Source organism: Rhyacophila brunnea, unplaced genomic scaffold (assembly GCF_057557595.1).
Source record: "Rhyacophila brunnea isolate RB1 unplaced genomic scaffold, BYU_Rbru_1.0 scaffold_23, whole genome shotgun sequence".
In the NCBI taxonomy this organism is placed as follows: domain Eukaryota; kingdom Metazoa; phylum Arthropoda; class Insecta; order Trichoptera; family Rhyacophilidae; genus Rhyacophila; species Rhyacophila brunnea.
The window spans coordinates 19,304,912-19,546,585 of NW_028232893.1; the positions used below are offsets into that span (position 1 = coordinate 19,304,912).

The 241,674-nt window shown below is 34.0% G+C and overlaps 10 protein-coding genes across 19 annotated transcripts; 6 read left to right on the forward strand and 4 right to left on the reverse strand.

The window, feature by feature from the left end:
- Positions 1-4,474: 4,474 nt before the first annotated feature.
- On the reverse strand, positions 4,475-17,647 carry LOC147069650 (clavesin-2-like). Its single transcript, XM_085950393.1, has 6 exons — positions 17,618-17,647; positions 12,214-12,345; positions 11,260-11,413; positions 9,610-9,862; positions 7,389-7,602; positions 4,475-5,564 (listed from the first exon to the last, which is right to left on the reverse strand). The coding sequence occupies exons 2-6, from the start codon at positions 12,332-12,334 to the stop codon at positions 5,413-5,415; spliced, it is 894 nt and encodes a 297-aa protein (XP_085806519.1). The 5' UTR covers positions 12,335-12,345; positions 17,618-17,647; the 3' UTR covers positions 4,475-5,412.
- Positions 17,648-27,286: 9,639 nt separating this feature from the next.
- LOC147069651 (clavesin-2-like) lies at positions 27,287-63,262 on the reverse strand. 7 transcript variants are annotated; one of them, XM_085950212.1, is made up of 7 exons: positions 63,200-63,245; positions 62,551-62,712; positions 45,671-45,802; positions 36,351-36,504; positions 35,957-36,209; positions 34,584-34,797; positions 27,287-28,538 (listed from the first exon to the last, which is right to left on the reverse strand). In XM_085950212.1, exons 3-7 carry the CDS (start codon positions 45,789-45,791, stop codon positions 28,387-28,389), a joined length of 894 nt encoding a protein of 297 aa, XP_085806338.1. In that variant the 5' UTR covers positions 45,792-45,802; positions 62,551-62,712; positions 63,200-63,245; the 3' UTR covers positions 27,287-28,386. The 7 variants fall into 7 exon arrangements, with proteins under 7 accessions (XP_085806338.1, XP_085806339.1, XP_085806341.1 ...); XM_085950213.1 differs by having other exon boundaries at positions 62,551-62,645; positions 63,200-63,234; XM_085950215.1 differs by having other exon boundaries at positions 62,551-62,605; positions 63,200-63,228.
- Positions 63,263-75,632: 12,370 nt separating this feature from the next.
- Positions 75,633-150,705, forward strand: LOC147069652 (uncharacterized). The gene is made up of 2 exons (XM_085950383.1): positions 75,633-77,175; positions 149,029-150,705. The coding sequence occupies exons 1-2, from the start codon at positions 75,991-75,993 to the stop codon at positions 150,328-150,330; spliced, it is 2,487 nt and encodes an 828-aa protein (XP_085806509.1). The 5' UTR covers positions 75,633-75,990; the 3' UTR covers positions 150,331-150,705.
- Snap29 (Synaptosomal-associated protein 29kDa) lies at positions 77,812-80,248 on the reverse strand. Its single transcript, XM_085950394.1, has one exon. The coding sequence runs from the start codon at positions 80,130-80,132 to the stop codon at positions 79,332-79,334; it is 801 nt and encodes a 266-aa protein (XP_085806520.1). The 5' UTR covers positions 80,133-80,248; the 3' UTR covers positions 77,812-79,331.
- MED31 (mediator complex subunit 31) lies at positions 82,742-86,648 on the forward strand. 3 transcript variants are annotated; one of them, XR_015071162.1, is made up of 4 exons: positions 82,742-82,801; positions 83,000-83,089; positions 84,701-85,252; positions 85,855-86,648. XR_015071162.1 is itself a non-coding variant. In XM_085950400.1 (3 exons), the coding sequence occupies exons 1-3, from the start codon at positions 82,789-82,791 to the stop codon at positions 85,147-85,149; spliced, it is 552 nt and encodes a 183-aa protein (XP_085806526.1). In that variant the 5' UTR covers positions 82,748-82,788; the 3' UTR covers positions 85,150-85,535. The 3 variants fall into 3 exon arrangements, 2 of the variants coding, with proteins under 2 accessions (XP_085806526.1, XP_085806525.1); XM_085950400.1 differs by lacking the exon at positions 85,855-86,648 and having other exon boundaries at positions 82,748-82,801; positions 84,701-85,535; XM_085950399.1 differs by lacking the exon at positions 85,855-86,648 and having other exon boundaries at positions 82,749-82,807; positions 84,701-85,287.
- Positions 150,706-151,814: 1,109 nt separating the features above from the next.
- LOC147069655 (uncharacterized) lies at positions 151,815-152,168 on the forward strand. Its single transcript, XM_085950863.1, has one exon. The coding sequence runs from the start codon at positions 151,815-151,817 to the stop codon at positions 152,166-152,168; it is 354 nt and encodes a 117-aa protein (XP_085806989.1).
- Positions 152,169-169,640: 17,472 nt separating this feature from the next.
- Positions 169,641-187,300, reverse strand: slx1 (structure-specific endonuclease subunit SLX1). Of its 2 annotated transcripts, XM_085950406.1 has the most exons (5): positions 186,814-187,300; positions 175,040-175,293; positions 173,873-173,924; positions 172,865-173,059; positions 169,641-170,837 (listed from the first exon to the last, which is right to left on the reverse strand). In XM_085950406.1, the coding sequence occupies exons 2-5, from the start codon at positions 175,216-175,218 to the stop codon at positions 170,196-170,198; spliced, it is 1,068 nt and encodes a 355-aa protein (XP_085806532.1). In that variant the 5' UTR covers positions 175,219-175,293; positions 186,814-187,300; the 3' UTR covers positions 169,641-170,195. The 2 variants fall into 2 exon arrangements, with proteins under 2 accessions (XP_085806532.1, XP_085806530.1); XM_085950404.1 differs by lacking the exon at positions 186,814-187,300 and having other exon boundaries at positions 175,040-175,337.
- On the forward strand, positions 175,563-182,337 carry LOC147069657 (zinc finger HIT domain-containing protein 2). The gene is made up of 5 exons (XM_085950403.1): positions 175,563-175,716; positions 175,904-176,193; positions 177,983-178,329; positions 179,670-179,879; positions 181,845-182,337. The coding sequence occupies exons 1-5, from the start codon at positions 175,673-175,675 to the stop codon at positions 182,196-182,198; spliced, it is 1,245 nt and encodes a 414-aa protein (XP_085806529.1). The 5' UTR covers positions 175,563-175,672; the 3' UTR covers positions 182,199-182,337.
- A 10,771-nt stretch (positions 187,301-198,071) lies between the features above and the next one.
- On the forward strand, positions 198,072-212,782 carry Cpr57A (Cuticular protein 57A). The gene is made up of 4 exons (XM_085950407.1): positions 198,072-198,279; positions 209,799-209,997; positions 211,108-211,296; positions 212,283-212,782. The coding sequence occupies exons 1-4, from the start codon at positions 198,262-198,264 to the stop codon at positions 212,456-212,458; spliced, it is 582 nt and encodes a 193-aa protein (XP_085806533.1). The 5' UTR covers positions 198,072-198,261; the 3' UTR covers positions 212,459-212,782.
- An 8,564-nt stretch (positions 212,783-221,346) lies between these two features.
- LOC147069659 (chromobox protein homolog 5-like) lies at positions 221,347-232,410 on the forward strand. The gene is made up of 4 exons (XM_085950208.1): positions 221,347-221,441; positions 223,195-223,434; positions 225,349-225,495; positions 230,712-232,410. The coding sequence occupies exons 2-4, from the start codon at positions 223,215-223,217 to the stop codon at positions 230,885-230,887; spliced, it is 543 nt and encodes a 180-aa protein (XP_085806334.1). The 5' UTR covers positions 221,347-221,441; positions 223,195-223,214; the 3' UTR covers positions 230,888-232,410.
- The last annotated feature ends 9,264 nt before the right edge of the window (positions 232,411-241,674 follow it).

The window sequence follows — 241,674 nt, forward strand, 5'->3', positions numbered from 1 at the left end:
AGTTCACGGCATATCTGCTCCTTCACTTGCAACTATTTATAACTGGTTAAATGAATTTAAACGTGGTCGTACATCAACAAAGGATGAACCACGCTCAGGACGTCCTGTAGAGGTGACTACACCAGAAATGATCAATAAAATCCACGATATGGTGTTAAGTGACCGAAGATTAAAGTTGAGTGAGATAATTGAGGTTACAGGGATCTCAAAAGGTAGCGTCATTTCTATTTTACATGACAAATTGGGCATGAAAAATATTTCTGCAAGATGAGTGCCGCGTTTGCTCACAGTCGACAATAAACGCAATAGGGTGGTGGCCTCTAAAGCAGGGCTCGAAATGGAACGGAACGCACCGGAGCGCCGTTCCGGCTTGTGAAATTTGTAAAATTATCGCTCCGTCTCGTGGAAAAAATATGTTGACCGTCTGAGCTAGATAGGCCATAGAATAGAAAATCTGACACACTTATTTTTATAAAATACAGATACAATTTGATGACTATGTAAATATCTTCAGAAAATTTTTCGAGCGCTCCGGTTCGTAAACTTTTCCATTTCGAGCGCTGCTCTAAAGCCCTGTTGTCGCTCATGCAACGCAATCCGGATGAATTTTTTCGTCGCTTTGTGACTGTAGATGAAACATGGATACACCACTATACTCCCGAGACGAAAGAACAGTCAAAGCAGTGGATTGCGAAGGCAAACCATGTCCAAAGAAGGCGAAAACCGTAAAATCAGCTGGTAAGGTTATGGCTACTGTATTTTGGGATGCACGTGAAATTATTTTCGTTGACTATTTGGAAAAAGGAAAAACAATAACAGGGGATTATTATGCATCTTTATTGGACCAGCTAAAAAACAAAATTGAAGAAAAACGGCCTCATTTAAACAGGAAAAAAATCCTCTTTCATCAGGACAATGCCCGTGTTCACACATGTTTACGATCAATGGCTAAAATTGAAGAATTGAAGTTCGAATTGGTCGACCACCCACCGTATTCGCCAGATTTAGCCAGTGACTTTTTCCTTTTCCCAAACTTAAAAAAATGGCTAAGTGGACAACGTTTTTTTTCAAATGAAGAAGTCTTCGATCGGACAAATGCTTATTTTGAGGACCTTCCGAAAACTTATTTTTCTGACGGTTTAAAAAATATTGAGAAACGTCTAACCAAGTGTATTGAGCTCCAAGGAGATTATGTTGAGAAATAAAAAAAAAATACAAAAATAAAAACTGTTTTAATGCTTTTTTCTAAGGAATTATTGACCCACCCTCGTATCAAGTTGAAACTACAATATTTAAATAGTGTTTATACTTTTTTTTAATTCAATTAAACCCTGCACAATCCAAGCCATAGTAGATAATAGTAAAAAAAATATTCATAAATCTATAAAATATCTAAAATTATGCCAATATACCATACATAATTAATTAACCAGGAAACTATAGTACCTCGGCCACATTATGAGAGGACAAAAATACAGCATTCCCCAACTTGTCATTCAAGGAAAGATTAATGGGAAGCGTAGCAGAGGTCGGCGCCGCATTTCGTGGCTTACGAACCTCCGTGATTGGTACGAGTGTAGCTCCACTGAACTGTTCCGGGTAGCAGACGACAAAGGTAAGATCGCCTTGATAGTGGCCGACCTTTGCTGGGGGATGGCACAATAAGAAGAAGAATATATTTTAGATATTTTATGGAGAGAAGGATATTGTTGTTTTAATTTAATAAAACGATTTTTTTCGTAGTACTTATTCCATTTTTAATCAATAAATCAGGACCGGTTTCGTGCGCCTCAGAGGGACATTTTCAACTGAATACATTTTTTTATAAAACAATATTTATCAAAAAAAATCCAAAGCGACAGAAATAATATAACAATAGGTACATAAATTATCCGTCCAATAATACCTTCCCAATAACAAATTAATTTAAAATTAATGAGGTTGGACATTAATATTCCATACTACATCAGGGGCACTAAACAAATTATTTTAAAATATTAACAAAACACAAAATATGAAATAACATAAAAATATGAAATACATAACAAATAAGAGACGGATAATTTATGTACCTATTGTTATATTATTTCTGTCGCTTTGGATTTTGTTTGATAAATATTGTTTTTAAAAAAAAATGTATTCAGTTGAAAATGTCTCTCTGAGGCGGACAAAACCGGTCCTAATTTATTGATTAAAAGTGGAATAAGTACTACAAAATAAAAATGCGTTTTATTAAATTAAAATAACAATACAATGCAGTTCCACCATGAATTGACAGTTAACAAAATAAAAAAAATGAGAGAAGAATATTTTTTTGTTTATGTGGGATTTAATGAATTAAAAAAAACTACCATCTGTTATATCATCACTGTTCTGGCAGAAGACACTAATTCAAAAAAAGGACATATTGAGTTAGTTATACCAAAATGTTCCTTATTTCAAACTTTACCGTCTGGAAACCTTTTTAATAAATAAACAGTCTTTGTTTTAAAGTCACCTATTCATGATTACTTAATAAACTCACATGATAGACCATTTCAAACATTTTAACAATTTCAAAGTCAAATTACTCAAAACTAGTATTCTCCAGTTAGTGTGTTCTGCCAGAACAGAGACGATATATTTTATTCTTAATTCATCGAAAACAAAATAAGTATGACAGAAAAAGTGTGCACTATTTGTGTCGGATCGCCCATGTCATACATAAACTATTAAGGTTTCGTTTAGGCAGGGTTTAATATTTGAATTTTACCATATGCAAATAATTGTATTATTAGTTCAACAAATAAGTATGAATGACAAAGTTTAGTGTGCACTGTTTATATCGAATCTTAACAGCCTATATGCACCCCTCGCCCTTGACAGGCGAATTGCTCAATACAAATGTCCCGGTCGCTGTTTTTTTTAATCTTAATCAAAACTCACCTTTTTTAATACATATTTTTTTAAACGATGCATAATTTCGCAACAGACAAAAAATCGACGGGATGTAAAAGGTCGAGTCTCACCGCGGTAAAGGCCAAATTACACTTGAAGATTCTCACATGGCCGATTATCTGCCAGATGGCCCCCACAAGGAGAGGTCTGACAGGGCTCTAGCCTAGGGGCCCGGCATGGCGGGTTAATCAGATATGTGAGATAAACACACATCACAAATGTGATCACCACACACTCTAATAGTAAAAAAAAGTGCTATATCACGAAGGGGTTGTTAACATTTAAAAAAATGAGGTTGTAAAATGCAATTTTTGATTATTTTGTACACCACTCGATAACTCCATAATGCAAGTAGATGTATTAAAACTACAACAAATCGCTAAAAATAAACTGAAAGCCCTTACTTTTACCTCTAACACAATTTGGAAAACGCTTATGTTGTGCGTCACACATGCTATTGAACTTAGCGATAGGTAGGGGGCCCGCTTTAGGATGTGGGGACCATGATCTGCCACGATCGTTAAATGTAAGTTTGGATCGTTCCCTAGAGTCGTGGCTAAAATTTTATAATTAATCTTTTTGCGCAGGATTCACTCGATGATCGGTGACAGTTTGGACGATGATTACCGAGAAAGTACATTAATCGTCGACCCGAATGTCACTAACCGTCGATTGTGCCGTGAGTGAAAAATATGAATTATTCTATTTAGGCTACGACTCCATTGAAAGATGAAAGATCCAAGTGATATTTCACGATCGGGGATCATCGGCGCTGATGATGTTTGTGAGTCGTTGGATCTGATTAGGTATGTGAGTCTGATAGTGTAATTTTAACTTAACTAAAACAGGTAATACATGTACAATATACCAACCTTATTTTTATATATCAAATATTGAATATACACGCGGTATACGAATTTTAGATTCTAACTATAGAAAAGACATCATTTTAAAAAACCTCAGAAGTATGCACACTTATTAGAAAAATGTCCCTAAGTAAAACATTTAAATTCGACTCCCACCCTGACCAATTATTTTTCTAGAAATTTTATATTAGGTACCTATGTTTTTTAAATTAATAAAATATATATTTTCTAATAAATTTTCCCTTAGAGGCCATCAATAGACCATGCTAAACCTATGATTGCTTTTAATTTCATTAAAAAAAATATTTTTAATGGGTAGGTATATGAGTGTGTAGGTATAATATAAATACTATATATATATATTATACACACTACAAAGATGCAGTCAGAGCTTTCCTATCATGCCCCAGCATTGGGTGCATAGGTCAAGCACAAGTTCGTGCTACTTCCCTCTGTCCATCGCCAGCTGTCGCGCCTCTACCATACCAAACCTGCATCATGTAAAATGGGCCAATTCTTTTCCTACGGATTTCTCGGGTATGTTTATAATATATTATATTATGGGATGGAATATTTGTATTGTGATCATATTATATCAATGGTATTTCAATTTCATAAAATGAAACCATTCAAAATTGTCTAAAATAATCGATAATGCCCTGCGCCATTTATTAATAAATAAATAAATTATCTGCTGACATATTAAATGTCATACTAACAAGTCGATTATAATATTATTATTTTATAAGTAACTAACTGATCTAGTTGAAATGAGACGAATTTTTATTTTAGTATACTTACCTCATAATTTTTATCAGTATACTAATTAAATTTCGTGTTTCGCTATACCGCCTATAGATGTCTCTAAAGTTTACAAAAAAAATACTTTATGATTAAATTAATCTATTGCGTATTTTGACGGTTAACGCTGCAAGAACATTAATCATTTGGACAATAAAACAAGTTTGACTTCCACGGCCGTTGGATTTATTTGTTTTGTATAAAAGTTGGCGATCATCATGGTGTTATGTTATTAACCGTTCTAAATTCGCCTCTGCAATCTGCATAATTATTTACCCCGTTTACATGTACCTTCACATGGATTTACTGTTGACAGTAAGTATTATCGCAGCCATAACAAGAAAATGTACGTGTAAACATGTATTATCCTGCAGTTGCAAGCTTCGCTTGCATGCATGAATCAAAAAAGTTTGGAAGCTTCTGAATTTTCATGCGACAGTAGGGATTTTTACGATCTGCGCCTGCGCAGTAGAACGATAGTGGCGAACCTGCCGGCAAAAGAACTAATTATACTCATTTTGATTATAACCGATTTTCACTACCTATCAAATAGTACTATAAAATGACAACATCGCGTCTTGCTTACTCTTGACGAACGAGATTGGTGAGATAGGCAGCAGTAAACAGTTATTGTCACGATAGTTTAAAATACGAACTATTGCTGCCAGTAAATCCATGCACGTGTAGAGGCGCTATTAGCTTAAGAACATATTTACAAAAAAATGATTTTAAAAATTAAATACGATTTATAAACAGATTGTAAAAAATGATATATTGTAGGTGCTAGGTGTATAAATAATTATTATCATCAGTCGATATCAAGCTTCTTGAAAGATCCTTCAACTCCAAATATTGTCCCAAAGTTCTTTGGTTTCCCTGGTCTTCGGCTTTCTTCAACTTTCAGCTTTTCCTCTTCTATTAGCAGCTGACGATTGATTTTCATCTTCTCTTTGATTGATGCTGAAAATGAAATTATATTTTTGTATTGTAGACATTTTTATTATTTTGAATGATTGTTTTTAATTGATACTGGTTTTGGGTTTACTCGGACATACGGATATTGTTTAGCTTGGTATTTTTTTATCAATTTGTTAAGTCAATTTATTTCAATGTCTTGAGGGTGCGAAGATGGGACGGTCCACTGCATTCTATATTATTTATGCAAATATAGAATGCAGTGGCCGATCACATTGGTAGATGCGATTGTTCTAGAGCTCTTTATAAAGTTTATAAAGGAACCCCCGGATCGCCTCCGGAGAGGATTCAAATAAAAATTTATTTATGTTTACATATTTTGTTATGCCAAAAAACCAAAGAAAACAGAATGTTCACTATTTAATTAAACGGAAGACACGGTTATAAGAAAACTAAAAAAGTATATTGAAGTACACCTAATGGGGTAAGTAGGTAGAAAAATATTTTAAATACTGGTAGATTTCTAGAATTTTCTAGAAAATAATCTAGTTATCAAAAAGAAACCACTAGATTTTCTTATAATTCAAACTAATTAATGTCCAGAAACCAGCAAGAAAATAGCAACTAATTGTATATAATTTTACATAATTATTATAAACTGAAAGGACTTTTAATGAATTATAATATTATATACTTTATAATACGACTGCATAATATAAACAATACTTAGAAAGACTCACCAGACAACATTTTGATGTTTTAAAAATAGTGTAATTTTGCTTGAAATCTCTTTATGTGACAGCACTCAAAATATCTAACTTCGGTCTAACTTCATTCAATCAGTTAGGTATAAATCTGTTGTAACGGTTTTTAGATCGTGAACTGTATTTTTAATACATAGATGACTGTATAATTTATCATTATAAAAATGTGGCTACTCAAAACTAGATGGCAATGGCAGCACAAAAATAATAGAGGGTGGTTTCTCAGTGAAACCACTGGGCAACAGAGGGTTAAAACATCATGATTTAGAAATATATCAAAAGTATATCATGAAGACTTGTATATCGGTTTAGAATGTCACAATGCTTACTAGGGATGGTATTATATTATGTATACTATATTAATTTATTTAAAACAACTGTGGGGGCTACTAGTGTAGTGGGTGTAAAGTACAGCGTATATACACGTTCATTTTCTATGGCCGGCCTTTCATAGGCGGATTTGTATTTCGCTATATTTACAACCTGCGAGTATAAAAAAGCTCGAAACTCAAGGTTCTCAGCGTTGACTGAATCTATTCAGTTAATGAATAAAATCCGCCAAATGAACTCCGCATTGCCAAAGGTATTCCCGCGTAAACTTAGAGAAAAGTTTGAAAACATTTTGAACACCCAGGCTTTGAACCTGTGTGTCAAATTGATAGTTTTATTAATGGGACGGGTGAACTTTTGCCATAATCAATAAGTGTTAACAATATGGCACCCAAATTCAAATACTGCCCAGTTACCTACCTGTAGAACGGTCCTTTTCTACTTATAAAATTATTTTGAGTGGTCGAAGACACAATCTTACTACCGAACATTTGGAACAGTACCTGATTGTTAACATTTACAAGAGTAACAAAATGTTAAATAATTGTTAATTAATAATTCATAATTATCATCGATACTTAGGTACTAATTGTATGCTGATTTTTAAATAAAAAAACTAAACATTACCATTTTTTATTATTTAATCTTGCATATTTTGACACTTTTTATGCATATTTCAAGCTTTTCAACTGGCACATAATCCGGTCTCTAGTCATTATATACCTACAAGTCATAAAATATATTTAGTACCTACTTAGGTGTGTATTTAATGTACCTTGTAGCTCAGAAAAACTGCCACATTTTCCACCTAACTCCTTCGGGAAAATATCTTGAGGCACCATCTCAAAGACGGTCTTGGGGTTAGGGTGCAGGAATAGCAAGTCAATGAAGTTTTTCTTTATAAAGGGCCGTATTAGCGCCAGAATCTTGTCCATGAAAGAGGGCGTGTTCATAAAGTGGAAGCCTTGCAGACGAACTGGCAGAGCATCCTGAAAAATACACCGATCAAGTTGAATTGTCTCACTTAGGGGGGAATCTGCTATACATATTAGACTACTAGACTTAAAATTCTGGGTCTCTCGCAAAGAATCTGGGTCCTTCTCTTTTATGCCATAAATAATATTTCGAATAATTTATTTTTTTGACCGCTGGAAAGCTTAAAACTTTCAAATATGTGTTATGTTATAGCAATATAATCAGGGGCGGCTCAAACTTAAGGGTTCGTAGGGACCATCCCCACATCGTTATCATGTCAAAAATAAAGTCCGATATTTTTATCATTGTCATAATATACCTACTAATTACATGATTAAATGAACTATTTATTTTATCCATATAAACCCGTCGCAATTTTATAGAGATATTTATTATTATTATACAAATAAGTAAAGCGATGATTGTAAATTATGTAATAACATAATGATGATTACGCGGTATTACAAATCATTAATCAAATTAAATACGTCTCGTTTCACGGTGACACATAAAAAATGTACAAATTAAGAAAGCTATGGCATGGCGTCTATTTTTCACTGACCAGAGTCACTCAGTCCCATCCCGTCGCCGCGATACAAATCTTGTTGTACAAATAATGTGAATGCGTTAGCGTTAATATACGCATACTGGGGAGCAAATCAAAAGACCCCTAGGTGAGTAAAAATGCTCGTTGTATGTCGTTGTTAAAACTGAAAATGGTAAGTCTATAATAATTATTATTATTAATTACCTACGATAATATATATTTAGACTAAGATAATCGTAATTATTATTTATTCTGAAAAAATACTCATTTCCTCATTAATAAAATCATATTATTATTTGGTACATGTATAATATGAGAAAGTAGGTAGGTATGTATATTTAATAATTAATGGCTGAAGCTAAACCCCACCGCCTACAAAGTCATCGACGCGCCACTGGGTTTAATGCTATTGTGGTGAGAAATATGTGTCTATTACAGCCTTCTCAGTGAGAGAAGATATACGTCGATGTTTCAGTAAATTGATGGAAACTGTGGTGATTTCTAGTTGATTTTAATTTGATCCATTTGGAATCAAGCAAAACCTGCGTTGTTTCAGCGCAGTTTGTGTCGATTTAAAGCGCCGTGTTTCTTGGCCCTTTGCAGTTTAGAGAACAACAAATTGGATATTATGTGAAGTGAAGTGACCAAAACTATCTGGCGGTGCTTTTTATAGTGGACTGTGATTAGGAATGATTGTGGGGTGGGCGATTTAAACGGGGGTCTAGCCAGGCACTAAACCTTGATGTTGTTCGGTTTTATGGCTGGTGCAGGTCCCGGGTCATGTACTCACGCTTTAGTAGGTAGATGGTTCTGAATGTCACGCTCACTGTTATACTTATAAATAAGTATTTCACAAGCATAGTGAACCATGTCCATTCCTGGTTATTGTTGAGTAAGCTAGGTTCAAACATAATATTCGAGTATTTATAAATCTGTAAATGTATGATTGCAATTCTGAAGTTTATTTTGATAGAATGGTGTTGACAAATTTGTATGAATGATATGATACCCTGTGCCGGTAATACGGCTTGATAGGTGGTCTAATTGACTGAGTTCGTACGATGACTCTATTTGAATTATTGCTCGGATGACGGTCACACTGCAACAGATTGACGCGGTGATTGTATACGAATAACTAACTGTTTATCGATAACGCTCGACTGATGATCCGTAACTGAGTTGCGCTTGGACTTGCGACAATTATCAGGATTATAGGTGGGAGAGAAATATTAGGATGAGAGCGACATAATTGCCCCAACCGCTATCTAATGAAGAATTTTGAATACTAACTTCCGAAAAGACTTCCTAAGTATACATACCAAAGTTAATATAACATTATATTATTATACCAATGCAACATTGCAACACCTTATTGGCAATGGTTACAATAATTATTCTAAACACATGCACCATAAACCGACGATCTTTGTATTAATAATCTAAATGTCGAGTCCCAGTGAGCTCATTTGTTTACCTGTAAATATAACAGAATCGATTTTATCGCCATAATATGAAGCTTCGCCACGTGTCCGAAGGTAACTCCTTCAAGGTCAACGATGACAACGTATCCTGCGTATGTGCCCTCTTCCATCTGGCATAGATCAGCGAGCATGATCAGGTCTTTGGCGGAGCTTTCCAGAACAAAATGAGAAGAGTCATAATCCATCAGGCGACAGTAGAAGACCTTGTATCCTTCTGGGGTTAATTGGGGTAAATCTGCATATAAGCTGAAAATATTAGACAATATTTCAATGCATACTTGCTTCACTGTAACCTACAACGACTAGACAGTGTTGTTGTGGTGTGCTCCTACACTTCTTCAAACAGTTTTCATCAATATTATAGGGTAATTAGCAGTGGCGAAGGGTGACTTTTGGAAAGTGGTAGGCTGCACACTTGTCAGGTAAATAATTACGGGAAATAAGAAGATAATCCGATATTACTACTGATGAATGACGACTTGAGGCCTTTACTAAATTCACCAGAGCGTACGGAGAGCGGGACAACCCCGACTCCTCTTGCGACTCGTCAAACTAAAGACACTTTGATAGTTGCCGATAAATAAATAAAATCCATTTACTTTTGCACTTCGGTGCAATGTTGCATCACCAGTCCCGTGCGGCTGCGCTCGGGACAAAAATGAGGGCTTAAATTCTTTGAACTGGCACACTTAAGGGTTATGATAGACGGTCGCGCATCGACGTGACTGCATATACACAACGGGAGCGGAGGCGGGAACCTTTTTCCAAAACATGATGAATGACGACGACACACTAAATCGATGAAATTTCAAAAACTCACTGACGATATAAAATTAAGCAATCCGTGTGAATTATGTATTATCTTAAATATTTATAAACGTAACATACCTACGCTCAAAATACATTGTCATATTTGAAAACATACTATGTTGTGTATCTGTTCCACAACAGTTTATAATTAATTATTATTATAAGTAATTATTACTTCCGTAAAACTAAACATTTTAAAATACTTTTATATTTAAAACACTGACTAATGACTTAAGTACAATATCAGATCTCAACTGACATTACTGACTGAACACTGACGAAATCACGAGACAACAATCAATTTTTATAATATGTGATTGAATCCCATAGAAATTATTTTTTTAAATCATCTTATTTATTTATTATTTGCTTAAAGCGGCAACCATCGACAATAAACATTTACATAAAGAGTATAAGCTTACTCTCAGGCGCTTATAAATCCAGACCAAATTTGTAGACTTGCCTGAAGAGATGTGACGTCACAGCTATAGAAAATTAGTCCATGGGGAAAAAAAACTTTTTTTTATCAATTTACTGAGATACCGGTAATTTATATATAGTATATTTATATTTGCCTAATTTTAGGTATATTTTATAAAACAACAAGTGTGTTAGCTTATTTATTAAAAAGCCTACCTAGCACAAAGAGTCAAGTTAATTTTTCCACTAAACGTAGCGATAATCTCGGGGATTTCATGAACAGGAACTGCGCTCCAGTACGGACGGGTCATTTCGAGGTCTGGTATTATTACGATAAAATAGTAAATACCTAAATAAGTAAAAGTAATACCTATAACTGATCATTCAAGAATTATTAATATTATATTACTTACGCTACGTCGAATGCTTCAGAATTCTTTGGTGAAAGTGGATCTTTGTCACTGAACATTTCAATGTGTGTCCTCAGAGTGCAAAATAGATCGATTGTGGTTTTTGTCATCTCCATTTTGTTGTTACAACTGTGGTAGAAGACAATTAGGGTCACCTCTGCAACAAATAATATTGGAAGAAAATCAAAATTAATCGTCATGGAAAAATCACGGAATTGCAACCCATGGAGGTCGCATAGTGGTTTCGTTAAGTAAATAATAAATTTAAAAAAATACTGAAATCAAAGTTCATTTGTAATAGGCGCAAGGCCTCTATATCCTAAAGCGCCTCGCCAGGCCAAAGTCTTTGGTTCAGTGGACCTCCGGGGTTCTGCGAGGTCAGATTAAACATAACATTTCACAGATCTATAATCACAAATAAGCAGTCATACCAACAAAAAATCGTATTACCTACATTAATTTGATTTGTAGTGTCACACTTAGTCCAGTCAATGAGTGCTCAAAAGATGGGTGTAGAGTGCATGGAATGTGTCACAATTTTTGACTTCAGGACTTTGTTAGGAGTAGTTAGTAGGTAAACATATTAAAAGTCCCCGCCTCTGGGAGGTTAGCTAAAGGCGGGAGGGGGGTCGAAAGGTGCGGAAAAGGGGCGGAAAAGGGGCGGAAACGGTGCACGTAGAAAAAAAATGTTTCAAATAAAAATGAAAGTTAATTATATTTCCTATAAAATTGTTTCTATACACATTTGTTTCAACAGTTTCCGAGAGCCAACGAGCAAACGGGCAAATTGGCTGCCAATTAACTTTGAAAATTATCGATTTTCAATAACGTATATCTCGGAAATATAGGAATTGATAGGTATCGAAAATAGCTCGGGATCCCAGGATTGGAATCCCCAGTGAGGAGTACTAATATACATAAGTGTTTTCTACGAACATCGTCTGTTATCAGTTTTACCTGTAAGCTTTGGAAGATGAGGCTGTCTCTCCATCCATTCCATTAATATTGCAATGTCCTCTTTTTTAATGTCTGGGTTTTTCTCATATTCCCTCTCAGCTGTTTGGAGTGATATCGCCATTTTGTTTCAGCCTGTCAACAAAAAATTGGAAAAACATGTTTCAAACAATATTCGTAGAAATTTAAACTATACTACTAGGTAAGTAAACTTAGTTTTGACAACTAGTCACAAAGCGAAATAATATTTCACCAAGTAAAATTCCTTGCTAATGATAATGTCACTGTGGTCGGTTTTCGTCACGTCATTGCGCGAGACATCATAATATTTCAGATCTATCAAATAAAGTATGATATAGATCAGGGATGGCGAACCTTTTTACGTACGCGTGCCAAAATTTCCCAAATAATATTTTTCGACTGTCTGACGTGCCAAGCAGTTTTTCATGGCGAAAAAAAAAGTTTTTCAAAGTTTTCTGAAGAAATAGTTTTTAAGAATTTGATTAAAATAGCTTAAAAATTACAATTGAGTTCTTGATATTCTATCTTTCATCGTATTTCTAGCCGAAGGTGTATCTTTAATTCTTTGAATATTTTGTTCCTTGTTTTAAAAATTCTCAAAGAGATCGTGGAAGCATTTAAACCACTCTTCTATCATTTTATATTCTCCATCACTGAACGGTTTTCCATTTTAAGAGATTATGTTTGAAGCAAAATAGCAAGCAGTTATTATATTTGAATGACTGCCGATATTTGATTTCATTCAATATATTTATTTTTAACTGCCCGATCCTAAGGACCGACCTATGCGATTGTACATTTACATGGAGCATAATGATTATTCTTGAAAAGGATTTGCCTGCTATTTTTTATACAATGCGATTTGTCATTTATGCATGAATTTTGACGTTCCCGCTTGCGCATCGATTGGTAAACATAATATGAAAAACAGAAGAAAATACGCATGGCTATGTCGTCATTATTTTTTAATATTATATTATATAAGTACTCATACATATTTTATTCGTAAAACTTTTTTTATAAAAAAAACATATTTAAATACTTATTATATATAAAATAGTAATTTCTTTTCTTTTCAAAATGAAATATTCGCGTGCCATGCAAAATCATCTCACGTGCCACTAGTGGCACGCGTGCCATAGGTTCGCCATCACTGATATTGATATTACTGTAGACAATGTCGTTTTAATAACCCCATAACAATAAAATCGAATATAAGAGAATATGGATTGATAATATATTTTTGAAGACATACAAAACACCATTTATGCCCTATCTATATAATATATAATAATTATAACTTGTCATCAAAATAATAATTTATTTTTTAATGAGCTAGTTCATATTTTAAAATATTATATACGAAATCTAGGGCTCGAAATGGACCGGATCGCATTAGAGCGCCATTCCGGTTCGTGAAATCGGTAAAATTATCGCTCCGTCTCGTGGAAAATATATTTTGACCGTCTGAGCTAGATAGACTATATAATAGAAAATCTAACACACTCTTTTTTATAAAATACACATCAAATTTGATAAAAATATAAATATCTTCAGATACATGTCGAGCGCTGCAGTTCGTAAACTGTTCCATTTTGAGCGCTGTTTGTTTTGATCTTTTCTAGGGTTTGATGATTTTATAATTAGTCAAGCCATAACATTAATGAGTTTAAAATTTAAATAGAGAAAAAAATGCTTTTACATAACCAAAAACATTCTTTTAACATTAACATTAAAATTAACGTTGACAAAAAATTTGACATTAACTTTGACAAAAAATATATCATGATATTATACACCTATTATTGCAAGCTAGATGCCTATCGAAAAATGCTAGACCTGGCAAGTTGGCAACGCTGATCAGATAGAGGCACGCCACGAGGGGTACAGCTGCCTGTGATAGAGAACGCTTGACATAATATTATAATTATTATCATCTAATCCAGTGCTCCGAAACCTTTTCTCACCCACGGCACACTAAAGGTCTTCCCAGAATTCCGCGGCACACCACACGTAAAACAATTTATACACTAAAACATGGGACTCCAGGCCAGAATCTTCGGTGCCCCCCTATCTATCGCTAAGGACAGTGTGATATGTAAAATTAATCGTATTGATTCTATGTTTAGCGATTTTTTGTACTTATTAATACATCCACTTGAATTATGGTTAGTTGTCGGATTAACAATAATAAATTATTTGTCGAGTATTGATATAATAATAATAAATTGTATCCCATAATCGTATGTGTTAAAATATTAAGGTAAGCGAAGTAAATCAACGCCGCAGGCAACTTTTTTTACTATTAGAGCACATTTGTAATTTGTGTTTATCTCACTCATCTGCTTGACCTGCCACGCCCCCCCCCCCCTGAGCTTGGGACCCCAGGCTAGAGCCCCCCACCTTTTGGGGGACATGCACCAAAATTACATTACATACTTATTTGATAAATAATTAAATATACATAACGCACGACGAAGAACCAAACATATTCCCATGTATCTGTATTATCAATAAAATAACTAATTAATATTAATATGATACCTAAGTTTGTTCCAATGCACGTAAAAGTTTTTAGCGCTACTTTACTTATACTACTTGACTTGATGGCCTTGTCAGAAATACGAGGCTATTCTTTATTAACCGAAATCCAGATAATAGCATAATTAAGCGCTTCTATAAAAATTTCGGCATTGGTTGCAAAAGAGTTTCGAATCCAGTCGTATTGATTGTATGAAAGTAACGATGAATTTTCTTTTGAAGCAAAGTTAAATGTTTTTGAGACGGATCCAAAATTTATTACTTGTTTTCATTGGTGGTCTGGTAGATCCTTCGGTACATTTGTAGATATCCTTGTCTTAACTCCTTCTAATTTATCAGATCACGTCAATATATTTTCATTCTGACCTTGCATTGTTTTATGAAGTTCATGCAGGTGCTCAAATGTATTACCAGCCATGTACGCAAATTTGGCTATTAATTAAGTATTGTATAATATACAAAATTATTGGTGTTTTTTTTAAGCAATGCTCTGCGGCACACCTAGCATTGTCTCGCGGCACACCGGTTGCGGAGCACTGATCTAATCTACTAATAAAAATATTATATACTTAGGTATTACCGACAGCTTTTATCACGTTCGCATACAAACTTTTCTCACATAAATAGTAATCATAAATGCCTATCATTAACGTCGTTCACTTTGATAATGAATAAGTGGGTTACCTTGTGGATGTAGCTGCAAGACGATACAATTATCGAGTGTAGAGAACTATGGGATAAACTTAAATACGCGTTATAGAATAGTACATAATGTTATTGTCAATAGTAATGTCCGTATCATAATATTATATGTAAGTACATGAAAGTATGTCATGTTTGGCTTAAGGCTATACTTCAGTGGGAATAGGCCAACTGGACGCCAGGACAATTGGACGCCGCACTGTCGTAGACACGTATACAGAACGTAGACGAGGAATTTTAATCAGTTTCTATCGACTACTTAGTAGTTTTAATTCATTGTACTCTTAACATAATGTTTTTTTGCGGATTGAGAATTACCATGCCTAAGGGTTTATATAAAATAAAAACTCTTTTTTCGTTGGAACTTAAACATATGCACGATTAAATCATTATTTACGTGTGTATACTTATTAACTATTACATCATAATATAAAAATTTTAATATAAATAATAATATTAAATATCATTTTTAAAAGTACCTATAAGTACCTAACGTCTGTTTAATTTCGAATTGCGTGGCGTCCAGTTGTCCCGGTGCCAAATCGTCCTAGACCCACTTTAGCTGAGTCATGGTCTAAAAAGATCGTGACTAGGCGATGCGCGGATTGTGCAACATCTATCTCATTGATTTGCTCTGTGTGTAATTCAAATATTATAAATATATTCAAACTGACGTACCTATACTATATACCTATATATTATATATGTATGTATATCAGTGACATGCGGTCCATAGATGCTGTAATTTATGTGAACGCGAGTTTTCGCAAATGAATCTAATTATTACCCCAATAAGAGCTTCATTGAAGACCAAAACAGTTTCGGGACTTTTGTTCATCAAACTCGTCGGACCACCTTTCACACTTTTTGCACCTTTGGAAATCACCATGGCCCCTACAAAGAAGGGGCTGACAGGGCTCTAGCCTGGGGAACTGATCAGATAAGTGAGATAAACGTACATCACAATTATATTTTTTGGTTAATGTTTGTTGATACACTGAATACCCTTAATTTTACCTCGTATACCATTTGAAAAGCGCTACTATAGAGTGTCACACTGCCTTTAACCTTAGTGATAGGTAGCGGGCCCGCCAAAGATTCTGATTCCTGCTTCAAGATGTGGGGGGCCATGGAAATCACTATACTTATACTTTTTTTCAAATATGTGATGTTTATACAATTCTATTGTTTACAACTTTAGTTATTTATTAACACAATGCTTACGGGCCCTTTTAATTAATTTTGTAATTAACGTGTTAATTTGCATTTGAAAAGCAATAAGCAAAAACACAATTTTGTGCTTTGCTTTTGTATTTGTTTGTTTGTCTATTTTTTATGCGCTTCGTGGCATAGGAAAAGTTGCTTTAAATGATATTTGAATATAATTTTCGGTACAGTTCAGTTATGAGGAATACAGCGGAAAACACATTTTGAAAATGCCCGATATACTGGATTATTTGTTAGTTTGGGTTAGTTTAGGTTAGGTTAGGTTAGGTTAGGTTGACCTAATAAATAGTTCTGTAAATCGACTATTTTCAAAATGTGTTTTCCGCTGTATTCCTCATAACCGAACTGTACCTAATTTTCTTCAGTATGTACGAAGTTTGGCAAGAAGTGAGTCCCGGCACCTTTGTTTTTTTTTTAAAGCCCTGGATTGAAGCAATCATTGGATTGAAGTAACAAAACTTTGCCCCGGGAAAAAACGGCGACACGCTAGGTTAGGCGTTTTCGGGAGATGCTTCCCAGTTCCCGACTGGCGACTACCTACTCTCTTTCATTCAACCTCGCCGAATCCTAACAATGGTAATTTTTTTCACTATTTCTATTTCACTTTCTCACTTTGTTTCATTTATTTAAAAATTAAAACTATAATAACAACACAGATTATTAAATATTTTCCTTCCCAATTCTGCCAATTATAATAAGAAATTTTTTCAACTATCTTTTCATCAAAGGAATATTTTTACACAAATACGCATTTTAGTTAGGTATATGGCAATTTTATTATTTTAATTGATAGGTAACGAATGTTTAGTATTATAAAACTTCGCATTCACTGTCTAATACATATCTATAGATTGTAAATATTATAATATAATACTGATGTATGAATTGTATAATTCCGCCACTGAACGAGACTCACCCTACAACGGTTCGCGACACAGTGTTGTGTGCTCGCACACTTGACTGATGCGGTAGAATACAAGGTTGTTTTTTTTTTAAATTATTATAGGAAGTATTAATGAGATTGTTGAATAACTTTATTGTTTATATTAAATTCAATAAAAAAATAGTCTTTGAACCTTAAACACAATTAATTGAAACGACTAATTATTTTGTCGTCTTCTTACCTTCGTGCGAACGTATTTTTAATTCGCGTGTTCGTCAATTGCGACTACAGATAATCTTTCAACATGATGACTTACGAGTAACATATTTTAAAGTATATGTAACTATGATACCTTTGTATTTTACGAACATGTTGGTATTGGGAAGAATTTCTGACTCGGTTTCTTCTGGGCATGCTATCAATACAATCCCTGTCTACTAGTCATGGCAAATGGATAATGTGATCCTAATCCAAATTAGGCAAGGTTTAATTGAATTTTAAAAACTAACAAACACTATCTACACATTGTGGTCTTAGTTCAATGAAAACAAGGTAAATGTGCCGCAGAGGTGGACATGAGTTTTACAACTTTCTTTTTAGATCAAACCAATCCTAACCTAATCTAACCTACACCAACCTAATATTTACGACCATGTCTGATCCTAATAGGATCATATGGGCCTCCACGGAGTAGAAGTTTGTATTAACAGATTTTGTTTTTTACGAGAAATGGATGTCAGCCACTTGCTCAACCTATTAGGTCTATACTCTGACTCACACACAAATTGAAAAACAATATGTGTACTTGCCAGACCCAGGATTCGAACCTGGGACCCACGGCGTGATAGTCCAACGCTTAAGCCGCGCGGCCACCGTGGGTGTCCTAACTAACTGTCAACCTAATATTACCTCATATAATCTTAGTTTATGATAATGGTGTATCAAAATGTATGAAAATTTCAAATTCTCAATTAACGATTATTGGATCGAAAAGCCGATGCGCCGACAGAAAAAGGTATTTATTATAATTGTCTACATGGAATAAACTGTTTTCGTAAAAAATAATTTATATATAAAAGCTCGTGTCCACCTCTGCGGCACAATTACCGAAAACAAAATAAATACTTTTGACTGACAAAGTTTAATGTACGAGTACCTACACTATTTATGTCAGATCTCAATAGCCTACCTACACCCTTCGCCACTGCTATGTATATTTATATATAATTTAAATTTGAGTTGTTTGACTGAAATATCAACCGATCCGCCTCTGACCACTTCTACTCTCCAGACCGACCAACATAAGGAAGATGTTATTATGAAGCCATTATATTATGTTGATTTACAGTGTAAGGTACAGGAGTAGTCAACATTTTTATAACTACCGCCCATTTTTGTATCTCTGTTAGTAGTAAATTTCTCTAACCACCCACTGGTTCCACAGTAATGATGATTTATAAACTAGGGAAATAACTTTACTTTATAAAATTTTTAGTTACAGAGTTACAGCAAGTTAAAGCATAATAATAATAATTAAGTACTTACCAATTAATGCTTTATGTCAGACTTTCGCTAAGTTTAGCACAATATTATTTACACTTTGCATATAGAAAGCATGAATTGAAGTCTTATGAAATTACATTTAATTAGTTAAATTATTAATGAGATCCCTGAGGCTGATGCTGCGAAACGAAATAATCTGGCTCAATTTTTGTGAGGAACAAACGAAGGTCTCCTCTTTCGGAAATATTCAGGCGGTTTTCTTTGGTCATAATATTATGATTAACAGTACTAAAGCCTGATTCGACAAGATATGATGTAGAGAAAGGTATCAATAAACTAAATATCATTTTCCACATATTTGGATATAAGACAGGCATTTTTTTTATTTTGCCATAGGTTTTCATATCCACCACTATCGAATTGATGTTAACCTTCTTCATCATATTATTATCTAATTTCTAACAGTTCTTCTTGGCGATAGATACAAATAGTATATTTTCTATTGTCACGGAGAATTTTATGAAAACATAATAAAAATGTTTTTAAAACCCCTGCCGCCCACCGTGAAAGCTGGAACGCCCACTAGTAGGCGGTAGGGGCCACGTTGACTACCCCTGTTTTACACGAACCGAGCATTGCAAACTATTAGTTTAAGAGCGTACTTTAGTGGAACGGCAAATAATTTTCAACAGTAGGTGCGACGAAATTTCTCACTAGTCGCCAATCAGAGACCGATAGCGAGGTGTCCGCACGTCAATTTGTTTTGTCATGGCGTCGGATGAAAATATTATTAAATCGTGTAAAGATGACTAAAAAACTTTACGTATGTATTTAAAAAAGAAAACATGTCAATGAATATACTATTATTATTAGTAATATAACAATAAACATAACATTAAACGGACGCATGTTGGATTTTTATGACAAATTATATTTCGTTCGGCACGCGTCATTTGCACAATCCGCGCATCGCCTGGCCACGATCTTTTTAGACCATGCCTCAACTGAAGTATATACTTGAGACGTTTACAACATGAAATGATTATATGAAAAAAATCCGTTTCGAATGATATTATGAGAATATAAATGAAACAAAATTTACACACAAAATAGCATAATAATAATATGTACAAATTCATAAATAAGGAAGAGCCTTCACCCACTGAGTTAATTAGTAATTAGTTAATTAGACCACTAGACCATATCTTAATAGTTTTCAAAGGCTATCTACATACTCAATGTAATTGTTACAACAACGTTACTGGACCATAGTTCCGAATGGAATGTAGTTCGGTTACATCAAAATATGAAATTGGAACCACTGCTTTAATATTACATGAATAGTTTATTAATAATTAGTTTCTACATCCAAAAAGTAGATAGGTGGATCATAAAGTGGAAACCACAGTTTTTGAGTATTCAATCATATTAATAAAAAATAGTTTTTATAAAACCTCACATCGCAATGTGTTATAACACCCACAAGAAAGGAATTAGGACTTTACATAGAAGGAGCTTTATGTGTTATTTCTTATTATTTATGACCAGGTAACACAGAATTAATGGGAACTGAAATACCTAACGGGTATGGAGTAACAGGCAACCGATCTCGAGTGTGAAAGAATATTGGATAAACTTAAACACGTGTTAAGAATACGTCATACCTACGTCGACTGACAACTGTTCTTGGTTTATGCATTGACGCTCATTTAATATTGGTGTATAACACACACTATTTCACGTGCATAATGCGTGTTTCATTTTCGTAGGACACTCACACATTCAAAATCCTGCATCAAAATGTATTTTAAGAATACATTCTAAGCTTGTCCTTCGTTCTGACAACTGCTCTCAGTTTATGCACTGACGCTCATTCAATATTGGTGTATTTGACGGTTGCAACTTACACTATAGCAAGTTTGTGTGTTTCATCTTCGTAGGACACTCACACATTTAAAACCCTGCTAGCCTATCTGAATTCTTTATATTAATCTGTTATGTGTTTTAATAAATTATTTAGTAAACGCATGAAGCGTGGTTATGTTGGTAAAACTGTACAAAATATTAATGCCATTCTGATTTTCTGGTTCGCAAAATGGCTGCCAATTTTTATTGTGATTACTTACAGACATTTTATTGTAGTGACGTCCCGTGGGGGTAGGCAGATTGAGTGTCGCTTGTGGTCGGCAGTTACCCAAAAGGCTGCAAATTGAGGAGAATCAATAGGTATATATTATAGAAATAGCTACTTAAAACTATAACAACGAAAATATTAAGTACTATAAAAGTTTTAACAAGATTTTTTTTGGCGGGTTTGATCGGGGAGATTTGCGAATTATATTTGAATTATAGGTAGGTACAGTAAAAACGAAAGAATGATTCGTTTTGTCGATGGTGAGCGTGCCGATGTGGAAGGCATAGGAATACCCAAAACGTTACTAGAGATTTAATGTTTTTTGCGTATTAATTAATTATTATTCTATTTTCTTTTATATTTTACTCTATATTTGTATTCACGTTTTATTTTTGCTGATTGTTATTTAAATTTGTAATAATACGAAAATAAACATGTTAGGTACTTATATTAAATTTCATCAACTGCTTGTTAATGCACACTGTATCGAACTAAAAAAATAATGTTTTACCCTGTTAATTATTGGCAAAGCTATGATAACATTTCAAATTTAAAAAATGTGTAACCTATTTGTAAATAATCAGAACTGGTTTCGCTAATTAAGCATTTTCAACGAAAATGTATTAAATATCTTTCAGTTAATTATAATAAACACCTACTATTCTATTTTATTAATATTATTTGTAATATTTTTAATTATACATATGTATACGATAATAAAAACTATGTTATAAACATAATTATATTGTCAAATTTAGTATTTCGACTATTTTTTGAATAAAAATATTTTTTAACTTGTACAAAATACATTTATTTTTTCTCCAAGAAAAATAACCACAGAACGCCTTTTGCGATTTCCTCATGCGTCATTGCTATAATGCAAGTTTCATAACACCCTAAAATCATACATGTTAATTTCAAAAGCCTTTAAAATGGTAGGTAAGTTTCAAAGTCCCCTTAAATGAAAATCATGATTTTTAATTTATTCTCTTAGTAAAATATGTAAAAAAGTGAGTAAAAGATATTAAATAGGTATAATACTCTTTATAATGTATAAATCAAATAATAAATACATGCGTAAAGTTTACGCATTTAATAGATATGACTTTTTCTCATTTTTATCAAAACTATTCAAAATCGTTTAATCGGATTTTTAATCGTTCAATTTTATTCAACGTGTTTTAATTAATACGCAAAAAACATTAAATCTCTAGTAACGTTTTGGGTCTTCCTATACCACATCGGTACGCTGACTATCGACAAACCGACTCATTCTTTCGTACACGTATTCTCACGCACACAATCGACAAACCGCTTTACCGTTTTGATACTGCTGTACATACTTACATAATTTAAAATTTATTCAATTGTCCTTGCCAGTCACTCACGAGTTTTGGAAGTTGTTAGGTGTATTTTTAAATGTACCTATCTGAAACCGTTGACTCACAATATTGTCTATTGAAGCAGAGATGGCATTTAAATTAGATTTGGTTGTATATATTTTGCTGGTAATATATCCATGCAACAAATTTCTTAGATATTGGAGTCATGAAAGGATGATAAAAAGTACTGTATAAAAAAATGTGGCAGCATTTTAACACTGCCATGGGGGGGCATTTTGTCTAGGGACGTCAATGTTATTATACTATGTATGATATACGGAGAACAGAATATTTGAAGGTAGGTGGGTACCTTTTTATACTTCCGTGTTTTATGTTTTTTTTCTTCTATTTCAGTTGCGCTGTGTACTACATACTTAAATAATGTCGTTATTGCCTATTACTTATGTTTTTCCTCTTTCCACGTTGTGAACAACTTGAATTTGTAATATTCACTATAAATTAAATACTTACCATAAATTTGAATCAGCCACTTGTATGAAATAATTATATTCTTAAGGGCGGACGTGCTCAGCGTGGGTCAAAATGGAGCTTTTTTCTATTTTCAAAGCATGATCCTGGACATACCTTAAACGTTGTAGATAATCTATTTATATTATTTTGAAGCCTTATTATCCTTTATATTTATTATAAACATTTGATGACTGCATAAAGTATTTTCTTTACATAAAATAATATTCTTTTAAACCTCTCGCTCTAATGTTTTAGAATATAGTCATATTTCAGTACATCCATGTGCAGTGGTGTTAAGATTTTTAACGTTTATTAATTTTTAAATGCATTTATAAAACCATCAGTATAATTTATGTTGACATTATTATAGTGAAATATTTACGATAAAAAATTATATTGATAATCTCTGTGATCCCAAATTTGACAAGAATTAGGCATTTTATTATTCAAAAAATGGGCAAGCTTAACACATTTTAAGATAATTCTAAAGATACTCATTATAAGCTATGTCTTTAACCATTCAAGTGTGATAAACATCCTACGAATAATGATTGCTTTATAATAATTATTGACCTAAGAATAAGGTAGGGTAAGAGCTACTATTATGGGCCAGCTTCAATTATTGGCCACTTGCAGATAAAATCTAGTTTTTTAAGATATTAAATCAACATTGCCATCTGTTAAGTTATTAAAAAATCTCGTCAATTATTCATCCGTTGGTAAAACAGATAATTGTTACTTTTAGCATTATAAAACAACCTCAAAACCGCATTTGTATCTGACAGTTCGAGCGAAACCGTGAAATAATTGCGATTTGTTGTAAATTGTACAAGGATATGACTTCTGTTAAAAGGTATGTTAAACATTTAATATCATACAAAATGCTAATCCAATTGACAAGTATCTATGTATTTGATTTATGTATACATCATTAGACATATATTTTGGAAAAAATATGTGGGTAGGTATATTATGATGGTGGCCAATAACTGATTCCAAAATACGTCGATTTTCCTTTATCGGCCGGCCTTGCTAATAATAGAATATGTGACTAATTAGTAAAGTATTACATTTATTTTTATTAGGTAAATAGTGTTTTAAGAGTATTATTAATCATCTTTGTTTTTATTATATTTCTCCGACATTCGTAGATAAATATTGGCCACCTGGCCCATAATTGTAGCTTTGATGGCCGATAATAGAAACTTTTTTCTTGATTGTTCCAGAATAAAAATGCATCAAAATAAACGAATGAAATATAGTCAAGAACTGAAGAATTAAAGAAGCAATAGAGTATATGAAAGACCATAGTGAAGAGTCTTTGCGTTCAGTAACAAGAAGATTTGAAATACCAAGAAGCACACTAAAATTCAAAACTAAAATTCCTTCCGCAAAAATCCTCAACTGAAACTTGAATGATTCTCATTTATCCTTTATGCTACGTCAAGATGTTTGTTATTTCTATTAGCTAGGTATTAGATTTCTTTTGAATTTTTGAAATCAATTTTCAACAAGCTCTGCGTATTTAATTAAATATGCCTATCTCACTGTAACTCAATGTGAACGTGTTCTTTGTATTTTTAAGTAATATGTTACGTATGTCTAATAAAATGACGATAAAGTTGCATTAGGTACTTGATTGAACACTTAATAATGATGTGTGATCATAATATTACATAAACTATTTTTTAATTTTTGTTTAAATAATGTTATTACAGCAATTTCGGGGTGGCCAATAATTGCATCTTTTGGTGGCCAATAATTGAAAAAAGTGGCCAATAATTGTAGATTTCTGCCTTTTTTTTTGATTATTTTTTTTAAGATGTAAAATATTTTTTTTTAAATGTTCTGATAATTGATTATTATAAATAAATAAACAATTTAACACACAATATTTTTTTATTTCACCTTCCTAATGATATCTGTCCACAAAAAATTAACAAAGTTGAAAAAATCCTTAACTGGCCAATAATTGTAGCTCTTCCCCTAGTGTTTTTTTGAAATACGCCATTTCTTTTGGCATTCCCCAGTGGTGAAGCTGCAACATACGGCCGTAGCCATAAATTGACAAACTATAATTGAATTAGGGAGTAAAATGATGTTAACGCGCGTGTTACATGTACCTAAGCGATTTTTTTTAAACGGTAGGTACATGTTCAAACACGCGCGTTAACTATTTTATGTAATAAAAATACTTTATGCAGTCATCAAATGTTTAAAATAAATATAAAGGATAATAAGGCTTCAAAATTATATAAATAGATTATCTACAACATTTAAGGTATGTCCAGGATCATGCTTTGAAAATAGAACAAAGCTTCATTTTGACCTACGCTGAGCATGACCCCCCTTAATATAAATTTATTAGAATAATTGAAGAACTGAGGATTTGAAAATGATTGAAGTACCTACGCATAATTTACACGTGAGAAAAGTTTCCACGTGTAATTCAGGAAAATTGCATGAAACACATTAAATTTGAAGTAGATTTACTCAACATGGTCATCTATCCATTTGAACCCCTTTAATCCTCAGCTCTTCAATTAATATATTTTACTTAGTATTGTATGCGTTATTAAAATCATATTCTAAAAGTGTGTAAAAATCGTCCATAGCATACCTAAACTATTATTGTTTGGTATTGGCAGGATTTAATTGAATTTTAAAAACTACCCAAAACCATCTGCAAATTGTATTCCTAGTTCAATGAAAACAAATAAGTATGACTGACAAAGTTTACTGTGCACTATCGAATCTGAACAGCCTACCTCCATCCCTTGCCCCGGCTACACAGATTCAGTCAGATGTTTATATACTAATGTATTACTACGTCACCCTGTCACGCCCCAGCATTGGGGCATTCCTCATTCAGCACTTCCTTCGGTCCATCACCAGCTCTCGCACCTCCCACAATACCAGACCTGCATCGTCCGCCAGCACCATGCCAAAGGGTCAATTCTCTTTCTATGGGATTCTCGGATATGTTTATAATATCTAAGGAATGTAATTTTTCTATTGTTAAAATATTATATAATTAATGTCATTTCAAATTCATAACACCAAATCATTCAAAAAAGTCCGATCAAAAGACCGATAATCGAGAAATTAGGCTGTGTTGTGTTGAGTAGGTTTGTATATAAAGTTAAATAGACTAATACTTTTTTTGTCAATTTTCAATTAATATTTTGGAACTTCAATATTAAAAAACCATAAATCGACGATAAACATTCAGCGAAGAGAACGACTAACACCCACTAGTCGGTGGTAGTGTAAAAAAATATTTTTTTTTCAGTGGAATTCGGCATACATATTGTAGCTCTCTAGACCAATCGGGTAGCACAGCCGATAATAATTGAGTAATGTTTTAGCATACTAGGCGCACATGTCCAGCATGGTCGCTATTAGTCACTTCCAATCCGCCAGTCGCTGATGACACGCTCAACGGTTACCGCCACTATGCCTCCAATTTAATAAAAACTAGGAGAAACTGTACAAATATACCGCTGTGTATTGTGAAAATATGTAAAAATAATTATATGGAGAAGAAAAAGAGCCTATGGGACTAATTTACATTCTCCTCCTTGGCCCCCCGATATTAAATCCTGGGTGCGCCGTTTATAAATAAATAAATAAATAATTATCTGCTGATATTACATACTGACAAGTCGATTATAATATTATTGTTTTATTAAGTAATTTTGTAATCTCGTTAAAATGACACAAAGTTTTATTTTAGTTTACCTAATATATCAATTTAATTTTCATGTTTCGCAATACCGCCTATAGATGTCTTTAAAATTTACAAAAAATACTTTTATGACTAAATAATCTAGTGGGTTTTTTGAAGGTGAACGCTGCAATAACGCAAGAACATTAATCAATTGGACAAGAAAACAAGTTTGACTTCCTCGCTCGTTGGATTTATTATTTTAGTAACTTTTTAACCGTTCTAAATTTGCCTTAAATGAAGTATGTTTATCGTTCCAAGGGGAAAAAATATAAACGTTTTTAATGCGAGAGATAAAATACTTGTACTGTCTCGTAAAAGTAATTTTAAATTTCAACTGTGGAAAATAAAATATTCTTTTCGGACACTTGTAGCTCGAATCCCACTCTATTTTTTTTTCTAGGATTTTTCCAATGGGCATTTTTCTGGGTTACATGTCAATTGTACGGTTCGAGGCCTAAATACTAAAAATTAAGTACAATATAATATATAAACAAATGTTTATTTTAAAAAAATCCAACTAGAAATACATAGATATTTAAAAGTACGGGATACATAGGGTGTTTTATCAAGCAAAAAATACAGTATAATAATAATATTAAATTTGACTATATATATGAGATATAATTATGTTTTAAAAAACTAATCATTTTTAATAAAAATTTGTTTACACATTTCATGTAAAACGTTTTTCTTCACTTTCTGTCATTTCCCGGTTGAACAAAATGTGTATTTCAATACTCTATAGAGCAGTGTTTCCCAAAGTGAGCGTTACTATTAATCAGATTTATGTATTTGATAGGTGATATCAGATTAGGTAGGTATAAGGCAAAAATGTATATTTCCTGTTTATAATATTATTATAAATGCGATTAATGTTATATTTGGTATTACCTATTGTATATTGCTATAAATTGGAATCACTTAATCTTTAATATGTCATGTATGAGTTTGATGAGATTTTCATAATTATATCTAATATTTTATTTGATTTTTCTGTACAATATGTTATTTATGTTCATTCATTTTATATAAATATACTACAAAAACCAAATATGCCCTTTTTCAATATCTAGAAAATAATATGTTTCTATTTAATTGTGTGTCAAAGACGTGTAAATTAAATACGTGTGTATGCTAATTTAAAAAACGTGTTAAAATACCAATATTTTGAATAGGTACACATATATATTATAATGTTCGGTTTGAAATCTTTCTAATGAAAAGAAGGCATCTATAATGCGGCTCTGTATTTCTTTCATAATTCTATTTTTGGAAATTTGCACGTCCACAACCATTCACTCACACATCCAAAACCCTGCTTCAAAACGTAGTGTTTTGACGTTTAGAGGATTGCATAATACGCGACTTCTATTTATTAATCTGTCATGTGGTTAAAATCGACAGGTAAATAATATTCCATTCAATATTATCATATTGTCATGAAAATGTCAACATCTTTGGAAAATACTCGTAGGGATATATTATTTCAACCATGAATAATTCATATAAACTAAATACTATCTTTAAACAGATTATACAAAAATGATACGATATAATTTAGGTATATAATTAATTAATATCATCAGTCGATATCAAGCTTCTTGAAAGATCCTTCAACTCCAAATATTGTCCCTAAGTTCTTTGGTTTCCCTGGTCTTCGGCTTTCTTCAACTTTCAGCTTTTCCTCGTTCATTATCAGCTGACGATTGATTTTCACCCTTTCTTTGATTGATGCTGAAAATAAAATAATATTGTTGTATTGTAGAAATTGTATTATTGTTTAATTACCTATTGTTTACCTATATTATTTTGAATGATTGTTTATGGTTGATACTAGTTTTGGGTTCACTCGGACATACGTATACTGCTTAACTTTCTATTTTACAACGTTTTTCTTAGATCGTATTCTTATTTGTCCGGTACAAATCTTGCAATCGATTTTTAACTAACTTCCCGACTAGCTAGACATTTGAAACTTTTAGAATATATCAGAACACGATGCCAATGCATTTTTTAAATACGTTTAGCTATATTTAAGTAGAATTGAATTCATTTTCAGTTAATTCTGTTTTGTATGAAAAGTTATTTCGACACCATTATTGGTTGCTAGGGTTCTGGGGTCCTAGCAACTAAATTATTAATATATACGTGCGTTACTATGGAAATCAATGACATGTCAAAATGACATTTCAGTATTATTTCTATCAAATACAATTTTTTTGATCGTTTAAGCTAGTCAAGTCAAGTCTATATGATTCATCAGAAAATTTAAAAACGTTGTATATAAAAAGTTCTTTTTATCTTGTAATTATTTATCAATTTGTTTATTCAATTCATTTCAATGTCTTGATGGTGCAAGGATGGGACGGTCCACTGAATTCTATATTTTGTATGCAAATATAGAATGCAGTGGCCGATAACATTGGTGGATGCGACTAGAGCTCTTTATAAAGTTTATAAAGGAACTCCTGGATCGCCTCCAGAGGGGTTCAAATTAAAATTCAAATTTATTAATTACTTTTACATATTTGGTTATGCCATAAAACCAAAGAAAACAGAATGTCTATTTAAACAGAATACACGGTTATAAAAAGAGTTAAAACGTATATTGAAGTACACCTAATTAGGGATTGCAACACCGAATAAAAATACAAAAATCGATTGCCAAAGTAGCTTGATATAGAAGAGCGCTGATGAGTGGGTATTAAAAGTGGCCAATAGTTAAAATTTGTCGCAATTAGTATGTCACTGCGTAGCATAGAAGTAATGCGCGGATGGGACGTAAACCCGGGAGATGCAGGGTTCGATTCCCTGCCGGGGTGGCCTACTTTTTTCAAAAAAAAGATTTTTTCTATCGTTTATAATATATTTTCTCAGAAGGTGTTTTTCAAAATTATCTATGTTCCATATATAATAACTAAAAAATATTATTCCATCCACAAAATATCCAAAATGATGTATGATTTAATGGCATAATTTTAGATTACAATTTTAGACACGAGTATTTTTTGACTATTATCTATTATGGTTTGGTTCGCAGGGTTTAATTGAATTTTAAAAAGTAACCAACACCATCTGTAAATTGTAGTCTTAGTTCAATGATAACAAACGCGTATGACTGATAAAGCTTAATGGACACTATTCATGGCGGATCTTAACAGCCTACCTTTACTGTTCGCCATTGGTGTACGATTTATAACTTTTTTTCCACTTTTTACTACACTGATACACCTCTTTGTCTCTCAAGGCTTTTAATGGGTAAAATCGGTAAAATTATCGCTCCGTCTCGTGGAAAAAATATTTTGACCGTCTGAGATAGATAGGATATAATAGAAAATTTAACACACTTATTTTTATAATATACACATAAAATTCGATAACTTTGTAAATATCTTCAGAAAATTGTCGAGCGCTCCGGTTCGTGAACTTTTCCATTTCGAGCGCTGCTTCGCATAAAATTGTATCAAATAATATTCACTTCTATTAAAATATGCAGTAATAAATAAATAGATAATATTTTTTTAATATTAGGTAGGTACATCATTGTCATCCTAGAGTTGGAGTGCAAAGTTATGAAGTGGAAACTCTACTTACTGTAGGTAATATTGACAATCTAACTCAAGGTGACATTACCGGAACGGACGGAATTTATTAGCATCGGAAAGGTTAAATTAGTTCTCGATTTCAGTACCAAAATTGTATTTTTTTTTGCTGTGATTTTACCGAGGCTTTGACTGCGACTCGCTATCATATCGCCTCTTCTCTTCTAGAAGGGGATCCGTCGATCAGGTCCTCACTCCTATTCTGTTAAATAACTTTACAATTTTGCCTAGCTCTTCCGTCTTACCCACCGCCAGGACATCCTTCAATTCGTCGACATTCTCATAGATATTATCCGCAATTCGCAGCTGTACTCTGTAAAGTTCATCATTTAGGGCATTGTAGTGCTATATGTTCATGCTATCAATTCAAGACTTCGACCCATGATGGGTCCCAGGAGTAAACTGTCTACTCGAGCAAAACTTCTGCTCTATTCAGCAATTACCAGACCAACAATCGCCTACGCAAGCCCCATATGGGCTTACTCAAACCGCAGGCACATTAAACTCTTTCAGACCATTCAAAACAAGACATTGCGACAAATCACGGGCGCACCATGGTTTGTAAGCAATACTACACTTCACAGAGACCTCAAAATAGAAACCATCCATAAACATACCATGAAGTTGTCGAAGAAATTCTACAAGTCCATGATAAACCATCCCAACGCGACTATTAAAAATATATTGATCGAAAACGGAAGCGACAAAGACTACGTCTATATGAGGCCAAAGGCAATCCTGCTGGACATGCAACCACCATAGTTCCTTCACATCCACACCACAGACTTCCTATCATCCGAGCGACTAATCTGTTATTTTTCAGTGCAACAAGGAGAGACATTGATACCCGACCCTCCCCCGAGGATAATAAAAGATGAAGAGCACCCCGCCGCCTGACGCAAGTGCGGGCGCGGAGGGAACCTTCCTCCATAGTATTAAAAAATATAAATACACACATTTCACTTCATCTCAGGGATATAAGTATAAAAAATAAAATACTGCTCGGGGGGGGACAATCGGGATATCAATGTTACTGCAGAGATCTTCACCGGAAACCACCTGACCAGTGATGTGACCTGAATCTGGGTCACATCACGGCCAGGATGAAGAAAAAGTATTGTTTGTATATTCGAGTATATAAACCTGTGCGTGTTATTGTATGTAATTACAAAAGTACGTACCCTGTCCAAGCCTACAAAAAAGCCAATACCACACTTAAGATGAAGGAGATAGGGGGCCCAGCCCCGGAGCTCCAATTATAAGTATAAGGCTATATACTAAAGAAAGAAGAAAGAAAAATTATTTTTGCAAATTCAGTGAAACTTCACTTCGTCATGAGATTGATCCACTTGAATGTGCATTTTATAGAAATTAAAGCATGTCGGAATTATAATAACATAATACTACCTATTTTAAGTAATTGTAGATCATAATATTCCGTATTGGGTAATTTTTCATAATTACGGCATTTAGCATAATGTCTGTTTTAATAGCTCTTACGTGTCGCAGGTGTTTTAATTTTATGCAATAAAATAATTAGTTACCTATTAAAGAGTACCATTTTGTAAACAGCTGCATGGCATATTTTTAATTGACAATTAGTTTCAAGATGAACTGGAAGTGCCATATTAATACGATATCAATGCCATGTCATGTCACACGGATATTATGTCCTCTGCAATTTTACACGAAGTAATTGTATATCAGTGTTTAACAAGTTTTTTTATCAGTAGTGTTAAACAGAGAACTAATAATATAGTACTGTTCGGTTATACGGAATACAGCGGAAAACGCATTTTGAAAATAGCCGATAAACTGGATTATTTGTTAGTTTAACCTAACCAAACCTAACCTAACCTAACCTAATCTAAACTAACCCAAACTAACCAATAATCCAGTATATCGGGTATTTTCAAAATGTGTTTTCCGCTGTATTCCGTATAACCGAACAGTACCTACCCTAATAATTATTATGAGCAAATAATTTTCAACTGTATGTGGAACGAAATTACGGCCGCGTTGCCATTCGGAGAGCGATAGTGGAGGCGTCTGCACGTCGATTCATTTTGTCATGGCGTCGGATGAAAATATTCTTAAATCGTGTAAAGATGACTAAAAAACTTTACGTATGTACTTAAAAAAGAAAACATCTCAAGGAATATACTATTATTATTACGAATATAATAATAAACATAACATAAAAGGACGCATGTTGAACTTTCATGACAAATTATATTTCGTTCGGCTTCCGTCATTTGCACCCGCGACCCGCATTCCGCGCATCGCCTAGTCACGTTCTTTTTAGACCATGCCTCAGCTGAGGTATAGCCTTAATGTCGCGGTAATGGTTCCCGGGTAGGGTATGAAAAAAATACCGGTAAAATATCATTTAAACATCGGTTACCCGGTAATTAAACATTACGTATTACATGTGAGTGATTAGGGAGGTGATTTTAATTATTTGAAGAAGGTGACACTCTCATTTATATATTTGAAAGTAATGACGATGTGGGAACGAATCAAGTCGGGGTCACCACTTTGGCGGTTATGTTAATGTTGGAGGTAGATGAAGAGTCGTTGTTGCTTGGTTGCTAAGATGTGGGTTTATTGGTTGATACAGAATACTTGAATGGGGTAATAAGGATGATGACGAAAGATTATAATCGCGATTGATGATGTACTGATTAGATCGACATGATCAAGAGATTAATAATTATTATAAGAATGCACTGAGAGATTTAATTCGAGTGGAATATTGGATGATTGCAAAAAGCATCGGGAATTTATAGCAATATCACCTTTATTGTAATCGCGTTAGAACAAATTATTCCATTCGGCAGGCCCGACAAAAAAGTGAGTGTCATTTTTTTCCAGGTGCTTCGTCCATATTAATGTCATTGCATGCAGGTATGAAGTAAAATTTCTAAGTAAAGTAAAAAATTTTCCTAGTGTGTTGATATCAATTCTTTGTTATATTACACTATCATCATGTTTTTAATTAACGTGTCTACATGTATAATCAATGTCCACCTTTTTAGGTAAATTGATGCAAATGAAGAGTACGGTGATGTTTTAAATAAATAAAAATATAAATTTTATAAACCATTGATTGATAAACAATAATACAAACATTTTTATTTCTATCATGTTTCGTTGTTGCGAAAAAAATCATGAATGAAGAAAAAAATACCGGTGATTTAAAAGAAAAACCGGTTTACCAAGAACCGGTAACGCATGAATCTCAGCAAGACAACTGATCAGATGCCGAGCGTTATAAAGACTGCTTCAAAATGTGCGAAACTTTTAATTTTAACATAGGTAGGTACCTAGCATATTTTGTAAAATAGTGAACAAAGGAACAATATATTTTAATACCGACTCGTATCTATCTAAACGGAATTTTGAAAAACGAGCAAAAGATTTTTTTTGTGTTTCTACCCTGATTTCTACTAATTTGGATTCGACCTAGTCCCTTATTTTGATTGTCACATAGGTATATATTGTCATTATATACATGTCATAAATATATTAATCTATGTACCTACTAAGGCAGGGTCGGCTCTACCTTAAGGGTTCATAGGGATCATCCCCTCATCCATATCAAAAAAAAAAAAAAACACGTCAGATATTTTTATTATTGGGCATGATATACCTAATCCACAATTTATGATTAAATGAACTGCTTATTCAATTATTTATTGTATTCATCTAAACCTAAACCCTTCGCTAGTTTATTATAGTGATATGCAGTATTATTATACAAATCAATAATGCAATGATTGTCAATTATGTAATAACATAATGATGATTTTTTTTATATAAATACCATGCTCTTGCTTTTCCGTACAAGGTGGTTGGAGGGCTAGTTGCTAGTAACATAATGATGATTACGCGGTATTAAAATAATTAATTTAATTAAATACGCTCTATTTCACGGTGACACATAATATATACTTACAAAATAAGAAATCATGTGATTAAGACTCAGATAATCCTATTAATTCTGAAAAATTACTCATTTCCCATTAATAATAGCATATTATTACAAGAAGCTTGATACATAATGTATAATAAATGAGAAAGCAGGTAGGTGTGTATATTTAATAATTAATGACTAAACCCCACCATCTAGAAAGTCGTTGAGCCGCTACTGTACTTAAGTGTGTATTTAATGTACCTTTTATCTCAGCAAAACTGTCATATTTTCCACCCAACTCCTTCGGGAAAATATCTTGAGGCACCATCTTGAAGACGGTCTTGGGGTCAGGATGCAAGTGTAGCATGTCAATGAAGTTTTTCTTCATGAAGGGCCGCATCAGCGCCAGAATCTTGTCCATGAAAGACGGCGTGTTCATGAAGTGGAAGCCTTTCAGACGGACTGGCATAGCATCCTGCAAAATACAGCGATCAAGTTTAATTATCTCACTTAGGCAGGAATCTGCTACACCTATTAGACTAATAGACTTCAATTTCTGGGTCCCTCTCTCTTATACCATAAATAATAATTCGAATATTTATTTTTTTAACCGCTGGAAAGCTTAAAACTTTCAATTTTTTATGTAATTTAGCAATACCAATAAAATTATAGTGTTAGATAATGTGATGTGAAAATTGTCGCTACTACTATAGCCTTCTCTATGGTGAAACTGTGGTGGTATCTGCTTTGTTCTAATTTAATCCATTTGGAATTACGCAAAACCTGCGTTGTGTCAGCGCAGTTTGCGTCAATTTACAGCGCCGCGTGTCTTGACCCTTGGCAGTTTGTAGAATAATAAATTGGATATGAAGTGACCAAAACTATATGGATGGGCCGATTATGATCACAATCCAACCCTTAAACCCGCAGAAATATCTCATACCTACTATCCTCATTTATTGTTGTCATCCAGGCGCTTAACTATTTAACGAGTCATTAGTCGCCCGTGATTGATACAAAAGCAGTTATTCTTAGACCACGACCGTGTCAACTTGTGACCACAGTTACAGTGTGACGTGATCCAAGCAATAATTCAATTCGAGTCTCATTACGAGCTCCGTGAACTAAACACCTGGCAAGCCGTGATACCGGCTCTTGTGACTTAATAACCGTAAACGCATACAGAGTGACTCAACAAACGAGTGTCATCATTAACCGTAAAACCCCAGTATACCGTGCGAGCGATAAACAGAACCATTTGCATACTAGTGGCCGAGTGCATGACCCGGGACCTACTCCAGCCATAAAGCCAAACAACACCAAGGTTAGTGCCTGGATTAACTCCCGTTTAAACCCCCCCTAGACCCGGAATTCACCACCGTAATTACAGTCCACATGAAAAGTGCCGCCACTATCTAATGAAGAAGTTTTAACACTAACTTCCAAAAAGACCCCCAAGTATAATACAGAGCAAAGCTAATATAATATTAATTATATATCATCATCATCTAAATCTATCCACTGCTGGATGAAGGTCTCTTCAAGCTGCTTCCACTTCTCTCGGTCCTGTGCGTTGGGCTGCCACGTACTTCCGCAGAACTTTATCATGTCATGTAGGGAGCTCATTTGCTTACCTGTAAATATAATAGAATCGATCTTATCGTCATAATATGAAGCTTCGCCAGGTGCCCGAAGGTAACTCCTTCAAGGTCAATGATGATAACGTATCCTGCATAGGTGCCCTCTTCCATCTGGCATAGATCAGCGAGCGAGACCAGATCTTTGGCGGAGGATTCCAGAACAAAACGAGAAGCGTCATACTCCATCAGGCGACAGTAGAAGACCTTGTATCCTTCTGGGGTTAACTGGGGTAAACCTGCATATAAGCTGAAAATATTAGACAATGAATACTTTAACTTAAGATGACTAGACAGTGTTGTAGATTATTAGGTACGATAAAATAGTACTTATGTAAATCAGTAAAAGTAATATTATAACTAATCATTCAAGGATGATTATATTACTTACGCTACGTCGAATGCTTCAGAATTCTTTGGTGTAAGTGGATCTCTGTCTACGAACAAGTCAATGTGTGTCCTCAGAGTGCAGTATAGATCGATTGTGGTTTTTGTCAGCTCCATTCTGTTGTTACAACTGTGGTAGAAGACAATTAAGGTCACCTCTGCAACAAGTAAAATAGGAGAAAACTAAAATTAATCGTCATGGAAAAACCACGGAATTCCAACCCATGGAGGCCGCATAGTGTGTACTAGGGTTTCGTTAAGTAAATAATAAACTTTAAAAAATACTGAAATCAAAATTTGTTTTGTAATAGGCGCAAGGCCTACACATCCTGAAGCCCCCCAGACCAAGGTCTTTGGGTAAAATGTTAAGATCAGTGTGATGATCTACACTCTACAGTACAGTTCCCCAAATAGTGTTCCGTGGAACTGAGGTGTTCTGCGAGGTCAGATTAAACAGAAAATTTCACAGTAAAATAGCGCCGCAATTGACTTTTTTTTTTTACTATTAAAGCAAATTTATGATATGTTTATCTCACTTAGCTGGTTGACTCGACATGCCAAGCCTCCCATTCTTAATATGTCACCCTAGCATTAATCGGCGTTCCATGTTTGTATAGAAAACTGTTCAATATTAAGGTGAATTTATTTAGGGGTCGCACATATATTGTCACGCCACAAGATATGGAAGATGTCTGATATAAATACTGCAATGATTTTTGAAAAAGAGATATAAAAAAAATATGCCAAAAAACCAAAAATTCTTGACTGATTTCATAGTGACATCGACCATTTTAAAGAATTTGCATATTATAACGATTGGGAGAGGATCAATAGTATAAGGTAATTTAGACAGGTAATAAAAGATTAAGTATATAAATTTAAGTGTACCCAAGCTTTTTGAAGTTGGTTAGAAACATAGAGGTATTCAATTAAAAGAGGGGCAAGAAATCGGCTTTCTCATACAGCTGAATGAAGCAGGCTAACTAACAATAGCCGATAACTTACGAGAAATAGCGACGCGATAAAAAAAATTTAGGACATCACAGAGGATTTACTTTGGTCATTATAACGTACCAATATATTAATATAATGTTAACGTTCAAATTTTGCCAAGCCAGCCCGCCCCACCATACTTTTTCGCCATACTAGCCTGCTTCACCATACTTTCATATAACCTGCCGCCCCTAAGTTAGAAGCTATTTTATAACGTTTTTCTTAGCTCGTATTCTTATTTGTCCGGTACAAATCTTGCAATCGATTTTTAACTAACTTCCCGACTAGCTAGACATTTGAAACTTTTAGAATATATCAGAACACGATGCGAATGCATTTTATTAATACTTTTAGCCATCTTTAAGTAGAATTGAATTCATTTTCAGTTAATTCTGTTTTGTATGAAAGTTATTTTGACACCATTATATTGGTTGCTAGGGGTCTGGGGTCCTAGCAACTAAATTATTAATATATACCTGCGTTACTATGGAAATCAATATGACATGTCAAAATGACATTTCAGTATTATTTCTATAAAGTAAAAATTTTTTTGATCGTTTAAGCTAGTCAAGTCGAGTTTATATTATGATTCAACAGTAAATTTAAAAACGTTGTAGGTATAAAAAGTTCTTTTTATCTTGTAATTATTTTATCTTAATTTTCATGGCGATCGACTTTTAACAAGAATCTTTTAAAAAAATTGTTGCTTTTTTTAGTTCTTCAAAGTTAAAAAATTAAATTTTATTTTAGTATTTTTTATAGATATGGGGAAACAAATAGAAATAAAAAAATCTTCATTCAGTTTTTTAGTAATTCAAATAAGTATATATTATATTTCATTCATATGTATAATTTGTGAGATATTTGACTTTGTGTATCATTGACAATCTTGATTGATCATATTGATGGAGACAAAATTATTTTATCTCAATGAATATGAATTTTATAACAGCTTTTTATAAATTGTTAGTTTTTCTGTGACTATTTTATCTTAATTGATTAGTTAAAATATTCTAAAAGTATTTTTTCAGTCATTCCGTCACTATATGTCACTGGTAGGGATCCCGAGCTATTTTCAATACCTATGAATCCCGGGATTGATAAACATAATCCCGAAACTTTCAGGATTGATTTTTTATCAATTTTTATGGATTATTATTATTTAATAAAATAAAAACGAAAATATAACAGAAAAAATACTTTTAATAACAAATAACTACATTGGAAATAAACTGAGTTGCAATGAAGTTTGATTTATACCCATGTGTAAGTTGCCGATTTATTTTATTTTTTCATATAAATTAATAAAAAACAATGCTTCGCACTATTAACAAAGTAATTCCACCATGATCTCATATGTTTTACGGCAGTTTCATATTTGGCTGACTAATTAAATTTATGAAGCGGAAAGGCCATAAATACACCATAATTTGCTTTACTATTTTAAATCTCGCTAACCCATTCATTAAGTCTTTACTATCATAAACAGCAATCTCATATTAAATTCACATTATTATTTATATTACAATATTATTTACAACATTAAACTTATGCATTTCCAAGATTGAACGTATACATAACATAACAATAAATGTCTTAAATAGTATAAATTATACTAGATTTATTTTTGACCGATTTTATCAATGTTATTTGTAAATATAAAAATTTTATATTAACAATGGAAAAAAATGCCAATGTAATTCCGAAATCCCGGGATCAGAATTTTGGCTCGGGATTGGATTCCCTAGTCACTGGCAACAATTATAAAAATAGGAAAACTATGCTAGAGCTTTAGAATGAAGTGTGATTCCCAACATTTTTATTTTGGTGGAACAGTTGAAACATTTTGTGAAATCTTGGTTAATCGAGGTTAAATACAAAATAGACTAGATAAGTAATATACAATGATACATGTAGGAAAAGCAGCGCTCCGGCGCACCCAGGTCTATTTCGAGCCCTGGAAAAGTACCGCCCGTTATTATTTTTACCCTCAATTTTTTTTTTTGAATTCATTCATTACCTACGTAGATAGCTCTTATTATATTTTGTGCAAACATATTTTAAACGGATACATTATAGAAAATACATAATTTGAAAACACTTCTGTAAATATATAACCAATAGAAAAAATCTTTTTTGAAAAAAATACGACACCCAGCAGGATTTGAACCTCTGTCTCTCGGTATTCGCGCCCACGTGCATTGACCACTATGCTATAGGAATCTTATCTAATTGCGACGAATTTTAACTAATGGTTCTTACAATATTCTCTGAAGCGCTTTTTAAAAACCTTTTTCAAACTATTGTTTATAATATATTTCTCAGAGGTGTTTTCAAATTATGTATGTTCAATAAAAAGAATGGTAAATTCTTAAATCTTGTAAATTATTCGTTTGAATAAAAAAAATGATTCATTACTCGTTTAATCTAGAATTGAGGGCAAACCTTTAAAAAGTACAGATATCTACACAACCAAAAATAATTGTCGTCGCCACAGGATAGTGGTCGTCCATAAATGATATCACACGGTTTTCGGTATTTCTAATCTCCCTTCCCAGATCGTCACAATATTTTGTCGCAAAATATTTTACCCCTTTGATTAAAAACGAATTTGTTCAAAACGATCGATTTCAGAATTATGTTAGTACATAATATTATTTTAGGCGCATATTGAGAACGCGGAAAGGCCACTAAATAAACAAATATAATGGATAAGGAGGCAGTCAAGAGTAGGCGATGTGATAGAGGTCACTTTAAGTAGGAAGTTTGTGGTTTCGGAGTAAAAGTACTTAAAGTCAATTTGGAGATAATCGGTTTTGAAATAAATCACAGTTTTTAAAATACTCTTGCTAGAATTTAATTGGTATATTTTTTAAATTTCTTTTATATTATTCTTGTTTTGAAAAAGGAATTTTATTTAGAGTTGAAAATGATTTTCTCAATTTAAGCTATATCTACAAATTAAAATACGTATCTGTTTATTTTGCTTACGTCTAACAAAATCTATGATACCCAAAAAGCACAATTTTATTATTTACCGTGTCCGGAAACTTGTAGGTATATATTGTATGCAGTCGCTGTATCACACTTCACCGTGAAATGTTGTATCGGAAATATATGGCCGTATATTAAAGACCGTCCAACCTCTTTGGGTCGTATAGTATTGGCATAAAATTCATGTATAACTAAAACACGGTTCTTGTCGGTTTACACTTTACAGGAAGCCAGCAGCAAATAAATTTTGAAAACATCCGATATACCGGATTATTTGTTAGGTTAGGTTTTCATTCTTGAATTCATGAATTTTGCCAAAATCAGCAATGAAAATTGAACTAATGTTCCTATGGAATCTAGTAAAATTGGAGACCGTACAGTATACGGTCATCTCTTTCCGATAGCTCTTGGCGAACTGTGTCACGGTGAAATGTTTTACGTACAATTTACATGTAACCATTCTTTACACACATGCGCATTAAAAATTTAATTTCGAAAAAACGCAATTTAAGAACTTTTACCCTTGAGCGGCTTGAACTACAGAATTCTTGCTCAGCGAGTGGACAAATAGGCTGGTTTCAGACGGGACACCGGTGTCGCGCTCGTGTATAATAAGGTGGTCTTTGTAATCGAATAAAAGGGTCTTTGTATTGTGTTTATGAACGCCCCGAACTAATGAGTCAAAGCGTGTATGGTATACTTTTCCGCCAGCCGCTACATTCTCAAGCCGCCGATACACATGTTTTTATGACCGCAGCCAGTTTTATGTTCTAATTTATATCGCGAAATTATGCGTTGACTCATTAACTCGGACGTTCATAAATATAATACAAAGGCCCCTTTATTCGAATACAAAGGCCTCCTTATTATATACGAGTGCGACACCGGTGTCCCGTCTGAAACGGGGGTTAATGTCGTCATACAGTGGAACCCAAGAAGCACTAAACGACCGTAAGGACGCTCTACTAAAACACGCTGGATAGTCGAACTAAAGTTCGTGGATGTACTAATATATGGTAGCAAAGAACTAGGGACCGAGAAGAGTTGAATGGGGTAAAAGAGACCTTCATTCAGAAGTGGGTGATGAGGATTGCCAAAAAGGATTTTTGCAAGCTTTTGCGAAGTCTCGCAAAACTTCAGGATTCAGTTTGATATATAGATGAAAATGATTGCTCTCTAATGTCTAAAAGCGCGATGCAGAACCGTCGACATTAAGCAGCCGTTCTAACAAGAAAAACACGCCACAAGTTCTTTCTCTTTTCCGCTTAGGCTTTCTTATAAGAATTATATGTTTTTCTCACTGAACTTATGTCTTCGAAATCGACCCCTTAAAGTTAGGTGCGTATCTTATGGACTTACGCGTAAGTATGGTTCTGCATCGCGCTCTAATAAAATTGCATTTAATTTTATTTACAATAGTATTCTACGGAAGTCAATACCACCCGACCGAGGCATACCTGTTACCCCCACGGTGAAGCTATGCGACCTAGAATACGCCGATGACGCTGTCCTATTCGACAACTCAATCGAGGGCATTCAAAAGAAAATCGACAGGTTGCATAACAACGCCTCTCGCGTTGGTTTGAAAATCAACGCGAAGAAAACCAATGTTTTGTATAATAGCACCTGTCCTGATCCAGATTTCCCTCTGATTAGCGACGGACAAAGCATCGAGAGCGTCGACAGCTTCAAGTACCTGGGGGTACACATCACGGGAGATGGCATTTTGCAGAAAGAGCTCGCTATCCGAATGGGAATGGCTGGAGCAACATTCAACTCGATGCGGAATGTCTGGGACTCACGATTGTACTCGGTCAAAACCAAATGCCGCCTATTTGACGCTTGCATTCTGACAGTGCTGCTTTACGGTAGCGAATCATGGCACCTTACGAAGGCTCAGAGCAACCGTATACTGAGCTTCGAAAACAGATGTTTGCGACGAATACTGGGTGTGCGGTGGTATGACTTTAGGAGCAACGAGGAGATAAGACAACGCACCAAGCAGCCTCTCATCACGCTAAAAATGAAGAGGCGACGTTGGACCTGGCTCGGCCACGTGCTGAGGATGCCAGAAGAGAACTTCAACCTGGCTTGCCTGTTCTTCAAGCCGACCGGATTCCGGCGTCCTGGAAGGCCGCTAAATACAATCTACAGAGTGTATACGGCGGAGCTACGGGATGCTGGTTAGACCTGGAACGAAGCAAGAAGACTGGCGAGCGACAGGGATTCTTGGAGGCGCCGCGTGGTGTCCATATGCTCCAGTTAAAGGGCGGATATGGCAAAAGAAAGAAGAAGAAGAAGAAGTTTATTACAAGGTCTCTGTCAGACGTATCTTTTACCACGTTTTTATAAGCTCGTACTCTTGTTTGTCCGGTACAGATTTTTTCTTGTTTGTCCAAGATTTGTATTGGACGATTGAAGATTTTTAACTAACTTCCCGACTAGCTAGACATTTGAAACTTTTAGAATATATCAGAACGACGATGCATTCTTTTATTACTTTTAGCCATTTTTAAGCAGAATTGAATTCATTTTCAGTTAATTCTGTTTTGTATGGAAAGTTATTATTGTCCGTTGCTAAGGGGGTTCTAGCAACTAAATTATTAATATATACGTGCGTTACTATGGAAATCAATATGAAATGTCAAAATGACATTTAAATATTCTATAATATTTATTCAGTATTTCTATCAAGTAGGTACAATAAAAAGTTTTTATTAATACATAGAATTGTTAAGTTTATATGATTCAACAGAAAATTTAAAAACGTGGTATATAAAAAGTTCTTTTTATGTTGTAATTATTTTATATAAATTCTATAAAACCATCGACAATATGTAGTTCTTTTTCGGATGTGTTTGTTTATATTTTGTTTTTCGCTAAGTTCCAATATATTAGTGTTACATAATATATAAATTATAATGTCATTAGTAATATTAATACATATATGCACATTCTTGCCACCATATAAATAAACAAAGAATTTGATTCACAAAAATCAAATAATTCAACGCAGAAAATGTATCACTAATAAACATAATTTGCCCAGAAGTCAAAAAAATGTCTGATTATGCAAAAAATAGTAGACAAAAATAAATTATTAATAATGATCATTTTTTTGCGCGGCACATCGCGGGTAAATAAATTTGATATCAAATAGTGCGTCAAATTTCGGTGAAGGATGAGTGGTTTTAATGTGTTAATTTTATATGATATTATAATATAAATATTCAAGGTTACATGCAGAGATGTCACCGTTAAATTAACCAACTAATGGTCAGATCTTTAAACATACTTCTACTATAGAAATACCATCTAAAATCGTCCGGTGTTCGAATTTCGAACTAAACTCGTCATACTATAAGAAAGTCAGTGGTTATTTTTCAAAACTGGACATGTCCACTATTCACTCCTCAGAGATAAATGAACTTTTCAAATAAAAACACAGAGCGAAAACACGCACGCGACAATAACCAAACTGTATGACAACATACTTGGTCACGTGACTCAGTACAGTCTCGCCATTAGCTGAAAGTGATATGTCTCATTTCGAATGTCAACAACGTTGGACGTGTCCCTATTTGAATGTCAACCTACTTTTTGAAACCTCTTTTCAGTACGAAATTGGTGTTTTGTGGCTATTTTTGAAAGTCAACAAAGTGTGTATGAGGTTATAGAATGATATTCCGTTAATAACTCATTTTCGGCATATGTGGACATGTCCAGTTTTTGAAAGTTAACCACTGAAGTATTGAATGATATGTCTTAATGTTCGGCGAAGAACTAGGGACCGAAAAGAGTAGAAGGAGATAAATGAGGCCTTCATTCAGAAGTTGAAGTTCGTTTATGATATGATATTATGACGCTAAAAATAATCGTGGCCATCTCCATCATAAGTGAAACTGAGTAAATCAACTTTTTTCTTTTTGCGGTTAATTTGTACTCGTGAATTAATAATTTCCTACGGTTAATTATATTTATCTTAACAAATACAATTTAAACAATGCTCAATAATGACAAATCCTTAACAAATAAGAAATTTACAGCTTAATTTTGGAGTTGGCCATGTTTGTTTTGTATCATCTGAATTTGACCAGGTTTGAAATAAATACTATTGAACATGGGGAGTTTTGATATACACAACCACTAAGTACACAATTTTAACTTTATTTGCATTATCCATTGTTAAATAATAATAACACACAGAGCAGAGGCGGCTCTCGTGGTGCAGTGTGTTAGGCTCTTGCCTTCCACCCGGGAGTTCTGGGTTCGATTCCCGGTCAGGACACAATATTTATGTGTATTTCTCAAAGCCTGGGTGTTTGTGATTGTTCAAAATTACTAACAACCACCTTGTACGAAAAATCATGGACATGGTTATTAATACTTAATTCTAAAAAAAAACACAGCAAAATTTTTGGTAATGCGAGCTATCTTGATAAAATGCCACGACATGATTGGCCTTTTTGAAAGAGGGTTACACCGTGATTGGCTAAAACGAATGTGACCATTCCATATATAAAAAAATCAATGGATATGGCTAAGTTTGAAAAAAATCATATCTTTTATTTGAATTGTTGTAGCAAAAAGTGGGGAGATAGCCATGTTTGAATTGAATATTATTAGATAAGCAGACATACCAGCCAAAAATTTAAAAAAAAACGGTGACAGGACATGGCTACGTTTAATTTGTAGTGTCACATTGTATACTTGATTATTTTGAAGACTGCCGCTACTGTCTGACAACAAGATCTCGTCGATAACCGGAAGTCGCTGTAGTCGCATATAGAAGCCTTATCAGTGACATACCTGTCATGGCGGCAGCGCGTGTTTAAATAATGTATCGGCTCTCTTTTTAGGTACGAATTCTTTTCTTCTTCGCAATAAACAAAAAGTTTACAAATAATAATTTTAATATTTTTCTTGGTCGTAGACATATTTTTATTATAAAAAGCATCAAATTACTTAAATTTATAGATCTGTACACCACGGAAACGTAAAATGAAATGATAAATTAAGGGGCGTTCCTCATTTGAAAACCGAAGTGCGATTAACTTAACATGCGGGGTTTGTTTAGTTCACAGTTTTAACACGTGAACAAGAAGTTCTTGTTCGACAGTAATTTTGAATCGCAATACTATGTGGACTGTGGTGCCACTTCGCATGTCAGTTTGATTTCAAATATATATTGATCGTATTGTTATTAAGAAACACCACAGTTTACGTCGGTGAGCTGAAAATTGCAGCGCCGTTTAACTTATCCCTAATGTTAGGAATACTCATGTACATAGATATGGATAAATGTTTTCTATGAACATCGTCTGTTATCAGTTTTACCTTTAAACTTTGGAAGATGAGGCTGCCTCTCCATCCATTCCATTAATATTGCAATGTCCTCTTTTTTAATGTCCGGGTTTTTTTCATATTCTCTCTCAGCTGTTTGGAGTGATATCGCCATTTTTCTTCAGTCTGTCAACAAAAAAGTTGAAAAAACATGTTTATTAAAGTAGAAACTGAAACTACACTACTACTAGAATTATTTATATGACAAGTACACACTATTATTATCTTCTGGCTTAGCTGTGATACTTCTATGTCAGGGAAAACGATTGGGAGAACATAACAGCATTCGCGGATATGACGTCTATGGACGTCGTATTTTGTGAGATGTGATATGACAGGACGTCTATAGACGTCCTGTACTGTGGAACGGAAAACGACACGATGTTTATAGAAGTCGTATTTTAGATTAAAACAATATGTTCCTGCTACATGTGTCACGGTGCGAACATATTTCCATTAGATAATGTCGTATTCTATTATCTAAATCGAAAATTTAAAAAATATTTTTTTAAATATAATATGTCATATCAATAACATATGGCTAACATGTATCCGCGAATGTGTTTTAAGGTCTTGTGTACAGAGCCAATAATATACATAATATGAGTTTACTATCCCTTAAATCAGTGCTCCGCAACCGGTGTGCCGCGAGACGATGCTAGGTGTGCCTCGAATCATTGCTTCAAAAAAAAAAACACAAATGATTTTGTATATTATACAATACTTACCTACTTAAAATAACCAGACTTGCGTACATGGCTGGTAATATATTTGAGCACCTGCATGAACTTAATAAAACAATGCAAGGTCAGAATGAAAATATATTGACGTGATCTGATAAATTAGAAGAAGGTAAGACAAGCATCTCTACAAATGATCCAAAGGGCCTACCAGACCACCAATAAAATCAAGTCAAGTATTAATTTTGGATCCGTCTCAAAAACATTTAACTTTGTTTCAAAAGAAATTTCATCATTACTTTAATACAATCAATACGACTGGATTCGAAATTGTTTTACAACCAATGCCGAAAATTCTATAGAAGCGCTTATGCTACGAGTATTTTATGGATTTCGGTTAATAAAGAATATCCTCGTATTTCTGACAAGGCTACCAAACTAAGTACCTAAATAAGGCTTAAAACTTTTACGTTAATTGAAACAAGCTCGGGTATCATATTAATTAGTTATTTTTATTAATAATATAAATACATGGGAATATGTACATTTGGTTATTCGTCGTGTGTTATGTATATTTTTTAATTATTTATCAAATAAGTATGTAATGTAATTTTGGTGCATGTCCCCCACAAGGTGGGGGGCTCTAGCCTGGGGGCCCAAGCTCAGGGGAGCGGCGTGGCAGGTCAAGCAGATAAGTGAGATAAACACAGATAAAATATGCCCCCTAATAACAAAAAAGTCAAATTGTGAGATAAAACACGTACGATTGTGAGATACTATTTATTATAATTGTATCAATACTCGACAAATAATTATTGTTATCCTGACAATTAACCATAATTCAAGTGGATGTATTAATAAATACAAAAATATCGCTAAACATGGAATCAATTCCGTTAAGTTTACCTCGAACACCATTTGAAAAACGCTATTTTAAAATAATGTTCATAATGTCTTTAACCTTACCGATAGGCAGGGGGCGCCGAAGATTCTGGTCTGGGATCCATGTTTTGGTGTGTAAATTGTTTTACGTGTGGTATGCCGCGGAATTCTGGGAAGAGCTTTAGTGTGCCGTGGGTGAGAAAAGGTTGCGGAGCACTGCTTAAATTTTCAATTGAATGTGTTGTAAGTTGGTCAACTTTCTGTTGACAACTCCATCCACACAGCGAAAATAAGTTGCAACAGCTTTATTTTGTATTGATCTTTTCTCGGGTTTGAATCAGTCGGGTCTTGCATTAATGTGTTTAAAATTTAAATAGAGAACAAAATCACAACATTCTCTTATTAATTGACATCCTTCTGTTAATTGAAAAAATGTTAACTTCGCGTTTGTCTGGGGGCTATAAAGCTATTATTGCATCCTTGCTACATTAAATTTAATTACCTAGGTATCTGTTTCGTGGATTTTGTGGAACGGCTATTAAATATTTTTTTTTAATTTAGAGGCCCTACTTTTTCAAATTTCAAATTGGTTTATTTTACATACACTAAACTTTTAAAATTATAAATTATAGACGATCACAACATGGCGTACATAAGTACTAATACAAAAAACATAAATCAGAAGTGTTAACAGAAACATCATAAAAAGTACCTTCATAGAAGTATCTACAGCAATTGAGCTAAAGAAACCCTATTTTACAACGTTTTTATTAGGTCGTATTCTTATTTGTCCGGTGGTTGTTTATCCGGTACAAATCTTGCAATCGATTTTTAACTAACTTCCCGACTAGCTAGACATTTGAAACTTTTAGAATATATCAGAACATGATACCAATGCATTTTTTAATACTTTTAGCCATCTTTAAGTAGAATTGAATTTATTTTCAGTTAATTCTGTTTTGTATAAAAAGTTATTTCGGATGAAATACGTAATCCAATCCACTATTATTGGTTGCTAGGGTCCTAACAACTAAATTATTAATATATACGTGCGTTACAATGGAAATCAATATGAGTGTCAAAATGACATTTCAGTATTATTTCTATAAAATACATTTTTTTGATCGTTTAAGCTAGTCAAGTCAAGTTTATATTATGATTCAAAAGAAAATTAAAAAACGTTGTAAATAAAAAGTTCTTTTTATCTTGTAATTATTAAGAAATTAACAACGTCCACCTAAACTCATTCTCACGCAAGTGGAATGTATCACTGATCGGTTGATCAGTTATTACCCTCCCAAATTGGCATTACCAGTAGCAAGTTAGCTATGCATCTTGGAGAACATACATTAATTATTAATACTCTTGATTTATAAGATAGTTATCAGGGACACACAGATTGATACTACCAAGAATGGAAGAGTTCTCATTTACGTAATATACGTAGCCAAATACAGATATTTAGGTTTTTTTATTATCTTTTTCTTAATACAGAAACTACTTGAAGTTGGTCATTATAATTTACTTATTTTTTCGTCAGAATCAATTGTAAAGTGTAATTAAATTAATTATTATAAATATTCACCTACATAATAACGGATGTCTTTTTGTTGTTGCGTAGATAGTGTACGATTAGTACGATAGTACGATTTAACAAGGCTGACATAATTATCCAAAATTACTAATTAACAATTTTATCTTATTAAAATACTTTATTGGATTCAATAATCAATTGACAATTTGAAAATCAGGTATTTAACATAACTTATCGGTTTGGCGACTAAAATAAAAGTCCTTTTTACATTCACTAAATGCTTAATAAATAACATGAACACTGGATAGCGATTTATTGTACTTGCGATCAGCAGCGGCTCCTCTAATACCATGCAAGTGCTACGCACTGCCCGCATTTTTGAAGACATCGCACAACTTTTCATTGTTATTCATATGTGTATCACTCACTTCGCGAAGTAGAACATGTAACAGAATTATGAACAATACTCCGTTGATGAGCGCAAAGCGATTGCGTCCAAATAGATTTTCAGTTTGCACAGGATTACAATGAGGTCATTGTATACTACTTAAATGGTGGTCGAATGTTCCTGTGGTGGCGTTTTGTGTTGAATTTTTTACACACTTTTAGATCGGCGCACGAAACGAAGGACTCTAGAAACAAAAACGCCAGTTTCTGTTTTATAACAATATTAACGAGTTAATTTTTAACAATTTTACAGTTAACATTTTTAATGAATCGTCAACGTTTTTACGAAAATACAAACTGCCGCGTTTATTTTTAAACCACTCAAATGCATTCAAAATAATAAAAAAAACACAACAGCCGGTTAATTATTTGACTGACGCATTGTTCACTCGGAGCGTAAAGCCATAAACTGTGATATTTATATTTATTTATTGATATTAAATCATTCTAGCTGTTCAAAAAGTTTTTTGAGAAATAGAATAAATAAACAAAGACATATTATTTAATTCAACTTCTGAGAAGATAGACGTTTCAGCTATTTGACACTAAGTTATTTTAGTTTATGGACACGGCAGCCTTTGGTGATTGAGGTAATCATGAAAATACGCTTTACGACCTTACGTGGCTAGGACACGTGTTCCGGATGCCGCCAAAGAGTGTGACACTTCGTACCCTTATGGCACAGCCTCAAGGGTTCCGTCACTATGACCGGCCCTCCCTCACCCTGCAGCGGTATCACAAAAGCGACTTACGTGCTGCAGGTCTGACATGGCGGGAGGCCCAAGAGTTGGCGATGGACCGAGGGAAGTGGCGCAAACTTGTGCTTGCCCTATGCCCCAATGCTGGGTCGTGACAGGGTGAAAGAAGAAGATCTTCTCTTTATAGAAGATAAACCATTGCGCACTACCAGAAAATGCTATTCTGAAGACCACCGGCCGCCACTACTTGCGATATTATGTTCCCACGGATAGTGGTCAATCAAGGAGAGAATATCTCGTGATACAATAATCTGTACTTATAGCGGATACAGCAGATATTCCATAAAAAAATCATAAACTATAGATTTTATGATGTGAACATTACCATTCATGTTACTACACCCTCTACAATATCGTGGGAATATAGCTAGTTCATAATAATCTAAAGTTATTCCTTAATAAAAACATCCCTTGCTGTAATATTTAAAAATATTACATAATACTGTGGGAGTTCATTCAGTCATAAATGTACTTATTGATTTATGTCTTATATCTAATAATATTTTATAACAATATAATATACGACATTTTTAACTGTCAAAGCGAGCTGTGATACTGCGCTCACTTTTTGACATGTATGATCAGTAAGTCTGATAAATCAACGTTAATCAGTCGTTAATAGAGTTATACTTGAAAAAAGCTACCGAATTATCCAAATTTACTTTGAAAACCAGTCGTCGATTCGAGCAACTTATAGATGACTTCATTATTTTTATAGCCCACACAGGGAACTCAGAAATAATTGGAACAGAAAATATACCTAACGGACGAGGAGTAACAGGCAACCGATCTCGAGTGTGGAAGCATATGGAATAAACTTAATCACGTGTAAAGAATACGCTTATCTTTCGTTCTGAAGTGTATTGGGAAATAGCCTACGTTAAAGTTCCCACCACCACCCGTCATATATGCACAGCCGTGGATATGCACGGCCGCTTTCCATGACACTTTAAACGTGGCTGAAAGAAGTGATTTTAAGTGCTCATTCCGTCCCGAAACGGAGCCGCACGGGACTGATGCTGCAACCATGCACCGTAGTGCTTAAAAAAGAAAGTTAAGAAAGATTTTTTTTTTTTTTGGGAAATAGCCTATCGGAAATCTATTTATTAATCTGTTCTGTGTGCGTATGAAATCTATCAACAATTCGATGGATGACTTGCTCAGATGGATGGATATGTACGCACAGTAGCGAATGGTGAAAATAGGCTGTTAAGATCCGCCATAAATAGTGCATAAACTTTGTCAGTCATACGTATTTGTTTTCATTTAAATAATACTACAATTTATTATTGACAGATGGTGGTGGTTAGTTTTGAAAATCATCCCTGCGAAAACCAAACCATAATAGATAATAGCCAAAAAATACTCGTTTATCTACAAAATATATAAAACTATGCAGTTAAATCATACATAACTTTGGATAGATATTATTGATATAATTAAGCAGGGTTTAATTGATTTTAAAAAAACCAACCAACACCATCTGTAAATAATTATAGTCTTAGTGCAATAAAAACAAATACGTGTGACTAACAAAGTTTAATGTGCACTATTTATGGCGGATCTTAACAGCCTACCTCCACCCTTCTCTACTGTGCTTACATATTCATCCATCTGAGCAAGTCATCCATCGAATTGTGGATAGATTTAATACCACAATTATACTCTCTAACAGTGGCGAAGACTCCATACTAGCCGATTATTTAAAGCCTACCTTCTTAAGAAGAATAATTTATATTTTCATATTGACGTATTTATATAAGTAATCACAAATAATAATATATTCAATATGCCCAAAGACATCTATCGTATAATTGTCATAATTTTACGATCTTTTTCTATATTTCAATAAGCACCATCTATGGCATCTCTCAAAAGTTTGAAAAAATAAAACACACCGCGCTTCGCTTCACATATTGTATATGATTATTTTGGCGTGAATCGTCGGGTTTTTCAATATAAAGTTTTTTTCTCATAATTTCAAAATATCTGGCGTCCCGCATACAAATCTACAAGTTGTTTCGTTAGCGCTTACATCCCTAGAGCACATTTATTCAAAATAATTAATAAGAAGATAATTTCAAAAATAATTTCTATGGGATTCAATCACATAAATATGTATTGATTGTTGTTAAAAATATATTATAATAATTTATCTCGTGATTTTTATTTATCTATTAGTTCACTCATTAGACAATTTAGATATCTGATATTGTACCTACCTAAGTCTGTGTTTTAAATACATAAGTATTTTAAAATGTCTAGTTTTACGGGTTAAATTATAAATTGTTATGGAACATAATATATACACAACAACGGATATTTTCAAAGATGATAGGTAATATATTTTGAACGTGTGTTACGTTTATAAATGTTTAGGAAAATACATAAGAAAATACATAATCAAACTAATTGCTTATTTTTATAACCTAATTATAACAAACCAATTATTAAGCTTTTGAAATTTCTTCGTTTTAACGTACATATTCACCAGTAGTAATACATATTAGGTTATCTTCTTATTTCCCGTAAACATACTCCCACAGCCTACCTCTTTCAAAAAGTCACCCTTCGCCACTGCTCTCTAAAGTCTAAATGATGCGATAGCACAAAAACGTCGAAGGAATGTACGTAATGAAGAGAGCATCGCCGCAGTGAACGAAAGAAGAGTATCCACATTGAATTGGGAGTTGTCCGTCCACTACGTAGAAAAATTGGCGCAAAGATCTTAGCCTACAGTCTACACCCTTATAAGATCCAGCTGGTGAAGAAATTATATTACAAGAAGGTTTTGTACAGAGTTTTTTTGTCATGTAACGCGGTGGAACGGCGTTCCAGCACCTTTTTTCACGGTATTTTTAATGTTTCAAAAATAATTACAATCTATATTTTATATAATTCCTAAATATTTTAATCCACGTTGAAAGAATCGATTGGAAAAAGATGCTAGATCGCAAAGATGAAATATTGGCCTGAAGATATTGATAATCAGTTGACATTTGGAGAGATGGAAATTAGAAACAAATGTCAATCAGACTACAACTAGGGATTGCAATACCGGTATTCCAGTATTTATCAATATCAAAATACCGGTTTTTAAAATCCAAAATACCGAAATTTCCGGTATTAAGAAAGCACACTTGTTTTCGTTTTGGAAAATGAATTATAAGTTATATGCTGCTAAAATGCAAATATATTGAGTGAATCCAACAGAGGTGAAAAAATAAGAAAACAAATTTCATCAAATATAAATAATTATTTATATAAGTAATTATCGCGATGATATTATTTCGAAATAAAAAACATGAATGACAAAAATGTTCAATTATTCTATAATTATTGATGACTGTGCAAGCGTTGAATTTAAGAAGCTTTTCCTGCAGCCGGACTTATTTGCACTTGATGAAGTTTTAAGGGCTTTAGTTACAATTATCAATATATTATTCAAATTATTTGTAAAAAATCACTAGTTAATAGCCATATTTATTGATAAGCAGCTACTTCTGTTTTTTAATGTTAAGAAATATCGATATTCAATAAGAAATACCGAAAAACCGGTATTGACATTTTAATTCGGTATTGCAATCCCTAACTACAACTAGAAACACGAGAAATGATTTGTGGATTTTACGAATGCATTCTCGAAAAGACATATTATCCTGAAAATTATTGTGTTTGATAATCTATGCTTTGAAACATATTACCATTTTTTTCAAGTGAAAGTTCGCAAATGAATCTAATTATTACCCCAATAAGAGCTTTATAATAATATATAAACTAATAAGTTATGCGCTTCGTGGCATAGGAAAGACTGCTTTAAATTTCATTTAAATGATATTTGTATATAATTTTCTTTTGTATAAAGCTTGACAAGAAGTGAGTCCTGGCACCTTTCTTTTGTTCAATTGTCTTCCATAGCTAAATATAGATGATCGATCATACAGTGACGTCCCGCGGAGGTAGGCAGATTGAGCGTCGCTTGGGGGCGGCAGTTACTCGAAGGGCGGCAAATCCAGGAGAACCATTTGGTTTATACCTAATATAGAAATAGCTACCTAAACTTAGTAATAACAGAAAAACCTTTCCATTAAAAAAATCAGCTTACTGGTTATATAGTCTATTGAAACAGAGAGGCATTTAAATTAGATTTGGATGACATAATTACTGACTTTGTAAAAAAAAGCCAGGAAACTTATTTTATTTTAATCGTTGAGTGCTGATGAGTATTGAGACTATTAATAAAATAGTGTATTTATGATTAAAAGTAGGTTTATTATTAAATAAATACCAGGAAAAAATATATTGTCTACATGTTTTTCAATAATAGATAGCATGGTGAAAATGATCTGAAAATAATAAATGGTGTATTGCTAAACAAAACAAATGTGTCAAAAATATCAACCAAATAGGACCTCAGACTGGTGATTTGGGTAAATGTCTATCTTGATTAGGTGTAAGTATTATATTTATTCCCCTTTTATATGTAAATTTAATTTTGTATATTAGTGGTATATAATTTGATAGTAATGTACATATTATACAACACATTTCTTAGATACTGTAGTAATGAGAGGATGATAAAAAATACTGTATAAAAAATAGGGCGGCATTTTGGCGCTGCCTAGTGGCGGCATTTTATCTAGGGACGTCACTATCGATCAATACGGATACTTATACTTTGTTGTCAATGGTTTCTATTGATAATTTAACACAGCATATTTTTTTTCTCTTCACCTAATAGCTATGTACTTCAAAATAATTATTAAACAAACATTTTTTAACCAAAGCCTCTATAAATCAGTGGTGTTCAACTGTTTCAACTATCATCAATGAAAATTATTATTATTACATCGATACGTAACACGAATGTATCAAATCAGGGCCGCCACGAGGGGTACAGCTACCTGTTCTAGAGAACGCTTGACATAATATTATTATCTAATCTACCAATGAAAAAATATTTAGATATTACCGATAGCTTTTGTCACGTTAGCATACAAACTTTTCACATAAATAATAATCGTAAATTACCAATCATTAACGTCGTGTATTTCAATAATTTCAAGGAACCTAAAAATAAGGGAAGTGGGTTCTGCAGGAAGATACAATTCTCGAGTGTAGAGAACTATGGGATAAACTTAAATTTGCGTTAAAGAATAAATTATGCTATTTTACAACGTTTTTCTTAAGTCGTATTCTTATTTGCCCGGTACAAATCTTGCAATCAATTTGTAACTAACTTCCCGACTAGTTAGACATTTTTAACTTTTAGAATATATCAGAACACGATGCCAATATATTTTTTTAATACTTTTAGCCATCTTTAAGTAGAATTGAATTCATTTTCAGTTAATTCTGTTTAGTATGAAAAGTTATTTCGACACCATTATTGGTTGCTAGGGTCTGGGGTCGTAGCAATTAAATTATTAATATATACGTGCGTTACTATGGAAATCAATATGACATATTGTCAAGTACAAATTTTTTTGATCGTTTAAGCTAGTCAAGTCAAATTTATATGGTTCAACAGAAAATTTAAAAACGTTGTACATTAAAAGTTCTTTTTATCTTGTAATTTTTTATTAGTTATGTTCGTATCATAGTATTAAAGGTACATGCAAGTTTGTCATGACATGTATGGCATAAACCAAAACAAGCTTCAAAGTCTTGATTTATGGTGACTGACTTTCGCATTTACATCTAATCGATGTGCTCCGTGGCTAATTCAAATATTATTTATATTCACACTGAGGTCATGTATACCTATATTTATATATATATAATATGTATATACACAAACGAAACAACACGTTTCAATTGACAGTGGTATGTATGACGAAATTGTTGTGACCTCCCATTATGTCTTAAGCGTAAAGTGTTCAACTAATGTGTGCTATGTCATGTATGCCTGTGAAACGTGGGCTCTTAATGTAAGAGAATTTGAAAAATTACGTGTAGCTCAACGTGACATGGAAAGGTGTATGTTGAGGACAACGCGGAAAGATCACAAAATAAACCAATTGACAAAGAAGCAGACAGGAGTACACAATGTAATAGATGTCGCTGATGATATAACTGATGATATGAATTGATGGAACTGTGTGAGGCCTTCATCCAGGAGTGGATCGACCCCGGCTGATGATGATGATATATATTTATACATATAGGCTTATTTATGTTGACGTGTATTTGGCTTTTCACATGATATATAAAACATGGATATAGATTGAAGTAACAAAAATTTAGCGCGGGAAAAAAGGCGATAAGTTATATTAGATTGGGTTAGGCGGTTTCGAAGGCTACTTCCCCGACTGACGACTACTTTTACTCTCTTTCATTCAACCTCGCCGAGTCCTAACAACGGTATTTTTCTTCACTATTTATATTTCACTTTCTCACTTTGTTACGTTTATTTAAAAGTTACAACTATAATAATAAGAACACACAAGTTAGATCTAAATTTTTTCTTCCCAATTCTGTTGATTATAGGATTATTTATTGAGGATTTAGGCATTTTTGTAGTTCAAGTATCTTTTCACCAAATTACACAAATCCACATTTTAGTTAAATTTCAATTTATTTATTTTACATATTGTGGACATTACAAATTATAAGTTGTTCACAACATGACATTTAGAAACAAAGAAATATTACTAAAACAGTATTAGGTACATAAAAAAGAGATAGATCAGTATTAACTTATTCTACAGTAGAAATATGTACTTAAATACAAAAATATATATATATAAAGTATATAGGTACAAGGAAGTACACCGGATGAGTTAAGCAGACACTATTTTAAGAATTTATAAAACAACGTCCACCTATACTCATCCTCGCGTAGATGGAATATATCAACATCGGAAGCGATTTGGTTGAACAGAGTAATTGCCCTCCCAATTGGCATCACCAATGGCAGGTTAGTTCTGCTCCTCGGGAGAGCAAACAACTGATGCTCCCGATTTCTAAGATAGTTATCAGGGCCACACAAGTCAATACTACCAAGAATGGCAGAGTTCTCATTCACACCACGTAAAGTCGAAAAAATACGTGGCCAAATATTGATATCTTCTAGCACTTAAACTAAATAATAGATAAATAAATAGTGCACACTAAATTTTGTCAGTCAGACTCATTTGTTTTCATTAAACAAAGACCACAATGAGTAGACCAAACCATAATAGTTTTGGTTTGCTATGGGCGATCCGACAAAAATAATGCACACATTTTCCGTCATACTTTTTTTTGTTGTTGAATTAAGCATACGGATGGTATTGGATAGTTTTTTTTAAATTCATTAAGCCCTGTCTAACCAAACCATAGTCGATAAAAAATATTCTTCTGTCTATAAAATATCTTAAATTATGCTTAGTTTAATGGCATAATTTTAGATATTTTATAGATAAACGAATACTTTTATTACTAATATCAATATCTACTATAGCTTGGATTAGGCAGGGTTTAATTGAATTTAAAAAAAAATAACAAACACTATCTACACATTGTAGTCTTAGTTCAATAATTTACCTCCACCCCTCGCGACAGGTAAATATTATAATTAAGTACTTATGAATTAAATTAATGAATCGTGTAACTCCACCACTGAATGACACTCACCTTACAACGGTTCGCGACACAATGGTGTGTTTCGTCAAATCAGTTGAGAATATCTGCTCTAACACTATTATATATGCACATTATTTAATATTAACTAGGTAAGTATATGATATACTCGCACACTAAACTGATGTGGTAGAGCACAAGGTTGTTTTTTTTATTCATTATAGGAAGTATTTTTGAGGTAGTTACATAACTTACTTTTTATGTTTTATTCAATAAAAAAAGAATCTTTTAAACCTAAAAACAATTAAGTAATTGATTAATTTATTTATTATGTATTTTTACCTTCGAGCATATTTGTATGACACGTATTCGTAAATTGCGAACACAGCTATATTGGTTTTTTAAAGCACATATTTTTACTTCTTTGTGGGTTCATTTATAATCCGAATACTAGCAAGTATCAATGATTTCCATATTCCCGCCAATATCACTTGTAACTAGGGAATCCAATCCTGAGCCAAAATTCTGATCCCGGGATTTCGGGATTACAATTTGACAATCCCGGTATCCCGGGACTGGTCCCGGGATTGGAATTTTTTCCATGTTACTGTTTCTGATAGTAAAGATTTAATGAATGGATTAGCGAGATTTAAAATAGTAAAGCAAATCATGGTGTACTTATGGCCTTTCCGCTTCATAAACCTAATTAGTCAGCCAAATATGAAACTGCCGTAAGACGTATGAGATCATGGTGGAATTACTTTGTAGTGCGAAGTATTGTTTTTTTTTCCAATCTTTCTCATTTTTATTAATTTAAGTGAAAAAATAAAATGAATCGGCAACTTACAGATGGGTATAAATCAAACTTCATTGAAACTCAGTTTATTTGTTATTAAAAGTATTTTTTCTGTTATATTTTCGTTTTTATTTTATTTTCCATAAAATTTAATAAAAAAATCAATCCCGAAAGTTTTGGGATTATGTTTATCAATCCCGGGATTCATAGGTATCGAAAATAGCTAAATTTGATAATAATATGACCAAAAACACAATTAATTGCATTATGTATAGGTAATAGACATTTATGTAAAAAAAAAAACATAAACAAGGAAGAGCCTTCGCCCAGTGAGTTGATTATTAGTATAAATAGACCACTAGACCATAATATCTTAATATTTTTCAAAGGCCACCTACATACCTACTCAGTGTAAATCACGTTACTCAACCGTAGTTCCGAAAAAATGGAATTCGGTTCCGTCAAATGAAATTGGAACCTTATGAATATGAATACCTAGTGAATTTTAATTTCATCACTCAAAAAGTAACCGCCATCTTTAGATTAATAAAGCCTGAGCATAACTTTTTGCACAACCAACGAGTGGTCCACTTTTCAGCTGTCAAAATCATTCCCTGATTGCTTGACATATTGATTCGCCCTTTCTCGTTACAAATTGAATTATAAAAATTTCTCAAATCAAATATATTAACTATCAGTATTATTTATAAATAATATACATTTCTGTTATTCATCAGCTGTCAAAGTCAGACTAGTCCTTCACACAAAAACCGGTGGTAATATCGATTTCCAAAAAATATGTAACATTGATATATGCATTAAGTACATATTTTGTAGAAGGTGTGTTAATTCTAGTGTATTATTTTTCATGTAACTTATCTATTCAAATCAAACCATTCCCTGCGTCAACACGACAGACGCGTCAGTATGAGCAGTCTATATAACAATGACAGTTCATACACAGACAACGACGGGAGGGGCGGAAAAAGTAGGACCAGTCGTTGTGAATGTATCGGCTTTCTACTTTAGTCGGCAATGCTATAGTATATCAAATAAAATATCCTCATTAAATGGAACATACGAGTATCATGTGGCAACCACAAATTTTGAACATTCAACAACATTAATAAAAAAAACTTTTATAAACATTACGTCTAAATGTGTTATGTTGTAACATTCATAACCAAAAAATTTGTACTATTTATGACTAGGGACCGGATTTATAAATTATGTTAGTGCATGTTTTGTTAGGGCATATTCACAGCAATGAGAGTTGCACAGAAATCCATTTTGAAAGACGCAGAATCCAAAAATAAAATTTTATTGTGCATATAAATGCATACTTGAGACATTAGTGCATATTTCATAAATAAATGCATATTTTAGGGCTTTTGCATTTATAATTTTATCGAAACTTTATCGATATATAACTAAATTAGGTAGGCAGATAGTTTAGATGCACTTGCATTTTTAATGGCATCCCCGAGCATTTCATTAATTTATAAGAAAAAATGAAGTCAACTCGGGCACCTTCATTTAAATTTTGCGCAATCACCTCTGTGGACGTTGAGAGATCATTTTCCACGTATAAACAAAATACTGATAGATATGCGGAAAATTTTAATGCCCGAGCACAATATCGAAAAAAATATTGTGACTTATTTTTTCGGACAAAAAAACAGCAAATAGTATTTAGGAATAGTTAAGTGTGTCGTTTTTGTTTTTTAAAGTTGTGTTTAGTTTACATAGTTTACATTTTGCATTTCTTGTTCAATTATTTGTACTTGTAAAAAACCCACTATTATTGTAGGTAATTGATTATTTGTGTTTTTTTTGTTATTTTATTATACCTATTGACTAAGATTATTAATTTGTTATTCGATTTTTTACACAGATTTTTATCATATTCAATGAAAAATTTGGTGATGAAGTACTTGTTATTTTGGGCCGCAACAAATGCCATTTCGGGCCGGGTTTGTGCACCACTGCAATACAGTGAATGGGTTAAGAAGCATGTGAGCGAAATGCATGTCGTCACTGTACAGGCCAATAATTATTGTCGTAACCCTCAAACATCAAATTGTTAAAGGAAGTGAAAAAAACTGTGGGCATTGGATTTACTTATTATTTTATATAATATTTATTTATTATTTTATAACGAATTGAGTGGCTTACTCTGTACGTACCCTATGGCTTACGTTTAGACTGGTTACATCATTTGGCTAGAATATTTTTTGTCAATTTACAAATGGCTTAAAAAATAGTTTTGAATTTTTTTGATATGATATATTTTTTTGGGATTTATGATACTTGGCCAGTCGTGCAAGAGTATGCAATAAGTCCATTACCATCAAAATGTCACTTTGATGAAAAGTGAGGGTTACGGCAATAATTGGCCTGTATAGTGACGAATACGTGATGAGAGGGTGTAACGTGCGTGTTCTGTTTATGCGATTCCGCAACAAAGACGCAAACTATCTCACATGAAAATTTGCGTGCATTAGAGAGAGGCAGATTATTATTAGATGTGCATACCTTTGGCAGACAGAGAGCGGAAGAGTATATGTGTGTAGATATTATTTGTAGCTAATGAAAGGTATATTATTATGTATTTCTAACAGCACTACTAGAATCAAAAGTCGCCGCAAGCTACTGGTACCTCCTGACCTAATTTACCTAACAACCTGCCATTGGTAATCCCAATTGGAAGGACATTTACTGTATTCAACCAAATCGCTTCAGATATTGATTTATTCCACTTGCGTTGGAGGGATCTGTGTGAACGGTGTTTTAAATACCTATTATGCATTATTAGGCATGTGTGACGCACAACAGAAGCGATTTCAAAATTGTGTTAGAGGTAAAAGTAAGTGCCTCCGGTTTATTTTTAGTAACTTTTTGTTGTTTTAATACGTCTACTTGTTGTCGAGTATCAACACAAAATAATCAAAAATTACAACCCCATTTTTTAAATGCTAATAATCCGCTCGTGAAACATGTAGTGCCGCAGGTGACTTTTTTACTATTAGAGCAACTTTGTGATGTGTGTTTATCTCACATATCTGATTGACTCACCACGTCGGGCCCCCCTGAGCCCGGGCCCTTAGACTAGAGTCCTTTCTGCCCCCCCCCCCCCTTGTGGGGGCCATGCCCCTGGGATTCGCGCCCATTTAAAAATATGTGTGTTCATTAAAAAAATGTCACATTCGTGTAAATAATTTATAACACACATATCTTATAACAGTCCCACGATGACCTGCCTATAGCGTCGTGGGTCCCAGGTTCGAATCCTGGGTCTGGCAAATACACATATTGTTTTTCAATTTGTTGAGCAAGTGGCTGACACCCATTTCTCATAAAAATAAAATCTGGTAATACAAACCTACACTCTGTGGATGCCCATTTGATCTTATTAGGATCGGACATGGTCGGGAAATATTGTATTATGTGTATGATAATTTAAAGGGAGAACAGAATTTCAAGGTTGGTTCCTTTTTATACTTCCGTGTTTTATGATTTTTTTTCTATTTTAGTTATGCTGTGTCACGTATACCTACATAGTTTAATGTTGTTATTGCCTAATACTTATGTTTTTCCTCATTCCAAGCTGTGAACATCTTGCATTAATTTGTAATATTCACTAAAAAATTCAAATAAATAAGTTTGAATCAGCCACAAAAAAACCAATCTGCAAAATAAACTGTTTTTAAATATTACATTAATATAAATTTATTAGAATATTTTGAAAGACTGAGGATTTGAAAACGATTGAAGTACTTACCCACGCATAATTTACACACGAGAAAAGGTTCCACATGTAATTCAGGAAAATTGGATGAAACATATTAAATTTTAACTAGATTTACTCAACATAGTCATCTAACCCCTTTAATCCTCAGCTCTTCAATTAATATATTTTACTTATATATACCTACGTTATTCTATATATTCTGAATGTTCTAAAAAGAGTAATGCCGATAGTTAACAACCGATTCTCGTAAAAATACCGCTTTGTTAACTCCACGACGTACTTCTTTGTAGTGATAAATACAAGATAAAAAACCTTATAATAGTAATAAACAGTATAATAATATGTAGTATTTTTCCCAAATGCTGGATGTTTTTGTGATTATTTCACTGATCTACACTGCTGTCATTATTCATCATGGCTTGTTATAGTGTTAAATAGAAAAAAATGATAATACTATACTCACAATATTAGTTCGCTATCTCACAACCCACAATATTCGATTAGCACCGGTTTTTCCACTATTATTATTGGTCAGAAAAAATACTACAGATTTAATAACTATTGTATAAATTAATTATGTAGTTAGGTATCAAATATTTTTTGTGATTTAAATAATATCGAATAACTATAATTTATTAATAACACTTTGCTTAATAATTTATAGCCATATCATATTTTTAAAAAGAATTTTCGAAATAATAATTATTTTTGTTCTATTTTTAAATAATTTAATTTGATCTTTTATAGTAAAGTTATAAGAATCATAGACAAAAAACAATTCGAAATAAATAAACATCAATAGCTGTCTAATTTATTGCCATATAAAAAATAATAACGGATTAGTTTCTATTTTTGAATTTATTTTTAATATTGATCCCACATATTTATAAGAATCAAGCGATAAAAGAACAATTTATTCGAAATAGATTACTTAATATCAATATGTACGTATGTATAATGTTTTATAGTCAAATTATATTTAAAAATGAACATGAATTGGTACCGATTTTATAATTAGATTCTATTTTTGAATAATCAACATTGATATCTCATAGTTATGTTGATTGGAAATATTAAAATAACAATTCAAAATAAACACAAAAATCACCCACGGTTTCACAAGACAAGACCAATCACGGATAAAGTCGTTTACAAACTAACAAATCTTAAAAAAACAACAACAAGAATGGCTATACAATGATGGAAAAATAATAAATAAAAAAAAATATTCCGTCGATGTGAAATTAGCTTGGATCCAGTGCTCGAAATGGAATATTTTACGAACCGGAGCGCACAATATTTTATGAAAATGTTAACATAGTTATCTAATTGCTTGTGTATTTTATAAAAATAAGTGTGTTATGCCATGTCCACATTGGCAACAAGTTGCTGGCAACCTCATTAAATTTCGATTAAAATAATTTTGGTCAAACAAATTTTGATAATTATCGTGTAATTTAATGAGGTTACCAGTGTGGACAAACTTTTAGATTTTTACGTTAAATGGCAAATCTAGCTCACTGTCAAATTAATATGTCCACGAGATGGAGCGATACTTGTGGTGATTTTACGAACCGGAACGGCGCTCCGGTGCGTTCCGGTCCATTTCGAGCCCTGCTTGGATCCTACACCTATAATTATTACCGTCATTTCATTTCATGCTGTGATTACGGAAAACGCGACAAAACCATATAAAAGAACTTGATGGGTAAATGAAATATTTTTATAATTATCTATTATTCAAGGACATGATATTAATTATTAGGTTATGTTAACAGATTATGACAGAAAGGATTAATAAAGATTTTTAACCCTTCTACAACCAGACCACATTAAGAACGAGCCCAGATATCACAATTACTTACGCATACGAACAAAATGACGCGATATCGCGACGTAGTATTTGAGATTTTATGTATACAATATGTTTGAGTGCTTTTGGCCGCCTGAATAATGTCTTCAAAAGTGACCTTCCACCTGTGACGTCCCTAGACAAAATGCCGCCCCATTTTTTTTACAGTATTTTGTATCATCCGTGCACGGTGTGTCGTTTCTTGTCACCATGAACGTCGAATGGCAACGTAAGTAAGCTAGAAATCGTTAACTCGACAAATAAATTACAGCCCTGTTAAAAATTTTATGTTACTCGTAATTAAAACATTTTGTTTCCAATCAGTAAACTGATTTTTTTAATAGAAAGATATTTACGTTATTACTAAGTTTAGGTAGCTATTTATATATATACCAAATAATTCTACTCCATTTGCCGCCCTTCGAGTAACTGCCGCCCCCAAGCGACGCTCAATCTGCCTAACCCCACGGGACGTCACTGCCTTCCACTGTGCCTAAAGCCAGTGTGTGCTTCCCGTAATCACATATGCGTGGACCCTAAGTAAAAGAGAGATCCAGAAACTTAGAGTAGCACAACGTCGCGTGGAGAGGTGCATGCTGTGCATAACGCGAAACCACAAAAAGAGGTATGAGTGGATAAGGAAGCAGACAACGGTTTGCGACGTGATCGAGTTCATTAAAAGCCTCAAATGGAGGGTTTGCGTTGTAATAGTAAAGTGTAATAGTAGTAATGGAGATGGGCTGGACACATAGCTCGAAGAAGAGACAATCGTTGGACAAATTTAGTCATCCAGTGGTATCCAAGAGGTACAAAACGTCCGCAAGGAGGCCGCTGGATCGATAAAATGATAAAGTTCTGCGGAAGTACGTGGCAACGCAACGCTCATGACCGTGAGAAGTGGAAGCAGCTTGAAGAGGCCTTCATCCAGCAGTGGATAGATTCAGGCTGATGAAGATACAATATGTATATACCTACTTACAGCACTCATGTCCAACTTCAAGTAAAGGCTCGTTTTCACGGACTTAGTGCAAATCATTCGTACTCACTACTCTCACTTATACCGCCGCGTGAATTAGTAATAAGCATTAGTATTCAGTCTATTTACACGTGTTGGTATTAGTGCAAGTAGCGAGTACTAAAGATTAGTTTTAAACCCGTAGAAACAAGCCTTAAGGTGTAATCTATCTGATACCTCTACCCATGTCATTGCCTCTACCACACTTTACAATCATCATCAGTCATCAACTTGACTGAAGAGGTGTTACAAATTAATCAACAACACTAATGATTATCGTTCACCATCACAAAGAAATACTCGATTTCCCATTCGTCGTGAAAATTACAAATTTTGGTTTTCTTTTGGGCACTCATTATCATCAAATTATTCTCCTACTGTGCAAATAGCCTACTGCGCGAAGTTGGTGGAAAATTACTGCTCAGTTTAAAGTGCGAGGATTCACATCTTCTCTTTCTCTCATTCCTGCGAGAGGCCGTGTGTGAAGCAATACGAATCAAGTGATAGGACGAGGTCACGCGGGCGTCCTCATAGTTAATTTGGAAACGAATTTCACGTAAGCTGGTTAAAGAAATAAAGATAGGAATTGTTAAGTGCGTACATAAGTGAAACAGCAAATAATTTTCAACTGTATGTGGAACTATATTACGGCCGCGTTGCCATTCGGAGAGCGATAGTCGAGGCGTCTGCACGTCGATTCATTTTGTCATGGCATCGGATGAAAATATTCTTAAATCGTGTAAAGATGACTAAAAAACTTTACGTATGTACTTAAAAATGAAAACATTTCAAGTAATATACTATTATTATTACGAATATAATAATAAACATAACATAAAATGGACGCATGTTGAACTTTTATCACAAATTATATTTCGTTCGGCTTCCGTCATTTGCACCCGCGACCCGCATTCCGCGCATCGCCTAGTCACGATCTTTTTAGACCATGCCTCAGCTGAGGTATGGCCTTAATGCTTCTCCTTAAAACACTCAATGAAAGTATATTATCATATTATTACAATAATTGAATGTATTTGTGTTCACTACCAAAATCCATCCCGTGATCGACGTGTTGGATATGTCTGGCACACAGAATCGATAAATCTCTGTAAAATGGTTCCCGTGCAAAAAAAAATGTAGGTAGGTACCGAAAAATCGTGATATCAGAACAATGGGTTGTTTATAACAGAAATGCTCATATTTATTTGGTAAATCATTCTTCGACGTGAGAAGAAAATGATTTCCTAGTCATAAAAAAACACAAATGATTTTTTTTTATGTAATAACTTTCTTAAAATTTACCTATTCGTGAGGTTACTGCCAAAAGTTGGTAAGTCTCGAAATCATGTTATGAAGTATTGCAATTTGAAAGTTTGACACGCCCTCTAAAATCGGGCGTAATTTCTTTGTGTGTAATGTAATATAATGTGCATGTTCTATCTATAACGTGGGTGTCAATAAGGTTGATCGCGAAATGATTGTTGATTATTGAAATGAAATGACTATTTTTTCACATGATTAGTGCTGTATACGCTTAGAAAAACTGAATATGCCTGTATCCAAGTTTGAAAATAAAATAATGTTCCGAGAATGATGCAACAACTCAATACTTCGGTTTCTACAAATTATGAAAATAATAAATGCATCGAAGAAGTCAAGAAAATGACAACGGAATTTGAGTACCGCTTCCAAGATTTAAAAAAAAAACTAAATGGCATGGTTTTATTTATTCTTTTTATTATGCCATCCCCTAGCATCCCCATCAAGGCGATCTTATCTTTGTCGCCTGCCATCCGGAACAGTTCAGTGGAGCTGCACTCGTACCAATCACGGAGGTTCTTAAGCTACGAAATGCGGCGCCGTCCTCTGCTACGCTTCCCATTGATCTTGCCTTGAATGACAAGTTGGGTAATGCTGTATTTTTGTATTCTCATAATGTGGCCGAGGTACTGTAGTTTCCTGGTTTTGATACTACGTAGAACTTCTCGGTACTTCCCCATTCGATTGAGAACTTCAACATTATTTGTCACCCGGTCAGTCCAAGGAATTTTGAGGATGCGTCTATACAGCCACATCTCGAAAGCTTCAAGTCTCCGTGACATCTCTTGGTTTAGCGTCCATACTTCCATACCATAGAAAAGAATTGAGAGCACATAACAACGTACCATACGCAGTCTCAGACCTAAGTTAAGATCTCGATTGCTAAGGAGGCGTCTCATTTTGAGAAAGGCGATTCTTGCGATCTCAATTCTAGTTTTTATTTCCCGAGACTGGTCCCATTTCTCATTGACCCATGTACCTAAATATTTATAATGGGTCACACGTTCGGTTGGTTCGCTGTTAATGACAATATTTATGAGTTTTCCAATTGATACCAGAAAAAAAACAGAAGTAATTGCAGGAAACCTTCTGACACTTTTGCATAATATGGGTATGTTGAAACTTGAAGAGGAAATAATTACTCTGCAAAATAAACAAGAGCTTCGGAAGCTAAAAATAAAATTTATGTATTCAAAATAAAATAACTAGGTACAGTTATTTATGTAAATATTTTTTTCTATGTACATCGCTTTATTTAATTTTCTTATTAAGATTCTATTTTGATGTTAGTAGCAGGATATCTATGATGCTTTGGGTAATATTGTATACCTACTCAATTTGTGAGAAATAGCCATATTTTTAAGATTTTGGTATACCTAATTTAATAATCGTATGACTGGTTTGAAATGTGTCGACGTCCCGTTTAAGTATTCTGACGAATCGATAGCGTCATCTGCCTCGGCGACATAAAACCGCTTCGGTCGCCTGCCGCCAATTAATACCTGCCGAAGGGGCCGACCACTCGACGTCCCCAATTGCCTTACGAAGTGTCAAAAACTATTTACCCAAACCGCTAAGCGAGGTAAATACAGAGGCGCGTTTCTCTAACGTAACTTGACGCAACCGATTCGTGAGAAAATTTAAAAGGGGGCCTCCGAAGAGTTAAAACCAGACACACATCTTTGAGTCGTAGGGGTTTTTCGCCTGCCGCGCTAATGTTGGGTCCTATAAAATGAATGGATGTATTCAGAAGGTTTTGATTAAATATACCTTCATTATTGTAATACGGTGCATGGTTGCAGCATCAGTCCCGTGCGGCTCCGTCTCTGGACGGAATGACCACTTAAAATCACTTCTTTCAGACACGTTTAAAGCGTCATAGAAAGCGGCCGTGCATATATGACGGGTGGTGGTGGGCACTTTAACTTTCGTTCTATTCGATTGTAAATAAAAATTCATGAAAACTATATTACAAATGCTAAATTTGTAGATATTCTGCTGTAAGTATGGTCTTATGTATTATGATTTGCATGGCCCCCACATCCTGAAACGAGCCCCCAGGTTAGAATTTTTTGCGGGTCCCCCTACCTATCGCTAAGGTTAAAGGCAGTCTGGCGCTCTACAGTGACGTTTTCCAAATATGTTCCAGGTCAAATAAAATGTATTAGTGTATTTTTAGCGATTTTTTTAACTTACATCGAATTATGGAGTTGTAGAGTATCAACACACAAAAACCAAAAATAGTATTGCGTAACCTTATATTTTAAAATGGTAATAACCCCGAAATAAAATAGCCCGCAGGCGACTTTTTTACTATTAGAGCAAATTTAAGATGTGTGTTTATTTCATTTATTTGGTTGACCCGCTACGCCGGGCCCCCCTTTAGCCCTGTCAGCCCTCCCCCCCTTGTGGGGGCCATGATGAATGATGATTTGTAGCAAAGGAGACTGTTTCAATTAAACCATGTTTGTATAATTGAAACAAAATAAAAATTTAAAATTGTTTGAATGCATCAATTTATTTGAAAATTATGATAATATGTAATTCGATTGTACACTTTTTACCGTAGGGGGCCTCAAAATCAGTTAGTGCATCGAGGACCAACGTCACTAAGCGCGCCGCTGGGTAAATAATACGAATGCGTGAAAGCGAAATGATTGTTGGTCGATCACCAAAAGTATTTAATTTATTTATTCATATTTGGAAGTATAATGGGATTTTATTTTCATATGATTAGTGCTGTATAAGTCATGCAGATTTTTTTCATAATATTAATTCTCGCATTCAACAGTGTTATTTTATAGAAAAATCAATCTGACATTTGTAAAACATTGCGAAGATAGAATAGATAACACTGCCTGCGATTTTTGTTTAAAATAATACATACCTTGGTTCGAGCCTATTTTTGGTTTACCTACGCCTTAAAAACAATGTTGCCTGATCGTAATTTTAGAGGTCAAGGTCTTATTTTTAAGGAAAATTAAATGGTTTAACAATAGGTACCTATGAGCGAACAATAAATAGGTAGCTATTTATGATTTTATGACACCTCAAGGCAATATTGGCAACCGAATTTATCCTTGAGGATCAAAATATCGTGGGTATACTGCGGAAAAGCATTAAGGGGGGACATGCTCAGCGTAGGTCAAAATGGAGCTTTTGTTCTATTTTCAAAGCATGATCCTGGGCATACCTTAAACGTTGTAGATAATCTATTTATATAATTTTGAAGCCTTATTATCCTTTATATTTATTTTAAACATTTGATGACTGCATAAAGTATTTTTATTACATAAAATAGTATTCTTTTAAACCTCTCGCTCTAATGTTTTAGAATATAGTCATATTTCAGTACATAAATGTGCAGTGGTGTTAAGATTTCTTACATTTAATAATTTTTAAACGCATTTATAAAACCATCAGTATAATTTATATCGACATTATTGTAGTGAAATATTTACGATAAAAAATTATATTGATAATATCTGTGATCCCAAATTTGACAAGAATTGGGCATTTTATTATTCAAAAAATGGGCAAGATATTTGAAGATAATTCTAAAGATACTCATTATAAGCTATGTCTTTGAACATTCAAGTGTGATAAACATCCTCCGAATAATGATCGCTTTATAATAATTATTGACCTAAGAATAAGGTAGTGTTTTTGTGAAATACGCCATTTCTTTTGGCATTCCCCAGTGGTTAAGCTACAACATACGGCCGTAGCCATAAATTGACAAACTATAATTATAATATAATTAAAGTAGGGAGTAAAATTATGTTAACGCGCGAGTTTGAACATGTACCTAACCGATTTTTTTTTAAACGGTACATGTTCAAACACGCGCGTCAATATCATTTTACTCCCTACTTCAATTATAGTTTGTCAATTAATGGCTACGGTCGTATGTTGTAGCTTAACTACTGGGGAATGACAAAAGAAATGGCGTATTTCAAAAAAACACTACCTTATTCTTAGGTCAATAATTATTATAAAGCAATCATTATTCATAAGATGTTTATCACACTTGAATGGTCAAAAACATAGCTTATAATAAGTATCTTTAGAATCATCTTCAAATGTGTTAATCTTGGCGATTTTTTCAATAATAAAATGCCTAATTCTTGTCAAATTTGGGATCACAGAGATTATCAATATAATTTTTTATCGTGAATATTTTACAAAAATTATCTCGTCATAAATTTACTAATGGTTTTATAAATGCGTTTAAAAATTAATAAATGTAAAAAATCTTATCACCACTGCACAGTTATGTACCGAAATATGACTATATTCTAAAACATTAGAGCGAGAGGTTTAAAAGAATACTATTTTATGTAACAAAAATACTTTATGCAGTCATCAAATGTTTAAAATAACTATAAAGGATAATAAGGCTTTAAAATTATATAAATAGATTATCTACAACGTTTAAAGAGTGTCCAGGATCATGGTTTGAAAATACAATAAAAACTCAATTTTGACCTACGACGAGCATGTGGGCCGTTAATGTTATACTATAACAATATTTATTGTTAATACTAGTCTTCTTCCCCCCCCCACCAGGAGCGGCAAAAATACAAATTATTTAAGTGAATAGAACATTACTTCTTCCTTTTCGCGAAGGCATCTTCAGGCACTATGCACACTCACCAATGGTTAAACACACATGTCAGTGTCAAACCCAGGTCACAAAAACGACTCATGGAATAGTACAAAACTTAAATCCATTAGAATATGGATAATAGGTTGAGCAAGTCGATTTTATCAGTTTCTCGTAAAAAAACAAAAATCTGTTAACCTTTTCTATGCCTCACAATATTACTATGGCAGTATCTAACAGGCCGCAGATTTTTAACGCCACACGTTGAATGTAGAGCGAAAGTCTTACTAAAATCGCTGTAATACCAATAATTTGTAGATTAATATTTCATAATTATTTAAACAGATGTCACTGTGTTTAATTTTTTTAATTATGCAAATCAATCGACAGTGGCTAGTAATTTGAGTTTAAATTCAGGTGAGATAACTCGTGAAATTTGTATGTGCGGCCTGTCGATCATGGCCTCATAGAGCGAGATAACTCACTGAAGGCATTCTTTTCTTTCGACCATGTCCGATCTTAATAGGATCATATGGGCCTCCACGTAGTGGAGGTTTGTATTAACAGATTCTATTTTTACGAGAAATGGATGTCAGCCACTTGCTCAACCTATTAGGTCCATACTCTGACTCATACACAAATTGAAAAACAATATGTGTACTTGCCAGACCCAGGATTCGAACCTGGGACCCTCGACACTATAGACCGGCGCTTAAGCCATGCGGCCATCGTGGAAGTGGTGGGTGGAAGGCATAGAACCGGTTAATACTACCTCCACTCTGTGGAATTCCATAAAATATGATCTTAGGATCGGATACGGTTTAAAAATAAAAAATAAATATATATATTTTTTTTTTTTATACGGTATCGATCCTAAGATCATATTATTATATAATTTATAAGATTGCAATGACAAATCAAAAATAGTATTTTAAAAATATTAAAACAATAAATACAAGGGGTTAATTTCTTTTATTTCATACACAATTGGGTACATTTATACGGTGAATAGTATATTTTATAAAACATTACAAATGTGTGTTTATGTACAAAACTAACCATAGACTATTCAGTAGGTGGTTTAACAGTGTTTAGGTATATATTATTATATTATTAGAATTACTTATAGAAATAAGCTAAATATTAAGGGTTGATGATAAGATAAGATAAAAAAATGTCCTGGAGCGCTGATTTAATATAATATTATTTATTATCTACCACCATGAATCTAATTGAGATTTTAATTCTACGATAACTGAAGCAAATTTGATAAAAAAACAAAAGATAATAAGTCGAAAAAAAGAACATATAAAGAATAATATTCTTTTAGTACCAGTCTACGGGCTAAATTCAAAAGAGGTTCATAAACTAAGAGTAACATAACACAGTATGGAGCAGTAGCGAAGGGTGGAGATGGGCTGCCAAGATTCGACGTAAATAGTGCACATAAAACTTTTTCAATCATACATATTTGATTTCATTGAACTAAGAATATAGTGCTATTAATACATAAAAGTGCTTCTATCTCTGTTTGAGGTTCGTGTGGACTGGCTGCTTTGGTATAACTACGCTCAATTTGTCCTCTTAAGTCGATCAAAACAATTAAATATGACTTGACAAAGTATACACTATTTTTGTTGGATCTCCACAGCTTATCTTTACTATCTAGAATAGTTTGGTTTAGGCAAGGTTTAATTTAATTTTAAAAATTAATCAGCACCATCTGCAATGTGTGGGTACGTACTATTAGTTCATTGAAAACAAATTAGTATGACAGACAACATTTAGTGTGCACTATTTATGTTGGATAGTAACAGTCCATCTCCAACCTTCGCCACTGCTAAATAATATTGTACCTTCTACAAAATTATCTGTTTAAAAATATAAAAGAGGTACTCGATGACAGCGGTAATGAAAGATAAAACTGAATTCAATTCATTATAATTGAATATGATAAACTATTTGCTCTCAATTTTGCGAACCAATTTATCAGTTGCAGTGATTATAAAATAATTACTACATTTTACAGCATAGTATTAATATTATGGTAATAATAATAAATATGTATTTATTTGAGATAAGTAGTGGTTTTATCACATTATTAACCACATATTTATAAATAGATGATTAAATGACTTGATGGCCTTATTCTAAATAAAATATATTATTAACCTTTCATTATAAACTATATAAGAATCAGACTGCCTCAGAATGTGTATATACTAAAATATCAATCATGGAAACCATACAGGGTTTGTAACAATTCATCTTCCGTTGGCATGAAATTCAACGATATGTGTAACAGCCATTCCTGTACCGATTCGGTCGACCTTCAGATCTGTGACGGACAGAACATTGAGTACCTACTACCGACAGTTTCAGGAAACATCGCGGAAGAGTTAGTGAATATTCAACTCAATTTGGAAGAACGAAGACTTTTTGCAAATTCTCTTTGAAGGGGCCAAAAAATTTAGGGACACCATTTTTTAAAAACAATCAATAACCGGTTCTATGCCTTCAGCAAGTTTTCTCGCTCTATGAGGCCGTGATCAACAGGCAGCACATACAAATTTTGCGAGTTATCTTCTCTGACTTTAAAACTCAAATTACTAGCCACTGTCGTTTGATATGCATATTTAAAAAAATTAAACACACAGTGACATCTGTTTGAATAATTATGAAATACTATGCCGCAAATCATCGATACTACAACAATTTAGTAAGAGCGCTTCGCTCCATATTCAAAGTATGTCGTTAAAAATCTACAGCCTGTCGGATACTGCCATACTAATATTGTGAGGCATAGAAAAGGTTAGAAACATATTATAGATAACTATAATAAGTACAAAGGAAAAAATATTTATTATATGGAAAAGTAGTATGTTTTCAAATAAACAGATTTACACAAAAGTTTTCTGGAATGTAATGGGACACGTTAAACAGCCCAACGCAACGTGAAGTGTTGTAATAATATTATATTATGAGTCTTCCTTGCTCACATGTGCTGTGCTTTATTTAATATATAACGCACAGTTTTTCTGTCATATAGTCATTTGAGCATAAAAACAAACAAAAACCTAATGTAACCTATTTCAAAATAGGAATGAGTATCTATTTAGCAGGTTATGTTGGGTTTTAGTTGTTTTTAGATTGCTAATAAGCATAGTTCAGACACTTCAAAGTGACAAATTACTAACACATCATTTTTATGCATATTGCTATGTGTGTGATTCACTTTGGTACGCATGCACGAGATCGAGTGTACTACTTCAATAAAAGTTAAAATACGTTGGGTTATTTAACAAGTACCAAATTTAATATTAGGTAAGTAATTAAATAAAGTATGATCAATATTATTCATAATAATCTGAGATTATGTGTATATATTACATGAGACAGCCAATAAAAAATAACAAGAAATAATAATCTCTAATAGGAAACTGTATGAAAAAAAATTATAATATAATATAAAAAAAAAAATAAAAAAAAAACCTTTTTAATTATCAGAAAAAGATTTGTGAAATTTTCAAAAGATTTTTTTTATTTCCCTGACAATACGGATTTATCATTATTCAAACTACTGTTATGCCAAATATATCTGGATAATTGAGAAACATAATGTATCTATTGAAACAATCCTTGAAAAATCACTAGTGGGTCTGAGGCAGAGACCCATCCGTGGAATGCGAATTCGCCAAAGTTGCTAAAATTTTTGGACCCACACCAGTAAGTTTAATGACTCGAAACATATTTTAACTGGATGTATGCCACGAAAATGTACTCTACAATTCCATGAGCGGAAGACCGGTACACGCTGTACGTTATACTCAACATTGTTTTAAATAATTTTATATATTGTAAACACACTGCCATCTCTTGGAATTATGGTTAAATACTTAACGGAAATATAAATCGATATGATATATTTTTAATACATTTATTATAAAGGATTATTTTTTCATAGAAATTCCCAGCCTGCCGGCTACCGCCATGTTAATACCTCCAGGCATTTAATGGGTTAATGGCAAACTCTGTGACTATATTGTAATAAATGAAATAAAAATCAATGTAAATCGATGACTCCCAACCTCCTGCAGTAGATAAAATAATATGAAGGGAACACTACATTATAAGGTTCACACGCCAAGGAAAAACCTAAAAGTAAAATTTTCGGAGGCTGCCAATGAGTGTAAGTACTAACCTACGAATAAAAGAAAGGAATGAGCATATTATGTCCAAATCACGGCAATCAGAAGGTCGGTAAATATGGCCGACACTGCGTGATACACAAAATTACAAACACATATGAAGTTTATACGCACACGTACATACCACGTGATATTTGTTTATGCAAAACTGTCGTTTTCCAATTGCAAATTTGGTTGCCCGTTTTTATACTGCAATGAATCAGTATGTTCCTTCCTTTCTATTTTTATTCGTTGGTACATAGGAATGTTACATTCATTTGTTGTCGCAGTTAAAGTAGGTGGTGAATTACATGGACATTAAAATTATATTATGTAATTTAATAAGTACACTGAGTGAAAATGAATGCGCCTGTTTTAATTTAACAACATTAGGTACCAAATTAAATATATTATTTAAATATACATTAGTAATTAAACTATCCGTTATTGCATCTTAATTTATAGCATTAAAAATGGTCTCATTTAAAATACAGCAAGCAGTACATTAATAATATAATTACCAAATTATCAACAACTAAGATTTGAAATTAGAACAAGATACAAAATAATATGATTATTTCCAGTCGGAAGCCAACAGCGGTGGAGTGAGGTTGTACAACTTCGCTTGCGTATTCGGGACGCTATTCGCCTGGTTACTCGCGAACGGTTATAAATACGGGATACAACAAAAATAATATTGTTTGTAAATGAATTTGACAATAAACTCAACATGTGTGGTCCCATGTGATTTTGACAATCAGTGCCAGTGCTTGAGAAAAAGTGAAAAATATTTATTGTTGCACGGATAGTGCACTTTGTGCGGGGAGTGCGTCAAACGCTGTGAAGCGAGGGGTTGTCCACACTGTTTTTTGTTCACACTGTTGCGCGAATTCCAAGACCGCGTGAACGGTAAAAGCAATAAAATGGAAAACACCACGATGGAAGTGAATGAAACCAAAAAAACGAAGAAGAAAAGAAACGATGATGAAGAGGAAGTGGTTGGAGAAAAAGAAGAAGAATGGCAGACGGTGACCTCTGGAAAAAAACCCAGAAGAGACTCTGGGGTCACTCCAAAGGGAAACCAAAACATCGTCATGATAGCGACGGGAAGTAAAATTCCATTAAAATTGAAAATAGCGCAGATGCTGCATAAGGCAGGAGTAAAAGTACAGAAAATTTACAATAAAAATTTAAAGACGTACATCCAAGTAGAAGACGAAAAAGAAGCAGATAAAGTGAAACAAGCTGGAGAACTCAAAGATCTCGGTTTTGTGACCAAAGAGAATGACTCCTGCTCTTATGGAGTAATAAGAAAAGTCGATATTGATATGGACCTCCAAGAACTGCAAATGGAAATCAAAAGTGATGCAAAAGTAATCAACCTTAAGAGGTTGACAAGAAAAGGTGATACAGGAGAGCTGACAAAGACCTCGTCAGTCAGTATTAAATTTGGGGAGAAAATATTGCCGAGAACAATTTACATATATGGAGTCTCTTTTGCTGTAGAACCGTATGTATTCAGGGTTATGCAATGCTACAAATGCTGGCGATATGGGCATATCGCGAACAATTGCGGACGTACAGTAGAAACGTGCCCTAAGTGTGGTGAAAACCACAAAACCTGCGAAAAAAATGAGGAAATTACGTGCATCAATTGCAAAGGTAACCACGCGGCAAACAGCCAAAAATGCCCAAAGTGGCAAGAGGAAAAGAATTGCAAAGAAGCAATGAAAAAAATGAACATACCTTTCAAGGAAGCAAAAAAAAATATGTTAAATAATAGCTATGCTGACATATTAAAACAAAAAAAAATCGTAGGAAGAGATGAAAGCGAAACAATTCAAAAAACTAAGGAAAACAAAAAGAAAGAAGAAGCGGTGGTAGAAGCTTCAGGCTCAACAATAATATCTACAGGTAGTAGCGTAAAGCCTACAAAAAATAAGAAAAATTCAAAGGGGAAGACAGAGGTTAACGCGATGGGAGAAATTATGAAAGTCTTGCTGAAAGGGGGAGACTGGCAGCAGATCATTAAACAACTAATAATTAAAGCAGTGGACTGGGTATGCAAACAATTCAAAGAAGGACACTTAAAGGAAATTTTAGGGGAGGTTCTGGAGCAAAATGGATAATAAAAAACAAATTAGGATTTTACAATGGAATGCCAGAAGTATGAAGCAAAAAAAGGATGATATAGAACTCTACTTAATAAGAAAAAAAATTTCAATAGCATTAATCTCAGAGACTTGGCTGAGGTCTGAATTAGACTATCTGAAATTCAATGATTACACGATGTATCGAAAATACAGAAGGGATGGATACGGAGGAGAGCGATTCTGGTGCATAAAACACTGGCGTCTAAAGAAGAAAGAAAGAAAGACGGAAGAGCTAGACAAAATAAATATAAAGCCATTTAACAGAATAGGAGTGAGGACCTGATCGAAGGATCCCCTTCTAGAAGAGAAGAGGCGATATGACAGCGAGTCGCAGTCAAAGCCTCGGTAAAATCACAAAAAAAAAAAAAAAAAAAAAAATGATTATTTCAATTTGAAATAAGAAGATACACATTGCCGTAATTTTAACAATAAAATTTAAAATTAGAACACAGTGAAAATAGTAACTATGTCTTCGATGGATACACATGCATGGATTTACTTGCAACAATAGTGTGCATTTTAAACTATCGCGATAATAACTTTTTACACGTAAAACTGCAGACTGTCTCGCCAGTCTCATTCTTCAAGAGTAAGTGAGACATGATGTTATCATTTATTGTATATTGTCAGGTCGTGAAAATCGGTGAACCTGAAAATGAGATATGAGGTAAATACTTATATTAGGTATATTGATTGAATTTTTGTTTTTTTCGATTTCATTGTTCCATTAAGTACTGTCAGCAGTAAATCCATGCACGTTCAAAATTTAACACTTTTTCCATTTGACAATTTGAATTTATAATGATAAATAGTCAAATTCCTGAAGCATCGGTTTACTCAATAATTCAGTTAATTAGTGTGCATTCATGGTGAGGTGATGTGTCGCTAGGAAATAACAATGAGGGAGAGGCTTAGGGAAATTCAAAAAGACCCTATCGAGCGAAATTTAATTCAGTTTTTTTTTATAAATAGCTTAAAGGCAATTCGCATAGATGGCCGATTTTAAGCAAAATAAAGATCAACACTATTTTATCTCGAGCCCTTTTACACTTGCAGTTAATTCGGTTCGCATTATGAATCTTGTCACTCCATTTCTAATATGTTGTAAATGTGATTTGCGTTAGTCGATTTTGAATACAAATGTATGCAATGTTTATATTATATGGCAGAGTAGACTAAAATCGATTTATAAAATATGGCTATGCCAATTGAACGGGTGTTTTTTCTCATACAAGTTAAAAATTGGATAATAATTTGTAGATCTATCGCAGTGTTTTTCAACTTGGGGCCACAGATCAAAATAAATCTTTATCAAGTTAAACCGTTTTTTAATAAATATATGTGGAGTACCAATGGAGTTCACCATCTACGTAAGTGACTAAAGTTGTGATTATATTATACTGCACGATGCGTACTATCACGTGACGTCACAGTAAGCTGCCGCTACGGGAAAAAAGTGTGTATTGTCGTTGTTTTGTTGTTTAAAATGTTCGACATGCCTACACATTTTCGACTCAATGTCAAAATTGCATGTTTTTTGTTTTTAGCGGTTGGCACTACGTATTTTCTATAAGACAGTTGTCTATTATCTATGGTCTGCAGGTTGGATTCTGTTCAAAATATTATCTATGGATGTAATGTCGCAAGTAATTTGAATGTACGTACATGTAGAAACTGTTAAAATTAGCATGAATAATAAACATTAATTCAAAATAATAATACATTAGAGTTGGCACTCTCCATCATAGAATTTACAGAGATGGTTATCGTTCAAAATATTCAGCAAAATGACGAAAATATAGACTTTATTTGTCACATTTGTGTTTCAATATAATCACAACTTAAGGAACAAAATGCGTAACACGACCTATACTGCAACCACTCAAAGGAATACCCATGATGCTGTAGAATTATGACATGTGCTTCCAACTATGTTGTATCGCCAACAGTGCGTTTCCAACCGGCAGTGTTTTGCGAAAACCATCAGTGTAGATCTCAATAATTTGTTTCACCTCACCACAGTGAACGCAGCCTTACAATAATAAAATATTTAAAATTACATCAGAATATACCTCACATGACGAAAACTAATTATCTAGGATCCATTGTGACTATGGTTTCCCAAGCAGTTTATTCATTTGTTTTGTCTGCCTAGTGATTGTGCAATCATTGGCCTCCACCTTGTCGTTAATATTGTCTATCAATTCATTCTGACTCTCAATCTCCTCACCCAAGTTCGTAGCGAGTCCTTTCAACCGCGTAATAGAATCGACCATCTCATCAAGGTTAGCTTCTAATAATTCGTTCATCTTTTTACTCCCAGACGATTCTCCGGCATACGTTTGACGTTCAGGTCTCTCGTCCAATCCACGGAGCCTCGTAGAAGGATGATTATTGTACATTTCATCCATAGTTTCGGGTTTACGATTTAAAGACTCTGATAGAGAACTATTAGGAGTCTGGCTCAAATCGGAAGGTGTTACCAATTTAGGTGCTGTTTCATTTTTGCCGGATATGTAATTCTTTAAGCTGCTGAAGACCGATTTGATTCCGTTGATATGTTTCTGGCTGAAACGCAGATTCGTGTTGATTTCGTCGAGTCTTTTGCTCGAATTTTCCAGCTGTTCGCGTTGTTTCATTAGCTCTTCTGCGGTGGCGATCCCGATCTGTTCGGAGTCTCGCAAGATTCCGATACTGCGCGCCGATGAATCGAGAGTCCTTTGTTCTATTTCGAGTTTTCTTTGTAGCATGGCCTGGCGGTGTTCCTCGAGGTTGTTCATAGTATTGGCGTAATGACTGTTGTCATAGTCGACGCTCACTTTTGGGCGAGAATTACGAAGGAATGTCTCATCGTCTACGTCGTCGTCGCCGAATAAGTTTCCGGTGTTGCTTATGTACTGATGTCCCGACATTTTGATTGTACAAAACACGATGACACTGGACAATACAAGATTAACTGCGAACTGTCATACTGTTCCAATATTCAATGAGTCAGAATAGATGTCACCCGTCTTTTATCAGTGGCATCAGTGTTGCCATCTTTTTCTATGTTGATTATAATAGTACAAAAGAGTAAAAATTATAGTATTTAAAAAACGATAGAACAGGAACATTTTTCACTTGTTTCGTAAAATAGTAGTTTTATTAAATTATTTTACTTAATAAAAGAAATAATATTTTTAAGTTTACATGGCAGATTTTATTATCTATGTGCGAAACCAGTATAAATCATTCTACAGTGGCACCATAGGTGATTCGCGCGTGTATTGAATTGCTTGCGACAATGCCTGTTTCAATGCTAGCAAGCAATACCACTACAACTGCAAGCCGCATTTGCCGTACTCATAGTGCCACTGTAAAACGATTTACCTATACATTAGTCTATGGCAGTGTTGCCAACCGTACTATAGTTATAGTATTTGTACTATAATTTTGGTCCGCGTACTATGTACGATATAAAATAGGTATAGTACGCCCAAAATACTATAATTTTGAAAATCGTACTATAATTTTACATAAAAGTACTATAATTTTGCACTTGCCATTTCGCAATCGAGCGGTCTTCGGGAATTTGGAAATTTGCGGCCCGCGGCGAAATATTTTTCCTAAAAAAAACAAGCCGAAAAATTGGGAACCTGCGGCCCGCGACAAAATATTTTTCCTAAAAAAAAAACAAGCCGACCATGAAAGATTGGGAACCTGCGGCCCGCGACGAAATATTTCACCTAATAAAAACGAGTCGACTGTAAAAAATTGGGAAAATTTTCATTTTCAACAGATGACAACGCGTACTATATTTTATCCCCAAAAGCTACGTCCCCATTTAGTCACTTCAACGCCGACTTCCTCTTCAACTTTTAAATTCTGGTTTTACACCGAGAAGTTTTGTGCATGCGCAGAGGAGATGAATCCGTTTTACTGTCTACATTCGTTCATCACAGCTTACACTTCGTTGAGTCATAGATTATACATCGAAATAGATTCGCAGGTGATGAATAAAATTATTCACGGTAATACAGCGCCACCACGGAGCGTACGGGAAACGAGTGTAAAATGTTAAAAGAAAACAGTAAAATTTGGAATAACAAATACTTAATTATATTAGTTATTTTTTTAAACTTATTATCACAATCATATTTGTAATAAATGAGCATAATTGAGTGTGTCCTAACGACAAAACCAGTCATGGAACTAGTTTAGTGCCATCTATCGGTGCACTTTGTATTACATTAATGATATTTATTCTTGTATGGATATTCACTCTCGCAAATAAAATATTCTATGCCCAAACGTCATACCTACGAATAATTCTGTCAAAATAAATATTACAATTATACTAGGTATATTGTAATTACATCAATTTAAGTTGAAGAGATTTAAATTTAATGATAATATAATATATTTTCTGACCACTGTTCGGAATAATGAGGGCAACAGAATCGAATGAAAACGTCCTTTTTCAGAACTTTACACGGATGTCAAAGGCAAAATGGATGTCAGCCACTTGCTCAAACTATTAGGTCTTACCCTGACTCACACACAAATTGAAAAACAATATTTGTACTTGCCAGACCCAGGATTTGAACCTGGGACCCACGGCATAATAGTCCAACGCTTTAAGCCGTGCGGCCACCGTGGGCGTTACACAAAATACGACACATCAATACTACAATATGTCATTGAATACCTAGGTACTATAACTAGATAATATATTCGATACAACACAACAGTGACTCGTATGAGAACCACGAGGGTTCATTTTTGCTGTAGCCCCAGCTCCACTCCTTGTTGTTTCAATGTTTCCTTAGTCTTGTGGAGCTCCTTTGAAAAATACGAACTCAAGCTCTCAATTTTATTTTTAACCCCTATTATCGACATGCCATTTGACTCATATGCAAACCACGAGGGTTCATGCTTGTTGTCAGCCCCAGCGCCACTCTTTATTTCCTTTGTTTTATGGTACTCCTTGGAAAAGTAGAACCGTAAACATTTTATTTTTACCCCTAAAACTGACATTCCAAATTTTCCTGCCAATAATATGTAGGCATCATTGCGCTTCAGCTTGTTCGTATAGTCTTTATGGTTATATCCCATAATGCGCAATGTGCCTTTACTCTCAATAAAATCCATTGTAATCATTTCAGTCGACATTTTGCAAAAAATCGTAATATTCCAATACTAGAATGCATCCAATATGATCAAATAGACTCAAATAAATACATTTATTGACAACGCAACTGACAGCCAAATGCACGAACGACCCGAATCTTACCGAAAAAATACGAAGCTGCTGGGGTGTTGAATAGAAATCCAAGCCGGTCGGATCGCAGTGCGTTAGTACTTTCATCACAAAATGGCGGCCATTTTCGAACCGATTTCAAGGTCGACGACGCATGCCCTGAGTTCAATTCGTGAGACGTATGGAAAAGTCCCGAGTGTAGACCCGGCTAAATACTATAATTTTGGAGGGCAAAATATGGCAACACTGGTCTATGGTGAAACCCAGCGGAACCATAGACTCATAGACAGCAAAACAACGAACCGAATGAACGCTAGCAACCTGTCACAATGGCGGGGAAGGGTAAGTGTGAGTAAATATCGTTCTGCTTCATTTATTTCTCATTCTCATCCACTTTTCTTTGGTTTGCATGGTTTATTAATACTGCACCTTTCATACGCTGCACACCATTTAACAAAACATGCAAAGGTTACGGGTGTTGGAGGATGTTTGTGGTATGTCCATCTGGGACACAGGTTAATAACTAGGATTTGATTTTAGTTAACACAGAGACTGAAGATCAACACAGGTTGCGCTTCCAGATCGAGCTGGAGTTTGTCCAGTGCCTAGCGAACCCGAATTACATCCACTGTGAGTATTTTTCATTGTTTTTTGAAGCACACAAAAGTAATACTTTTCCAATGGTCCAGTTCAATGAACGATTGCCCACACGCCAAAACAATCGACCTAGTAGTGTTTGCTTTCCGTATCAATTATTATATCCCGGCAATTTTATTATTGCTTCTTTACTCTTGAAGAATAAATAATAAACAAGTAATTGCGAATCTATAAAAAATCTACCAGTTGGAATGTTTTTTTTTGTCTTACCATGAATCTGGCACCACATTTCTAAAGGCATAATTACACCGGCAGACGCGCAGATCCAAAGATCCACGCCGACCGTCGTGAGGAATCTGCATTGCACTATAGGTATGCAATTACACGCAACGATTCGATCGTGTTGACCCTTGCTTATGATTGGTTTACAATAAACATGGTGTTGTAATTATTAAAAATATAGGTTTACCAAAAACTATTTCTTTGTTAGATTGGTGACTACATTGAACAGTTTTCCCTCGCATATTTACGTCAAAACTCAACTGTCGAAAGTATACTTTATGCAAGTAGCGAGTCGCGGCCATTTGACATTGGCCGTTGTATTACGAAAAATATTTGAGTTTTGTATATTTGTCATTCTTTATTTATATAATGGATAACTACCTGGCGAGTCAGATTGATTGTAAGTAATGAGTATTGTTATATTATTACAACTCGCTTACGCGTTCAGGGCTCGCTGTAAACGAAAACACTGGATCAAAAAGAGTACCAAAATAACACAAGAAAATGAAGTCTACCTATAAAACGTTATAGGTAAATCAATATATAACTGCATTATGAACACAGTGTACAGTACCTACCCAAATACAAAATTGCCACTGGTAAATTTCTTGAATAGTCCACAATCAAAATAATAAAAACATTCTATGTAGGTACTTGATTTATCGTAAACGATAACATCTGCGATGTCTTCAAATATCCTATCATTAAAATTATTTTTAGAATATATAATATTCCACACTGTCTCTGGTGTGTATTAATTCAATGAGGAGTGTGTTCTCGGCGCTAGTCCATACCGTTTGATTTTTTGCGATCTTGACAGTTATTAGTTGATGGTATTGGAAAGAGATATGTTGATTGCTCGATTGGTGTATTCAGAATGGCACTGTTAGTTATGACGATGCCGGTCGCAAACGCGTGCGGTTGACTTTGAAGACTTAGCAGTTGATGATATTGCAGAATTAACAGCAAGGAAGTTCTTAATGAAGAACAGATTCTAGAGATTATTTATTTTTGAGCTCGAGAATTTTACATTTACAGTTGATTTTATGTAATGGAACCCATGTTCTTTACACGGTATTCTCTGGATCGTGTCCCCTATGCAAAAAGAGAATCGGGTGTAATACATTGATTATAAAATATGTATAAAGTGGATTAAAACAAAAATGTTGCAACCAGTAAAGTTGCCATAATATATAAATGATAATATAATAAGCCTAGCAAAAAAGTAAAAGGATATAAAAAAATAGCCATAACATAAAATAGAAAGATATCTGAAAAAGAATATTAATATTGTAAGTATTATTATGAACGGATAAAGTGCCATTTTTAGATACAATAACAATGTTATTTGTTATGTTTCAGTTCTCGCTCAACGAGGATATTTCAAGGATCCGACGTTTGTCAATTACGTAAAGTACCTGCTCTACTGGAAGGAACCCGAGTACGCTAGGTTCCTCAAATACCCGATGTGCTTATACTTCCTGGATCTGCTGCAGTACGAACACTTCAGGAGGGAAGCGGTCAACGCGCAGTGTTGCAAGTTCATTGACGACCAGGCGATTCTATTGTGGCAACACTACACCAGAAGACGCAACCGGATGTTCACTATGAACAATGGAACCATTCAGATGAACCCAGACACCGGCACGCAGCCCCCGACCAATCCGTCCGGCGTCTTAAATGCTAATAACGTTAGTAATAATAGTAATCAAATGGGCGTTGGCGGTGTCGCCAACAGTAATAACCAACAGGTCGTGCAGAATAATGGACTTGGGTCTAATGCGGGGACGCAGGGTCAGAAGGTTCCTTGATTCTGGTATTCGTAGTGTTAGATAAAAAACAAATTGTTAAATTATTGACGTGTGGTGTTATATGTAAGTTATTTTAAGTTGTTGAAGAAAAACATTTTACCTGGCAGCGCATCTATTCTATACACAAGACTGCTTTCGGCCGCTATGGCAGCTGTCTAGGGTAGGTTTGTATCAAAGTATTAGCACTGATTGTAACAATTACAATAAGTTAGCCGTCTAAACAGTAAAAACTGTCTATCTCGCTCTAAAATTGAGCATAGCCAAGAGAGGTGGTGTTAAAACATAGCACTTATTGTAACAATAATTACTACTAACTTATTCCCCGTTTACACGTATTATGTATATAACATGTATTATCCTGCAGTTGGCAAGATTGCGTGCATGAATCAAACAAGTTTGAAGCTTCTGAATTTTAATGCGCAAGTAAGATCTGCGTCTGCGCAGTAGAACGATAATGGCAAACCTATAAATCATGTCATGTCAAATAGTACTATAAAATGACAACATCGCGTCTCTCTTACTCTTGAAGAATGAGATTGGAGAGACAGTCTGCACTTTTACATGTAAAGAGTTACTGTCACGATAGTTTGAAATAAGCACTATTGCCGACAGTAAGTCCATGCACGTGTACAGGCGCTATTATTGTAATTGTTACAATAAGTGCTAATACTTTGATACAAAACCTACCCCAGATAACTGCCGTAGTGGCTGAAAGCAGTCTTGTGTATAGAATAGATGCGCTGATGTAGCTTTTATATATTATGTATAATGTAAATTATTCCTCGACTTATGACCCAGTTATGTTTCTACACTTTCGTCATAAGCTGGTCGTTTGTCAAGTTTCATTTAAAATATTACGATGCAGTAAACCGAGCAACTTGGTCTGCGAGTGTTTTGCAAGACATGCAAATTTTTATAGAAAATTAACACCAAGTAAGGCGTAGCAGTGTGAGTGATGGAGATTTGATATGTAAGTGTTTTGGATTACAAACACATTTCCGGAATGAACTGTGCTCTTTTTCAGTCGCTTGTGTATAATGTCATAAGTTGAGAGATCATAAATTGAGGAATACATGTATCGCAGAAGTGAAGATTTGATGTTGTATCCTGGCTGTGGACGTCGTAGCGGTAATCTGTTGAACTAAAAATCTCCTGTTCATTCACGTATATACAGTGCGATAAACTTTCAGGCATGACATTGATGGTAGATTAAACACGTGTTGAGTCATTAAAAATAGACACGGTCCGATACCAAATTCTCGTTTGATGAATGTTCGACCTGCCCATATCATAAAACGATTCATTTGTAGTAATCTTCACACTTGAGCTCAGATTGTTAAGAATTTCTAAATTGGTTATCGTCATTTAGATGGACAATCAGAATCAGATGCAATATTAACTTCTCTAGAGTAGGGATTGCAAAACCGGTACCCCAGTATTTTTCGATACCGAAATACCGGTTTTAAAAATCAAAAAATACCGATATATTCGGTATTAACAGTGGAAATTAAATGTATTAATTAACATCAAAGGCATAACAGGATTGTAATTTTTTTGTCAGGTTAGGCGATGTCTGGTTTACTTCCATGGCCCTTCATCGTCCTTGGTGACCAGCAATGATACATGCTATAAAATATTAATATTTTAAAGAGATTTTTACATTATATTTTATTGGTATTGCAATCCATACTCTAGAGTTACTCGTTCCGCCATACCAATAAGAATAGTCTGGAATCATCGTCAAGTGTAATTACAAAAATTTACAGTTTGGACATAGAATGGACATAGCACAAAGTGAAGTGAAGTTTGCCGAAAATGAATCTATAATGCGAATTAATTTGATCATTAGCCTTAGTAATCCTGTTTCATTTCCAAATTTAATCAATATCAAAGTTTGTCATCAATCTCATTTGGGAATGAACTCGAAACATCAGTGTAAGAGGAGGAAAATACGCACTGGTTACATACTTCTTGCCGTCCTCCAGGTTGATCAAAAGAGCTCGGCTTCGATTGAGGCTTTGCCGGTGGCTGCATGGTGAAAGCTGTGACCCAATTTAACAACCGATTTTGCGTCTATGTATGTCACTGACATCATCACCGCCGCACTACAAATGAACGAATACTCACTGGGACAATGCAACGAATAATAATTTTAACAAATATTTGATATAACGTCTGATGTTCGGTTCCTGTGTGTCCACAAATATAGATAGATACATAATACTAATTTTAGGTGTCTTATCGTAATAGATTTTTGAGTTTCAACTATGCTAAGAGTATGCTCTGCAACCGCGTGTACTTCTTCTTTCCTCGACATCTTCTCTTCATTCTCTTGAAAATAGCCTCTGCAACGAGTCCGAAACATTGAGGAAAAAAGGAAGAAGTACACGCGGTGGAAACCCAAAAATGAATTACGATAAAAAACAACCGTGAAAGTCTCAAACTTTATTTAGGCGTCTTATTTCCAAAAACCGACAAGTTCACAATTATTAGGTAAATTTCATTTTTGTATTTCACTTAAATGATTTCAACTTCGGGTAGTTATTTTCATCGTATTGTATTTTCAAATTCAAACCATGACCGATTATTTTCAGGCTCTTTCCCGTAAACGCCTCTACTTGTTTGTTTGACTTGCAATACCTGCATGATATCCCTGTGATACGTCTAGCCATTGTCATGTACGGAGAGCCGCAATTACAATATAACCGGACCTTTTGGAGGATAATTTATCATTACTAGGGATTCCAATCCCGGGATCCCGAATCCCGGGATCCCGAGCTATTTTCGATACCTATGAATCCCGGGATTGATAAACATAATCCCGGGATTTCGGGATAGACTTTTTATCAATTTTTATGGAAAATAAAATAAAAGCGAAAATATAACAGAAAAAATACTTTTAATAAAATTAATAATAATATTTTTTATAATAACTACATTAGAAATAAACTGAGTTTGAATGAAGATTGATTTATACCCATGTGTAAGTTGCCGATTCATTTTATTTTTTCACATAAATTATTAAAAATGGAAAGATTGGAAAAAACAATGCTTCGCACTTTTAACAAAGTAATTCCATCATGATATCATACGTTTTACGGCAGTTTCATATTTGGCTGACTAATTAGATTTATGAAGCGGAAAGGCCATAAGTACGCCATGATTATTTACTTTACTATATTATATGTCGCTAATCCATTCATTATGTCTTTACTATCAGAAACAGCAATCTCCTATTAAATTCACATTATTATTTATATTACAATATTATTTACTCCGTTAAACTTGTGTATTTCCAAGATTGAACGTATACAATATTAACAATAAATGTCTTAAATAGTATAAATTATACTAGATTTATTTTTGACCGATTTTATCAATGTTTTTTGTAAATATGAAAATTTTGTATTAACAATGGAAAAAATGCCAATCCCGGGACCAGTCCCGGGATCCCGGGATTGTCAAATTGTAATCCCGAAATCCCGGGATCAGAATTTTGGCTCGGGATTGGATTCCCTAATCATTACGTATGTGTGAAATTACGATATATTTTAGAATATCTATGTAACATATTATTGACGATATGTGGACTTATTGGTCTTCGGAAATAGACTCATCTTTTTACTGCCGGTAGGTGTATGTATGGCGGTACCTTACAATAAAAATCAATTTACGTTTCAAGTGGTAAAAAAGAATTCTGTTTCAATTCTGAGTAAGTGACGATATTCCCAATATATGTCGTTGTGTGTTCAACATAAAAAATTAAAAGAAAAAAGGTAGAATATTTGATATACGTTAGTAAAATCCCGTTTAAAGTGGGACGTCCGAAGACGTCATTTTTGTATGAGCGGCGTTCCGTTCATGGAAAAGTTCGCGTCTTAAGACATCATTGGCAGCCAACCGGTTAAATCAGCCAAGAAATGTCTTATTATTTAAATTAGTATAGTGGAGACGCTTGGAAGGAATTGCGGTGCTGCTCTGAATTACTCATCATATCAACCATGTGTTTTTTGTATGACAATTTGAACAGATCAACGGAATCAACAGGAATGTGGCGGTCATTCAGTGCAGTACTGAAAATATTTTAAAAGTGTAAGAATACATTTTATTAAACAAAAGTACACCCGCATAAGGATTAATTTACTATGAAATTTGTTTTATTTAAGGATTCCGTCGGGTGTCCTTTTTTTAAATAAGTAAAATGCCAAACTATTCTCCTAAAAGAACTGAATACATATTTAAAATATTAAATTGTGGTTTTTTTAAATATAAATATTTAACTATATAAAAAATAGAAGGAGTTAAGTTATTTCTGTTTTTTAAATTATTTTGCAACATATTTAAATTGGTAAATTCCATAAATATTAACATCGCTCAGTTGCCATTCCTATTTTCATGGCAGCTATTTTTTATGTTCATTGTGATTACTTAGTCGAGCTCAGTTCTATAAATGATTGACACATATTTTACAGGATGTTTCAACTAAACATTAATGCTGAAGTGTAGTGTTATTGGCTGCTTATCTTCTCATTGTGATTGATTTGTCATTTTATATGCCATGCAAATTGGCAAATAAATAGTCTGAAGTTTTCTACAAATGAACCTGCAATGCAGTTACTTATCTCTTTTTTGTTTTATTTCATACATGCTCCATGTTTATAGAAGAAGGTTTTTGAACATCTTTGAACTACAATACTAAAAATTCATCAAACTAATAATCGAGGAACCTAGGATTAAAATATATATCATCATATCAGTCACTCTCGATTCACTGTTGAATGAAGGCCACCCCTTGCTGTTTCCACTCTTCTCGGTCCTAAGTCTTTTGTTGCTACTTCTGATAAACTTTGAAATGTTAGTTTTTAATATATAATTGATATTGTGTGGCTATTAACGTTGATATGCTCTGGCGGAATATTTAAAATTACATTTTAACTGAAAAACTTTTGTTTTGTTTCCATTATCTTTTTGTAAAAATAAATCTGTACATAAAATGTAAAATACGATTGTTTTTTTTTTATACCTTTCATCACAATCAGCACTGCAACTATTCTTGACCGCCTATCCCACAAGTCTATAGGAAACTCTCCACTACGCTGCTAAGGATGACCTGTCTCTGCATAGTACAATTACCTCATATTTTGTAGCACAAGAGTAAACATGAATCACCAAACGCACCATTCGACCCACTGCTTACCTGTTGATCCTTACCCACACTGCCGTAGACAATGTGGTTATAATGTAAATTGTACGTATTACATTTCACCGTAATACAATTCGCCATTAGCTATCTTATCGGAAAGAGATGGCCTTATACTATAAGGTCATCTCTATTTTCATAGCCGATTTTGGCAAAATTCAAAAATGAAAACCGAACCTAGCAAATAATCCAGTATATCAGTTATTTTAAAAATCTGTTTGCCGCTGGCTTCCTGTAAACCGACATGAATTGTGTTTTATTTAGACATGAATTTTATCTCAGTACTATACGACCCAAAGAGGAGAGAGACGGTCCTTAATATGCAACCATATATTTCTTATACAATATCTCATGGCGAAGTGTGATACGGCGAACTGCATATGTACAAATTTCCGAACACAAGACAATGTAGGGGGTGGGGTATACATACATAAAAACGCAACAGTCCGACATTCTTGTGCGCACACGTTATTGCACAGGTTGTTACCTTAGCCATATTGTACCTACAAAGAAATAAGACATGAAACAGATACATATGTAGTTACCTATGTCGATTCATTTATATAAATTAATTGAAAAATTAAATCAAAAATTGCCCCTGAAGCACCCTTTGGTCTGGCTCCTGGGTGGCAGACACCCGTGGCACGGCCACATTTACCTCTTTCCTATTGATGCTTCACATCCACCCTTTCCACTACTGGTCGATCCCAGATAAACAAACTCTTCCGCCGTTTCTAGCTCTCGGCGTTACATATACTTGCTGCGGGTAAGTTAGCCTGATTTATAACCATTAACAGGCTCGGTCTTGGGGTCCAAACGGACCTCGTGCCTTAAGTCTCTCAATCAGCAATCGTACAACAAAAAATAAATAATGATGGATTAAAGATAGTTTTATTTAAATCAACTTATTTGAGAATATAATTCATTTAACCCTTAAATGCATAATGGCAATTATGCATTTAATGTACTTACCTACTTTATATTACTTTTCTAATCGATCATGTTTAATATTTTTATAAACAGTTTACAGTGGCACCTGTGAATAAAAACTACAACTATTTTGCCAGCGCACTTTGTTCACTACAGAGAACTGCAGTTTAAAAATAAATTTTCATTTGCACAAAAAATACAAAGAATAATTTATTTATTTAAGAAAACAAAACATTGTGGACATAACAATTCAATATTCAAGACGTTCACAACATGAGTTTTACATTATAACAAATATTACTAATGATAATGAAAATAATAATAAAAAATAAAACAATTTTATACAATAAAATAAAGTTTCAAAAACAAAATGCAAAGTAGGTACATCATTGAAAATGTCTTTAGGGGTCGCATTGACTAGTCTTGGACCCCTCGCTAATGTTACCTGATAGGCTTGACGCGAGGAAACAGTTCTGACCCAGAATAGGTCATGGCTGTGACCACATAGGTAATTGACAGTAATAATAGGTAGGTATGTACTTATAGTTTGTTGCTGAAAGACTACACCATGCTGTAATTTCCAAGAACCATATGTTTGTAATAGGTATAGGTAAGTACGTAACTGTTTGTTTGCAATGAAATAATATAAATAATTACAAGTTAAACATAATATAATTATACCTACACATAAATATATATTTTTTTTAAATAACGTTTTCAAGTAAATTATTCACACTGGTCCCATCCCCCGCCTCTGCGACTTTTAGCATAGTTAGGGGCGTCGCGCATGTGATCGAATCGGCTCTCGCACTTGTCAGAATCGGCCCTAATCATTCCATTACCCTGGTCATATTCCCAGTGATGTCCCGTGGGGGTAGGCAGATTGAGCGTCGCTTGGGGCGGCAGTTACTCGAAGAGCGGCAAATCGAGGAGAATCATCAGGTATATATATAGAAATAGTTACCTAAACTTAGTAATAACGGAAATATTTTTCTATTAAAAAAAACAGCTCACTGGTTGGAAACAAAATGTATTAAAAAATATACAAAGTTCAACAGGACTGTAATTTTAGTTGGTTTAGCGATGTCTAGTTTATTTCCGTTGTCCTTGGACATCACGTTCTTGATGAGCAGCAATGACACGTGCAGATTTGCGAAGTATATTTAAATTATAGGTAGGTACCCACGTACTTACCTGATTTATTTATCCAAATATTTTTGCCAGTCACTCGTTTTGAAAGTTGTCAGGTGTATTTTTAAATGTATCTGAAGCCGTGGACTCGCAATATTGTAAATTAGATTTAGCGCTTGTCCACATGGTGCGTTTTTACGCGCGAGTGACAAATCGCGCGTTCTCCAGGTACATGTGACCCAATTCAGCTGTCTACAAGCACTCGCGCGTGACGACTCTCGCGCGGAATGCGCCGTGCAGAAGCCAGACTCTCGACCTCGCGCGTGTTGTGCGCGAGTCGAGGTACTATGCAGCCAATTATTGCGCCCAGTAACAACGCGTTTACCAACGTGCGCGGAAGTGTTCGTCGGCTTGTTTTAAAATATACATTATTTTTTTCACAGTGGAGCGTGAATACTTCGATACAGAATTATTTATTGATGAAATGGAAATAAAGGAAGGCTATAGGGACATGAAATCTTCTGATTATTTTAATATAAATATAAAACGCACAATCTGGGAAGAGCTCGTAGAAAATTTTGTAAACCTGGTGATTCAAAAAGAGAAATTATTATTAAGAAAAATTTAGGTGCTCTAACAATGAACTATAATTAGTTATAGTATAGTTATAGTAACTCTCAGTACCTAGAGCTGTATTTCAATTAAATTTACTTATTATTATAATTATAATTAAAATAACAGTTTGTTCAATAAATTGGTGACAGTGTATTTTTTACTTGTTATTTAAGTAGGCTCGGTAGGTAGATACATAAATATCCTAGATTTTTGGACCGAATGGCCTAAAATATTTACATGTTGATCCTTTTCAAAAAAAAAAAAATGGTGACCGCTGCATTATAATTATCATATTGTATGACCATTGACGGTACGCAAGCCACAGTTTCTTCGGTTTCCATGTTGAATACTGAGCGTAAAGCATTTTTTCTACTCGCGCGTAAAACGCGTCATGTGCGCAACGCATTTTTTGTACTCGCGCCATGTGGACAGGCTCTTAGTGGTATATATTTTGTTAGTAATGTATCCATTGAAAACATATTTCTTAGACATTGGAGTCATGAAAGGATGATAAAAAATATATGGGGGCGGCATTTTAGCGCTGCCTAGGGGCGGAATTTTGTCTGGGACGTCACTGCATATTCCTATAAATAAGTAAGAGGTATCTAATTATTAAATACCTAAGTGACTTTAACCAATTTCTATTATGACAGCTGTCATTAAGTGAATACATAGGTAGGTACTTACTGTTAATTAATTAACTTATTTTCTCCGACGAAAATTCTCACGAACTCGAGATGCGTGGCATATTTTGATGCAAAATTGTGTCAATGTGTAATGAATTGGATGTGGTACCTATTAGCGGCACGTTCGTCTCAAGAAGTGACTAGTGACGTGACGCGAACGTCGTGGGAGATGGCCGACCTACAGCCTACTTTGTATTTTTATAGCGAAGGTTTATCTGTGGCAGAAAGTGCAAGTAAGTATGGATTACTTAGGACTTGAGATTGCAGGGCCGCAATGCAAACAGAATCATAATTATTAATTGTCCTACATGAAATGCTTATCAAATTGCGTTATTATTCACTATCACAACGCTTGGGCCTTTACTTGGGTTTTACCTAAAGGGTCGTCCAAGTCACCTTTTTGCCAGGTAGATGAAAGTTACAGCGATTTTGGAGGGATTGAGCCCAAAAGAAACAACACTAGGCGTCTTAATACAAATACGATTTAAAACTCAAGTTATTTCCTTTGAGTCTCGATCATACCAATCCCGCAGGACCAACCTTTATCTCACTATCAAGCAATTTGTATATTTATAGTTAATTAATAAAAAGCATCTTATGCATAGAACGGCGATAGAAGGACTTTGGCTTGGCGGACTATAAGAAACATGAATGTGGCATCTATATCTTCGCTTGTACTTTGCCCTTAAGGGGTCCTCCATACACGTATAAACGTGGCGGTATCAGATATATAAGACTGGGTACCTGAACTTAGTAATAACTGAAATATCTTTCCATTAAAAAAATAGCTCACTGGTTGGAAACAAGATGTATTAATTAACTTATTATAAGGTTTAACAGGACTGTATTTTTTGTCGAGTTCGCGATGTCTAGTTTACTTCCGCTGTCCTTGGACGTCACGTCCTTTATACGAAGCAATGACACGTGTATATTTGCGAATTATATTTGAATTATAGGTAGGTACATACTTACCTAATTATTATTTTTGCCAATGATTCGCGAGTTGTGAAAGTTGTCAGGTGTATTTGTAAATGTAGGTATCTGAAACCGTAGACTCGCAATATTGTTAGAGATGGCATTTAAATTAGATTTTGTGGTATATATTTTGTTAGTAATGACTAATGACGTATCCATATAACACATTTCTTAGATATTGAAGTCATGAAACGATGATAAAAAATACTGTATAAAAATGTGGTGGCATTTTGGCGCTGCCTAGGGGCGGAATTTTGTCTAGGGACGTCGCTGATGTACCTAGTAGGTATTATAAGTAAATCCATACTTGTTATGGAGTCACAGATTCGTAAATCGTACCTACAATGCTGTAGCATATTGACTAAATAACTAATCGTTCATGCAAGCTTTATCTAAGAATCTCTATGCATCGGTTTTCATTACATAATAGGCAATACTTAACTATTTCATTTTTTATTTACTAAAATTACTTTACCCAATGCAGCCCTGCAGTGTTGAGAATGCAGGTGAGCTTGTGGCAGGGCAGTTTATCTTTAACTCTAAACTAACGGAACTTTTGTTGCGAGAAGAGCATCTTTCGCATGACTCAATGGAAAGCTGGTTGGCTTATGTTTCATTGAAGTATTAAGTAGGTAGTCGCCCATTGAGTATTGAATTGAAATGATATACATACATGAAACTTTTAATTATCCGGGAAATTGTTGGAGAGTGCACGGATAATCTCTCACCTACATCTAGGTATTTTAACAAATACAATTCCAACTACCTAGGTCATGGCCCCCACATCCTGAAGCTGGCCCCCAGGCTAGGATCTTTGGCAGGCCCCCCTACCTATCGCTAAGAATAAAGGCAGTGTGATGCTCTACAGTAGCGTTTTCTAAATGGTGTACGCGGTAAAATTAATGTGTATATTTAGTGTTTTATTGTACCTAGGTATATATAAATATATACTTATAAAATATAAAAATTATATCGTACAACCACATAATTGTAATAATAATATTATTGAAGAACAATAGCGCCGCAGGTGACTTTTTTTACTATTAAAGCAAATTTGTAGTGCGTGTTTATCTCACTTATCAGGTCGATTCGCCTCGCCGGGCCCCTCCTGAGCCCGGGCCTCCAGACTAGAGCCCTGTCAGCCGCCCCCTTGTGGGGGCCATGACCTAGGTGCTTAATAACAATATCAATGTAGGTATCCACCGCCATCTTTAGATTAATAAAGCATGAGCATAACTTTTTGTACAAGCAACGAGTGGTCCACTGCCATACTATCGTATTGATAACGTACTTGCAAGCAGAGTTCGGTATTCTATAATGACTGAAGAGTATAAATAAGTTATTAGTTATTGTCGTTTAGAATCGACTGTCACATTGACAAATGTCCTAGTGTATTATGATATTATGATACACAGAATAAATTTAAGTACTTTCTTTGATCGTCACTTCCAATTATTAATAACACATAACCACTAAATCAGATGAACTCCAAGGTCTCCAAGATACGTTAAAGTAATCTGAAAAAAATCTGAAACTAAGAATACTCCGACAAGTGAACACAAGAGACGTGTCAGTATGAGCACTCTATAGACAATGACAGGTCATCCATAGACAACGGGAGGGGCGAAAAGTAGGACCAGTCGTGTAATGTATCGGCTTCCTTCTTCAGTGGGCAATGCGTTATCTCTTTCCTAGAATCACATCTTCTAATTAAAAATAATATTTATTTAAGATGACAGTGTTGACACATCTAATATATAAAAATTAATATTTGTGTGTTTGTTTGTTCGTATTTAATGCGCAGCCATACCGTTCATCCGATTGCGATAAAACTTTGTAAACTTATTGCTTGCACTTGCGGGAAGAGTATAGGCTATACTAATATATAAAAATGAATGTCTGTCTGTCTGTGTGTCTGTCCCGTATGCGTTCCTATACCATTCATCCGATTGCAATGAAATTTTGGTAAGTGGTTGCATGCACACCCATGAAGGTTTCTGAATTAGAAAAATCATCATCTTCTTCTTCTTCATTATATTTTCTTTTATTCGTATGGTTCCTATACCATTCATCCGATTGCAATGAAATTTTGGTAAGTGGTTGTATGTACACCCATAAAGGTTTCTAAATTAGAAAAATCATCATCTTCTTCTTCTTCTTCATTCTATCTTCTTTTATTCGTATGGTCCCTATACCATTCATCCGATTGCAATGAAACCTTCGTCAGTTGTTGTGGTAACACCCTCAATGGTTTTTGAATTAGTACAACCATCTTCTTCTTCTTCTTCTATTCTATATTCTTCTATTCGTATGCGTTCCTATTCCATTCATCCAATTGCAATAAAATTTTCGTCAGTAATTGTGCTAACACCCGCGAAGGTTTCTGAATTAGTACAACCATCTTCTTCTTCTTCTTTTTCTTCTTCTTCATTCTATCTTCTTTTATTCGTATGGTCCCTATACCATTCATCCGATTGCGATGAAACCTTCGTCAGTTGTTGTGGTAACACTCGCAATGGTTTTTGAATTAGTACAATTATCTTCTTCTTCTTCTATTCGTATGCGTTTCTATTCCATTCATCCGATTGCAATAAAATTTTCGTCAGTAATTGTGTCAACACCCGCGAAGGTTTCTGAATTAGTACAACCATCTTCTTCTTCTATTCTATCTTCTATTCGTATGCGTTCCTATACCAGTCATCCGATTGCAATGAAATTTTGATCAAGTGTTGTGCTCACGCCGCAAAGGTTTCTGAATTGTTACAACTATTTTCTTTTTCTCCTATTCTATCTTCTTCTATTTGTATGCGTTCTTATATCATTCATCCAATTGCGATGAAATTTTGACCAGTTGTTGTGAGTACGCCCGCAAAGAGTTCTGAATTAGTACAACCATCTTCTTCTTCTTCTATTCGTATGCGTTCCCATACCATTCATCCGATTGCAATGAAAATTTGACTAAGTGTTGTGTTCACGCCCGCAAAGGTTTCTGAATTGATACAACCATTTTCTTCTTCTTTTTCTTCTATTCGTATGCGTTCTTATACCATTCATCTAATTGCGATTAAATTTTGACCAGTTGTTGTGCGCAAGCCCGCAAAGGTTTTTGAATTAGTACAACCATCATCTTCTTCTTCTATTCGAATGCCTACCTACACCATTCATCCGATTTCAATGAAACTTTGGTGAGTTGTCGTGCGCATGCCCACGAAGATTTCTGAATTAGAAAATCATCTTCTACTTCTATTCGTATGCGTTCCTATACCATTCATCCGATTGCAATGACATTTTGATCAAGTGTTGTGCCCTTGCCCGCGAAGGTTTTTGAATTAGTACAACCATCTTCTTCTTCTTCTATTCGTATGCGTTCCTATACCATTAATCCGAATGCAATGAAACTTTGGTGAGTTGTCATGCGCGTGCCCACGAAGATTTCTGATTTAGAAAATCATCTTCTTCTACTATTCGTATGCGTTCCTATACCATTCATCCGATTGCGATGAAACTTTTGTCAGTTGTTGTGCGCACACCTGCGAAGGTGTCTAAATTATTATTATATAAAATACAAAGTTTGTTGTTTGTTTGTTCCATCCAATTTTGATTTTTTTTTTACTACATATTAATAACATTAATAACGTTTTCATATTTTGGATTCGATTTTAATTTAGTGTTCTTATGTTTGACCTTTACTCCTATTAGAATTATTTTCATATTGCCATATTGTATTACAAAGATATTTTAATATTAAAAAAATAATTACCTATTATTATTTTTCAAATATCTAAGATAAATATAACCACGAAGCGACCCTGTGCGAAGCCGGGTACTTCAGCTAGTAGGTAATAATAATATACTGAATGCAAGTAGGATGGGGCTCTTTGGTGTTGGTTGCAGATGACTTGGGTAATATTCTATACCTACTCAATTAATGAGAAGTTGTGGGAAGATTTCTGTATAATTTAAGGCTATACTTCAGTTGAGGCATGGTCTACGAAGATCGTGGCTAGGCGATGCGCGGATTGTGCAAATGACGCGTACCGAACGAAATATATTTTGTCATAAAAATCCAACATGCGTCCATTTAATATCATGTTTATTGTTATATTACTAAGAATAATAGTATATTCATTGACATGTTTTCTTTTTTAAGTACATACGTAAAGTTTTTTAGTCATCTTTACACGATTTAAGAATATTTTCATCCGACTCCATGACAAAACAATTCGACGTACGGACACCTCGACTGTCGGTCTCCGATTGGCGACTAGTGAGAAATTTCGTCGCACCTACTATTGAAAATTATTTGCCGTTTCACTGAAGTACGCTTTTAATAATTGTATGACCCGTTTCAACTGTTTCAAGCCCCACTTTTAAATGTTCTAACGAATGAATTTCGTCATATGCGTCAAAGAAAATCGTCACTGTATATAATATTTACTCGATGTAATCCAATCAGTGCTCGAAATGGAAAATTTCACGAACAGGAACGCTGTATAATTTTCCGAAACTAAGTACTTATGCTAATCCTTTCTTTACGTACGTACTTTTGATATAAAAATGCAACAATAAACTTTAAACTTCTTACGTGGATCTATATTGGGCAGGTTGGTAAGGATTGTCAGCGCCGCAGGCGAAATAATCTTGTTTTAACAAAGTATACCGTCAAAAATTGTCTAAAATCTTTATTCTTACTTTATCTACCACTATAACCAATGCATGATACCTCTACCACCACTCGTCACTGATTATAACTTATATTACTGTCTCATTTGGGATAGATAATTTTGTAATTAATTAGTCATAACAAACAACATATCCACATAAGTACCTTATAGATTCAAATTAAAAATTTATTTACGTACTTATAGAAAATTTTACGAATTCCATTTAAATACGAGCACAGAATATCAAACATCAAGAAATAGTATTAAAATAGTTTAAAAAATAAAGAAATAGTATTAGAAAAAACAGTAAGTGCCTACCTATACTAAGAATTTATAAAACAACGTTCACATAAACTCGTTCTCACGCAGGTGGAATATACGATTATCCGAAGCGATTTGGTTGAATATAGTTATTTCCTGCCCAATTATCATTAGCAATTATTGCACCTTGGCAGAACAAACTACTTAGATTATCAAAAAAGTTATAAAATAATAATATATAATAAAATCAATACTAAGTACCAATAATGGCAGAGTTCTCATTTGTACTGGGTAGATATAAGTTGGAAAAAAGTACGTAGCCTAAATACCTAGTTCTCTTTTAACTTTCAGAATACAGTATGTAAGCATACGTCTTGAGAAATCAATCGGATAAAACCATGGGTAGTATCCACTATCCACACAGCTTTAAAGGATTCTCAAAGATTTATTTTGAACCTTTTCCACTATAAGGGGGCATAAGGCCGTACCTACATCTAATAAAAGTTTCAAGTCATCCAAACAACGTAAACATAGCATTATTTGTAATTAAATTACCAATGGTGTGTCATTTTCATTTATATAAGATAAAACATGACGGAAGGTGAAACTCAGGTTGCTAAGCGCGATTCTTATAAAATAATATAAAATTGTCATTAATTAGTACCTACTATATTCAACATTATAAGGACTAATATTGTATTGTATGCATGTTATGTTACAATGGTGATGCTTTGGTTACCATTATTGTAATATACATCTACCACCGTATTTATTTAATAATCTATGACTAACACCACCTAAAATAATTAGATGTCCGCACTGGACACATAGGTACCTAATTTTTTAGTACCTACTTATTCTAAACGATTCAATCTATGTTGTTTGTCCTTCCCTACTGACATTATTATTGCCATGGAAATGATAATAGGTACCTACATACAATACAAATATTATGATAGTCGTACATTTTTATTGAAAGATATTCCTATTTTTTTTTAAACAAATTTACAAACAAAAATAAAGTAAAAGTTCTCTACACACTACCAATGTATTATTTCTATTATTTTTAAAGTCACAAGCTACAATGCATGTAATAATAATTGTAATACAATAGGAACGTCCCAAATAAATAAATTCTGCAGAAGGCTATTCAATATTTTTTCTGCCCAAACCGTCAATGGCCCAAACACATTTTTGTAGAAAACTTCATTCAATATTTATTGTAAAAATTGGGGTTTACGACTTATCATAAATATTTTTTTAATATGAGTCAAGTTGTTGAGATGATAATAATTATTGAATCACAGAACAGATGTTGCCACTGTATTGTCCACCGGAGAGAATTCCTAATGTTTTAGCAGATTTACACGAAGTACCTACTACGTAATTAAGCCTTCATTATTTTTACAAATATCCACAAAAATATCAAATTGTGCGTGTGGCCAGAATTATCTTAAATCAGTTTGGATACCAGCGACAATAGTATATAGGTATATATTATGTAATAATATAATTATGTAAAAATTGCGAATTTGTATCCCACAGGAAAGTACTTATTAAAAACGATAATTGTAAGGGTGATTATCCACCTAGTGTTACGAATAAAAAGCGAATTTAACATTATAGACTTTTTAAAATATTATATTATAAAGCCTATTATAAGGACAGTATTCATCCACAGGTAATTAATAAATAAATGTCAAAGGTTAAAAATCCTCCTCCTGTAAAATAGTATTTTGGTTAATTCGCCCTTTTTACAATACACCGACGATAATTATAAAGGTATTCGTATCGCCTGCTGAGAATTTTAACCAAATTTTAAGATAACAAATTGTTATTAAAAATATGTTCAACACAAAGTTAAAATTAAAACACAAAACTTACCAGAAGCAACAAAATTCACTTACAAAAAAGTATACTCATCATAACCTATGGCAAATAAATGAATGAATGTAGTAGTCATATCACAAGATTTATTGTACTATAGTCGCAATTCAACAATAATGTAAATTACAAAACAAATGTAAACATCGTAAAAATAGGGGTTTACGACACGTCATAAACTTTTTTTAACAAAAGTCAATTGGTGAGATGAATACCATCTGTTGCCATTTCAATGGTTTTTGGAGTGAATTCCTAATGTTATGTGGTTTTAGCAGATTTACACGAATTACCTACTACTTTATTATACCTTCATTATTTTTATAAATAACCACTCAATATCAATTTTTAAATGATCAAATTGTGTAGGTATGTGGCAAGCGTTACGTTACCTGCGACAAAATATTTTTCAATAGTTTCGGTTAACACGTTTCGCCTGATGACATTTTTGACCAACTTTTAGGAGAACAATTTTTTATTAAAAAATCAAGTTAAACACACAGTTAAAATTAAAACACAAAACTTACTAGAATGTAGCAAAAAAAAAACACCAAACTAATAATATAAACAATTTTGTTTAGAAACGTATTTATATCTTAAATAATACAAAATATTTTAAAAGGCAACTAATAGGAATATTATAGCGGAATCGCACGAGTCAAATTATCAAACTTTTTTATATTAATTTATTTAACCACCGAAAACACAATTCATTCACCCGAAAATAAATGGCGAAGTAATAATTTTTGTCACTCCGAATAAAATAATATAATAAATTAGTAGGTAAGTAAATGAACAATGCGTAATAGTCAAAGGCAAGATTGTATTGAGATTTGAAATGTTTCGTCCTTTAGAAATTATTAAACAATGTATACTTTATTTTTTAAGAGTTTTCAAATAGTGTCAGCAAGGCACATTGGTACTGTTCGGTTATACCGGAGGCAGCGGAAAACGCATTTTGAAAATAGTCGATAAACTGGATTATTTGTTAGTTTGGGTTAGTTTAGGTTCGGTTAGGTTGGGTTAGGTTAGGTTAGGTTAGGTTAGGTTAGGTTAGGTTTGGTTAGGTTAACCTAACAAATAATCCAGTTTATCGGCTATTTTCAAAATGCGTTTTCCGCTGCCTCCGGTATAACCGAACAGTACCGGCACATTTTTTGGGTAATAAAGTAATTTACGCTTGCAGCTGGTTGTTTCTTGTTATTTAGACAATGCATTTAGGCATGGACATATCGACACAAAATAAGAAGGTTGAAAGAAATTTAGGGATGTCATAATTTTTATTTTTAACCCTTGCACGCCCGGCATAACATAACTTCGTTAATTTTTAATTTTGAGAAAAACTTTAAAAGATACATTCATATATAATTATCTCAATCTAACGAACCGCAACGCAATTTTAAATGAATCCACGAGCCGGAACGGTATATTTTGGAATTCCACGAACCACAACGGCGCTCCGGTGCGTTCCTGTCCATTCCGAGCGCTGAATCCAATAAAGGAATGTGTTGTGATTTAATAATATCTTCTTCTTCACTAGCACCCACACCATCTTCCTCTTTTGGTTGACTGGCAATAGCTAATTATTCCTCGTTGTTTTCTTTACCAACACTTCTATAGACGACTACATTTGTTAATAGTTCACATATTTTTAATATTTCAAGTATTCTATCAAATATGTTAGCAGTGACGTCCCTAGACAAAATGCCGCCCCTGGACAGCGCCAAAATACCGCCCCATTTTTGTATACAGTATTTTTTATCATCCGTGCATGTGTCGTTTCTGGTCACCAAGGACGTCGAAGTGCAACGGAAGTAAACTAGACATCGTGAACTTGACAAAAGAATTACACTCCTATTAAACCTTTTATGTCAATGAATAAATTTTGTTTGAGCTAATTTTTTTTAATGGAAAGATATTTTCTAAGTTTAGGTAGCTATTTCTATTTTATATACCAAACGATTCTCATCGATTTGCCGCCCTTCGAGTAACTGCCGCCCTCAAGCGACGCTCAATCTGCCAACCCCCACAGGACGCCACTGTACGTTAGAATATAATAAACCTCTTTCTATACGTATCTGTATAACAGATAATTTTACGTACCGGAGCGATCGATAATTTTCCGAAAATAAGTCTACTTATACGATTATTTTTTTGTTATGTACCTACCGAGCTGGTTAAATAGAATAACTCAATCTTATGGCATGTAAGATTAGAATACAATGTTGTCGGCGCCGCAGGCGAAATTTTAGGTTTACGTCACGTCATAAACATTATTTTTTTAGTTTCCGATAAGTTTCATATAATCTTGAAGAAACATATTATTTTAAAGTAAATAATTATATTAATTTTTAATGCTCCACGAATCTCGGGGTTTCATGATCATGATCAGCGCTCCGGTTCGTTCCGGTCCATTTCGACCGCTGAATTAGTATACCTATCCCTTTTATAACTTACTATAGTAAATCTGGCCCTAAGCCTCAATATATAATAGTGAATCTTCCTCAGTTTCACTTTCATATAATATAGGCTCCGTCTATACATAAGTACATATGGTTTTCTTCAATGTTGTTGATGTGTATAATAATATAGGCTCCGTCTATACATAAGTACATATGGTTTTCTTCAATGTTGTTGATGTGTATAATACGTATTTGTTTTGTTCACGGATGCGGAATTAAAAAAATAGAACCACAGTGGGCCACTGCCGAATAGTAAACTGACTTCTAATAAAGTAACACTGAATCTATCGCATATTTTAAAAATCCGTATTATATATGAAATTAGACTAAAGACGCACATTAATTATTTCACGGAAACCTCAAATAACTGTCAGAATAAATGATACGTCAAGATTGTAGTGACAGAATGAGGAGAATATATTCTCATTTCTGGACATTTTTGTGGACTTAAAAGTGAGTTCGCGCCACTCACATGCAGTTGACAAACGGTTAATTCGAAAGTTTATTTAGTTTTATAATGTTATTTATTGTGTGTATTTTATTTAGAAATTTTTAATACGTACAAAGATTTAATTAATGTTAATTGATGTCACCTAGTCATCTACTTTTAAACTTTTAAAACATGTTCGAGTATCGATACCATTCCAATTTCAAATAGAATTTGTAGGTAGGTACATGAATACTACTTCACTTAAGGGCGAGAAAGGTTTCTGTAAATTTGTAATGAAAAATCCTGTATTTATATTGATTCAGTATATTATTATGAATCCAAGTCAATGAAATAAAGCTTGACAATGAATCATCGTACAAATACTATAAAATCCATCAAAAATTCCCAAAGACCACTGGACGTTGAACGTGATATTATAAAGCAGTGTCTGCCAAACTTTGTTACTTAACGGCACTTTTAGAAGGGTAATTTGTTTCGTTTACCATCGATGGCCGCGCGGCTTAAGCGTTGGCATATAGCAGTGGTCGGCAAACCGCGGCTCGCGAGCCATATGCGGCTCTTTGGTCCCTTGAGAGGGGCTCTGCCACAAATGCCCTCTGCTCTATTTGACATGGATATAAAGAAGAAGCAAAACAAAACGGAAGATGAAAAGCGTGAATTTAAAGTTGAATGGACCGAGAATTTCGCGTTTATTCAAAACTTAAATGGCCTACCGATCTGTATTATTTGTCGGGAAAAATTGGCACATTCAAATTTAGAGAGACACTTTACAACTAAACACGCGTCATTTCGCACTAAATATCCTATCGGTGATGCAAGGAAGATATCAGTTGAGGAACTTTAGAAGAGCCAAGAAAAATCGAGTTCTGTATTTAATTACTGAATACAATCTTCTAATAATGTTAATGTAGCATGTTTTGTGGTTGGTAAAGAGATTTCTACAAAGGAAATTCAGAGTAAATTGAGAAGTCTTCTTATTAATGAGAACCTGGAATCGTGCTTAAAATTAAAAACAACACACAAATCTGACTTACCCAAACTTTCCAAGGAGATGCAAGACCATTATTCACATTGAATGTTTGTCAGTCATTGTCATGATTTAATTTTATGGACACCTTACATACAAATTAATTTATATCAATGCATAAGATCATTATTACGTGTGCTATCTTTAGTTTAATTAAGACTTACAACTTTAACTAAAGTTTATTAAGTTAATAAACAGTGTACTTACCTACATATATTATTTAAGTTTAAGAAATTTGGCTCCCAAAAGAGATCTCAATCGTTGTACTATTGATATTTGGCTCTTTTGACAAATGAGTTTGCCGACCACTGGGCCTTATAGTGTCGAGGGTCCCAGGTTAGAATCCTGGGTCTGGCAAATATACATGTACTGAATAGGTTGAGCAAGTGGCTGACATTCATTTCTCGTAAAAACAAATTCTGTTAACACAAACCTTCACACTGTGGAGGCCCATGTGATCTTATTAGGATCGGACATGGTAAAAAAAAATTGTTTCGTGGCATACCAATAATAACAATCTCATAAAAAATATACTATATTATGAATAAAAACATAGTCTTAGTATTGGTAGGTAACAATTAAATGATATTGTTTTATCAATGTATAAGGGAATGGGACAATTGGGTGCCAGGACAATTGGGCGCCGCACTGTCAAATGAAATACATAGACGTTCGTTACGATTTTATACAGAGATTAGACGAGGGATAATTTTAATCAGTTTCTATCTACTGCTCTATGACAACATCTTCTTGGCTGCGTGTTAAAACTGTGAACAAACATGCTCCTCCCATTTTTAACCGCACTATAAACTAACAAGCTCCTCCTATTTAGTCGACAACAGCGCCTGCATTCACCATGGTCATATCGAAGGTCTGAGAGGTTGATGACGAGATCCTTCCAGATGGATAGGCCAAATCAAAAACGCCATAGGTTTCACACTCGGACACGGATGGAAAACATTGTCCATATACGATACATACATATTCTTGGTCTGGATTAGGGTTAAGACTTCGCACTGGGGCAGCTGTTTATGAACTGTTATTGATGTGTTCAATTAAATATAAAAGAGTTTGTGTCTAATTTGAATTTACTGTTCACCTACTTTCAAATTATATTATACCGAAAATTGACTTCACTCTTTTGTATTGCGAGCCTGTGATAAATATAGCCGTGACTTTTTTTTTACCTCACCTGAATAGTTAAATTATTAGTCATCTTCGGAGAGAGCTTTAACACTTTTCATTTTAAATTGACATTAGAGTCTAAAAATGATGCCTCACAAATTTGATTCGTTAGTTTCAAAGTGAAAAGTCATATGGAAAGTGTAAGCCAAAGTGATTTTTTTCATAAATACTAATTAATCTAGAGACACTTGTCCCCATTTGTTCAATTGAGTTTAGCAGTTAGTACAGCGAATGCAATTGAAAATTGGTTTACAACTACTAATCGTCCACGACTTCTTGATCATAAAATATGGAATATTACTAATATAATAGTACTTGTACGGTCCAGCATCGAAGAATAGGGGAATCACTGAGTCTTATGCATCCCGCCATGTGAGACCCGCAGCAAATAAATCACTTCTGTAGCATCGCTGTAAGGAGATGTGAGAGACAGAATCCATGAAGCTGTGTTACAAGGCTATGGAGTGTTGCATTCTCTGGCGGCATCCGGAACACATTTTTAAACCATGTAAAGCGTATCTAAGTGATTAATTCGTCAATCACTGAGACGAAAATATCAGCGCACAAACTCGAGTGTTAGTGACGCAGTCGTACCAGTGTACTACTAAGATTTGGCAGAAATTCTCAAAGCCCCAAACTCTATTATCAGTGAGGTCACAATATATTTTCTTTATGTGATTTTCTCAAAGCCTGTGCATCTGTGATTGTTTATCTTTATTACTAAATACAATATTGTCATTGGGGCTCATGACCTGTTGTAGTGTTAAAAATAATATATATGTATATAAATTTTTAACCAAAAACGAATAGTTTCAGTAAGTAAAGTTATGTCAAAATGTATCAGAACCACACTAAGGTCACCTCACGCGCACCTTACCACACCACCAACCTGACGCGTGATATAAGTTTTTTTCTGCATTTCAAGTCATTTTTAGTCACGTGACCTCGCGTATTTTTTAAGGAGCTACAAAAGACCAGTTATTGAAAAAATGTTTTTGTTGGTTGTTAGTTTTATTGAATGCTCTGTTGGTTCTAGTATATGAGATCACGTGACGTGATGATAATCTGTTTCTAGCATGAGATACGTTTGAGGCATCCGCAGTACGCGGCGAAGTAATGTCCAACATCGCATCTTCATCTTAGATGTGACTACAGGCACATTTCTTCGGATCCATTTTTCATTTTAACATCACAATAAAATTTCGTGATATGACATAAATTTTATTGCGGTTCCTTTTTGTTTATTTTGCCATTCGCGCTGTTTTAACCTACATTTTAAGCCGCAGACAAAAACAACATAGCATCATAATACGTAGGTGTGACCATTTCACCGAAAACTATATTATATTATATATAAGTGGGTACTTAATATATATATGACTATCATAAACATATATAATTATGACTAAAATCAATGACAGAAGAGTAATTCACATCAATGGGCGGGTACATAATATTGTTAATATGTAGTTTTTGTCCTACTTTCGATTCAAACTTTGTCAGCACAGTGAATATACCAATTTTATTTATTTTTTCCGCTTTGGTAAAATATGCAATCGATCAATCAATATTAAAAGGCTACGATGTTTCGGTCATGTGGACCGTATGAACCGGCAAAAGGAGTCATGTCTTTGAAGTTATCCCTTCAATGTAGGTACACCTAGACTGCTACTTCTTGAGATTTATGGTTGCGTTTAGCCATCGTAATGTGCGACGAGCCTATAATATAAACAACGCTAGACACTTGTGCGCCTATCCAGGACATGCTCATTTATAGTGTACTCATTTTCACACAAGACCATGCGTTCTCTTCATATCATTTCCCCCATTACTAAGGATGATGATCACTGAAATCACAGGCGTTGCCAACAATCTCCTTCATCTAGATTCTAGAGCGATCCCGCGTTGATTTTATGTCTTCAGTTATAGCTGATTCAGTCGCTTTCTTGAAGGCGCACGCTCTCGCAATCTACTCCCTTTGACGCCATTGGAGATTAGTTTTCTCTCCAGGTTGCTCGGATCCCTTCTTACTACGTGACCGAAGAATTGGTGAACGCTTCTCTTGAAATTGGCTGAGAGATGTTCTTTAATGCCAAGCTCTTCCATTACAGATACTTACATTTGTGCGCCTGTCTAGTGTCTGTCCATGGAATGCAGAGCATCCTCCTACAGCACCGCATCTCGAATGCGTCGATTCTATTCCTATCAGATTCTCATAAAGTCCAGGTTTCAACACAGTAGGTATAAGAAGATTAAAAGCATTTTACGTGTCTTTTTTTAGTAGTATGGTAGCAAATTTGCCATATTATCTTTGTGAAACAGCTCATAGAATTCTTGGACATCGTAATTCCTCGCTTAATGTCCTTCTCTCAACTACAGGAATCATTGATTCTTGAGTCGTGGTATATGAAATAGATCACTCGTTCAAATCGGTTTATATCAGAGGACCACAAAAAATCAAAAAATGTTTTGCGGACCATCAACATTGGAATAAAATAATAAATATTTATAATTATACCCCGTTTACACGTGCATAGATTTACTGTGCATATAAAGAAAATGTATGAAGAAACATGTATTATCCTGCAGTTGGTAAGATTGCGTGCATACATCAAACAAGATTGGAAGATTCCAAATTGTTATGAATTTTTCCACGCAAGTAATATCTGCGCCTGCGCAGTAGAACGATATTAGCGAACCTGCCGGTAAAAAAACGAACTACTCATTTTGAGCTCCGATTTTCAATACGACCTGTCAGATAGTAGTATAAAATGATAACCTCGGACCTCGCTTATGCGTCAATTACATTGAGCTACTTTACGAGCTGCTTGTTGGCGAATTTGCAATCTACATGTAAAGTCGCCCAGTGTCATCATTGAACAAGCCAACAAGCAGATTGTAAACAATCTACCAAGAAAAGTTGAAAGCCGGCCAACTTTACACGCTACACGCCGGCGTGTGGGCGTACTGCGTCTGCGCAGTAGCAACATCCCGATAAAAAAACGAACTACGTTCTGTCAAAATAGTCACTGGCTTGTGGCTTCTCAGCGAATGGAAAGTTTTGTGTGTCATCATCACAATCGCAGTAGTTGAATCGCCCGCTATTAAATTCGCCAACAAACAGCTAGTAAAGTAGCTCAATGTTATTGACACTTTACTCTTGAAGAATGAGATTGGAGAGACAGTCAGCACTTTTACGTGTAAAGAGTTATTGTTATGACAGTTTAAAATAAGCACAATTGCCGACAGTAATTCCATGCATGTGTACAGGCGCTATAACACCATTTTTGAAACAATTGTCGAAATATAATACAACTCCACTTCAAACGTTGGGTTTCTAGGTAACTAGTTTTGAACTGCAGAAAATTTTTGCGGCCCACCCAAAAATCTTCGCGGATCACCAGCTGTCCGCGGACCACCGGTTAAGATAATATGGTCTACATCTCTACATCGTACACTATTTCTTATCTTACGTATAATTTTAATCACCCTGCCTGTCGCGATAATCAAATCAAAACTAAAACGTCACGCGAGGCGAAAAAAATGTAGTCTCCCGACCTGGCATAGATACCCACTAAAACAAGAAAACAATTCTGTAGCGATGCATTTTTATTGTGCGATTTCAAATTTAGAAACAAAGCACCATAGAGATTGAGATCTCAAATCTCGCGTGAAGTGTTCGTTAATTGGAGTGCGCCTTAAATCAACATTGGCGAATAAAAAAAAAAAACCTCTGTGTTCCGTAAGTTTTATTACCCACCTGTCTCGTTTGATTCATTGTTTGTCTATCGCGTGTCATTCTGCAGATTGTAATAATAATATTATTATGACAGATTGTATTTTTGCAGTTGCAATGGAGTGGACAGGTATTTACCATTTTTTTGGCTATATAGGTATCTGAACACGGTCCCATATATGGTAACATTCTGGAGTTGGGGTGTTACGAAATTAGTAGCAATAACTCAGCAACTAATCAGGAAATAGTAAAAATAATAGTATGCCGATGAAAAGCCAAAAATATAAAAATACAACACACATATGGACCTCCAAACCAACCCGCCCCGCACCACATTCGGTCTTAATCGAGTATATCACGAGGTTCTACGTTTGGATGTGAAGCATCAGTACTTGTTTACGTCTGGTAATGTCTCATGAGCAGATACCCAAGTCATGTGAAGTGAGCTTTGACTGATTGTAACGAAAGATGTAATTTAATAAAAGTGCCATGGGATAGAAAGGCACGACGACTTAACAAAGATTAAGGAATTTAATGATATATAGATAAGATATAAAAACCAAAGCTAAAATAATACGGACAAACAAAACTTAGTGAAGAGATCTTCACGTCCGCAATAAGACGCCGTAATTTTTTTTTAAATAATTAGCCTTTGTGGCGACCAAATCTGACGGCTCGATGCCACAAACAGCTATCTATAGTAAAAATTGCGGGACGCACGGGGGAGGGGTGACGTATAATAAGCCCGATATACATCGGTAGTATGGGCGTTACGGTATTATTAGCTATAACTCAGTAACTTATCAGCGGATAGTAAAAAATGATATCTATGCCCATGTAAAGTCAAATATCCAAAGTTAAGCCTACTTCCACCCATTGCCACTGACTGACTGGCATAAGGAAATGCGACAATTATTTGTTAGTGAACCATAGTACTCATATATCTACTTCAAACACCTAATCAACGAGACGTCTCCGATTTAGGATGTCGTGAATCACAAACGTTTGATAACCTCTGATTAAACCATATTTTTTTTCTTTGTTCTGATTAATTAAAAATATTTGTTTCTATGAATTTCCGAATTATATCAATTCTAAATTTAATGTAGATCATCAAAAAATGTTGCCTTGTGAGAAAAATATTTATTTCCGTTTCACATACTCAAATTAACTGGATTCGCCAGTAAATCGCAATAATTGGCATACAACCGTTTAGAATATTCTCATCGTAAAAATATCATTTATTTGACATGACAGATTATGTCATTATATTTATTTTTTAATCGCTAATAGCTACTTAACGGTTCAAAATCATTTATTTAAAGATTCACTTAGGTAAATAGACTGAATTAGGGTAAAGTACGTACCTACCAATAAATTTTCAATATTTTTAAATAATTTTAACTTTAGTTAAAATGAAGTCTTTAACATTATTGTGAAGACGTGGTTTGCTGTCATAATAGGTATTATTGTGAATAAAATTGTGCATTGTGTATAAAAAAATATTGATTATGAAAGTTTTCACCAAGATGATTTTCATACTATTTAAAAATTATTAATATAAAAATTAAAATAGGTAGGTAGTGACATCGCCTTTTTTGACTGCATCCATTTGAGCGCCTTCTAAAATAGACGCCTACTTCAGATGCATTTGAAGTTCATTCCACTTCATTTAAAAGTGATTTAGTATTTTAGTATAAGTATACCTTACAGCTGCGAGGATAAGACGCGTTTTTAACCAAATATTCATGTTCTGTGCACGCGTTGAACAAGGAGAAAAATATTTTTTAGACGCGTTCTATTATATCTATCTACACTACTTGGAACAACTGGGCTATAGTCTCTTTATCCCTATGGTAAATCTAGGCTAGCGAAAAAGCTGGAATATTCGCATTTTATCCCAACTTTACCAGCGCTCGAAATAGAAAAGTTTATGAACCGGAGCCCTCGAAAACTTTCCGATAATGTTAAGGTGTTTTTAGACGGGCAAATGCAAGAACAGTCCTTAGACATCTGATACAGACAACCATGGCCCCCACAAGAGGGGGGGGGCTGACAGGGCTCTAGCCTGGGGGCCCGGACTCTGAGGGAGCCCCGCGTGGCGCGACTGCCTTATAAATGAAATAAACACACATCACAAATTTGCTCTAATGGTCAAAAAGTCTTTTACTTTAAGAATATTAACATTTAAAATATATGATTGTGTGATGCAAATTTTGATTATTGTATGTCGATATTCGAAAATTTGTGTAAAAAAATTGTGTGAAAATTCAAGTGGATTTGTATTTAAAAAATCGCTAAAAATAGACTGAATATTTACCCTTAATTTTACCTGGAACACCATTTGGAAAAAGTTTTTGTAGAGCGTCACACTGCTTTTAACCCTAGCGATAGGTAGGGGGGGTCGACAAAAATCCTGGCCAGGGGGCCCGCTTCAGGATATGGGGGGCATGCGGACAAGTATTACGAATTTGGGCAGGCAATTTATTACATCGCCGCATTTTATATGCTGCATCTAAGCAGTGCATGTTTGTCTACCTCCGTCACTGTTTTGTAATTATAAATAATGTAATATTTATGATCGTTGATTTAGTTAAATTAGACAGACATTGAAGAGATGAATACTGGGATACTAAACTCCCATTCCGATTGAATGGTACACAACTCCCATTAATCAGAATTAATTATGTTATCAATTCGTTATAGCAACTAAACGTGAATTAATTATTGTTACTAGTGTAGATAAAACTTTGGTTAGCACGAGGAAATATAGAATTTATATTTATGAAAATCTGTTCACTGAATGGCGAAATTCGATAGATAAGATCGCCTAGTTATCTTTGTAACAAAACATTTTACTATTGTTTGTAGAAAACGTTGGAAAATGGGAACTACAAAATAAAAATTAATCACGAGTTGGAAGAGCTGATTAAACAGCAAACAATCATAAGATACTGTAAGTCCCAAAGACTACGATGAGCGGGACATGTGGAGAGAATGCCTGAAGCTAGAGCGCCAAGGATCATGACAAAGTGGCTACCCCAACGGAAGAGACCCAGAGGCCGTCCAAGAAGGAGATGGGCTGAAGCCGTAGAAGTGGACTGGCTTCATATAGGAAGACCCGGTAACTGGAGAAGTGTGGCGAGAGACCGGAGTGAGTGGAGAGCGGTTGTGAAGGAGGCCAAATTCCACCCCGGGATGTAGCGCCGTGGAAGAAGAAGATTGTTTGTAGAAATACGACATGTCAAGTTTCTTATAAAACTATATTAAAAAAGGTAAATAGTCCAATTATTTTCATGATAATTCCCGAATTAGTGCATCATTTTTAATACTGCGCTCCGGTAAGTTCCGGTCCATTTCGAGCGCTGAATTTACATATCAGCATTTACAATGTACCGCCCTTAAGGAGTGCATTTCTAGCCTTTGCGCCGATTACATCTTCTCATTGGAGTGAAAATATCACACATTTTATACGTAGCCTACATAAAAATCAAAAGCACATATTCGAAAATATTTGACGTTTAAATTAAGGTTAATCCGACATGATTATGCGTAATTTACTTACGCATCAAAGTGCTTTGGCGCCGAACGTATTTCGTTTTCTATTTTTAATAAATCAATAAACAGAAATGCGCCAGTCGGTAGCAAAATCTGCTGTCATAATGTACTGTTTTTATGATCTGGTAATTGAGAATTCATGCGCGTGGAGATCGCCTAATGATTTTCGACATTGATTGAACACTTTCGCCGAAACCCGACGGTCATACGGTCAGTGTTACGAGCATTATAAATAATGAATCGATTGAAACAGATTGATTTGATTTTTTATAATGACAACATTTATTTGTTTTGAACTGTGACTACAGAGGAATTCAAACTATTCCGAATGTTTCCAACTACATTAATAATTGATCACTTTCATCTTCCATTTCACTTCAACTTTTTAATTCTGGTTTTAACACTGAATAGTTTTGCGCATGCTTTAGGTTGCATGTGTGGAACGCACTGTGTCAATTGTATACACTTCTACGTCAAATAGTTTTAAATTTTTCAGTGGAAGAAGTGTTGTCATCTTTTTATAATGCCGGATTTGGATTTGAATGCATAGATGTAAAATTTAAAGTAGTTTGAAAAAAACTATTGTATACAGATCATTTGTCATTCTGAATCTTTCAAAATTATTGTATTTTGACTTATTTGGCGTAAAATTATTGTATCATTTACTGTTAAACGTTTTTCGGGGAATCATTCGGTTGGTTACAATGATCTGATGTTGAAAAGAAGTCCATCGGTGATGAGCTACGTGCGCAAGCACTGACTATCATCACGAATCCGGTTTGAGGCAGACAATGCGCAGGCTATGCATGATCAATTTCACGTAAATATTCAGGCATCGATTAATGAATGAATGCGATCATCTCCACAACATATGCTGTATTCCTATTGTTAAAATTGAGAAGTAAACTAAAAAAATATATACTTAGGTCAGCTTGGCATCTTTAAAAGACCTAACGATCCTAATAATGATGACCACTAGGCCACGCGCATTCTACCATAGCTATAGCTACCAGTCATTTGTTAATCGTTAGACTCAAATTGAGGAGTGTCTAGGTATGGGGAATGCACCTGGTAAATTTCGGGGGTCCGAAGCGACGAGAAGTTGTATGTAGTAGGCGGGGTAAATATGGAAGTCCGTGACGCCTGCTATATTTTGTTAACTTCGACCCCTAACACTATGATCCCCACAAGCGGAGGAGCTGACAAGGCTCTAGCCTGAAGGGGGCCAGCGTGGCGTGTCGAATAGTTAAGTGCTGTAAATACACACACCACAAATTTGCTCTAATAGTAAAAAACTCGCCTGCAGCGCTGTTTTACTATAATAGTATTAACACTTCACAATATGTGGCTGTACGATATTATTTGATATGATATCATAATTTATTTAATAATTAAATGACAAATTCACGTGTAGAACTTTATTTTTAGTGTGTTTTATGTCTAATAAAATAGCTATTTATCAAAAAATGGCAAAAGATCGCATATTACTTGGCTACCACAATAAGGGGTCACTATCGGTGCTTCATAATATTATACCGAACGCCAACGACTGTTGGACAAGTGGAATTATTTAAAAATACAAAAAATCGCAAAAAAAATACACGGAACGCCCTTAATTTTACCTTGCAAAACCCTGGGGTTCAACGGAATACCATTTTGAGAACACTACAGTGTTTGTAGTGTAGTATGTAGTGTAGTTGTGTGTAGTGTATTGTGCAGTGTGTAGTGTAGTTTGTAGGACATTATACTGCCCTTAACCTTAGCGATAGGTGGGGGCATTAAAAATGAATAATTAATAAATAACCCCCCAAACCATTTTTCTGTGTGTGCGCTTAGTTGTGATCTATTATTCCACTAAACAATCTGTTTTTTCACATATGTATTTATTTTGCATCTGATAATAACCAGTTACGAGGGTGGGTCAATAAGTCCTTAGAAAAGCCGACAAGTGGCGCGACTAGTACTGTAAGCGGTTTGTTTTCATGCAGCGGCACTACCGATTCAGTATGCTGCGAAGTTTCAATCAGATTGGTCGGGTTGTTGTGTGTTTTTCGTACATTTAAAAAAAAATTTGCTTGTGGAAAATGGAAAAATGGAAAATGGAGAAAATTGAGTTTAGAGCTGTTATTAAACATTTTAATATAAAAGGGTTAACAGCAAAGGAAATAAAAAATGAGTTGGATTTCGTTCACGGCATATCTGCTCCTTCACTTGCAACTATTTATAACTGGTTAAATGAATTTAAACGTGGTCGTACATCAACAAAGGATGAACCACGCTCAGGACGTCCTGTAGAGGTGACTACACCAGAAATGATCAATAAAATCCACGATATGGTGTTAAGTGACCGAAGATTAAAGTTGAGTGAGATAATTGAGGTTACAGGGATCTCAAAAGGTAGCGTCATTTCTATTTTACATGACAAATTGGGCATGAAAAATATTTCTGCAAGATGGGTGCCGCGTTTGCTCACAGTCGACAATAAACGCAATAGGGTGGTGGCCTCTAAAGCCCTGTTGTCGCTCATGCAACGCAATCCGGATGAATTTTTTCGTCGCTTTGTGACTGTAGATGAAACATGGATACACCACTATACTCCCGAGACGAAAGAACAGTCAAAGCAGTGGATTGCGAAGACAAACCATGTCCAAAGAAGGCGAAAACCGTAAAATCAGCTGGTAAGGTTATGGCTACTGTATTTTGGGATGCACGTGAAATTATTTTCGTTGACTATTTGGAAAAAGGAAAAACAATAACAGGGGATTATTATGCATCTTTATTGGACCAGCTAAAAAACGAAATTGAAGAAAAATGGCCTCATTTAAACAGGAAAAAAATCCTCTTTCATCAGGACAATGCCCGTGTTCACACATGTTTACGATCAATGGCTAAAATTGAAGAATTGAAGTTCGAATTGGTCGACCACCCACCGTATTCGCCAGATTTAGCCAGTGACTATTTCCTTTTCCCAAACTTAAAAAAATGGCTAAGTGGACAAGGTTTTTTTGCAAATGAAGAAGTCATCGATCGGACAAATGCTTATTTTGAGGACCTTCCGAAAACTTATTTTTCTGACGGTTTAAAAAAAATTGAGAAACGTCTAACCAAGTGTATTGAGCTCCAAGGAGATTATGTTGAGAAATAAAAAAAAAATACAAAAATAAAAACTGTTTTAATGCTTTTTTCTAAGGAATTATTGACCCACCCTCGTATTATGTAAAACTTTTTAGAAGTGATGGGAATTGGATCATTGATTGAAATATCATTAACTGTAATTTTCTATGATCTGGCTGCTAGTGCTGACAGTCGATATGGATCTCATTTCATCACGAATGTTAGAATACCTTATCTTGCAGTCACGCAAACAGGCATATTTATTAACAAATAGCCTACTATTACAATGCCTTACTTGTATCGAAGATTAAGATAAGAAAACCATATTTTCTTCACAATTAAAGTGTTATTAAATATTATTTTTGTATAGATATTTTTTTACTGTCATGTATTATCACCACCATGTTAATGCATCTACGAGATGTATAATTCGATGCATTATTTTAGTCAGGACAAAGAAGTCAAGATTAATTTCAGTATATCGGCTATTTTCAAAATGTGTTTGCTGCTGGCTTCCTGTGAAGTGTAAACCGACAAGAACCGTGTTTTATTTAGACATGAATTTTATGTCAGTACTATACGACCCAAAAAAGTTGGACGGTCTTTAATATACGGCCATATATTTCCACCCACCTTTTTGACACCCACGGTGGCCGCGCGGCATAAGCGTTGTACTATCACGATGTGGTTCTCAGGTTCGAATCCTGGGTCTGGCAAGTACACATGAATACGTGTATTAATTAAGGCTCTAAGTACCAAAAAGTAGTATTGCCTGTAGATACAAAATACCGAGTCATTGCAGTAAAATTTCATGAAGCAGACCTTTTGAAAAATGTGGTTTTACAGTGTGAAGCAATCACGGCAGCTTCTATAATTTTAGGTATTAGGAAGTCGCAAGTGTCAACAAATCATCGTCAGCCATTTTATATTGAATGAAGTTGACCACTGTAGTGTTATTTACACCATTATAAATAAAACAGGCCAATGGACTTACAACGTCAACAGGTTTAAATATTTTGCTGTATTTTTTTGAGTTGCTTGAGGCACTTAGACCATAGCTGAAGTTATTGGCGTTAGTATGTAGAACACTTTTCTATAAAAATGTCAGTTTTTTGTTTTTGGTACTTAGAGCCTTAATTAATACACGTATTCACATATTGTTTTTCAGTTTGTGTGTGAGTCAGGGTATGGACCTAATAGGTTGAGCAAGTGGCTGACATGCATTTCTCGTATAAAACAAAATCTGTTAATACAAACCTCTACTCTATGGAGGCCCATATGATCCTATTAGGATCGGAAATGGTCAAAATATATATATATATATATCAGTGGCGAAGGGTGGAGGTAGGCTGTTAAGATCCGCCATAAACAGTGCACATTAAACTTTTTCAGACATACATATTTGTTTTCATTGAAATAAGACTACAATTTACAGATAGTGTTGGTTAGTTTTTAAAATTCAATTAAACCATAGCCATAATAGATAATAGTCAAAAAATACATGTCTATTTCTAAAATATCTAAAAGTATGCAATTAAATCATACATAACTTTGAATATTTTGTAAATAGAATAATATTTTTTATTTATTATAGTTTGGTTTAGTCAGGGCTTAATGAATTAAAACAATTAACCAACAATATGTGTAATATGTATATTTAATCCAACGAAAACGAATAACTATGAATGAAAAAGTGTGCACAATTTTGTCGTATTGCCCAAATTAGACCAAATCTATTATGGTTTCGTTTAGGCATGGTTTAATTGATTTTTAAAAACTAACTAACACCATCTGTAAATTGTAGTCTTAGTTCAATAAAAACAAATACATATGACTAAAAAAGTTTAGTGTGCACTATTTATAGCGAATCTTAACAGCCTACCTCCACCCTTCGCCACTGATATATATATATTTCCGATACCTACAACATTTCACGGTGAAGTGTGATACGACGTACGTACAAGTTTCCGGACACGCAAGAAAATAATATTTAAATGGTAGTCCAAGATGCCGACAGGTTTGGAGGCCCCCTTGAGAAAAACCGACATTATAATTTAATATGTACAATTACAGGGAATCTTGGTAGGATTTTTTTACAGTTTAATTGATTGTTATATACATATATTTATTGTTTTTATCCGATATATTGTGACAAAGAGTCCATCTCATGTGGTTTATAGAAGACCGACACTGATTGTGAATTAGTTTGTGGCAAGTTTACACTTTTGTTCTCTGACATTTATTCGCAAGGGCAGCACTGAGATTTAAAAAAAATTTGAACTGTATTAAAGTTAAATAATTTTCTTTTATATACCTAATGAACATTTCATTATATAAAATATTTCAATAAACAAATACAAACATCGCAATGAACTGTTCGCCATACACATATTATATTTATAATAAAATATCAAAACACCCCAGCATCACGTTTAAGACGTCATCTTTGAATGCACCAACGCATATTTAAATTTGTTTTAATGTAGTTACCTTGTTACCTACTAAGATTAATTCAACCATACTACATGAAATTATCTAGAATCGCTATCGTCACAGTGGCGCACCCAGGGAGGGGGGGGGGGGAAAGGGGCCCTGGCAACCCCCAAACATGAAAATTTATCAGAATGATTTTAAACATTGAAATTGAAAGCCAAACTAGACAAATAAAAACACGGCAAAAAATGATTTGTAATTCTCCAGCACCCTTTTTAGAAAAAAATCTTAGATTTTAATTTCTAGCACAAAAATTTCGAAACACTAATGTCAGGTTTTTTTAGAAACCCAATCCCTAATGGAACTGTCAAAAAATTCTCGGTGTCCACCCGAATTCCGGAGTGGTGTAGGTCATGGCTGGGGAGTTCTGACAAAGCTCTAACCTGGGGGCCCGGGCTGTGGGGGGCCCGGCGTGTCGGGTTGACCAGTTTATTGAGATAAACACACATCATAAATTAGCTTTAATAGTAAAAAAAGTCACCTGCGGCGCTATTATACTTCATGACCATGAACATTTCCAATTATATAATTGAGGCATAGAGTTACAAAACCCGCTCTGGGCGATTTTTCAAAAAAAATAGTTATGAATGTACGCAGGAGCTCTTTCGTAAGACCTATTTTCTGTTCTAGGTGAGAGTTTTAAATTCCTGTCTGTTTCTTCAAAAAATCAAAATAAATATCGAGGAGACTGACTAAACCCGCTCTTAAAATAAATTTGTTCTGGTAAAACCCTCTCTGCGTAACCGGCCAATCAGACGCCGCGATTTAAATAATGACTCTTCACGAATTAAGGGGGGACATGCTCGTCGAAGGTCAAAATTTAGTTTTTATTGTATTTTCAAACCATGATCCTGGACACTCCTTAAAGGTTGTAGATAATCTATTTATATAATTTTGAAGCCTTATTATCCTTTATAGTTATTTTAAACATTTGATGACTGCATAAAGTATTTTTGTTGCATAAAATAGTATTCTTTTAAACCTCTCGCTCTAATGTTTTAGAATATAGTCATATTTCGGTACATAACTGTGCAGTGGTGTTAAGATTTTTTACATTTATTAATTTTTAAACGCATTTATAAAACTATTAGCATAATTTATTACGAGATAATTTTTGTAAAATATTTACGATAAAAAATTATATTGATAATCTCTGTGATCCCAAATTTGACAAGAATTAGGCATTTTATTATTCAAAAAATCGGCAAGATTAACGCATTTGAAGATGATTCTAAAGATATTTATTATAAGCTATGTCTTTGACCATTCAAGTGTGATAAACATCTTATGAATAATGATTGCTTTATAATAATTATTGACCTAAGAATAAGGTAGTGTTTTTTTGAAATACGCCATTTCTTTTGTCATTCCCCAGTGGTTAAGCTACAACATACGGCCGTAGCCATAAATTGACAAACTATAATTGAAGTAGGGAGTAAAATGATATTAACGCGCGTGTTTGAACATGTACCGTTTAAAAAAAAATAAAAAAAAAATTCGGTTAGGTACATGTTCAAACACGCGCGTTAACATAATTTTACTCCCTACTTTAATTATAGTTTGTCAATTTATGGCTACGGCCGTATGTTGTAGCTTAACCACTAGGGAATGACAAAAGAAATGGCGTATTTCTAAAAAACACTACCTTATTCTTAGGTCAATAATTATTATAAAGCAATCATTATTCATAAGATGTTTATCACACTTGAATAGTCAAAGACATAGCTTATAATAAGTATCTTTAGAATCATCTTCAAATGTGTTAATCTTGCCGATTTTTTGAATAATAAAATGCCTAATTCTTGTCAAATTTGGGATCACAGAGATTATCAATATAATTTTTTATCGTGAATATTTTACAAAAATTATCTCGTAATAAATTATGCTAATAATTTTATAAATGCGTTTAAAAATTAATAAATGTAAAAAATCTTAACACCACTGCACAGTTATGTACCGAAATATGACTATATTCTAAAACATTAGAGCGAGAGGTTTAAAAGAATACTATTTTATGTAACAAAAATACTTTATGCAGTCATCAAATGTTTAAAATAACTATAAAGGATAATAAGGCTTCAAAATTATATAAATAGATTATCTACAACGTTTAAGGAGTGTCCAGGATCATGGTTTGAAAATACAATAAAAACTAAATTTTGACCTTCGACGAGCATGTCCCCCCTTAATCTCCATACAAACCGTCAAACCGTTTTCTCGTGCGCGTCATAATTTTGCTTCAATTATTTTACTATTTTTTACTTTTAATAATGAATGTTTCAATAGTTAGTGTGACGGAATCTCAACAAGAACAATCAAGGAAGCGTTTGAAAAATTCAGCTGCTTGGAAATGTAGCCTGTTACGCCAAAAAAACGTATTTGAAAATTGACTATATTTTGCTGTATTGTCATGAATAACCCAGTGGTGGCTCATATTATTTTCTAGTTTTACGTATATTTTTTGTTGTCATTTATATTTAATATTCTGTGTGATATAATAAAATATCATAAGGTTCTTACACCTTTTTCATCATTATTTGGTTTGTGTCAAAAATATAATTAAAGGAAAACTATTTTCTGTCGGAGAAATGCTTTTTGTTTGATAATTTGTACTATACAAATGATAAATTTAGTAGGTTATGTTACGTTAGGTTAGTTTTTTCATCTCCCTTGATAAAAAATGACATTCCTTATCATTATCTCCACGGGACAAGTTTTTTTCGTCATAAAATTGTATCATTCGTTAAGGGGGGACATGCTCGTCGAAGGTCAAAATTGAGTTTTTATTGTATATTCAAACCATGATCCTGGACACTCCTTAAACGTTGTAGATGATCTATTTATATAATTTTGAAGCCTTATTATCCTTTATAGTTATTTTAAACATTTGATGACTGCATGAAGTATTTTTGTTACATAAAATAGTATTCTTTTAAACCTCTCGCTCTAATGTTTTAGAATATAGTCATATTTCGGTACATAACTGTGCAGTGGTGTTAAGATTTTTTACATTTATTAATTTTTAAACGCATTTATAAAACCATTAGCATAATTTATTACGAGATAATTTTTGTAAAATATTCACGATAAAAAATTATATTGATAATCTCTGTGATCCCAAATTTGACAAGAATTAGGCATTTTATTATTCAAAAAATCGGCAAGATTAACACATTTGAAGATGATTCTAAAGATATTTATTATAAGCTATGTCTTTGACCATTCAAGTGTGATAAACATCTTAGGAATAATGATTGCTTTATAATAATTATTGACTTAAGAATAAGGTAGTGTTTTTTTGAAATACGCCATTTCTTTTGTCATTCCCTAGTGGTTAAGCTACAACATACGGCCGTAGCCATAAATTGACAAACTATAATTGAAGTAGGGAGTAAAATGATATTGACGCGCGTGTTTGAACATGTACCGTTTAAAAAAAAATAAAAAAAAATTCGGTTAGGTACATGTTCAAACACGCGCGTTAACATAATTTTACTCCCTACTTTAATTATAGTTTGTAATTTTATGGCTACGGCCGTATGTTGTAGCTTAACCACTAGGGAATGACAAAAGAAATGGCGTATTTCAAAAAAACACTACCTTATTCTTAGGTCTATAATTCTTATAAAGCAATCATTATTCATAAGATTTTTATCACACTTGAATGGTCAAAGACATAGCTTATAATAAATATCTTTAGAATCATCTTCAAATGTGTTAATCTTGCCGATTTTTTGAATAATAAAATGCCTAATTCTTGTCAAATTTGGGATCACAGAGATTATCAAAATAATTTTTTATCGTGAATATTTTACAAAAATTATCTCGTAATAAATTATACTAATGGTTTTATAAATGCGTTTAAAAATTAATAAATGTAAAAAATCTTAACACCACTGCACAGTTCTGTACCGAAATATGACTATATTCTAAAACATTAGAGCGAGAGGTTTAAAAGAATACTATTTTATGTAACAAAAATACTTCATGCAGTCATCAAATGTTTAAAATAACTATAAAGGATAATAAGGCTTCAAAATTATATAAATAGATTATCTACAACGTTTAAGGAGTGTCCAGGATCATGGTTTGAAAATACAATAAAAACTCAATTTTGACCTTCGACGAGCAAGTCCCCCCTTAATATGAACGATAATGAATTTTAATTCAAATATGTTTATTAATTTGTAGATTAGCTTAGTTGTAATAACGACACATAGTTAACAATGCTGTGCTATCTTGTAGAAATACCGTTACTTTTATAATACGTTTTTGCAATAAATTTCAGAAATTCCACGTTTACTATTATTTGTATATAAAAAGTAGCAGGAACAACAGAATATAGGTAATAAATATTTATGTGGGAAAATAAGTAAGCTCATACTTCGCGACTTTTGTTTATCGGATTTGGTTTCTGAATTAAATGATATAAAATATCTAATATACCTAAGTAGATTATGAATAATATAGCTTAAAAATATTATCATTTTATTTTTAAATTTAATAAATAGGTTGGTAGTTAATGGTGGGTTTCCCACAGACATGGAATTTGGGGACACAGGTAATACAGGGATTAGCTAGGTAAAGGCCGGTACTTAAGTCCGCTGGGTTTTTTTATTTATGCTATTGATATTATTAAAAAAAATAGTTATTGTTATTTCAAATTATCTTATAATTACCTTTTAAGGGTTTAAAAATATCTTTTTGATTCAAAATATGGTCATTAATATTAAAATTATTAAGAATTATTAGGGCACTTATATAATGATAAAAGATTAGTTACCTATTAAACAAATAATTTGCATGGTATGTAGGTAATAACTAATTGTCTCCAGAAAAAGTAACATTTTTTGATAATGGTTTTTATTTTTATTAGTACATGACATTAACATATTAAAATTAAAAAGTTTCACAAAGGCAATTTGACATAGTAAAAAGTAGGTACTATTCAACTAAATAACTATTTTTTTAAATCTAAAAAAAATATTTTCAAGAAAAGTAAATACCACTATTTTAAAAAAATATTACATACCAATATAACAGCTAAATATGTAGGTACAATGCGAAAAATATACAGCTACCATTAGGTAAGAATGGCTACAAAATATTTTCTAGACAAATTAAATTCGAAAATATATTACATATTGTTAAAATATATTATATATTGTGCGACAAACTCCGCTCTTTTTAAAAAATTCCGCGTCGAACGCCGCTCTGTCAGGTAGAGACTGACAAAGACCGCTCTTGGGATAATTAAAATGCATTTATTTGAATAAATACAGCTTATACATTGGATTTGACATTTTATTATACTTTTCCGTATGTAACGGAAGAAATATATTATCTAAAATTACACTTAAATCATCATGATATGCCCAAAACAGTTTTTCGTCATTTACTCAAAACTCAAAAAAGTCTCTAGAGCGGGTTTTGTAACTCTACGCCTCAATTGTACAATATATTTTTTAATTATTATGTGTCGATACTCGACAGCTTCATTATTAAAGTAGATGTATTAAAAATCGCCAATAATTCAGTGTATAAGTACCCTTAAATTGAACTAAAACACAATTTGAAAAACGTTAATGTTGTGTTTCACACTGCCTTTAATCTTAGCGGTAGGTAGGGGGCCCGCCAAATATCCTAGCCTGAGGGCCCGTTTCAGGATGTGGGGACCATGCTGTAGGTACACCGAGTGCAATAGACAAAAAACCGATAAACGAGAAATTAGGCTGTGAAGAAGAAAAAGAGCCTATGGGACTAATTTACATTCTCCTCCTTGCCACCCCCCCCCCAATATTAAATCCTGGGTGCGCCACTGGCTATCGATAATTAATAATCTTATAAACAACGTTCACTATTTTGTGATTCACTCTCGGTATGGTCCAAACTATTTGGATTAAGGTACCGTTGTATTAATCATAAGTCAACTATTTGACGTAGGTATCTTTTTGGAATTTTAATCGTATTCGTATCTTTTCGTGACATACATTTTTTGTGTAAAGACACACTTAACCAGGAATGACGAACTTGCGGCCTTTTAGGGTCTCAAGTGCGGCCTTTTGACTGAATCCAAACTTTACAAAATAAATCCTTTTATTTTACCACGTTCTTCTTAGCTCGTATTCTTGTTTGTCCGGTGGTTGTTTAACCAGTACAAATCTTGCAATCGATTTTTAACTAATTTCCCGACTAGCTAGACATTTGAAACTTTTAAAATATATCAGAACACGATGCCAATGCATTCTTTTAATACTTTTAGCTATCTTCAAGTAGAATTTAATTCATTTTCAGTTAATTCTGTTTTGTATGAAAAGTTATTTCGGAAGAAATCCGTAATCCAATCCACTATTATTGGTTGCTGGGGGTCTGGGGTCCTAGCAACTAAATTATTAATAAATACGTGCCTTACTATGGAAATCAATATGAAATGTCAAAATGACATTTCAGTATTCTATATTTATTCAGTATTTCTATCAAGTACAATTTTTTTTGATCGTTTAAGCTACTCAAGTCAAGTTTATATGATTCAAAAGAAAATTTAAAAAGTTGTAAGTATATAAAAAGTTCTTTTTGTCGTGTAATTATTTTATTTATTGGGTAAGTATAAAAATATATTAGATTATTTTTCTTCTTCAAGAAGAAATTTCGAATGAACATTTCCTCTAGTTAGCGAAGATCATTGATGGGTAGAATAATTATTATACATTCGAGTCATTTGAAGAATATGCAACTGTTATTGACGTAGTAATTGTAGAATACAATGAAATGTTTACTAATTTTGAAGCTCATGAAATCGCACTGAAATTAGCATTTCAGCCTCACCTAGTTGATGTCATCAAGGCACCTAAAGAGCTACGGCGATGTAATTTATTTAGCTATCAGTAAATGATATTTTCCAGTCATTGTTTGATGCTAAGAAAGATCCAATTGAAACATGGAAAAATTCCGTAGAATACTCACGTCTTCGGCAACATGCTCGTAAAATGTTTTCCTGATTTCCAATCAGATGTTACTGTGAATCTACATTCTCCTATGTACCTAACCCTAATCAAGACACTATTAAGGTAACAATTGACAGATACCCATTTAGAGGTCAACTGGAACTGCGAACCTCTACTCTGTAACCAAAATATATTCCAATGCTTTCCAATAAAAAGTAGACACAACCCAGTCATTAAAAGGTGTCAAATTAATAAATAGTACCTATTCATTAATTTTAAATATATCCGTGTAAATATAATAATGTTAGTATATTATAATGAATGTACATATACATTTTAAAGGGTAAACCCGTAAATAAATAAACTAATAAATATCATTGTTTTCCTGTCTAGAAGAAACAAAAAAAACGCATTATTTTTCTTAAAATATTGAATTGAACCTATCTACCGCTTAAATTGAGGGATGACTGTGCTTGTATTTTTATTTATGTTTCTTAAATGTGGCCTTATTTGATTTAAGATAAATGAATGCGGCCTTCCGGCAGGAAAAGGTCCGTCACCCCTGCACTAAACTATTCATGTACAAGAAACAGCTATGCCTAACAAATTTGAAACTATTTTTATATCTTTTATAAATTGCAATACCTGCTCTTTCATACAAGGAGTGATAAAAAATAAATATTTGCTAGTGATTTATTTTACATGACAATATATTTTTTCCTTCTTGGTTGTTCTCTCATGACTAGGGAATCCAATCCCGAGCCAAATTTGACGATCCCGGAATTGGCATTTTTTTGATAGTTAATTTATTAAATTTTTATATATTCAAAAAACATTGATAATATCGGTCAAATATAAATAAATAAATAATTTATACTATTTAAGACATTTATTGTTAATATTGTGCATGTTCAATCTTGGAAATACATAGGTGTAATGGAGTAAATAATCTTCTTCCACGGCGCTACATCCCGGGGTGGGATTTGGCCTCCTCCACAACCGCTCTCCACTCATTCCGGTCTCTCGCCACACTTCTCCAGTTACCGGGTCTTCCTATATGAAGCCAGTCCACTTCTACGGCGTCAGCCCATCTCCTTCTTGGACGGCCTCTGGGTCTCTTCCGTTGGGGTAGCCACTTTGTCATGATCCTTTGCGCTCTAACTTCAGGCATTCTCTCCACATGTCCCGCCCATCGTAGTCTTTGGGACTTACAGTATCTTATGATTGTTTGCTGTTTAATCAGCTCTTCCAACTCGTGGCTCATTTTTATTTTGTAGTTCCCATTTTCCAACGTTTGGAAGTATGTAAGTACTTAGCATGGAGTAAATAATATTGTAATTAAATAATAATGTGAGAGTAAAATAGTTATATTTATTTATGAAAAGATAACAAATACAAATACAAGTTCAATTAAAATAAAATATAACATATTGTGTTGACAATAAATACAAGCTAACGTGAAGTGTTAGTTTTTTTAGTTTTTTCTGATGTTGTTACGATTGCGTAAGGCAACAAAAAATGGTTATTTATTATCCGGTGATTTCCCCTGTGATCAGTGGGTCTCCAGAATAGCATTTTATGGTAGAAACGTCTAACTAAATGTTTCACCCACGGTGGCCGCGCGGCATAAGCGTTGGACTATCACGCCGTGGGTCTCAGGTTCGAACCCTGGGTCTGGCAAGTACACATATTGTTTTTCAATATGTGTGTGAGTCAGGGTATGGACCTAATAGGTTGAGCAAGTGGCTGACATCCATTTCTTGTAAAAAACAAAATCTGTTAATACAAACCTCTACTCTGTGGAGGCTCATATGATCCTATTAGGATCGGACATGGTCGAAAAAAAAATGTTTCTTGATTTATTTATTCTATTTCTCAAATTCATATCACGAAAGTGCGAAACATTGTTTTTTTCCCCCAATCTTTCTCATTATTATTAATTTATGTGAAAAAATAAAATGAATTGGTTACACATGGGTAATAAATCAAACTTCATCCAAACTTAGCTTATTTCTGATGTAGTTTATATGTTATTAAAAGTATTTTTTCTGTTATATTTTCGTTTTTATTTTATTTTCCATAAAAATTAATAAAAAAATCAATCCCGAAAGTTTCGGGATTATGTTTACCAATCCCGGGATTCATAGGTATCGAAAATAGTTCGGGATCCCGGGATTGTAATCCCTACTCATGACTGAGTACGGTGACCATATTTAAAATGCAGCCATCTCTGCGCGATTAAAACTTTCCGCCCCTCTCGGTTTTCTACTTCACTCAAGGCAGGGTGAAATTTACTGATGTAATTATAACTGAGATTCTAAGATATTTAGATCTCTTCGCAGTCGTTTCCTTGCAATGACATTAATATGGATGAACCATCTGGAAAAAAAATGACACTCACTTTTTTGTCGGGTCTGCCGAATGCAATGACATTATTAATGGACGACGCACTCAGTACAGTAGCTAGCAAGTGAATTCGACATTCGCACATGTATAGGTAGACGTCACGCAATTTCCATTATGCAATATCATGCATCGGGAATTTATAGCAATATCACCTTTATTGTAATGGCGTTATTACAGTGTTTCGAGTGTCAATGTTCATTTGAGCAAACCCGCTCGAACCGAACCATTCGGCAGACCCGACAAAAAGCATCGAGAATTTATAGCAATATCACCTTTATTGTAAATGGCGTTATAACAGATTATGCCATTCGGTAGACCCGACAAAAAATTGAGTATCATTTTTTTTCCAGATGCTTCATCCATATTAATGTCATTGGCCGAATGGCATAATCTATTCTAACGCCATTACAATAAAGGTGATATTGCTATAAATTCCCGATGCTTTTTGTCGGATCTGCCAAATGGTTCGGTTCGAACGGGTTCGCTCAAATGAACATTGACACTAGAAACAATGTTCTAATGCCATTACAATAAAGGTGATATTGCTATAAATTCCCGATGCGTGATATCGCATAATGGAAATTGCGTGACGTCTACCTATACATGTGCGAATGTCGCTATGTACGAATTTACTTGCTAGCTACTGTATTAAGCGCGTTGTCCATTAATAATGTCGTTGTTTCCTTGTGACTAAGATTATCCACCTTACTCCAGTGGCAAAGTGCGGAGGTAGGCTATTAAGATCCGACATAAATAGTGCATACTAAACTTTGTCAGTCAAACGTATTTGTTTTCATTGAACTAAGACTACAATTTGTAGGTGATGTTTGTTAGTTTTTAAAATACAATTAAACATTGCTTAATCCAAATCATAGTAGATAATAGTCAAAACTGTTCGTTTGTCTATAAAATATCTAAAATATTGCCATTAAACCATACATAATTTTAAATATTTTATTGATAGAAGAATAGTTTTTATCGATTATGGTTTGGTGAGTCACTGCATAATTAATTAAAATAAAAACTAACCTACACCATCTGTAATAATATTGTGTATTCTTAATTCAATGAAAGCAAATAAATATGACTGAAAAAGTGTGCAATATTTTTGTCGTATCGCCCTTAGCATACCCAAACTATTATATTTTGGTTTGGGCAGGGTTTAATTGAATTTAAAAAACTAACAAACACTATCTACACAGTGACGTCCCGTGGAGGTAGGCAGATTGAGCGTCGCTTGGGGGCGGCAGTTACTCGAAGGGCGGCAAATCGAGGAGAATCATTAAGTATATATAGAAATAGCTAGGTACCTACCTAAACTTAATAACGAAAATATCTTTCCATTAAAGATACTTTCGTTTACTTCCGTTGCTCTTCGACGTCCTTGGTGACCAGAAAAAAATGCTAAGAATTATAGTCTGATTATAATGTTTGAGGCTTTCACGGTTGTTTTTTATCGTAGTAGATTTTTGGGTTTCCACCGTGTGTCCTTCTTCCTTCTTTACTCGACGTTTCGGGCTCGTTGCAGAGACCATTTAGGTTAACCATCTTTAAGTAGAATTGAATTCATTTTCAGTTAATTCCATTTTGTATGGAAAGTTATTTCAGAAAAATCCGTAAATAGCAAAAAACTATTATTGGTTGCTAAGGGGATGGAACTAGCAACTAAATTATTAATATATACGTGCGTTACTATGGAAATCAAAATGAAATTCAAAATGACATTTCAGTAGGTATTGTATATTCGTTTGTTTGTTTTTTTATTTATTTACTTCATATCAAGTACAAGTTTGAGCATATTGAGCATAATAATTCAACAGAATATACGATAGAATACGTTGTATATAAAAAGTTCTTTTTATCTTGCAATTATTTAATTTAATTACATACCTATTTTCAACTGTCTTTTCCTTGTATTTCGGTAGTTTTTATGTTTATTTTACGTATTTTGTAAGTGCTTTAGGTAAAAGTTGATTTACGTCGGCCAGGCCGGCCAGGCGGCAACTGCGCCAATTTTCATTGCCCATTTTGGTAAAATTTATGAATTCAAGAATAAAAACCTAACCTAACTCAACCTAACCTAACAAATAATCCAGCATATCGGCTTTTTTCAAAATTTGTTTTACGCTGGCTTTCTGTAAACCGAAGAAACCGTGTTTTATTTAGACATGAATTTTATCTCAGTACTACACGACTTAAAGATGTTGGACGATATTTAATATACGCCATATATTTACGATACAACATTTCACAGTGAAGTGTGATACGGCGAACTGCATATTTATACATTTCCGGACACGAATAATATAAGGGTCCGCAACTTTTCTGATATTATATAATATACAGTATACGAGGAAGAAACTCGTACTAAGACATAGACAATGTGTAGAGGAACTTCAGAAAGTTGTTGCTGGTGGATAACTAGGAGAAAACAGCCGATGAATTAGTGTCGAGAAATTCACTGATGATTTTTGTAAAAGCTTTAACTGTCACAGGTGTGATTGATACCACTTATGGTAAAAAAATAGTTAATTCACAACGGCAATCAATTAATACAGTTCGATATTCAGGAAGTCTTCTGTATGAATGACATGTCTATGGAGACATATATTATAATAATATGACAATTCTATAGATAGTGAGTCGCATTAAACAATTACACATTTACCAGCGAGAGTTTGGAGAAGAATATTAAAACTCGATACATTTATACTTAATTATTATTGTCGTTACAAGATGAAAATATTAACATCATTATGATTTCGAAGAGGAACTTTAACCGTTGCAACTTTTAATTACAACCAAAATAATTGAAAGTAGTTTTAATTTTCAAATTTATTTATTTTACATAATATAATGAACATGACAAATTATAAATTCAAAGCGTTCACGACATGACATAAAGTCAGTGTTTACAATTTTCATAATCAATAAAAATACAGGGTAATGTGAGTAAATAATGGATACAATAATAAAATAAGAAAAATAAAAGTACATGATAGCACATATAGTGAACTATGATGATAGACCCTATCTCAAAAACTTATAAAACAACTCCACCTAAATTAACCTTCACGTAACTGGAATATATCAATATCCGATGCGGGAAATTGGGTCTGCTTAGCTCATTCGGTGTACTTCCTTGTATTTAATTAATATTTTTTTGTATTTACACTTTAATACTGATATATTTCTTTTTTTATATATATATACTTACTTAATACTGTTTTAATGATATTTCTTTGCTTCTAAATGTCATGTTTTGAACGTCTTAGATTACTAATTTGTAATATTTACTACATATATTAAATAAATAAAATTTGAATTTGAAATTATACTTAACAAAATAAATATTACACTCACAAGAAAAAAGAAGAAAAAAAAAACATAAGTAATTTATTTTATTGTGTTAACTGTTAATACATGGTGGAACTGCATTGTATTATTGATAATCAAAAAGTTTTACATTTTATTAAATTTATCAATAATAAAAAAAACAATTTTATACAGGAAAACAAAGTTTAAAAACAAAATGCACAGTACATCATTGAACATGTATATATTATATATATTATTTTAATATATACTGATAAACTTTGTATCTTATGGAATTCACGTCCTTTTCTAGATGTAATAATAATAATTTAAATACGTGCGTTTCCGTGGACTCTCGCTGGTGCCACCATTACCACATACCATCGAGTTCCTTACCTCGCCGCGGTATCCGATGTCAAGTTCACTCAGAATCGCGCTCTTGGTCGATCTGGTTGTGAACCCCACGTGTTAACGTCCGCGCTATAAAAATTTCACCGTTATTTTTAAACATCTCGCGGAAACCTGACCACCTTTATACCACGCGAGAAGATTAATTAGTTTAATATAAGCCACAGTGAAACACTTTGAAAGCAACAATTAAAATTACGTACAAATGAGATTTACTAAAATATTGTGTATAATATGGCAGTGACATTTTAATTATTGACAGTTTTATTACTTTGTATAACGTTCGACGAATACACAGTTGGATTTTGAATATATTGGTCAAGTAAAAAAGGTAAACATTTTTTTATGATTATATTACGGTAATGTTATTGTTTATATAAATAAGATCCAACATAAATAGTGCATACATACTAAACTTTGTCAGTCAAATGCATTATTTGTTTTGATTTAACTAAGATTGCAGTGTGTAGATACCTACTGTTTGCTAGTTTTTCAAAATCAATAAATCCCTGCCTATGCAAAGTCATAGTAGAAAACAGTAAAAAAATATTAGTTTATCTATAAAATATCTAAAATTATGCCATTACACCATACATATAAGTAAAAAAAGGGTAACAATTTTTAAGGTTAATATATTGTTATAATGCTATTGATTATAAGCAGTGGCGAAGGGTGGAGGTAGGCTGTTAAGAGCCAACATAAATAGTGCATACATACTAAACTTTGCCTGTAAAATTAATTTGTTTTCATTGAACTAAGACTACAGTGTATACCTAGATACTGTTTGTTAGTTTTTCAAATTCAATGAAACCCTGCCTATGCCAAGCCATAGTAGATAACGGTAAAAAAAATATTAGTTTATCTATAAAATATCTAAAATTATGCCATTACACCATACATACAAGAAAAAAAGGTAAACATTTTTTTATGATTATATTATTGTAATTTTATTGGTTACCATGGCCCCCACATTCTGAAGCGGGCCCCCAGGCTAGCATTTTTGACGGGTCCCCCTACCTATCGTTAAATATAAAGGCAGTGTGACGCTCTACAGTAACGTTTTCCAAATGGTGTACGCGATAAAATTAATGTATATATTTAGTGTTTTTTTTGTATATTTTAATACATCCATTTGAATTATGGAGTTGTCGAGTATGGATACACAATAAAAAAAAATATCCTACAACCACATAATATTAAATAATAACATTATTGGAGAAAAATATCACCGCAGGCGACTTTTTGTACTATGAGAGAGAATTCTGATGTGTGTTTATATCACTTGTCTGGTCGAATTTCCTCGCCGGGCCCTTCCTGAGCCCTGGCCTCCAGGCTACAGCCCTGTCAGCCCCCTCTTTGTGGGGGCCATGTTGGTTATGTATACTTATACCGGTGGCGAAGGGTGGAGATAGACTGTTGTATCCAACATAAATAGTGCATACTAAACTTGTTTTCATTGAACTAAGACTACGGTGTGGGGATATTGTTTGTTAGTTTTACAAATTCAATGAAGTCCTGTCTAATCTAAGCCATATAAAGTAAAAAAATAATCGTTTATCTATAAAATATCTAAAAATTATGCCATTAAAACATACATCATTTTAGATATTTTGTAGATAGAAGAATATTTTTTATCGATTATGGTTTGGTTTAGACAAGGCATATTGAATTTAAAAAAAAACTGACTGATCTGATAATGTGTATTCTTAATTCAACGAAAACAAATAAGTATGACTGAAAAAGTGTGCACTTTTTGTCAGATTGTCCATAGCATAACTAAAGTATGTTGGTTTTGTTTAGGCAGGGTTTAATTAAATTTTAAAAACTGACCACCACTATTTGTAAATTGTATTATTAGTTTAATGAAAACAAATAATTATGTCTCGCAAAGTTTAGTGTGCACTATTTATGACCGAGCCGAGCAAATCCTGGGTCTGGCAAATACACATATTGTTATTGTGCTGTGCATGAATCAAAATATAATACACCTGATAGGTTGGGCAAGACAAGTGGGCTTACATCCATTTCTCGTAAAAACAAATCTGTTTATACAAAGCTCCACTCCATGGAGACCCATATAATCTTATTAGGATCGGATATAGTTCAAAAAAAATATTCGGATTTGGGCCGCTAAGCCGTATGAGACCTATATATTATTATATCAAAGCAATAGAGTTTTGATTCGCAAAAATCTATGTTTCATCAAATTTTTGGGACTTACTTATGTAGTGACCTCCACCAAAGCATTAAGGAAACTTGACAGGGTAGCGTTTAATCAAGAATCTTTATTCAAATAGTCAGATGCAAAAATTTGATACCTCTCGGGATGTCACATAATAAAAATAATATGCTGGTTTTCTAGTTTAAAATTCATTCCTATAGAATATAGAATACTATAATATCTAAATATAGAATACTGAAATGTCATATTGACATTTCATATTGATTTCCATAGTAACGCACAGATATATTAATAATTTAGTTGCTAGGACCACCCCCTTAGCAACCAATAATAGTCTTTTAATTTTTACGGATTTTTCAGAAATAACTTTCCATACAAAACAGAATTAACTGAAAATGAATTCAATTCTGCTTAAAGATGGCTAAAAGTATTAAAAGAATGCATTGGCATCGTGTTCCGATACATTCTAAAAGTTTCAAATGTCTAGCCAATCGGGAAGTTAGTTAAACATCGATTGCAAGATTTGTACTGGACAAACAACCACCGGACAAACAAGAATGCGAGCTAATATAAACGTTGTAATAAAATAGGACAGGTGACATTTTTTCTATACATATTGCCCTTTCATATAATATTATAACATTATGATTTAGTCCATTTTTGACGACCCTACCGTATACCTACCTATTATTATTACTATATGCCATGATGCCCATTGTATTATTGTAGTTAGTAATTAAAGGGATAAAATCACACATGCTTTGAGAAAATTACATAAATGCATTGTGACATCACTGAAAATCGCACCAGGAGTCCCCGGATGAAAGGCCAGCACCTTACACATTGGAATAAAAATGTCGCTTTATGCCTGACTCTGACCCACTTTATTGAAACTTTCATAGAATGCTTTGAATCGGTATTTTTGTAATATACACCCTGTGATATTATACTAGTAATGGACTGGAGATTTTAAACCCATGAATAGTAATATAATATACCTATGTAGTATTACATAATATATTATTCGATATGCGGCCCTTCCGCATAAGGTACTTTACATAAAATATCATATATATTTTTAGTGATATTTAAAAAAAATGTTTTACAGACCTAAAAACTTATCTAAAGAATGGATGGGGGAGCCACTGTCGAAAACTACCCAATCAAGACTCGCAACTGAACAGAATCTGACATTCGAATGACGTTATCAAAATGGCGTCCATATGGTAGTTCGTAGTTCCACTTTTGGACCGTTCTTTAAATAAGTTTGTAGGACTGTAACAGGATTTTTTTTAAAATACCACAAAAGGCCATGAAGCCCAATGACAGAAATGTAGTGAAACAGTTAGTGTATTTAGTAATATAAGCGAAACAATCAAAAACACACAGGCTTTGAAAAAAATCACATATATTGTGATCTTATCGTGAATGAACTCCCACATAAAAGGCCAACGCCTTGCATTGCACGCGCACCCTCGACATCCCCGCTTGGTACGGGACTAAAGCAGACCTATTAAAAATAATTTTGTAGGCTTCCTTGCAAAAATAGTGTTAGAGGTTTGTTTTTTTTTTGTTACTTCACTATTTTTTTCTCGTCTGGATAGTCTACATCAGGGAACTCAAAAATAATGGGAACTGAAATACACAACGGGTAAGGCGATAGCAGGTAACCGACTCGAGTAAGGAAGAATCCGGGTTAAACTTACACACGTGTTAAGAATACGTTTTACGTCGAATACTAAAAACTGCTCTCGGTTTATGCATTTACGCTCATTTAATGTTGGTGTATTACACACACTATTGCACGTGCATAATGCATGCTTCATTTTCGTAGGACACTCACACATTTAATGCCTGCTTCACCATGCGGCATATTGAATATTGCCTATCGGTATTCTATTTATTATCTGTTCTGTGTTCTACAAATTTCTTTTTTCAATCGTCAGGCGCGAAGCCCATTTGGGTCCAATAATAAGTCCAATTGCCATGAGCAGTTTCATTTATGCAAGCCCTTTAGAATAGATGCTGTATCCATTAGTAAGTCAATGGTTAAGATGTATATAACGATCAGTGAGTTAGTTTGCTCGTAAATTATTGTTATTATTCAAAATTGTAACTATCAGAGCAAGAATTCACCGGTTAATTAAATGAGATTTTTTAAAAATTGAACCAAAGATACCACGTTATGGTTCAGATGATATTATAATCTCTACCTAATCTTATAAAAATCTACCGATTGTGAATAAAGATGATTCTAATTTGACGGCGAATAAAAAACAAACTAAAAAAATCAAGATATTCAACAATCAAAAATAAGGTCGGTGAATAGAAGGAATATTAGGCAGTGAATTGGACAGAATATTTTATAAAAGAATTTATAAAAAAAAAACATTCACACAACCGAATAAATCGACATTCGAAACATTGGTACTGTTCGGTTATCAGGAATACAGCGGAAAACACTTTTTGAAAACAGCCGATAAACTGGATTATTTGTTAGTTTGGGTTAGGTTAGGTTAGGTTAGGTTTGATTAGGTTAACCTAACAAATAATCCAGTTTATCGGCTATTTTCAAAATGTGTTTTCCGCTGTATTCCTCATAACCAGGGCTCGAAATGGACCAGAGCGCACTGGAGCGCCGTTCCGGTTCGTGAAATTTGTAAAATTATCGCTCCGTCTCGTGAACAAAATATTTTGACCGTCTGAGGTTGGTAGGCCATATAATATAAAATCTAACACACTCATTTTGGTAAAATACACATAAAATTTTATAACTATATAAATATCTACAAAAAATTGTCGACCGCTCCGGTTCGTAAACTTTTCCATTTCGAGCGCTGCTCATAACCGAACAGTACCGAAACATTTAATAAAAACATATTATCTGTTGATATCGCAATTCCCATGACTAATAATAGTTATTGTAAGTTAGCTATTGGCAGGATCGGATTTACCATAAAGGGGCTATAACCCAAGGCCCCAGAATTAGTAGGGCCCCTGAAGTTTGAAAAAATCGTTAGAGAGAGAAATCAACTGACTCTCGCGCCAATCTCGTGAAAAATAAAGGAAATAATTTCGTTTAAATATAATATTATTGAAATCGATTGCGGCAAAATAACACGAAGAAATATCTACACAATGGACAAATAATATATCCTGGGTTTACTACCTTTGTCTCGAAAACATGTTATGGAGTATTTGTAACTTGAATGCTTGACATGCCCTTTAAAATAAGACATTATGCTAATTTCTTTGTGGTTTATGTGCATGTTCTTTGAAATTTCTCCTAACATACATATTTATATAGACACATAATCCATTGTTAACTTTTAATAAGTACCTAAATTGTCGACTTTTGTCAGCAACTCCACGGTATCTATAAAAACCTTAGCAAATTTGTCTGTTCTATTTTTTAGTAGATATGCGTGTTAAAAGTTTAAAGAGTGATATTCAATTTGAGTCATCGAGTCACAAAACCTGCTCTGGTGACTTTTTCATGTTAAGAAAAAAATCACAAAAACGGATTTCACTTCATTCCTACTATGTAAATAAATATGTATAATTAAAATTTTTAGTCATATTTACTGAAATAAAATGGTTATGAAAAATACCTCAATTTGTAAAGAAATGTTGTGTGATTTATAAGAACGGGACTTTAAAAATGTCCAGAGCGGATTTGCAACTCGACGACTAATTTCTCTATATAAAGTATTTACATGCTCTACATATTATTATATTTTCGTAAAATTATTGATCGCCCCGCTCCGGTTCGTGAAATTTTCAGTCAAATAATAGGCACTGGTCACATACATAGCTATAAATATTTTAATATATATAGAATTCACTGGTTTATAGGCCACCCATGGACTGAAAAAGTATGCGGTTTCGAACCGTGTGCAATACTACGCTTATCCTTTCTGGTCATGGAAATATATTTCCACAAAGTATATTATAAGCATCTGATCGTATCCGTTTATACCATACACTTACACTTACAAATTTAGTGAAAATATATTTTCATGAACGAAAATCATAAGTTTAGTATGGCACACGGATCTAAACCGCATACGGTTTCAGTCCATGGATGGCCTCTTAGACAATGTGTGAAGTTGATGTCTTCATTGTATCCACACGTAATACATAAAAAATAGAACAGTATTTGCTTGAACAATATAAAATGAGAACACACCGAAATAGTAAAAAAACAAACTAACTCATCAAAAAATGCAAATAAACCGTTGCCATATTACATTTGAAAGAAAATGGGCTTTTAATATTTACATTGGAAGCCCATCTCCATGTGAAACATTCAATTAGTTTGTTTAAACAATGGACACCTTTTGGCTGAACGTTTCAACGAAAAATCTTTATGGTGTCGTATAAATAATAAGTACCCTTTGTGTCGATTATTTCTGGCAGAATGATACAAAAAGTGTGTGATTCTCATGGACAATTAACGGAATAACGCTGTGAGAAATTCGATTATTTTCGTCAGTTTTATTAAAAAAATTCAGAGTGCATTTTTCATAATGTAAACTAGTTGAGTGGCGTTCATTGACTTATATCGGGACACTATCTCAAGTAGGGATTGCAATGCCGGTATTTAAAAACTGGGATCCTAGTATTTATCGATAACAGTTTTTTAAATACCCAAAATACCGGTTTTTCAGTATTAAGTCAGCAGATACGTTTAGTTTTTCGAAAATGATATTTTTTTCATTTTATTCTACTTGAGTAGTATCTATTACATGGAGTGTAGAAGCGTTTTTGAATTTGATCAAAATATAACATTAATTAATTAAAAAAAGCAATATACAAGAGTGGTGACTGCCTTTTGAATACTTGCACAGCTCAAAAAACATACGAACTTATACATACTTTTTGGAAATTTAATCCAATAACGAAATCATGGTACCTATTTGTAGAAATCGACAGTTCTGTCATATCTATACATTGTCTAAATCAGTGGTTTCCAAACTTTTTGTTACTACGCCTCCCTTTTAAAAAAAAATCTAGTCTTGGCACCTCCCCCCCTTTATTTCATTAAATAATACAGACACCTTTTTAAATAGTCAACAATGTACTAATACTAAAATTAAAAAAATATATAAAAATAAACAAGTTTTTACTAAGTACTTATATTATATTCATTTTTAAATTAATTTGTTTTTCATGCGACGATGTGTTTGTTTATTAGCACAATCAATTTCAATAGTAGTCAATTCATATTCATCATCGTTCATTGACAAATGGATTCTATCCTGAACCCCACATCCTGAAGCGGGCCTCCAGGCCAGGATCTTTCAACCACATACAACTTTTTTTTACCGATGATAAAATCATGTGAAAAGTGCATTAACAAACTAATCAAGAACTCAGGAAATAGATTTTTGTTTGCTTCAATATATCTGGCGTAGAAATCATTTAAGAGTGAAGACATGGTGAACTTATTTTTTTGTAATTTTGATTTCCAAAGCTCCAATATGCATGACTTCACGTTGTCCTTTTAGTGATCCTTGCATTGATTTATTCACTCAGTTTTTTTTTCAATTTCAACCAAATAGACAAGTTTAACAACAAAATTATCGTTCATAAACAAATTTGCCTCAAATTTCAACAGTTTATAACTAGCGGCCGTTTTATAAACTATGCATTTGCAAACTGCAAACTTGTGGCTACATTAATTGTGTTAAACTTTTCGCGCCTCCCAGTTTGGAAATCGCTGGTCTAAATAGTGTCTATAAATATTTTCAAAGGTCATCAGAATATTATGTAGATATGAAGGTGTCAGTGATAGCGACTCATGGTGTTAGTATGGTTACTTTCAAATGAAAAAACTAACACCATTCCAAAGTGATTTCGCCGTGGCTGCAATGCCAGAAGAATCTCTCGTTCCTCTGCATAGACAGTTTTGTTATAAATTAATATCAATGTTTTAAAGAGATTTTTTTAAACAATATTAATAGATATTTCTGTTTTTTCTATATGTATTTACAAATGCCGGTATTAATGCCGTTTTTCGATAATAATTACCTATTTAATATTGCATTCCCTAATCTCACCTAGGCACATTGGCAAATTACATAGACGACGTGCGTGGAGGCTTTTAGGCGCGAGGGGGTCTGAGACGCCGACATATTTGGTGCCCCCTTTGAGAATACTTTGCCTACGTGATAAACTGATATCGAGTGTTAAAAATTCAGCAATAATTATGTTGCTATGATTTTATTATACTTCGATTGATATTTTACACACACGGTTTGAAAAAAAATTATGTTTTTGAGATTTTTAATCATCACTTTTATGAATAAAACCGACAACTAGCTCTCGTTGTGACCTGGGTCATATAATCATACAATCCTGAATTTGTCAGAATGTACTTAAAATAATTGAAAAATGAATTCTACCTAGATTGTAATAAGGATTAATTTGCAAATCTGTATTAATTTATATACTTTTTCTTCTTCGATGGCGCTACAGCTCAAGTCGAGCCCTGGCCGCCTCCACCGCCGTCCTCCAGCCGGAACGGTCCTCCGCACGTCTTTTCCAGTTCATGATTTTTAGAAGCTGGTTGGCATCTTTTGTAATGTTGTCACCCCATCGTGTGCGTGGCTTTCCCACTAGCCTTTTCCCCCTGGGTTTCCTTCGAGGATATTCTTCGGTATCCGTGACTCAGGCATGCGCTGGACATGGCCTGCCCAGTTTAGCCTCTGGAGTTTTATGAAGCTGGAGAGTTTTGAATCTTGGTATAAGCGGTATAGTTCCGTGTTGTACATAATTCTCCACTCCCCACCATCATTCATGGGTCCAATTATTATACTTACATCATTATTATTCTAACTAGAAAAAAAGTACCAGATAGCAATGCCACCTGTCAACATTCTATGCACAGATAGAGAGAAAGAGAGAGAGTATTACTGTACTCAACTGTACTGTGCTGCGCTGCGTTACAGATAGATAGATCAAGACAAATGTATAATGTGTATAATGCAACGATACCGATATATATGGACACGTTAGCAGAATATCTCAAAGAAATTAGGTAACACAATAATGAAATAATCACTTTTATTGCAATATAAGTCATGTTCATTTTTCAACTATATAACTTTCAATATATTATGCTATCAAGTATTGTATGAGGACCCCTGTATATATGTTAGCAGAATAGAACAACAATGCGAATTAACCTCGTAAATCAAAAATCAGAGAATTCGACTTAAATCGAAAAGAAACAGTTTCATAAATGATAAAAATAACAAATAATCTTTAAGAGACCAGATAAATGAATTATTGTCATATTTGACAATTAAGAGAAAGAATAAACATGTTACGAATGATATATTTTATAATTATTATGTAAAAAAAATATGTGAAATAAAAGTTATGATTTCGAATTTACGTGTAAATTTGCAGACGAATTGGGAGAAACGTGGTGATTGATAAAACACAATATATAAAAATATGTTTTTAATGCAAATCCGATGAGAGTCGCAGAATGCTATAATAAATAATAACAAGATTAAAAGAGCTTTTTATATACAACGTTTTTAAATTTTCTGTTAAATTATTATGCTCAAACTTGTACTTGATATGAAGTAAATAAAAAACAAACAAACAAACGAATATAGAATACTGAAATGTCATTTTGACATTTCATTTTGATTGCCATAGTAACGCACGTATATATTAATAATTTAGTTGCTAGGACCACGCCCTTAGCAACCAATAATAGTCTTTTACTTTTTACGGATTTTTTTGAAATAACTGTCCATACAAAACAGAATTAACTGAAAATGAATTCAATTCTGCTTAAAGATAGCTAAAAGTATTAAAAAAATGCATTGGCATAGTGTTCTGATATATTCTAAATGTTTCAAATGTATAGTTAGTTGGGAAGTTAGTTAAAAATCGATTGCAAGATTTGTACTGGACAAACAACCACCGGATAAACAAGAATACGAGCATACGGGAATACGAGAATATGAGAATACGAATGATAGGTATATTATACAATTATTATGTAAAAAAAATTTGTGAAATAAAATTTATGATTACGAATTTACATGTAAATTTGCAGACGAATTGGGAGAAACGTGATGATTGATAAAACACAATATATTATAAAAATGTGTTTTTAATGCAAATTCGATCAGAGCCGCAGAATGCTATTATAAATAAGGTGGAAATTCAAAAAAGTTTGGGATCTAATTGCTTTCAACAAATAATTGATAATTAACACCGTTAAAGTGAAAAGTCAATTATTATATTGAGTAATCTATTTTAATTTGGGTATTGTCTGCTGACACCTACAAACCGAGCATTGTCCTCATTATAAAAACTTCAGAATAGTTTGTGTGTCAGAAAATTAAATATATTTAAATTGAATGTATGAATCACTCAGCCATTATTAAATTTATATTATTTCTTCAGTTTTTTTATGATGGTAAACTGTCTCATAACTTATCAGGTCATCACACTCATCACTTAAAGCAGTGGTACAAAACCCGCCGTGGTATTTAATGTACGCTTCACCTCTATAGAAGAAGTGGTTTCTAACATAAAGATGTGAGATGATACCTAAAGAGGTATGATAAGATCTCACCACAGAACAGATTCGGATAGGCTATACAGTAAATTTTGAAGCAGAGTTTTGAATGTGTGAGTGTAATACGAAAATGAAACACACATTATAGACATGCAATAGTGTTGAAACCTTTAAATACCGTTTTAATGACCATCAGTGCATAAATCAAGAGCAGTTGTCAGAAAGAAGGACAAGCTTAGAATGACGCATTCGTGACACGTGGTTTATTCTATATTTTTCCACACTCGAGATCGGATGTTTTATAACTTTACACTTTTTACTACACTGATACGCCTCATGCCTGATTACCTCGCATAAAATTATTCTGAACATGTCCGATCCTAATAAGATCATATGGGCCTCCACAGAATGGAGGTTTGTATTAACAGATTTTTGTTTTTACGAGACATGGATGTCAGCCACTTGCTCAACCTATTGGGTCCATACTCTGACTCATACATAAATAATTGCAATCCAATATGTGTACTTGTCAGACCCAGGATTCGAACCTGGGACCCAACACGCTATAGGCCGACGCTTAAGCCGCGCGCCCATCGTAAGTAAAATTAAATCAAATGATATTCACTTGTATTAATGTATGTACTAATAAATAACTAAATAAAAAGACATATTTTTTTAAATATATTACACCATTTTCATCCTAGAGCCGGAGTGCAAAGTTATGAAGCATATACTCTACTCTAGACCTGTTAGGTTAGGTCAGTTTCCATTAATTCTGTGTTCCCTGGATCTGACTTTTAGATTGTTATTTTTGTATCGTATGGGGCGTTAAAATTTATTTATTTATTTATAAAAAGAGTATTACGGCATTACAGCTATTGGCCAATGCGCCATAATACATAATAAATACAAATGTATAAAAATATCTTAATTACAAATAACAATAAAAAGACAGCATGTGTAAATATTAATGAAATATGATAATTTATACAATTATAAATTTAACCTATTTAATACGTCCACAGACATTATATAGTTAATAAAAAACAAATCAACCTTTATGGTGCCATCAAATAAAATCTAAAATCAGCCACGATTTCGTCAACGATCAATATTATTATCGTCGCAAGATACATCTTTGATAAACTAAAAAAAGGTTGTGCATTACCGACTTGAAGCAAGACCAATAAGTGATGTCAGAATGTGCTTTCTTTGGTTGACACATTGCCGTGAATTCGTTCCGGACAAACATAGATTTCTTATTTGACGAATCATATCAGTAAAGGATGGCAAAGGGGGTTAAGTGTTTTGAGGTCAAATGCGCGGTCCGCTTGAACGCTGAATATTGATTCACGTAGTTAACATTTTAGCGCATTCTCAGAATTGTTGAAATTAGTGTTTTTGTGTCAAACGCACCCGTGCTGCGTTGATTCTAATTAATACTTGTGTGTTTATTGTTTTTAATTTGCTTACACACCTTTTTTTATTTCTTTCAAAACAAAACATTCGATAAGTACCTACTTATAGGTTAAGTAAAAGGAAATACTTAGTTGTAATTTTTTTAATTATATTTATATTTAATTAGTATGTCAATTATTCGAAATTTTAGTAAGCACGATGACTTAATAATTATGAGTTAGAAGTTCGAGTATTATAATAGTAAGAATATATTTATTTTAATTATGCAGAATGAAACAAATGTCAATATACAAAATATATGATCATTTTGATATACATACTTAATCGTGTTACGCTGATAGAAATATGAAACATTTTTGATAAAAAAAAAGGAAAACAAAATCCTAAAACTAGTCACAGCGACGTCGACAAGGTCCACGGTGAGAATATCACCACACTCGCAAATCCCATTGGAATCCTTTCAAACCATAATAATTATGCAGTATAAAGTGCGAAATATATTATAGTGCATGTCGTGTACTATCCCGTGACGTCTCAGTAAGCTGCTGCTGCGGGAAAAAAGTGTGTTAATCGTTTTTCTTGGTGTTAAAAATGTTATCAGACTGATACTCCCATCCCGTAGCACATTTTAAACCTTTCAACGAACATTCTCAGTTGAAAATATCATTGTCAAATCTGCCGAAATCACCAGAACAACAATGAGGTCACCTCACATTGTACTGCACTGCATCGACACCTACATGACTCAATTAACGTTTTTTTTATCATTTTATACATGCCTACACATTTTTGAATCATGTTAAAATCGCGTGTTTTTTGCGGTTGCCACTATGTATTTTCTAAAAGAATGTTGTCTATTATCTATCTTTTGTCTGCGGGTTGGGTTCTGTTCAAAATATTATTGAATTTACAGAGATTGTGTTCGTTCAAAATGTTCTGCAAAATGACGAAACCATAGACTAAATTTGTCGCCGTGACAGCGTGGCAGTATGCGACATACATCTCAATATAATCACAACTTAAGCATTATATCGAATGCCCACACCGAATTTGGTTAAAAGCTACGCTATGTATGTATAGGTACTAAATTAATTTAAGATTGTTTGGAATCTCCTAATATATATTTATTTCGAAAATCCAGCTCCTGTGTATACTTTGATGGCTACTGACCTACATATTATATGTAATAAGATAAAAGAAAATATTTCACTTACTACCACTGATGCCAACCGTACTATAATTATAGTACAATACTATAATTTTAATTCCGCGAAAAATGTAAAATACTATAATTTTAAAGAATTCAAGATGAAAAATATTCCTGTACTATATATTTTTCAGAAATACTATAACTTTTACGCCTTTGTGATATATAATCAGCATAGAAAAAGATGGCAACACTGCTTACTACATTAGTTAATTGACATAATCTAATAACGATTAGGACCGGTTTTGGTTCAAAAGATAACTAGTATGGTTCTATCAAAGGTTATGTACGAGGGTGGGTCAATAAGTCCTTAGAAAAGCCGACAGGTGGCGCGACTAGTACTGCAAGCGGTTTGTTTTCATGCAGCGGCACTACCGATTCAGTATGCTGCGAAGTTTCAATCAGATTGGTCGGGTTGTTGTGTGTTTATCGTACATTTAAAAAAAAAATTTGCTTGTGGAAAATGGAAAAATGGAAAATGGAGAAAATTGAGTTTAGAGTTGTTATTAAACATTTTAATATAAAAGGGTTAACAGCAAAGGAAATAAAAAATGAGTTGGATTTAGTTCACGGCATATCTGCTCCTTCACTTGCAACTATTTATAACTGGTTAAATGAATTTAAACGTGGTCGTACATCAACAAAGGATGAACCACGCTCAGGACGTCCTGTAGAGGTGACTACACCAGAAATGATCAATAAAATCCACGATATGGTGTTAAGTGACCGAAGATTAAAGTTGAGTGAGATAATTGAGGTTACAGGGATCTCAAAAGGTAGCGTCATTTCTATTTTACATGACAAATTGGGCATGAAAAATATTTCTGCAAGATGGGTGCCGCGTTTGCTCACAGTCGACAATAAACGCAATAGGGTGGTGGCCTCTAAAGCCCTGTTGTCGCTCATGCAACGCAATCCGGATGAATTTTTTCGTCGCTTTGTGACTGTAGATGAAACATGGATACACCACTATACTCCCGAGACGAAAAAACAGTCAAAGCAGTGGATTGCGAAGGCAAACCATGTCCAAAGAAGGCGAAAACCGTAAAATCAGCTGGTAAGGTTATGGCTACTGTATTTTGGGATGCACGTGAAATTATTTTCGTTGACTATTTGGAAAAAGGAAAAACAATAACAGGGGATTATTATGCATCTTTATTGGACCAGCTAAAAAACAAAATTGAAGAAAAACGGCCTCATTTAAACAGGAAAAAAATCCTCTTTCATCAGGACAATGCCCGTGTTCACACATGTTTACGATCAATGGCTAAAATTGAAGAATTGAAGTTCGAATTGGTCGACCACCCACCGTATTCGCCAGATTTAGCCCCCAGTGACTTTTTCCTTTTCCCAAACTTAAAAAAATGGCTAAGTGGACAACGTTTTTTTTCAAATGAAGAAGTCATCGATCGGACAAATGCTTATTTTGAGGACCTTCCGAAAACTTATTTTTCTGACGGTTTAAAAAAAATTGAGAAACGTCTAACCAAGTGTATTGAGCTCCAAGGAAATTATGTTGAGAAATAAAAAAAAAATACAAAAATAAAACCTGTTTTAATGCTTTTTTCTAAGGAATTATTGACCCACCCTCGTAGTACAAAAAAACAGCACTATCACTTTCATTCGTCTGAAGATAGAAGATGTAACGGTTTAACCGGTTGATAACACAATTATTATACTGGGTCAGAGAATCATTGAATGCATCGAAGAGACTGGATACATACCAATATATATGAAATACTTACAATAAGTACTTATCTACTTCATAAAGTATTTAAAAACAACTTTTATGCAGGTATTTAAAGTATAAATAATGATAATTTTTTGCTCCAAAACACTGGTTTTAACATCTCTCGAGTTGCGGCCCACTTTTGTAATCAGGATCGTTTTTACAGCTATTAGACTGATTGATCCCGTACACCACGGGAGTGTAAAATGAAGTGATATATTTGGGGGCGTTTCTCATTTGAAAACGAAAGTGCGATTATCTGTACTGGAGAGGATTGTTAGTTCACAGTTTTAACACGTGTAGGTACAAGAAGTTCTTTTTCAATAATATTCTAAAGCCATGCGATAAAATATTGTTAACTAGAGGTTAGGGCAGTGGTTTCCAAACTTTATGTTACTACGCCTCCCTTTAAAAAATCTAATCTTGGCGCCACCCCCCCCCCCTTTATTTCATTAAATAATACAGACACCTTTTTAAATAGCCAAAAATGTATTACTTAATACAACCAAGAAAAAAAAACTTAATTAAGTATAAAAATAAACAAGATTTTGCTAAGTACTTTTATTATATTCATTTTTAAATTAATTTTTTTTTCATGCGATGGATTTTCTTGTTTCTTAGCACAAAGTGCTCTTTTTCTACTAAATGGGGTCGATTTTTGGATTTCATTGCAGCTAATGCAGAAAATCCCGTTTCGCATAAAAATATGATGTTACGAATGGTAATATACCTATTTTACTTACAACTTGCATTGCTTTTCTTGACAACATATTATATTATTCCTTCATTTCGATTCAATAAAAATTGAACTGGGGTTTTTGTTTCAATATCTCATGATAATTCTATCAATTTTTTCCTTTTCAATAGTAGTCAATCCAAATTCATCATCGTTCATTGACAAATGGATTCTATCATGGGCCCCACATCCTTAAGCGGACCCCGAGGCTAAAATCTTTGGCGGGCCCACCTACCTATCGCTGAGGTTAAGGGCAGTGTGGTGCTCTAAAGTAGTGTTTCCTAAATTATACAGGGGTGTTATCATTTAAGTACCTATAGCAATCATCATGTATCTATCACATCATATTGCAATGGAGAACTACATATTTCAGTCGGAAGCCAACAGCGGTGGAGTGAGGTTGTACAACTTCGCTTGAGTACTCGGGTCGCTATTCGCCTGGTTACTCGCGAACGGTTATAAATACGGGATACAACAAAAATAATATTGTTTGTAAATGAATTTGACAATAAACTCAACATGTGTGGTCCCATGTGATTTTGACAATCAGTGCCAGTGCTTGAGAAAAAGTGAAAAATATTTATTGTTGCACGGATAGTGCACTTTGTGCGGGGAGTGCGTCAAACGCTGTGAAGCGAGGGGTTGTCCACACTGTTTTTTGTTCACACTGTTGCGCGAATTCCAAGACCGCGTGAACGGCAAAAGCAATAAAATGGAAAACACCACGATGGAAGTGAATGAAACCAAAAAAACGAAGAAGAAAAGAAACGATGATGAAGAGGAAGTGGTTGGAGAAAAAGAAGAAGAATGGCAGACGGTGACCTCTGGAAAAAAACCCAGAAGAGACTCTGGGGTCACTCCAAAGGGAAACCAAAACATCGTCATGATAGCGACGGGAAGTAAAATTCCATTAAAATTGAAAATAGCGCAGATGCTGCATAAGGCAGGAGTAAAAGTACAGAAAATTTACAATACAAATTTAAAGACGTACATCCAAGTAGAAGATGAAAAAGAAGCAGATAAAGTGAAACAAGCTGGAGAACTCAAAGATCTCGGTTTTGTGACCAAAGAGAATGACTCCTGCTCTTATGGAGTAATAAGAAAAGTCGATATTGATATGGACCTCCAAGAACTGCAAATGGAAATCAAAAGTGATGCAAAAGTAATCAACCTTAAGAGGTTGACAAGAAAAGGTGATACAGGAGAGCTGACAAAGACCTCGTCAGTCAGTATTAAATTTGGGGAGAAAATATTGCCGAGAACAATTTACATATATGGAGTCTCTTTTGCTGTAGAACCGTATGTATTCAGGGTTATGCAATGCTACAAATGCTGGCGATATGGGCATATCGCGAACAATTGCGGACGTACAGTAGAAACGTGCCCTAAGTGTGGTGAAAACCACAAAACCTGCGAAAAAAATGAGGAAATTACGTGCATCAATTGCAAAGGTAACCACGCGGCAAACAGCCAAAAATGCCCAAAGTGGCAAGAGGAAAAGAATTGCAAAGAAGCAATGAAAAAAATGAACATACCTTTCAAGGAAGCAAAAAAAAATATGTTAAATAATAGCTATGCTGACATATTAAAACAAAAAAAAATCGTAGGAAGAGATGAAAGCGAAACAATTCAAAAAACTAAGGAAAACAAAAAGAAAGAAGAAGCGGTGGTAGAAGCTTCAGGCTCAACAATAATATCTACAGGTAGCAGCGTAAAGCCTACAAAAAATAAGAAAAATTCTAAGGGGAAGACAGAGGTTAACGCGATGGGAGAAATTATGAAAGTCTTGCTGAAAGGGGGAGACTGGCAGCAGATCATTAAACAACTAATAATTAAAGCAGTGGACTGGGTATGCAAACAATTCAAAGAAGGACACTTAAAGGAAATTCTAGGGGAGGTTCTGGAGCAAAATGGATAGTAAAAAACAAATTAGGATTTTACAATGGAATGCCAGAAGTATGAAGCAAAAAAAAGGATGATATAGAACTCTACTTAATAAGACAAAAAAATTTCAATAGCATTAATCTCAGAGACTTGGCTGAGGTCTGAATTAGACTATCTGAAATTCAATGATTACACGATGTATCGAAAATACAGAAGGGATGGATACGGAGGAGAGCGATTCTGGTGCATAAAACACTGGCGTCTAAAGAAGAAAGAAAGAAAGACGGAAGAGCTAGACAAAATAATTATAAAGCCATTTAACAGAATAGGAGTGAGGACCTGATCGAAGGATCCCCTTCTAGAAGAGAAGAGGCGATATGACAGCGAGTCGCAGTCAAAGCCTCGGTAAAATCACAAAAAAAAAAAAAAAAAACTACATATTTAAAATACATAATAGTCTTGAAACAGCGCCTCCCAGTTTGGAAATCGCTGGGTTAGGGGATCCATAGTCCTAGCCCCTCCTCGCTTTCTGTAATTAAATTAAATTAAAATAACATTATTGTATTATAACCTTGTTTTCTTGTGTTTTGTTGCAATATAATAGAGCCTGAACATCTGCATGGATTTACTTGTACCAATAGTGTGTATTTTAAACTATCACGATAATAAATCTGTTTACACGTAAAAGTGCTGACTGATCCTCCAATCTCATTCTTCAATCTCAAGCGAGACGAGATGTTGTCATCGTATCGGCGCTATTTGACAGATTCAGACAGCTTCGGACAAGTTTGTAGATTATCGGTAGATGTTAAAACAATCTGCGCGGTGTAGTTCGTATTTCTTCCGGCAGGTTCGACACTATTGTTCTACTGCGCATGTGCACCGCCGTGCAAGTACCAATTACAATCTTACAACTTGCACGATAATACGTTTTTACACGTGCATTTTCTTGTTATGTCCACGATAATACATACTGTCCATGTACGTGTAAATGGGATATAAGAGTCGTAGGTACCTAATAACGTCGATATGCGGGATATCGATACTGTGGATGCAAAATGATGTATTATGATTTACCACTCAACCCTCATACATTGAAAGTAACCATCAGTAATAAGATTCCACTATTCAAATTATTAAAATTAAAATTTTATTTATTTTTCATATAGTGAACATTACAGATTATTAATTTAAAACGTTCACAACATGACATTTATAAGAAAAGAAATATTAATAAAACAGTATTATATATAAAAAAAGAAATAGATCAGCATTAAACAGTAGAAAAGTGTAGATACAAAAAAAGATAAATTAGATACAAGAAAGTACACCGAATGAACTAAGCAGGCCCTATTTTAAGATTTTTTAAAACAATCCCCCTATACTCATCCTCACGCAGGTGGAATATGTCAATATCCGAAGAGTGTAAACTATGTTATATACCCACATTACAAATCAGTGATGCCATTTTTGATAGTTTTCTTATGATTTTGTCTTATTTTTTACAGATAACTCACGATGGCGTCACTACGATGGAAAGTATTCATGCTGATAGTCATAATAGGACTCTTCGTAGCAGACTGCGAGGCGAGGAGGAAGAAGAAGGGCCACATGAAGAGCAGCAAAGGGCCAATCAACAAACTGATGATACTGCAGAGGAAAGAAACTAGCACTATCAACTTTTCGAGATTGGTAGCCATGAGGTTTATATATGGTCTAGCGAGCATGCTGGGCATCCAGGACAGGCTTGGCGGAATCCTAAACGGAATATTTGTTCCGCCAGGTGCTGAAAGTGATGATTATGGTTTCGGATTTGACGACGATGATGATGATGATGGCGGTTTCTTTGGGTCAGATGATGGTTTATTTTAAGCATAATACAGACGAGACGAAATGAATAAACCACAGCAGCGCTGTCCAACTTCTTTTAGACCGCGGGTCATTTTTTCTTTAGCAAACATTTCGGGGCCAAAGAGGATAGGTAAATGAAAAGTCAGTTAATGTCAATTCAAAAGTTATTTTTTTATACAAAAAAAAAATAAAAATAACACATAACTAGAAATAATAAAAACAATAATATTATTAAGTTGTTTAATTATTTTTTTGTAAAAAAATTTATTCATCATAAATTAATTACGTTTACAAAACAAAGATTATACTTATACGTACTTATAAGTTGGGAGTAGTGTGGCCTTAATTGTTGAGCAACAATTTCTTTTATGTCAATATCAACATCTGTTGTGGCAAGTTTAATTATATTTTCAAGTGTGGAGTCCTTCAAGCTGTTTCTATTTTTGATTTTATGTATTTCATATCAGAGAAGGCACGCTCACTGATATATTTACTTCCGAACATAGAAATGAAGTATTATATTGAAATGTTTTCATATTTGAATGTATGATAGGTAATTCTCTCCCCAATGTTTGATGAAAAATTTGCTGTACAGCTCGCGGGCCGCAAAAAATATTTGGCGGGCCGCCAGTTGGACAGCGCTGCACTACAGGAATCTAAATATTTCATACAAAAAAGTTTAATTTGGCGGTTTATATAAAGGTGAACGATAATAAAAGTGTTTCAAAATCAACACGAATGCGTAATAATTAGGGAATGATAGTGTTTGTAATTATTATTGACACGTTGTCTCATGAGCATGACCCCCACATCTTGTAGCGGCCCCCCTACCCATCGCTAGGGTTAAAGGCATTGGGACTTTTTACAGAATAGTTTTCTAAATGTTGTTTCAGGTAAAATTAAGGGTATTCAGTGTATTCTTAGCGATTTTTTTGTATTGTTCAATAAATCCACTTAGATTATGGAGAGTTATATCGAATATCGACACATAGTAGGTACCTAATCAAAAATTATAACACGCAACTAGACATTTTAAAATGTTAAGACATCGATGTTATAGTAAATAAGTAGGTAGATAGATAGTGTATTTATTATAACAAAAATAAGTAGAGATTGTTTTGTTGAAATTATTTACTAAGTATTTGAAAATAAACTTGTAAAACGTAAAATATGTCAACGCAAATACTAGCGCGTAACCTGAAAGTCTAATAATCACAAGTGAAATATTTCAACGGATGGTCAAGCGTCAAACTTTTTAAAAGTTGATCAAATAATATTATTCATTTTTATTAGTATTGTAGTAATATATTATTAATTCCATTAATTAAAAGTATTTATTATTATTAAGAGAGTAGCATATCGTGTGAAGAAGTAGAAGAATCAAAGACATACCTCTTAATAAATTTATTGTTTATTTTATAAGTAGGTAGTTAGGTAAATTTTAGGTAAGTATAAGTATTTATTTTAGTCGTAGGGAAAGTATTATTTTTAACTGTTATTTGCTTTAATAAATTATGGATAATAAATACATCTTTATATTTATAATGGATTTTTAAAACATCTAAACTTTAAAAATAAAAGCGATTGCTTGAATTGCTTTAATTTTATTTAAAATGTAATTATTTAACTATACATATTATTTTTGTGTCCGGAAACTTGTACGTATGCAGTTCGCCGTATTATACGTCACCATGAATTGTTGTTTCGGAAATATATGACCGTCCAACCTCTTTGGGTCGTATAGTACTGACATAAATAAAACACGGTTCTTGCCGATTTACACTTTACAGGAAGCCAGCGGCAAACAAATTATGAAATTAGCCGATATACTGGATTATTTGTTAGGTTAGGTTTTCATTCTTGAATTCATGAATTTTGCCAAAATCAGCAATGAAAATTGAATTAATGTTCATATTGAATCTAATAAAATTGATCCATATAGTATACGATCATCTCTTTCTGATAAAAAAATTCACGGCGAACTGTGCCACGGTGAAATGTTTACGTACAATTCACATGTAACCTATTATTTTAGCATATTTAATACACACTACGTACCAAATTATTACGTTGGTAGGAATTAAGGGAGTACATACTGATGGCATAATATATTAGGAGCAATTTTCACATCACCATAGACATAATTTGTAACTTTTGTACCTCCTAAATGGGATAGATGAACAGAATTTAAATTCACTTTTTCTGAGAATATAATTTTCCTTTAGAACATTACACTAAAATCGATCATTTTCAACGAATGTTGGGAGGATTTGAATATGTGACCTAGGGAAAAATATTCTGAGGCTAATTAATATGACGATAGGTTTTAAAAAAGAATGAAAATCGTGTAATATCATTTATGGACGGCTCCTAACACCCCTATTGCTAGGAAAAGTCAGCGTAAAAATTGAGTAGGCACATCGCTAGTTTAATTAGTAAATCACAGTGCTGTCGCGATGGTTATTGATTCAAGTCCCATTCGATGCAAAAAAGTCCCGAGTATATTTCTTACGTGTTTACTTCAGTGTCTTTTATTTATACCTACATGTTATTTGTGTCAAATCATCATTATTTTCTTTTTGTAATATTATTTATGAACGAGTTAAGACTGAAAAAGCAAATGAAGTAATCCATTTAATGTTTGGGAACAATGTTTTTATGTCTCATTGCATTTCTGTTTATAGAAACTATTTTTGCAGACGCGTACTTAGTCTTTTATCAGGCCACGATTAGAAAGGTGTATTTAATCTGAATGTCCCATTCGCCAGACATTAGGTACCTACATTAGTGAAAAATATTTTAAATAACAAATAATGAGTTATCAGACCCTTTTATTCTAATATATCCTAGTAAACTCTTTTCAAATACTTCAACACTATTGCAAGGCATCAATTTAAATTAAATATAAATTTAAAACAATCATAGTCACTGTACCTAAATGTAAATAAACCCGATTTAAAGTGTTTATAAATTTTTAACTTATGGTGTTATTCGATCTAAAGAGTTACATTGTTAATATAATATTTTATGTAAATAACTTAGCTTGTTATTAATAACATTTTTGACTTTAATTTTATTTATAAAAAAAAACAATTTAACACTTAAGTGTTGGTGGATGTATAATAAAATACCTGCATACAAAACAAAGTGGAAATATTACAATGTGGTATGTAAAATTTGCCTTTTTTTCAGGGTAACAAAGTTATTTAATTAAATTAGGTATAATAAAATGCCGCAAATATATGTACTTAAATGCATTGCTACATACAATCTTGTAATTTTGAAAAAGTTATATGTGGGTATTTTATATTATTATATTTAATGTGTAATTTCTATTGAAATGAAATTTAATTAAGTAAGTCATTGGATTTATATTTAGTGTTAATAATATATATATTTTTTAAATGACAAATTTTTGGTTTATGTATTTACGACTAATGTGCCACCATTTATGTTATCATTATTATATGTCCAGTATTGCAACAGTGTACTTACAACAATATTATTTGATTGTGTTTATATATAAATAAATTTATCCATTCTCGACAGATGGTGTATTTGAATAAAATGTAGTTTTATTTTGTTATTCCTCTGAGAGTTTTTGCAAAATACTTTGAAAAAATGCCTAATACGTCATATTCTGTGACAAAGGTCTTTCAAGTATGATTTAACAATGTTTGCATAAGACAGTCAGGGCTCGAAATGGACCGGAGCGCAAAGGAGCGTCGTTGCGGTTCATAAAATCCACACAATTATTGCTCCGTCTCGTGGAAAAAACAATTTGACCATCTGAGCTAAATAGGCAATATAACAAAAAAATCTAACACTTATTTTTATAAAATAGGTATTCTTTCGACCTTGTCCAATCCTAATAGGATCATTTATGGGCCTCCACAGAGTCGAGATTTGTATTAACAGATTTTGTTTTTTTACGAGAAATGGATGTCAGCCACTTGCTCAACCTATTAGGTCCATACCCTGACTCGCACACAAATTGAAAAACAATATATGTACTTGCCAGACCCAGGATTCGAACCTGGGACACACAGCGTTATAGTCCAACGCTTCAGCCACGCGGCCACCGTAGTATACTTACATAAAATTAACTGTGTTAATATTTTCAAAAAATATTGAGCGCTCCGGTTAGTAAAATTTTCCATGAATTCAAGGGGTTTGGTTGTAGCCTCGAAGGCAATTGGGGGGCATTGATTATCAATAAGGAAGCAGTGGAAGGAAAAAAGCAGGAGAAAATTTTGAAAAACTATTTGTACACATTGCATTAAATTTGTAGTGATTACTATATTTTCCAAATCCGCTAACAAAAATAAAATAGTTTTTTTTATTGCACTTCCTTCATAATATATAATAGAATAGGTTCAGTGCGGTCGCAAATCCGTTAACTAAAAAAAGAAACCGGCTGCATAAATAAATAAAAATGCTACTGACAAAAATAGAGCCGAACATTAAAAAAATTGTAGCATTATACCGGGTTCATGCTTATTAGGATTATTTTTAATATTATTATTAATTTTTATTCTGATTATGATTATCATAATCTTCTGTATGTTAACTATGGTTGATTTTTATAAATAATTTTATATTTTAAACAGTTAGGTAACTTGTTTTTAGAACCACAGCTTTGTTTACTGTGTTCCGTATGTAGAAATATATATACCTACCAGCGGCGAGCTGTTAAGATTCGACATAAATAGTGGACACTAAATTTTGTCAGTCATACTTATTTGTTTTATTGAACTCAGGATACAATTTTCAGATGGTGCTGATTAGTTTTTAAAATTCAATTAAAACCTGCCTAAACCAAACCATAATAGTTTAGGTATACTATGGGCGATTCGACAAAAATAGTACACACTTTTACAGTCAAACCTATTTGCATTCGTTGAATTAAGAATGTTATAGGTATTACAGGTGGTGTTGGTTAGTTTTTAAAATTCACTAAGCCCGCTCAACCAAACCATAATCGATTAAAATATTCTTCTATCTATAAAATATCTAAAGTTATGACGTATGGCTTAATGGCATAATTTTAGATATTTTAAACGAATATTTTTTTACTATTATGTACTGTGGCTTGGATCAGGCAGGATTTAATTGAATTTAAAAAACTTACTTAATACTATCTAGACATTCTAGTCTTAGTTCAATGAAAACAAATTCACTTGACTGACAAAATTTGATGTGCATTATTTATGTGGGATCTTAGCAGCTTATCTCCACCCTTCGTCACTGTCACCTGCATTGAAGAATGCAAATTTGTTTCCTGCTTGGTAGCTTTAAGAAGGTAAATTTCTAGGAGGGCGTTGGATATTGTTTTTTTTTTCTGAAAAGGTTACTTACTGTAGGCCAAATAAGTTTGAGAATCTTTAGTCTTAGTTCACAACAACAATTATAATCGTTAAAAAAAGGATGATTAGTGACATGTTCTAATGTTATAATATAATAGTGAACACGAGAATACTCACATACAAATGTATATCTCAGCTGACCCTGCGTCGATTAGTCGCTAAAAGAAATTGTCATACGGTAACGGCGGTAAGTGTCTTCACAAATATGTGGAGTAAATATACATTCTTTAATATGCAATAGGCGTATCAAGGCTAGGCTTTCCATATATCCTATTATTATCGTCAATTTATGACACACTTATTTCAAAAGTGTATCGCAATATTTATTACAGTTAAACGACCATTGCATATGTGTGTTTGATGCAATTGCAACGTTTTTTTTTACTAATCGTATTTTAAACTAAATTTCACGTAAAGTCAACATTGCAAGTTATAAATCCGTATCTAAGAGCCATTGCATCGTATGTATAAAAATAACACTTTTGGGAAAATGCAATTAACAGGCCCATCCATAGACTGAAACCATGTGCCATACTAAAGTTATGGTTTCTGTTTATGGAAATATATTTTCACTAAGTATATAATAAGTATCTGATTGCATCCGCTTATACCATACACTTTCGCTTACAAACTTAATAAAAAATATTTCATGAACAGAAATCATAAGTTTAGTATAGCACACGGTCCTAATCCACATACGGTTTCAGTCTATGGATGGCCTCTTAGTCGCCTGATGGTCTATTGACTTCCTGCTTTTTGGGCTTCGAAATTTCTTGTGTCTATTATGCATATACACAAGAGGTCAATTAGCTCTGAAAGATATGACCATGCTCCCAACAAGGGGGGGGGGCTAATAGTATTTATAAAGGAGATACAGTATGAGCTAAGTGGGTAACAATACTAGGGATGGGCCCCACAAGGGGAAGCTGACAGGGTTCTAGCCTGGGGGTCTGGCGTGGCAGGTTGACCAGTTAAGTGAGATAAACACACATCACAAATGTGCTCTAATAGTAAAAAAAGTCGAAAAAGTATTAATTGATAATTCACGTGAAAATTATTTTTAGTGTGTTTCCTGACTAAAAAAAATGGCTATATTTAAAATGTATTGAAGGGTCGCACTCGCTCGCGTTGACTAGTACCACAAAAAGAGGTCATGACCAGCGTTTCATAATAGAATGTCAAGTATAGACAACTCAATAATTCAAGTGGATTTATATAAAAAAATACGAAAAATTGCTAAAAAATATACGAAACGCCCTTAATTTTACCTTGCCGGGTTCTATTGGGGATACCATTTATGGAGTAGAACATTGCACTGCCCTTAGTCTTAGCGATAGGTATGGGGCTCCGCCAAAAATCCTGGCCTGGGGACCCGCTTCAGGAGGTATAGGACAGTGACTTAATGCTTAACGCATATTGTATATTGCTTTGGTTTTTATAGTGTTTTAATACTATTTCTTTGTTTTAAAATGTCACGTTGTGAACGTCTTAAAGTAATAATTTGTAAAGTTCAATATATCTAAAAATAAATTTAAATGAATTTTAAGTAGGTCGCCTGATCGTGAAAAATCTGCGGAAATAGCTGTCAATGTAAAGCACAGGACCTAGAGGAGTAGGAATCAGCTTGAAGAGGCCTTCTTCCAGCAGTAGATTGATTTTTTAAATTAAACATATTGTTTATTTAATGAAAAGGACATTCATTACTACCTTATGTTCAAAAATGTCCAACAATTAATTATGAATGGCCTACTTTACTAGTGTGTTGACATAAATATCGCTAAAAAGCATGAAGAATTTTGGTTTCTAAATGTAACTAAGTGTGTTTAAAATTCTTGGTCATTGTCTGTGAGCATGTACTTAAAAGCACCGTTGTTGAATAAATTTGATTTAACGAGAATTACATATGCGAACAGCCCGTGTGTGAATGAAACATGGATGTAAATCTTTGGGAAAATGTACTGTCAGTGATTTTTGGAAGTAGATAGGTACCTATTGTAAATGAAATTAGAAAAGAAACAATGTTACCATTTATCAACGCTTTTTATCATGATCGTAGTCCAGTGCATAAAAGGCTAGCCTTTCATTAGAAGGCTCCGGGTTCGATTCCCGGTGAGGTCACCAGTAACGTCCCATGGGGGTAGGCAGGTCATGTATTGCATGCGCCTCATTATAAAGAGCATATAATGAAGAAACATTACAAAGCAGTGATAGTTTTCCATGAAAGACGATACGGTCACTCCATTAGAAAGTATCGCCATTTTAGTTTAAAAATTCTGACAATATAACTATTGCTGCGTTATAAATACATAGTATTATGATGGCTGTTTATATCAAATTTTCCACAAGGATGCCTCCAAACCCGTCAGCGCCACAGACCTCCACGTACCTAAAATGACCACTGTTTAAGAGTAGGTTTCGTGCTTTTGTACTATAATACTTTTTTTTTTTTAATGCGACGTCTTATTGCTGACGTGAAGATATCTTCATTCTGTATTATTTTAGGTTTATTTTTACATACATGTAATTTTTTTAAGCATGTCCGATCCTAATAAGATCATATTATGGGCCTCCACAGAATGGAGGTTTGTATTGACAGAATTTGTTTTTACGAGAAATGGATGTCAGCCACTTGCTCAACCTATTAGGTCCATACTCTGACTCATGCACAAATTGAAAAGCAATATGTGTACTTGCCAGACCCAGGATTCGAACCTGGGTACCATGACGCTATAGGCCGACGCTTAAGAATCATTTATTTTGTTAATTCTCCGTGTTCTTCTTTCCCATGCAGTGACGTTCCGTGGGGTTGGGCAGATTGAGCGTCGTTGGGGGCGGCAGTTACTCGAAGGCCGGAAAATCGAGGAGAATCATTTGGAATATATAGAAATAGCTACCTAAACTTAGTAATAACGAAAATATCTTTCCATTAAAAATTCAACTCACTAGTTTTGTCGGGTTCGCAATATCTAGTTTACTTCCGTTGCCCTTCGATGTCCTTGGTGACCAGAAATGACACGTGCAGATTTGCGAATAATTACAGTCTGATATTTTGTTAATAGTGTCTTCATACAACACAGTTCTTAGATAATGGACTCATGAAAGGATGATAAAAATATGGGGCGGCATTTTGGCGTTGCCTAAGGGCGGCATTTTATCTAGGGACGTCACTGCTCCCATGAGCACTTTTATTAGAAATTATCAGTAAACTCAGTCAAAGCACACTTGCCAAAACTTGGGCATCTGCTCCTGAGACATTCCCAGGGGTAACCAACTAGTGATGCTTCACAATCAAACGTAGGGCTTCGTAATACGCTCGATTAAGACCGAGTGTGATGCGGGGCGATTTGGTTTGGAGGGAACTATAATTTACCTAGTAGGTTTCGTGGAAATACTCGAATTCTCAGTAGATGGTATATTTAGGTACCTACCTGTGTCAATTTTAAGATTTTCTATGTATTTTACTCTTAACATAATGTTTTTTATTGCGGATTGAGAATTATCATGCCTGAGACTTTATATAAAAAATAGAAGAACTTTCTTGGAACTTGAACATATTATTATGTACAATTAAATCAGTATTTCCTTTCTTCGACCATGTTCGATCCTAATAGGATCATATGGCCTCCACACAGAGTGGAGGTTTGTATTAACAGATTTTATTTTTACGAGTAATGGATGTCAGCTACTTGCTCAACCTATTAGGTCCATACTCTGACTCATACACAAATTGAAAAACAATATGTGTACTTTCCAGACCCAGGATTCGAACCTGAGACCCACGACGCTATAGGACTACGCTTAAGCCGCGCGGCCATCGGTATTTACGTGTGCATATTTAAATTCTCAGCAAGTAATAAATAATAATACAATAATTTAAATATAAATAATAATATTAAATAAATATGTTAGTAGGTATCTAAAATTCATGAACGTCTATTTATTTTCGAATTTCAGTCGATTGCGTGACGCCCAGTTGCCCCGGCACCGAATCGTCATAGGCCCTCTAATTGGGTCGCGCACTTGCTAAAACCGGAGCCAACATAAACAAACCTTCAATCACCTCCAGTCCGTAAGGTACCTACGTCATTATTGACCAACTGACTGCATCGACTGATGATGGTATATGTACAAAACACTACGAGACATTAAATTAAATGGTGTAGTCATGATAGTAATAAAAACTGTTGAAGTTTTATTTAAAATATATTGCATGTTCAAGTCTATTAAGGTAATGGTTTTATTTTTTGCTAAAATTATCCGGTGGCACGAGACGCAATTTGCGCATCCCAAGTAGTTAGGTCCACATTTAATAATGTTAACATGTCATTAAAGTTTTTTTCTATCCGGTTTGCAATTAAGGTTAATGCTTTGTGTAACAGTCAGTGATGTTCTCTCATTAAGGGTCTAGGTCGATGCGCGGGAACCGGTTGATATTGTTGACTTTTGACTATCTCACTCAGATGCACTCACAAAGCGGTCTGAGAATTCGAACCCTCCTACCTCAATGTCTGAACAAAAACGAACCATAAGTGTGAGGGAGAAAGCATTTGCCACGCGTATATCTCCACAATATGCGTTAGAGTAACATATAATATGTACGGCTGAATTAAATATTTTTTATAAACGTCACGATAAATATTGATTTGAAAGATTACATTCATTTAAAAACTGCGAGCACGTGTTGCTGAGTTAGTGGTAATTATTTTTAGTGAATTTAGTAGAAAATATAGTTAAATATATTGTGTTTAAATTTGGTAGCCATACTGTGAAGCAACACAATGGTATAACGTTTCATAGTTAAGTTAATAATAATAAAATTGAGGTTCTACTGTGCTTTATACCCAAGAAACATGGGTTCATTGTATCGAATAATACCCACTCTCTTTATATTATTACAATGAGCTCCCCCCCTTCAGAAATGATAAAATAATCTCATTTTTAGGTGCATTGAACGGGAATGTCCAAAACGGGATGGATGATACAAAACGACAGAGGCAATCCTAATAATTCGAGACCACTAACCAAACCACACACGCATGGTAACCACAAGACCCACTACAGTCAGGCTATGATACGAAACTGAAAACTTCGATTGTAACGCTAGTCATTGCTCATACTTTGAATGCAATACAGTAATCTGTTAAAAATGGTAATAATTTGAACGAAATATTATGCAAACGAAAGTCTTCATTTATTGGAAGAATGTTACCGCATTGCATTCGAAGATAATCAATAATCAGCACTACCATCGCAATTCGCAATTCAGCGTCACGTATACTGTCTGCGTTGATTACTTACTATCTACAAGCAAAAATCACCGTACTCAGTGCCGTCCCGTGGGGGTAGGCAGATTGAGCGTTACTTGGGGGCGGCAGTTACCCGAAGGGCGGCAAATCGAAGAGAATCATTAGGTATATATATAAATAGCCATCTAAACTAAGTAATAACGGACATATCTTTCCATTAAAAAGTTCATCTCACTGGTTGGAAACAAAATGTATTAATAACTATAAAAGTTGTAATAGGACTATAATGTTTTGTTGGGTTCGCGATTTCTAATTTACTTCCGTTTTCCTTGGACGTCACGTCCTTGGTGAATAGCAATACCACGTGCAGATTTGCGAATTATAGGTATCTAGGTACATAATTACTCAATTTTGTGTAAAATGTTTGCTAGTCACTCACGAGTTGTCAGGCGTATTTTTAAATGTATCTGAAACCGTGGACTCGCAATACCTATTAATTGTCTATTGAAGCAGGGTTGGCATTTAGTGGTATACATTTTGTTAGTAATTGGATTCATGAAAGGATGATAAAAATATTGTACAAAAAAATGTGGCGGCATTTTGGCGCTGCCTACGGGTGGCATTTTGTCTAGGGACGTCACTGACCGTACTGTCCTATCAAAACTAAAGATAATTATAACCGCCGACGTGAGACGACTGTTTTTGTGTGCTCTCCTCTTAGCCTTAAAATTGACTGAATTTAATTCATTTAAATTTGGAAATGTCGACTGTAAACAAAGCAGTTCAGTGCAATGGTGAAGATCTCGTGTCTGCTGCACCAAATCGTGTCTTAGTGATTGTGGAGTTATTGCTAAAAAAAGTTGAAAAATTAGAAGAACGGTTGAATAAAACGTGTACCTGTCAAATGGTGTGCCCCCCTCCGGCCCCGCGCGATGCACCGCTCGCCGCTTTACCGAGCAAGCCAAAATCCAAATTGGTAATTAGCGGTAATGCGCCAATTAAGGAATCGAGTGTCAAACAGAAATCAACAACAACAACTGCGACTCTATCTAATACGATGACGTCCCGAATAACCAGGTCACAGAAGGTTTTGGATAACACCAATAAAAAGTCTACGACCGAGATCCCAAAAACGCGGGAAAGTACTTCTAATCCAGAGCGTGACGTCATAGACATTTCGGCTGTTGGACAATCTACTGAAGACGGAAAATGGTCTACAGTAGCGAAGAAGAAGCGACCAGCGGCTGTCCGTGGCATCTTAGGCGGAGGAGTGAAGGGGAGCGATGTAGTTAAAAACTACCACTTCTACCCATTTCACCCAGAGACGTCTGCTGCAGATATGTCTAATTATTTAAAAAAAACTTGCAAATTGTAACGCCGAATTTACAATTGCAAAGCTAAAGTCAAAAGGGGACTACGCATCTTTTAAGATAGGGATCCCTGTTAAACTGAGTACGTTGATTCTAAAGCCCGATAATTGGCCACGTTACTCATTCATTAAAGAATGGGTGTCAAAAATTGAAACACCACGGCTGCCAACCAGCTGACTTAACAATGAAAATAATAATTGCCCAAGGCAATTATTGTTCTACTACCAAAATGTACGTGGCTTAAAGACAAAAGCTGTCGATTTTTTGAGAAATGTTTTGGCTGACGACTATGATGTCATAGGGTTAACTGAAACATGGCTTAATGACAGTGTTTTTAATCGCGAATATTTTGGAAGTGAGTACTTAGTCTTTAGGAGGGATCGAGATTCCGGCGCAGGCCACAGGCAGGGTGGAGGCTGTCTTTTGGGGGTTAGAAGCATGGAGGGGTTGAAGGCCGAACGTGTCCATGCTTTAGAGACTCCAAATGAGGACCTTTGGGTGAAACTAACCTGTGATGGAGTCACTATTTACGTTTGTGTTGTATATTTTCCTCCAGCCAGTGACGTGGAGGTGTATAAATGTTTTGTTGAGAATATGCTATCTAGTGTCAACTTGATTGGAGACAGAAGTATTATTGTGTTGGGAGACTTTAATCTAACTTCAGCGCGCAACGGTGAAAGGGTCAATAGTGACCTGGAATTTATGTGCGCTGTTTTTGGATTTTCTCAGTACAATGATATTTCTAACTCTAGTAATGGGCTTCTGGATAGGGTATTCAGCAACATCAATTTGTCAGTTTCCCGATGCATGTCCCCTCTTGTACGGGAGGATGACTATCATCCTACTTTGGTTTTTGTGCTCAGGTTTCGGTCGATTCGCCCGCTGCGAACTGACATACCCTCACATGAAACCGATCGGTGCAGGGGATGGAAGTTTGAAGGTGGAAACTTCGAGCTACTTTACTCATTAATGAGTGAAGTAGATTGGAGTGAGTTGCTCGGGATTTGTGATGTAAATGAGGCGGTACAATTCTTTTATAATACTGTATATAATGTGTTTGATGAATGTTTTTCAAGGAAGTCGCCATGTCGTGGTGGAAGGCGATACCCGAGGTGGTTTTCTCGAAAGATTATTGGGGACATTCAGATCAAGCATTGCTATCACAAAGCTTGGAAGGCTGAGCATGGTCAACGCGACTATGAAATGTTTAGCCTTTATCGCTTGAGAGTGAGGCAAGCTGTTCGAGTGGCCTATCGAACATATATGGAATCGGTAGAAGATTGCATTCGTGAAAATCCCAAATCGTTTTGGGATTATATTAAATCATTAAGAAGGGATGGCGGGTTTGCCGATTCGATGAGTTGGAAAGGCGAAAAGGTGACTGGACATGGAGTGGCAGAAGCATTTGCTGGTCACTTCAGGTCTGTCTACGCAAGTAGTATTCCTTATTTGGATGTTGCCTCTGCGTCAAGACAGCCATCATGCGGTGCCCAGTCCATTGATATTTTTCCAGTTGATGAGAGTGATGTGTTAAAATTTATTAAAAAACTAAAAAATACTCACTCTTTGGGACCTGATAACGTCCCTACATTTTTTTTAAAGGGGTGTGTTGATTTTGTCAAAGGCCCACTTGCATATATTTATAATCTTACAATGGAGACAGGTATCTTTCCGGAAACGTGGAAGATGTCGAAGGTTACTCCAATCCATAAGAGTGGTACAGAGTCATCAGTGGAAAATTACAGGCCGGTAGCTGTTCTCTCTGCACCAGCAAAAGTTCTTGAGATGATCATGCACAACATGATTTCTCCAAAAATTGAGTCATTTATAATAAATGAACAGCATGGATTTAGAGCAGGCCGATCAACGGAAACTAACCTGATGGTATTTACCAATTATGTGTCATCGGCCCTGGATAGAGGTCACCAGGTTGACTGTTCTTACAATGACTTCTCGAAAGCATTTGACAAAGTCGATCATGATGTCCTGATGGAAAAACTCCAACTTATTGGATTGTCTGATCGATTTTTGAAGCTATTCGGGAGTTATTTTAGGAACCGTCAACAATACGTATCGTACGGCCTTTATCAGTCACAGACCTTTAACACATTTTCTGGTGTCCCTCAGGGCTCAAACTTAGGGCCGTTGATGTTCACGATTTTTATAAATGACATAGCATTGGTAATAAAAATGCTATGTTTTTGTTGTTCGCTGATGACTTGAAACTCTTTTTGGAAGTTGTCACCTTGGACGATTGTCGTCAGCTCCAACTTGATATAGATAATATATTAGATTGGGGCAGGCGTAACAAACTAGAATTCAATATTGATAAATGCAATCTTTTGTCGTTTACCAGAGCCTCAAAAGTGTTGTTTTTCCAATACTCGATGCATGGCAGAGTTCTGTCACGAATATCATCTGTAAGGGATCTTGGCATTACGTTTGAGAGTAAACTGACATTTATTAGCCATATAGTTACCATTTGTAACAAGGCGCTTAAAATGTTGGGCTTCGTCATGCGTACTTCCCGGGTCTTTTCGGATGTTACGGTATTAAAACTTTTATTTAATTCTTTAGTTCGAAGCAGACTTGAGAGTGGGTCTATTGTTTGGGCACCGCATCAGTTGAAGTATGGCCTTATGGTGGAGAGGGTTCAGAAGAAATTCTTGAGACTCCTTTATTTGAGGTTGTACGGATACTATCCGTGGCTTTATCCAACTGACTTTCTCTTAGGCATGCTTACATACTGCAGTTTGCAATTTAAAAGAAATCTTTATTTAGCTATGTATTTTTTTCGACTTATACGAGGTATAAATGAGAACTCTGCCATTCTGGGCAGTGTTGACCTGTGTGTCCCTGATAACTATCTTAGAAATAGAGAACATCAGTTGTTTATTCTCCCAAGGTGCAGAACCAACCTGCCACTGGTAATGCCAATTGGGAGGGCGATAACTATGTTCAACGAAATTGCTTCGGGTGTTGATATATTCCACCTACGTGAGGATGAGTATAGGTGGACGTTATTTTATAAATTTTTAAAATAGGGTCTGCTTAACTCATCCGGTGTATTTCCATGTACCTATATAATTAATATTTTTGTATGTACATATTTCTACTGTTTAATAACATATTATCTATCTCTTTTTTATGTCATGTTGTGAACGTCTTAAACTTATAATTTGTAATGTCCACAATATGTAAAAATAAATAAATTGAAATTGAAAATTGAAATTGAAATTGAAATTGAAAAATTGAAATTGAATAAATTGAAATTGAAATAACCAAACTATTGAAATTGAAAACATACTTATCGAAATTACATAATAATCGGAAATGAACACGAAGTATAGAATTTGGTGAGATCTAAGGCCTTGTCCAGATGGCGCCATTTGACTTGCGCGCATTCCAGGTACATGTGACCTCACTGAGCCGTCCACATACAGTCGCGGCATATCTGGACAAGCTACGGATTTATTGGCGAGCGTTTTGCCACTAGACACACCAAGAGCCGATTTTAAACCGAAATTTGGCCAACTAGACAAGATCTTACAAGCCCGCGTCCCTTATTGAGCGAACCGTTTGATGCATACCTACGTAATATTTAAAGACCCACACTAGTTATATCGTAATAGCAGAGATATAAAGTAAATATTATAATAATAATGTTAAATCACGATTCGTGTTTTATGGTGTATGGTTTCTGCGCTTCGAAATTATAAATTTAAACATGGGCACTTAACTAATGAACAGTTAGTTAACAAAAATTGTTAAGTACATTACTAACAGCTGAATAAAACAACGATTTGTAATTCGTTTAACAATTACAGCTAATGTTTATTTAAAATTATACAAGTGTTACAAGATATGAACATTAAATATCTTTAAGAGTGTATTACTTATCCAATTAACTTTTTGGAGAGTCAAATATTGTACTGTCGTGTTTGCGTGAAATATTTGTATTTGTATAATAGGTAGGTATATAAGTAATTATTTATTAAAGTATTTTAATCATAGAACAGATTAAGACTGTACTTCAGTGAAACGGCAAATAATTTTCAACTATAGGTGCGACGAAATTTTGGTCTCGCTGGCAATCGGAGAGCGAACGTCGAGCTGTGAACACGTCAATTTGTTTCGTGATGGCGATGGGGATATTAATTCTTAAATCGTGTAAAGATGACTAAAAAACGTTACCCATTTACTTGAAAAAGAAAACATGTCGATGAATATATTATTATTGTTACTAATAGAACAATAAACAGAACATTAAATTGACGCATGTTGGATTTATATTTATATAATTATAGCCTTAATAAATTTAATTCAGCTATGTTATACCCAAATACGCTGCATTATGAAGCAGGGTTTTGAATGTTTGAGTGACTTACGAAAATGAAACACACATAATTATACGTTCAATAGCAGGGAACTCAGAAATAATGGTAACTGAAATACCTAACGGGTAAGGAGAAGCAAGCAACCAATCTTGAGTAAGGAAGAATACGGGATAAATTTAAACACGTGTAAAGAATACGACATACGTCGAATACTGACAACTGCTCTCGGTTCATGCAGTGACGCTTTTTTAATATTGGTGTATTACACGTCTATAATGTGTGGTTCATTTTCGTACGATACTCACACAATATTCAAAATCCTGCGTCAAAATTTACTGTGTTGGTATATAGCCTATCGGAATTTTATTTATTATCTGTTCTGTGTTCAATATTGTGTTTTGCAACCTTCAAATACACCAATATTGAATGAGCGTCGGTGCATAAACCGAGACCAGTTGTCAGACGAAGGATTCTTGATACCTATTTAATTTTATCCCATATTCTTCCACACTCGAGATCGGTTACCTGTTACTCCACACCCGTTAGGTATTTCAGTTCCCATTATTTCTGTGTTCCCTGATTTTAATCCAATATGTACTGAATATGTAGAAAATTAATTATGTAAACATTCTTAATTGAAAATATATTACTTGGAGAAGTTTCAGAAATATACACATAATAGAAAAATCACGAATCAAGTGGGATTCGAACACACACTTTCCATTATTCGGCTGTTGTAAGTAGTATTTAAGTCAGTAGCTTAGTGGTAAGAGTCCTCGTCCGGATAACGAACGACGTACATGTGAGAAATCAACTAATTTCAAAATCTTTTCTAGATTTTTTAAATATATAATGATCAGTGGCGAAGGGTGGAGATAAGCTGTTAAGATTCGCTATAAATAGTGCACACTCAACTTTTTTAGTCATATGTATTTGTTTTTATTGAACTAAGACTACAATTTACAGATGGTGTTAGTTTTTAAAAATCAATTAAACCCTGAGAAACCAAGCCATAATAGATAATAGTCCAAAAAAAAAGGATCTTAACAGCCTACCTCCACCCTTCGCCACTGGTATTGATACCTCCTAGCTTCTGCACTCTGAAAGAAAATGAAACAGTTGGCAAAAGTTTTTGAAGGTACGGGTTATTATAAAGTGAAAACACGGTAGATATTTGGCAACGTCGCCGTAGTTTATTCAGTCTTTGGACGTTATGGAAAATATATTATTGCATTTTTTTTAAGCTAAACAGAAATTATTTATCTCCAAGGGCGGACGTAACAAGAGGTATCCGAATGTCCGAAAAAGTTTGTCTCTTCTATATCGAGTACACGAAGGCTCGAAGCTTCCTGCAGGGACAATGATGGAGCATCGATATTAAGGGAGAAAGCACGTCACCATACGCTTCCTTTTATAAATAGAATATTACTGTAGGTACTTTAAAACATGTTGATGTCTTCATTTTGTGATAAGACGACTGATTTTTTCCAAGGTCAGTTAAGTAATTATAGTATAATATTAAGGTTAATCTTCAAAATTATTGTCATCTTCTTTTTCTTCCGATGGTGCTACACCTCACCTTTTTCTTTTAGACGGCATGATCCTCTGTGATCTTTAGTTTTCGATGTTGAGAAGGACTCATATATTACTTATCACCTCGTCTTCCATTTTATGATTTCGAAGAGACACGATTTAGAAGCTGCTAGTGTCTCTAAGTTTTACTAGAAGATCAATAAGAATCTGAAAGATCTAAGCATATATCGCTTCCTGTAGTATTATGCAAGTCTTCGATTTCGCTTTCTTCGTTGGATGCCAAAGAATCATTCTCATCATCACTTTTAGGCTCATCTCGCAAATCATTACAGCCCTTCATCTTCCGAATAAGATGTCCCCAAAGCATTCGCTGACCACAATAAGGACAATCGCCTTCAACGGGAACATATTCTCCGCTTTCTAAAAACAATTCAGCGAGGCATTGCAAATGGCTGACGAGATCGCATTTCAAATTCAAACACGTCAGTTTAGATTCCTCCGCAGTGATTAATTTCATGCAAAGTTTGCAGAGCACTGTTCCATTTAGATTGCTTTGCGATAAGAAGTTAATTTTTCCGGCCTGTTTTTGAGAATGGGTTTTTAATTCATTTTTCTTTTTCTTGGTCGGCGATTTTGAGGTTATTTTATAATTTTGACAGTTCTCAGTCGAAGTTCCCTGATGGTTATATTCCAAATTTAAATCTTCAGTTTCCTGTTCGAATATTGCGTGTTCAGTTTTAGCCATTTTTGCAATGCTATTATTTTTGTTTTTACGTATTTTTTTACTTTTCACTGGACCGTGACATATTGGCATGTGAATCGGTGGCAGTTTATCAGGCTGGAATTAATTATAAATATTAAAATTATATTATGATACATAAGTGGAACTTATTAAATTAATAAAGTTGTAAAAGAAAATAGTGCAATAATTAGAAAAAAAAAATATACATAATCATTAAGGATAGTTGAACATTTTAGTAATTAGTAAAAGCGATAAATTATTTTCGCTATATGACGGAGTACAAGGCCGACTATATTCAAGCCGTGGCACTGAATAGCGAATTACGGTGGTAGTGCTAGTTATTTATTAATTGTTTTCGAAAGTAACACTGAGGTCACATTAGTTAAAATTATTACCATTTATTTCAATCATAATTTCCTATAAATAGTTTCCCATATTGCATTCAAACCATGAGCAATAACTAACACTACCATCGAAGTTTACAGTTTCATGTTACGACCAGATTATGTATACATTATTAACTTTGTATATTGAAGGTATCTTCACATAGGTGAGTTTTTTTTATAAAACCTTTGGATATATTGGATTTGCTCGACCGTATCATCCAATATTTATAATATTATATTAAAATTCACGCCCAAATCCATATTCCATATTATATACCTATAAATTATATCAGAGGTTTCAAAACTTTTTCATTTCGTATCACCCTTAGTGTATAAAGATTCTTTTACAATGCTTTACAATGTGTGTTCTGAGCAGCTAATTGAATATTTTCCCTTCAAACTCAGATTCGAGACCTATTTTTCAGCTTTTTCGAGCTGACAATCGGACCGGTCTCTATTATAATCGGGCATAATAGGGATTTTCTGTACAGGGGGTTTTCATTATCCGAGACCCTGCAGTTACGAGTTTGCAAAAAACAATAAAAACACAAGCGCAACAGTCGTCAATTAAAACTTTCAATCTTTCAATCCCACACCCCTACGCTCTTTCTGTCTTGCTCATGTATCTTTTTCTTTTCTAAATGAGTCCAAATTAAACCCATTTACTAAGTAATTTTGTTCCCCATTTCAAGCGGATTCGCTTTAACATGTATTTTTACGGTCCCAATTACCCTCGGATAACGAGGACCTCCTGTATATCCAAAGTATTCTTGATGGGTATGTATGACAATAATGTCCACAATAATAAGTAGAACTAACGTACATATTTGGATTTTAGAACACAGCACTAAACTATAAAATAAATAAATTATCAATGGTCAGTCAACCTATCGATTAAGGAATAGCAGTGTTTATATGTTATTCTTTCCTGAAATCAGGGCTCGAAATGGACCGGAACGCACCGGAGCGCCGTTCCGGGTCGTAAAATCGGCAATATTGTCGTTCCATCTCATGGAAAAAATAATTTTACCATTTGAGCTAGAATGGCCATAATATAACATAAAATCACACACTTATTTTTTATAAAACACATAAAATTAGATAACTATGTTAATATTTTCATAAAATTACCGAGCGCTCCGGTTCGTAAAATTCTTCATTTCAAGTGCTGCCTGAAATAAACACCCAATGAACCATACGAATATATTATTATGATTGTGCATCAGTACATTGCATTAAAATTGTCTGGAAATATTATAATCTGTTTCGGACAGCCTGCAATACTCTGAAGTGTTGGTTGTGTCTTAAGCTTTGAATAGAAAAATACGAAAGATCTAGTTAAATTATTTTTTATCGAAATTAAGTGCATTTTGATATCGGTAAATATAAAATAATAGCACCGTGTTTTGGCGCCAAAAAATGTTCACAGCTTGTGTGCTACAGATTGGCCATAGCCAATAGCTCATACGGAGAGTAGGATCATCACATCAAAAGAAAAAGATAGGTGGCCAGTATCGAAATATCGGTTAAAAAAAAAAGTAATCAATACTCAACTGTCCGTATCGAATGTTGCTTGTCCGCGAGGAATTTATTTCCGAAAAAATCAATGTCACCATCATAAGAAAGAATCAATACCGGAAATCCAATTACGAAAGAAACGTACCCGTGATACATGCTCTCGATCCAAACAAATATGATAATATTGTAATATTCAATATATTAGCAGTCAAACCTCACCTTAAATTCTTGAACATAATCTTGGGCCAGCCACCTGATGCAGAGTGGTAGACGATTCCATGGTCCAACCCGCAGCATCTCTGAAAGTATCCTCAGGCAGTACTCAAATTGGGTTTCCTTTTTGGCCTGCCTCTTCTTGTGGACGACATGGTGCAGCCTTCGAGAGTTAGATGGGTTTTGCCAAGCCCATTCAAACTAAAAATAATATTTTAGTTAACTATTTTTATATTTTACACTATTTAAGAATGTATCATTCTTCAATTTAACATACATAATTAAGAATCCCGCAAACATTTATGTATATTTCTAAGGTGTTCCGAACTATGTACCTATGTATATAAAAATAATATTATTTCCCTTAAATAATATTATGTTCATTGTTCTTTTTCAGTCAAAATGAACATAATATACCCAGTTTCCAGTTAAGGGGGGCATGGCAGATCGGCTAGCTAAGTGTTATTAATAAACAGAAAACAAAAACGACTTTATAAAAAAATATTGACTGTTTTTATCCACCCAAAATTATATTTTTATTAGGCACATCGCATTATCCTCTTTTAGAGCAGCGTTTCCCAAATAAATTAAGCCGCGGAATAAAAATTAATTAAAAAGATTTTCTCTTAATTAAATAATCATTTTGGTAGGTACCTATTAGATTCTTTATTTGCTATCATTAAAAGTAACATTTTTATTCAGTTGATTTCACGAATAGTAAAAAAGTCGCCTGCAGGGCAATTTCATTTCATGTATATTGTATACCTATTAACATTTTCTAAATGTATGTCTGTGGCCTTGGCGAGTACTACGTATTCTTCAATTTATAATTATATTATAGTCCCAGGGTTCCAAGAAATACCAGTTGGGAAACACTGCTGTGCAGAACCTTCCTTACCTACCGCCCTTATCAATTGGTAGGGAGTGGGGGGCGCTAAAGATCCTGGTCTTTGGGTCCATGTCAGGATGTGGTGGCCATGCATAATATACACATTATATTAGGTATTTACTAACCCTCAACGCTGCTATGTTGTTCGGAAAGCCGTGTGTGATTAGTATCATCTTCCTGGGAAACAATAAAAATATAAATTATATGTAATTAGGTATATACTAAAGGGGTACGATGTTATTTTGAAATCTTTGATCTATAACAATGACCAATTATTTGACTTATTGTTGATAGCAGAATGTTTTTTATCCTTTTCAGCAGGTTACACCAAAATGATATTTTGTCTACATTTTTTAATTTTCAATTTAATTTAATAAAACGGAAATATTATTTTTTTACCTAGTACTTTTTCCACTTTTAATAAATAAATCTGGACCGGGTTCATCCGCCTCAGAGGAACATTTTGAATACTCAAAAAATTCATAATGAAATGTTGAAAATGTCCCGTGTCAGATGGACGAAACCGGTCCATATTTATTTAATAAAAGTGGAAAAAGTAGATAGGATAAAAAAAATATTTGCGTTTTATTAAATTAAATTAATAATACTGAACCACATCCTTCATTTTTGTGTAGGTACCCTAGTTACTCTATTATGAAGAATTCTCGCGGAGCCTCTGAAACTGATTGGGAATCACTGGTCTACACTCACAGACATGGTCAAAAAAAAATTGTTAAAACAATACGTTATTCGATATTTGGCTTAATATGTAGGGGGGAGAGGTGCTACCAGGGCTCGAAATGGACCGGAACGCACCGGAGCACCGTTCCGGTTCAAAAAATCCTCAAAATTTTCGCTGTCTCGTGGAAAAATAATTTGACCGTCTGAGCGAAATTGGCCATATCCAAAATTTAACACACTTATTTTTCTAAAATACCTACTCATAAGGTTAGATAAGTATGTAAATATTTTCGTAAAATTATCGAGCACTCCGGTTCGTAAAATTTTCCATTTCGAGCGCTGGGTGCTACTAGAAACATCTAATGACAGAATGCTATTATGCAAAAATTATTATCATATTAAGTAGGTAGGTATGCACCAAAACTAAATTGATTGTAGAAAAAAAATAAGTAGGTACCTAAGTATAATTTCTGTCTGCAAGAGTCGGCGACCGTTTATGAATAATCAAATATTACAGAATTATTGTACAATTTTTTTATTATATGTAAATATGCTACATAAGTAATTAATACACACAATTATAATAAATAAATATTTAAAAAGTCTCAAACCATGGCCCTCGATTGTTTGTCCGTCTGGCGCCACCTGCCCACGAGCCCTTGTTGTGCTGTTTAATTCTTCGGTTCGGATCTGTGGTGTATCCGATGTACGTTTTTCCCAATAGCTTTGGATTCAGACAATACAGTAAATACACACCAAAAAATTCTTCGATTACTTCTGGTACATCCATATGTTCATAAATACCACGTAAATAAATTGCAGCAATATCGAGTAGGTCGGTTACTTTATTTTTGATTTACAAACACTCTTTTTTGAACATTCCGTTTGAAGTTTTGATAGATTGACAGTTCGTGAAAATGTTGCAAGTTCAGAAAAAATATTGTGCAATACAGAAATAAAATATAATATTGTCTAAAATAAATTACAAAATACGCCAATACAATAATAATAATATTAAGTACAACGATTAGAAATTTGAAATGTAATAATTAGTTAATAAAATAATTTATGGAATGTTGTTTAGAAGTTCTGCGCTACACCATAGACAATAAATGAGACGAGACGTCAAATAACAATAAAAGAAGAAGAAATAATCAGTTAATGTCAAAATATGAACACCGGTGACCTAGAAAATATTAAATAGTCTTGAAATCAATCATTTTCAATATTAACTCTGGATAGATATGTCTTCTGAAGCAGAATCTGTCCAAGTTGACTATTGTAAACTGTAAGTCCTTCACCATTCCTATTTAAAATGTTGAAATTGTTGTACATAACCTAAAAAACATACACAACGCCACAAGCTGGTTTTTAGAATTTTGCCTTTTACAAGACGTATATTTTACGAGGATGAATCGAAAATTCTAATGGTTTAATGCTACTCTAAAAGTACATGTTATAATTTTGGTTTTCAGTTGTAATTCAAAACCGAGCAAATATTGTTGCCCGCGATGTGGCGTATTCTACTGCTCTGTAGACTGTTATAAGTCTGAGCAACATTTGCAATGTTCCGAAAGCTTTTACAAAGACTGTATAACCGAGGAGATGGGTTCCATGGTGCCCGATGTCGATGGCAAACGAAAGATGATGGATATCTTGAAGAAGCTCCACGGTGAAGGCAATTCGGAAATGGACAATCCGGAGAATCTGATGTCCATGCTCGATGCGTCTTTTAGCAACATTGGACTGGCGGGTAACTTTTCAGGTAGGTGTGATATTTGGCCGTTATTGTTATTCATTTCGAAGCTTTAGTAATTTTAACAGGAATATTCGGTTCTTGTCTGTTTAGTGGAAGTCCTTATACTGGATTATTTGTTAGAATAGGTTAGATTAGGTCAGTGGTCGGCAAACCGCGGCTCGTGAGCCGCATGTGGCTCTTTGGCTCTTTCAGTGTGGCTCTTCAACAAATGACCACGTACGGACTAAAACAGTGAAAAGTGGAACAGTCAAAATGTCTTCGAATATAACCAACTAGCAAGTCAAAGATCTTAAATTGGTTTCAGCTATATCAATAGCAATTGAGGAGTCTTGTGACATAAATGATAAAGCACAAATTTGTATGATTTATTTCATCTACAGGTCCTAAAGAAAAACTTTTGGATTATTGCCACTCAAAGATAAAACACGTGGAGAGGATATTGCAAAATTCTGTAATTGAGTGCATGGAAAAACATCATATTTCACTCGATAAAATTATGTCAATTTCAACAGACAGAAAAGTATGACCGGCGTAAGAAAAGGGTTTGTTAATGTTTTGAAAGAAAAAAATAATCACGAGATACGAGATACGAGAACAACATACAAACCTGACACCCAAATTTTTCAAGGGATGCAAGGCTTTTGTTCACATTAAGTGTGTCAGTCATTGTCATGATTTAATTTTATAGATACCTTACATACAATTATTAAATTTTTATCAATAAATAAGGTCATTATTAGGAATGAAATCGAATTGTCTTCAGTATACCTATAGTTTAATTAAGACTTAAAACTTTTATTATGGTTCATTAAGTTAATAAACAGTGTACCTACCTATATAGTTTAAGTTTAAAAAATTGGCTCTAAAGAAATCTCAATCGTTGTACTGTTGATATTTGGCTCTGTTGACTAATGAGTTTGCCGACCACTGGGTCAGGTTATCTTTAATTCATGAATTTTGCAAAAATTGGCAATGAAAATAAAATTGCCACTGTTCCCGCTTGGCTTCCAGTAAACAGACTTGTACCGAATATTCTTTTGGTTAAAAGAATATTGCCGTGCGACATTTCTAAAAGACCGGATAGGACCGTGCCGATGACATAACCGGACACCAACCGTCCTAATGATTAGGACTTGCGCTTTAAGGTTTGCCATCGTCAAGTGTGCAGTGTCCTGTTACCAATTTATAACAAGTGAATCGAATTATAACATACCTTTTTCTACTTATGATAATTCTCTTGGTTTGGAAACAAAAGTCATTCAAGTTACGATGAATTTAAAAATAAATGAATGGGGACCGTGTGCGATTATATGTTGCCAGCTTAATGAGGTCACATGTACTTAGAGTGCATGTGAGTTTTTACAAGGCCTTAGCATAGCTTGAAATGATCTGAAAAATATTAGAATTTCTCTTGTTTTTTTTAATTTCACGCAATTTTAAAAAATGTTTTCATTACCTAGAGCAGTAAAAAAAATTTAAGGCCCTGAGTTTGATTCTGAGCGAAAAACAATAAAAAAAGCTCTCAATTTCAGATTCATTTTTAAAAATACATGCGGAATTTTAAATTTCTTTTCAAAAAAAGATCTAGCATTTTTTCATGCTATCTATCTATCTAGCTTATTTTTTAACCGTATCTAGTATATTTCTGTGAACGACAGTTGACAACACTGAGTGGCACAATGTGTTAATGTAAAATATAACCCCACCATACATTTGCTTAAAAATCATTTCGGGACTACTGGAAAGCCATAAGTACACTGAGTCAGTGGGATTTATTTTTTGATTGTATTTTTAGGAGACGATTCTCAGCCAATGGACGAAGACATGAGCGACACCAAAGATTCGGATGATGAAGATTCCATTCCTGACATGCAGACAAGGTTTCAAGAAGTGGACATGGAAGATTCAGACGCCATATGGAAGCATTTAACCGAGGACGAAAAGAAAGAATTCGCATCTATGGTCAACTCGGGAGATATATCGACGCTGTTGTCATATTGGGAACCCTGGTGGAAGTACCGCAGGGAAAAGAAGCTGGTCGAAGAGGTTGTGGAGGGATCGAAAATTGTCAAAGGCGGTACGGATTACCGAGAAGACTGTCCTATGGTCATGACAAACATAAGTGGATACTCCAACATCACGGTGAGAAAAAATCATTATATATTTACTAATAAGTAAGTAGTTACTCTGCTGTTTCAATGGGGACATATTGATATTTCTTTTTTATTTATATTAATGTTTTTATTATATGAAGGATAATGAATTAAACTATAACATTTAAAATATATATCAGTGGTAAAGGGTGGATCTACGCCAGAGTTGGCGAACCTTTTTACGTGCACGTGCAAAATTTCCCATGTGCCGAGCAGTTTTTCATGGGGAAGAAATGGTTTTGAAGAATACTATTAAAAAAATAATGAAGTTCTAAATACCACTCACGGAACATAGCACACACATAGCTTTATCACTTTTTTCAATTACGCGATACATTTCGGTCAACCAATTTTGAAACTGTTTGCCATAATCACCATTTTTTGATTCTTATTTTTGGTACAACCATTTATGGGTAGAAATGAAATTGTTTGTTACTGTAATATTTAGTTAGGTTCTTTTACGTACAAATTGACACCAAAATTGTTTCGATCAGACGAGGCATTCTCTCGCTACAGTGGTCTCAAGCATTGTAAATCGATCAAAATCAGAAGTTCGCGCTGCGGCTTCCTCCGCTGCCTGATAAGGTTAGTGCGATAATATTATATGTGACGCATAATACCTAAGGACCGACCTATGCAATTATAAATTTACATTAAACATAATGCTTATTCTTGAAGAGTATCTGCCTACTATTTTTTATACAATGCGATCTATCATTTATTATTATTATAGGTTTTTTATTTCTCTTCAAAATGAAACATTCGCGTAATATGAAAAATCATCTCGCGTGCCACAGGTTCGCCACCACTGATCTAGGCTGTTACTATCCGACATAAATAGTGCACACTAAACTTTGTCAGTCATACATATTTGTTGGGATAAATTAGGCTTAAATCTCGGGTGTCCAGAAAAATGGGATGAACGCATTCAATATTGGTGATGTTTGAGAACATTCCCGCGTGCTTTGTATTTCTTGCAGTTTATGGTATGAAATGATCTTCAAAGCTTTGGTCCCTTTCGACTGACTTTCCCAGTTCTGTGAATAAAACCTATAATGCAGGTTTTGTTTTTATGAACTAACTAAAATAGGCTTTTAAATAAGTGGTTAGGATGCAAACCCGTCACTGTTTAAAAAGATGTAGACGTGCACGCAAGCATGCGACAGCTTAATTTCAACTGATCACATAACATCTCCCAGCTTAAATTTACATGATTGTGTAGTTCTGAAGTGATCAGAAGGTTTTGTAACAAAATTATTTAGAGAAATTACTAAAATGATTGTCAAAAGTTTCCTGTATAAATCGGATTTGTTTTTATTTTTATTTTAGAAACAAAAACCTGCTTCATGCGTAAAATTTAATCTCTTGAACATCCTCTCGTCGTACGTTGTGATTCTGAGGCATTTCAACGGAGACTACCACGATTTCACAACTGAGGCAACTTCCTGTATGATTGCGATCTGTCCTAACCTCAAAAAAGGCGCTAATTTTGAAGATGCTGCCACTGCAATGGAGTCAGTCACTCAGGAGTGTTTGAATGTTGGTATTTTTTGTATATTTTGATAAAACACTTTAGGTAGGTACAATTGAAGGATACACACTTATCACACTTATCCAAGATGATTAATTGTCTCTATGAATTAAAGGTTGATCCCAATGTGCCAATAAACCCTGTCACTTTTGTCAATTGTTTGTTTTATATCGTTTCCTTTTAGCAGTCTAGTCACTATGTGAACTTATGTGGTTATTCTTTTGAATGAAACCTTTGACGTCAGATCTTGAAAAGTGGTACGATTCATCAACTAAAATAATATGTATCTGCCATGCGTATCTGTGTATGCTGATTTGCTCTCGCAATGAAGTAATTATAGAAGATTCAACTTTCTGTTTGGAACCTAAGCATATTATGCTTAAATTTATGTTTATTTTTCAATAATATGTTCTTGAATCAGCGTTGCCATATATCGTGGTTAATTTTCTACAAACACGTATCTCAAAAAACACAACTTTTCAGGAGAGGCAAATACCAATTTCATTCTCTCAGTTTTTAATTCAGAAGTAAATTTTCTTCTATAAAATATCCATTTAGAGTTACACATATTTTCATGAAAACATGTTATGTTTCTTCAATCTATCGTACTACACTTTCGATCGATCTGTCATATTGTCGAAGATACGAGAATGCGTTGCAACTTTTCTGTGAATCATTCCACGATATTAATGCAGTAAACACATATCTTGACTTGCGAGAAAGAACTTCAGTAGAATCATCTGTCGGAGTTCAGTATTCTGTGTACTTACAAACACGTAACTCAAGATACGAGTTTATAATATTTATAAAAGTCCTTTATTGAGATACGATTTTTTTGCCATTGCTTAAATCTATTATGTTATAAAGTATATTTTGAGATACGTGTTAGTGGAATATGTGCGTATTTAAATTCTGAATTCATTACATTAAACAACTCAAAACTAACAAAATTGAGATACGTGTTTGTAGAAAATTATCAACAATATGTCCCAATTTTTGCTGGATATCCCGCTTTTTGAGCAAAAATAGATTGTCCTGCGTGGGACAGCTAAATTCACGATTATTCAACAAATAAGACGTTTAGGTTAAGACAATTACTTGTTAAATTCAACATGATATACTCATGTGCTGAATTTTACCAATACATCAACCTTATCACTGCTAGCCAATTTTTACTACATAGGTAGACTAGCTATTTTTGGAATAATAAATCCCTTAAAAAATATGAAATAGGAACAGAATGGTAAATATTTGTGAAAACTTACCAAATCAACATGTTTCTCGAGTTTATCGTGAATATTTTCACACTAAAATGATAAATATTGTTTAGAAAATATACAAAAATAGTTTATTCAGAAATTAAGATGTTTACTAGAAACAGCGAGTTGACTCGTCCATAGCACTGATCAGGTTCAGCAGCAGAAAGAAACTCCTCAGGAAGTAAAATCTTCAGCCAAGTATTAATAAGCGAGTGTCAGGAAAAAATGTTGTATAATATTATTGTTGAGTTTTGTAGTTTATGTTGTATCATTTATAATTTTATTGATATTATAGAAATATTGCATTTTGTTGGTTATCCCGCTTTTTGCTCCTAAATCCCATTTTTTTTTTATTTCACATGGTTAAAATCCCGATTTGGTAAAATAATTATCTGGCAACGCTGACTTATATCCAGAACAAGTGAATGAAGACACACCTTTTTCATTCCTTATAAAAATAAGTCTGTCATGACAATTTTCATTCTGTAGAAGCCAGCATGTTTCAATTTGAAGCGAAAATAGTAATTTACCATACTAATCGAAAGCAAATGCTGCAGGCAATATTGGCATGCTTTGCATTCATTTCCAGAGCATTATTGTTGTTTTATTCTAGAAATGGGGCAAAATTTTTTAGCTCATTGATATATCCTTAAAGATGGGCATGATACCATGAGTATGTAAGCTATTGTTTTGATAACATTTCATTTGTTTCAGAATAACTTCATCGCAACGGATTCAGAAACACAAAAACTGATGAAGCAAGACTTAAAATGCATTCTCAGAGGTCCCGAGGACTCTAACAAGACGTTCTATATATTGTCTGCCTTGTCCGATATCTATTACTTATTCAGCGATGCTAAAAGAACAAATCAAACAAACAATGTCCAATCGAAGAGTGAATTCTCCCGACGTTTCCCTGACCATAGAAATATTGATCTTCCACCGCTACCGAAAGACGTGTTGAGAATAACTATCAAGAAAATAGAGTATTATCTGTCGTATGCCAAAGACCACGGAAATGAAATGGATATCAGTTTAAATAAATTTGAATTTTTATACGCTAATTAAAATATTTTATACGGATTTGTTGTGAGTTTTGTTGTTTTATTTCTTGATATAAGTAGGTACTCACTATTTACTCCGATTTCTGCTTATTTTATATGAATATTTTTACACTAAACAAGAATATAACACATTAAAACTACTACACTATTGTTTCACTCCTTTTACAGCCCTACGCTTGGTAGCCCTTCAATAAGTGAAATTCCACAATGGAGGATTTGAAAAACAAAACACAATAATAAAAGAAACACACCAGTGGCGAGGAGTGGAGGTGGGCTGTTAAAATCTGACAGTGCATATTAAACTGTATCGGTCAAACTTATTTTTTTCCGTTCAACTAATCATACAAATTGCAGCTGATGGTGCTGGTTAGTTTTTTTAAATCAATTAAACTCTGCCTAAACCGCATGATAAGAATGTGCATTTTTTCAGTCATTTATTTGTTTTTGTTAAATTCAGAATACATATTTGAGATGGTGTTGATTAGTTTTTAATTCATTAAGCTCTGCCCAAGCCAAACCATAACAGATAAAAATTATTCTTCTTATCTATAAAATATCTAAAATGTTTGATTTAATGAAAAACGAAAGCGAAATGAAAAATATTCGATAAAAAAAAGGTCAATCGGGATAATATTTGTGACAGACGGGACCATAATATTTAGACGATAGATCGAGGACAACGATAAATCGGGGAACGGTTAATGCGGGATTATTTAACATTGTTCTTATGGGTGTTTTGTGGGAATTTCAAAAATGGACAATCCGTGCGGGAAAATGATTTACACGAGAACGGAAGATCGGGGTTCCACTGTATGTGTACTTGCCAGACCCAGGATTCGAACCTGGCACCCACTACGTTATAGGCCGATGCTTAAGCCGCGCGTCCATCGTGGGCGTCATTTGAATATTTTTGACTATTATCTATTATGACTTGGATTGGGCAGTGTTAAATTGAATTTTAAAAACCAACAAACAATATCTACACGTAGTCTTAGTTCAATGAAAACAAATATGTTTTAATGACAAAGTTTAGTGTGCATTATTTATGCCGGATCTTAACAGCCTACCTCCATCCTTCACCACTGCTACGTAGTGTACCCTGCTTGGTATGTCTGCACTTGTTATGTAAAATTTGGCGACGGCAACTGCCTTTTCGACTCACTATTTAAACAGCAGGCCAGACATGTGCTAAAAATCCAAAGTATCAGGGATCGGGGCAGTAAATAACTCCACCTATTATATAATAGAAAATTAATACATTCGACAGAGTTTTTTTTCCGCCTAATGTGTGTTTTATGTTGTTAAGTAGGTAATGTAAAAATGTATCTGTTTAATGTATAATCTTGTATAAGGTTTAACAAAGTTCAGTTAATATTTTTATGAGTCTTGGCAGATTCAGACAATAGACATGGTTTTACAGTAAATTATCTTAATTCACTTAGCCATAAATGACATCACATCATGGCTGTCTGTATTTTGTCCCATTTGACCCACAATGCCACAAAATCTTTAATCCCCTGTCTAAATTAACCTATGTCACATTTTTAACAACATTGGGTGGGCCCCATTCCACGAAAATGATAGATTTCAGGTATAATGTTTTCACTGCATCTCAGTATATTACGAGGGTGGGTCAATAAGTCCTTAGAAAAGCCGACAGGTGGCGCGACTAGTACTGCAAGCGGTTTGTTTTCATGCAGCGGCACTACCGATTCAGTATGCTGCGAAGTTTCAATCAGATTGGTCGGGTTGTTGTGTGTTTCTCGTACATTTAAAAAAAAAATTTGCTTGTGGAAAATGGAAAAATGGAAAATGGAGAAAATTGAGTTCAGAGTTGTTATTAAACATTTTAATATAAAAGGGTTAACATCAAAGGAAATAAAAAATGAGTTAGATTTAGTTCACGGCATATCTGCTCCTTCACTTGCAACTATTTATAACTGGTTAAATGAATTTAAACGTGGTCGTACATCAACAAAGGATGAACCACGCTCAGGACGTCCTGTAGAGGTGACTACACCAGAAATGATCAATAAAATCCACGATATGGTGTTAAGTGACCGAAGATTAAAGTTGAGTGAGATAATTGAGGTTACAGGGATCTCAAAAGGTAGCGTCATTTCTATTTTACATGACAAATTGGGCATGAAAAATATTTCTGCAAGATGGGTGCCGCGTTTGCTCACAGTCGACAATAAACGCAATAGGGTGGTGGCCTCTAAAGCCCTGTTGTCGCTCATGCAACGCAATCCGGATGAATTTTTTCGTCGCTTTGTGACTGTAGATGAAACATGGATACACCACTATACTCCCGAGACGAAAGAACAGTCAAAGCAGTGGATTGCGAAGGCAAACCATGTCCAAAGAAGGCGAAAACCGTAAAATCAGCTGGTAAGGTTATGTCTACTGTATTTTGGGATGCACGTGAAATTATTTTCGTTGACTATTTGGAAAAAGGAAAAACAATAACAGGGGATTATTATGCATCTTTATTGGACCAGCTAAAAAACAAAATTTAAGAAAAACGGCCTCATTTAAACAGGAAAAAAATCCTCTTTCATCAGGACAATGCCCGTATTCACACATGTTTACGATCAATGGCTAAAATTGAAGAATTGAAGTTCGAATTGGTCGACCACCCACCGTATTCGCCAGATTTAGCCCCCAGTGACTTTTTCCTTTTCCCAAACTTAAAAAAATGGCTAAGTGGACAACGTTTTTTTTCAAATGAAGAAGTCATCGATCGGACAAATGCTTATTTTGAGGACCTTCCGAAAACTTATTTTTCTGACGGTTTAAAAAAAATTGAGAAACGTCTAACCAAGTGTATTGAGCTCCAAGGAAATTATGTTGAGAAATAAAAAAAAAATACAAAAATAAAACCTGTTTTAATGCTTTTTTCTAAGGAATTATTGACCCACCCTCGTATAATATTATTTTCAGAAAAATATGAGTTTGTATTTTTTTTTATTTTGTGTCATGAGCGTAATATCCTTCTACAACCTTCAAAAGTAATATATTACCTAATGCAGGGATGGCGAACCTTTTTCCACAAGTGTATCAAATAACGTAATAACAATATTATGTACATACAAAAATCTTGAAGAAAAAATACGGATAAATAAATTAAAAAAACAAAATATCTAGGTCCCTACTTACGTATATTTTTACATGATAGTTTATTGTAAATTTACATACCATTCCGTGGGTAAATCTAAAACATTAAGAATATAGTTATTTAAGACGCGGTTTATAAGAGAAACCTATAAATACTGTCATGTTTCAGTCAAACTGTTACTAATGCGATATTTTAATTTCGATTTAAAATAAACTCATTGATGAAAATAGTTGTTCATAGTTATATATTTATCTGAAAATGGTCAAAACACCAGTTTGATAATTTTTTGATTGAATTTCATGTACCGGGTAATGGGTACATTCCGTAATAATTTTTCATTTCTAATGGTACATCGAAAAAAATATTATTCAAGTTATTGTTTAATCTATTAGAACCCCAGATAAAACAAGCCAGCGGTGCCAGAAAAACTAAATATGAAAAAAAATACATAATACACATTTCAAATATTGCATGCGTGTCATAGGTTTGCCATCCCTTGCGTAATGCACGCAATAACAATTTTTTTTATTAAAGTATCACTTTTTTTAATAATATACCTACATGTTTGTATGGTAAATACAGTAGCATCCCCAAACAAAATGTCGTTCTTAAGCAACTCCAAATGTCGCCCTCTATCATTTTTAGTCTCAATTTGTATGCCAATTCAATAAAACTACCTTAAGTGTATTTTTTATTTCATTTTGGCAATCATAATCAAGACATAGATTTGAACATTCACAAACATTTGGAAACCACACGCATCAGCGCCGCAGGCGAAAAATATATTGTATACAAAAACTAGGTACCTACTCTTTCATTCATACATCTTCCATGATTTGTTGCCACATTAGAGTACGACACCCCTAAGCAACGTATCGCCTGCTTGATTGACGATTATTGATATTTTTCTGCGACATCGATGCTCCAAATCACGACCCCAACCGGGGCTGCGCCTCTTGCCCAAATTTTATTTCGCTACTGCATGCGCATGCGTCGTTCATGTATGACTAACTTGAGACATGTGAGTCAGAGTTACCCGTGAAACAGTCGTACAGTAGCTTTTATGCTCATCCGTCACGACTGATTCAGATGACATAGCTTAAAACTACATTTCCATCCAACCAACGTCTTTCATGATCACTCTGAAGGTAAGAGCAGTCAGATGGTTCTTCAGGTTCTTCACGAATGCTGTAAAGGCAGAGGCACATTTCTCTTACGCAACATGACATTTAAAAGGGGCTTCATACGAGTCGAATCGTTCCGCTTCTATAAATGAATTTTTATATAGAAGGTTTTGATTAAATATACCCTATTGACACCCACGGTGGCCGCGCGGCATAAGCGTTGGACTATCACGCTGTGGGTCTCAGGTTCGAATCCTGGGTCTGGCAAGTACACATATTGTTTTTCAGTTTGTGTGTGAGTCAGGGTATGGACCTAATCGGTTGAGCAAGTGGCTGACATCCATTTCTCGTAAAAAACAAAATCTGTTAATACAAACCTTTACTCTGTGGAAGCCCATATGATCCTATTATGATCGGACATGGTCAAAAAAAATACCCTATTTAATATAATATAAACTATTTTCCAAATACTAAATTGGTAGGTATTCTGCTTTAAGTATGTACTTTTATGTATTATGATTTGTCAGAAAGGAAACTGTTTCAATTACATGGATTTATTTGGAAAAATAAAATTAGATTGTTCATTTTTTATCGTAAGGGTTCTCTAAATCAGTCAGTGCGTCAGACCTCTGCGTCACTACACGCGCCACTGTATGAAGGTAAGAGTGAGTCAGACGGTATTTGGTGAACGCTCAAGACAGAAGCTAGTCAATAACAGCCTCGGGCATTTGGTTCGCGAAAATCGCTGTGCGAGGCAGCTCGCGATAAAATTAACGTCACGCAAGGCAGCCGCGCGCAGCACCTTTGAGCATCGATAAACCGAGGCGGCGCGTGTGTTTGGCTCGGGCGAGTCTCGTACTGACTGACTGAGCATTTTGCCTCGCGAGGCTTTTACGCATATTATCTATGGCGAAGCTGCCTCGCGACCGCGCGAGGCTGCTCTGGCTGCTCGCTCAGTCAGTGCGCACCTTGCGTTCGACGATATTTTTTTTTCAATTCGTGACTCGATGACCTGATCAGTAAAAACGAGACGTGAAATGTGATTATAATATGTAGATATTCAAATTTCTGATTCATTTCCCATGACTTCTACTGCATTTTTAACTGACGTAATTTTCATGGTATCAAGAAGAAGAATAAAAATCGTCAACACATTCTTGGAATACTTACCAATTAAATGTTTTACATTCTAAAATTTACATACCAAATGAAAAACGTCAAGATTAATAAAAATATTAAAGTAGATAAATTATATTATAGGTGTTTAATTCTTAGTAGCAAATTGTTAGTTCCTATCCATTGTTTTTCATAATAATGTATTATATTACAAATTCGATAAATTTATTTAATATGGCTACAAATCTGCCATGACATTTTTCGAAGAACACAATGTAGGTATTTATTGATTATTGTCGGAATTACCATCACGATTTTTGAAGGTCATGCAGAGTGAGAATGGAACAACAACATTATAAATTATGCACGAGTCATCTTTTAATTTATTTTTTGAACGCGGAATAAACTAAAACTCTGTTCCTACGATACTACGAATTTAAATATTGTAATTGTCTGTTTCCTACGTACCATAACAGCCCACGGAAATTTAAAGCAATATTGATACTTAAATTATTTCGCAAATGTACATGGGTACAGTATACCTATACGTTTTATAACTTTGCTCATTTTTTGCACTTTTTATTACACTGATTCGCCTCTTTGCCTAATTACCTCGCATCAGTGACGTCCCTAGATAAAATGCCGCCCCTAGGCAGCGCCAAAATGCCGCCCCATTTACAATATTTTTATCATCCTTTCATGAGTCCAATATCTAAGATTCTAAAAAATGTGTTGTATGAATTAGGGATTCCAATCCCGGGATCCCGAGCTATTTTCGATACCTATGAATCCCGGGATTGATAAACATAATCCCGGGATTTCGGGATTTCTTTTTTTATCAATTTTTATGGAACATAAAATAAAAGCGAAAATATAGCAGAAAAATACTTTTAATAAAAAATAACTACATTAGAAATAAACTTGAGTTTGAATGAAGTTTCATTTATAGTTTATACTCATGACGTGTAAGTTGCCGATTCATTTTATTTTTTCACATAAATTATTAAAAATGAGAAAGATAGGAAAAAAACAATGCTTCGCACTTTTAACAAAGTAATTCCACCATGATCTCATACGTTTTACGGCAGTTTCATACTTGGCTGACTAATTAGATTTATGAAGCGGAAAGGCAATAAGTACGCCATGATTATTTGCTTTACTATTTTAAATCTCGCTAATCCATTCAGTCTTTACTATCAGAAACAGCAATCTCGTATTAATTCACATTATTATTTATATATATATATGTAATATTATTTACTCCATTAAACGTATGTATTTCCAAGATTGAACCTACATATACAATATTAACAATAAATGTCTTAAATATTATAAATTAAATAAAAAATACTAGATTTATTTTTGGCCGATTTTATCAATGATATGTGTAAATATAAAATTTTATATTAACAATGGAAAAAAATGCCAATCCCGGGATTGTCAAATTGTAATTCCGAAATCCCGGGGTCAGAATTTTGGCTCGGGATTGGATTCCCTAATATGGATACATTACTAACAAAATATCAGACTGTAATTATTCGCAAATCTGCACGTGTCGTTTCTAGTCACCATGGACGTTGAAGGGCAACGAAAGTAAACTAGATATCGCGAACCCGACAAAACCAGTGAGCTGAATTTTTTAATGGAAATGCGTTTTCGTTATGAGGTAGCTATTTCTATATATTCCAAATGATTCTCCTCGATTTGCCGCCCCCAAGCGACGCTCAATCTGCCTAACGGGACGTCACTGCCTCGCATAAAATTAGATCAAATGATGTTCACTTGTATTAATAAATGTAGTAATAAGAAAATAAATAGATCCTGTAAAAAATATTTTTAGAATATACTATATTACAAATCATTTACAACCTAGAACGGGGAGTGCAAAGTTATGAAGAAGCAACTCTAATTGCTAGATAATTATTTTACCAAATCGGGATTTTTACCATATTGTGTAATAACAAAATCGGTATTTAGGAGCAAAAAGAGGGACAATCTAAAAAATGAATGGGTACCTAGTTCAATATTTTACCACGTTTTTCTTAGCTCGTATTCTTGTTTGTCCGGTGGTTGTTTATCCAGTACAAATCTTGCAATCGATTTTTAACTAACTTCCCGACTAGTTAGACATTTGAAACTTTTAGAATATATCAGAACACGATGCCAATGCATTCTTTTAATACTTTTAGCCATCTTTAAGTAGAATCGAATTCATTTTCAGTTAATTTTGTTTTGTATGAAAAGTTATTTCGGAAAAAATCCGTAATCCAATCCACTATTATCGGTTGCTAAGGGGATGGTCCTAGCAACAAAATTATTAATATACATATACGTGCGTTACTATGGAAATCAAAATGAGATTTCAGTATCCTATATCAATGTTTGTTTGTTGCAAAATAGCAAAAAAATGATTTGTTGACAATTGCCTTATTTGTCCTAAATTATTAATACATAGAATTGTCAAGTTTATATGATTCAATGGGAAATTTAAAAACGTGGTATTTAAAAAGTTATTTTTATCTTGTAATTATTTAATGTTTATTTCTCAAAAATGACACAATACAAACAACAAAACTTTTTAAATATCAAAATAATAATATTAAACAACATTTTTACCTACACTCGTTTTTTTTGTACTTGGCTGAAGATTTTACTTCCTGAAAAGTATTGGTAAAATTCAACACATGAGTATGTCATATTGAATTAAACAAGTAATTCCGATTTGATCAACTCAATAGATCATCTGACTATTTTAAATTCATCTGAGAAAATACTCGTTTGGTATAGCAATTAGGTGTTGGTATAGTGTGTAAACACGACATCCATCGCATTCTTTTATTTTAACTTAAAAGTCTTATTTGTATTTGTTGAACTATCATGCATTTAAGTTCCGGCACCTTTTTCACGGTATTTTTAATGTTTCAAAACAATTAGATGAAACATCGTTCGCGATTACTCAGTACAAGTTAATTTTCCTGAATCATCTCATATGAAAAGACATAGGTATCCTGAAAAACTATCGCGTTTGATATGTGCATTAAATTCTATCACCATTTCTTCAAGTGAATGTGAACGCGACTTTTCGCAAATGAATCTAATTATTACCCCAATAAGAGCTTCGTTGAAGACCAGAACAGTTTCGGTACTTTTGGTCATCAAACTCGTCGGACCACATTTGACACTTTTCGATCATTCAAAATACATTGATCGGTCGGTGGTGACCCAGTGGAAGAAGACATTTGGCCATAGACTCTAACTATAAGAAAAGGAATCGAGACGATTTGTCAGACGAAAATTGGACTGAACTTTGGAAATCACCATGGCCCCACGGGGGCTGACAGGGCATTAGCCTGGGGGATCGACTAGATACCTAATTGAAATAACGCACATCACAAATTTGCTCTAATTGTAAAAAAAAATCGCTTGCGGTGCTAATTTCCTTAGGGCATATTAACATTTAAACATAAGGTTGTGTAATCGCATTGTTTGGTTATTGTTTGTTGATACACTGAACACTTTTAATTTTACCTCGAACACCATTTGAAAAACGCTACTATAGAGCATCACACTGCCTTTAACCTTAGTGATAGGTAGGGGGCCCGCTTCAGGATGTGGATACCATGGAAATCAATATATACTTTTATCAAATATATGAGGTTTTTACTGTAGGTAAATTGTTTGGCAAGAAGTGAGTTCCGGCACCTTTAAAAAAAAAAGTCCTGACTATAACTATAACAAACGGTTTTTTTATTCTCATGACGAATACGGTTTTGGACTCCTCAAGTATCTGCCTCCACCTAGGTCTGTCCACAACTGTTTCCTTCCAGTTTTAGATGCTCAAGGCCTTTAAATCCAACTTGCAAGAATTCCTCCTTGAACGAGGTCAACCGGGTGTTCGTTTGACTTCCGGCTTCTCGTACGTCAGTTTATTTGTCATGCTTAACTTGTCCATCCTGTGTACTTGGCCCAATCATCTAACGTGGCGTACAGCTCGCTATTGTATATCCGTCTCCATCCTGGCTGTGTGTTATTGATGGTTCCGAAGATACAGCGCATCACACTCCGCTCAAACGAACCCAACACGCTTTTCATGTTTTTGGTTATGCACACGGTACCACATACAGAAACAGTTCGTATCTGTATTTTGTACAATGTACTTTTCATGGCCCCCACATCCTGAAGCGGATCCCCAGGCTAGGATCTTTGGCGGGCTCCCTACCTATCGCTTAGATAAAGGCAGTGTGAACCTTTACAGTAGCGTTTTCCAAATAGTGTACGGGGTAAAATTAATGTGTATATTTAGTGTTTTTTATGTCTTAATACATCCATTTGAATTATGGAGTTGTCGAGTATTGATACACAATTAAAAATTGTATTGTACGACCACATAATTTTAAATATTAATATCATTTAAGTAAAAAAGGGCCGCAGGCGACACTTTTTTTTACTAGTAAAGCAAATTTATGATGTGCGTTTATCTCACTTACCTGGTCGACTCGTCTCGCCAGGCCCCCAGGCTAGAGCCCTGTCGCCTTCTCCCCACCCCTGTGGGGGCCATGATGCTTTTCACCCAATTGTAGATTATCGCAATTGCGTAATTTAGGGAGTTCCACACCTGTTGCATTAGACATCCAATTAGCTAAAATCATCACTAAGCCAAGGGAAGTCTTCAAACAGCGGTAGATCGTCTTCAGCTGATGATAATGACGCTGATATAATATTGTGTAGTAGTAACTACCTAGGTTCTGTAATTTATTTTGACATTACCATGTTGCAAAGGTTCCAGTATGCTAAGCACTTACCTAAATAGGCACTACCTACGAATAATGACAAAATATTTTCAGACCTCAGTAATTTACAATTCTACCATTTTAATTATTATGTAATAAAATTGATTATTTAATTCATATTTGTGATAAATTAAGTACCAGTAATTCGAATTATTGCTATCGATATTCCAGGGTTAAACTCGGAACTGAGTATCTGCATAGTTAGGTATCTAACTAAAATTAATATTAGCAAACCTATGAGTTGCATAACATATTTAGCATACTAACCACTAACTAGCTCTGCATAGTACCTGTGTAGGTACATATTACCTATTATAATACAAAATGTAAAATGCAATGAACGGAGTATGTGTGTTAATTTGTTTTTCGACAAATGTCACTTGCGTTAAGCCTGGTAAGTCAAGTGGAATGGCGAGAAATACTGGCATAGGTACAACAATGAATTTATAATTTTATTATAGTTGCACTTTTATTAGGATAAGCGACTCGCCGAAACTATGAACAAAACCCAATAAACTATTTCTTTTCTTCAACGAATAATTCACAAAATTTGAGAATGTAATACCTTTATGTTGAATATACATATTATGTACTTTGAAACCACCTCAGATAATATTCCTACCACAAAAAATCTTTTTTGAAAAAGAATACAACGCCTGACTGGACATTTTTTTTTTAAATTTATTTGTTTTACAAATAATGTCACGGAGACTTGAAGCTTTCGAGATGTGGCTGTATAGACGTATCCTCAAAATTCCTTGGACCGACCGGGTGACAAATGTTGAAGTTCTCAATCGAATGGAGACGGACCGAGAAGTTCTACGTAGTATCAAAACCAGGAAACTACAGTACCTCGGCCACATTATGAGAGGACAAAAGTACAGCATTCCCCAACTTGTCATTCAAGGAAAGAACAACGCTAAGCGTAGCAGAGGACGGCGCCGCATTTCGTGGCTTAAGAACCTCCGTGATTGGTACGAGTGCAGCTCCACTGAACTGTTCCGGGCAGCAGACAACAAAGATAAGATCGCCTTGATGGTGGCCGACCTCCGCTAGGGGATGGCACAATAAGAAGAAGACATATATTATAATGAACATGACAAATTATAAATTCAAAGCGGACAATGCTACGAGAAGAAAAAGAAGAACATAGTTCGATAAGACTGTCTTTGGTTGAGTTGTGATAAAAATTGTAGGTGCATTGATTGTAAAATTGTTTATAATGGTTATAATATGTTGTGGTTTATCTGGATTAATTTCAAGTACAAATTGGATGAAATTAAATGAACATATTGTATTTATCTGCCAACCTGTCGTACCACAGTGGCGTAGTAGAAACCTTATTGATGTATGTCCTTTATTTTTATGTGCATATTACTTATCACTAAGCGATATTTACAACACGTAAATAAATTATATGTGAGTACGTACTTCTTTGAATTTAACACACTAGAAGGGGTTCATGGAAGATTGACCGCCTCGGAAAATTAGACGGAAAACAGAGTTATATTTTAATTAGAGGATTTTTCGAGTGAAACTTTTTTACGCACCGTGGAGTCAATGGTGTGTAACACAAAACAGCGTCATGAAAAATACAATTACTACTATAAATACTGCGTACCTCAGGAACAGGCCCGTCCTTAGACTTAACGTACTTGGTCGCCCCCGTACGAAATCCAAAAAGTCACTCCATTGAGTTTTAATACCTACAGAATATTGTGAACAAAACTTATACATTTTTAAAAACTCATTAATTTCGTTACGATGTTGTTAAGGTAGTGTATTATTGTTTGGACGTCTCTGAGGACATTTAGCCGGCTCTCACATCGAAACTCGCCTCGTCTGCCGCACAGCCAGTGACGTCCCGTGGGGGTAGGCAGATAAAGCGTCGCTTGGGGGCGGCAGTTACTCGAAGGGCGGCAAATCGAGGAGAATCATTTGGAATATATAGAAATAGCTACCTAATAACGAAAATACCTTTCCATTAAAAAAATCAGCTCACTGTTTTGTCGGGTTCGCGATATCTAGTTTACTTCCGTTGCCCTTCAACGTCCATGCTGACTAGAAACGACACGTGCAGATTTGCGAATAATTACAGTCTGATATTTTGTTAGTAATGTATCCATACAACACATTTCTTAGAATCTCAGATATTGTACTCATGAAAGGATGATAAAAATACTGTAAAAAAAATAGGGCGGTATTTTATCTAGGGACGTCACTGCGCACAGCCACAAATCAAACCTTCCATGAACGTCACACGTAACCTTCGAAACGCAAGTAAGTATAGATATTTCGATACGGCGATCGGTGCGCCGGTATAGGAATGACCAATTCGTATGTGGTCGTATGCGTCCTGGCGTCTTTGACTCGCATCCCGAGAAGCGTGCAACTTGTCGATTGCAACAGCATTCGACCAATCTACGGAACTTCATTTGGCAACGTGTGTTTTGTGAAGAACGATGACGTCACATCGACGTATTCGACACGTTGCACGCGGACGAGTTTTGATGTGAGAGCCGGCTGAAGAAGATGATAAGAAGTTTTATAAGATAGACGAGTGTCCGGACTTCAAAAATATCCCAATAGTAGGTAGGAAAATGCTGTATGTTGTCCCTCTCTTATGTGGCCGAGGTACTGCAGTTTTCTGGGTTTGATACTACGGAAAACTTCTCGGTCCTTCCCACTCGATTGAGAACTTCAATATATTTTATCACCCGGTCAGTCCAAGGAATTTTGAGAATGCGTCTATACAGCCACATCTCGAAAGCTTCAACTCTCCGTGATATCTCTTGCCCTTATTTATCCATCATGCATAATTCCATACCATAGAAAAGAATTGAAAAAACATAACAACATACCATAGCATACACAGTCTCAGACCTAGGTTAAGGTCTTGATTGCTAAGGAGGCGTCTCTTTTTGAGAAAGGCACTTCTTACGATCTCAATTCTAGTTTTTATTCCTGAGATTGGTCCAATTTCTCATTGACCAATGTCCATACATATTTATAATGGGTCACACGTTTACTGGTTCGCTGCTAATGACAAAACTTGTATTGGTGTTAGGTGTCGATATTTTTGATACTAATTATATTTTTTTAGCTGCACATCTATTCTATAAACAAGGCTGCTATCGGCAGCCATCAAGCCTAGTTTATCATAGTTATCCTAGTTTATCAAACCTAGTATATCACTTATTACAATAAGTTAACCGTCTTAACTGTCAAAAAGTGGTATGTTTAACAGCACCTCTCTTGGCTGTGTTAACTTTTAGAGAGTGATAGACATTTTTGATAGTTTAGACGGATAACTTATTGTAACAATTATAATACATCAATACAAACGTATGATAAACTACCCTCGATAGCCGCCGTTAACAGCCTTATGTATAGAATAGATGCGCTGACGTTATTAACCCTTTCTACCAATTGATGCAAACTCTTTAACCCACCAGCAATCAGCACTGTGTCATCGGCATAAAAATTGATTTTCTAAAATCTTCGCTAAGTCCACCACTGTTTTTTATCTTAGATACTACGAAATATCGAAATTCTCACTGTATCTAATCAATTCCAATTTTCGATCAAAAATAGATGGTGCTCGGTTGTTTTTATTTATTTCGATGTTCATCGCTTGTCAATAATAGTAATAAAAAACAAGATTTTTCATGGAAAAAAGATATGATAGGCACCCGCCACTGGCGACAAAAAAACCTTGATTGGTATATTTTACTAGAATACTTTCTCTCTCGAATGTTCTTGTTATATCAGTGGTATTCAATTTACATTGCAGTCTTATTAAGGTGAATACTCCATCTACCAGAGGCACACAGTGAAAAAATTCGAAGCTTTTAATTTAAGACATTTTTTTGATAATTTCCATTTTTAAGTGTTTTTAATTAATCAATAGATACGTATCTAAAAACATTAAACAGAAAAATATTTTGAAGTTAATAAGTTAATAAGTTAAGAACTTTTTATATACCACGTTTTTAAATTTTCTGTTGAATCATATAAACTTGACAATTCTATGTATTAATAAAAAACTTTTTATTGTACTTGATAGAAATACTGAATAATAATATAAAATACTGAAATTCCATATTGATTTCCACAGTAACGCACGTATATATTAATAATTTAGTTGCTAGGACACCCTTAGCAACCAACAATAATAACTTTCCATACAAAACAGAATCAACTGAAAATGAATTCAATTCTGCTTAAAAATGGCTAAAAGTATTAAAAAAATGCATTGTCGTCGTGTTCTGATATATTCTAAGGTTTCAAATGTCTAGCTAGTCGGAAGTTAGTTAAAAATCTTCAATCGCCCAATACAAATCTTGGACAAACAAGAAAAAAATGTACTGGACACACAAGAAAAAATTAGTAATAGACAAACAAGAATACGAGCTAATAAAAACGTGGTAATTTGTACTTACCTATATCATTTTAAAAAACGTCGATTTTTATATAGATATACAAAAATAAAAATGTCGAAGACGAATCCTGAACTGCAATATTACGTACATTTAATATTATTTGTCTTGATTTATTATGAGAGAAAACATAACAAATGTGTAGGAGTAAGAGAGACAGAGAAAAGACGTATTAAAATAAGTTAGGCGAGAGAAAATATACACGTAAACACAAATTCTAAATTTGAAAAATTAACTAACATGCAAATCGTTTATTTAATTGAGTCGTGAAGAAAACAAATAATAGGAAACTTACACTCATAATAGTTTGACAGATGCTTACAGTCCAGTTCTAGTATATTGAGTAGGTACTTATATAGAAAGTATTAAACGACTGATTGACGCAAAGGTGTGGTGTTTGAAACACAATTTTGAAACTGATATAATAGGTGATAATAATGCTTGCATTCTGATGGTGCTGTTTTACGGTAGAGCATCATGGCACCATACGAAGGCTCAGAGCAACCGTATACTAAGCTTCGAAAACAGATGTTTGCGATGGATACTGGGTGTGCGGTGGTACGACTTTAGGAGTAACGAGGAGATAAGAGAACGCACCAAGCAGCCTCTCATCATGCTGAGAGTGAAGAGGCGACGTTAGACCTGGCTCGGCCACGTGATGCGGATGCCAGAAGAAAACTTCAACCTGGCCTGCCTGTTATTCAAGCCGACTGGATTCCGGCGTCCTGGAAGGATGCTAAATACTATCTATAGAGTATACGGCGGAGGTACGAGATGCTGGTTTGACCTAGAACGAAGCAAGAAGACTGGCGAACGATAGGGATTATTGAAGGCGCTGCGTGGTGTCCATATGCTCCAACTAAGGGGCGGATATGGCCGAAGAATAATGTCAATTTGTGTAAGAATATCGATTAAAATTGAAAAGATTTCGAGAGTGGATAAATCGAATACACACGTCATGACACATCCAAGAATGTGCACTGTGGCATTTTCATCTGGTCATTTTAGTCTAGTTTTGATAGAATATGTTAATGGTCTCTATGTTATCACTTAAAGAAGATCCGAGATCAACTAGTTTTTTGATTAATCGAAAAACCATCTCGTGGACTTTCTCAAAAAGAATAACAAAACCTAACTGAAAAAAAACCCGAATCGATTACGTTTTTCTCATGACAGATTCGGGCCGCGTGTTTTTTTTTACCACGCCTGATCTTGGGCAAGTGATTTTACGTGACCTATCAAAACGGCAGTGGCAAAAAACGATAAAACGATGCAACGCAAGAAATAAGAGGTGTCAAATATATTCCATTCAGTATCTGCCCAAACGCCGAGTCGACCAAACGTTTGAAAGTTAATTAAATTTGTAATTTTATTATAAACGTGTGTGGTAACAACGTCACGCTAACAAGTTGTTTATTTATTTATTTTTTTGATCGCGGTTATATCATCAATTCAACAGAAGTTATTATAAAAACACAAGATGGCGTTCAATAACAAGGTAATAAACAATATTATTATAATACCTATTCTATAACATAAAAAAATAAACTAAAATCCGTAACGTTTTTCTGCCTCGCTAAAAAAACATTTTAACATAATATTTCCCACAAATTTAGTTTCTAGAAATACATTATACCTTCTCATGTGCTAATAGTAATATAGTGACAATACATTAAATTCATTTTTGGGGGCGTCCTGTACTCCAAACATGGGATCTCCATATCGTCACTTCAATACTACAATAATTAGATAACTTGACTTTCACTGTTTTTAAGATAGCTATTGAATATGATTCTAATTTTTTCCTTCTCTACAAAATGATAAAACTAGTTAAATCAGAACTTAATGGGAACTGTATTAATTTTGTGTTTGAAAATATTAAATAACTTAAGCAACCATAAATGCGTTAAATAAATAAAATAATATATCTACAATATTTTTTCATACAATTGAACATAATTTAATTGTTCCCAATTGGACAAACCACAATTTTCCATTTTTATTTTAAATAATAATTATAGCCTAGATTTATGTTTTCCCGACAATGACCAAATCAGAGAGTTATCTAGTTGTAGTATTGAGGTGACGATATTATTATTCTTAACAAAAAACTGACGCCGACGATCTGAAATCTACAGTAATAGATTCTTCGTGGACGGGTTTCAGATATAAATTTTGAAAAAAGCATGGGTATCGTCGATTTATTTTACAAGATAATTGAACTTACAAATATTTGTAGTATTATTTTGTGCGCGTTTCAAATGGAGGGTAGGGGCTCTGGCGGGTATTGATACCCCACTAGTGCACTGTAATACTTTATTCATTAGCAGTATAATTCATAACGTGACCCTCCTTACATGGTCTTCCCAAATTTCTCTCCCCATTCCGATCTATCGTTCGAAATCTTCTTCCAATCTCAGATGTCCATTTTTGGAGCATCCGTGTAACGTCAAATTAACGAATCAATCACCCAACCATCCAAACACTCTTCCCACTGATGGTTTTGCAAAAATCTGAGCTGATTGATCCATGTTCATTCATTATGTTGGATTACCAAATTCCTCGTAGACTTAGGACTTAAATGCCGTTTAGTATGGTTACATTTTGACTAATAGCGACACGTAGTTATCAGATGGAAATGATAATATACCTATCTCAAAATACTGTCACTGTGGTAAGCCCCAATTACATATTATATTCACGCACAATTAATAATACATTATGTACGTAGGTAATTAATACACTTTTATAAAATATAATATATATTTAACTGAGACTGTCTATTATGGATTTGTTTAAATTAGCATTCTCCAATGATACATCGCGGTTTCCACTTTTTTGATTATTCTGATAATTATTGCATCTTTGTCATCAAAGATTATTTGTGAATTAAATATGCAGTCTTCTAGAAAAAAAAACGCAGTGATACCTTGCAGAGTTTATTAAAGCATTATCATACATAGATCTAGACACGTACTCGTATATAATATAATTTTATTATATACGTATCTCTAACTATTTTTCCCCAATTTTACTCTGAATAACAAAACAGATTGCAGATTTTTTACTGTGCGTTAAGCCACAACTTGCGTGTTTAAAATACAGCATTAATACTCGTATTTAAAATCAAGACATATTTTCTTAATAATTAATTTCAATTATATTGTGAAAAATTACAATTACATCACCATGTTCGATTCTAAGAGGATCATAATAATATGGCCTCCACAGAGTGAAGTTGTATTAATAGATTTATATTTTTACGGAAAATGGCTGTGTTAGCCACTTGCTCGCGTAGCCTATTACGTCCATATTTTGGGTCATTTGAAAAATAACACATTAATTTGCCAGACTAGTTTTTGAACCCGGTATCCATTACATTATAAGCCGATACATTACTGCTAGGTCATCGTGGGCGTAAAATATTATTTTATTGTTAATTTATTGATTTTTGTACTTTTTGATGAAGCGAGTGTTATATCTGATTCATGGAAAACCGCCATTACTAAGGGTGACCAGGGTGACCTCAATCAATTCAGTCCTGTTAACATTCCTAACGGTTTTGTTGTCATTATAATACAAATATTATTTTATGTAATAAACACAGTGAGTAAATTTAACGAACCGGAATGCTCGATAGGTACGTAATTTACAAAAATTATCAAAGTGTGTTCGTTTTTTTACAACGTTTTTATTAGGTCGTATTCTTATTTGTCCGGTGGTTGTTTGTCCGGTACAAATCTTGCAATCGATTTTTCACTAACTTCCCGACTAGCTAGACATTTGAAACTTTTAGAATATATCAGAACACGATGCCAATGCATTTTTTAATACTTTTAGCCATTTTTAAGTAGAATTAAATTCATTTTCAGTTAATTCTGTTTTGTATGAAAAGTTATTTCGGAAGATATCCGTAATCCAATCCACTATTATTGGTTGCTAGGGTCCTAACAACTAAATTATTAATATATACGTGCGTTACTATGGAAATCAATATGAGTGTCAAAATGACATTTTAGTATTATATCTATGAAATACAATTTTTTTTTGATCGTTTAAGCTAGTCAATTCAAGTTTATATGATTCAACAGAAAATATTAAAACGTTGTATATAAAAAGTTCTTTTTATCTTGTAATTATTTATACATCCTCCTGAGACGGACAAAATATGCAATAATATTTATTAAATTTCTAACAATAAAGAATATAATAGCCAAGGCAGCGCCATTGGTGGAATTAACATTATCTTCGAAATACTCTCAAAAGTTGTACAATTATACTTTATTCGTTTATCAGCAAACCAAGTTAATTTGTTTATCAGTAATTCAAAAACCAGAATGAAATTATTAATCGACAATCCCATCACTCGAAGCTGCGCTCCGGTCAAAACCGTTCCATTTCGAGTCCTGAATAAATAGATACTTATTTAATTCTATACGTATCAATATACCCGGCATAAATATGGTTGCTGTAAATACTCACAGCATTACCCAATCTTTTACATGATCTTTTTTTAATCATAAAATTGGATAGTTTGATGACCTCCATGGAATATAAGTATTGTTTCTATATCGTATAAAGTATTATTGCATGTTTTGATTTTTCCGTTTCCTCTTCTATCTGGCACCTATAAGGTCAAACCTTTACTTAGTGAATATCATTTTTAACCGCCAGAATATGTCTGTATACCTACTCAGCATTGATACAATATTCAGTATGCGCATTAAATTGTCATTACTAGTAAACAATCGTGTTAGGAATTTAATAAAATTGACTAAAAATGAGAAATCTCGGCACTACAACCCAATGTGGTGGCCATCAGCTCAATGAAACATCTCAACTCATTTCTGTCTCCCGAAAATTCACTCAACTTAGTCTCGGGGTTGCCTACACAGGAATGGTACAACTGGGCGCAAGGACGATCGGGCGCCGCACTGACGAATGAATAAATACACGATTATTATGATTTTATAGAAAATAGACGAGGAATTTTAATCAGTTTCTATATATAACTTAGTTGTTTTAATTCAATTCGTTCTTAACATAATGTATTTATTGATGATTGAGAATTATCACTGAGGCTTTATATAAAAATAAAAGAACTCTCTTCTCGTTGAAACATATGCACAATTAAATCATTATTTACGTGTGAATATTCAAATTCTCACCAAGTGTTAAATATTAATATAAAAACATTAATATATATTTTAAAAGTACCAATAATTCACGAACGTCTATTTATTTTCGAATTTCATTTGCTTGCTTGGTACCCAGTTGTCCCAGCACTGAATCGTCCTAGACCCACCTACACCGTTCAACCACCGTAATCTAAGTCTCCCAAACCACTTTCCCTTCTAATATTTTAAATACGACCCCCTTAGTTGTTTGGGTTCTTCCATTCTTGGGGTAAGTTCACCCCAATGGAGTCACTCCACGTTCACGTGAGAGACGACGAGAAGATCATACATACATTGCGTAGGTATAAACATTTCGCGTTAAAAACCAAGTTTAATTGCCTAGTATAAAAATAATATTGAAATACCTACGAAGTATTTTAGACTTTCCTAATTCTGGATTATTCTATAATTTATAAACGTGTTTGTGCGGTTTTTTCCAAAGTTATTTTAAAGATCAGACAATCCGTTGCAAAACAGGTTACAAAATAAATGATTATTATTGTTAGAAGACTCAAATTCTTCGATATGACTATTTTTTTTTCTCAGTAAGAATTCGTTTTCAATTTAATATTATGTATTAAAAAAAGTGACCGTTGTAAATTGTTATGCGAGTAGCAGAGCCGGTTTAGTATTTCTTGGCGCCACTCCAACATGATAATAATTATTATAACGCCCTTAGATAATGCCTTTTACAATGAAGGCTCCTGTTTAGGCTGGGGTAAAAAATGGGATTCTGGATTATTAGGTAAGCAATGACGTTTATAGTTTGGTTCTAAGATATTTTAGTTCTGACAATTAAAACACATTTTTTGATAATTCATATCGATAAAAATAAGGCAGTTTTTTTTACCAAGAATTCCATTAAACGTTCATTAGGCCATGCTGTATAAGTATATTATTATTTATATAATATATTAAGTACACTCACAGTATGTATATTATTAGGAAGTGTGGTGACTTAAAGGCGTATGCATAGTAGATTTTTTTTAAATAAGTCGTATAAATCACTATGCAGTCAGCAGATTTTTGGATAAATAGTGACTAATGACAAACTTGTGGGAAGCTGCGAAAACAAAATTAATAATCAAATTACACTGAAATAGTAATAATTATAGTCGCGGGCAAAGGAGTATTGCATTAATTGCCGATTATATAAGCAATCACTAATCAAAGAGTAACGTATGATTTTTTAGCATTAATGTATACCTACATCGATGGAGGCTTTGAATAAGAATGCGAACGTGTCAATGTTTCAATAATATATTAGATAATAGATTTTTTTATATACTTACAACGTTTATAAATTTTCTGTTCAATTATTATGCTCAATATGCTCAAACTTGTACTTGATATGAAGTAAATAAAAAACAAACAAACAAACAAATATAGAATACTGAAATGTCATTTTGACGTCATTTTATTTTGATTTCCATAGTAACGCACGTATATATTAATAATTTAGTTGCTAGAACCACCCACTTAGCAACCAAATAGTGGATTGGATTACGGATTTCTTCCGAAATAACTTTTCATACAAAACACAATTAACTGAAGATGAATTTAATTATATTTTAAGATGGCTAAAAGTATTAAAAGAATGCATTGGCACCGTGTTCTGATATATTCTAAAAGTTTCAAATGTCTAGCTAGTCGGGAAATTAGTTAAAAATCGATTGCAAGATTTGTACTGGATAAACCACCAACGTACAAATAAGAATACGAGCTAATAAAAACGTTGTAATAAATAAATCGTGTGGAAAATTATCTGCGATCTGCATTTATAATTTAAATAATATCATGTACTGATAAAATAAACATATAAATAACAATTATTTTATTTATATTTCGCGTTTTGTATAATATGTTAACTATTGTATGCAAATTAAAAACTAATTTAATCGCGGAAAGCGGCGCTGCCATGTTAAATACTAGGTATGTTGCTCTTTTGTCAATTCACTTTCTTCGACGTATAACATTGTGTAATCGAAAGGATATCTTTAATTGTCGAAAAATCTAAGTACATAATAAGTTAGTAATATAATTGATTCTGCTGAGATCCAGTGAAATTAATTCTTAATATAATTTGACGTGCCCAAATGTCGGCACCTTGCCCACGGGCCGACCCTGGTAAGTAGATAGGTGAAAAATAATGAATAATAAAAAATATAACAACATAATAGACAATAATAGTATGTAACCATGTATACCTATTGAGTAAGATAACCAGAGACAATTTAGCTTTCTTTCCGCATACCTAACTATTTTAGGTAGGTAAGCATGAAAAACGGGTAAAAGATATTTCCTTGCTCTATTTCGCGTATAAATATAATTAATATTATTTACAAACGTCGGCGAAATTATTTTATCACTGGTAATTAGATATTTGAATGAAAATGAGTTTTCCGGTTAAAGTATGCAATCGAATCTCATTTCTTTGGAAACATTAATTTCTATTTTTTGCGGTCGACGATTTTTCATGGCATGTTTCTTTTTTTGATTTGACATAGTTGGCGAATATTTTATTATTTATTTATATTATAAAATCTACATCGATTATTCGCTAAGCAGCAGTGAGTAGTAAATCAATAAAATTACAATATTGGATTATAATTCGATTTGACAATTACTTCACAATGCAATTATTATTGATATTATTAGCATAATAGGGTTCCATGCGTCGCTATAGTACTTGTTTTCCGAATATCCATTTTAGTCAAAATCGACATTTTAATGCAGTTATATTTCTTTTGTCTAACTACACCGAAATCATTTATAAAAATTGTATATTTTCATGTAGAAACAGAGATATTTTTTTAAAAACTCCGAATACGCCATGTTTCGCAACGATTGCTTTGTGCTTATTTTCAGAATGTCAAATACAATAGTTCGGTCTCACTCTCGCATATCGCTTTCATATAGCGCTGTCTACTTCTAATGTCGCTCACTTCATATGTGACTGATGTCTGTTTTTCGTCTTTCAAAGCGCGCGATTTTGACTACTATTGTGTTATTTTAAGTTTCTATCGTTTAAATAGTGAATTTATCAAATTTAAAGTTATCAATCTTGGCTGGTACATCACCAGTTCGCTCTGAACTTCTAGCAGAGTTATGGAAGTAAGTATTTTAACCTAAATTACTGTATTTTGTACTGAGAAACAGAGATAATATCCCAACGGTCATACGAATTGTACAGTGTGACTCGGTAACTACGGTCTTAAAAAATAATTATTATTAATGTCTATAATCAAAACTTTTTCTGTTTTTAATTTACTTTTTATCTATTCATGCTAAAATGTACGCGAATATTTAATCTCATTTATTAATAAGATGTGTGTTTATACCTATTTTTTTTTTGGTGGATTTCCATTGAATTACAGTACATTTGATCGTATTTTCATTAAGTATAATTATAATACTATTGGCTATCCAATAGATATTTTAGTTAATGTACGATCTATTAAGGTTAATTCTGGTTTCGTGAGTGAACTATTTTATATAATAATATTATACTCAGGATAGAATATTCTCAATCAATGGTTATTAAATAACACATGCCCCTATTTTTTGTTCCATGCCAATAAAACATAATACCTAATATGCAATATATGGTTTGTAATAAGTTTAATTGTATCAAGTTCGATTAAAATCCATAATGAAGCATTATTTGTGAACAATAAAAATATCATTGCCACCGTTTTAATATAGAAATTAGGAAAATTTTACTACCTACATTATTATTACGTAAATCTATGGATACAGTTTTTTTATAACTATAATTAGATATATAATTTTATGTTGATTCCCAATTTTGTAAACAGAAAATGGTGAATGGCATATTTTATAATTACCTATGAAATTAGATAAAAACGATCATCGATACAACTTGATCACATATTTACAAAAAATCATGTACCTATCAGTAAATTTATTAAAATTTACGTAAATATATATTAAGTTTTTAAGTTTGTACTTTTTGACCACACGGTATACCGTGGTCCATGCAACGATACGCTACCTACGGTCTAACATTCCGAATGTCCTTGTTTTGTTCCGAATATCTACTTTTCGGAGCCAGCGCTGAGAATGATCCGTATATCCACATTGCTTACTTGTAAATAAAACGTATTTTCTCTTAGTTTAATGAATTATACTAATATATTATTCATCAAATCTCTTCTTGGATAATGTGGCAATCATAAAAAGGAGACAGGGTGCTTGATATATGTACTGATATTTAAATATAAGACAGGGAACTTTGTTTTTCGTTTCCTGAACAATCGACAATTGGTCTATTCGGAAAACAAGTACTATGGCGACGCATGACAAAACAGAACAACGATAAATATAACTATGACCTTTCAGGAAAAATATAAATTTAATATTGAAATTGTCCTGTCTCTATTATGTTGATAGATTATTAATAGCACATATTTTCAATACGCCATAATAAATCAAATTATATACCTAATTTCTGCATTCCTAATCGCTAGAAAGCCTCAAATAAACGGGACTTAACTCGGTGTTGCCGGCAAGCTTATAGGATATCTTATCTTAATCAATATAATGTGACTAGGTACAACGAAATAATGACCTAACCTAACCTAAATAGATTCCACAAAAATTAATGTTTCATTTTTCCCCTGGCTGTTCTGTTTTTTAATGCTCTGTTTTGTCATGTTTTGTTTCGTCCGGTTACCAGTAATAATAAACTTGTCAGTAATATTCAAGTACCTATAGACCTACAAACTTATCTGAAGAATGGAATGGGGGAGCCACTGTCGAAAACTACCCATTCAAGACTCCTAACTGGACAAAATCTTACATTCGAATGACATTTTCAAAATGCCGTCCTATGGTAGTTTGTAGTACCTACCATTTTTGGCCATTCTACAGATAAGTTTGTAGGTCTGTACCTATGACATGATGCCGATGCGTGTTGTTATCTCCTTGGTTACTGTAGGCAACTAGTTGACTCGAACGACGATTCGCTTTTGAATCGACAAAGGTAGAAAATGACCTCAACTTCGTTCAATCCAACTTACAAGTTGGTCAACTTTGTTGAAATATGATTTCCACTATTATCAATTGAATTTTAACTATCGTTAATTTTATTAACATACAGCAAATGTGTAGGTACCTACAGTAACGTCCCGTGGGGGTAGGTAGATTGAGCGTTGCTTGCGGCGGCAGTTACTCGAAGGCCGGCAAATCGAGGAGAATCATTTGGAATATATGTATAGAAATAGCTACCTAATCTTAGTAATAACGAGAATATCATAAAAAAATCAGCTCACTGGTTTTGTCGGGTTCGCAACATCTAGTTTACTTCCGTTGCCCTACTACGTCCTTGGTGACCAAAAACAACACGTGCAGATTTGCGAGTAATTACGGTCTTATATTTTGTTAGTAATGTATCCATACAATACATTTCCTAGATATTGGACTCATGAAAGGATGATAAAAATACTTTATAAAAAATGGGGCGGCATTTTGGTGCTGCCTAGGGGCGGCATTTTATTTAGGGACGTCACTGGATACCTATGTAATACTAGGTAACAGATTTTTAAACCTAACCTAACTAATATACACATTATATTATTTAAAAAAATATTCCTATTTCAGATCAGATGATGTATAATTACAAATCAATGATAAATTTAAATCTGTTTATTTTATTAAATAATCAATTAATTATACAGACATATGACTGAATCGCAAATCTGGTTTTTAAGGCATTTGTGCATGAAAAACTTAATTTAAAAAAAATAGAGGCTTCTTCGCGTAATAATTCCGGTCTCTTGGCTGCAACAATCATCTCTATAACAAATTGGAGAATATGTATATTTTAATTGTACATTTAAACAGATTGTTTTCACCAAGCGTTGATAACATTTAAAAAACTGTTTTCACCTAACACATAATATTCTGTTCTGCCATTATCACATTGGAAATGGATGGTTTTCATAAATCAACGACAAAATTTAAATTATCAATTTGCACACGGAAAGAAATAGTCACTGACCCGTGGGGGTAGGCAGGTCGTGCGTTGCTTAAGGCGGCGCATTATAAAGGACGGCAAACTATGAAATGAAGACGAATATTAAATATTAGAAATTTTGAGAACAACGGTGTTTTTTTCGTGAAGCAAACTATGCAGTCGATTCGTTCACAACTCAAAATCAGTAAGTGCGTAAGGCCTCTACGTCACTAAACGCGCCACTAAATGTCAGCCCAGGTCCATAACATAGTGTATAGACCAGATCGAGGCCAAGAAAAATAGTGGGGCGACCTATGCCTTCAATGTATCCTTTCGCGGTATTGAGGGCAATGAATGGGTGGATGATCTGGCAAAGGAAGCTGGCCATTCAGGAATGCCATAAAAGTGACTGGAATGAGGCCATAAAGAAAATGTGCCCAAGCATGTGGATAGATTTTCACCACAGGGCATCCCTAGAAAAGGGGAAATGGAGTAAGTCTATTCTACCATCCCTACGGTATGTGCCCTGGTTTGTAGTCTCCTTAGAAGAGATATGAGCGCTGATATTGAGACTGAGAACAGATCACACAATGGGTAAAAGATTTGATATCCTCATGGGAAGAAGCGATTCGGAGCTCTGCGATGAATGTGGTGTTTTGGAGGATATTTCACATAATATAGCAGTACAATGCCCTAAATATGAACGTAAGCTGCGAATTGCGGATATTTTTGAGAATGCCGACGAATTGAAAGTCGCTCTGGCGGTGAGTAGGTAAGACGGAATAACTTGGCAAAATAGTAATAGTAACAGAATTAGAGTGAGGACTTGATCGGCGGATGTCCTTCTAGGTGAGAAGCGGCAATGTGACTGCGAATCGCAGTCAAAGGCTCGTTCAAATCATAAAAAAAACATGTTGTATTTTTTAAATTTTCATCGGAATTATTATATGAAAAGCAGTATACACGTCCATAAATACAAGGATAATCGTTTAAAATATTCATAAAATCCAGTCAATATAGTTGTGCTAAACAATCTTGTTTTGTGACCTTACAATCTGCTTGATCAACAATTTACTTGAAATACTTATGTACATAAACAAGGAGTGACTTCATTCAATTAATTCTAGGATATCAAGATTCTGAAACAAAACAAAAATAGGACCTGTACCAAAGGCCCACTTACATAGTAAAATCACCGGATATGCGTAGTACCTAATTACATGTATTTTGAACATGGCGGAAATGTGCGATATCAAAAATTCTCCATGGTCTCAACTCTCAACCAACACCATAAACAAAATAAATATTATTGAATAATATTTATGTACTAGAGATCACAACATAATCACAAAGCATTAATTGAATTAATGGCCACACCAAACCACAATCGTTCCGCACCACACCCGGTCTTAATAAGGCGTATCACGGGACCCTACGTTTGGTGTGAAGCATCAGTATTTTTTTATGACTGGGAATGTCTCAGGAGTAGTCATCCAAAACGCCTTGGACTCATATGTGCAATCACATAATATATTAATAAGAGATAAATGCAAAAGCCAGTTCTGGTTTATGACTTAAAGTCTGTCAGGCCATTAAATGCAAGAAATACAAAGTCCAACGAGTGTCCTTAAATATTACGTATACCTATTGAACGAGCGTTTCGTTTAGGTGATAAACTTTAATGCATACATACATACTGAAAATAACATATTTTTAACACGTGTTTAAGTTTAACTCATATTTCTCCACAATCGAGAATCGTACCTTCTTACAACCACACTTTTCTTCCTTGATTCCATAGCTAACCACAAGACCCACATATATGTACCTATCTATAGCTTTTCGTTATTTTGATTCTTTCAGTTGACGTTCCTAACGATTGCATCGGTTCTGGTGTCTCTGGTCGTCGCAGACGTATCGCACATCGTCCCGAAGCCAGAAGAAGAACACGTCTCAGCTGGTCCACCGAACCCGTATTCCTTCAGCTACACTGCTGGAAGGTTTCCGGGACACGCAGACAGGATGCACAGCGAATCCGGTGACGGCACTGGAACTGTCCATGGTGAATATCTACTTCAATGTTTACCTAATCATCCTTCTGCATGATGCCTATATAGCTGGAGGATAAAATTCTGGACACTAAAGATAAACTGGGTTATTCTTAAACAGGAACATTGTCAGTTAATGCAATGTACGAAATTTAGAGTGGAATTCCGGGCAATTGGACCCTAAAGCGCCGGCTAGACGCTCATGCTTTTTCTTTTTTTTTCTTTTCGACCATGTCCGATCCTAATAGGATCATATGGGCCTCCACATAGTGGAGCTTTGTATTGACAGATTTTTGTTTTTACGAGAAATGTATGTCAGCCACTTGCTTAACCTATTAGGTCTCTGACTCATACACAGATTGAAAAACATGTGTACTTGTTAGACCCAAGATTCAAATCTGGGACCCACGACGCAATAGGCCAACGCTTAAGCCGTGCGGCCATTGTAGGTGTAAGATATTAGTATTATAAATGTGTATCAGATATTATTATAAATTTACCAAAGATCATTCAATTAGACGCTCATGATTTACGACAAGCTTACCTGTGCAAACCAGTTTGTATCGTGAAGCCCGTGTGAATGGACGGGAAAACGGAAGCGCGCGCAAACCGAAAAGCGCTGTAAAAGTCTATACCGCGCAGGCAAGTCGCTGCCGTCCAGCCGGCGCATTAAAGATGTTTAAAAAAACACACGAAATATTAAAATGATGATTCGTTTTTATTATATTTATATTTCGTATTCAACTCGTACCTACTAATTACAAAAATAACACACCTACTCAAATTTAATCATAATTAAAAACTGTGTAGGTACCTAGTAGGTGCCCATTTTGCCCGAATACCCCGGGCATAGCGAATATTGGTTCAAATCAGCACACCTAACTTACTTAACTAAGTCTAAATACGATGGACTCCTTTGGACACCGCCTCTTCACACATAGGTATACACTTTAGTTCAGCCGCTGTTCTTTTGTGTAACTATCTTTAGGAATAGATACAACGCTTTGAGATGATCCGCCATTATAATATTAACTGGAGTGTCTTCCAAAAAAATAATATCATTGTTACGTTGCGAGGTGTCTTGATGGTAACATAATAATATATCTTCAATGTAATATTTCCAGGAACATACTCTTACGTGGATCCTCGCCACCAGGTTCGCACTGTTGAATATGTAGCTGACGAAAATGGATTCCACCCTTCCCTTAGCCACCCTGCTCCAGCAGAGACAGTTGCTGTCGCCGAAGAGAGAGAACGCCATTTTGCGCTTTTCCAACAGATCGCAGAGGACCATGCTTCATACCGCAATGATGGTAAGTTATTTATTTATGACGTTTTTCGCCTAGGTTGAAAGTTGAAACTAGGATGGTGTGTGCCATTAAGCTTTTATATGGAGTAAACCAATGGAGTCATCATAATATTTTGATCAATGTCAGGCGCGCATACAGAAAAATGGTATGGGAGGGGGGGGTTCCATTTCAAAAAACTATCCATAATAATTTATTATTGATTTGTTAAGGCGCCGAGAGGGGGTGGGGTTGACAACATTGTAGCAGGTGTCACTGACTTCCGCATTTACCCCGCGGACCCCATACCCAGACACTTTCAGTCTAACGATGAACACCTCGCCTGCAGTTTAACTAAGGATGTTCACTTACGAGCTATTACGACATCAAGTGGTTATCGAATGTGTGTGGCTTAACGGTCTTAATTATTATGATCGTTAGTATCCGTTTATGTCGTCTGCGCCGTCTTGTTTTTAGACATGGTGCAACGAAATAAAGCGAAATGAAGCAAACATTGGATTCAGACAATTCATGAATACCACGGGAATTTCTCTGACATAGACCTTGCATGTCGTAGAATACCGAGATATAGTTTGACAGCCAAATCATTCGGTCAAGGTCCTCAGTCATAACGAATACCTACTTATATAATGAATAGTTATTCGTTTAGACTGTAGTAATATGGAATTTGCACAGGGCTGGGAATGGAAAAATTTACGAACCGGAGCGCTCGACAATTTTCTATAGATATTTACATAGTTATCAAATTTTACCTATTTATAAAAAATAAATGTGTAAGATTTTCTATTATATGGCCTATCTGGCTCAGACGGTCAAAATATTTTTTCCACGGGACGGAACAATAATTTTACCAATTTCACGAACCGGAACGGCGCTCCGGTCCAATTCGAGCCTTGAATTCGCACCAATGGATGCATGATCTTTAATGCGTACCTACTTATTATTCACAAAATGTAATAAGGTACCTACATAATTTTTTGTTTGTCTTTCAGGTCACCAAGCAGTCCACCCCCATGAGACAAAGGCGGTTATTCACGCCAAGCAAAAACACTTCACCCTCTTTGAGCAGATTGCATCTGACCACGCTCGAATTGCCGCGCAAAGAGCAGAAGAAAAAGCCGCGTATGACGCAGAACACCCCAACCATTTGGACGAAGAAAATTATTAAACATCTATTTTATTCGATATAACTATTTATTAAATTTGATAGGTAGGTATCTAGTATACCTAAGTACGTCACATTGATGTTTTTATTCGATTTGTCTTAAGGAAATATTTACGCTACAACAGCTGAATATTATATAATATTACTACCAACTGTACTTAACAATTCATTTTTTTTTTATTACCTATGGTTTCAATATGCTTTTGTTTAAGAATGTGAAAAAATATGAGACCAAAAATTAAAATAAATTTTTAATTATTACAACACTGTAATGAATTAACGAACAAACTATTTTTATAATAAACTATTGTTCAATATTGAAAATAATATGCTATTTTTATTTATGTGTCTAGGTACTCACTAGCGTTGCCCACAGCGTTTTTCCAACATCTAGCATTTTTGAATAGGCATCTAGCTTGCAACTGGCGTATAGACTTTATGACGATCGGTCATAATATATTATTATAAATGCCGAAAAACACTTTTCTTATGTTGGCGTCCTGTGTCACAGGGTGTAAATACGATGTCATAGCTGTCAATGGTTCAAATAGACTATATTATGACGATCGGGCACATATATGCTAAGAGCGTTTTAGTGTTATATGATCAAATCTATGCCATTCTGACATTTATACATACATATTGTATGACAGCTATGACTTCGTATTTACACTCTGTGACACCCTGTGACACAGGACGCCAACATAAGAAACTGGTTTTTCGACATATTATATATGACCGATCGTCATAGAGTGTATTTGAAGCAATACAATACCTATGTATGTTTAATATGTCGGAATGGCATAGATAAATGATCATAGACACTAAATCGCTCTTAGCATATATGTGCCCGATCGTCATATAGTCTATTTGAAGCTTTATACTATCTAGTGTTTAACGACACCTATGCAGCTTAAAATGTACCTACTCACAATAAAGCCAGTACAGTGTAGGTGTAAATATAAGATTTGTGCTTAAATATCAACATGCCGGTCTTTTCTACCTTATAAATAAAATAAATTTTACACACAACATTATGACTAAATTTCTTAAGTACATAATATACCTATGTACTTAAGGTGGCGAAGGGTGGAGGTAGGCTGTTAAGATCCGAAATAAATAATGCACACTAAACTTTGTCAGTCGAACGTACTTGTTTTCATTAAACTAAGACTACAGTGTGTAGACAATGTTTGTTAGTTTTCAAAACTCAATTAAACCCTGTCTAGCCAACCCATAGTAGATAATAGTAAATATATATTCATTTATCCATAAAATATTTAAATTATGTTATTAAACTATAAATAATTTGAGATATTTTAAAGATATAAGAATATTTTTTATCGATTATGTGGGTCTATTCTATACATATTGACCGCTCAAGTGATAAAGTGATAAATATTATCAAACTTAGGGTAGGTTTGTATCAAAATATTAGCACTTATTGTAACAATTACACGAAGTTGGTTTTTATTGTTGCAATAAGTGCTATATTGTAACAGCACCTATCTTACTGCTGTTAAAATAAAGCACTTATTGCAACAATAAAAACCAACTTCGTGTAATTGTTACAATAAGTGCTAATATTTTGATACAAACCTACCCTAAGTTTGATACTATTTATCACTTTAGCGTTCGATAAGTATAGAATAGACCCAATGGTGTGGTTAGGCAGGGATTAATGAATTTAAAAAAAAACTAACCAAAACCATGTGTTATGTATTCTTTATTCAATGAAAAAAACTAAGTATGACTGAAAAGATGTGCACTATTTTATCGAATCGCCCATAGCATACCTAAACTATTATGATTTAGTTGATAGGGTTTAATTGAGTTTAATTGAATTAAAAAAAATAACCAGCACCATCAGCTGCAAATTGTACCTATTGGTTCTAAGTTCAATGAAAACAAATAAATATGACTGTCAAAGTTTAGTGAGCACCATTTATTTCAAATCTTAACAGCCTACCTCCACCCCTCGCCACTGCTATGTATCTACCTACTTGCACTTATTTTATTTTTAATTTTATGACTTATTTTATTAGTTGTAAAAGACGAAATTCTTCTTCAATCTTTGTTCTTGTAAAATCAACGTATTAATGACGAGGTAATATTAGTTTTTAAACACTTTTCGATTTTTATAAAATCTAACATTTTTTCTGCCATCTAGCTCATCTTTATTATTGTGAATGACAGTTAAGTTGGCAGCACTGCTTCTAATCCTTTATTGACATATTGAACCCAATTCTTTAATTTATATTTAAATATCGTATGGATGCATTAGCGCACATTACGTTTTTCTGGTGAGAAAACTATAATCTGGTATAAATCACTATGTGCATAATTATTTTTGGCAACGTCTTCACTGGATTTAATTATTCCATAGATAACGTAGGTAGGTAATATTCCAAAGTTGATTTTTTTTTAAAACCTACTTCTTTACGGCTGTTCACACACAAATTTATTATTAATTGAATAGTAAGGTACCTAAATTTATTAGAAATTACATACCGATTTCCATAGATTGCATACCTAATTACTACGTGAAAGACACCATTTAACACGGATAATAATAATTATTATATAATATTTACCTAGGTATATCAATCCACTACTGGATAAAGGTTTCTTCAACCGGATTCAATTCCACTAGATTACACGAATTGCTATTATTATATTATTATCTAGCTATTTATATTGTCATTATAATCATCAACCTGAATTAATTCACTGCTGGATGAAAGCAACCCCAATCGGATTCTACTCCTCTCGGTCATATGAATTGCTATATATATATATATATCAAAATTGGTGATATTATAATATATCTACCTATTTTTATTCCGTCATTATCATCATCAACCTGGATCAATCGATTGCTTAATGAATGCCTCTCAAAACCGATTCCATTTCTCTTTCATATATGCATTGCTTCTTTTGTTATATCTAAGTACCTACCTATATTTGCTTTAATTTGTTATATTTTATAAATAATATTCGTTTCATCGTTATCAGAATTAGACTGGACCATTCCACTGATGGATGGACCTGTATGATTCTAATACTCGAAGGCCGAAGCAACTGTCTGAAAGCGAGAGTATCGGCAGGAATATGTGCCTACAGAAGTATGTATAGCCGATCATTAATAAATTGGTAGCAGCGCACCAGGTTTGTTCTTCACACTTGAATTTATATTTAATAAAAAATGTTATTATTTGTAATTTTTAGTCGAATCATGTTTCTATATTATTATCTTAATTCTCTGTATTTAATACGAATGTAATACATTACCTGATATAATATTAATTTAAGCATCATGGTTTCTCATTTACAGCTTTTATAAGACGTAGGACTACGTCACGTAGGTATGTACCGTAGAACGCAAATTTATCATAACTACTTTTTATTTGTTTAAAGAAGGTAAAAGAAGTTTGAGAATTTTTGTTGGAAACAGCATGAGCCAAATAAGTTTACGAACTTTTGATCTAAATTCTAACCGAATGATCAATCGAAATTTGTACTTACTAGTTACTGTTTTAAATAATGTAAAATTTATGCACTTTTTAACAGTAATAATTCGTGGGTCGGGATGTGTATTCAGGTAAGTCACAAAACAGCAAAAATTAGATATGAATGCCAATATACTAAAAAAAAAATCTTTCGTTGTGTGTAGTCAGGCAAGTCGTAAGTCTCACCATTGGCGAAATGCATTTTCAGTCAAAACATATTTTTTATTTTACAGGGTGTACCTGTCACATGAGTAGTCAGATAAGTCAACGTTTTGTGTGACTTACCTTACTACTCATAGTTGGCTTGCCTTCAAACGTCATACCTACTCAGTGTTGATTTTGGTGAATTTAGCGTATTTTTTACGATATTTTGAGAAATTTTGAAAAAAAATAACAACAGAACGTAAGTAAAATAGTCATATTATAAATATGACTTACAATAAGCATGTGTATTATTTGTAAATTATACAAAATTTACCAAATTTATCGAATTTGATTCATTTAAATCTAAAAACACGTACACAATATCTAAACAAATAATCTTGCTTCTAGGTTCACCCACATACTCCAATAACTTGTAATGTATGTTGAGGATTCAGATGACAGCATAAAAGATCCTGATTTTAATATTCAAGAATTATTACAGTCTAATTTACCATCTGATGCTAGTGACCTTGAAGAACCACACCCTTCGTTCTCAAATAATGCTTCCACGATTACACATCACAACGATGTTTTAACCTGTAACCCTCATTCTCGATTCAGAAGAAATAATCTCCAAAAACGTAACTTAAAGGATTATACAAAAGCCTTCAGAAATGATGAAGAAGTTGTACGAAATACTGGCAAAAGGTATAATGGAAGTTATGAAGTTATGTATTAGACAAAGAGAACCAGGAAAACAACAGTTCAAAAGTAACAGTTCAATATTACTTGACTGTTGAACTGTTACGGCAATCAATTTGTAAAGGTTTTACAATAAAAACATTGGGTGAAAGTCACAATTTTTTAGAACATGTTTTGAAAAAAAAAAGTGAGACTACTTCCGTTATGCTTATTCAAGAAGATGCTAGTGAAAAAAATATCCCTTAAAATAAACAGCGAAGAAGATAACCAAATAGCAAAGACACATAATATACTCTCAATCCCATTATATGAGAGTCATAACTCTAGAAGGGACTCTGTCAGTATCAGAAAATACTTACCGTCACATTTGACAATAACTGAGATGTGTTCGCAATATTTGAAGAGTATTAGTTCTAATCCCATCAATATTCGTTTATACACAGAAATATTCCATAGCATGAACTTTACTTAACATTCAAACGGCCAAATAAGGATACTTGCCTAAAATGCGCTAAACTTAATATTATACAAATTAAGAATTCCACCGACGATGAGGAAAGAAATAAAAATCGTGAGGAATTGAAAGAGCATCATGACGAAGCTGACTTTGCATATTCAGCTAAGAGTTGTGATAACGAGTACAGCTTGCAAGATCCCTATTGCCAAATTGTAACATTTGACATGCAGCAATGTCTGCCCACACCAGTTGTTGAAAGTTCCCAGGCCTTTTACAAACGACAGCTATGGATGTTAAATTTGACAGTGCATGATTGTGATAATAACCAGGGATGTTGCTATGTATGGCATGAGGCTCTTGCTAATAGAGAAGCTAACGAGCTAACGATATCGCTTCATGCCTGTTCAAATACTTAACCTAGGGCATACATGATAGCAGTGAAACATTCTGAGACTTTAAACAGAATTGATCACAAAATTTTAGTTTCTGGCCACACACATAATATGGAGTGCGATAGTTACCATCGCATAATTTATTGAGAAGAAGAAAAAGACATTTGGTGGAATAATCGAACATCCTCATGATTGGGCCAAATTAATGTGCGAGACTGCAAAAAAAGTCCTTTTAAAGTCACTGAAATGACTCGTGCAGATTTTTTTAACTACTCGGATCGATTAAAAGGACCATTGCAACTAGGGACGGCTCTAGTAAAAGAGCAAAGTGTGCACTGCACTCCCATCATCGATTAAATAAAAATATATAATATACAACCCCCAAATATTCCGAAAAATGCGATATCGAAAACTTATACGAAATCAATCATTTTGAATTCCGCGCGTATTCGAACAATAGTGATTTCGACGCGCTAACGCCATCGTCTAGCAATACACACGTAACTACACCAATGAGACGCGACCAATACACACAATATACCTCCATCGGTGAGACATGCCAAGGAGCAAAATTCAAAGTGTACCTTGAATTTACACTATTTTTCACGCATACATTTAAAAATTCACATCAACAAATGAGGCTAGTAGAATCAAAACCAACAAAGTTCTATAAGACTACATGAGTCTTCGTTGGAAATGATGTTTTCCAAGTTAATTCTTCAGGGGGTTGTCTGTACCTAATGCCATAGCACACAAAGTTTAACTCGGCGTTCGGACAATAAAATCATACACTGGCCGATATAAATATTCCAACACAAGCGCTTAGGCCACGCGTCGAGATATAGTTGGAAGCCTAATTATTGATGACCAACGTCATGTCGATGCAATATGACGTGCAAAAATAGAAACATATTCCCGACTTATTTATCAAACGGTTAGTTTAGTAAGTTTAGTTCAACGTAAGCCGCTCCCGGTTTCACCGATTTCGCCGATATTATTATGCTAACGTTGGTGGATTAATTTTTTTATTTTCATTTTGAGATTACCCTATTACTATTAGTGTTTCAATAGGTAGGTATCTTAAATTTGATGTACACACAGTTCAGTTCAGCTTGTTGATTTGGTACTTAGGTGCATTATGATTTTAATCAGGTAGGTATTTCACAGAAAGGCTGTTATTGAGAATAAATAGGTACTTAGGTGTAGAATTGTAGACGTAGGTGGGTGGTAGCTTTTAACAATTAATTATCCTAGTGTTTGTCGCAATGAAGTTATCTTAGAAGAACCTTATCATTGGGTAGGTAACTGTGTATGTAGTATGTCGATAACTACCCACTGTCCTATAGTATAATGGGAATTAATTTTCCGAGTCGAATTCATGAAGCAATTATTATTCACATTGGCGCATCATCTATCCTATAGGTGGGTAAGTATAAAGACTGCTTTCGGATCACCATAAGTGCTAATACTTCGATACAACCCTACCTTGGAATGTCATCAATGGGAATTTAGAGCATAAATCGACGATTCAATTCAATACGTAACGTCATCGTAGGTATCGTGACAATGCATTCATTAATCGAAGTTGCGATTTTATATGACAGATCACAGCACTGTCGTGTCGCGGGAACGTTCTGCGATTTTAATCTGACATGGGCTGATTTTAAAGAAAATACCGAAGATATTGATTTTTCCCACTCAATATCGACGTTTCAATACAATGACTCAAGACAGGCTAAATACTCTTGCGATGTTAAGTATAGAAAAACAATTGATATCGTCAACACCAGACTTTAATGTTCGTGTTATCGACGTGTTTTCAAAATCGATGGAAGATGGACTTCTTGCATAAATAGGTGAGTTTTTTTTGCACTCCCTCATATTTTTGTCACCGGCCGCTACTGATTGCAACTCAGAAAAATAGACAGATGGGAATAAGTTTGTTTGGAGAGATGTTAAGTGGCTTCAATTCAACAAACATGAACCGGGAATAGTGAAATTTAAAAGAACTCTTGACGAGACGACTGCATTTTAACAAATTTCATATATCAGACGTGACAAGACGAAAGATTTGCTTTACTTCCATACATTTCACCGTATTATAGAGAATTTTATGAGTCACTTGAGACAGTCGGGGATTTAACACGTCCTGATACCATTGAAGAAATCCATACTGAAGTTTAATGATAACAATGAAACTTTATAATATGCACGTTTTTGTGCCTTTTCACTACTTAAATAACATTAAAAATTTTAAAAAAAGTTATTAAAATGGTAATTTTAAATTTATATATTTTGTTCAATAAACCAATAAGATTTATTTATAAAATGTGTGTTTTATTGCTAATATTAGTCGGATTTACTCTACTATGGAAAAATAATAATATTACTTCGTGCGTAGTAAGGTAAATCAATTATTTTTTGTGAAAATCCAGATAAGTCAATTCCCTTTATTTTTTAAACCAATTAAGTTATAATGAAACAAAATAGTTAGAATAGAACATATTATACTGGAAAGCCAACATGTACTTTGATTTGTTACTATAATTATTAGGGGAATGTGGGGAATTTTTTAAACTTTGTTTTTTCTATATCTCAAAATGACAATTTGTGACTTATCTGACTTCACATCCCGACCCACGAATTATTAACGAGTAGGCTAAACGCCCACCTTCATCACAGACACGTTGAAATATAATGATGAAAATCATAACACAGTTTTGAAGGGCTCTAGGACGATTTGGCGCCGGACAACTGGATGCCACGCAATTCAAAAATAAATAGACGTTAGGTACTACTTATAGGTACTTTTAAAATGTATATTTAATATTAGTAAGTAGGTACTTACCTATTTATAATAAAAAAAATGTTATAAGTACTTACCTATTATGATTTAATACATACGGTGAGAAAATATGCACACGTAAATAATGATTTAATCGTACATATTATATGTTTAAGTTCCAACGAAAAAAGAGTTTTTTATTTTCATATAAAGGCATGATAATACAATTCTCAATCCGCAATCAAAAACATTATGTTAAGACCAAAATGAATTTTAAAACTACTAAGAAGTATGTAGTAAATTCCTCGTCTATGTTCTGTATAAAATCGTAACCTATGTCTGTTTATTTCATTCGACAGTGCAGCGTCTGTCCTTATAAATTTTATTATTTAATATTGCTAGAATACAATACATATTGAGATAGTTCAACCAGCATTGTGTAAATTAATAATTAGTAGCTGGTAAGTAATTTAAAAAAAAAATAACGTTGACTCTAATCTGAACATTATGCCGGGTCCACACTGGCAACAAGTCGCCGGCAACCTCGTTAAATTTTACGATAATTATTATCATACTTATCGTAAAATTTAATGAGGTTGCCGGCGACTTGTTGCCAGTGTGGACCCGGCATTAGGTACGGAGAGTGGCTGTGATACATCCAATGACATTAGTCATTGGATACATCTCAAAAATTATAATTTTTAATGATTGTAGGAAAATAAAAATAATACAGAAAAGAATGATAAAATTATTAAAAGATATTATTTTATACCTACCTATATAAATATCGTATAATAAAGGAAGTTTAGATTTTTGTCGTAGAATGTAATTAAACCTCTATATACGAAATAGTGTAGAGCTCAGAATGTTTGAAATAAAAAATGTGTTTTTATTTATTGTCTATGGTTTCTTGTGCCGTGCGTCGCTCGTGGGTGCTTCTCCGAGTCCTTGACGATTTTTCTGTATATAATTCAGAAATAACTTCTTATATTTAAATGTAAGTATCATAATTAGATAAACTAACTTGTAGTTGCTGTAATCTAATTCGGAATAGCTCATGATCAATGCAATATTGTCCAAAATACTCGTAAATATCATCGCCAAAAATGGCGGGACGCAGGTCATAAAATTTGGCGGCCCGCTTTCTCTGCCTTCATATTGCTTTAATCGACAGAAATTGACTTGATTCATCTACTATCATATCGAATAGTTATCAACTGTGAGGTTCTTTTGTTACTCTGTTTTGATGTGCGAGTAGAATAACAGAAGTTTCGAGATGTTTTAAAAAAACACCGGTAAAATGCGATATTTGTGTTGTGGGATTCCAACCTAAAAACGATTTGTTATCCACATTATTTTACTGTTGCGCTGACTATGCTTTGCATGTAGTTAAAAGACAATTTGCTGTGTTATTTTTAAACGATTTAATATTTTTCATACATAGGTTATGTGTCAATATTATTATTGTCCGTATGTACCTATGCTTTACTAATAATGTTGGTCCGAAGCATGGTTCTACCATTGATTAGCGCGTTGCCTGTACTCTATAGCACTATTATCGAATACTATTGTAATTTTTTTATTATGATTGTCATGTTCTTTTAGTAAGGTCCACTTGGTAGGCTTATACCAGCTTATAAATGTCAAAATATGAACTGGAAACTGGCGACCCTTTATTATGAAACCGAAAACCCCTTATAAAGCTCGCACTTCCTGACATGTCTTCAAAACAAAAATATGTCAACATAGATCTAAATAATATAATACATAAGTGAGGTTATAAGTTAGAACAGGAAATAACACAGTGCCACCGGGGTTTTCTCTCTTTGCTGTCTATATTCGAAAATGGGTACACCCAGTTCATAATATTATCACCCAATCACAGCTTAGTTTACATTATTGACTACTTGACAAATGTCAAATTATTTAAAAGCAATATAATTTTGTTTGTGTCATACAATTCCCATTGGCTTTTAGTATTTTTATAAAATTATTTTTGTAATTTGCACAACACGAAACGGTCTGTTTCTTTGAATTTGTTATGTTGCCGGCAGCGAGTCATACAACACAAACCCGTCCAAACCATTCTGTCTCGTACCACACTCGGTCTCAATCAAGCGTATCACGAGGCGTTACGTTTGAATGTGAAGCATCAGCAGTTTTACGTACTGGTAATGTCTTAGGAGCAGATACCCAAGATTGAGGTCGCCACACTCAAGTGAGCTTTGACTGATTCTAATGATTTTACTCTGATACAAAGTGCAGTGGTAGAGAAAGGCACGGAGAATTAACAAAAAGAAAAGGAATTTATTAATATATGTAACAAAAAAACCAAGCTAATCAATACGGACAAGCAAAATCGAGTCATAAAAAAAAAACTATCAAACTAGCATATCAAACAATCTCTTGATCAAAGTTGGTTGTGCGCCGCGCTTGCTCGTAAGAGTCGACCCTTCCGCTATAGGAAGGGGAAAACGCAACCATCAGATAGATATACAAATTAAAAAACATGCTTGATCGCAAATCTCGTGTAACTAAGTCGACTATAGATAACTATTGCCAGTTAAATTGACAATGACAGGATATAATATGTATCTTTCAAAAATACCATTTTGTTATATTTTTTTGATGTTTGGCGCATGAAAAAGTTCCTTGATACTCATTCTTCACTGTGACCACCCAAGAAACATGAACGAGGACAACGATTATTACTGGTTTGAATCTATGTATTGTTTATTTTCACCTGATAGCACCTCACAACTAGTCAACGATGTCCTCTGGCAAGAAAGGAAAGGATGGCGGAAGTGGAGGGGAAGAGGAGTACTCAGTAGAGAAGGTGCTGGACCGGCGTGTGCGTAATGGCAAGGTGGAATACTTCCTCAAGTGGAAGGGGTACTCTAACGATGACAACACCTGGGAGCCCGAGGAGAATCTCGACTGCCCCGACCTAATCAACACCTTTGAGGACAACAGGAAGAAGAAAGAAGCAGGTTGGTTCAATTCAAATTTTTATCTACCTCTTTTCATCATGGTCAACTGAAAAATTTGAAGAAAACTGTATTCATATGGTAAAAGTAAATTATAAGGTTTGCTGCTAAGAGGAGCATACGGGGAAGATTGGAGGCTGTTCACACTGACCAGCTGTAGAGTCAGCGTCTTAACGAATGCAACATAAATTGAAGGGAAAGCATGTGGGTACCATGGGTCGTTGCCACAAGTGGTGACGTGTGTACTAAGTCCATCCGCTCATGCAGAAACTAAAATCTGACGAACTGGTTGCTGATGGAACTCATAAACTGGCCAGTGACTGATGCATCGCACACGGCACTATTGAAACCTACTAATCTCATAACCTCAAATTGTCTTTCCTACTTCATTCTAAGCTTTTTCCGTAATATCTTTACGGAAATATTCTTGCAGCCTGTAATTATACAGGCAGAGTATTTCTCAACATCTGCCACATATTTTAAATTAAAAATCGGTTCGCCCATCTTTAACTTTCGACGTCTTGACTTGTTATTGCTTGTTTAGTTCAGGTCAGTGCTACCAATTTTGGTAAGAAAATATGATTTTTCATGAAATCTACTGATATTGGTACCACTGTTTTATGGGTGACTGGAAATTTGGAGACTAGCATGTCGCGTCTCTTCGGTGAACAAATGATACATAGTGACAGTTATACAATACAAATGAAAAGCGGAGTGAGATATTCGGCCTTTGACACGACGATACAGAGTGACATTTTAATTCAATCGTGACTATTTATTTAGCCCCTCGCGATTGAATTCGGCTGACACTGAATATCCCACGAATTTCGTTCAACAAAATGGAGTATTGGCTGACGGCCTGATAAATGTATAGTAATCATAATTTATATTACAGTCGAACTTAGTGATTACGAGGAAGATGGGACCGACTGAATTTGCTCGTTATAAGCATTACTCGTTATATCGTTATATAACATTTTTCGCGCAACGTTCTATTTAAGGATAGATCATAAAAAATCTGAAAACCATCGTAAAAATCCCCGAAACAAGCATGGCATTCATAAACTACAAAAGACGTTGTTTATTGTATGAGCCGCCTGCGCTGGTAGGTACCTACTGACTTCACAAAGCATTGATTTTTTACATGCAATTTCAACCATATGCGTGGATACTTCTTCAATTTTGTCGGGGAAAACACCAATTTTAGACACATAAGAGTAGTGTCATAAACGTAATCCGATTCCGGCGGCATCCTGCTTGGTCGGATTTTATTGCTTACTGTTGAAAATATTTTTAAACAATCGACGCATTAATCATTAATCGTTTTAAGAAAATTTTTGATGATATTTTTACTTGGTATACCCGATAAGTAGCTCGTTATAAAAGTGAATAAATGTATGGAGAAAATCATAAACTGAAATGTCAACGAATGTTTCCTCATTACATCCGAGATCTCGCTATTTCCGTGATCGTAATAACCGAGTTCGATTGTATTTCATGTAAATTTCTTATTTGTCACTCGTAATTAGATCTGTGTGAAATGTATGTAATACACAAACTTATTTTTTCGCCATTGGCGTTTTCCACTCAGTAGTATTAACTGATACACTGAGGCCTTTGAAAAATGTATATAAAAATAACTAAAAGATATTAATTTAAGAAGACTAATATTATCATGGATTTGTGCTGATACAGCTTGTTCAGACAGGATTCTTTGTTTGCCGAGAAAATTAATAAAATTGCAATATTGACATTGCTGCATTTCAATTCAGTTTATTTTTCAACCATATTCATCTTATCTGCTTATGAAAGAAATTTTGTATGACTAGACCCAAATGTATATTAATGGAGTTGTTTACAATCCTTTACGCACATGCTTTGGTAAATCAATGGTTAAATGTTGGTTGATATTTTCAGAGGGGAAAACGTTAGACAAATCGAAAGATCTTAAGAAGAGAAAGGTAGACACCCCCACACCTGCCGACCTCAAAGGTGCCAAGAAAAAACCAGGTGACGACAAGGCCCAAGGATTCGACAGAGGATTGGAACCTGAAAAGATAATAGGTAAGAAACTGTTTCTGCATTTGTAATAGCGCCTTTACACGTGCATGGATTTACTGGCACCAATTGTGTATTTTTAACTATTGCGATAATTACCTTTTACCAGGGGCGAAGGGTGAGGTAGGCTGTTAAGATCTGACATAAATAGTGCACATTAAACTTTGTCAGTTATATGTATTAGTTTTCATTGAAATAAGACTACAATTTACAGATGGTGTTTGTTAATTTGTAAAATTCAATTAAACTCTGCGAAAACCAAGTCATAATAGATAATAGTCTTATATTTATAAATATCGAAAATTATGCAATTAAATCATACATAACCTTGGATATTAATTTAATAGATAGAATTATATTTGTTATCTATTATAATTTGGTTAGGCAGGGCTTAATGAATTAAAAATAAAAAATGAACCAACAATAATATATTGTTATAGCCCTGCAATTTGAGCATGCTTTGTATTATGTTTCAAGCATATTATTTTTGTCTGGTAAACTTTTTCTACTTATTTGTTTTAGCACTTATTGTTTCAGACCCATTGTTGTCTGAAAGTTTCATATGTAATCTCAGTATTTGTTTTGTAATATTGTCGCCTTAGATGTTAAGGGAGCCAGTCCACAAAATCATAATGCTGAGAAATCAGCTCACAAAGATTTTGTGTGACAAAAAAGGAACAGTTTTTGTTTTAACTTTTTTATTTTTAAAGATAGAATTGTGAAACTTTGAACGTAGATACTTTGTGATATTATCTTTTTATTATTTTGAATGAATAACTAAAAAAATTTGTATTTTAAAAGTTATGTGTGTTATATCTCTTGACCACTGAATATTGACATGTACAGTTGGCATACTTGTGCGGTAGTCAAAAGAGTTAGGCCTCTTATGCCTGTTGAACACTGAGAATTGTGGACAAAGCACTAACATTTTGTGGATATACTCTAAAGAAAAGTCTATTATTGACCTTTTATGGTGCCCACCTTAACCTAGAATCTACCTGATTTCATTCAGTATGTGAACATAGTCGTCTCTAAACAAAAAGTTAGCTTTTCAAAAATATAATTACATTGTTGTTTTAATTTAATCAAACGCTTTTTTTGTAGTACTTATTCCATTTTTAATCAATAAATTAGGACCGGTTTCATCCGCCTCAGAGGGACATTTTCAACTTGTTCATTTCAGTTGAAAATGTCCCTATGAGGCGGACGAAACCGGTCCTAATTTATTGATTAAAAGTGGAATAAGTACTACAAAAAAATTGCGTTTTATTAAATTAAAACAACAATACAATGCAGTTACACCATGAATTGACAGTTAACAAAATAAAAGAAAAAAATATATAATTACAATTAAGTTACAATAAAACTAGACACACATTTTAATCATCTCCATTGCTCTCTGAGCTGCTGTTTTTCTGAGTTGGACGATCTTCAGGCTCCAAATTTTTATAGAAGTCGTGATAGGTTGACGGAATGCTACCTTTTTGGCATAGTTTTGACAGATCTTTTAGTTTACCTTGGTCAATTCTAGGTTTGGAACTGTACAGCCTTGGTACTTCTAGGGTAGGTACGTTTCGATGCCGTCTTCGCTGGATTTGTAGTGACTCAAAGTTATTCTGGCTCAATTGGTATTTATAAAAGATAGTCGTGGGTTCACCTTTGCGATATTGGAACCACTTTACCTTTAGCCACTTCATTTTGTCTCCATTTTCCGACAGAGTTTTATTGGTCATCACTTGACTGCAATATTTCTTGTAATCGAAGAAGTCGGAATATTCCATTTCCACAACCTTATGGTAGGGGTTACTAGTTTTCGCGGTACTGGCGACCATATACCATCCTTCTGGTGTGAATACGTCCACTTTCCTTCCTCGGGCCTCTATTGTGGAGTGCACAGAATCGCACTCCATTTCGGAGTGCCCTGATTCCATAAATTTTTGGTTTATTGTGTTGATGGGCAGCTGTTCCACGGCACGTAATAACATTGTAGATACAACTGAGTTGCGATTTTGACCTGAAGCTGTATCCGAATACAGAGTTACTTCTTTTTTGGGGCCTACTGAAACCAAGAGCTTCCACAGGCACGTGGCGACCTCCGAAGCACCCTTTGTACCTGCACCTTCATGCCACATGTAGTTCGTCGCTTGTCTAGTAGCCAGGTCATACACTGTGAAATTGTAGGTTTTCAGCTTTTTGGTATAATACAACTGTCCTACTTGCAAACTTGGAGTCAACAATATTTTTTCCAGATCCATGGTAAAGCAACTAATTGTTGGATCACACATAGCTTGGGCCTTGTCGATTTTTTTGTGTTCTCTCGCTTCCTCTTTTCGAGTCAAGTGCAGTTTGTATTCCTCCTCGTCTTTTGCCTTCTCTTCGTCTGACTTGTTCTTGTACTGAGTACAAAAGTCACACTGATCCTTTTTAGGAGTGTGAAAGCCGTAGTTAAATTCTGTGACAAAGATCGATTTGTAGAAGCCGTGCTTTTCTGGTTCAACATTATGCTCCTTGCAATACTCTACATAGTCCATGTAGATACGAGTCTCGCTCAAACCAGAAGGCAAGTATTTTCTCTTACTGCTGCTCCGGCAGTAATGGGAAGCAACTACGGGCAACGATTTGATGTGGTCCCTGATTATGTTCCTCACTTCCTCTGGTTTTTTGTTGGGCGGTTCTTTGTGACCTCTCCGATCTATATCAGTGACACCTGAAGGAGTCAACTTTTTCATTGCATTTTCAACTTTTTTGCTCGAGATGTCATATGTCGCCAAAAAGAACTGTTTGCACACTTGGGCTCTCAATTCATTACACATCACAGAGTATTGCAAGGTATACTCTCGTTTGGTGCAGTCTCCATGGTACCTTCGTTTCACTGGGATACGATTTACACTGTTACCAATGAAGGCCCATCTTGCTCTTTCGGAATCCAGACTCATATAGTCGGCCAACATTTGCTCCCGCTGTGGTTTTCCTATTTTGGATGTGCATTTATAATGGCACTTACAGTTAACTTCTCTTATCGCCCTTGCTCGAATTTTTTTTCCGGATCTACTTTGATATTCGCTGCCTGCCATTCTCAATATCTTTTGTGAATTCCGCTTCCACATTTTTGGGTTTCGCTTGCGTTTCCTACTTAAATCATCTGTAGTCTGATCTGTAGGAGTGGGGATGGATGATACAGGATTGTTACTATGGTTGCTCTCGGTTATTTCAGAAGTATAAGTTCCTGAAACATTAATGTTGTGTTGATAATATGCAGGTTCCTGCTGGCATGACTCATTTGAATCTAGTAGTGTTGGTGCCAGGTTGACGTTCCAATCTGTAAAACAAAACAAAGTAGTTCATTTCTTTGAAACTACCAAGATAAATATTAATAATTTGTTATTAGCAAATGACTCTCTGATGGTCACAGGTTTTAATCAAACCAACAATTATTGATAACCAACAAATTAAAATATTGACCTCCCACATGTGTGCTTGGAGAGACATTTTGGAGCTCTGTATATATGGCTGGACCAGCAATCTTGTCCGGAGCTTGCATATTCAGCTCGAGGTCTGCACATCCAGCTTGTACGGCATTCCCGTGAGAGTCTGTAAAAGAAATAAAACTAATACAGCTTGCGCACACATTACTCATTGCTGTCAAAGCAGCCTGAATCAACATTTTTAACTAGTAAGTGTTTTTAGCTCAATATTTCATCGACACTTACCTTTACGGGTATGTTGATTAGTAGAATTTAAAACGGCTGCAACCATTAGTCTCCCACGTGAATAGTTCATTATTTAGCACCTTTTCTCACTGAATACAACAATCACACTAAATACACTGAATAAAAATGCTTACAGTCGCAAACCCAAAGAAAAAAGATCACCAAATAAACCAACCGCAATGTTAGTATGAATAATATGACACGATACAGGTGCTGGCGTGAATAACCCGACTCGCTAAACTCAGTTTTCTCTGTTTCTTATGCTGAGTTAGAGCAAGACAACACTATAAATCTTTGTCGAATGTGAGCCGAGGCGTGCATACCGGGCCACAAATTGAGCGGGAAGTCCCAGTGGTCAACAGCGTTAAGTCACATAATCATGTGAAATTATTCGGAAGTCAAAAGACTTATGCGGCTTGTCGTCATTGACTACTTTAATGTATGTGTGCTAGGTCTATTGGCAATTTACAAAATACTCATACATAGGGCTTTTTGTGGCTCAAATCCATTGACATCTTTGATGGTTTTAAAATGCTTTTGTGTACTTAACTCATTTTCGCCAAATGTGTGGCTTGACTCCCTTGACATCTACGGCGACGATATACTCTACCAAAATAGCTTTGTGGCAGTTTAAATCCAACCTTTGTATGAAAAGTTCCAGTTCCAAATGTAATTTGCTAACCCTTTTACTCCTACCTGATTTAGCCTAGCATATTATGTGAAAACTCCCAAGCATTTAGTGTCAAAAAATGTTCAGTTTAGTTTTTTTTAAATAAATAATTCTGCACATGTTTTAAAAATTTGAAACTTTTTGTGTGTTCTCAATGGTGTGTGTATAAAGCAATAATGAAATACCTAACTATTTATAGTAAATAATATTTTTAATAATGATACATGAAAATCCCAATCCTAAATCTACAATAATTTATTGTGGATTCCATTATGTACTAATTTTTTTACATGGTCCATAAATAATTTTCTATGTAAACACAAGCGCAAGGAAACAAACTGCAGCAAAAAAAGCATATTTTAAAAAATCGCGTAAGTACGAATTCACGTAAGTCGAATTCGCGTAAATTGAGGACTTACTGTATAATTTATGTTGCGTGATTCCCTACTCGCAAATATTATTCAGGAAAAAAAATATTTTTAATTTGCTTTTCTGTATATTTGAAACAAAAAATTAACTCCTGAAAAATTTTGTAAATGGCTTATGTCCTACTTTGAGACTCGACTACTCATTTATTCATATTGATTTTACATAAAATAATCATTTTAACTAATCAAGGAATTTGGGCATACGGTTGGTTAGTTTACCCAAGTGACATGAGGTTACATGTTTAGGTCTTGCAATTGTTCCATAGTGGACGTTAGTGGAGGACCAACGCCCTAGGGGTGTATCAGGACCAATTTTCATCTGTCCGCTCGGCACGAACGAATCAGACGTCATTCAAATAGAGTTTTGTTGCCATGATTGTCTAATTTGATTAAAATATTAATATTACATTTCAGGCGCCACCGACAGTTCCGGCGAGCTAATGTTCCTGATGAAATGGCAGGGCACCGACGAGGCGGACCTGGTGGCGTCGCGCCAAGCCAATGCTCGCTGTCCGCAGGTAGTAATATCGTTCTACGAGGAACGTCTCACGTGGCACACGCCAAGTGACGACACCCCGAACGAAGAATGAACGCCTTCCCGGGCGTCATAAACCTGTGGGTCTATTCTATACTTATTAACCACTAAAGTAATAAAGTGATAAATATTATCACTTTAGCGGTCGATAAGTATAGAATAGACCCACTGAAGTGATTGACTGCGGTTACGATTTATTCCATTTTGTTGTTTTTGATTAAGATAAGTTTCTCTAAGACATTTTTAAAGCCGAGAAGCGGACTGCGATTGCTTTTATAATATAGTCCCAGTGACCAGTTGAAATGTACACATGTGATTATATCGACTATTCATTTAAGATGTAGCGAAAAATTGATTAGTACAATTAATGTAGGTCCTTTTAGAATTTGCCACAAGCATGCTTAAAACTCAGACCATTGTATAGATCAGTGATGTCCGACTATGTGTGAAACTCATGCATTTGGGAGTCAGAAAAGCCACATATAATCCATTATACATACAAATACCAATCCTTGACATATTGGATGGAAGAAAACTTAATAGTTTGAGGGGTACATGTAAATTGTACGTAAAACATTTCACCGTGGCACAGTTGGCCGTGACTTTTCTTATCGGAAAGAGAAGACTGTATACTATGCGGTCTCCAATTTTATTAGATTCAATATGAACATTAATTCAAAGCTGATTTTGGCAAAATTCATGAATTTAAGAATGAAAACCTAACGTAACCTAACAAATAATCCAGTATATTATCGGCTATTTTCAATTTTTTTTTGCTGCTAGCTTTTCCTGTACAGTGTAAACCGACAAGAACTGTGTTTTATTTAGACATGAATTTTATGTCAGTACTATACGACTGACCTTAAGAGGTTGGACCTTCTTTAATATAAGGCTGTATATTTCTGATACAACATTTCACGGTGAAGTGTGATGGGGTGAACTGCATATGTACAAGTTTCCGGACACGTAGTTTAAGACAGTCACGGTAAATCTTGGATCTGAGAAAACTAGACAACACTGCTGACGTACGAAAAAAAGTATTTATTAAAAAATATGATTCAACAGAAAATTTAAAAACCTGGTATATAAAAAGTTCTTTTTATCTTGTAATTATTTTATTACAATTGGAGAGAATCTGATCTTGATTGGACCAATAAACATGGAATAAATTGTCGAACAATATGCAATATAAAAAAAATGTTCAGTTTATAATATAGTTCTTGATAGATTTTTTTTTATTTTATCATGGGTACCTAATTATTGTGGAAAATGTTCCATTTAATTTTTTATACCTACTTGTATTTAATTACTAAATGTTATTTTTGTAAATTTGCATTTACAACCTTCGCCAAATAAACTATAAACCATAGGTATAATATAATTTAAACCATTTGATTAATTTTAGTTTATTTTTAGCAACTATGTAGCATGATTCATAGTTGATTATACACTTTGTTTAATTTGTTTATGCATTTGAGTTAATTTATAAAAAGTACCAAACTGAACATGGTATTTTTTTATATTGCACATTTCGCTGGCGAAGCTATCTAAAAAAAAGACATTGTGAAAAGTGGAATTAAAAAAACAATCGTGACAGTGAGATAATATAGCTTTTTATTGTGCTTATTTTCATACATTTATTCCCATTACTGTTTGCATTTAACTAAAGAAGATCCTAAGTGCCTATACGCACTTGCGGCAGGCCGCCTATCGTTTTTTGTATGCCGGTTAACCGCAGCGGCCTGCCGCATATCGCACTTTGCATACAAAAAACGATAGGCGGCAGGCCACCGCGGCTAGCCGCGAGGCGGCCTGCCGCAAGTGCGTATGGGCACTTGCAGTGAAGTATAGAAGTTACGTCGCAGTTAAAATTCTACGTAATATCGTTGGCCCATATTGTAAACCTTGTAAATCCGACACAAATTTTTTACAGGAGACAGTTAACTGTTTAATTATTTTTGTTTTAAATGGGTTTTCCAAATTCAAAAAAGGGCATTACAAAATGACGAGGCTTGCAAATTTTTATGTTTTTGCGTTATGAAGTTTTTGCTTGCTTTTTTTTTTTTGCGCCCATGTCAAGCGAAATTTGTCGCGCGACGGGCGAATGTTTTTTTTTTCTTTTCAATTTTAGATATTTTACTATTTAAAGAAAATACCAGAGCATCAGTGGCTTAACAATCCAGAACGAGTCCTAGCCTTCTTCAAGAAGCTTATACGTATCTCTATCTTGGGCCATTGTCCTCCAGTTGTCATACCAGCCGCTCTGTCATCTTTTTGGACACTGTCTAAACTCTTGTTTTATTTCTTCACTAATGACGTTCTTGAAAATACCAGAGTTATCTTTTTTATTATTGAATTTTAACTGTAGCATACTACTATACTCTCACTGGAAGGCATATTTGTATTATATATTTTTGTATGTATGTATTAGTTAAGGTTTATCCGATGGTCACCCCACTCCATTGCAGAATCCAGGTTTGAGTCCAGCCGGCTGGGTTTCTCGCAATTCAATACCATATTTCAATAGGGAAACAACTCAAAAAACTTTGTTCTAAGATAATGGCGTTTGAAATTTTCGCAGAAATTCTCATTTTAATTTTAAAGTCTTGTAGTTTTACAATTTAATAAGATAATTAACCCAGATATTTCAGTATAATATAATTGAATAAATTAATGATTAATCTCAGAAGGGGTTAATCAATTTTATGAAACGTTGAAGAAATTTATTGTTGACTCTTTTGCTGAATTATAAAGAGAATACCTCTACGTCAAATGAAAATATTAACTCAAAACCTTGAAATTTTGAGTTGTTTCCTTATTGAAATAGTGTATTAAATGTTTTTTATTCATGTGTATCTGCATCCAGAAAGATTTGTAATGTGTTTTTCGCCTTAAATTACGTTTCGAGCGAATGGCAAACAGGCAACTTAATGAAATATCTTGTAAGTCTACATATTTCATAGTAGGGGGAGCCGATATCCATTGCCTTGAAAGGAAATGGTGATTTGTTTTTTATAGGAACAATCTTTCACCTAATTTTAGTTATTCGACATACTTTTCTTAATAAAACGATTTATTCTTGTTTTGGGATTGTAACACTTGACACCGCTGTATTTTTATATTTACAATCGTTAACACTCCCCCTTCGGTTTATGAAATGCTGAGCCGTCTACAATTTCTGTTGACCATGTCTTGCTAATGGGACCATATGGACCTCCATAGAGTGGAGGTGTGTATTAACGGATTTTTGTTTTTAATGGATGGATGTTAGCCACCTCAACCTATTAGGTCTATACTGTGTCCCCTAACACGCATTGCCAGACCCAACCTGGGACCCACGTCATAAGCCGACGCTTATGCTGCTCGGCCAACGTCTATTAGTCGATGTAGTAATTCACTTCTTTATTGGTACCTGAGGCTATTAGCATATAATTTTCTGAATATTTTTCTATTTTACACAGCATTTGTAGTTTTTATAAAATTTCATGCAAGTGACTTGTTACTGTTGTAATAATACAAATGTACAGTAAAACCCAGTTAATACGAACACTGTTCGCTACACTACAGGCCCGTTTCAGACGGGTCACCGGTTTCGCGCTCGATATAATATAGGAGGCCTTTGTATTATGTTTATGAACGCCCCAGAGTTAATGAGTCAACGCATAATTTCACATTATAAATTAGAACATAAAACTGAAAAACAAGTGTATCGGCGGCTTGAGAATGTAGCGGAGTTTATTCGAATACAAAGGCCTTCTATATTATATACGAGCGCGACACCGGTGTCCCGTCATAAAAAAACATTCATAAAAACCTAGTTATAGCGATTTAAAACAATTTTACAAAATTGGAGCAAAAAATTTTGGTTCATCAAGGTTTGCTGTTTTTATGTATTTTTGTTTTGATTTTTCAGTCTTGTCGATTTTGAATTAAAAGGGTTTTACTGTAGTTTACATATAGTAACTTAAATTCGGACAAATAAACAATTAGCGCTATTTGCGACAACCGTTAAATGATCGATGAGTACCGTGTCTTTGCTACTGCAAGGAGAAATTGAGGTTCCAAAAACTACCATTATGGCGGGATGAGCATTCTGTGATGGCAAGAAAGCATCTTTGCAAATTTTATGAAAAATTTTATGTTTTATTTTCCAACGTTTATCAATAATACCTATCCGACAGAACAAAATTACAATGTCGGTTTGGTATTGCTGTAAACGTTTGGAACGGTTGTCAAGTGTTGCAATTCCTTATCTTTGATACATTAATTATATTATGTTTTATGTTCTATAATAGAATTAAAATAAAATTAGAATTACGTATATTGATTGATTTTTTATTTATGTTATCCCATAATATCCAGATTTTATCATTATCGTCATTGGGAGCATGTTAATTTGGAGTGGATACTTCCTTATTTCAATAACTCTCCCATTGGTCCTTATTCAAAGTGGCCACTCGTCATTTCAGCAGTCTAAGCATACTGCAAAACAATAGAATAGCAAACAATCTTCAATTGGACGGGCGTATGTATCAAGATGCACCAATAGGTTACGAGGGGCATCTGCATTTTTTTATGCCTGGGAAAGTGAGTGACTACCGAAGAAGTTTGTTACAATCAAAGATGTTGTAAAACCTTCTATAAATCTATAGAGATGGAGCCTAAATGTACGAAACTGAAGAAAAGAAGGGCCACTGATAAACTTAGTTACAAGTGACTGCATTGCAAGTTCGTTTGCAGAGAACTTCTGTGTATGAAAAGACAATCTGTCACGGATGAGCAGCCAATAATATTTACATTTCGGCATAATTATTTAGTTGAAAATTCGTGTAAAGTTTGTGTAAAACTTTTAACACTCGAGTAAGTAATCATAATGAACATAAAAAATGGCCGTAATGGTCTTCATATTAATGGAGTTTACCAACTTACCCATGTTGCATGGGCTTGTAAAATAATTTCAAACATAACAAATTACGTATAAGATTCCTTCTATTTATAGTCAAAAGTCTTTGATTGCAATGGGAGGACTCCATGGGAGAAGAGTCGAACAAAGAAAAGCGAAGACCTGACTATGTAGGGTTGGTAAGGTATTGGCTGTGAAACCAGAGTTATCCAGTGTGGCCCGGCTCTAACATATCGACTGCTCCATGTAAGATGGAAGTAACTGCCTTTTTTGGGTTTTAGAGTTAGTCCACCTTATGCAGAAAATTTTTCTCTATCTACCTGTAAGGCAGTGGTAACTCTTAACATAAATAGATTGTCTTTAAATTCAATTAAAAAATATTCATATGTCAATTACTAATATTTTTTCCATGTATTACAGAAGTAAGTTGAATTACTGCCATTTTCATGGGATATTATTTTTATGTACCGGCTGTAAGTCAGACATACATCTGTCTTCACCGGAAGTATTATGTCTATGGCGCAAAACTTGTTGATTGACATTTCTTGAAGTACGTATATCGCGATCTGCGATAATCAACTGAATATAATATAATACTATACGATATAACATCAAAATGATATCTAACAGAACAATGGAAATGGTAAGCAGAGGATCTTTGCCCGTAGTGGATACTAGTAAGTAGATTAGTAAATCGAACAATCACATTACAAAAAAATATAAGACGTTTTAATTTTGAAAAGCAAGATACAACGTTGCCTATGATGCACTTTGATAGAAGACAGGGATATTCTATGATGCTTGGGATGCTACTAATTTGGAAGAATTAGTACCTAACTCGGTATGAAAATAGATACTTTTATAATTTGAAATATCCGATGAGATTGATGTACAAATACCTGATAGGTAGTATAATAACTGTATATTACGTAGAAAACACAAAATTATCCTGAAAATGACCCTGAACAATTTAATTCGCTGTGCGAAAGTGAAAGGTCACCCATACAAAATAAATGAAATGTCTTATGAAGACTGGAAGTTAAGCCATTAGTTACAGCAAGAAATTGGAAAACGGCTAGTGATAATTCCACAGTGAAATGGAATAAAGTCCGCGAGGTGTCAGTGCATTATAAAAAACCTTCCGAAGTGTGTATTAAATATACGTACACGCAGGATCCATTGACGATCTTACTTCAAAGACGGACAAGACTGAAAGATTTGTCATCGTTATGCGAAAACACTCTCATTCCGAAAGCTTACCATAATTTTTATCGGTCATTTACTTCAGACGATACTTTTCTTGAAAATTCTCATAACGTAAGAGATGACACATCGGATGAGTTAGAAGGTGATTAAACGATATTTTTTATTAATTTCACTATCATTTCCATGGTATCCATTGAAGTAAGTGACTGTATATTAATTCAACCACTTGGTATTGATATTGTTCTTCTATTTTGTATTAATATCCAATTCTCCGGCGACTTGTTCTGAGGATGGGATGGCTACACGAAACAGCTGTCACCAACATTGTTCTTTACCATTATTTTGTTTTGATTTTTATTGATTTGTTTGCATTAACTGTGTATTGTGTTAATTAATGTGGAAAAAATACCCTATTGTTTATGTTATTCTGGACTTTTTACATGTATACATTAGGTATATTAATTGCCTTTACGGCCCACATGCTCCAGGATCATGCTTTGAAAATAGCATAAAACCTCCATTTTAACATACGCCGAGCATGTCCCCCCTTAATGTTTTCTTCTCAAATTTTTTTGATAATTGTGTCAATTTATTGATATTTTCTTTAAAAAATATTTTTTTTTTTCAATTAGTTTACATTAATTTAAAAAATATCAGGGAATAAGGAAGTAACTCAACATACTGCCTTGATATATTTTTATTATTTCCGAGGAAAATAGTTCCGAGCAAAGTCATAGTGCATTACAATACAGTAAATTAAGAAATTTCACCATTAAAAAGTATGCTGGAATCAATAAAAAACAATTGAAATTTCCATACAGGAGAATAAGAATATTTTTTCAAAATTGAAATTAAATCTGCAAAATGCCAAATTTTGACTTACTTCCGTCTTGGAGCAGTCGATGTGTTTCTCTATGCCAAGTGTAATTCAAAATTTTTAACACATTACGCTCACGGTCAACTCACGCATATCACGGCACACAACCATCCTCACACGTGATAATAGAACATTTTTTTATTTTATGAAAATTTACACATTTTTGAGTCACATGTTGTCACTTATTTTTGTTTTAAGTGGTTTGGAAGGGAGCGACCAACGACTAGTTTTGTAGGTTGTCAGTTTTTATTATTGAATGCTCTGGTGGTTTTTGCATGTGAACTCACGTGGTGGGATGGTAATGTGTTTTTAGCATAAGAATAATTATGTTAGCACTGGAAGCAAATATTACATCCGCTTTAGGCACATTGTGTCATTTTTGAAAACTCTTCGAAGCTCTTCGTTATTCAGAAAATTCTATTATATTATAAACAAAGCAGCAAACTAGCAACAAGAAAGTATTACGTAGGAATCTCAGCTAGGTCAAAAAAGTCTTAAATTTATCTTGTTAACATATGTATCAATCGGTGTGTATAAATAATATATTTGTGTGCGAAAGGAAAAAGGCGATGAATCTAAAATCATTACTTTCCTGGAGGGCCGAAAGAACATAGATTTTTGTTTGGGAACTTACCTCGGATGTGTGTAATTTAGTAATTCAGAGGTGTTGATCCGACTCATCCCTTTACTCATTTATGCATAATGTTCAGCTCATTTTGTAACTTATTGCCCTTTTCCTTTCTCATACAGATATATGGTTTTACAAATGAAATAAGTCTGATAAAAAAAAATATGTTTATTTCGTATAAAAGTTGCTACTTATTTTGTTTATTTATAAATACATAATATTTATTATAGCACATAAATGGTAACATTGTGGTAAATGCTAGATTTTTTTTATAATTAAGAAGATCTTGTAATACTGAATAATTTTCCTACACACGTAATTAATAATTTCTAATGAAAAGTAAATATTATTATTACATATTAAATACTATTCATTCATACTATGTAACATCAATACAATAATTTTTGAATTAGTTAGAAACAAATGAATGGTATGTAACCACTAAAATACAATAAATCAAACATACTGGTATATCATCTAATTCTAGTATCGAATTATTTAAAGCATATTACATACTAGACACTTGTAAAGTTGGTGTTCACGTATGTCTCAGAAACCCAGACATTATTAGTGTCTCAAAAAATGAATGAGCAGAATGTTTTAACAGAAAATGACATTGAACTATTGTCTGGCATTTGGCCTATTTATAATTTATGGTAAATTATTTGAAAGTTTGTTTTTTTAACGTATGCCTTTATGAAGACAATTTACGATTTATAAAAAAAAGGTTAGATCTATCAGTATGTTTTATTTATCGAATGTAAAGTGCAAATTACATGAGGAGACTCGCAGACTTAAAAACTCACACTGACTGTCTGCTACGATCATATCCGATTGTGAAATATCAATTTGAATTGTTTCCTGGAGCAAAATAAAACTCAACAATCAAGTTGAGTAAATCGACTTTGATTGCTAATACTACATAATGTTTTCAATATATTGTAATAATGCGGTCTCGTTCTCAGATTAATCCTTTAATACCATTGGATGAAAAATATTGTTATTTTTGTAAGTTTATTAATGTTTTTAGTGTTTGAAGAAGGCAGTGATTAGGGATTGCAATACCGGTATTTCAAAACCGGTATCTCAGTATTTTTCGATACTGAAATACCGGTTTTAAAAATAAGACAGTACCGATATATTCGGTATTGAAAGTGGAAACAAAATGTATTAACTAACATAAAAGTTTAACAGGACTGTACATTTTTATCGGATTACGCGATGTGTAGTTTACTTCCGTTATCATTAGACGTGTACCTATGTGTAAAAAGTACAATAAACTAATAACACATTAGGTGGAATTATCAGTGGGGCACATACAAATCCCCCCGACCATTTTGTATTAAGAGAAATCACTTCATAATAATATGTATTGAAAGATCATTCGAAGAAGAAAGTGCCGATCGTTTAATTTACCAAGTGGGTATTTGTAAGCATTAACATCTTTACCATATCCTACCTTTACCTATTACTACCTATATGTATATAGATATTTTTTCTATGAAATAGAATTTTATATTTACAAAAAATATTATTTGAAGATACTTATATTTTTTTCATATATTTCACGAATACGGGTATTAATACCAGTATTCAATAGGAAATACCGGTATTGGTATTTTCATTCAGTATTGCAATCCCTAGCAGTGATGTAGTGCTCAATAAAATAGTGCCGGGTCACTGATTTTTAAAATCGAAATCATAAACCTCCCCATTTTTCAACATTTCAATGGTTAGGTACTGTAAATTTTTGAACGGAATCGATTATCGATAGATAATAAATAACATTTTGACAAGACTGAAAGTGAAATAATCACTTTACAATTGGATTGACTGATCACTTCTCTCACATTTTGACGACTCCCAGTTTACGGGGTATAAAATAAATATATATTTAAGGTGGCAATTTTTTCCTAAATTGAAAGTATCATTGACAAATTTCCTTGTGATTAATATAATAGTATGGATGAGAACTGTTTAAAAAGTGATGCAGCGCGCTCCGGCATTACTACACCACTGGAAGGGTGACAAGTCAAGTCAAAACATTCAAATTATAATATACAGGCTTCTATAATCTAAGATACAGGCTCTATGAAAATCATAATGTCATTTTTGTCCATCGGTTATGTTTCAATGTTCGGATTAATTTATGTTAACATCTTTTTATAGAAAGCAGTTACCTACGTCATGTTTGAATATTGTTTCACCTTTAATTATCACTTGTACTTTACTAATTCTCAGCATCCTACTGTAAATAACACAACAGGATAACATCATTGGAAATTACAGTATTTACTAGTATGTATATAAATTCATTAGTGTTTTTTTTTTGATGAAGGTATTCCCTATTTTTTAATGTCTTTTTTTATATAAAAGTATAAATTATTTACTTATTTATTATGGTATCAATAACATAGATTAAGAAGGAACATTCTCTAAATAAGGGTACAAGAGTTAATAATATAACCAAAGTAATTTGCACCGTTGTTTTAAGACTTTTGGATGTATGAAGGAAAATGCGGAGGGTGATCAACCGTGCTACTAGTGCTCACGTACGCATGGAACTATTGATAATCAATAGAAGAGATTTTCAAAAATGAAGAATGGCATATCGACTGCTTAACCTGCAAACCAGAAAACTGCAGTTTTTGACCAAAAATGAGATTTTGATCACAAAATTTCAAACTCCTAAACCTATAAATAAATGCGTTATCATTTTTCACACAAAACACCCAACTGCAGGTGCCAAATTTCCAGTATCGTAAATGGAACAACTCCGCTCTTTATATATAGAAGGGAAGCTAAAATAGTGTATTAATTCATAGTGCAGCTTATTTGTAAAAAAAATTTTGGAATTCGCGAGCCGAATACTACAAGGTTCTAAGTGTTCGTCCTTGAAAAAACAAACCCAACAATGAAGTAGTATTCTAAGCTGCCTCATTGTTACTTTTGTTTCTCCAAGGACAAACACTTAGAACCCTGTAGTTCTCCACTCGCGAATTGTTAAATTCCGCTTGATAGTTAAATAATTATTATGTTTTTTCTCCTTCCTGAACAATTTGCCCAAATGGAGTTAGCCGGTTTGCAGATTAAGCAGTCGATATGGAAAAGTGCATGTTGTGCATGATGTGGAGAATGCGGAGAGACTGTTAACCGGTTCCATGCCTTTGGCGAGTTTTCTCACTCAATGAAGGCGTGATCGACAAGCCGCACATACAAATTTCGCCA

What these genes read in the sequence shown, in the direction of transcription:
- Cpr57A (XM_085950407.1), top strand. An exon ending in CGGCACTGGAACTGTCCATG is followed by an intron (nt 209,998 to 211,107) that starts GTGAATATCTAC and finishes TAATATTTCCAG; the next exon opens with GAACATACTCTTACGTGGAT. An exon ending in TGCTTCATACCGCAATGATG is followed by an intron (nt 211,297 to 212,282) that starts GTAAGTTATTTA and finishes TTTGTCTTTCAG; the next exon opens with GTCACCAAGCAGTCCACCCC.
- LOC147069659 (XM_085950208.1), top strand. Translation starts at nt 223,215, where the DNA reads ATGTCCTCTGGCAAGAAAGGAAAGGATGGCGGAAGTGGAGGGGAAGAG. An exon ending in CAGGAAGAAGAAAGAAGCAG is followed by an intron (nt 223,435 to 225,348) that starts GTTGGTTCAATT and finishes TGATATTTTCAG; the next exon opens with AGGGGAAAACGTTAGACAAA. An exon ending in GGAACCTGAAAAGATAATAG is followed by an intron (nt 225,496 to 230,711) that starts GTAAGAAACTGT and finishes ATTACATTTCAG; the next exon opens with GCGCCACCGACAGTTCCGGC.
- LOC147069650 (XM_085950393.1), bottom strand. Translation starts at nt 12,334, where the DNA reads ATGGCGATATCACTCCAAACAGCTGAGAGGGAATATGAGAAAAACCCA. An exon ending in TCATCTTCCAAAGCTTACAG is followed by an intron (nt 11,414 to 12,213) that starts GTAAAACTGATA and finishes TATTTGTTGCAG; the next exon opens with AGGTGACCCTAATTGTCTTC. An exon ending in CAGTTTTTCTGAGCTACAAG is followed by an intron (nt 5,565 to 7,388) that starts GTACATTAAATA and finishes TTTCATTTTCAG; the next exon opens with CATCAATCAAAGAGAAGATG.
- LOC147069657 (XM_085950403.1), top strand. Translation starts at nt 175,673, where the DNA reads ATGTCTTCTGAAGCAGAATCTGTCCAAGTTGACTATTGTAAACT. An exon ending in CAAGTTGACTATTGTAAACT is followed by an intron (nt 175,717 to 175,903) that starts GTAAGTCCTTCA and finishes TTTGGTTTTCAG; the next exon opens with TTGTAATTCAAAACCGAGCA. An exon ending in GTGGATACTCCAACATCACG is followed by an intron (nt 178,330 to 179,669) that starts GTGAGAAAAAAT and finishes TTTTTATTTTAG; the next exon opens with AAACAAAAACCTGCTTCATG.
- LOC147069655 (XM_085950863.1), top strand. Translation starts at nt 151,815, where the DNA reads ATGGCGTCACTACGATGGAAAGTATTCATGCTGATAGTCATAATAGGA.
- Snap29 (XM_085950394.1), bottom strand. Translation starts at nt 80,132, where the DNA reads ATGTCGGGACATCAGTACATAAGCAACACCGGAAACTTATTCGGCGAC.
- LOC147069652 (XM_085950383.1), top strand. Translation starts at nt 75,991, where the DNA reads ATGGAAAACACCACGATGGAAGTGAATGAAACCAAAAAAACGAAGAAG. An exon ending in TAAAGGAAATTTTAGGGGAG is followed by an intron (nt 77,176 to 149,028) that starts GTTCTGGAGCAA and finishes TTGTGCGGGGAG; the next exon opens with TGCGTCAAACGCTGTGAAGC.
- slx1 (XM_085950406.1), bottom strand. Translation starts at nt 175,218, where the DNA reads ATGGATGTACCAGAAGTAATCGAAGAATTTTTTGGTGTGTATTTACTG. An exon ending in ACAAACAATCGAGGGCCATG is followed by an intron (nt 173,925 to 175,039) that starts GTTTGAGACTTT and finishes ATTGTTTCCCAG; the next exon opens with GAAGATGATACTAATCACAC. An exon ending in ATTATGTTCAAGAATTTAAG is followed by an intron (nt 170,838 to 172,864) that starts GTGAGGTTTGAC and finishes AATTAATTCCAG; the next exon opens with CCTGATAAACTGCCACCGAT.
- LOC147069651 (XM_085950216.1), bottom strand. Translation starts at nt 45,791, where the DNA reads ATGGCGATATCACTCCAAACAGCTGAGAGAGAATATGAAAAAAACCCG. An exon ending in TCATCTTCCAAAGTTTAAAG is followed by an intron (nt 36,505 to 45,670) that starts GTAAAACTGATA and finishes TACTTGTTGCAG; the next exon opens with AGGTGACCTTAATTGTCTTC. An exon ending in CGATTCTATTATATTTACAG is followed by an intron (nt 34,798 to 35,956) that starts GTAAGCAAATGA and finishes TGTATTTTGCAG; the next exon opens with GATGCTATGCCAGTCCGTCT.
- MED31 (XM_085950399.1), top strand. An exon ending in GAACCCGAATTACATCCACT is followed by an intron (nt 83,090 to 84,700) that starts GTGAGTATTTTT and finishes GTTATGTTTCAG; the next exon opens with TTCTCGCTCAACGAGGATAT.